Raw genomic sequence first — 288,358 nt, forward strand, 5'->3', positions numbered from 1 at the left:
ATAGGAGTACTGAGCACTGGACCCTGTAGAGTAGTCTATGAAGAACAAATGAACAAATTTTCTAGAAATTCTATAATTTTTTCAGAAATGTTTCAGGTAGTCAATAAAAATTAACAGGCAAACGAAGAAACAGGGCAAGAGACTAAACAAAAAATATAAATAGATCCACCAACAGGCCAAATATTGGTTATCAGACATAAACTTTAAAATAACTATGGTTAAGGGCCACCTGGGTGGTACAGTCAGTTAAATGTCTGACTCTTGGTTTCAGTTCAGGTCATGATCTCATGCGTCACGAGACCAAGGATGGGGTTGAGTTTTGTGCTCATGGAGTCTCTCTGTTCTTCTTCCTCTGTCCCTCCCCCTGTGCTCAATCTCCCTAAAATAAATAAATAAATCTTTAAAAAAAATAAGATAAAATAGCTATGGTTAATATGCTGAAAAAGTAGAAAAGATGATTGCAATTTTCACTAAAGAACTGAAATTTATAAAATTAATCAGATGGAAAAAGGGAACACAATAATTGAAATTGAGAATTTAATAGATGAGTTTAACAGGAGATTGGATTCAAGAGAAGATTAATCAAAGAGAAAATAGATTAATGGAAAATATCCAGCTGAAGCACATAGAGAAAGATGGATGGGATATACTTTAAAATTGTATAATTTATAGGGCCTGTAAGTGAAATCCCAGAAAGAGAGAAAAAGAGAATTATTCAGAAGCAATATTTAAAAAGTTAATCACTGATAATTTTTCAAAATTATAAAAAATATCAATTCACAATTTCAAGAAACTCTAATAAAAATAAAAACAAGGAAAAGTACATCAGAGTAAAATTGCTGAATACTAAAAGCAAAAAATACCTTTTTGTGGGGAGAGAAAGGCACGTTACCTTTAAGGATAAACTGCAGGCCCTAGAGAGCTCTTTTCTTTTCTTTTCTTTTCTTTTCTTTTCTTTTCTTTTCTTTTCTTTTCTTTTCTTTTCTTTTCTTTTTCTTTTCTTTTCTTTCCTTTCCATTTTTTTCTTTTTTCTTTTTTTTTTTTTTAAGATTTTATGTATTTATTTGACAGAGACAGCCAGCGAGAGAGGGAACACAAGCAGGAGGAGTGGGAGAGGAAGAAGCAGGCTCTTAGCAGAGGAGCCTGATGTGGGGCTCAATCCCAGAACACCGGGATCATGCCCTGAGCCGAAGGCAAACAGACGACTGAGCCACCCAGGCGCCTCTAGAGAGCTCATTTCTTAACAATGGATGGGAGAAGATAAGGGTATTATAACTTTAAGGTGTACAACAAAAAAGTAAATGTCAACCTAACACTCTTGCACAGAGAAACTATTTTTCAAAAAATGAATGCAAGACAAAGACCCTTCCGATAAAACAAAAATTGAGAGAATTTGTCACCAGTAGACTCTTAAAAAAAGGAAAAATAGAGTTTTTAAAACAAAAGGAAAGTTATCTCAGACGGAAATACTGAAATGCAAGAAATAATGAAGAAAAATGCAAAAGGTCTAAGCATAAATTAAGAAAATTATGGTATCTTGTAGAGTTTAACATATATGTAGAATCAAGATACACGTCAACAAAATTACAAAATTTCAAAGTTAAAGAGTTTATAATCCTGGCATTCTGGGATGTGGCATTAAGTATTAATTCCCTAGAATTTAATAAATTAGGACATACTATAACTCTAGCAACACTAAAAGAATAGTAAAAGCTTATGTAACTAAGAGGCTAATAGACTGGTAGTTTTATTATGAAATAAAAAATACTTGGTTAATAAAAATCAAGAAGAAAAAAAGCAATGTAATAGTAAGATGCCCAAAATTAATCTAAATGTATCAGTAATTACATCAACTGCTAATGGACAAAATACTCATATGTGATTATCAGAATGAATGTACCAAAATTTGCCAGATTCAGCAAGTGAAAATCCAGGATACCCACTTAAATTTGTATTTCAGATAAACAAATGAATAATGCTTTAGTATCAGTATGTCCCATGCAATATTTAGAATACACCTGACACTGAAACATTATTCACTGTTTATCTTAAGTTTAAATTTAACTGAACATGATGCATTTATCTGGCAACACCAACTGTACCCTTAGCACTAACTGAGTCCCTCAGTCCCACCCTGAAGAATGTGGCTTCTGGCAGAAGGGCTCCCTAAGATGCACCCTCAGAATTAGACAGACTCACCCATCTACAAGCACCACCCCAGGGAGGCCTAACCACTGAAAATTCAAAGCCTCTTTCTGGAGAAGCAGAACTATAAACCCAAGTAAGTTTTGCTCCCAAAAGGGAAATCTTAAACATAAGAATACAAAAGACTGAAAGTAATACGCTGCAACAAACAAAAACAAAAAACACCACCTAAAAACACAAAACGTGTACCACAAGAATACCGAGCAAAAGAAGCCTATCTTAGCTATACCAGTTTCAGCCCGAGTAACTTCAAGGCAGGAAGCCTTTCTAGGTATATACCCAATAGAAATTTGTATGATTTTTAATCATAAAGCTTTTTTCATATTATTCTAAGTCTTAAAATAACCTCAAATTCTATTAATTAAGAAATCCAAATTGTGATATATTAACACAATGGAATATAAAGAATTGAAAAAAATCGCTATGCACAAGTACTTGAGTAAATCTCACAAAGGGGTTGGATGAAAGGAATTAGACAAATGAACAGAAATTGTATAAGTCCAATTATATAAATTTTGGGGGAGAAAAAGACAGAAATAACCTAAAGTGATAAAAGTCAATATAGTGGTTATTTGAGGAGGAGTTTGTGCTTTTAATGGGGCACAGGGAGGACTGCTGGTAATACTATATTTTTTATCTACCTGGTGGTTACATAGATGTGTTCATTTTGGGAAAATTCATTAAGCAATGTGCTTAGAATTTTTGCATTTTTATTGGATATTATACTTCAATAAAATAGTTATATTAAATTAGCATGGTATTTAATGTGCTAAATAACAGGTATTACTGCAGTGTCGTGAAATAATATAAAGGAAGGAAAGATGAGCTTATGTAGAAATACCTAAGCAGAGCTTTGGACATGAGTAGGAGTGAGAACGTGAAAGCATCCACGAGGGGGAAATGAAGGACTATGAAATGGAACAGAGTATTTGCAGAACTGCAAGCTCTTCAGTACTAGGCACCTTTCGTGCGGGAACAAGAAGTGGCAGAATATGAGGCTGCAAATATAGGTAATGCCTGTTCAAGGTGGAATCTCGAAGGCCCAGTGCTTCACGTGCCCTTGATGACCCCACTCATTCTCTTAGCCTCACTTCTAATTTCAGCCGTGGCTGGTTTGATGCAGCCTTCAACTCACTCATCTTGTGCAGACGATGTCTGACCCTAAAACTGGACTACACATCTTTGACTTTTCACTCTGGAAAGGGTCCAGTGCCATAGATGCCGGAGGACCCACTTCTCAAGCCTATGTGAGCAGCCCAGATGTGCAGGCTCCTCCAACCAACAGCAGACAGGAGCTTACAGATAAATCGTTCTCCTGGTCAGTCCTTAGGTGGATGATTTCTGAGAAGGGTTCTATGTGATCCTTAGGAGTTTAGAGGCAGAAAGGAGGCTTGCTGCCTTCAGTGACTTTGATAACATACCTTTATAATGGATTTCCCTCTTTCCATCCCTTTCCCAAATCTCTCGCTACCATTCGGGGAGATGACCTCACTAATACACTGCATGCACCCTAAGATTTTGCCTGGGTTTCTGCCTTAGGAAAAAACATGAACTAAGAATTGTGGATTCTATCTTGCAAGGAAGGGGGAACCCCAGTCAAGAGTGGCTGTGCAGAGCCATGCAGGAGATTGAATAAGGGGAATGCTGGCAGGGAAATCATTGGAAGACTGTTGGGGTCTTTGAGAGACTGGATAAATCACCCGCTTCTTCTCTAAAGCAGTTAGAAATAAGACAAAGAAATAAAGCAGATGGGAGGTACAGATTACCTTTATCTCCGACAAAGATCCCATTGGAGAATGTGACTCACATCTTTAGCCAGATGGGCTTCCTGTTAAAGAACTTCAGACTTAGACTGACCCCCTACAGTGTTAGGGCAGTAAGACCTCCCCACTGCAAACATTGCCTGCCCCTAGAGAGGCAGAGCAGAGTATCTCTATACAGGGTGGAGAAAAAGAGGCATTGATTCCTAGGAATCTAGGGAATGCAGAACACCCCTGGTGAAAGGCAGCATTTGAGCTGAGGCTCTGTGGGTTAGCAAAGTTTTGACAGGTGTAGAGAGGTTGCATATGAGATAGTGCTGTGTAAGTGATTAAATGCTAAACCAAATTCATTACTATAGTTTAGGAAAGTTATAGGAAATAGATTATCGGATGGAGGATGCAGGTAGGATTTTGAGTAGTTATTCATTTCTTCTTAGAAAGTTAAATAGAATTCAATCTCATCGAATGGTGGATGGAATTCTGAGCTAAGATGCCAATATTTAATAACTGTAGTCCTCCACATTCCTTCCCGACAGCCAAATTCATATTCATTAAACCCTTTTCCCTTGTTGCTAAGCAGAGGATGCAAGAATACATTACAAATCATAAATATTAGCACAGTAGGATTTGCAAGTCAACCTGTCCTATTATGAATGCAGTTGCAAAGTTCTAACCTTTTGTGTTCTTGTTCACATTCTGTACAGGCTGGGAATACTTCCCTCAGGATAGATAATCAGCACCAGGGAAGGCAGTAAATGCTTGTAAAGCATTGTCATTTTTTTTCTATAGCAAACGCCCTTGTCTAGGGACCTCACATTTACTGTTGCCTACACATATATCCAGATACACACATGAGTGAAGGTATATATTCACCCCACACACAAGCATGCATAATCCACTTGGAAATACACAAAGCACAGATAAAATGCAACAGTGAGGATACTGTATAGTTTTCCAGCATCTGAAATATAAATTCTTGCCACTTTCATTTTTAAGGTAAGATGTGGGCTTAAAAGAGTCTTTCATTTTGTTTTCTTTTGTCTTATTTAGCATGCCTGGTCAGAGCAGAAATAATATAGGATCCTGGCATTTTATGAATACTCTCTCCCCAGACCATCCTAAGCCAGGACTGTGGCTATCAGATTGTGTCAAAGCTTCATTTATCTCTTCCCTCCTGCTGCCTGCCTGCCTTTTGACCATTTCCCTGCTAATTAAGGCTGAGAGCAGGTGGAGAGAGAGAAGCTGTTAATCTCTATTTATTCCCTTTCACAGGTTAGGTTTAGAGGATGGATAAATAAATATGGGAAAAGTAAGATAGATAAATATGGGATAAATAAATATGGGAAAATATGGGATAAATAAATATGGGAAAAGTGCTATTTTAAGATTTTTACTGCTCTCTCTCTGTCTGGATACACTGTGATTCAGTCTTCTCCTAAAATATCAAGTTACTAATGTAACATTCTTAGTGATCATTCATTCGATTGAATTCACTTCAATAAATCAGTTGATATCTTATTAAGAGCTAGGCCCTATGTTATGTATGAGACAGAAGGGTGAAGAAGACTTACCTGCTTTCTGCTACCATGGAGCTCTTGGACGAACCTGAAAAAGACAACAAACAACTAATTGAAAATGTGATCAATGGCAGGAGGAAAAGAGCAGGAACTCAGGCATGCGGGTGCATGCACATAAACTGAAAGACATTCACAGAACAATGGGACTTGGGCTTTTTCTCTCACCTTTCCTATATACTCCAGATTCTCAGGTAAAGGGAATGGTGAAAAGATGTGACTGACTTAGATTAATGGCTAAGCTAATAGCCTGCCCTTTTAAATAAGAAGCTGAGCTTTCTTACCTCCTGGTCAATCTCTCAGAAGGCTCCTTGAGAGCTCATTATAGATCAAGTTCATTCAATAAAATCCTCCCATCAGGCTCTCGAAGGGTCAAGTTTCAGGGTGCAGTCCAATTAAAATAACTTCTGTCATTGACAGAATCACAGGATAGTGCTTTAAGGACCCTTGGAAATACCACCCCATTATATGAATGATAAAAATTAGGATTAGATATTTAAGTGATATTTTTCTAAAATCAGAGAACGGAGACAGAAACTCAGATCTTTTGACTCTAGTATGTGGTGTGGTATGAGCTAAGCTCCTTCTGGTGAAGCTTCTAGCAATTTTTTTAAAAAAAGATTTTATCTATTTATTTCTCAGAGAGAAAGAGAGAAAAAACACAAGCAGAAGGAATGGCAGGCAGAGGGAGAAGCAGGCTCCACGCTGAGCAGGGAGCCTGATGTGGGACTCGATCCCAGGACCTGGGATCATGACCCGAGCTGAAGGCAGATGCTTCACCGACTGAGCCACCCAGGTGTCCTGCTTCTAGCAATTTTATAACAAGCCTAGAGAAGAGGCCGAGAACATATATAATTTTTTGGATTTAGATTTCAAATCATTGATTTAAAACTACTATGCACCCTCAGAATATAAATGAAAAAATTAAAACTACCTACAATTCCTCTTCTCAGACTGCCATTTGATGAACTAACTCAGGATTTGAAAATGGTATCATAGATTTTTGTTGCCATTGTTACATCCATATAATTTTAAGGACTTGAAAGTTAGTTCTTAATGAACCCAAAAGGGTTTCTAGTAATTGCTACTTGGTTGTCTCAGGGTTCCTTCATTTTCTTTTAAATCTTATGATGCAGAATTAGTGCATGTCAAATTGCCCATCTCTCAATTATACAATATCCCTTTTGTAGTTGAAAGTGAAATAGTAAAATAATTTTGTTAATTTTAGGTAGATTCAGATTTAAATATTTTTTCAAAAGATTGATGCTTTATTTAGTGTTTCTTGTCAGAATTATCTTGTGGAAATTTTAGGAGTTATCAAACCAGTTCTTTGCTGTCAAAATTACTAAACCAGTTTTTTTTATAACCTCTATTAACTTATTTTGTAAGGTGAGGACGATCTCTGAAAGAGGAGCTATTTTTAAGCCAGCCTAAGCACATTCCTTCCTCCTAATTTGTGAGGTCAGTGATATCCACCTCTTTGATTAATAGGAAATCCTATCTGTATGAAATCAGCTTATCTAAATACATTAGGAATGTCCAGCAGTCCTGTTTCATGGAAATTAAATGATGAATAACTTTCTGATGAGAAAATTACAAGGTCGTGGCCACTGTTGCTTTAAAACTAAATGAGCAAATCTTGAGAACAGTTTGCTTTTGCTCTTTCCACAGTAAGAGCTCAGTGGTCATCTTTCTCTTAGATTTTGACCTTCAGAGCATCTCCAAAGCCCAGGCAGTAAGAGTAAAGGTAGATGATGGGGTTGGGGGCTGTCTGATAAAGTATTAAATAAGCAACAGCCCTGCTTTATGGCATTTGAAGATGGTTCCTCTAAAAAACTTCTGAAAATCTGTTAGGAACCAGAACTAGTATGCCATCAAGGAATAATCTTAGTACAATCACTATGTTTGGAGACATCCATGTATTATGCTAGTATATTGTGCTTATTACAAATAAATATTTCCATACAGTTAAAATGGTGGTTGAGTGTCACGTTAATTTAAAGAAAAATGATTTTGTTATGGGGCATTTACTCTACTATCTACTGGGCAAACATTTCTGTTTGGTGGCTCCTTACTCTTGTTGTGAAGCTTGAAATCTGAGTTGTGAATGTTGCCAGGATGATCATTGATGAAAGAGAGATAAGCAAAGCTCAGGCTTGTATTTGTGGGTTTTCTCGTTTCCCCTTTCACATCTTCAAAGAAACCCATTCAACATATGTATGCTCATTATATACCAAGTCTTCCCTCATCAAAATCGTATAATAAAATCTGACGAAGGCTTTCAGGAAAAAAAAAAAGTCTTGGCACAATTATGTCAGTACATTTATAAAATGTGCTTATTCTCAAAAGTTCCTTGTCTTTCATCTCAATACCTTTCTAAATTTTGTGGAGTAAAAGGCTTTCCTATTGATTAATGACTTTTAGGGATCTTCGGAGGAAATGGAAGAATGTATGGTGGGAAGATGGGGTGAGGAGCACAGCAATGGATAGGAGGAGGGGGAGTCATCTGGAATTGTTTATTCTAAGGGAAAAAACCAACAGTGTTGAATCCCTTTGATTTTTTGCTTTGAAGTCTTGTGAGTCATATAGTAATACGTAGATTAAGGAACTCACTCTTGCTGTGAGTGGTAGAATGTTTATGAAGAAGATGATTGACAAGGCAAGAAAGTTTTCTCAGAAATTCTGTAATTCAATATAAAATGAAGTACATGATTAATGTAAACTTGAGATTCTCATAAGGGCACTCATAGCTTATTTGAGAAATAATCTCTGTACGCAGAGCTTTTCTGTCTTTTTCTGTCAAGATATACATTTTTTTTAAAAAAAGAAAATTTGTAAGATAACCTGAGGTTAGCCAATAAGGTTGGAGCCTGGGAGCCCCAATTATCCCAAGCTGTATACCCACACCTGTAGCCCATCTGTATGGCATGCAACTGTAAGCTATCTGTGATTCACTGATGGGAAAGCTCCACACAGTATTAACTTTTTACATGTAGATTTCCATCCCTTCGATCTTTATTAAGTGATACCACATGCACTCAAAGGAAATCAATTTGATCCTCAGCTCTGTTTCTTTATTAGGAAGTGTATCTGATTTGTGCTAATGATAGAAATTAGTCTTCAAGTGAGTTTTGATTAAGTATCTTGACATTTTGTGTCAATTACAGATCTGAGTAACACAAAGACATAAAATAGTTAAAATACACACAAGCTGAAAGGAAAAAGCATGCTCTTCAGTAAAATCTTTGGCAGTTGCTGGTCCTCTAAGAAACAATCACATCAACCTCATCTTGTGAGAGAAATCTCTTTATGTCCTAAGCAGATGATAAGCTACCACAATAATAATTTTAAAAAGCACACGAGCCCATCTAATTCTTCACTAAATTTTAACAACAAAACAGCCTATCCTCCAACCCACTCCCACTGCTGCCCTCTCCCCTACACAAACCACCATTCAAAGTCGTATCCACCTCTTCTTTTCTCCCCATATTACACGCAGAATTTTAAAAGTAGTGATTGAGCCACCTGATGTCCTTTAATTGCAGCAGTTACACAACCTAGTTACAGATTATAGTAAACTAGGAAGCTTTTAGAATTTACCTTTATCGAGGTGCCGTTAAACCATAGTCTCTGGTATTGGGATGATATCAAGATGCCCCAGACGGGCGGGGGGGAGGGGGGAGATGGCGGAGGAGTAGGGGACCTATCTCAACCAGTTCCCTGAATCGAGCTGGATATCTACCAGACCATCCTGAACACTCACGAAATCAGCCTGAGTTGTAAGAAGATACATCTGGATCTCTACAAATAGAACATCTCTGGTGCTTGGTCTTGAGGTATGAAGTGGGAACTGAGAGTCTGCGGTCAGACAGCGAAGATAAACGGAAGGGGAGGAGCTGCCGCGCACATGCGCCAGGAAGGCAGAAGCCCCCCATGCTGGGGAGTGGGCCGTGCTAGCAGACTGGCAGCAAAGGGGAAACCAGACTGACACCTGGAGTGGGTGCATGAACGGGGCGGCTGGCAGTTTTAGAAGCACAAAGGGCAGAGACGTGCGGGCCCTGGGAGTGAGGACTGGGAGAGCAGCTGTGGGGGGCACAACTGGGGATGCTGAGGGTTTTTAGTAGCACCGACAGAGACAGAATTAGAGTGGCCAGGAGAGCTCAGTGAAGAGCAGACTGCGATCTCTTTGTTCTGAGACAGAGGTCGGGAAACATTCATTGCTGCTCTGATTCTCAGAAGAGACACAGGAAGCTGCCAGGGACAGCCACCAGAGAACAAAAGCCCCCCGCCAAAAAACCGGCTCTCACTGAGCCCATCCCCCCCACGGGGGGGCAGGGCAACTCTGACCAAACAGGGTTGCCTGAGTATCAGCCTGGCAGGCCCCTCCCCCAGAGGCAGGCTAAAAAAAGAAGCCCACATCCCTAAGGTCCCTATAAAACAGGAGCATCTTGTTTGGGTCCTGGTCAATAATTGGGACTCTGTATATCCCCACAACCACACGTCATCAGAATGACAAAGAGGAACCCCCAACAAAGGAAAGAAACAGAGGCTGTGGCCTCTGCCACAGAACTAATGGACATGGATATAACCAAGATGTCAGAAATGGATTTCAGAGTAACAATTATCAAGATGATGTATAGGCTTGAGAAAAACATTAATGAAAATATAGAATCTCTAAAGGCTGAAATGAGAACGAACCTGGCAGAAATTAGGAATTCTATGAATGAAATGCAGTCTAAACTGGACGCTCTGACTGTCAGGTAAATGAGGCAGAAGAACGAATTAGTGAGTTAGAGGATGAAGTGATAGAAAGGAAGGAAAGAGAGGTAACATGGGGGAAAAAACCCTCCAATTTCATGAAAAAAAGCTTCGGGAGATTACTGACTCAATGAAACGTTCCAATGTCAGAATTATCAGAATCCCAAGGGGGTGGAGAAAGACAGAGGTCTAGAAGAGATAGTTGAACAAATTGTAGCTAAGAACTTCCCTAATCTGGTGAAGGAAACAAGCCTTAGTGTCCAAGAGCCAGAGAAGACCCCTCCCAAGATCAATGAGAATAGACCAACACCACGACATATAATAGTACAATTCACAAATCTTGGATCCAAGGAAACAATCTTGAAAGCAGCGAGGGAGAAGAGATTCCTTACCTACAGAGGGAGGAACATCAGAATAAGGTCAGATCTGTCTACAGAGACCTGGCAAGCCAGAAAGGGCTGGCAGGGCATATTCAGAGCACTAAGTGAGAAGAACATGCAGCCAAGTACTGTATCCAGCAAGGCTGTCATTCAGAAAAGATGGAGAGACAAGGAGCTTTCAAGACTGGCAGAAACTGAAAGAATATGTGACCACCAAGCCAGCCCTAAAAGAAATATTAAGGGGGTTCTATAAAAGTAGAAAGACCCCAAGAGTGATAAAGAACAGAAATTTACAGAGACAATCTATAGAAACAAGGACTTCACAGGCAACATGACGACATTAAAATCGTATCTCTCAATAATCACTCTCAATGTGAATGGCCTAAATGCTCCCATAAAATGACACAGGGTTGCAGATTGGATAAAAAGACATGACCCATCCATATGTTGTCTACAGGAGACTCACTTTGAACATAAAGATTCACCCAGACTGAAAGTGAAGGGATGGAGAACCATTTTTCATGCCAATGGACCTCAAAAAAAAAAGCTGGGGTAGCAATTCTCATATCAGACAAATTAGAATTTAAGCTAAAGACTGTAGTTAGAGATACAGAAGGACGCTATATTATTCTTAATGGGTGTATTCAACAAGAGGATCTAACAATTATAAGTATCTATGCCCCCAACAGGGGGCATAATAATATGTTAATAGTAGGGGACCTCAACACTCCACTCTCAGCAATAAACAGATCATCTAAGCAGAAAAGCAACTAAGAAACAAGAGCTTTGAATGACACACTGGATCAGATCCACCTCATAGATATATGCAGAACACTCCACCCTAAAGCAACAGAATACTCATTCTTTTCTAACCACATGGAACTTTCTCCAGAATAGACATATACTGGGTCACAAAACAGGTCTCAACCAATACCAAAAGATTGAGATTATTCCCTGCATATTCTCAGAACACAATGCTTTGAAACTGGATCTCAATCACACGAAAAAATTTGGAAGAAACTCAAACACTTGGAAACTAAGGACCATCCTGCTTAAGAATGTTTGGGTAAACCAGGAAATTAAAAACGAACTTAAGCAATTTATGGAAACAAATGAGAATGAAAACACATCGGTCTGAAACCTATGGGACACTGCAAAGGCGGTCCTAAGGGGAAAATACATAGCCATCCAAGCCTCACTCAAAAGAACAGAAAAATCTAAAATGCAGTCCTTATACTCACACTTTAAACAGCTGGAGATGGAACAAAAGAACAGGCCTAAGTTACACACGAAAAGCCAACTGATTAAGATTAGAGCAGAGATCAATGAAGTAGAAACCAGAGATACAGTAGAGCAGATCAACAAAACTGGAAGCTGGTTCTTTGAAAGAATTAATAAGATCGATAAGCCACTGGCCAGACTTATTCAAAAGAATAGAGAAAGGACCCAAATTAATAAAACTATGAATGCAAGGGCAGAGATCATGACTAACACCAATGGAATAGAAACAATCATTAGAAACTATTATCAACAACTATATGCCAATAAATTAAGCAACCTGGAAGAAAGGGTTGCCTTCCTGGAAACCTATAAACTACCAAGACTGAAACAGGAAGAAATTGACAATCTAGATAGACCAATAACCAGTGAAGAGATTGAAGCAGTGATTAAAAACCTCCCAAAAACAAGAGTCCAGGGTCTGATGGAGTCCCTGGGGAATTCTACCAAACATTCAAAGAAGAAATAATACCTATTCTCCTGAAGCTGTTTCAAAAAATAGAAACAGAAGGAAAACTACCAAATTCATTCTATGAGGCCAGCATTACCTTGATCCCAAAACCAGGCAAAGACCCCATCAAAAAGGAGAATTACAGATGGATATCCCTGATGAATATGGATGCTAAAATTCTCAACAAGATCCTAGCTAATAGGATCCAACAGTACATTAAAAGGATTATCCATCATTACCAAGTGGGATTCATCCCTGGGATGCAAGGGTGGTTCAACATTCACAAATCAATCAGTGTGACAGAACACATTAATAAGAGAAGAGACAAGAATCATATGGTCCTCTCAATTGATGCAGAAAAAGCACCTGACAAAATACAGCACCCTTTCCTGATTAAAACCCTTTAGAGTGTAGGGATAGAGGTTACATTCCTCAATTTCATAAAAACCATCTATGAAAAGCCTACAGCAAATATCATTCTCAATGGGGAAAAGCTGAGAGCCCTTTCCCTTAAGATCAGGAACACAACAAGGATGCCCACTCTCGCCATTATTGTTCAACATAGTACTAGAAGTCCTTGCAACAGCAATCAGACAACAAAAAAGAATAAAAGGTATTCAAATTGGCAAAGAAGAAGTCAAACTCTCTCTTCGCAGATGACATGATACTTTATGTGGAAAACCCAAAAGACTCCACCCCCAAATTCCTAGAATTCATACAATTCAGTAACATGGCAGGATTCAAAATCAATACACAGAAATAAGTTGCATTTCTATACACTAACAATGAGACTGAAGAAAGAGAAATTAGGGAATCGATTCCATTTACAATAGCACCAAAAACCATAAGATATCTCAGAATAAACTTAACCAGAGAGGTAAAGGATCTATACTCTAGAAACTACAGAACACTGATGAAAGACATTGTAGAAGACACAAAAAAGATGGAAAAATATTCCATGCTCATGGATCGGAAGAATAAACATGGTTAAAATGTCTATGCTACCCAGAGCAATCTACACTTTCAGTGCCATCCCAATCAAAATACCAATGACATTTTTCAAAGTGCTGGAACAAACAATCCTAAAATTTGTGTGGAATCAGAAAAGATCCCAAATCACCAAGGAAATGTTGAAAAAGAGAAACAAAACTGGGGGTATCACATTGCCTGATTTCAAGCTATACTACAAAGCTGTGATCACTAAGACAGCATGGTACTGGCACAAAAACAGACACATAGACCAATGGAACAGAATACAGACTCCAGAGACTGACCCTCAACTCTATGGTCAACTAATCTTTGACAAAGCAGGAAAAAAAACTTCCAATGGAAAAAAGACAGTCTCTTCAATAAATGGTGCTGGGAAAATTAGACAGCTTTATACAGAACAATGAAACCTGACCACTCTCTCACACCATACACAAAGATATACTCCAAATGGATGAAAGACCTCAATGTGACACAGGAACCATCAAAATTATAGAGGAGAACATAGGCAGTAACCTCTTCGACATCGGCCACAGCAACTTCTTTCATGACACATCTCCAAAGGCAAGGGAAACAAAAGCAAAAATGAACTTTTGGGACTTCATCAAGATAAAAAGCTTCTGCGCAGCAAAGGAAACAATCAACAAAACAGAGGCAACCCATGGAACGGGAGAAGATATTTGCAAATGAAATTACAGATAAAAGGCTGGTATCCAAGATCTATAAAGAGCTTCTCAAACTCAATACCCAAGAAACAAATAATCAAATCAAAAAATGGGCAGAAGATATGAACATTCATGACACTTTTCCAGTGAAGACATACGAATGGCTAACAGACACATGAAAAAATGTTCAACATCATTAGCCATCAGGGAAATTCAAATCCATGAGAGACAATGGACTCCGAGAAACAAACTGAGGGCTTCAGAGGGGAGGGGGGTGGGGGAATGGGATAGGCTGGTGATGGCTAGTAAGGAGGTCACGTATTGCATGGTGCACTGGGTGTTATATGCAACTAATGAATCATCGAACTTTACATCAAAAACTAGGGAGGTGCTGTATGGTGACTAACATAATATAATAAAAAAATTATTATAAAAAGAAATAATAAAATATTTTTGAGAGGAAAAAACAAAAACAAAACAAAACAAAAAAACCCACATTGAGATACTACCTTACACCAGTTAGAATGGCAAAAATTGACAAGGCAGGAAACAACAAATGTTGGAGAGGATGTGGAGAAAGGGGGACCCTCTTATACTGTTGGTGGGAATGCAAGTTGGTACAGCCACTTTGGAAAACAGTGTTCCTCAAAAAGTTAAAAATAGAGCTACCCTATGACCCTGCAATTGCACTACTGGGTATTTGCCCCAAAGATACAAGTGTAGTGAAAAGAAGGGCCATATGCACCCCAATGTTCACAGCAGCATTGTCCACAATAGCTGAATTGTGGAAGGAGCCGAGATGTCCTTCAACAGATGACTGGATTAAGAAGATGTGGTCCATATATACAATGGAATATTACTCAGCCATCAGAAAGAACGATAACCCAACATTTGCATCAACGTGGGGACTGGAGGAGATTATGCTAAGTGAAATAAGTCAAGCAGAGAAAGGCAATTACATGTTTTCACTCATTTGTGGAAGATAAGGAATAGCAGGGAGATTGTTAGGAGAAGGAAGGGAAAAATGAAGGGGGATAAACAGAGGGGAAGATGAACCACTAGAGACTATGGACTCTGGGAAACGAACTGAGGGTTCGTTCGAACTGAGGGGAGGGGGATGGTGGGGTGGGCTAGCCCAGTGAAGTGTATTAAGGAGGGCATGTATTGCAATGAGCACTGGGTGTTACACACAAACAAGGAATCATGGAACACTACCTCAAAAACTCATGATGTACAGTATGGTGACAAACATATCATAAAAAAAAAAAGATGCTCCAGACAAGTAAAAAGTTTATAAATAATGAGGCAATGGATATGCTAAAACGCAATGCATATTTGAGTTCACAAAAGGTACTGATTACTGTTAGCTAAGGTTTCAAAGAACATGGCTAAGGAGAGTTGTGGCTTGGGCTAGAAGATGGCAAAGAGTATTTCAGGCAGAGGCCTAAGGAGAGAGCCTGATAGAAGGAAAGAATAGGGACTATGCCTGAGACTCCAGATGAACCCAGGTTGGTTGGGAAAAGTGATAAGACGAGTCTGGATGATTTTAATATTCATTTGGAAAGCAATGGGAATTGATATTATATAACTGGGTGAGACCAGTGTTGGAGATACTTGACTTGTATAAATCACTCCAACCCTTCAGACTTCGTTTCTTCCTTTATGCAGAGATGAGATAAGATTGGGTATTTTCTAAAATAAAATATAGAACTAACATGGGGGCACTTGGGTGTTGGTCGGTTAAGCATCAGACGCTTGATTTGGGCTCAGGTCATGATCTCAGGGTTGTTGGATTGAGCCCTGCATTGGGTTCCATGCTCAGTGTGGAGTCTGCTTGAGATTCTTTCTCTCCCTCTTTCTCTGCCCCTCCCCCAGCTCGCACGTTCTCTAAATAAATAAATAAAATAAAATAAAATAAATCTTAAAAAAAAAGAACTGACGTCACATGCATTTCTACCACACAAAGGGCAAGGTCTGTAACTAAAGATTATTTCTTAGCCGTCTGCCCCCACTAGGTTTGGGCACATTACTACTAGACACTAGATAAGAAAGTATACATCCTTCATTTTCTTTGATTAGTTCAAAGTAAAATAAATAATGTTTGACAAGAGGAAAATACTGACCTTACTTATTTTTATTTCTTTGGACTAGTGAATAAAGGTAAATTAAAAAAATCATTAGGTTATTAGCTATACTGGTGAAAATATTTAAGATCAGTAAGAGAAATCATCACACTCCATGTCACTCACACATAAAATTTACAGAACAAGTAGTTATCCTTTTAAAGATTTTAATACATACTTAAAAATGGACAATTTATTATTACGTAATTATATAACATTGATACTGTTAGATATGTGGGTGTATATATTTTTCTTTTCAATAAAATAGTTTCATGCTTATAAAAGTCACCCTAAGTCAACTTGGACAAAGAGAACATCATACAGTAGAAATAAACCAAGTAGTAAACAGGGTATAAGTAAGGAAAAATATTATAAAGCAGTTACATTGTTGACACAAAAGAAAAAAAAAATAAATACACTTTTCTATTATTTGAAGGCAATTCACAATCATTTCCAGGAATTCTGTGAGAATTTAAGGCCATTTGTTCTAAAGAAATGCTTTAATTTAGACACAACGTCACAAAACTGTAATTCTTGTAAAAACTGTACATGCAAAAACTCTTTACAAGTCATTGTGGACAGGCAGTTCAGTATGTAGGAGGAAGTTATCTCACAAATGTGTTGTGCACTAAGTCACGTGGTTGTGTTTATTTAACTGGGAATTTCACAAAAAACTTCCAGCCTGTGCACCCTGCATGGCAACATGGAAAGGTGAAAACAAGGAGTCCAAATCAAGAGAGCCAGTATCCCTTTGAATTAAAATATCTAGACAAGGTATAATGGAATAAAAAGTTTAAAACTTCTGCTACATGGTTCACAGTTAAATATTCTGGGTTTTAGTCTTTCTAAATAGCAATATTATATAAAGGTGCTACTCTGTACACAAAGTATTTTCTGTGCATTTTACAGTTCACGATGTTTGACTTATTATTTCTACTGAGAATTACAGAACATAAACTGACTGCAGTCTAAATTTAGAACCCAAGGTCCATGAAAAATGCATGTTCTACAGGATACACATCTGCTAAGCCTAAACTCCCATACTTGGCAAACAATGCAGAGGAACTCATTACGAAGCAGATGTGGCCTCATAAGACAATTCACTTAACTGAGAAATACGAAAGCATCTCTCCTTTCCCTTATTTGCAATTGTATTTGTCCAGACAGTCATTCAAAGAGATATTGCTCTTGTGATTATAGCTATTGCAATTTAGAAGACAAAGGATTCAATATTCAAAACTCTTATTCTTAAGAACAGTTATAAAAGTATTGAAATTTAAAAAGTAGTAACATGTAAACATTGATACAGAGAGACTGCTTCCCTATACACACAGCAGTCGAGGACAATAGTTGAGTTAAAAACTGTTTGTGCTTTTTCCCAACAATACATTGGAAATTAGCTATTTCTGTCCAAAAAAAAAAAAAAAAAAAAAAAAAAAAGNTCAGAGAAGACATCCATATTTTGCTTCAAGCATTTAAACAATTTTTCTGTTGCTCATGCAACAACCATATTTACAGTTTTGGTTTAGAAAGAGAATTAATTTTGGATCCAAGAAAGCATATTAACCAGTACTGCTGAAACCAAACTGAGAAAAGTATCTCATTCCCTGGTTCATTACTGAGCACCAGGAGCAAAGCGTTGAGTCAGCAGTTCTAAACGGTGTGTAGTTAATGGGAGCAGATCCGAGCACAGTCATATCTGAGTCTGTAACACATGTGTCGGTGGGGTGTAGGGTGGCGGCGCAGGGGATGGCTTGATTCCACGGGCCCTCATGTAGGAGAGGAACTGCTCAGGGATTTCAGCTAGGACATCTTTAGCCAATCTAGCCATGCTCAGTATGTGGTTTCCACTTCTGTCAATATAATCCCGAAATGGCACGAACTAAAACAGAGGTGAAAGAAAGTTATTTCAGAGACTTTAGCATGCTGTTTAATAGACACAAAAGCAACACAGGTAAACATTTGGTTGAGAACCAGAGAAGCCTGGAGGAATGGTTAGATGGATAATAATTAGTATGCATTTTCAAGAGATTTGATTCATTATGAACAGCGAGCTACCACAGTGACCAAAACTTTCTACTGTATATGCTTTATGTAAAACGGGATGTAATTGTTTTCTATGTTTTTTTCTCCCAATAACTCCTGTCCCTTGATCCCGACAAGTCCATCATGTTGCTACAGGTGTTCCGCGGTTTTTTGAGTTCTATACCTCACTTGACTCCCAATAGGATAGAGTATTTACCTCTTCAGGGCTCGGTTTCCTGCCAGTGGAGTTAATACATGCCTAAATCAGCTTTCAGTGCAGAAATAGTATCCAGTGGAGGGTAAAAAAAGAAAGTATGTACTGTTGAAAAAGCCTAAACACGTGTGAAGTATTTTAAATTATTACTAAAACATCAAATCACATGTCTGAGATGTTGGTTTTTTAAATCTGTTATTTGGAATGGAAAAAAAATTCAGCATAAGAGTTGGTATACTTCTTACTGAAATATCATCATTCTTGTTTTTACATCATATAAAAATAATCGCTCTATCTCTACATAAGCAATTATGTGAGAGCCATTATCAGCTCAACATTAAATACGCTGGCAGTAAATTGCCTGATTCTATCCTCATTTACAATGGTTACTTAAGTTACTAAACATGTGCTGTTTGAGGGCATTCGTTCAATTTCCCTTCAGAGACATGATGATTCTTGAAGCAACCTGGAAATGTTTGGAACCATTAATGTTGTGAACCCAGTAATTTTAGGTCTTAGAGAAAAGGCACGGTGAAGACATTTGATAATGTTGAACAATTTCTAAGTATAATATTTAACAGTTTGAATTAAATCATTTTTCTCCTCTAGAGAGAGAGCGCACACTCCCATCTCCTACTAAATTATAACTGTATTTAATTTATTTTGAAAAAGTAACTATTGACTTAAGCAGCTACTCACGAAATGCTTTCAGAAAAAACTATTATGAGGAAGTAGGCTTGAAAATGGTCAGATTGCTACAGATAAACCAAATTAAAATTTTAAGAAATCGAACAGCAAGTGAAATACTTTTTATGCAGTGAACACAGTCTCTTTTAAGGAAGAGCAGAAAATTACTCCTTTCTTTTTCAAATAAGACATACTGTAGGCAGAAGCAACCTATAGGACTATAATTTTACCCTGTCTTGCTAACCAGGAGGAAAACTCAACCCAGCTTTTAGAAAAGTGTAGTAGAAAGGTGACAAAGCTTTCTCTTACACCTGAAGGGAGCTAAGCAAGGGTAAGAAAAACTAATAGAGCGAATATAATCTTCAACTGAGAAGAGAGCTAAGGGGATATGAACTTGTGTGAAGTCAAATTATCTAACTTTGGACAAGACTTGACATTCTTAACAAAAAAAATCAAAGCGGTGCAAAAAAGTTAGGTTTTTTTTTTTTCTCTTTTCTCTGAAACTATAATTAGAGAAGTGAGAAAACGGGAATCAACAAGATTGAGGATTAATGAGAAAAAAGATATCTAATTGCTATACCTTACTTCATTTTTTTAAAAAGGGATAGCATTTTAAAAATAAACATTTAGTATGCTTAGTATACAGTAATTATCCCTTAAAGTTTTTTTTAAGAGTTCAGTTTTTCAGAAATCTGCAGCTAATACATCCATTTGAGGGAAAGGATGGCACCGCTGGCCAGCAGTTGAGCTCACCCATTGTATATTTAGCCCAACTCAGCTCTTGTATTTTTCTTTGCCTCTCTACCTTTACTTTTACACCATAGATGTTAACTCATTTATCTTTTTACCCCCTATTCTCCCAAATCCTGGAATTAGACTGCCCAGGTGCAAAGGCTGGTTCTCTGACTTATTAGCTGCACAGTCCTAGACAAATGATTTTCCACTCCTTGCTTCCGTTTCCTCTTCTAAAAATGAGGATCATAATAATAATACCTGCTTTATTAGGTTGCTATATTAAGTAAGTTAACATGTGCAGTACTTAAAACAGTGTTCAACTCATAATATGTATTATATATGGTAATTATTGCGATCATCACTACCATTACTATTCAACTTATACGTGTATATATTCAATATAAATATGAAACTATATTCTTAAAAATTTTCTGTTCACATTCACATCAAACATTAAATACAAGGAATGACCTCCTCCCTTTAGCTCTATTAAATTTAAGTACAATATCAGTGTTGTCTTCTAAGCAATTCCTGGACTTTTTGTTATTTTAAAAACACCCATTGCTTCATCTTTCCAGCAAATGCTAGGAGATGTGATAACTTTTTTAATGAAGTAAACTAAAAATTCATCTTTAAGAATGCTGTGATGCTCTGGGATGTCAAAACTTAGATTCACAACCACCCTTCTCATAATACATGCAGATCTACTCATATTTAAAACATGTTCATAAATAATGGGTAAGAAAGAAATCTTAGTTTTCAGCTGAAGAGAAAAGCATATATCACATTTAACTTAGGCTTGTTCAGTGGGGCCCCAAATTCTGCCTGCCCCTTGAATCTTGGGGGACCTTGCCCCCGGGTTGAGAATCACAGCCATAGAGGGTTCTTGTTACCAACAGGGGTATACCTTATCCCACCTGTGTGCTGGGAGTAGGCAAAAAATGTTGAGAACTTTCTACTCACTAACCAAAATTATCTAAACCTTTCCCAAAGGGACATCCAACTCTTGAATCACCTCACAAGGTACTCTCCTAAGTGAGAGGTGAAAATGACAAGTGACTCTTCATTTCCTTTACTTCCTTTTTTTTTTTTTAAGATTTTATTTATTTATTTGACAGAGATAGAGACAGCCAGCGAGAGAGGGAACACAGCAGGGGAGTGGGAGAGGAAGAAGCAGGCTCATAGCAGAGGAGCCTGATGTGGGGCTCAATCCCAGAACTCCAGGATCACGCCCTGGGCCGTAGGCAGACGCTTAACGACTGAGCCACCCAGGCGACCTGCCTTTACTTCTTCTTAACGTCAAATCTTACAGTGGTCAGGACATAATATGCCCTCTCTAACACTATTGCTCATACCCTTCTACAATCAGTTTCCCACTCAACTTCTCAGACCACTCTGATTATTCTTTTTTTTTTTTTTCCTATCATTCATTTCTGATCACTGTACCCGGGACCTCCTGTTCAAAATAATGCTCACACATTTGTGGGTGAATGCTGTTCATCAACTACCCCCACAAATTAACATGGACCCTTAAAATGTTCAGTCTAGAGGGATAAATCAGTTTTTACTTTGCACGAATTTATCACATTCATCTGAAGAATACCAATAAATGCATTCTGCTCTGCAGAAATATACTATATCCTTGATACTCTACTTTTTTTTTTTCAGCATCCCTCCAGTACAAGGAAAATGTTCCACATGGCTGCTCTAACGGCTGGCTTTGCCCATTTGTGAAAACAAGTTTTGAATCAGTTTGGGCAAATGGACTTTTAGTTGCTGTTCTGCTCAATGTTATTTGATTACTCCTACTGTGCTGAGCTCCATTAGTGATTTTCAAGTCTAAGCCTTCAAGGTTATTATTCTCCTTTTAATGGAAAATATGATTTAAATATAATTTTTAAGGAAACGATAGGCCAACCAACAGCTGCATGCAGCCAGAAGAAATGGCATTGCATTATACACAATGGCCAATTCATAGCACAAACAAACAAATAGGAAGCCTTTACATATATTGATGTAAGAAAATAACTCATTTAAGTTTTAGAGTAACAACCATAGTATCTCATCCTGCTTACTGTTTATACTATAGTCATGAGATTCATGCTTGAGGCAATGAATATAATCACACATAAGGCTGACTACAGTGTCCCATGTCAAGGTACAGCTACTGTGAAATACTGACATAAAAATGAATTTGCACTGGACTAGACCAACAGATCATCTAAAAATAATAACTACTATTGGCACTAATACATTTATCGAGCAACTGGTAGGTAACAGGCCTTCTGCTAAAAGATTTATACAGTATCTCATTAAAGTTTAATAAGCATGTTACCCATATTTTGAATTTACAGAAGAGGAAACTGAAACTTGGAGAGTTTGATTAACTTAGATCAGACACTTACCAGTATCCATCATTACCTGAACCTAAACTGATCTAACTTGAGACATGAACTACTACAGTAATATGAAAGGGGAAATAGATCCTAGTAATCTTCACTAGAATATTGGCTTTTATGAGAGTGTGTTATAACAGAAAGAACACAGGTTTTGGAATCAGAACTCTGTTGGAAATTTGCATCTACCAATTTATGACTTAAATAATTTTGCACAAGTTGCTACCTGGGCCCCAGTTTCCTTATTCATAAATTACTACAAGGCAAAAAGTGACCAGTATTTTTAGGAAGATATAATGTGCTATGTGAATAAATATTTGGACAAAGAGGGGAAATAAGTTCAGGTGTGCAGAGAGGGCTTTGTGCAAGCCTATATAATGGGAACTTTCAAAATGTAGGATTTTAATCAGCACAGATAAAGAAGAGTATTCCAGGTGAAATAATGAGAGGAAATAAAAACAAGAACAATGGAAATGTGTGATGCAAATACAGTTGGTAGTCCTATTTGTCTAGACAAAGTGTGTGTGTGTGTGTGTGTTTAGCTAAAGAGGAGGACTGGGGTCATGGAGATTCTTCATTGCTATATTTAGGTTTTAGAATCAAAGTTATACATAATTTTTGTTAAGAATTTCAGAATCAGATATTTTAAGGTTAGATCTTGACTCTACTTCTTACTAGCTACATGACTATGGACGAGAAGAATTAAACCTCATTTCTTTCTTTCTTTCATTTTTTTTTTTGTAAAATGTAGTAATCAAAGTACCTGCATAAAGTCAATAAAGGATTGAGTGAAGCAATACTATAGCTCTTAGCCTGCCTAGCATACAAAAGGAGTTAATAAATGACTCAATATTATTATATGAAGAAGTTGGAAGCCACTTAAGGTTTGACATAATAATGAGAACTCCATCCACTACCCTCAACTTTCTGCTAAATCTCAGCTACCTTTGGCTTTTGTTATTATTTGCAGCCTTAGGCTTTTGTTTGCCCACTTAAAAAATTTGGGTTCCATTTTCAGTGCATTAACCTAATTTGCTTCAACAAATAAGAAATTGGAAGTAATGAAAAGGTAAGGAGCCTAAATGGACCTTGTTTTCTGATAACATTTTAACCAGCAGTATTTACAGCATCAATTGTGATGGCTTAGATAATTTTCTGATGCTGGCGATTGACAGTATTATCCTCGGTGTGCTCTTGTGACCTCACTATTCTAAATATTCAAGAGTATTTCTATTCCTGAAAATAAACTCATTTAAAAAACATTTTACTTGGGGCGCCTGGGTAGCTCAGTGGTTAAGCATCTGCCTTCAGCTCAGGGCATGATCCTGGCGTTCTGGGATCGAGCCCCACATCAGGCTCCTCCGCTGGAAGCCTGCTTCTTCCTCTCCCACTCCCCCTGCTTATGTTCCCTCTCTCGCTGGCTGTCTCTATCTCTGTCAAATGAATAAATAAAATCTTTTTAAAAAAATTTACTGGATGGTAGAACCTGGAAAACTGTGATGGTGGAATATTTTTATTTTTATTTCTTTCAGAGCAGGAAGGGGCAGAAGGAGAGAGAGAATCCTAAGCAAGCCCCACACCCAGTGCAGAGCCCAGCACCAGGCTTGGTCTCACAACCCTGAGATCATGACAACTACCCCTTACAGAAGAAAATAGTAACAAGTTTCTATTAAGCATCATGACAATGCCATGAAATATGAGGTTGCCTCTACTGATTTTGTAAAAATTCATTACAGTAGCAACATAACACATTCCAAAGAACTTCAAATTCATACTTCCCTTCAGTAATTTGATTTTTTGGAAACTGTGAGTCAGACATTATGAAGAGCTTTTAGATAAAGTGTAATTACTTAGACCTATAATTATGCTAATAAGGTTAAGGTGAATAATCATGTGTCTAATTATGAAAACAAAACACCATGGGATACTTAAATAAATGACCACATCATCATGTTCCTTTTCTCAGCTGCTTTTAACTTAATCATTCATGTGTGTGTGCTTTTTACTCTACCAAGATAGATAGGTTAAAAAGTTTAAATTATATTTAACTATCTTTTTAAAAAACCTGTTATACAGATGCTTCTATTTTAAAACGTAATTCTGCTGCCTGATAAAGAACAATGTTTTTTTTTAATCTTTATCAATATTAATCCTTATATTAACATATTTACAGATTATTTTCTATTTCTCCCTCAAAGCATTTTAATCATTTTTTGTTGTCTTTTACTGAGTTCTATTTCAGAAATGTATTTTATCTACATGATCTTACTTAATCTTTACAACAATGCCAGAACACTGAAATTTAGAAAGCTCATTCAAGTTATCATGGTGAATAATTCAGGATTTGAACTCATTCTGCAGCATTCTAAATTCTGTGGGATTCTCTTAATGACTGCTCTTTGGGTGAATGTATAAATTGTTATTAAGGAGATGATACTGAAGTCCATTGTTTGCTCCTTCAGAACTTTCATAGCATGTGCTGAGACCTTTGCTTTCCTATTTAAAAAAGGTGCACTTCACAGCTGTTTTTCTCTTGTAAAAACCTAAAAGATATGGAAACTCTAATATGTAGCCATTTAGTTGAATTAACTGCTTGCTTTCAGTGATAAATTTGAACTATATTGATTGGCTGCTGATTTTTTTCTCTTCTATTCACCCCCAGAATAGTAGGTTTTAGTTAGTATTTTTCTTGATTTTAACAGGTATAAATCATAAACACTACATAAATTATTATGTTATGTTATTATTTTGTTATATATCATATTATTATACAATTATCTTATATCATCTCTATATAATTACATTTAAAATTTATATTTTTATATAAATTTCTGTATTTACATAAAATTTTAAGACCTATTTCTCCACTTTTCTAACCATAATCTAGGAAGAAATATAAAAATATCTAGTTTTGGTTTGTTACCACTAAATTTATTTAAATTGAAATGTAATCAGGTGTCTTAAAATATATTTAGTCTTTGTTGAGGACTAAACAATGAAAGATAAGCATCATTCTAACTTTACCAAAGATCTCAATGATATTTTCTGGCAATATTAAAGTAGGAAAAGACATTTATTAACATTTCTATTTTATATATAATGAACCTGAAATACAAGAGAGTCACCGGGTACTTATTCTAGGCCCTACTTGCCATGCATCTCATAGAGAATCAACCGACTAAATTAAGCAGAACCTGAGAGTCCTGCTTTCGGTGTAATTGATTTACAAATCAGAGCCGACAGGCTCCTCACAATGAACTAAACAAATAATTTCCATAAAATTTCTTACCTGTACAATATCCCTTTCAGCATATTTTCCCCTGGAGGAAACTCTTACATCATCTCCATCCAATTCAACCATCGCTTGAAAATAAAATAAGACCATTTATCCAGTGCATTTCAACAATGTACTTAAACGATGCAGGCGGTAGGAAATCAAGATGTCTGAAGTAGTAATGCGTCCTGTGTCAGGGCAGAAAGCTTGTTGACCCCTTCATCTCCTCAGTCATTCTGCCACAAAACTTGACTGAGTGCAAATTTTACACCTGAAGAAAGCTAGCCAAGACCCCATGTGACCCTTTGAAAGGTGGATGAGCCAGCATAGTATGGGTACAGCTCCCCATCCTGGAGGTTCTCAGTCCTGGGTTATACGCTTACATGGCTGATTGGGCAAGTGATGCTACCCATTCAACTCCTGTCATCTTTCTCATTTAAGAAACTTGGCACTAACCACAGAATTTCCAATAACAATTTGAACTTTACTCTCATTGAAAGTACAACAAAGCTATGTATCCATATCACCCAACTTCTACTTTATTAATGGATTTTAAAACAAAGAGGGATTTGCTCTGCCCTACATTGACTGGATAAGTATGACTTTCTGAAGTTTTTTTGTTTTTGTTTTTTGGTGGGTTAAGAAATAATGTCAGCATTAGATAGATCAGCTGGTATTTGTGAATGCTGTGATATAAATGGACAGCTGGTAATAAAGTAATGTTATGCTGCAATTAAGAACATTTTCCAGAGTTTATTAAGTTTTCAGTGAGAATTCTCTAAGTAATTAATTACATGAGGAATGCTAATTTGTATTTAAAGTATAATTCTATTACTGATAATTCATTTTGTATGCACATGACATTCACCAGACTCCGGAGGGCCACTTGCAGTTATAACGTTTGCCTCTTCACCCTCCAAAAACCACTGCTCCATCAGAACACAATCCTCACCTTTTCATTATTTTCTTTAGTGCTTGGATAATGCATCTGGGTTAAAAACATTGTTTTCAATTTTGCTTTTCTACACATGTTCATGAGCCAACATCTGGGCTGAAACAAGTGCACATAAATGATAGAGCCACCACTCAATAATTTGCTTAGATACACAATACATGTCATAATTTAATAAATGTATATATTATCAATAATAAGGAAATTTATTTAAAATACAAAAGATCTACAAAACAAACGAGCAAAGGGAAAAAAAAGAGTGAGGGAGAAAAAGTGAGAAACAGATTCTTAATTAAAGAGAATAATCTGATGGTTACCAGAGGGGAGTTGGGTGGGGGGATGGGTGAAATAGGTGGTGGGGATTAAAGGCTGTTGAGATGAGCAGCAGGTGTTATATGGAAGTGCTGAATCACTATATTGTACACCTGAAACTAATATTACACTGTCTCTGAACTAACTGGAACTAAGAAGAAGATGCAGCGGAAGAAGAGGAAAAGGAGGAACAAGGTAAAGGAGGAGGAAGGGTAGGAGAAGAAGAAAATTACAAAAGATCTACTTTTCTTCCTTACTTATTAGGAATGTAAATAGAAGTCATTATGCTCAAATACTTTCAATTGTTAATTCCTTTCTTTGGTTTAGTTTTGCTTCAAAATTTCCTGTGACTTTGAGACATAAATGTACAGTGATAGTGAAAAGCCAGCAATTGCAGGAAGTTCTCCTTTACTAACAGAAAACAAGAATTTGATGACAATCCAGGTCTCACCTTCCACAATCCCCTATAATCTCCATCGGTCTTTGTGAATGTTTCATTCCAACTAAGGAAAATGACAGTTATTCAGGCAATAATGTATTAGAATGCGATCCTATAAAATTCACCCACTTTTCAGCAGATCCTTTGGGTTAAAAAGCTGCAGTGAGCAAGAATCGGAGACTACACTTTTGAGACCAAGGAGAAAAGACATGGTGTGGAAATGGTGGAAGGATCCTGTTCACCCTTCAGGTTTTCACCTGCTCCACAAAGAGCGTGAGACTGTAAAGCCCCAGTTCCCCACAAGTACTTCTCCTTGGGAAAAAAACATTTATAAGAGAGAGACTTGCACTTCTTTCTAGCTGTGGGGGACACAATGAAATTAGAACCCCTTCTCTTTCTCCCCTTCTACTAACTCAGATGAAAGTAGGTAGCCTGATGCTGCTTTGACTTTTTGCCTTTTAGGGATAAAGAAATCCTGCCTGGAGAAACCTTTCTTCTCAATGAAAGTGCTTTATGGAGGAGTGAAAAATCACTGGGGAAAAATTACACAGAAAGTTTTAAATTGTTCTTTTAAAATACAGAAACGAGACATTTGAATACTCAATCTAATACTTTATTCCGAATTCCTCTACCTTCAAAAAATGGATGACAAGTCTGCCTTTCTTGCCCATGCAAAGAATGTCTTTCTTGTTAAAAGTGTGCAGATGTTGGATTTAGGTGGTTAGCTGAAAAAACGTGTGAGTTTTATCTCAGTCTTTCCTTATGTCAGTTTCTATGTGTGATATATAAATTTACTCAACCTTAGATTGGGAAGTGTCGAGAGAAAGGCTCTTCCTGTCAGGATAATACAATCTGAACATAAGTCACAGATTTTCTATATGAAAATGAGTATTAGCGATGGAGAGAAGAGAGGTCTTTTGAGAGGAGAGAAAGAAAAATACTTTAGAGAAGCACCTGTGTCTCCTACTGGAATAGTCTATTTTTCCAGTACTGTCCAGGAAGAGTTTCCATCCTATTAAAACTTTTGTCATGGTGAGAGCAGAAGTTGGGTGTCGCAGGGCCCTAATTCCCTGTCCCCCTGTTTGCCAGAGGAAAGTGTCACTCTAATTCCCAGGAAGGAATTCTATTGGGAAGGCAACTTCCCTCTTTGTCTCAATCTTCACTCTCGGAAAGAGGACTGACTGATTCATGGGATTACATGGGATTCCTCAAATGAGAAGGGACTAACTTTGAAACCCCTCTCAGTAGGAGCAGCCTATCCTCAGTTTGAATGTAATTTCTCCCTGTGCCATGATTCATAGACCAGGCTCAGCCCTTGTAGAGAGGAGGCCTGGAGACAAGACTGAGGTCATTCAACCTTGGTGGAAAAAGTCTGATTCTGTGACAAGTCTGATTCTGTGCAGAGGTTAACCCAAACTCTCAAACGCCGCACTGCTAGTAATAAAAAGCTTATATTGTGGTCTCTGAGTGACTCCTACATATTTTCTTTCCAGTTTGGGAAGTCAGAGAGGGAAATGATGAATTAGGGCACCTTAAAAGCCTAATAAAGAATTAATTGGAAACCCAAGAAATGAAGAAAATAAACAGCTGTGGCAGCTGGATGTGGGTAGTACTGCTGCTCTGAACAGAAATATGTGAGCGGAACGAGACCAGGAAGGGTCCGCGGCTCTGTATTGAACGAGACCAGGAAGGGTTCCGGCTCTACAGGAACGAGTGACTGAGGTGAGGTCATACACCTAACCACAGGCTCCCCCAGGAGTTGGGGAGACCCGGGATCCACCCAATGAGAGGTATGTCCTGAGGCAAAAGCAAATTAGTAACCGACGAAGAAGGCATTAGTGAACCCCAGCCATCAGCAAGGTTTGTGAGTCACGGTCTATCACTGATTAATGCACATGATAAGCACACAATGCATTAACACGGAAGATGGCTCTTGGCTGTCCTGTCTCCAGAAAGGCTGTCCCAAATGCATGCCTGAAGTCCAATGCAAACAGATGTGACTACTCAGAGGCGGAGAAAATATTAGCAGAAGCAGCAGCAGTCAGAGCGAAATGGCTTTTCCTTTAGACACTGGAAAATTCTAAAGATGCAAAGCATGACCAATCAAGCATGGAATCGAAGGCAAGGAGTTCCAGGGCCAGCAGTGTAACACCTTTGCCTGTGGTGCTTTCCCTGAGATTGGCACATCTGTACTATCCTTAAGGAGGCGGCTCTGGTGGCTAAACGAGAAATATCCCCGTGATGACCGTAGCGCTAACCACGTACGTGCCTAAATTAACCTGCGATGTACCAACGGTTGTTCCAAATATTCTAAAATTATTCTCATTTCCAAAGTCCCAAGCTAAATAAATTGTCACTGTGAAAGTCAAAACACCTGAAGCAGGTGACTGCTATCCATGCAGTCGCCACGGAGTTCTCTCTGAAAGGAATTCACCAGATGACTGGGAACAGATTATCCTTAAAGAAGTTTACCTAGATCACTAGTTACACAAACACCTGTCACTTAATTGGCATTTGAACAAGACCTGGGCCCAAACACAGAACTACCGAGTCACTCAATTTAGCATAATTTGATAAAGCGTCATTAAATCTCAGATGGTCAGGTCCATTTTCATTTTACTTCGCTCTTTCATATGACAGAACTTATATATTTATAAAGCTAATGTCTATCAACTAGCCAGTGTCTGAAAACCCATTAAAGTAGCATATTATGCTTGTGTTAATATCTCTCTTCACAACCAAATGATTTATTAATTTAGGGTTCATCCTCAAGGGTTTTTAGTGAACCCAGAGTGTATTTTGCCTTGGGAACAACCACTCAATTTATCACTCTGTCAGTTGTAAAAAATATTATTTTGAGATACAAACCATCACTAATGGAATAGAAAGCTACATGTTGAATTAATCTATACCAGAGAGATAAGGCCCTAGTCAGAAGACAATCTTTTCATTTGCTCAACTTGATTGACTTCATTGTGAGATATCTATGTCTATATATACATGGACATTATTTACGATCCACATTCATATTCACATTCTTATATACAAGAAACAGTGACTAAAGCATAATGAATCAGAGTAAATAAACCCCCAAGGAATACTACTGAAATTTTATTACTTACCGTCAAATTCTGCTGGTCCAACACCTACTATAATTATCGACATTGGAAGTTTTGAAGCCTTCAAAGAGAATACACATCAGTTCACAATTAAGAAATTGAATTCTGAAGAACAGAATTGAGGTTTAAGAAGAAAATAATATACTGCTTTGATATTTTTTCAAGACGTTCACAAAATAGGTTTGAACATATTTAAAATTAACACAGAACAATATGCTCGATTCTACTCATTCTTTTTGAACTCTGTACACATGTTCGTCAGGAACGACCGGCCTTGGACAATATAAAAAATAAAAAAGTATTGTTCATCTGCTTTCATTTGCTATTCTCAGCCAACATCTTCCCAAGCTGACCTTGGGTATCGTTGGTCACTTAATTTATGTTCTTGTTCCTCTCTAAACGGGAAAAAAAGGCACTATAGTGTGAAACAGTGGTACTCTACTCTATCCCATTTACACCCAAGGGTAAGAAATGCAATTTTTATAGTAAATGAGTCAATACAAATGATAATAACAGAAAGTTATTATTAGAATAATTAAATTATGTATTAAATATCCATGAGATTGTGAGGGATACTGAATATTTGATGCAATAGCAAATTTTCCCATCATAGGTATCACTTACACTATGTAATCATTTTAAATAATTTCATGGTCAGAATGTGAGATCTGGTAACAGGGAGATGGAAGGCTGGCATGACCACATCTGCAGCTATGAAGGTCATCAAATTATGAATCATTGTTCCTCAGTACATCATGTCTTGTTAGTTTCAGCCTAAATTATTAAGTTCCTATTTTAAAGTGCACACTAATGCCACTGACCAGAACATAAAGAAAATCAAGATGACTTTAACCCGTGTCTAGTTATAAAATAACAAATGTGTAAGCCTTTAGTGCTACTGCTTTTTATGTATGGATTTTCTAAGTATATGCCTATAATTTTCCCCTCCACCAAACAGCTAATTATATTTTCCCTATGCTATTAATAATTATGATATGATAAGAAATTCATTCACACAATCCATTTTTACTAAATGCCAATTTTGTGCCAAACATTGCTAAACCTGGAATAGCAAGATAAGATGTAATTCTATAGATTACAGTCTTTTATAGATTCTAGTCCTATAAAGAAGGCAATCAATTAACTGGATTTTATAGATTCTAGTCTTATAAAGAAATCAATTAAATAATCATAAAAATAAATACTTAGGAATTATGACAAGAAGAATGGTTTGTGAATCAAGTTCAGTCCTTTCCAGTTCTATAGAAATAAGAATGTCAGTACAGTTGTGTAACTGAAATGTAAATATAAGAAATATTCTGTACAAATTGTAAGATTGTGTACCAGGACATCCAACTAGGAGAAGTAAATTCACTTATGTGCATGCAGGTGATGCTATTACCTTATTTATTTTTATTTGGGGGGGATAATTGTTACACCTCAATTATCCACACCCCTCAGGGTAGTCCTTCAGGATTAACGGTACATGTGCATTTGAGTTGTCTGGATAAGATGAAGAATGCAGTCAACTGCAGAGCCATAGGCATTTTGTTTCACTATGAAGTCAACGAAAGTCAACTCTGCTTACTCAACCAAATAGCACCATCCTGTCACTTAGCCAGCCCAAGACCGAATGACCCCTACTCACATTGACTATGGACTCCTTGGTTTGAGCCATATCCGAGATAACACCATCTGTCACAATCAGGAGCACAAAATACTGGGAACCATCTTTTACAGAAGAGGCATATCTAAAGCAATGAAAGAAAAAGAATACCACATAAAATAAAACAGTTCTTCTGTATGTGATGGTTACTAAATATAATTGCAACAGTCAACAAACCTTTAACCCAAGAAAATATTTAAGCATATGTTAGGAGTCTATATTTTGCAAGCTCTCAAATCATACATTTTTCTGAAATAGCACACTAGAATAACAGCAACATTGCCACATGCCAGCACACAGACATGCCTACCTGCCTTAGAAATTCATTCACTAATAATAGGTGAACTGGATGTGGATATGTTTAACACAAAAGAATGGATATAGCTTGCAGAACAGGTATCCTGGCCAACACATTATGTGTATGATCGCCAGTAAACTACTTAACTATCTAAACTTTATCTCCTTGCCTTTAAGATCAAGATCACACATATTTATGTTATTAATAAAGAAACTGCACTCACGCTACTCAAACCATAATACCATTTTATAAATGGTAGCAAGAATCATGAGTGTTTTTTGTTTTGAAATAGACACAGGTGATGCTTGCACAACATTGTGAATGTGCTGAATGTTAACCAAACTAACCTTCAACAAGGTTACTCTTACATTACGTGAATTTCACCTGAATGAAAAAATGCAAGAAACACTTTTTGACATACCCATAGTTCAAGTTCTTAATATTTGTTAAACTGATGAAAGATGGGAAAAAGGATACCAAAGGCAAAAATTAGGCATATAATAAGAACATATTCTAGTACTTGAAGTTTATCAGAGTTCTCACCAAATAATACTAAGTAATTTACAGGTGAATTTTATGAATGTTGTATTTTATTATATCTCTTTTTTTCCCATTGTGTTCTACATTCTGGGTGTTTAGATTATATTGTCAACAATAATAACTTTTATGACTTTTAGTATGTAATTAGTATACAGGTCGTATCTAGTAATAAGCAAGCATTATTGTACTCTTAGGAGATATTATACAAGAAAACTTAGGTCTACTTCTGTAAAATCATTGAGTATTTATGTATCATAGAATCATAGGAAAATAGCAACCCAGAAAAACTGGGTTCAAGAACATGTCCATCGATTACCAATAAAACTCCTTTATAACCTGAAGTACCCAAAGGGATCAAGTTTGAACAGACCAGGGACAGACCAACAGCATAATATGTCAGGGCAAAACTTAGAGAGCAGAATGAACAACTAGATGGACAAGAAAAATATGTACAAATTTGCCATACTGGAGAAACTAATAATGGCTCATACAGCTAACAAAATGGTAATTTTATAGACTGATCAAGAGAATACAGTAACTGGCATGTTCACACCCTATAATATAAAGATAGCATTGAACTGGTTCCACAATGTACAGCCAAAAATACTCCCACAGTATTCAATAACTGATTTTCAACATTAAGGAATTTATAAGTCTGATGGTAACACAAACAATGAAAAACAATTCCAACCAGATCTGAGACTTTTCTAGCTCATGATTAACTTTTTTCTTAATAAAAGAACTCAGATAATCTCCCTTAGGTATTCATTTTTAATTTTTAAGTACCCATTATTTTTTAAAAAGCATTTCTCACTATGCTTCAGAAATATAGGGTTTCATATTTCATGTGATTAATGGGAAGCTATAGTAGTGAGAAATGCTTCTGAGTACATGAGTGTGGCTTTTCTGCTTTTCCTACCAAATGATCCTCTTAAAATGGCAAATTTTTACCAGATTTTAAAACACTATAGAAAGTTAAACATTATGCATTTTTATAAATATTATTCAACTGGCTTAACTAATTTTGGGGGGGTGGGGGTATTTACTTTTATTTCTCTTTCAACACTTCTGAACATAAAGACTCAGTCGTTAGTATATTTTTTTACAGCTTTATAGAGGTATAATTAGTATATAAAAAACTATGTAATTAAGGTATACATTTAGATGAGTTCAGACATGTGTATAAATTCATGTTACCATTAAAACAATCAAGGTAATAAATATACCACATCCAAATTTTGTGTCCCTTTGTATGTGTGCCCATGGTCAACAAAACAAAACAAAACAATTAACAGGAAATCTACCCTTTTAAAAAATTTTTAAGCTCACAATATCTTATTGTTACCCATGGGCATATCTTGGCTGTTGTGAATAATGCTGCAGACATCTCTTTGAGATCCTGATTTCAACTTTTTTGGGATGTAAACTCTGAAGTGGGATTTCTGGTAGCCTATTTTTATTTTTTGAGGAATCTCTATGTTGTTTTTCATAGTGGCTGCACCAATTTAAAATTCTCACCAACCACACAAAGAGTTCCAATTTCTCCACACCCTTGCCAACACTTGTTATCTTTTTGCTTTTTGATAGTAGCCATGCTAACAAGTGTGAAGTGATAATGATAGCTCATTGTGGTTTTGATTTGCATTTCCCTGATGATTAGCAATGTTGAGCATTTTGTATATACCTATTGGCCATTTATATGCCTTCTTTGAAATGTCTGTGCCAGTCCTTTGCCCATTTTTAAAATCAGATTAGTGGTATGTTTGCTACTGAGTTGTAGGAATTCCCTGTATATTTTGGGAAGGTAACCCCTTATCAAATATACAGTTTGCAAATATTTGCTCACACAGGTTGCCTTTTCATTTTGCTGATGGGTTCTTCTGCTGTGTAGAAATGTTTAGTTTGATGTAGTCCCACTTGTCTATCTTCGCTTTCGCTGCTTGTGCTTTTGGTGTCACACCCAAGATCATCACCAAGACCAATGTCAAGTTTTTCTCTATGTTTTATTCTAGGAGTTTTATCGTCTTGGGTCTTATGTTTAATCAATTTTGAGTTAACTTTTGTGAGTGGTAATATAAGGACCCAATTTCACTTTTTTTCATGTATATATCCAGTTTTCCCAACACCATTTATTAAAGAGACTATCCTTTCCCTATTGTGTCTACTTGGCACCCTTGTCAAAGATCAGGTGGCCATATATCTGCAGGCTTCTGTCTGAGCCTCTCTCTTCTGTTCTACTGGCATATATGCTTATATATCAGTGCCTTGCTGTTTTAATTATTGCACCTTTGCAGTATATTTTAAAATCAGACACTGTGATGCTTCCAGCTTTATTCTTTTTAAGATTCCTTCAGTTTTTCAAGGTCCTTTGTGGTTTCACATGTATTTTATGATTTTTTTCCTATTTCTGTAAGAAATACCATTAAGATTTTGATTGGGATTGCAGTGAATCTGTAGAACATTTTGGGTAGTATGGACATCTAAACAACATTAATTTTTATAATCCATAAACATGGCATGCCTTTCCATCTGTCTGTGTTTTAATTTCTTTCATTGATGTTTCATAGTTTTCACTATAATAGGCTTTCACTTCCTTAAGTTTATTCCTAAGTGTTTTATTTTATTTTTTGGTGCTACTGTAAATGGGATTATTTTCTTAATTTTTTTTTCAGATAGTTTGCTGTTAGTTTAGAGAATGCAACTTTTTTATAGGTCGATTATATGTCCTGCAACTTTACTGAGTTCATTTATCAGTTCTAATAGGGTTTCTTTTGTTTTGTTTTGTTCAGGTTTTAGGGGTTTCTACATATAAGATCATGTCATCTGCAGAGATAATTTTACTTCTTCTTTTACAATTTGGATGGTTTTTCTTTCTTTTTTTTTTTATCAATTGCTCTAGCTAGGACATCTAGAAATATGTTAAATAGAAGTGGGAGAGTGGGGCATCCTTGCCTTGTTGTATATGTTAGAGGAAAACTTTTAGTTTTTTTACATCATTGAGTATGATGTTAGCTGTGGCCTTTATTGTGTTGACATAAATTGCTACTGTACCTAGCTTGTTGATAGTTTTTTTTTTTAAAGATTTTATTTATTTATTTGACAGAGATAGAGACAGCCAGCTAGAGAGGGAACACAAGCAGGGGGAGTGGGAGAGGAAGAAGCAGGCTCATAGCAGAGGAGCCTGATGTGGGGCTCGATCCCAGAATGCCGGGATCACGCCCGGGGCCGAAGGCAGACGCTTAACGACTGTGCCACCCAGACGCCCCTGTTGATAGTTTTTATCATGAAAGAGTGCTGAAATTTGTCAAATGCTTTTTCTCTATCTCTTGAGATGATCATGTGATTTTTGTCCCTTATTCTGTTAATGTGGTGTATCACATTTGTTGATTTGCATATGTTGAAACATCTTTGCATCCCAGAAATACATTCTACTTGGTCATGGTGTATAATTCTTCGAATGTCCTATTGTATTCAGTTTTCTAGTAATATTGTGAATATTTTGACATCCATGTTTATCAGGGATGTTGGTCTGTATTTTTTTTTTTTTCTTGTGGTGCCTTTGCCTAATTTTAGTATCAGAGTGATGCTGGCTTCATAAAATGAACTTGGAAGTATTCCCTCTTCCATTTTTTTGGTAACCGTTTAAGAAGAATCGGTATTAATTCTTCTTTAAATCATTGGTAAGATTCACCTATGTAGCCATCTAGCCCTGAGCTTTTCTATGTTGGCAGATTTTTGGTAACTGATTCAATCTTCTTATTTGTTATCGGTCTGTGCACGCTTTCTGTTTCTCTTGATTTATTCTTGGTACATCATATGTTCCAAGTTGCCCAATTTGTTAGAGTACAATTGTTCATAATAGTCCCTTATGATATTTTTTATCTGTGACATCAGTTTTAATGTCTTCTCTTTCATTTTTTACTTCAGTCTTTTCTCTTTTGTTCTTAGTCTAACAAGAGTTCATTTTATTTACCTTTTCAAAAAACCAATTCTTGCTTTTGTCAATTTTTTCTATTGCTTTTCTATTCTCTATTTCATTTATTTTAAATCTAATTATTATTATGTCCTTCCTTCTGCTAACCTGTGCTTTTTCTCCTTTTAGTTCCTTAAGATATGTTAAGTCATTTAAGATTTTTCTCCTTTATTAATATGTGGTATTTATCACTATAAACTTGCCTCTTAACACTGTCTTTATAGTATTCCTTAAGTTTTAGTATATTGTGTTGTCATTTATCTCAAGATATTCCCAATTCCTTTTTGACTTTTTTCTTTGACTCAGTGGATATTCAGAGTATGCTCATTTCCATTCATTTATGACTTTTTCTGAGTTCTTAATTTTTTCTACTGTGTTCAGAAAAGAGACTTGAAATGATTTCAAAACTTAAATTTAGTAAGATTAGCCTTGTGTTCTATATTGCAATCTATCCTAGAGAGTGTTCCATTAGTGCTTGAAAAGAAAATGTATTCTGGTGCTATTGAGTGGAATATTCTATATATGTCTGTTAGGTCCATTTGGTCCAGAGTAGTGCTCAAGCTTGCTCTTTCCTTATTGCTTCTGAATAACCTATCCATTATCAAAAGTGGGTACTGAAATCTTCTAATATTATATTACTGTCTCTTTGTCCCTCCAGATATGTCAGTTTTTGCTTTATATATTTAGAGGTGCTTTGATATTGGGTGCATACACATTTATAATGATTGTAACTTCCTGTTGAATTGACATTTTTAAGAAAAATTTCATTCTTCTTAATAAAAATTCTATTTATTAAGAGATACAACATGATGATTTGATATACACATATATAGTGAAATGACTATTAGAGTCAAGCTAATTAACATGTCATCTCCTCACATAGTTCCCATATTTACTTTGTAAGCAAGTTTCCAGTATTCAGTATCGTATTTAACTATAGTCATCACACAACATATTAGATCTCTAGACTTATTCATCCTGCATAATGCAACTTTGTACCCTTTGAGCAATATTTCCCTATTTTCCCTTCCCCCCTTCCTTGGTAACCACCATTCTACTCTCTACTTCTGTATGTTCAACTTTTTAAAATTCCACATATAGGTGAGATCACACAGTCCCCCCCCCCCCCCCCCTCTTNCCCCCCCCCCCCCGCTTTCTGTGTCTGGCTTATTTCGCCTAGCATAACATTATCCAGGTTCATCCATGTTGTTACAAATGGTAGGGCTCTCCTTTTTTAAGGCCAAATAATACTTCATTTTTTGAAAGTTTCTCCCACTATCAGAAAATACAGCATTCCTATGAAAGCTCCCATAAGCAGAAATGGTATAAAGTGAAAAAGCAATTACCATTAATGTATATGGAACATTTTTTGAGTGTTCCCAGACCTAAAAAATAACCTATCCTATCTTAGGCTTTTCTGATACCTTAGGACACCTCTTGCTTACAGGTGCACGGTGGAGATAAAGCACAGATACTCAAAGATACAGTTCAAAGCTAAGGCACTTTGACACTGATGCTGAGTGTAGTTCCCAGGGAAGGAGCTTGGTGGCATCACTCTCAATGCTTGTGATTCATGCTGCTTCTGTAACAGCTTGCTGTAAAACAAGCACTGACATCTATAAAAGCAAACATCTCTGGATTTTGTTTAGTTAGCAAAATACATCCTAATGTAGGTTTTTTGTAAAAGCTGAAGTGGCATAATGTGAACTTTTGAAAAGTGGAGGATACCTGTATGTATCAATTAACAGATCATATAAATTGGCCCTTTTATTATGTAGTGCCCTTCTTTGTCTCTTGTGTCAGTTTTGACTTAAAAGTCTATTTTCTCTGATGTAAGTATAGAAACTCCTGCCTGCTCTCTTTTGGTTACTACGTGCATGGAGTATCTTTTTTCATCCCTTCATTTTTGGCCTATGCATATCCTTAAATCTAAGTTGAGTCTCTTGCAGACAGCATATAGTTTGGTCTTGTGTTTTTATCCGGATATTCAGGCACTCCATGTCTTTGGATTGTTGAGCTTCATACATTTACATTTTGGTTTTCTTTTGATTTACCAGAAAGTATACCTAAAAGAAGGGGAGAATATATTCCTGCTGCCAAAAGAGTTAGGAACAGAACCTGAAGCAGATATAGCAAACTTAGAATTTCTCTGAAGTTTGTTGTTTTATCTTAAAAATTCATAGGAATTTTACATTTTATTTTATCAAAAATATGTGTTTGTATTAATGCTTCATATTTCCTAACTTTGAGTGCTGTAGAAAGATATGCAAGCTTATTGTGTGGCTCTCATTACTGCTAGATACATGAATTTGAAAATAAATTTCATTTTAGTCTTTATCATCATAAGCACCATAAGTTAATCTTTTAAAACTTGTCATGGTTTCTATGGCGTTTGTGGTATGTACTGGCATATTGTTGCACTTTGCAAATAAATCTAAGTTTTAAACAAAATCATATTTTGTGCTACCATTTCTTCTAATTTAGTCTATTTTAAAGTATTATATATCTGTAATAAAATAATTAAAATGTTACAGAAATGTGTTAAGTAGAAAGTAGAGGTTGATCACATCTCAATCTGTCTTCAAAGAGGTAACACTGATATATAATCTTCAGATTCTAATTAGATTTTAAATGTATTAAAGAACCTTGCTGCTTAAAGGAACCTGATGATGAATCCTTTTGTAAATTGCATAATTAAAACTCTTATTATTAAAAGCCTCTTAAATGTCTTTTTTCAAATATAGGCAATGTGTAATTTATATTTTAATATTACTAGGGTAAATCTGAGAGAGAGGTGAACTGTTGTCAGGGTTTTGGAATTCAAATGCATTCCCCTGGAGTCTTTGTCAAGGAACTTTCTGGGACTGTGTTTATAAAATTCATTAATGGTTGGCTCAGATTTGTGGAATATTCTCTCAGCTCATTATTAGTTCATAGGAATAGAGAGGGCAACAAGACAAGATAAGAAACTGACTCAAGAATGTTTTATTTAAGTAGTTTAATTTTGATATACATAATGAATTAAATATTAATATTAAATAAAGGGGTACATTTAAATATTTCAATACAACATAACACGGTAATTTTTTTTCTACTAAGTTGTTACCCAAACTAGTTTTGGCAGTGTAATGAAGTGACCCGCTGTATCGGCAATCATATGTAGTTCTGTTGCACTTTCTTTTATGTGTGTTTACCTCTGGAACTGAGATAAAAGGGTTTATGTATGTAAGGCATCATAACATAGTTACTTGGAATAAGATTAGTCTGTTTGGAATTTTAGCTGTACCACAAATGGCCACTCTTACATATCCATTTTGTCATCAGGAAAATAGTAATAATAACACTACTGACACCTCTTAGAGTTGTTGTGACGATTAAAAGAAATATTCCAGATGATAGCACTGAGCATATTGCCTGAGATAGATTATGGGCTCAAAAACTGAAACTTAATTTTACTTGCTTATCTGGATCTAGATATCCAGATACAAAAATCTAGTCAATAGGTAAAAACTGAGAGATTCCTCTTAAAAGCTGAAATGTGACAGCCTCAGAACAAGTAACTGGTTAGGCACAAGAAACAAATGACTAGTAGTTAGGAAACAATACATATTGTTTAAGTCAAGTGAAGAAAATAGTAACATTTTCATGATAGCCTGAAAAGATCATTGATATTTTCATTGGTATATTAGACTATTTTGAAGTAATAAGCTGGTAAAATATACCAACAAAATATACGTCAAATAACTTGAAGTTACTGAGGGAAGTAGAATTCTAGATGAAGAGAAACCTTTGAAAAAGTGATCTAAACAAGAATGTAAAAATAGTAATTGCCATATCCAAGAGGGCACCAAGGTCAGTGGGGGATGAGTAAGCCCCACTTTGTCACAACCACGTCTCTATAAACACATGACTTCCTTAACACCTTTCTTCCTACTATTATTAATTAATGAGATTGAAGCATAGTGTTATAGACATTAGATCTCTTAATAAATTCATAGACGGAAAGGATTTCTCTGATTTTAAATTTGTTTTCAATGTACAACACATGATGATACATATCTTTCAGTAGGTGCAATAGTCTTGTGTGTCCACTTGATTAAGCTGTGGTAGCCAGTCTTTTAGTTAAACCCTAATTAAGGTATCCTGTGAAGGTATTCTGAAGATATAGTTAATATCTACAAATGGATGACTTTAAGTAAATGAGATTATCCTCAAAAATGTGGGTGGGCCTCATCCACTCAGTTGAAGGCCTTAACAAAAACTGGTTTTCCCAAAAAAAGGAATTCTTTTTTTTTTTTTTAAGATTTTATTTATTTATTTGATAGAGAGAGAGACAGCCAGCAAGAGAGGGAACACAAGCAGGGGGAGTGGGAGAGGAAGAAGGAGGCTCCTAGTGGAGAAGTCTGATGTGGGGCTTGATCCCAGAACTCTGGGATCACGCCCTGAGCCGAAGGCAGACACTTAAATACTATGCCACCCAGGCGCCCCCAAAAAAGGAATTCTGACTCAAGACTGCAAGGATATAATATCCTACCTGTGTTTTCACCCTACCCGGTTGCTCTATAAATTTCTGATTTGCTAGTGCCTGCCACTGCATAAGCCAATTCTTTAAAATAAGTTTATCTATGTATCTGTATTTATATATCTTATTAGTTCTGTTTCTCCTGAGGACCCTGATTGATACAGTAGGTATCAATCACAATCACATTTTCTCCAGGTCATTAACACTGACTAAGCATTATCATTAATAATTCCTTTAGTTTTCTGTTATAAACTTACTTATTTTATTTTATTTTATTTTATTTTATTTTATTTTATTTTATTTTATTTTATTTTATTTTAGAGAGAGCGTGCAAGTGGGGGTAAGGGGCAGAAGGAGAGAGCGAATCTTAAGCAGGTTCCACACTGTCATGGGGCTGGATCTCACGACCCTGAGATCATGACCTGAGCTGAAATCAAGAGTCAGACACTTAACCGACTGAGTTACCCAGGTGCTTCTAAACTTATTTATTAAAATGTAGTCATAATTCATGGAATACAGAAAATTCAATTAAATTAACAGGTGTGAGGGATGCCTGGGTGGCTCAGTCAGTTAAGCATCTGCCTTCGGCTCAGGTCATGATCCCAGAGTCCTGGGATTGAGTCCCACACTGGGGTGCTTGCTCAGCGGGAGCCTGCTTCTCCCTCTGCCTGCTGCTCTCCCTGCTTGTGCACTCTGACAAATAAAATCTTTAAAACAAAAATCAATTAATTAATTAACTAAAGGGGTGGATCTATCAGTAAATATAAAGTATTGGGCTTTATGTTTGTTTATAACATATATATTAGAAATTATATTATTTTTACAAATATTAAATATAACTTATAATTTAATTTAAATATAATTTATAACATATACATAAATATAGAGATACTTATATATATGTAATTTAGTCACAACTGCTGTCCTCAGTGGGGAGAAGATCTTCATGTAACAATCGAGTAGGATCAAATTAGTGTTTTGATAAAAGGTATTCATGGAATGACAATTCAGAGGCCAAAATTAATGACTCTTTATGACTGGGGTACAGCACATTTGGGAGAAAGTGGAGGGAAATGAAGTTGGACGGGTGGTGGTAGCTGGATATTAAAAGTTCTTAAATACCAAACTAAAGTGTTTGAACTGAAATTTGTGAGAGGGCATCAAGGATGTTGAGTGGGATTTTTACATCATCTGAAATGCTGTTCCCCAGACAACTCTATGAAAGGAAAACTGGTCAGGCAGGAAATTAGAGACAGGGGGTTGGAAAACCTCAGACTAGCACGTAAAACTCAAGTTTCACAAACATAATGCTTTGGATCTTGACTCACGATACTGTCATCTCAATATTATCTTAAAAGTCAATAGTCTTACCACATAGATTTCAGTTCTAAACATGAGCATACCCTTAAAATTATTATTCTTAAAAAGAATAAGAGCACTCTTCAAAATGTTTATAGAAAACTATTAAAAATAACTAAACTTTTATCAATATAGAAAAACACTTTTTAAGAAGAAAAAATCAAGCAAATAAAAAAGCAAGGCTATACATTTGCTTTTGACTTTATAGAAAATATTTTTTTAATGACAAATAACATATACAGAATTAATTTATTAGACTTTTGTTAAGTACTTACCTCCTATCGGCATGGGGAAGCACCAATGTATGCATTTAAAGTAACAAAATGCTCAAGGAGTTTTATTTAAAACAGAGGTCATATATACTGTAACTATGGCACTTCTCATGATTTAGAAAAAAATAATAGCTTGTCTTTTAACTGACAAATATTTTGGATGGTAATTTTGGGTCAGACAGAAATCATCTGTCTTAACAAAGGGCTTAAAAATTAAAGTAAATATTATTCTCAAAGATAAAGTAAAAGAGAAAAGCATTTCTTATAAAGCTTCATAATAAAAGTAGATACATAGAACTTCAGATCATATTGGAAGGAAAGATTATTCCCCAAAAGCCATATCTTCTGTGTTTCCTATTTTCTCTCATTAAAAAATAACAATGAAGAATTATTAGATTATGGATTATTGTCAGAGTCTGAAAGTATTAGCTGGCATCTACCCTTATATTTGAGAATTTTTTTTAAATGCTGGACAAAACATGAAAAATGGTAATAGGACAATGTAAAGCCTATAGTTTTAAATGGTATAAAGAAATGCACCTAGAAATTTTATATCTAAAAGTTGAACTTTCATAGTAGAGATATCCAGGGTAAAAGATACAAAATTAACCAGTAAGGACTCTAAGAACATTTATAATAACCAGCATGAGTTTGCACAAAATAAGTCCTATCGTTTTTCACATATCTTTTTTATAAAAGACAGTGATCTGTATGGTAGTGTGTGAGAGAGAATGAGAATCAACTATAATTTATTTTGTGATAATATTATTTTTTAATACTGCTTCATTTGACAACCCTCAAAAATCTAGGAAATAGAATACAGGTAACACTATTTATATAGGCTAATACAATTAGCTAGGATATGGTTTTCAAATTACAGGTAATGACCCATTAGTGGATTCTGAAATCAATTTTATGGGTTGAGACCTGTATTGGAAAAAAAAAAAAAAAAGACTAACAGAAAAGAATAGGACACCATAGAAATAAAGAGGAAATATAAGATAAGGATAGTATTACTTCATAAATAATCCTTTTTTTTTAGTTGTGTGTGTCCGGGGATGAGATATGAAATTCATAACTTTAACAGATTGTGGATAAAAATGTTTCAAAAATCTGAGCCATAGGGTCACCCTCAGAGAATGGTCATCGATGTATCACTGTCAACCTGAGATGGACTTCCATGAGAGAGTTCCGCTGGGGTCAGCCCTGAGTACAGCAGTATTTTAGTATCTTGTCTATGTCCCAGATAATGGAAAGTAGAACACATTTAAGTCACTCATGATGTCCAATATGGAGATGATTTGGTACCAGAATCTTTAAATGGAGAACTGAGGTTTCTTACCACCTTTAGGCATTGATCAACTTACCCAAATGCAGTATACTTTCAACTTCTGACTACACATTGGGAAAGGTACAAAAGCTACACATTTTTCATTTTCTAAAAATAAGGCAGTGTTTCATAGGATTTGCAATGGGGTCAAACTTTTTAGGAATTTTAAAAGTGGTATCTAATTTCTTTCTTTATACACTGATGAAAAAAATGATAAGCAAATGTGTACAGATTTTTACATTTAAAACCTTTTTCCAGACCATGTAACTGGAATCATAAGCAATTATATTCTGCTCTCAATACTATGTACTATATACAGGTAGAGCTCTGGGAATTTTTTACAATTAGCTATTATATTAATTTCAGAGAGGTTAAAATAATGTGCCCTATATATCACTAAAAGGCTTTAGTTGTCTTCATGGTCTCTTATCACTTCTATGTTACTATGGAATGTGATATTAGATTAAATGATTTACACTGCTGAGATCAAAATCGATCTGTTATTGCTCTCATGGCTGCCTTTTCAAATAACAAAACACTTCTTTGTTGAACAAATACAAGTCCTGATATAACTCTGTGTATATTCTTCACTTCAGACTTCGAAAGTTCTTAGCGCCGTATTATGATAGCTCAATGGAGACTCTTTCCACTGTATCTTTTTCCTCACTTTCTTGGAGGTAAATGAGAAGAAAACACCTTTCATTTGTGGAGTCATGGTAACAATAATATTATAATTTCATTGCAGTCTGGTACCCAGGAAAAAATATCTTGTCTACTTCCACTTACCTTGCTACATGATTAATTACAGGAGCAAAGTTGGTTGGCCCATACAGTTGCACAGATTTCAGACTCCTATAATAAGCCTCCATGACCCCCTCAATGCCATCACAGTAGGGGTTTTGAGGGTTCCCATTCTGTGGAATTGACAGGCAAAGAAGAGTAAAAATTAGTAGTGTCTTAAAGATCAACTGAAAAAGAGAAAAGATAGGTTGACACTCAAAGTCGTTTGAAAGAAAGAATGGTCATTTATATAAAAGCAAAAAAATAATAAATTAAGTGGTCAACAATAGATTACAATGTATTATAAAAATTAGGATATGGTGAATCTTACACATAAGCATTAAAAATTGATATTCTCCAAAAGAAGAACCACAGAAAACTCTAAATAATCTTGAGAAACTGAATATCACAACATTCTATAATTAATGTCTTCATTATATACATGTCTATGTGTGTGCAGAGATGAACATATAAAAACCCTGAAAAGAAGTAAGTAAGATATTAACAGTGGTTAACTCAGGATGATTACATATGATTGGTGACTTTTATTTCATTCTTTAAACTATTCAGTATTTCCCAAGTTTTCTGCAGTGACATCTATTAAAATCAAGAAAAACAATCGCTATCCATTCAGTTTTACCCTATAGAAGGAAAAATACAAAATATCTGCCACATGCACATTTTCAGGTCACAATTGATAACCCTAAGGAGAGAAGGGGTCTGAGGGAATGTAATTCAGCGTGAAAATTATCAAGACACGGTGTAAGGGAAATAATCAAAGAACCATTCACGTTGTCCAAGGGAAATGGAGCTTGCCACTAAGTTCTTATTCTGAAAATGGCACCTAGAAGGGCAAGTTCATTCCTGGAGACCTAGACTAGCTTTTCCATACCTTGAATGCTTTGTTATTATTAGGTTCAATTCTCCTAGTCCAGATTTTGCAAATTACACAAATAAGGCAGTATATTAGTTATCTATTGCTTTGTAGCAAATTACCCCAAAAGTTAGTGGCTTAAAACAATAATTATTTATTATCTTAAGTTCAGTTTTCGGGTGTCAGCAGCAGCTTAGCAGGTAGTTCTTGCTCAGCATTTCTCATGAATTTGCAATTAATATGCCAACCTGGGCACCTGAGAGCTTGACCAGAGCTGCAAGATCTGCTCCCAGGAAGCTTCACGTGTAGGGCTGGGGGCAGGAGGTCAGTAGGGCTGCTTGAGTGTTCTTACAACATGGCAGCTAACTTCCTCAGAATGAGCAATCCAAGAGACACAGCAAAAAGGAAGCCCCAACACCTTTTATAAGCTAGTCCCGTAAGATGCACACTGATACTTGTACTTGAAGCTCTTCGCTAGAAATGTATCACTAACTATAGAACATGCTCAAGGGAAGGGGAATTAGACTCCACCTGTGGAAGGGAGGAAGTATAAAAAAATGGGATCTATTTAAAACACTAAAGACAGTTTCTATTTAAACATAATTAATAATTTCAGCATGCATGTTTTTATCTGAACAATCACGTGACTGGTAATTTGTAAATAAAATCTGTTGAATTCTATATACTAAGCTTTGCATTAAAATATTTACATATTTTAGACAGTTTTTTATAACAATCCTAAAAAAAAGTAGATAAAATATTGTCATTATCCCCACTTTAAAAATGAAAAAATTAAGGCACTGAGAGTTTAGTATGCCCCAAAATTAACAACACAAAGGAGAGGACCGGTATTTTAACCCACATGGTCTAACTTCAGAGCCTAATCTCTCTCTCTCCTTTAAAAGATTTTATTTATTTGAGGGAGAGAGAGAGCATAAGCACAAGCAGCAGGAGAGGCAGAGGGACAGAGAAAGGGAGAAGCAGACTCCCCACTGAGCAGGGAGCCCGATGCAGGGCTCGATCCCAGATCCATGGGATCATGTCCTGAGCCAAAGGCAGACACTTAACTGACTGAGCCTCCCAGGCACCCCCAGAGCCTAATCTCTTAACCACCACCACGCCACCATGTTTTGAAATCCTAAACATTTTGAAAGACAAGAGGTCTTAGGAAACTAAGGCAGATGTTATCAACCACTTCAATTTTGCCATTTGTGTGAGAGGGATATATACCCACTTTTTCCTTTTAATTTTGTCTTTTATTCAAAATTTTTTATTAATTGACCATCATGTAAATTTTTAAAGCATAAAAATAATAAAAACCCTCTTATCTAACAAAAGACATCTTTATAGTTTTATATTATAAAATTGGTTATATTAATTGATTGAAATTATAATGTAAAAGTTTAATATTTAGCACAAAGCAGTTAATGATTGCTTTTGATTTTAATCTGAGCTGACCTATCTAACCTTACTTTAAAAAAATTTCCCTTGATAAGATACAAATCTAATTAAAATTAAAACTCGTTATTGATTTTGAGCATATAAAAATACATTCTGTATCTGCCTTCAGGGAAGAAATACAAACCAGTATAGTTCTGAGCCACTTTTTCATCATCGTTTTAACATTTTAACTAAGGGTTTGTATTTCTACAAAATAATATATTTTCTCTATTCCTGTAGAACTGAAATTACAACAAGGTCACCATTTTTCTCACCATTTCATTTCTTAGTGGAAAGATAATCATTGGATGTTCTATTCATCATTAAGGAATATTTAAAGCACTGATTTCTGCATTAGTCCTAATTCCATAATAAATTGCTCTACGAATTCCTCATATGCTTTGGATGATAAGAATACTTACAACATAAATTTATACTTTCTTTTTAATATATGCCTTGCATTATATCAGGATTGTTTAAAATAATTTACAGCTATGAAAATGAGATTTTCCTCTTAATGACAAAGTTGTAATGAGTTATAAAAAGATTTTTTAAGTCTGTTTAAAAACTCATTTCACAAAATAATTATATGTGTTAGTTACTAATTACTAACAAGCAATTAGTTTTTACTTGTTAAAACAAATTAAAATAAGCTTATGTGCGGCTGTAGCACAAAGTAAAGCACAGGATATTTTTGAAAATAAGTGCATTCAATTTTGTTGTTTATTAATGAAGAGGGCACTGGACGCCCTATTTTATATTCCCATTTTAATTAACAACCTTTCCCATTTATAAAATAATGAATGTTAATTTATAGAACACATAGAACATAAAGAACAGAATTCAAAATGAGCTCTATTCCCACCATGCAGGCTTGAGCGGGGAGGGATGGCCGGCTCTCATCCATTTTTCCCTCCATTTGGCTCCCTGAAGCCTTGTACTGGGGAATTAGATTCAGCTCCAAGAGAGAAGACTATACAGTCTCTATTGCTGCCTAGAGCCTATAACACTTTTCAGCAGGGCTAACCAGCTGACAAAATGCTGAAGAGAAGCTCTAAGGAGCTGTTTCTTTACTCTTGGAAATGTATCCGTTGCTGCCCAGAGATTGCTTAGGTGGGGAAAAGCTGCAAGAAGTCTCCCTTTTATTCCATTAACAAACATCTGTTGAGCTTCTCTTTTATGCATACTATGTTAAGACCCTTGGTTGTTAAATCGTTAGCATCTAGACGGAAGAAAAGACACACGTATCAATATTAAATTGCGCAGATTTCTATAAATGCCAAAATAAGCAAAAAGTAGGCCAGCACTTTTAGAGCTCTCGTAGGAGAAATCACTTGGACGGGTGTAAGCATTTCTCTATTGATCACTGCAGGAGACTTTCTTTAAAGCGTCGTTGGCCACATGCCCATTACTAGTATCTCCTCTGAAGCTCTACACAATTATATTTTGTTATAACAACTTAAGGTGTTACCAGAATCATGATGGGAGGAGAGCCATGACTCCCTTTTACAACCTTTGTGCTAACATGGTGCTACCAAAACATTCTTCCTTTCCTTTTCTATTCCCTGTTCTTCTACTATGGAATATATGTGGATGTGTATTCATATTTCACAGGAAAAGCTGGGGTTTATTGGAGACCTTTTGATTAACAGCAAAGGAACACTAAAAATTACATTTTTCTGTTCAACTTTCAACATTTGCGCTAGCCCTAAACTCACCAACTAGGGATTATTTAATTTTTAAGAAGGCCTTCCTTGCTATCTGAAAAATTACTTGAACTTGGTGTGATAAATACGTATTTATGAATCTGTATCATACAATTGTTACCATGAAAAAATGAGGTTTTGTTAGGATTCAAGACTACATTAATTGCCAGATTGACACGACACTGGGTTTCCTATTTGCCATTTCAGTACCTATAGGTATACACTGCAGTTGTTTAGGACGAGGTTAACAGAATACTGTAGCAAAAAATCAAATCCAGTACTGTCTCACTGAAGACCTACTTAACTCCTCTGCCTTATTTACCCAAGAAAACAAAAGTGCTTTGAAAAAATTAATTGGTCAGTGCTGTTAAAGTTCATTCATTATCATCATCGTTGTTTTCAGCTTCAATTTGGGAGACTGTTTTTCATAACCTTAAAGGGGTATGATCTTTATCCTATAAGTATTTGAGTTGGGTTCAAAGAACTGTTTAAGATGCAAATAATAATTAAAAAAATCCTTCCTTAGCAATAGATATTTGCATAGGTTTGGTTATAAGAAATGAATCTGGAGGTAGGAAAAGCAGAAAAATAGAGGATTAGAGAGAGATAAAAGGAAAAAAATCACACACAAGGGTGAGAAGAAGCATATGGAAGGAAAAATTAATAAACCTCATTTAGTTTAACATAATTATTCCTTTTCTTAAGCTTTAAAATAGCTCATGACCTTTTTCCTGAGGCACTTAAGACTTAGCATCACATGAGTGATTTTCATGGTTTTATAAGTTTCTGGGAGATTTTAATTCTCTAAGACACAACAAAATCCCAACAGATATTCATTTTTGTATGACACTGGGAATGTGGCATGTGGGCTAATTCATGGAAGAAAGAATTAAAGCCTCCAGCAACCTTTCCTGCAATTGTGTGTGCAATGGAATAGAAAAGCAAGGAAAAATATAGAAATAAAAATGTAAAAATACTGCTTTTAAAAGATTTAGGCAAGTTTCAATCTAATCATATAAAACTTCTGGATGCGTGTGTGTGTGTGTGTCTGAGTGTGTATCATGATCAATATCATGCCATGGTATACATAAAGCACATATCCAAGATGTGGGATTGATTATAGATACTGTTATAAAATATGCCTAGCAGCAGTTAAAAAGCATGCATTCTAAAATAAAACTGATCTGGGTTCAAGTCCTGTCCTGTGGAACCCTGGTTAACTCCTGCTATGCTGAGCTGATTTATGCAACACCTGGGCAGGCACTCTTCACTGTTTTCAACATGAGTAGCGCTTGCGAGAGAAGTTCGATGTGATAGTCATGAGATACCCGCCACGTGGAAATGTTAGGAAGATTTTGAAAGAAAAGGATTGTAAAGTATTTGGCTGGATACTCAGTAATTTCTCAACAAATGGTAGTATTCCTGTTTATTTTTGTCTATTTTGCTTGAGAACTTTAAAAAATCTCTGATTATGCATTGCTTTTGTAACAAGAATAAAAACAACAAAGGCCTACAAAAATAATGGGGATGGAAGAGGTTACTTCTGAAATGTATAGAGGATCAGAAGGCATTTCTAATAGGAAAAGCTAAAATTTTTCCAAAATGATAGCCAACCATTCCTATATTGATTTTCCCATTATTTTATCAGAAAGTGCAGTGAGAGTGGCTAACTGGGTCTATAAGCATTATCTGTGTGATGTGTATTCTGAAGGTAGAATGCAGTACATCGCTTATCTAAAATCACACAATATGGACTAGGTCTATGTAAAGTAAATATTAGCAAGATAAATATTTATTCCAGTCATATCTACTCCATTATATTGCAATCATAATTAGTTATAGCCATAATTATTGCTTCACATTTAAAATAATAATTCTAGCCATAACTATTCCTTGGAATTTGAAAAGAAATGCCATTTTATTAGATGGTAGATTAAGATAGCCACACATTCTTTGACATAGCCTCCCACTGAGAGGTGAAGGTTACTTGGAAACTGGGCTGGCGTTAGTGACTTGCTTGACCAAGAGAATTTAGCCAAAACAACTTTCTGAGATTTCTAATGTGGTGGCGTAAAAAGCCCTACAGTTTCTGCCCCAGCCTGTTAGAGTACTAGACTACTCACTCTGGGGAAGCTGGCTGCTGTGTGTGAAATCTGACTACCAAGACAAGGTCGTACTGTGATGAAGTCCATGATAACCACATGGACAGGTTGTAGGTAGAAAAAGGGAGAGACGTCCTGGCAACCCAGCTATTCCTGTCATCCTGTCCTGAGCATCAGACAAGAGCAAAGAAGCCATCTGAGGGGACATGTTCGCCCCCCAAGATGTGACACGGAGAAGTCCTGAGTCATCCAGCCCACATCAGAATGAAGCCCAGATATATGGTTCTAGTTGAGTAATTCCAGCCACCTCTAGTCAAGCAAGCCATTCTAGGTAAGGCCCCAGATATCCTGAAGAAATATACCACCTCCCACTGTATTCTGCTCAAATTGCTGACCCCCAAAATCATATCATGGAACAATGTTGGTTGATGCCTTTAATATTTAAGGAGACTTGTTAAGCAGCAACTGACAACCAGAATAGACCCCCTAAAATCAGATGCATTTTAGATATATTTATTACTAATATTTTTAACTTTTTCCCATTAATATCACACTTCTAAATCAATCATTCAGCAAAATCAAGCTGAGTCTACAGTCACAAAAGCTTGCTACATGATTGACTACAGTGTAAGTAGTGAACTAATATTAAAAGATCCAACAAATTATTTTTTTCAAGAGATCAAATCCTTATGATGTATTCTTACCAAAGCAAATTCATGAGATATCCTTCCATCTGGAGGCAGTTTTGCACCAAAGCCTAGAGCAGGGAACATTTTATCACTGTCGTAATCTTGAACGATTTCTCCCACTGCTTTCAGGGCCATTCCATAGGCATTTAGTTGGTAAGGATTCATGTAGTGGAGAGACGTAGGCTGGGCAGGGTTGCCTGAATACAGAAAAAATATTTCAAGCATGACTGATCAGGCTAAAGATGTCATTTTTTGGACATTTTCCTTGATGCCTATTTCGGAATGAAATACTTAAAATCATGTTTTCTGCCTACATCCATACTGTGTCAATTTCTTTTTGGATGGAGATTAACATAGAAATATTTATTACATTATATCAGACATGTAGAAGGCTTTCCAAAGATACGCCAAGGCATATGCAGATTTTTTTCAGAAATTATTCCTCATTGTCAACGCCACAGGCTATTCCTGAATCTCAGTTACAGAAGTATTAAAGTACTTTTGTTAAACTCATTTTATAGTCATCTTTACTTAAAAAAAAAATCATGTGCCTTTAGCTTGAACCTTTATGCCTATAATTAGAGGACTATGAAGCCTTCTTAAAGTTCTATTACAAACACAAATTGAATATTTAAGAAATATCTCAATTTTATCACTTAAAAAGGAAAGCATAGTGATTTTCAAATTCAAGCTAATTAAATATCTGTATCTGAAAAATGATTCAGAGTTTCTAACTAGACATTAAACCAGGAGCCAGAAGGCTCAAAGTCCAGTCTTACAATTTCCAAGACAACACCTATAAAATGTCTGCAATAAATCCTACCACAGTGTTTACTGGAAGGACAAAATGAGATTATGTGTGAGGATGTGATTAAAAATAATAAAGCACCATAGAAATGCAAGGTTTAACTGCAACTGTTATTACTGTCTGGGTCAGCCACAAGGTTCTGAAATTTCAATATACTTCTACCATGTAGGATGTTGCATTTGAATAGAGATGAATTTGAGAGAGAAAGTAATATAAGTGCTACCACTCAAACACATTGAGATTCACACTGAGTTGCCCTAATTACCAGCACAAAGGCTGCTTTAAAGTCCATTTAGTTTCTTAAGTGAAAATGGAAAGTTAAATGGGACTTGTAATAGCATATAAAGCTCAATTCTACATTAAAACATTGCCTGAAGGAGAACAGCCTCAGGGCACACAGTTCTTTTCTGATAAGAAAAAAATAATAATAAGCCCTTGAGATCTAGAGAGAAACAAAATTAAGGCGCGATCTCCCCTTGGTTTATAATACATATAATTATACACAGAACTTTCCTGGTCTAAAGATAATGCATTGCATAAATGCATTTATATTTCCAAAGGGTTACCGACATTCAAGAGCTGGTTCCACATGACAAAATTGCTGAGAAGTATCTTCTGACCAAATGGCCTTAACATTCATTCCCCTCAATTTGGCTAAACTTTGGAAAGGTTTCTTCATAACTGTAGGCCCCGACTTTCCTTTTCTAAGAACATTTGCTTTAGAAAACTTGCAATTGTAAATTCTTTCCCTGCATCTTTGAGATGTAAATCTTCTACAACCCAGGACAGTCTCTCCAGGACCTGGGAGCCATCTTACTGAAAGGTAATCATGGAGAAAGATAGCACTCCTAACCCCTAGTCTCTTTGGGAAGGTAGGAGCCTAACTTTAATCCGTGCTAATTAGCAAACAGACCAATGTTCCCTCTACTGTCTCTCAGCACTCTTCCATTAGATCATGGCAGCACTTGGGTTCAATTTTTCCCTTACATCGCAATAGCCTTGACCTCTGTGGCAACAGTCCTGAATAAAGTCTTCCTTGTCTGTTTAAATTATCTGGTGCAATTCTACAATGACACTTTCTTCTAAAGTTAGAATTCTGCACTTGATCAAAAGCCTACTGGAGCCACAGGGGAGCAATATCATTACTTGACTAAGTGGTTAGTTAACATAACTCTCAAATATAAGAATTGCTACCCAATGGCTGCAATATGTCAACAAAGTCTATTTTATTAAGAAAACTGTAACTTAAAATTAAGATACAAATATCACTCATACCCTAGCATGTCTAAACATCTTCGCCTATCATGCATAGCAGGGCTGGATCCCACCCATGCAAAGATGTTGCTTGTCTCTTTCTAGCATCTTCATCAGACCATCTCTTCACTGTATCACTGATATCTTCCTTCCTATTTCTCTCAAGTTGCCACCCTGTCCTGGAAGTGACTTTATTCCTGTCCAGTTTGTGTTTTACTTGCTCCAGAAAGCCTTCCTTGCTTATTCCAACTCTTATTGTCTTTTCTCTCCTACTTTTAGGACTCTTGTGCTCTGCACCACAAAATATGGCAATTAAAAATCTGCCACAGTGACTGTCCATTCCATGAGTCTGGGACCATGTTTGTACCACCTCTGTATCCATAACAATGCATATGAAGAACGAACTTGTGGTAAGCTGATCCCATTAGGACCCAACTACTATCCATAATTATAATAGCATGGAATCTAACATGTTTAAACACCTTACTTCATGTCTTTCTTAACATTTCAACAAACCTATGACACAGGTACTTCTTTATTATTCCCATTTTTCAGATTAAATAATTTACTCCTAATCACACAGTAAAAGTTGATAAAACTAGAATATAAATCTAGGCAATCAGAGCCCATAGCCCTTATTCATAGCTAGAACTCTATACTTAAGGATTTTGCAATATTTTAAACACTGGATATCATCAAACTTATATCTGATTTTGTTTTAGAAGTACAATATGCCTTTATAAAAAAAAAATCACATTCGACTACACTCTTTTTTAAAAAGCTTTATTGAGATATAATAAGACATAACTTACAATTTAACCATTTAAAATGTACAATTCAGTGATTTTTAATGTATTCACAGTTAAGTACAACCATCACTCCAATTTTGGAACATTTTTATCACCTCAAAAAGAAACCCTGTACCTATTCACTATCCTTCCCTTATCATTCCATCCAACCCAGCTCTAAACAATGATCAATCTTTCCATCTCTATTAATTTGCTCATTCTGGACATTACACATAAATAAACATAATACATGGTCTTCTGTGACTAGCTTCTTTCACTGAGCATAATGATTTCAGGTTTATTTATGTCATAGCATGTATCAGTACTTCATATTTTATCCCTGTTTATTGCTGAATAGTATTCTCCTGTATGAATATACTACCTTTAAAATCCATTTATTAGTTGAGGGATATTTGGATTGTTTCCACATTATGGCTTATGCTGCTATCATCTTTTGTGTACAAGTTTTTGTACAGACATACGTTTTCATCTTTCTTGTATATATGTCTAGGGGTAGAATTGCTGGGTCATATGGTTGCTCTATGTTTAACAACTTGAAGAACTGCCAATGTATTCTCCCAGGTGGCTGTACCACTTTACATTCTCACACACAGTGCATGAGGCTTCCAGTTTCTCCACATCCTCACCAACACCTGTCATCTTTGGATGATAGCCATTCTAGTGGGTGTGACATGGTATCTCATTATGGTCTTGATTTGCATTTCCTGATGCCTACATTTGCTAAGTAGCTTTTCATGTGCTTATTCATCAATCATTTGTACATCTTCTGTGGAGCAATGTCTATTCAGATCCTTTGCCCATTTTTAAATTGGATTGTCTTTTTATTGAATTATAAGAGTTCTTTATACATTCTAGGATACAAGTCCCCTGTGAGATTTATGATTTGCTAATATTTTTTCACATTCTGGGGTTTATCTTTTCACTTAGTTAAGTGTTCTGTGAAGCATAAAAAGGTTTTGATTTTGATAGACTTCAATTTATTTACTTATTTGCTTTTGTTGCTTATGTTTTTGTGTCACATTTAAGAATCAAGTGCCAAATCCAAGGTCATAAAGGTGTATAGCTATGTTTTCATCTAATAGTTTATAATTTTAGCCCTTATATTTAGGTTTTTGATCTATTTTGTGCTAATTTTGTTGTTGATATGAGGAAAAAGTCCAACTTTAATCATTTATAGACAGCTATCCTGTTGTCCCAGCTTTGTTTGTTGAAAAGACTATTCTTTCCCCATTGAATTGTCTTGGTACCCTTCTCAAAACAGTTAAATTTAGACTCATGGGTTTATTTCTGGAATCTCCATTCTGTTTCATGGAACTATGTATCTATCTTTACACTAGCACCATGCTTTCTTGGTTACTGTTCCTTTGCAGTAAGTTTCAAAAATGGGAAGTATGAATATTCCCACTTTGTTCTCTCTTTTTAAGTCTGCTTTGGCTCTTCTGGGTCCATATGAATTTCTGGGGTATCCATTTATGCAAAACAGGCCTTTCAGGTTTTCAATGAGATTGCCTTAAATCTGTTGACTGCTTTGAGAAATGCTGCCCTCTTAACAGTTGAATTTTCCAATCCATGGAAATGAGATATTTTTCCACTTATTTAGATCTTTAAATTCTTTTAAGAATTTTTTTCAGAATATACTTTGTAGAGTATAAAGTTTGTACTTACTTTGTTAAATTTATTCTAAAGTATTATATTCCTTTTGATACTACTATAAATGGAATTTTCTTAATTTCAGTTCCAGTTAACAAACTGGAAGTGTATAGAAAAAGACCTGGTTTTCATATATCGATATTTTATCCTTCAATCTTGCTAAGCTCATTTGTTAGTTTTAATAGATTTTTAGTGAATTCTTTGGGATTTTTTTATATATATGACTTTGTCATCTGTAAAAAGAAATAGTTTTACTTCCTCCTTTCCAATCTGGATATTTTTTATTTCTTTTTCTTGACTAATTGCTTTCACTACAACTTCCATTACAATGTTGAATAGAAGTGGCAAAAGCAAACATCCTTGCCCTATTTCTCATTTTAGGCAGAATGAATTAAGGTATGTTAGATATGGGTTTTTCAAATACTCCCTTCATAAGGTTAGAAAGTCAGCTTCTATTCCAAGTTTGTGAAGTGCTTTTACTCTGAAAATGTGTTGGACTTTGCCAAATGCTTTTTTCTGCACCGAATGACAGGACCATGTGATTTTTACATTTTCTTCTGTTGACATGGTAAGTTATGTGATTTTTGAATATTAAGCCAACCTTGCATTCCTAAAATAAATTTTACTTTCTCAGGGTGTATAATTTTCTTTATATGTTGCTGGGTTCAGTTTGGTAGTGTTTTGTTGAGGACTGTTATATCCATATCCATAAAAAATATTGATCTTTAGTTATTCTTTTCTTTGTCTAGTTTTGGTATCAAGGTAATACTAACCTCATAAATTGAGTTGGGAAGTATTCTCTCCTCTTCTCTTTTTTGGAGGAGTTTGGAAGAGTTGAATTCTTTAAATATTTGGTAGAATTCACCAGTGAAACTTACCTGTAAGCTTTGTGGATAGTTTTTTTTTTTTTTTATGAATTCAATCTCTTATTATAGGTCTATTCATATTGTCTATGTCTTTTTAAGTCAGTTTCAGGAGTTTGTGTCTTATTTTCAATAGATTCTTGTTTTTCTAGTTGTGCTAATATTCATCAGTGAACAAAAGCTAGTATCTTAAACCATTTAGGCTTCAGATTTTATTTCTATGTTTCATATTTTACTGAATAAAAGACATGAATAAAAATAATTAACTTGAAGTCAAAGTATTGGAGAATATACTTAACATGTAACCAAAGGTGAGTTAAATTAGATTTTGATCTACTCATCTCTGTTCTTAATTCTAGTGTTAACAAGCCAAGATGTAGTTAGTAAAATGATTTTCTGGATATGAGTTTCCTCATTTGTATTAGAGGACAATTGGAGTAAGTGATCTCTAAGGCTCTTCCTTCCCTAAAAATTCTATTATTTTGTGAAATGTGACTCAAAGTGTGAGAAATGTGAGGTAAAGAGAAAATAATGTGAGAGCCATATGCACAATAAGTAATCTGGGGAAAAAAAGCTAGATAAATATAACTGATGGCAAGTTCTGGTAAAAATTAAATAATGAGATTTATGTTCTTATGATACATAATAACTCAATTCAAATGATCTGTTTCATACAAAGTTACTTCAAAATAAAATTTTAAAAGTTCATTATCTTTTCTTTCTTGAAATGTTTGATAAACAAATTATGAATACCTATACATGGCATATTATATGATAATCCCCCCAAATTAAATATAAATGTGTTGAACCAAGTAATTCCTAAAAATAGTCAAGTAAAAATGAAGTGAGTTGCATAAAGCACATGTATTTGAATTACATTTATGTATATTAACACACACAAAAGTACTATAAAATGAAGATAATTCAACACACTTCAGCATTATAGTTTTGTATGAAGACGAAGGGAGGGTCAAAGAAATGGGGCCAAAGGACACAATGGGCTTAACTAGATCTCAGATTTTCTTTTTAAAAATATCTGAAACAAAAATTATAATCATTCAATATTTAATAAATTTGAATGGGGCTATTAGGCATTTTTTTGGTGTATTTCTTCTAGTCATTTGTATATCTATTTCATAATAGTAAAGAGAAAGGAAAAATGACCTGAATTTTATATGACACACTTCAGATGTATATATAGGAATAAAATATCTAACCTCATAAAATAAATCTTTATATTTCAATTAATTGCTGATATTTTATACTAGCGATAGTCATAATACTCACCATTTGATGCTGTAAAATCAATAGCCACTGTGAAATTGATTTGCGTTCTAGAATACAAGTAAATAAGAATAATTAATTATCTCAAAGAAAAGAGTTTGATTTCCATTTGTGTCATCAAATTTTTTAACATCATTAAATTTCCTTAATGTTATTTTCAGCAGGGATATTCAGTACACACTGAATAGCATCAGGATAGGCAGTTTTAAAAGGTAAAAACTGGGCAAAAGACCTTTACAATCATACAATTGTAAAATAAGAATTATTTTAGATTTTGGAATGTAAATAGCTCAGGAATAAAAACAGCTCCTATTTAGAAACACAATAACTAAATGAGGGGGCTCATAATAAAGAAGTCAAACTGCAAATAATGATTTGCCAGTCTCCAATATCAGCATTTACTATCAATTTGCTTTAAAACCATTCTGTAGTCATTGTTGAATCATTATACCCTTAGAAGTGTGGCACAGCTAAAATCATCTCTAATAATATCATTCCTTAAACTAATTCTTTTCACAAACCTGAACACACAGGATTTTCTTCTGCTTTCTTTAGAAATGAAGTATTTCAGGTACTGATCTATTCGTCAGTACTCACAGCATTCCTGTGTGTGTGAATTTATAGACAGATAAATATTTATATAGATGATATTGGTCATATATAACATAAATTTTCAGCACATGGTAGTTACTCAAAATTATTTTACTGGGTTAGCTCTCTTATCTTCTTTTTTATTTTCTGACAGAAACGAAAGAGTTGGCATTTGCATAAAAAATTCACTCATTTGGATACATCTCCTACTCGTATATGTAATTCCACCTCTTTCTTACCAAAGAAAGCAAAAAAACTACAAATAAGCAACAATAATATGATTACTGGGATAACCTGCAATGACACCTAATTTAAAAAATAATTTAAAAAGTAAGTCATTTGAAAACATAAATACTATAAATCACCTTATCTTTAGAAACAAATTACTTTTGGCACATTGCACAACTTACTTAACACTTCAAAGTTTGGAACTGCTGTTTAAATGGTGTTGATGATGATGATGACAATGATGGGTACTACAGCATAGGGTCCCTCGTAGTTCTCTTAGTACAATTTATAGTAATATTTCCTTCTTTTTCTAAAAATTCAGTTTTAAAATCCCTAAATACTATTCAGGTATTGAAACAAATTCACACTTTTTTTTTTTCCTAAGGAATGAGCAACCTTTTGTGCTTTACACTTAATAAAAACTAATATAGATTCTCTTTATAGCTATAAGGTAATTTTTTCCTCACAGTAGAAATTAGGTTTATAGGCTAGGAATATAGGCTAATTTGGAGCATACCACTAACCAGTATGAACCAAAAGGAGTTAAAAACTTTTCGAAAAAGAATATAATGAGACATTTGGGAGAACATTTTGAGATAATAAATCCCTTTGAGGAATTGAAAAGAACAGTCACCATTGGCACATTGCTTCGTCATTCTACTGCTAAGGACAGAGGTAACTGTGACACGGGCAGTAAGGTGTATCAGAAAGGGTACAGCTTCTGAATCTGAAAGCACAGGGTTTGAATTCTAGCAACTCAGTTGCTGACATTAGTCAAGTTCAAAATTCTCAAGGTCAGATGCCTGTACACATAAATAACACGAACAGAAAAACTAAATGAAATATTGTATATATCTCTATATATTTATATATGTAACACACTATATATAATGTATTATAAGCATATAAAATGTGCTTTTACATAGCTTTTATCAACTAACTTCATAATAATTTTTTAAAAGATACTATTATTCTCCTTTTATAGACAAGGAAATCTATGCTCACAAAACTTAATAACTTTTGACATGAGTAATAAATGCCAGTATTGAAATTTGAATTCACATCTAACCTCAAAGACCATATTCAGAAACTCCATACTACTCTATTTCTACTGTTAAATACTTGTAAACTGCTTGACTATAATAACATAATAAAAGATAGTAATTATTATGTCACAAACATAAAAATGATACTATACAAATATCCTTAGTGATAAGAATGCCAGGGCACATTCTTGTGCTTGGGCAAATGAGCCCTTGTATCTAGTATGTTGTTAAATATATAAATCATAAAATTATCAGTACAAATGCCTTTTTATATTATTTTTTCCAAATGACACCTCTTTAAAAATGAAAACTCCGAGCTTTAAGAACATATGTTTTAGCACATTACAAAGGCCAATTTAGGAACTGAGTCTTCGGTTCGATCTCCCTTAGGTTGGAGGGATAGATACCTTGTCTTGAATCAACTGTCTCTTGCAACAGGGTCTGCACAATGCTTTGCCAATATTGGAACCTCACTGTATTTATCGGGTGAATGAATTCATTTTTTATGATTGCTTCTAATATGTTCTCCAGGATAGCCCAAGATGTGTATCATAACCACCAACTTCTTAGAAACATTAGTTGCAGATTAAAAACTTCAATTATCAGAGATACAATGGTCCTTCAAAGCCAAAGTTCTGCCTAGCAAAACTATAAGGAAAAGGCATGGCTACCAGCTAAAGAACTATACTATACATAAGAAAAAAAAAAGAGATATTTATTATTAAACTGCCTTACTGAAACCTCTAGCTAACAAAATGTCTAGCTAGCTAAATAAACTAAATTACAAAACCAAGTGGATTAGGTGCCAAAAAAATCATGAAGTGTTAAAAAAAAGGAGAAAATTTTAAAAAAGGGAAAAAAGAAGGAAGCAAGGAAGGAAAGAAGGAAGGAAAAAAGAAAGAGAGGGGGAGTCTCTTATCATACCATTTGGGTTTTTCCATTTAAAAAATTACATCAACATTTATTGAGCATCTTCTGATTGCCAAGCACTGTGTTAAGAAAACAGGAGCAAACCAAAAACTATCCTTGAACCTCTAGAGCTTATAATCCCAGCTTTCTACTGTTAAAAGCAATGACAAAAATAGCACAGTAGTTTACCATTGAATTCATAATCAATAGCGTAACCTAAAACTCAACCGTGCATCTACTGTGGGTAACAGCTTATTCATTCCCATGATTCCCAAGTTTCCATTCATATTATAATGTATCCTTACTATACCAAGTGTCACATTCTACATTATTTTAAAAATATTAACACAGAAGCTTTTTGTTTGCATTGTTGTTGTTGTTGTTGTTGTTTTTTGAGAGAGAGAGAGTGCATGTGTGCACAAGCAGGGGTGGCGAAGAGGGTGGGGCAGAGAGAGAATCTTAAGCAGACTCCACACCCAGTGCAGAGCCTGACATGGGGCTTGATCTCACAACCCTGAGCTCACGACCTGACCCGAAATCAGGAGTCAATGCTTAACCAACTGAGCCACCCAGGCGCCCCACTAATACAAGTTTTAAAGAAAGTTGCTAGCAATACTATAACTTTAGGCTATAAGACAGATTTCTTGTAGACGTTGATAAATGATTTGTGTCATAAAAGTAAACCAAACCAAACATCTTCATTGGTAATCCTGTTATCCTTTTTCATTCTTTAATATTGCATGAAGCCTAATGTTAGAAGAAAAAAAATCAATCACGCATCAAAGTAAAAAATCTGAATTCACACAAGATGACTCCTGGCAGAATATTCATAAAATGATCACATATAAATCCTTGAAACATTCTGCTTAGGAAGTGTTACTTTAGTTGTCATTTTGCATTTTAGAAGCAGACAAGAAGGAGCAGAATTTCAGGAAACCCAGATAGGAGTATTATATTTTCGAGTATAAAAAGGCATGCCTGCCAAATTTCATTAGTTAGTAGTAACGTCTCATGAGACTTCCCAATGCATATGTCCTAGTACTGCTAAAATATATAGTTGGAAAATGTCCTTATTTTACTCTGCCACCTTTCCAAAAGCTGTAAACGACAAATAAGATGTCAAGATGGAAGATTTAACTAGCACAGCAAAGATCCATAGAAAACAAGTTTGTATGTGTACGTCAGAGAACACTACACTTATGGCTGCGTATCCACACGCACACACACGCACACACACACACACACACACACACACACACACACACACACAGTAATCCCATCTTAGACAACGTCTTTCTGGCTGTCATTATGAGTTAATTATTCAAAACTAACAACTGTGATGGGGGTGTGCAGAAGGACTATTTTGCTTTCTTCCCAATTTCAAATTCTGTTCAGCTGCACAAACTGAACATTATCAGTATGAGACATGAACTGTCAGCCACCCTTCTTTAAATCAATCTTGACAAACTCAGGTTCAGATCCACTAGCTGTTGGAATTTAGAACCTTTAAATGAAATTGAAACGCCCCACTTAGCTCCAAGATTCCTCTTATTCTTGCCATACCGGCACCAAGACTGTGCTTCTTCCTTGAGATACTGACATGCAGTCTTGTTCTCACTTTGGCTCTGGAATCTACGCTGAATCCCTGGTTCACTTGCCTCAGGCACCATTAACTAGCTACCCCGAGCTGGGGTCTTTCCTACCCCTAGCTCACCATGGGCCAAATATTAAACCCATTCCTTTCTTACCTTTCCTCTTTCTCTTATAGGTAGTTCAACAACCTAAATGACAACAAAGACAACCGCGTCCTTCCAAATTTTGCTGCATCTTCAAAATTCCTGCTTCCCACGGTCATAAACTACTCACAGGATTACCTGCCCTCAGCAAATGAGATCTAGAGTGATGGCAAGCTTTGAGGTACACAAATGCAGATCCAAATATAAACTTTCACCTACTTGCAACGTGATCTTGGAAAAGCTACTGAACCTCCCCGCAGCTCCTTTATAACAAGTTTTGGATAATAAAACCTTCCTTGGATTGTTGTTTTGAGGACAAGCACCTGTCCTTTAGTTGGCACTCAATAAGCACTTGTTATGCTTGTTATCACCATTATTGATGCTAGCTTTTTGGGATCTGAGTTAGCATACTTCTTTGAAAACTGGAGTGTGCGGTGCTTATCAAATTTCTGGAACTACCAGAGTTTCAGGTTATTTCTGAGAACCTGACCCTCCCACGTCTGATTTCCTTCCTTTCACACCAGTGGCTAAAGTCTCAACCTGTCCAACCCAAAACTGCAGCAAAAATGATCTCACCTTCTTAGAGGTGTTATCTGGGTACTTCCTCAAACAAAATCCCTTGGCATGAAATAATTGTAAGCTTTGACTCCTGCCTTGTTTTCTTTTCTATCCTTCCAAACAGTCTGGATTTCTGATAGCTCAGTGAAATGTCAAAAGTCAGAATAAAAGGTAATGAGAACAACAATGTGGTTCTTCAACTATTTACACTAATATTCTTAGTCCTTACTAAATCTAGTTTGCATCAATTACCAAACCTTTGTGCCTTCTCTGGGCTTTGAAGATTGATTTCAGTTGTTGTTGTTTTTTTTTTTTTAAACACAGTATGAATGTTCCTAAGTACAACTTCACAAGGCCTCGTAGTTCAAGAGCTTCCTATCAAGGAAGGTATGCAAGATGGCCAAACTTTTTTCAATCACTGGTTTAGAAAATACCTTACAAGTGACATAATCAAAATAAACAAATAAACCATCACCCCAAGCAAACAAAATGCAAGCACCATCCAACAATCCCATTTAAAGCGAGGCAGATACTGAAGAGGTAATCATCCCTAGCAGAAAGATTTTGAACTTCTGAATCATAGACTGGAGTCAGAAACCCAGAATCACAACTAGCTAGCTAGTTGACTCCTCTGCAAAATTTCCAAGTCTCTAAGCCCTAGTTTTCTCAAATGATAAACAGGTAATCGCTACATTGAAGAAGTCCTCTAATTAATACAAATAAAACCCCAAAGCTCTGGAGGACAAATCCCCTGAGCAATCCACATCATCCTCTCCTGGTTCATATTAATCCCTTCCTCTGTTGGGTCAGAAGAGACAGTTCACCCTTAACATGAACATGCATTTCTCTTTCATTCATTCCTCCCCTAGTGTTGGTCAGTGGAGTATCAAGGATGGGGTAATAAACTCCCAACCAGTGTAGGCAGTAGGAAGTGCGTTGTCTCTAGATGACTTAAAACCAATAATGCAATCTTCTAATACTCAGTCGACATTTTATTATAACCCTAAACCAGCAATTCTAAGCAATGTAAGTGATAAAACTCTCCTGATCTACCACAACCTGACCACCAGGTTTAGAGAAACTATTTTAGAGATAGTGTGGCTGGAAATGCACACTCTGCCCATAAAACATAACTAAGAAACTGCCTGATACAAACCAGATTGTCAATATTTGGGCTAAATTAGTGCTAGTTCTGATGATGAAGGCTACACACAGTTTTCTTGGACTCTGAAATGGCTCTGAAAAAAATCATCTGAAAACATAAGCGGTTAATGAAACCACACGTAAAAAGATGCAACTGGACATGTGTAGCCTTTTCAAGCATGCATTTAAACATGCATAAAAATTAGCAGACTGCATCAACCAGGACAAAGCTTATGAGTCTTAATATTTATAAAAGTTTCCTTTCTAAATCTTAGTTTAGGCAAGTTTAGTTTATATATGACAATACTCTCTGTGAATGTATTTATAGAAGGCAGAATGGCTTTGTTTTTATTAGATTTAGCCCCATTCAGCGCTGCAGGGTTTAGCTCTCCACTGATTTGATGAATGCAAAACACTTGGGTGCCACAACAAGAAACCCTATAAAAAATCCTAGACATGTATATTCGGTTTTCAAATAAGAAATTGGATTAGGAAACAAACAAACAAACAAACCCTTACAGTATTGCATGTTTGGCAAGATGTGCTCCCTGAGGCAACCCATCCGATATAAAGATGCCAATTTTATAAAAGTAAGGCAAATATTTTACAACATCATTGCACTTGCTTCAAGTATTTTTAAGGGAAAGAAATCCTTATGGAACTTGTTGATAACAGGACTTATTGATATTCAACTCACCCCTAAAATAAGCAGTATCAAGAAGCCCACTTTAGCCTTCAAATGAGCTTTTAGAGGTAGGGAACTCTTTTTGTTTTCCCCCCTCAAAGACTTCTTACTTCTTTTAAGTGGAATATAAACTTTTTATCTATAATTTCAGACAAGTTGTAGAATCAGGGTCAAGAGCTTGGGTGGAGATTGGAATGGAAGGAATGTCTCGGCATTCCTCCAAAGAGAAGTGAACTATAAAAAAATTACATTTACTGACTTTGTAAATTTGAATGTATCTTTTTTCTCTCCATGTCTCTGTTAACTAGGACAAATATCACCAACAATATTATGAAGATCAAATGAGATAAGACATACTGGAATTTTAAACAAATTCAAATTATTCAGAAAAGTAGTAGCTAGCATTTATTGAGGATTAACTCATTTAATCCACATAGTCACTCCATGAGATAGGCACTATTAGCTTTATTCCTACTTTATATAAATGGAAACAGGTTATGATAACAAGAGGCGGATCTAGGATTTGAACTAGGCAGTTCGTGCCAGAACCCAAATTCTTGGTCACTGCTATGCATCGCCTAACTTATCAGCAACTGCATCTTTGCAATTGACTTGCCTTTGGCCAAATATTTACCTATTAATTTCCCAGAACTTGTCCACTGAGCATCTCGCTTATTAGATGTGAGGGAAACAAACAGTCCCATGCTTCTTCTTTTTTTTTTTTTTTTTTTTTTTTTTTAAGATTTTATTTATTTACTTGAGAGAGAGGAAAAGAGAGAGGGAGCGCACGCGCTCCAGTGGAGGGAGGGGCAGAGGCAGAGGGAGAAGCAGACTTCCTGCTGAGCAGTGAAGCTGCCCTGCAAGGGGGGGGGGGGGACTCGATCCCAGGACCCTGGGACCATGACCTGAGCGGAAGGCAGACACAACCAACTGAGCCACCCAGGCACCCCCAGTCCCGTGCTTCTAATCTTGATTTTGTCTTTCCTCCACGTCACTGCAAACCCAGATATGAGTTAAATGGAGATAATTTCTGGCAGAGGCCACATAAAAGCATTTTTTCTTATCCCAGAAAACATGGTTCATCTGTTTTATTTGGTGACTGTGGTATGCATTATGGAAAGAGGAAATGTCACAAGATGATAAATTCTGAGAGAGACAGAAAGGTATATTACCTAACTCAATGAATTGTCACATTCTTTGTTTAAAAGTCCTATTTGTCATAATGTTTCATTATGCTAAGAGATTTGGGGGAAAGGGTGGAAAGTCAGGTTTAAAATGGCTTTCTCATCAATCTGGATTTATTCAGTGGCTACTTGGTGATCAACTCTATAAAAATAAATTAAAATTGCCAGTCTCTGAGAAAACAAGTCATATAAAGGGACAAATTAATATGATACCTATGAAACTAGCAACCACTTAATATAAGTGGTAGAGACTTCTGTAGCTCATTGGAATCAGTTGGATGAGCGTTCGGGCTTTCTTCAGAGGAAGAAAAAGACAGTCTGTAGTCCTCCAAGTTTCTAATACATTCAGTAGTCTAATAAAAGCAGGGACTAGGGTCCATGCCGACATGAAATTCTGGTAACTTGGAGGGACTCAGTATGCAGAATGTGTGATCTGTCTCCCCCTTCATCTGTCAGTCAAAGAGATGGGTAAAACTTTAAAGGTATCTGTTCTTGGTCATGCTATTGGTGGAGTGAAGAGTTTCATGAAGACTTAAGACACATAGAGGACTTAACCAAAGTGACATTTATGATCCTGCCCTGAGATACTTATAGTATTTAGAGCCATTGAAAATATAGAAATACGTATTTTACAAATCTGTAGAAGTCAAAAAACCCACTTTACAGATAATAATAATTATAATAATGATAATGCTACTCTAAAGCAGAATCGTAGATTTCAGAACAGTCTGTGACTTTATATGAATCCGACATTGTTCTTATTAATAGTTATCGGATATTCAATAGTTATCAGGTATAGATTAAAGGTTACTGAGTAAATCTCTTTAGTTCCCAATTACATCAGACTTTAAATATTTAAAATATTTCTTAATAAGCAAACAAATAACATAACCACTGGGATAAATGTACAGAGTATAATTTTGAAAAATGACCCCAGGGTCAACAACACAGAAGGGACAGTTTTTATTATTCTATAATAAGACATCCTTTGTAGATATTATTCTTCTATTTAAAAAATAAAGCTCTTTATGACTTCAAGTCATAAAGCATAATCTTATGCTCCCAGGAAAGCACGGTACTGCTTAACCAAAAAAAAGTCCTAAAAATTAGATTTTTATTTCGGAGAATATTTGCATAAAAATTGGAGCTTGGCTGATTTAAAATGCATCTGTCTCTTCTGCTCACTGTATACCTGAATCTGTAAACCTGATGATTGCAGCTAAACAGAGTGTTTTAGCAACTGAGACTGTGAATGAAAAGTAACAAGCTAACAATACAGTTTCATGAAGAATCAGGGTGATATTTTCATGTAAATATCTACATCAATAACAACTCAAGTTATGGAAGCCTAGAATATCCAGTACTAAAAATTAAGTCTATCATGTTCCTTCGAATGGGGAGATATTAAAGGACTATGAAAACAATTTTGTCTAGTATTTAAATGTGTTCATTCTTAACTCTGCATACTCTGCTTGGATTCATGGGAAAACAAATAACATTTTCATAATTTTCTATTGAATTATTTTTTTGTGAGCTGAACCAAGAAGAGCGATGAAATTTTATAGGCAATTCAAGAATTTCTTTCTAAGAGTTTAATCACAAGCTGTTAGTCTTGCCTATTCCACATCAGTCACCTGTTTGCCCCCTTTTTCTTTTCTCATGCTCCCACACATCCGAGATGTAAGGGAAATGTTTTACAAAATGAACGCAAAGCACAAAATGAATGCAGGAAAATCTCAACTAACTTTCTTTTGGAAAGCCCAGAGCTAGCCCAGAGTACCGATGGCTACTCATACTTTATACTTTATATGTTGATTTTTTTTTTACCTTTTTGTTTGTTTGTTTCTTTTTTAAAGATTTTATTTATTTATTTGACAGAGACACAGCGAGAGAGGGAACACAAGCAGGGGGAGCGGGAGAGGGAGAAGCAGGCTTCCCACTAAGCAGGGAGCCCGATGCGGGGCTCGATCCCAGAACGCTGGGATCATGACCTCAGCTGAAGGCAGAGGCTTAACGATAGAGCCATCCAGGCGCCCTTTACCTTTTCTGAAGACCTCTACCTAAGTCAGCTCAGGTTCAGCATGATCATAAGTTAACAGTAGTGTCTCCTAGATTCGAAAGGATAAGGTGAACAGGTCCCTGAATGGATGCCACCTAAATCAGCAACCCAAGTTAGCAATGAAACAATTCACAAACGCTGGTAACAAATACTGATATCTTAGTATTTTAATTTAAAAGTGCGTAGTTACTACAATGTATTATAAAGACAAAATGGAACTGAACACTTTGCTCCTATCACTTCTGAAATATCATACTTATTTAGAAATATGGTAGAGCATCTCTTTAAAAAAACTAACCTTGATAATCCCATAAATCTTCAAATGTACTAATATGACCTCCAAAATACTATGTTGGGTTGCTTGGTTGATTGCAGCCCAAAGTGCCAGCTTATTTCATTGTTCTTCTAAAATGTAATCACAGGACAAAAGGCAAGAACTGATGGCTAAATTAAGAAGAGTCTCATTAGATATGCGCTGATGAGGAGTTCTATCAAAGACCAACATGTGAATATTGCGGACGTTTAGCTGAAGTGCTGACCACACTTAAAGGATGTAGCTGCCAGCTATCTTTCTATCTTCTGTCCTCAGTTAAAAATACTCAATTCTTTTTTTTTAATATTTTTTATTTATTTATTTGACAGAGATAGAGACAGCCAGTGAGAGAGGGAACACAAGCAGGGGGAGTGGGAGAGGCAGAAGCAGGCTCGTAGTGGAGGAGCCTGATGTGGGGCTCGATCCCATAACACCGGGATCACGCCCTGAGCCGAAGGCAGAAGCTCAACCACTGTGCCACCCAGGCGCCCCAAAAATACTCAATTCTTTTAAGTGGAACTAAGGGAAGAAGGAGCAGAAGAAAAGCAAAAAAAAAAAAAAAAAGTTTCTGAAACCGAGGTTTCCAAAGGCACAAGCTTTCATAAAAGATCACAATAGCTAATAAGCAGAGGTTTCACAGATAAAAACTGACAACAATGACTTATACCAGTTATTAAATTAGAAAAAATAAAAAAGGAGGGGCACTATTTAGTAAGTTAAGGACAGAGTAAACTTTCATACACAAATGAAAGTGTTGGAGGAGCGTAAATTATTATTAATACCCTTTTGGCAAAAAATTATAAAATACACCTACCATTTCATCCAACAACATTATTTCTGGGAAATGACCCTGTAGACATGCTTAATGACACGCATTAAAAGCACGCACCAGGGTTTTACTATTGCAGCCTTGTTTATAATAGGAATGTAAAACAGATGCAACTAAAGGGTATCTCACGGAAAATTTTTTTTTTTTTTTTTTTTTTTAAAGATTTTTTATTTATTTATAAGACAGAGATAGAGACAGCCAGCGAGAGAGGGAACACAAGCAGGGGGAGTGGGAGAGGAAGAAGCAGGCTCACAGCAGAGGAGCCTGACGTGGGGCTCGATCCCATAACGCCGGGATCACGCCCTGAGCCGAAGGCAGACGCTTAACCGCTCTGCCACCCAGGCGCCCCTCACGGAAAATTTTTAACCTAAATTATGTACATGCATACAATGGAATACTGTTAAAATAAGGTAGGTACATAACTACTGATATGGAAATATATTGCACAATATGTTTAATGAGCAAAATATACATTATAGAACATTGTTCACAGTGTGATCCCAATGTTACAAAAAATAATTGTGCGTTTCAGAATAAACAAACACGTAACTATGATTATCTCTAGAAGGTACGATTACAGAGGATCTAGTTTCATAAATTATATTCACTTTGCCTAACTTTTCTTTTTACCACTTCACATTTTATATTTACAATGTGAAACACAAAGATTTTTATGTTTAAAATTTGGGAGACATACTACTTCTTTCCCTCAAATGTGAATATAAAACACTAATAAAATAAGATAAAAGTATTTTATTATTTTTGAAATAATATAACAATGAAGAATACAAAATATAACCAAGGTGTTTAACAGTTTCCAGAATTTTTTAAGTTGTAAGAGACCAGGGATACTGATTGATGTCGTTCACAAGAGTCAGTAGCCATTTATTGAAACTGTACATAATTAATTGTCAATTATTACAATTAATTCTAATTTGAAATGAGTGCAGCTCATTATATTCTGTTTTGCTATTATTCAGAAACTTTGTATAATTGTGTGTCTGCTTTTTATATGATTTTCCATCACTGTAGTGCATTTATCTACTTGGAGGTTGAGATTTCTTAATAGCAAGGGCAGAAAGCCAAAAATGTTACAATGTCTAAACAGGTGAAAAAAAAAATAGACAGAAAATCTATCAAGAAAAATAAAAATAATGCACTGAAATATTTGGATTAAATGTTTGTAGCTATACTTCCACCTTGGTTTTCATATTCATGTTTTCCTTTCAAATTGCTATAATTTGTTATTTTTATAGCAATAGATTTTTGAGAAAGGAACATGAAACTCTACTCTTCATTTCTTTAATCAGAACCCATCAAGTATCCTATGAAGTAAATATCCAGATCAATTTCCATAACTCACAGTTAATTAAAGTTTAAATCTTCATAAATATCTAATAATGAAGTTTTTAGATACTCTGTATACCAAGGCATCACTTTCTGTTGGGCTACATAAATTACTGTAGTTTTTTTACAACTGTATTTTTGACTGGCAAAAGCTAGATGGTAAATATTAGACATAGAAAGACTAGAAGTTAACTAATTGAGCTTCTTTTTAATTGTTTTTGGAAAAAGAAAATTATCAATGAAAATATGACAGAAAGGAGGAGAAAGTGGGTGAGCATAAAGGGAAAGACGCCGATGGAGAGATGGGTAAAGTTAATTCCCATGAGGCAGTTAGCTCAGGACCTGACATGTAAATGGTCAGAAGATGTTAACTATTATTATTATGTGCAAATACACTGTATAGTAAGTTGATAGGTTAGAGTAAATCTTTTGTAAGAATAAACAGTAACTTCAGAACGGTGGAAAATAAGTGTCATTAAGGCCATGAAAGAGTTGGAAAATCGAGTTGAATGACATCATTTTTCAGGTACACTGTAGAACTACAGAGACTCATGTGAACTACAGGAAACTGAAATTTAGGTATATGAACTTATTTGCCCGTCATTATATAGCATGAGGATTATCATGATAAAGCCACCTCACAGTATCATTAATAAAAATCAGAATTTAAATTCTTTGCTCAATTGCTTAACAAGTCGTTAAGAGCAAAGACACATAAATACACATACAGAATACAATAATTATTTTGTCTGTCAATTTGCATGTCATTATCAAAAGAAACAGTATATTAATAACTCTATATTATACATAGTACAAATAATGATAATAGGTGAATGTGTAATTGCATTATATTTAAAAGATAATACATTTATTATATACACCTTCATATAAAGATAATGTACTATAGGTAAATAATTTTTTTATGTTCTGTTTAGATAATATGTTCATATAAAAATTCATATTAAGTCCAGTTAGGTTAGTTATGTAGTATAAATGAAAAATGGGTTCTTATTAAAGTCTCAGGAAGACAGGATTAGACAAAGTATACCTCATAGGTTGGGGATCCATTTATATACAGACTTCTGACAGAAAAAGGTCACTAGTATTGCTTCCAGCATAGGGAGTACTTAAGTACGAAGTGTGTAAGATTAAAAAAAAAAATCTTGGAGGTTGTAAGCAGCAGAAAAATATGGAAGTATGATATAATTAAGACCATCATTGCTCTAGATATTGTAGAAAACTCATCTGTTTTAATTAGCCCTAAGAATCCTCAAAAGGAGAATGTGTACAACCAATAAAAGTGATTTATTGGCAACAGATTCTGAAAATGTCCTTTACAAATAGACTCGCATCAAAACATTACTAGATTTTCAGGGCACCTATTAAGCATCCGACTCTTGATTTTGGCTCAGCTCATCATGTCCAGGTTGTGAGATCAAGCTCCCCGTCACTTTACCAGGTTTATTGATGGATGTTACATTAGAATGATCAAGGAAAATACAGTGCAAGATACTCTGTAGTATCCACTGAAAAAATGTTCAAAGCAGGCTCCTTGCCCTTGGCTGGTTAGGCCCAATAAACTGAATTACATACTCTAACAAGTGTATGGCAATTGGCAATAAATAAGGCTCTATCCGTCTATAGATAGCATATATGTTTTGGGGGTTGCCCATGATTTTGGTATGCTCTGGAAACAGAGGGTTCCCAACATCCTTTGGACAATCCACAAAAACAAAACTTATATGTTAAAACTGTGTGACACCATTCTCTTACCCTTTGGGTTAGCTATTACAAAAATTCAAGCTCAATTCAAACTTGATATCCCTGAAGCTAAGGGCAATCATGCTGACCAGGCCACCAAAAATGTGGCACTTCAAACCTCTGATTCACAAACATCCATCTGTATGACCTGCATTCCCTTAACCCTAAATTAATAACATAATAAGACTGAGGATGTAAGGGGAAAATGGATGAAATGAGGTTCCTAGAAGGACTTCTCCGAGACAGCCTTTGGGTAGGACCAAATAACAAGCCTGTACTACCAAACAGAACCCCAAGAGCTCTATTTAAATTTATCCATGACATGACACATTGGAGCACACATAAAATGGTCCAAAGGGCACAACAGTACTAGTAGAAGCCAACTCCAACTGTTGCCCAAAAAATATTTCAAAAATGTATGATCTGCCCCTTGCACAATCCTGCAAAACCATATCTCACTGCCTTAGGTCAATTTCCTCTTCCCAACAGGCCTTCTGACATCTGGCAAATTGATTCCATCAGCTTCCCCCATTTACCAAATGTAAATATTTACTGGTAATGATCTGTATGTTTTCTCACTGGATCAAGACATTTCCTTACAGGCAAGCAACAGCTAAAGCAGTGGTCAAAAACCTATTAGGAAAAAATCACTCCTAATTGGAGTATTCCTCAACAGCTACACAGTTATCAAGGAACCCATTTTACTAGTCAAATTGTCCAAGAGATCTGCAAAATCTAATCCATCTTTTAACATTTCCATTGCACCTATCATCTTCAATCCTCAAGATTAAGCACACTAATGGCATAATCCAAACTCAATTGGCCAGACTAACCACTGCCTTTGGTCTACCCTGGCCCAAAGCATTGCCTCTTGTCCTTTTAAAATCTAAATTCTACCCATACTGGCAAGCCTCAATTGTCTCCATTCAAAATCATCACTGGGTATTCTATGAAACTAATTGAGGGTCACTTGCCCTCCACTTTGTTACAAGAATTCTCTAGCACTGTAAGGGACTTGTGAAGAATATATATGAAAAGGCCAAACTTGTTAAAGATTCACTTTACAGAATGCTCCCTGGAGACAACGAAAATACTCATGACCTTAAGCCTGGAGATCTAGTATACCTGAAGAGACATCAACTTTAAGATTCTTTACAGCCAAAATAGAAAGGACCTGATCAGGTACTGCTAAACAACTCATGTGTAGCAAAGCTAACAAGGGGCTGACTCGCGGATTCACATTTCTCATTTAAAAAGGGCTCCAAATCCTAAAAATGACTGGAGAGTCACTCCAATTTCAGAGGATATCCCAAGACCCAGAATTTAAGCAGACAATATCCAATGAAACAGCTGTACCCAAAATCCAGGCCCTAGCCAGAACACTACTTTTACCTTAATTCTTATTTTTTCCCCTTTTTTCCCATTTTCACCATGATTCTATTTCACCCACCCCAGACTGGTGAAGTCATTTATGACCTTTGGCTGCCTCCTTGGTTTGAGTTTTTTTTTTTTTTTTAAATATTTTATTTATTCATTTGACAGAAAGAGACAGCCAGCAAGAGAGGGAACACAAGCAGGGGGAGTGGGAGAGGAAGAAGCAGACTCCCAGCAGAAGAGCCTGACGTGGGGCTCGATCCCAGAACTCCAGGATCACACCGTGAGCCGAAGGCAGATGCTTAACGACTGAGCCACCCAGGCGCCCCTCCTTGGTTTGAGTTCTTAAATGCAGACTTCCTTAATGACCCTTAGGCTTTAGTAAGACTTGACACTCTATGGTCCCTACCCTTTGTTCTCAACTCCCATACAAATTCAAGATGAAAAGCCAGTTAACAATATCTTTATAACTACATTCTGTCAAAGATGGAACCCCCTCTGATTGGAATACTAACTCCATTGTTAAGGTGTCCCAAACCACAGACCAGGGGATTCCCCCTAAAAAATTGCTGGGTATGTCATAACCCACGTGACATTTCAACCAAATACAAAATACTCCCTCTTAACTCCCCTCAGTTCAATAAGATTGCCCCACAGATTAAGATCATTAAGATCATGCGCAATGCCTCTGGTCAAATATTATTGCTCCTCCCCACTCCCTCAAAGGTGCCCTAACCCCATTTGCTTTAACCTCCTTTCCTTGTTTTGAAGTTACTCCTGTGCACAATCTCTCTTCTTTCATCAGATATATCCACCTGAGACCTAGTCTGGTTTCTACAGTGTAAATCTCACTATAACCTATCCAGCTGTAATTCTGTTTCATCCACATACCCTAATGCTACTGCCCTCTGCCAGGTCATCAAGAACAGAAGACAAATGATGAAACTTACTACCAATGCTTAGGTCCAATGATTTCCTGGAGAATGATATATACAAAGTCCCATCAAAGGAATATTTGTAAGAGGTTTTGCTATGATCAAATTAATCCCAAATTCTCCTTTAAAAAAAAAAAGACTTATTTATTTGAGAGAGAGAGAGTAGGGGGAGGGGCAGAGGGAGAGGGAGAGAGAAACTCTTATGTAGGCTCCACGCCCAGCGCAGAGCCCAATACGGGGCTCTATCTCAGGACTCTGAGACCAGGGCCAGAGCTAAAACCAAGAGTTGGACACTTAAGGAACTGAGCCACCCAGGTGCCCTCCAGATTCTATCCTTACTGTGATCTCAATAAACCTTATGTTGCAGGACCCCTATCTTCCCTCTGTACCAACTCTTCCTTTCCCATCATCAATAGCATCAATCTAAACAATAAGACAAGAGCAACTGAATCTTGGTGTGCTTCTGAAGTATATATATATTTATCAGTAGCAGCCCTCTTAATTAACTTTCCTACATGGGCAACCCTTAAGGAAGAATAACTAACCAAACCTTAGTCTTCAAATGCATTTAACAATTCCTGGGTCACTCACTGTACAATGTACCCTAGGATTCATGTAACCCAATCAGTCTATCCTACCCACAAGCTCCACTACCTCTCACAGAACCCAAAGGGCTTAAGGTATAGTAATTGTTAGAACTGGTCTGGCCATAGGCATGTTGGCCCCTTGGGGAAGATTTGCTTATAAAGCTACCCTGTGTAATCTAACAAATGTTCTGGAGGAATTATCCTGCAATAGTGCTTCAGACCTACAAAAATTACAATTATCCTTGGACTCCCTTGCATCAGTAGTTCTAGACAATCAAATAACATTCAACTAGTGGCTGGTAGAACAAGGGGGTGTCTGTGCTCTTGCTAATATCTCTTGTTGCATCTGGATAAATACTTCCTCCAAAGTGGAATTAGAAATTAAAAAAAAAAAATTCGTACAGGCCTCTTGGCTTCACAATATCAACAATCCCACCATCAATGAAATTTGAAATCACATTAAAAGTTATCTACCATCATCTAATCTCTTTAGTTGGTCACCCAAAAAATAGGAAACATTCTTCAATCTGGACTACAGTACTGTATAATACTATTAAGTATCTGATTAAGCATCTGATTGCTATACAAAATACTTTTTGCTTGTTTCCAGAAGTGCCTCTCTTTCTCCTCTTGCACTCCCAAGCTAACTATGAAGACTGAAGCTTCTGTGTCTACTGCTCCAACCCCATGCCCTTAAGGTCCCTATGAAGGACGGGATGGGCCACAAGCAGCAGCCTAGCACCTGGACAACGAGGGACTCACCATAATGAGTTTCCCCCACCAAAACTGATCATGGTGATGTTTCATACACCAATTATCAGAAAGAAGAAATGAAAAGGAGCAAAGAACAGTTGAAAATTCTGACTCCATCCTACAACTGCCACCGTTTTGTGGAGTTCAGTGAAGAACAGCCACTTCCTGGAATCATGATAGTCATCTTGAGGTTTAGACACCTGGAAAATTTCCCCCGACCCACAATACTGAGCAAAAGAGGTCAACTAATCACTGAGCAAATCATACCAACTGAAATTTCTCCTTTGCTGCGGTTTTAAGTTTTAAAAACACCACCTCCTGTCACCCTTTTTGGACAAGCACATCGACTAAGTTGGGTTGTCCTCCCCAGTTTGTACCCCTAAATAAAGATTTGTCTCCTTTTTCCTCGCTCATAGGCTCACTCCTGAAGTTTTTCTTGAACAGCAAACATTTTTTCTACTTTAGTACATTTTCCTTTATCCTTATTGAAACAAACACTGTAGCTTCCGTGTCCGTGTAGCCACGTGGCAGGTTGCAAGATATCCATATGTAGCATTGATTCTCCATTTAAGCAAGTATCATTTTGGGGTTCGTTTTTGTTTCCTTAAACTAAGGGCAAGCTCTCTGTTTTTTGGTAAACTATCTTGGTTCCTTTAGCCTCCTCATTCTTTCATCCCTTTCTTCCACCTCATGACATTCTACCAGTGAACTGATATTGGAAAAAAAAATTGCTAAATTAGGAAGAGGTTTACATGAGTGTTGTCTCTGGCTGTTATTATTTGTCATGAAATTACTAACCATTTACGTACAATTTCAAATTTATGTCTCACCATTTTTGTATATTGTAAATACAGGTAATAGCACATAAATTGGAATATGCAGACATTTTAGAGGATATAGTAATGAACGACTGTTTTCAATTTCTGGGGATGCTTGGTTATGAAAAAACAGGGATAACTAGGTTAAAAATAAAAATTTTCAAAATTGAAAAAAAAAACAAAAACCTCCCTATTTACTTGGGAGTAAGAATTCATAATGTATTACCAAAACAGGCTCTGTCTGGACTCTGGAAAATTTCAAGAATGGTTACAACAACCAAGTGTTTTCTGAAATATATTCCTGCCTAGAAGCATAGGAAGCAACAATATGACTATACACTATCCATTTCTGCATGATGCTTTTATGACAAGAGATATACTTTAATATTCTGGAGCTCAAATATACATTTACAACAAGCCCTCAAGCTTTTCTTCTATTTCAAGATAATGAAAAGTGCATATAAAAAGGCCCATATGTTAGGCAACTGAAAATATTCTCCAAAACTGCATAGAACAGCTTTATCTGCAGCTATTATTAACACAATAAAGTCTTTTCTCTTGGTCAAAGAAAAGTTGCAATTTTCCCCAAAAGTAATAGCTCTTTGTGTTTATCCCCTTAAGTCTGTAACAAAAGTGCAAAAGGTCTGCCATCCAACTATAATAAAGTTGATCATTTCAGCTGCCTATTACCTAGTGGTAGCACTTGCTACACACATTGAAAGAAATGTTCAAGCAAGGAAACAGTTTCAGAGAATGACTTACCCTCCTTTAATATAATCAAGGAATGAAACTTCTGTTTCTACCAAAAAAGAGAGCAAGGTTACCTGAAAAATAAAAGAAAAACAAGGTAGAATTATCTACCAGTACTTAATTACAACCCCAGATGGACTTTATTCTAAGTATTAGAGAAGAACTCATATTTCATATTGAGAGGAACATCACATTTTGAAAATCAATAACAATATTATTCTTTATTAAAATCTGACAGGAATGATTGTTCCTACTTTTAACATGATCCAAATGAAAGGAGCCAAAAAAATTAACTACCTCCTTTCTATGACCGGTTCACTTCCTTTGAAGACTAGAATGAAAATTGTCTACAAGGACACTGTGTTACTTCACATTTTAGATAAAAGGAAAGATGAAAGGAGGTAAAAAATGGTTAAAACTAAAAAGTCAGAATCAGTGAGTTAAGCCTTTTAAGAGGAAATGTGTGTTTTTCTCATGGTCCTGTAATGAGGCTATATAATATTTTAAGTGTCTTGCAGTACAGAAATCTTCAAAAGGAAACTTGGAGAGAACTTAGATTTTGCTTCTCCTAAGAAAATTTAATCTCACAATAAAATCTTCAGTATGTTATAGAAGAAATGTCATGGAGATGAAAAGTACAGCATGGGTAATACAGTCAAGGCATCTGGTCACTGTACTGATTGTGGTGAACGCAGAGTAATGTACAGAATTGTTAAATCAATACGTTGTACCCTTGAAACTGTAACATTGTGTGTTAGTTACACTTCAATAAAAAAAAAAAAGGTACACCTGAATTTCCAAAAAAAGGAATAGGATGATTTTAAGATTTTTCACGATTTCAAGATACTTTCATCTTTGTACCTTCCTGTACTGATTTAGCCCAGCATCCTACAAGGGTGTAAATTTTAACACACTATGAACAAGTACTTTCTCATGCCCTGAGCTTTAATAGGTGACTGCGTCCTATAAAGAGTACAGTATTTCTTACTAACACCTAAACTTTTTCATACCTACTCGATTCTCTCCAGTGTGATTCCACTGAATGAGGATTTCATAAGAAAACTTCAGCTTCCCTCAGAGCCCATACGGTCCTGAGGACAACCTGCAGAAGCAGGTGACTACTTTCTATAGGGTATTCTCCATTACAACCACCCCACAACAAGTTCAATTTTCTAGTATACTCCTTCATACCAAAATCCTAAGTGAAAGAGCCTAGTCTTTCATTCTAGTCTGTGTAAATGTTATACATTTTTTATCCATTTATTTGACCCCTCAGTGAATAACATAAAATTTGACTTACTGTTCCCGAATTAGTATATTTTTTCTTTTTTCCTTTCTTTTTGGGATTCACCACCTTGAAAAGCAGATAAAACAATTAACACTGTTAGGTTTTATATGGAAATTTTTACAAAATGTGTAGTTCAAACTGCTGCCTTCACTCCTGATGCATTTATTCATTTACAAATGCCTTTAGTATGACTCCTGGACAGACCTTCAGCCAAAACCTCTCTACAAAATGTACTGGTGACCATCTTCTTGTGTGTGTGTGTGTGTGTGTGTGTGACCATCTTTATAAAAAATATATTTTTTCAATAATATTCTTCTCAATCCCTTAATGCATTGATTACCCTCATCCATCTGTATCTTCTTGATGTAAGAGAGACTTTTAACATCCTAGGTCCTAAATAATAACGATTGCTCTGTAGTGAACTATAAATCGCCAAAGATTAGCCAAGAGACATAACTTTTTTATTAGGTTAAAAACACTAACATAGCAAATCACCCAATTATGTGCATACATAGGGCTCTGTTACTCTATTACTGTCAGGAGTAGTAATTTCCACCAGATACTGAGGCTATGTACTAATTGGTAAAGGTCTGGCCTGTGGATGTAAGATTTAATCTTTGACCATTTATCCCATGAGGAAATATTACTGCACTCCTATATTGTACAAGACAGTGAAGAATATAGGGAATGTAAAGATGAGTAAGACCTGTGTATCTAATAGGATAAATAAAACACCTAAGTGTCTTAAGAGAAAATCCTTCAGCACATCCCAATTCAAAATACCAAGGAAGCATTTTGATAGGCAAAAAAATTAAAAAGAATTTATGGCAAGTATTATTTGAACTAAACTTTATTAATTTAAACTAAGGCTATAATAAAAAGGGATAAACATAACCATCTAGAAAGAGGAGAAAGTAATTGGCCCAAGGTGGCTGGAGCAGAGAGCAAATACATATTACTGAAATGAACCCGAAGGACTGCAGGTACGTCGAGCCAGCAGCAGACACTCCTGTCTGCCTGCCTGGAGATCCTGAAAGCTGTTTGCAAGCTTAGAGATTCCACAAGGACTCTGTACTCTGCTCCAGCCCCCTCACAGCTGCAGTCAACCAACAGTCCTATGGGTCCAGGGTCCCAGGAGGAAACAACCCTGCCTGCAATCGTGTAAATCCTAAAAGGGCCCAATACTTAGTTTCAGCTCCTTCCAGCCGTAGTTTGTGAACAGTCCTGCTGACACAAGGACAAACCAAGAGATACTTTTGCTATACCTCAGGAGATCACAAAATATCCTTCTATTTATTTAGTCCCAGCCCCTCGGACCATGGTCAGGAAGCAATCTAGCCCACCCAAGGGATCGAGTGGGGGACATGCCCATCTGTGCCTTCAGAGCCAGTACAGACCAAAGTCTTAACTATGGTACCTGAAACAGCCATGGGACTCAGGGGCTGACTTTCTTAGGTATGATCCAGAGCCTGTCCTGCCTACTTAGGGACCCACCCAGTGATCAGAGGGGAGTCCTCCAAGAGACCTGGCAGGAGCTACACACATCTTCACCCTTAGTAAGAGGCCATCTGACTGAGGATCCAGCTGTGCCCCCTGAAAAGGAACCGTGGCTCAGTGCTGCCCTCCTGACTCAAGTGCTGGAGCCAGTCTCACCCACCCAGGGGCCAGACAGAATCCACGCCCGCTCCAGCGCTGGTAATAAGCACCCCAACCACGGATGCTACTACCGTCCCACCAGCCTCAAAAGCCGCTCCAATCCAGCAGGACTGCAGCTCTGCAGCTAATCCCACCAGCTCAGGAACTGATAGGAGCACGTCTTTATCTGCCAAAACCAGTCTGTAAAGCTGGAGGGGGGTTTTTAAAAACTCAGGTATAGTGCTGGAGATCTAGAAGCCCAAGGGCAGGCAGAGAAAGCATGCATCTATACAAGGACAACCTGTCTTATATTACTTTCATTGCCTGTGTAGAGCCTTAATATTCCTTCCTTGGAAGACCCAGATAGAAAAACTGATCCATTACTCCATCTTTGTCCTTGCCGAGGAAGTCTGATCTGTAAAAATCTCATACTCTACTAAGTAAAATACTATATGTAGCTCTTGTCAAGACATACCAAACATATTTCATGTGTTTGTCTCCCATTAGACATGGAATTTATTTATTTTTATTTATTTTTTTGAGAGAGAGGGAGAGAATCTTAAGCAGGTTCCACGCCTAATGCAGAGTGCAATGCAGGGCTCGATCTCACAACCCTGAGATCGTGATCTGAGCTGACATCAAAAGTCAGACACTTAACCAACTGAGCCACCCAGGTACCTGTAGACACTGAAATTTTTAATCATCTCTGTATCCCCAGGGCCTTAACGGAGAATGTGGAATGTAAAAGCCATGTAATAAATATTTTATTTCTAAGTGAATGAATGGAATGCTACTGCTTTAGATTAGTAAGAAGATGCTAGAAGAAGGAAATTTTTCCACTCCTAACTTAAAAGAGGTCAACGTTAGTGTCAACCTGGTCATTATTACCATTATTGACTGATACTGAGATATTCTCTTTTGCTATTGATGTTTGTTAAATAAAAAAATTAAAGAGAATGTACAGGTAACATAGCTCAAGTATTAACAGTGCCAGAACATACGATGTGCTCAATGCATATGTGATAGTTAACTGGCAAGGTAGGCTTAAGGCAGAAAGAGCTACTGTGCTAGCTTTAACAACTTGGATTTCTTTAATGACTGAATTATACTTTGTCATTCCCTTCAGTCTTTGACTAAACAGCAGTGAAGGTGCTCAAACATACTAAGCAGACCATAATTCATTTTATAACACCAACTTGACATAGTGAAAATGCATATTTTTCTCTTTTTATTAAAAAGGTGTTGGGGAGGAGGTTGGTAGGAAGGCAAAACATAAGGGTGAGGTTTATGGAAAAAATGTTAAAAAAATAATAAGTTTCATAGGCAAGAATTTTTAAATTTCTCAAAATAGCGTTAAAAGATCATGGGCCTTGAAGAGAATATCATTCAGTCTCAGAAACAAGTCTGTTCAATAAGTTTAAAGATTCTTACATATATTGGTAGTTGGTTAACCTTTGCCAATTACCCTTTGCAAAATTTATACTTTTAAAGCATAGATTTACTTATTCCGGAGGAAAATAATAAAATAAAATTTCTCTTACCTCATATACGTTGAATTGTGATTGTCCTCTGGAAAGTTCCCTATAGCTTGTGGTAAATTCTCCAATGAAATCATGACTAAATTTAAGAGGAAAAATATATAGTATTAGCTTTCATAACATTTGTCAATTATACTTTAAAGTTTTGTACCAATGTATAGTTTAATCACGAAAAAATGCTTAAATTACTATGAGCATAACTTAGTAATTTATATTTTAAGAGACTCACACATAACTTCATTGTTTGTTAACCCCAAATTATGTACACTCAAAAGTTACATTTTGTTAGTATTCAAATAATATATTTAATTTATCCCATCAATATTGATATTTCAAACAGGTATTTTAGTTTTAATAACTCATATCTCAAAAACATTTCATCGCCTATGCTACCAAAATGATTAACAATTTATCAGGATGAAAGTTTGAGACACTCAAAAACTTATTACTTGTATCAATAATTACAAATACAAAGTATAAAATTCTTCAAACTTTCTTATGACCATGGTATAATAGGACATTATTTTTTACGAGTATCCCATGTTAACATGGGTAAGAGTCACCAAGCTTAATTTTTAATAATAATAGCTTAAAAGTACACCATTAATACCAACATGGTTATTCTGAGTTTCTTCACCTTAAAGCAATCATCATTGCCTTCTCAGAAAGCAGACCTTCCACAGGTGCCTTCTCATTTTAGATGTGGAGGGAGAAGGACTGAGTAAGCATGCATTAGTTCTCACTATAAAATCCTTGTTAGTGTGATTACTGAAGCTTACCTAAGGAAGCTTACAGAGAAAGAAGATAAAAAGATTGTAGGAACTAAAGTGGTAAACACACCATAAGGGATGTCACTGCTATTTATATCACAGAATTTAACGTTGGCCCATTCCCTTTGCAAATTCAAGGTGTTCATTATCATTAAATATATATATTTCCCCAACCCCCAGGTAGGTTTAATGCTTAGTTGTGAAGACCTGATGACCAGACACAAGCAACAAACAAGTTGCTATATAGCCAACCAAAATATTGATTTCTAAAGATGGAATTTGGAAGAAAAAACAAGCTCCCATTAATTTCAGTAGAGATTCTGCAGTAAGAAATGTTTTTATTACATTATTTAAAACACAGCTCATTTAGATTTCCAGCCTTATTCTCCGTTACCTCAAAGATCTTGTACATATATCATAGTATTCTAACTGGGACATCCCTCTTTACACCAGTATTACCTTCACCTCTTCCAGATTTAACTTCCAGAAGCAGATCTACACACGTGAAAATGTGAAAGGAAAGGGGACTGAAAACAATGGTGAATAAATTTGTATTAATGAACCCAATCCCCTAGGACTCACTCATTTTAGTTACATGGGAAAAACTACAAAATAGTACTTTAGCACTACACATTTCTAATAAGTGAAATAATTTTATTTGACCTTCAGAAGCCCAAGCTCATAATCATGGCATCTTTCACTGCAATCTTAAAAACTGAGTTAAGGAGATTATGTTTAGAATCTATCCTCCTCCATTGTTGTGTGTGTTTCAAGTATCTTAAGTAACAGTCATGGGAATAAAACATCCTATTAGCGCACTTCAAGCACGATGCTTTGGTAATGGTAAGTGTGGGCAAGCCTTATATAACAGAGCTCACCACACTAGGGGTGGGAAGTTAATATAGAGGGCTTAAACAAAACCTTGGATCACCTAAGCCCCTACGAAAGGTTTCTGACTATGCTAATCCTCATTTGGTTAACTGTTTCAATTCAATGTTCAGCTATTACTATTAACATTAAATTCTCACCACTCAACACTAACCAAAAACTTCGTAAAGAGAAGCAATATTACTGGTCTCAAGTAAATAAAATTACACCATCAAGTCACAAGAACATGTAATAGCCATCTGGATAATGTAAGTCCAGCAGAGTGGCAAATCTGGATCCAATGACAATGGTCAGGTTGGTCATACGGCACATTGATATGCCTCTGTTGAACTCATCATGGAACTCTCTAAGAAGCAATTCTCTGATGTTTGGTTCTGTTTTATTCTGGTAAATTTGTTACTCTGTACAGAATTGAGTGATGAATAATGAGGTACAATTCTGTTTGGTCTTATTGTTATGAATCCGAGCTTCGTGCTTCCCATTGGTGCTTCCTATTCTGAAAGGACCCTGTTTATAATGAAATAGAGATTTTTCCCCCTCTGAGTTAGTTGTTAGAGAGGGCTTATGGCCAAACCTATGACCCATTTCTTGCAGGATATGTCTTCATGACACACTGTCCTCTGCAGACTTTTCAGATTTCTTACCCTTATTTCCCCTCTCCTTCAATTTCCTCACCCAGTTTATAGCTCGCCATGTCTTATTACATGCATTTCTATAAATTACCTTGGATCCTTTCCAGAATGAGACAGGATATAAATAAATGAAAGAATGAATAAAATACTTGCTCCTCCCCTTCTGAGTCTTGTCTACGATTATTATTTTGAATAAAACACTGAATTTGCATGTCATATAAATGCAATGCTATCCTGTGTTGTAGAGAAGACAATGTATTGAGTCACAAATTGCATTTCAGCCTCTAAGATGACATTTCTGTGAGTTAAAGAAAACACATCATTGTATCTATTCAGAGCCAGAGAAACAGATGATCACGAAGTGAGGATTTGTCAAAAGGTTATCAACATAAGGCAGTTAAGAGGAGGTTGTGGTAAATTTGTCAACCCTAGATACAAGGTGCTTTGTCTACAGAATAAATCTGAAGAATCTGGGTGGATAAGTGGATTGATTCCCAGGTCAATTTTGTCATAGATCTCCTGGAATACATGGAAATTTTTAATTTCCTTTGTAACCTGTCCTACTTCAAAAACTGTTTAGTAAACCATAGATAAATAAAGTATTAACTGTAATTTTCATGGACTTATAATTACCTTTTTCCCCCATCATCAACTATTCGTAGATTTTACTGAGATTAAAAGAAGAAAAATTTAATTTGCCTTCATATTTTTATCTGTTCCTGATTTTCAATACTGTAATATTGAAATAATTACCACTATACCGAGAGATATGATGGAAGGACTTTCATAATAAAGCACAACCAACAATTTCCTTGTGATTCAATAATACTGCGTTGCTATTTCCTGTTAATTTAATTGCAACTAAAATAATTATTTTATGTAATGTCTCTCTGACTGCATTTATAAAATAAAGTCTCCTCCAGGGCTGTTTATCTGATTTGCATCTGTTTACATCTCTAATTTGTTCTCCATACTTTTTATAATGGATATAGGCTACTGAGGAAATAAATTAAAGAGATATTTAAAGCAAATTGATTACTACTATAAAGCTAGTAGTCCGGCTCTAAAAGCCTTGTTTGAGGGAAATGATTAAATTATTAAATAAAATCTGTATATTACAATCATTTCTATGCTCTATTAATAGTGGAAAAATGTATATTATGTATATTCACATTTATCTTTGAAACCTGTAGGACGGTCCTTACTTAACAAATGTGTCTATCCCCTGCCCCCACTTTTGGTCCCTTCTTTCCCAGCATCACCTATCTTTTATAGCCTAGCCATTATGTCCTCCAAGAAGCCTTTCCTGCTTCATGCCGGTCCCCCTTCGCTCTTAAAGAAGCCAGTATCTCTCTACCATCACAAATCCTGTATTGTATTATACCCGTTGTTTACTTAGTTCCCCTCTCAGCCTTCATCATACTTGAAGGTAAGAAAGGTGATAAACTCATCTCCATGTTTTCGGCATCTACCTCATTGTCTGGTACACAATGGGCACTGTTGAAAGTTGGAAATAGATTCAAGTTAATATCTCAGTCATTCTGTGATCTGATCTTGCCAGTAATAGTAACAAATTTTAGGCTGATTATATTCAGCCTAAAAGAAGGGCACAATAACCACCGTTACCCTCTCCACCTCCTTAAAACAACTCTGAGAGTAATGCAAGCAACTGTCCTTTTCCCACAGAAGGTCACCCACCCACACAATCACACCAAAGGCACAGAAAAGAGAGGCAGGCAATATTGCCTTTTGCTGGCATTTCTGATGATCTTCCTGAAGGTCACCCTGCCTCGAGGATAACAGATGATTCTTACTTTCTTGACTGTCACTCAGCTAGTTTTGCACATAATGTATACAAATGACGTGTATGTACTCAACTCCTCTCATCCCTTTCTCCATCACCATGTGATCTGGAGTAAGTCAGCCAACTTCGGGGTCCTTATGTCTTCACCTAAAAATTGGAGGCAATGCCTACTTAACTGTTTTGAAAATAAACTCAGAGAATTAATTTGATTCTTTCTGTGAAAAGTGTTTAGCTCCCTGAAAAAGACACTACTAAATTACATTTTTTCCAATTATTAAGAATATGATTATATATATAATTTTTAAAAAGCTTTAATCAAAATAACTTGTGAGGATGTAATAGGCTTATGAATTGATATATGCTGTGTTGTGATATTTTAGTTATACACACACCTGTGGCTTGTACTGTTCTAGTGCAATTCCTTTGGAGCACATCAGTGTGCCATGTTTCAGGTGTGTGCTGAAGGAGCTCTCAAACAAGGATTTGTAAACAAATTGTATATTAATGACAATTTCTCTAGGATGTCGAAAATATTTTGGCTCAAACGTTGCCGTGATCTTTCCCATGGAAACAACAGTCCCAGATATCACTGTCTCCTCCATTTTTACTGCAACATACTGACTTCCCACGCTCCTCTATCTTGTCTAATCTGGGCCAGTCCTTGCAAGCATAGCAATATTTTTGAAAACAGCTAGAGATTAAGCAGTCACAGAAATGAGAGACATTTTTAATTGAAGTGCAGTTACGCTGACCCTAATTCAACTCATAGGTTATAAACATTCTTAGTGTTTAAACCCATATTTGTAGGAGAAGAGCAGCAGTGTTTTTCTAGAGGTGACTAAAACCAAACCACTGACTCCATGACAAGTAAAATATGCCATAGGATCTCTGATTTCCGATGATCAGCAAAAAAAGTAATCTTTTGAGACCGGACAACAGTATGTCAGTTATCCCTAATTTTGCTAATTTTCTGGTTTTATTCTACTCAAAGCCTTTGACCTTGACAAGACTTTTCAGCACCTATGAATGTTTTGTTTTGTTTTTGTTTTTGTTTTTTTAAAACAAGAGAATACCAGCCTGCACTGATTATTTATTTATTTGAGAGAGAAAGAGAAAGAGTGAATAGGAGCAAGGGGGGGGGCCGGGGGAGAGGGAGAAGCAGACTCCCCGCTGAGCAGGGAGCCCAACAAGGGGTTCAATCCCAGGATCCTGGGACATGACCTGAGCCAAAGGCAGACAACCTGCTGAGCCACCCAGGTGCCCCCAGCCTCCACTGATTCTTAAAAGAAGTATTTCTAATTTAAAATTCCAATAGAATCAAGTCTTTCTTTTCCCATGTAACTTCCACAAATCCTGAGGGAGAATCTAGTTTACCTTAAAAAATCTAGAAATATGACCTTTAAGTATTCCTAGATTATGAGATTGTCTGTACGTAAATTGGCAAAACTATTATGATTCTTAATTAACTGTGCTAGTAAACACAAATTATAAACACATCCTAACAAAAGTACTTTTTTTTTTGAAAATTCTGGTTTATGTTTTTACTAGTAGAAATTATTATATATAAGATTTATATGAATGTATTCAATGCAGAAGTGATCATTTATCTCTAGCTTTATTGAAATTTTAATAATTTCAGGAGATTTGCATTATTTTTGCTCCCTCCATAGATTACAATAATATTTCTGGGCCTTCAAGAGGAAAACAGATATAATCACTCTCAAATATTAACAATTCAGCAGGAAAAATAGGCTAATTTTACCAGTCTTATCCATACCTGCTCCTTGATCCATTTCTAATATAGATAGAAATTTTAAAAGATATAAATAACACATATGTATAAAATAAGTCCTCTTGTCATTTTGTTATAAATATATATAAAATATTATATAGTAATATATATCTACATAACTATACATTTTAATAGGTTTGTATTTTGTCTATTATTAATATTTCATTTATTAACTTTATTTCCACTTATTTATTACATCTATACAAAGACTTGGGACAAACCACACGTTCTAAGACAAAGAAAATATATTTTTTAAAAGATTTTATTTATTTATTTGAGAGAGAAAGAGCAAGCACGAGTGGGGGTGGAGAGGGAAGGGCCAGAGGGAGAGGAGACTCCCTGCTGAGCAGGAGTCCAACACAGGGCTAGATCCCAGGGCTAGATCTCAGGTCATCACCTGGCCAAAAGCAGACGCTTAGACAACTGAGCCACCCAGGTGCCCCAAGACAAAGACAATATTTTTAATGTTGTTTACACTGATATAGAAAATGATATATACCATAATAAAGAAAACATTATATATGATGATTTATCACATTTAAGCCCAAACTGTATGCCTATATAGGTATGCCAATTTTTTTAAACACAGGGTATAGACATATTTTTAAAGTATATTTATAAATGTTACATTATTTAAATTCCATGTGTATGTATTAGATATAATGTCAATTTTAACCACACATAAAGTCTAACTTTTTTTTCATAATTACCTTTAATTCTGTTCCATTTCCTCTAATAAACTTAATGCACCAAAATACCATCAAGCAAAACTTTCTCATGCAAATTAAAATTTGCTTAAAGGGGAAGCAAATTGCATATGACCAAAAATTCTTAATATAAAATCAGTTCTACTTAGCAATAGTTTCACAAATGCAATTTAATTCGTTGAAAGGTAGGATGAAGTTTCTTTAGCTAGCCAGGATCTTTGGATATTTTTCTAGGATTATATTAATTAAAAAGTTAATTGAGAGGGGCACCTGGGTGGCTCAGTCGGTTAAGCATCTGTCTTGGGCTCAGGTCATGATACCAAGGTTCTGGGATCAAGCCCTGCATTGGGCTCCCTGCTCAGCGGAGAGCCTGCTTCTCCCTCTCCCTCTGCCACTCACCCTGCTTGTGTCCTCTCACTCTCTCTCTCTCTCCAATAAATAAAATCTTTAAAAAAAGTTAACTGAGATAATGTCTGAAGTTAAGATATCCTCCAATTTCATGAACTTTTAAATATTTATGTCATCCATGTCAAAAATTTTTTCTCTGTATTTTCAAAGTGAGTGAATTCTAGTTTTTAACTTGAATACTAATCTCTTGAAAGGTAGATCTGTGTGATGTACTAACCTATTTCTGAAATTTAAACTATCAGCCAATGAATGTTATTTTTCAGAGTAATGAGAATAATAATAATTAGCATTATTATAATAAGCAAAACAACAACAAAATACCAGAAGCAGGATTAGCATAAAATAATGGCCAAAAGATCAGTTTAATATTTTTTATTTAATTTTTAAATTTTTTTCAAAAGATCTAAGTTTTAAAAAATGAGATATTAAATCTCTATTCTTGCACCTTTTTATTCTTTTGCTGTCATTGGTCTATAGCCATATAAATGCAATTCAAATAATTACTTCCTTTCCAACATATTAATAATAGATTCCTTCATTCAAGAATTTTAAAATATATATACTTTAGTTATAAGAAGAGAACTCCAATTCATAGTTCTAAGAAATTTTATTTTAGCAATGCATCAGATACTTTTATAAGTTGTTCATTTATATACTGGTATATTTTCTGGGCTAGCCACTGAATATAGATTACTACTTATGTTTATATTTTACTTTTCACTCAAACTTGCCTGAGTTCGTAAATAAATCTATCTACTCATCTATCTAGATTTCATATTCTATTGCTAGTTTTGTTTAGTCTCTGTAAGCCTTGACTACCACTGTATGTTATTAAGAGATAATAGTATCATCTTGTCTTGCTTTTTCACAATGATGAAGACTGGAACATAGGGACTCTATCACTTTTCTACCAAGTTCATTTTTTAATAAAAAGCGCAAGGAAAAAATTCTGACGGGAGTTACATACACACACCACTGCCTGTCTGCTTGTCTCTCTCTGTCTCACACACACACAAATCACTGTCTATTTGTCTCTCACACACACACACCACACTGTCTCTCTCATACACACACACCACTGCCTATTTGTCTCTCACACATACACACACCACACTCTCTCTCTCTCTCACACACACACACACATACACACACACCGCTGTCTGTCTCTCTTTCTCTGTCATACACACACACACTTATACAACACACAACTCCCAGCCCAAAGTAGCAAAAGTTGGCAAGTTTCACACTACAGTGCACTGCTACCCAAGGTTAGGGTCTTTTATTGGCAAACAATCCCTTCTTTGCCTCTGGCATATATTCTGTCCACTCTGTGTGTTTGGGGCACCACTTCCCACAGTCATGCCAGAGTTGCCAACAGACATCATAAATGTTCTAGCTCTCTTGCCAAACTTGCTTGTAAAGCCAGGTACCAATTTCCATACTCTCCCTGGCCACCAGTTCCCATATTGTCCACGATCTTCCTGACACACTGAGGGACTCCATAAGGGCAACAAGGATCAACTGCTAAAGGTGAGTCCCAAATAGGAGGAGATTAAAGTATATTTGTTATTGAAATTCTTTCAAACATATGGTTAAAATGGAGAGCTTTCTTTGGTCAGTTTCAAAGTTTTAGTTTTAGTAGACTCACAAAGAAAAAAAAGTGTGCATCCAGTACAAAGTTATGTAAGTTACTGCAGTTGTAGTTTTTAAATAACATGTACAGACAATTAGGATCATTCATGTCCAAAAAGCAGTAATTCCAGATCCCACCAAATTGCCGAGAATATTTATCTCAAATAAAACCAAGTAATTAAAAAATTTACTTTATTTTGTGCTCTGTAGACCAGGCACTGTTAGTAAAAAATGTACATGTTACAAATTAAAAAAAAAAAATCACCCCACTTTGGTGAAATTGCACATTTAGAGTTGACATAGTTTACTGTAATCCCTGACTTAGATCTCATTTGGTAGCTCAGAACTTTCAGATTTGAAAGAATTTCACCACTGGAGATTGTGTGCTTATTTTTATATTAATAGAAACGTAATAACTATTTATTGCCATTCAAGATTTAAAAGACGTTCTTTGAATTCCTACATTACCCTTTTCACTTCTCGAAATGAAAATTATTTTCTTACACTATCTATAGAAAAGAAAACTTCTCAGGTATTTTGAGAGGCTTTAATAATTCTTTATGTTCTTGAGGCATGTTCATTTTATGATAATGGCTTTAACGACGTGAATATAGGGATGCCTGGGTGGCTTAGTCGTTTAAGCATCCGCCTCAGGTCAGGTCATGATTCCAGGGTCCTGGGATTGAGCCCTGCATCAGGCTCTTTGCTCAGTAGGGATCTTGGTTCTCCCTCTCCCCCTGCCTGATGCTCCCCCTGCTTGTATGCTCACTCTCTCTCTCTGTCAAATAAATAAATAAAATATTTAAAAAAATCTGAATATCTTCAAATAAAATTTTCAATAGATTTTCTTTCTGTAGAATCAATACATTCAATCTTCTTCAAATAAAATATCTTCAAATAAAAAAATGTATCTTCCATTAAAATATGGAAATAGAATAACCCACCTCATGAAAGTATTTTTTTGTGTCTTAGAAGCTTGAATAAATTAATATATTTTTTAATCAAACTAGACTCCAGGAGACTAGGAAGCAAAATTTCAGAATCACTGGGTTCCTAAAAGACACAAATCTAAGACATTAATCAAGGAATTAAAGGTACTCAGTGAATCCCGGTTTGGGTTGCTTAGACAGGATAATACTTATGCATAGAAACTCTTACTTTTTAATAATAAGCATAGAAGAAACTTTGCCCTTAAAATATAGTATAAATATCTGTGAATATTCTAGTGGAAATGAAAGAAATAATCTATGCAACGTGTTAAAAATAAAGTCTGCCTTACAATTTTTAATTTTGGGATCTACTGACTTTGGGTAAACCAGTAGGCTTTCTAGTAAAATTTTTTTCACCCCACAAAACCATAAAATGTATTTTCCTATTCACTTCCCAAAAAAGGCTGAGCTGATTAATTTGAATTGTTCTGAACAGAACACCAGAAATTTGTTTTGGGTTCTTGGAAGAAAAATAGTATCTTAGAAAATGGCCAAAAATGCAGCCCTAATCTCCATAAATGTTAGAGGTTAAAATATAAGTTTATAACACATACATTCCATTGACTTATTCGTTTAAACTATTCTCTAAAATATACAAATGTATAATCATGTAATCTAAAGTACATGTATAAATGACCTTTTCCACATATTAAATATCTTATTCTATACTTCTAGGAAAAATAACACTAAAGAACCATTTAAATAATAATGTCTTTAGATGGACAATGTGAATGTGTGAAGATTTAAATGTAAGGTTATTTTTCTATAAATCTAAATAAACATTCCAATTGTGAATTCACTTAAAACATAAATGATAAGGAAAATGGCATTTCAGAAATTTCTTCTTGTTTGTATGTTTGTTTATCTACGTACAAAATTACAAATTGAGGCAAAAAATATGTTAATAAGATTTTATCTCTATTCTAAAGTTATAATTGTAGAATACTGCTAGTAAACCAAACAACGGAAGTAGCATAATCCATGAATATTCATGTATTTTCATATGTTTTCATGTATATGTCAATCTGGATATTCAGAAAATTTGGTTTCTGGAAAAGGTTGTCAATAATTCTGCAACACAGTCGAAATGAATACACACCATCTGCATTACAACTATATGTATATAATCAACCCGAAAATCCAAAACTGCTTACTTTGACATCCTTAGATACTTTATATAATAAATACTAATCATAAGAGAAATTGTGATACCAAAAATTTATCTGGTTCTTTTTAAGGACCTTATGTACTATGTACTAGTCATAAAATAGTTATTGAGTATTTCCTTTAACTGAACCTCACTGCCAAATAATTACATTTAATCTGTTTAAATATGCACATAGAACAGATGAGAAAAATAAAAAAGAATGGTTTATCCTCAGATATTCTTTGAGGGTGTCACATCAGTGCAATGCCACTGGAGAAAATGCTGCTGATTTTCAGTAACTTAACTCATAATGTAAACTATATTATCTGGTTTAAACTAAAATGCAAAAATTATTCCAAGTACTATGAAATGTACACACAAAAGAAGTGTCTTCTATATCTAATAAAGTGGATAATTGAGGCAATGACTTAGATAATTCAAATATACAAATATACTTGTATATTTCAAATAAAACTATTTTTAAGGCTTTGTTTCCCCTCTTCAACTTGTAGGCACAGATGCAAGTTAGAAGTTATGAGTACCAGGGGCACCTGGGTGGCTCAGTCGTTAAGTGTCTGCCTTCAGCTCAGGGCGTGATCCCAGCGTTCTGGGATCGAGCCCCACATCAGGCTCCTCCGCTGGGAGCCTGCTTCTTCCTCTCCCACTCCCCCTGCCTGTGTTCCCTCTCTCACTGGCTGTCTATCAAATAAATAAATAAAATCTTAAAAAAAAAAAAGTTATGAGTACCAAAATACGTACCCAAGCAGGCTGGAACTAAGAATATCATAAATGAACATTAGAGCTTAAATATTAAAATTAGAGTAGAAATGCTGATGGGGAGCGGCAAATCAAACTTTTGGACATAAAACACCATGTAGGGAACTCAGCTCTCACCCACAGCAGTCAGTCATTTGGTCAAAAATTTTTAAAAAATATGTAAACAACACCAAGCACTCAAATATATATGAATATTTACCAAACCTAAATTGTTATTGGGAGTGATAATATTTTATTTTTCTTAATTTTTCTCCAGATCAGCAACTATAAAATTTTTCTTTCTAAACGTGATTTGAAAGCAACATGAATAAATGGCTACAATAAATTTTTGTCTTGTTTTAAATTCTCTCAGGTTATGTTCACAATAGTCATCATCAAATGCTAAAGGTAAGAATTTATGTTTCAAAGAAAAGATCTGGAATTCTGAGTACCATGTTCCATTCTTACTATATTAAGAAGCAAAGGATGATGGTAGATAAAAGCAGTGCTCAGAAAGATAATTGGAGGAATAAGCAGTAGCTTGCTTTGAAAACCAATGACTACTTAATAGACATGTAAAATGGACAAGTCATTTCCACATTTGAACCCTAATTTTCATAACTGGGAAAAGAACAATAATAATATTTCCTACTGGGATTTTTTTTTTTTTTTAGAATTGAGAGGAAATATGTAAAATTGCTTCGGATATCAAATTAAATTTAAAAATCTTACAATGAATGAACTTGAAATCGAATTACCAAGCTCTTCTCTAAGTGCAATTTATATAACAAAAAGATTGTACACGCCACATTGTCTCTTTCATATTCATTTTCACTCTCTCTTTATGACAAGCCAATTTCAATGAAATATTAAAATTGTTACAAAGTAAAGGTATTTGGCAAATTCATGTCTGTAGTAAACTTTTCACTTGCTAAATTTTAATAAACTATTTTTTCCAGGACTTAGTTGTCACTAAGCTTAGTTTTATGTGTGTTTGGAATACTAGTAGGTGATTTACAAACACGATACAGCTATACAAAACATATAGGTTACACAAAATCTCAAATTGTCTTGGTGTTTAGAATCAGAGAGAAAATAATGGGTGACGATTGCCTATCAATACTACTGCATAAATGATCAGCATCTTTATTATCAGAACGCCTTCATCACTCACAATTGGAAGTTTCATTTAACTGGAAGACTTTTATGGCCAGCTCTATAGAATTTTCTCCCAAAATTCTCAGTGAGTAATCACATATACTTCTATTGTGTTAAAGAGATCTTTTAATTAGAAAATTCTCCGATTTAGGCCTTTGATTTATACTCCAGCGTCTCTCCAATTCCCTCACCTCCTATTTCTAATAGCCTGATACACATTCTCCATTGTGATATGTAACTTTAAAAAGGGGAATTGGGTGTGAAAAAAAAGAAAAGGAAATACGGTGAATGACAAAAGCAATCTTGGGGGAGATAAAGAGAACCAGGGTAAAATCTAGCCAGGTCTTGAAAACATCTGTGTCCATTAGGAAGATAGAGCTGGGTGTTGTAGAAGAAAACACAACAGACTTGGGTTGATGTGATCTGCAATGTTTCTGTTCCTCTGGCATGAGTTCATCATGAGTTCTAGTATTGTCTGATTGAGATCATCCACTAGGTTTACATTTGGGAGCCTCTCATCAAAAATAAACAAAAGCTTCATCAAAATAAAGAGCTTCTACACAGCAAAGGAAGCAATCAACAAAACTAAAAGGTAACTATGGAATGGGAGAAGATATGTGCAAATGGCGTATCTGATAACGGGTTAGTATCCAAAATATTAAGGAACTTTATAAAACTCAACATCCCAAAAATGAATAATCCAATTAAAAAAATGGTCAGAAGACATGAATAGATGTTTTTCCAAAAAAGACATAAAGATGGCCAACAGACACCTGAAAAGATGCTCAACATCACTCATCATCAAGGACATACAAATCAAAACCACAATGAGATATTACTTCACACCTGTCAGAATGGCTAAAATCAACAACACAAGAAACAACAGGTGTTGATAAGGATGTGGAGAAAGGAGAACCCTCTCGCGTTTTTGGTGGGCATGCCAACTGGTGCAGCCACTTGGGAAAACAGTATAGACTTTCCTCAAAAAGTCAAGAATAGAACTACCCTATGATCCAGCAATTGCACTAGGAGATATTTACCCAAAGAATACACAAATATTAATTCAAAGGATACATGCACCTGGATGTTTACTGCAGCATTATCTAAAATAATGCACAAACCATGAAGAGAATCTGGAGCAAGAAACTTAACTTCAATTCATTTACCAGCAAAATCAGGATGATAATAAGTAATTAATGCTTATGCTATATGATTCTTATAAGGATCAAATGAGAAAGTGTGTGAAAAAGCACTTTGTAAACTGCAAAGCATGCATATTCAAAATGTAACTTAGTTGTTTTTCATGGCAAGGGTTTTATTATTTTTTTATTGCCCTTGCTACCAACTTAACACAGTTTCATTACTATTCCAATAACTTCCTTAACCTCAAGCTAATTTTTGCACTTCTGTCTCTCCCTGATTCCAATTCATACTACAGATATTTTCCCATAGCACTAATCATGCTAAAATGTCTTTGGTTCATGATTCAGGAACAAAATCTTTTAATGACTCCAAAGGTCCGATGGAATTCACTACATAATCTCGACTCTCAGAGGCCTTCCGTCAGATGGTCTTGATCTGCCTTCAGATATCTGTATTTCCTATTAATTCCCTCTAATACATTATAACCTACTCACAACCACAAGCCTGAAACAAAACACTTCACTTATTCGGTTCACAAAATCCCTTCTTTTAAAATTCCCACTCTCAGGGGAATCACCCATCATAGTTTGTCATGAGCACATCTGGGTACTTCCACTCAAGTAAGAACTTACCTTTCTCTGAAATTTAACAACACATTACACCCTTCTCAAGAAACATGCTCTGCGTACTCTGTTGCTCCTGGGATTGCACTGTACACTCTGCAAGACCATTTCCTTCTTCAATCCATGAGCTGTGTGTCAATCATCTTTTAATTACCCAGCAATAACTAGTATAGAGATTGAACTTCAAAGATGCTCAAAAAACATTTGTTCAATTTAATTATATTGATCTTCACTTCCTAATCTCAAAAAAAAAAATAACAAAAAAAAATAATGGTTTCGTCAACTAAGGTTTTTTATTTTCCTGTTCTAGAGTGAGTTTCTAACAATTGTTCTCAACCCAAATCTGCATTACCATGACCTGGGGAGTTTTTTCAAACAATTCACGTTTAGACCATGTCCCAAGCCTACTGCAGCTGTATCTGGAGAGGCATTATAGTAAGAAAAGGGCCCCAAAAGTGCTTCTCATGGACACACCCACTGAGACCACTGCTGCAAATGGTTCACAATGTTTCTGGCAATAAGTAAAAAAATGCATTTTATTCTTGATTACAGGAAAAGGTCAAGGTTTTCTATTTCATAGAATGGAGATGACACTTAAAATCATTATAGAGATGTGCAAAATATTCTTCAACATAAGAAAAGGGGAAACCCTGTTGAACATGAATCAAAAATCTTTTGGGATACAATTGATAAAACCACCTGACGTCACAAATATGTTAATCAAGACAACATTTTATCCAGTATCTAGTGGCTAAAAACAATTACCACGAGTGGGGAAAGAGGTAAGCCTTTGTGTTTTTCTCTTGGAAAACACAACAAATTTCTCATGTGTGTTATAACATAAATAAGCTGTATTTTTTTTTCAGACTAAAATTACAAACTGTGAAATAGTCTGAAGTGGCATGAGATGATAATAAAAGTAACAAAAACAAATAATGTGCTGCTTCAGAATTGTATGACTGAATATCTTGTCTACACAAGCATCCGCCTCTCAAAATGGTATTTAAAACTCTGCTTCCTTTCGTTAGGAGACTGTTCTTTGGCTAAAGCCATCTTTACAAGAAATTATTCTTGAATGTTTTGAATATAATAGAAATAGAAATGTTTTAATTTTAGGGACAAAAACTAAGGACCCATGAAGATGTTAACAGGAACTTGAATCAAAACCATCAGCCATAAAACAATGGTATCTTAATTTTTTTGGAGAGTAAAGTACAATTAAGTATCCTTTTTGTTATTGCTCAATGTTAATATAGGATCTAGAATCCTACATATGGAAAATAGATTGAGTTTGCATATGATTTAGATGTTTTTGTCTCTAAAGCTAATAAGGCAAGAGTGTACTATATATTAACTAGATGAATGAGAAAAAAATTAAGATGTGGTTTCTATAATAATCAATTGGAAATTTGGAATAAATGGGTGATCTGTGAGCCAGTTTAACTTTGCCACCTCATTCACACAGCACCATATGATGCTTTCCTAGGTATATAATCAACTGGATTGAATGTCATCATGTATAACCAAAAGTTATACACAAATATGTTCATGAAGCACTAGTCATAACAATAACTAAAAAAAATGTCCCTCAGTAGTAGAATGAACAAATCACATGTAACATGAACAAATTTCACAAACTTAATGTTAAGGAAAGGCAGACGAAAAAGAGTACCTACTATCCAATTCCATTGATATAAAACTAAAAAAGAGGCAACACTAATCTATGTTAATAAAAGTCTGGAAAGTGGTTACTTGGCAGGAGGGGCAAAAATGAATGGAAGAGGGAAGAGGAAGGCTTCTGCAGTGCTGGTGAAGCCGTTACTTGATGTGGGTGCTGAATATACATGGTATATTCCATTTGTGAAAATTCACTGAGCTGTGTATTTGTGATTGTGCACTTCTCTATATTACATTAGTATTGACTTAAAAAGCTTATTTTAAAAAAGGACTCTTTTTGTTCTCTTACTACATTTAGAAAGACTTCCAAATTCAGAAATTATTTCACAGTCTCCTATTTTCTTTTCTTTGTGTTTTACTCTTTCCATTTATGTGGAAATGTTTTGGTCAATGGTATGAGTTCTGATTAAATCTTCAGCAAATTTAAATCTTATACATACATTATTTCAAATCATATAAAAAGGTCAATTGGTTATTTTCCAATTAATCATTCTTCCTGTTCTCATTCTAAGTTAAAACTTAGTTGGCCTTGAAAAAACAACCTTCTTTCCTAGCAGGTCTCTACCTGAGTTACTGCAGAATATTGGGTTCTGAGAGTTATAGATTTTAATACTAAATCATGTCGACAGACCAAATTAAAAAGTAACATTTTCAGATAATTCGAGTTCTTCTTCTATGCTACAGGGGAGCAACTTTTGCCAACCCAAAATGCATCTCTTTAGCATGTGGATTATTTTAGGCTGATTATTAAGAAACAGAAGGTTCAGGAAGAACCTTTGACCTTCCACCTAACTGCCTAAGAGAATTTAGATAGAGGACCTGCTCCAGGAAGGGAACTGTCACTATAGATTATTATATTATAATATGAACTTGGTATGATAAACAGGGAGGAACTTAAGCAAAGTCTGTTCGTTAAAATTCCTCCTGTGTCGGGGCACCTGGGTGGCTCAGTCGTTGGGTGTCTGCCTTCGGCTCAGGGCGTGATCCCGGCGTTATGGGATCGAGCCCCACATCAGGCTCCTCCGCTGGGAGCCTGCCTTCTTCCTCTCCCACTCCCCCTGCTTGTGTTCCCTCTCTCGCTGGCTGTCTCTACCTCTGTCGAATAAATAAATAAAATCTTTTAAAAAAAAAAAAAATTCCTCCTGTGTCAATTGTTTCTGTAGGTCCAGCCAACACACATAATACCACTTTTAGCCTAGTAACAAACATTTATACCCTTTTCACAAATATCCATATTTATTCCATCTTTTAACCTTGTGGAAACTGTAAATATAGAATTAACTTTGGGAAAGTCATGAATTCATACCAGTGACAATAATGGCATGCTTTCATTATTTATTCCTTAGAGATGGCTGGAGGTGGCAACTGACTGGATGTAGTAGCTGAGAGTAAGGGAGGGGTCAATATAATCATGATCTTTCAAGTCTGCACACCTGGGATTATGGTAATGCCTGGAGATGATATTCAAGGGGTGTAAATCCAGTAAAGTCAAAGTCATTGTAAAAACACAAACACATTTGTCTACTCACCTACTGTTCAGAGTGAGTCTACTCTAAACCTATTGTCTACTCTCCATTGTTCAGTCTCTTGTGTGCCTTCCTGCTATCCCAGTTTCCAAGGACCTTTCCCAAGGCTCTCCAGGCTATCCTGTAATCCAACAATGAAAAGGCTGACCCTGGCAAAGAAAAGTATTTCCAGAACCCTATTTCAATTGTACAGCTCTCATCTATTTTGATGGTTGATAAACATTTTGAATATCACTTCTGGTAATCTCATGATAAAATTATGAGAGGAAAGGCAGAGTTAATGAAGACATTGAATATTAATTCAAATTAGGCATATTAAATAGGCTGAGTCTCTTCTTTGTAAAATAGTTAACACTAAGAGCCCTAAAGACTCTAATATTACCTCATATAAAAACTAGAAATTAATTTACATTCCAAATTTGACTGTTTACATTCTAATGGAGGTAAATGAAATCAATAGTAAGGTGATCATAAATTAAAATTTACACTGTGAAGTGTATTTGTTGATTTGAATTTGATAATTCTGCGTTTAGTCAGTGAAAATCATCAATATTGGAACTTGGAATTGAGCAGAAAAATTAATCTATAAGATAAGAAGATCATAGATATGCGAATATAAAATCAACGATATCTGCAAATGGTGAAAGAAAGAAAAGAAAGAAAGAAAGAAAGAAAGAAAGAAAGAAAAAGAGAAAGAAAAAGAGAAAGAAAATGACAGCTGAATGAATTCCTCACTGCCTGAAGTTTCACTAGAGAAATACAATCATTAATATTACTCAAGACAATTTCATAATTTCAAGTAGGGTGGAAATGAGAAGATAAATAACGAGCATGGGCGGAGGGCTGTGTGTTCATCAGAAAGACAACAGAGTCATTTCAAATTCTCTCTTCTGTAACACTGAAATAACACAGCAAGAAGCTAATACATTAAAGTACATTAATAATATAGTACTATACCTTACATTGTAAGAAATAATAAGACAAAACAAAGTCCTTGGCCTCAGAGAGTTTATAATTTAATATGAAAGATAAGGCAGAAACAAAATTTCAGCGCAACTCCTAATACACTAATAAACATTCCTAAATGGTAAACACAACACACAAAAGAGAGGGATTAAGTGAATTTAGATGTACAGGGAAAACTTTCAGAGAATTGATAGCATTTAATTTGGGCCCGGACAGAAAACCAACAGGCAAAAATTAACACAGAAGTGGAAGGATATATAAAATGCATTAAAGATAATTAAAATATCGCTGTATAAAGATCAGAGACGTGTACTTTCACTAGCCTAAATTTGTAGGAGGTGGGGGGGAAGTAGTGTGTCAGTAAATAACACGTGGATTATGAAATTCCGTTTAGCAACATGTTTTAAATGTCTCAAAGAAGTGGTAGGGAGTAAAACAAGAAAAGAGGTGAATCTTGTCTACTGAACACATTTAGAACATTCAGGGTTAAGAGCAAACAGAGGATAATTGTTAGGGAAAGATTAATTAGAATAAGTGAGGAGGGGCGCCTGGGTGGCACAGCTGTTAAGCTGCCTTTGGCTCAGGGTGTGATCCTGGCGTTATGGGATAGAGCCCCACATCAGGCTCCTCCCCTGGAAGCCTGCTTCTTCCTCTCCCATTCCCCCTGCTTGTGTTCCCTCTCTTGCTGGCTGTCTCTATCTCTGTGGAATAAATAAATAAAATCTTTAAAAAAAAAAAGAATAAGTGAGGAAATTTAAAATAAATGAGACAAGTATAAAAGGTTTTACACGTGCTCCTCCTAAATGAGTAAGAAAGTCGTAGACAACGTATCAGTTCTTGAGTGAAGCACTGGACCGAGAATCACTGTTCTTTCACACCGTGATGATGCATAATTGCAGAAATAAAACATCAAGTGTGTTTATCAAATATCTTCAAAGGCAACATACAAGAAAATGATAGCAATTATGTGGCATTTCACAGATAAATGAAGTTTGCACTTTCTTGTAATAATAGTGTCACTCACTATTTAAAATGACTACATTCGATACAATGCAGAGTGCTAATAAGGAAACTTTTACTCTCCTTTCTCAGCAGACTTCAAGAGCCAAATTTTATGATTGGCAGTTCACTAGTTCAGGCTTTTCATCAAATCATGTTCCGGGAGACAGAGATCTACTTGGTGGCCCATTTACAATCAGTCCCACATTAGAGCCACATGGTTTTAATGCAGAGCTGTTCTGTTAATGCTCCCTGCATTTTAAATTAAGCTACAAAGTCAGCTGAAGATACTTCAAGCAATTGAAGCTTTTCAAAGATACCACCACTGATTGCTTTGTAACCCAGACAAGTCAGTTTCTCAGCACTTCAGCTTTTCAATTGTTAAAATGAGGTTTAAATAGTCTTTCTTCACATCCTTTGAAGAAATGGTAGGAATTATGGAGCTGATTTTAGTAAAGTGGTTTAACTTGTTGAAAATTGGTACATTTACACTGATGATTCATGCCAAGGTCAAGCAATGTCTCTGCATTCTCAGACCACTGCCAGTGTGTTTAAATAAAAAAGGACAAATAGCTGCATTTCTTCTGTTCCAAATTAGCTCAGGATGCCCACTCAAATGTCAACTGGTTACTTACTCAACAGCATGACCACGTTTTTGTATGCTTCTTAGATGCATAAGATGTTTGTTACAGAATTAATTTCAAGTTCATACCCTTAGAGTTCTGACCCAAGATCACACCACTTCCTGAAGTTCCTAATCTGTGAATATAATTATCACCTCAGTTATGTGAAGTACCCTAGCTAGTACAACAAAATGTGATTGTAAGCAAGTAACGCTGTCAAGCATTGTTCACTTAAATTTTTGCCTGAAATATTCTCCCTAAACTGAATGATCATATTTCTTTATTGGTTCCCTATGGTCAAATTTATCCATAAAATAATACAGGTATCTGACCAGTTTTTCCCCACTCTGTTAGGGGACACCTCTAAACTTCTACGAAATACAGACAAATAAAACTGAGTTAAAAGTAAAACAAATAACTGCTATAAAGTTAGTTATGATATATATGTATAGATTTAACTAAACTCTACATGGGCTCCATGGCGCAATCCAGTACCATAGCTGCCAACCGGATGTTGCGATAGGGCACTTGAAATACAGCCAGGCTGAATGCAGTACACCAAAAGCATAAAGTGCATACCAGGTTTCAAAGCCTTAGTATAAAAAATGTAAAATGTCTGATTAATAATTTTATAATGGGGCACACCTAGGTGGCTCAGTCAGTTAAGTGTCTGCCCTCGCCTCAGGTCATGATCCCCGGATCAAGCGGCACATTGGGCTCCATGCTCAGAGGGGAGTCTGCTTCTCCCTCTCCTCCCTGTTCTTGCTCTCTATATATATCTGTCTCTCTCTCTCAAATAAATAAAATCTTAAAAAAAAACTTTATGTTGATTCCATATCAAAATAACATTTTGCATATACCGAATTAAATAAAATATATTATTACATCAATTTCACTGGTTTATTTTTAGTTTTTTAATATTGCTATGAGAAAATTTTCCATCACATATGTGATTTGCATTATATTTATACTGGACAATGCTGGTATAGCTGTCAAAAAAAGGTGGGGGGAATCCACTGAGTAAGTAATCTTTTCTAAATAGAGGAAACAAAAGTTCTCAATCTAGACAGAGAATTTAATAATTGATATATGTACAAGATTTATGACACATACTAAAGATGACAGGAAGACAAAGAATAGGAAACAGCTTCTGCTCATCATTACATTTTCTCATGAAATATAATGAGTGTCAAATCATGTTCACTCTGATTTAAGGAAAGAACATCTACACTGGGAAATCATGTCAGATAAAAATGGTTTCACTCATTTATGGAACATAAGAAGTAGGAAGATTGGTAGAAGAAAGGGAAGAAGGAAGGGGGGGTAAACAGAAGGGGGAATGAACCACAAGAGACTATGGACTCTGGGAAACAAACTGAGGGCTTCAGAGGGGAGGGGGGTGGGGGAATGGGATAGGCCAGTGATGGGTATTAAGGAGGGCACACATTGCATGGTGCACTGGGTGTTATACACAAGTAATGAATCATGGAACTTTACACCAAAAACTTGGGATGTACTGTATGGTGACTAACATAACATAATAAAAAATTATTATTAAAAAATGCAATGTTAAAAAATATAATAACCATGTTATTATAAACACATGTAACCACAAACTGGAATATCAACTTGTATAACAATCCACATAGTAACTAATATTACTGCATTATAAAACTAGTATCTAGATTTTATGGCACTTATGCATCATTGTTATTAGAGACCGATGTGCCTTTCAAATTTCATAAATTATATTATTTAGCAAAAGGTTTATCAAAACTTAATCATGATTTTAATTTTGCCTTTTTAAGTCATTCTCAAATATAATTTTGCTAACAACAACAAAAAAGCTAATTAGCACACATGAATTATATAGAATTATGCACTGAAATTTCTTAAGTTAAAATATGGACCTATATTCCAGGTTAAAGAAAGAGCATTTTACCCCAACATTAAAAATTATTAAACCAATTATAAAATTACATTGCGTTCCCTCAATTATTCTGCTAATCATATAATTCATTTCTGAGGAATATTTAAAATTCCCCCTAACAATCCTTCCCCTCCCACCTTCACCCGCTTTTACCGTCAGACAGTCTTAAACTCCTCAGATCGCTTTTGAACATGCTGTTAATGACGGTATATTGAAGTGAAATTTAAAAATAAATCAACATAGGATGCACCATCACCAATCTTCTCCCCAAATAGGTGACAGTCTAATGACAAGAGTTTATAAAATCTCAACATCTAAATATTTCCTTTCCATATAAATTCATGTCTCAAAAGTAAATCATTGTATATTGAAAAAATAATCCCCAATCTAATGACCAAAATCCTTCACTTCTTTTAACTACATTTCATAATTCCCCCGATCTATTTCTACTCTCTCTTGCTCTTATCCTCACTCTCGCTCTTATTCTCATAATCCAAGACACCTCTTTTCTACAATTCACTGGTCCTTTCAGTGGCCATCAGGCTTCTTTCAAAATCCATAATACTCATTTCTTTCTACCCAACTCCCCGTTACATAAGACTTGCTACCTAGGAAAGCTCCCTCCACTTCTCTGGGTAACACAAAATGTTAGGTAGTGACATACTTGTGTTAAAAGGTTTCTTAAGTAGTCCTTCCATTCTTCTTAATTACCACTTTATCAGCTACCAAAGAACCAGAGTAAGACCACTGCCCAGGTTGAAGGCTTTTGTTTAATTGCCACAGTTTACAATTATTATGTTATGAAAATAGAGCGTATTAGTCATGAGTGAATTGTTGGAAGCATACTGCCAGGGTTCAAGTTCTGGCTCCACCATTTGTTAGTTGTGTGACCTTAGGCACCTTACTTCTTTGCCTTGACTTCTCTATCTGTAAAATGGTATTAATATAGTGCCTATTTCTTATTGTGAAAGTTACAAAAGGAATAACACGAAAAAATGCTTACGAGTATGACACATTAAAAATATTGAATAAATCATATCCTGGATAGGAGTGCTCAAAATTCCCATATCAAAAAAGAAAAAATAATAATTAAATTCCAAGATAATTCTGATTCCAAAACTATTCAAAAGTTTTGTGACTCAGAAGTAGACTGGAGACAAAAGTCATAAAATCTCACTTTTCAAAGCAGGACAATAAAATATCTACAATGTCTGCAAATTAGGATTAAAGGTCATGGGTGCAAATGATATCTGAATTTACACCCTTCATTTCACAGTGTTCAGATCAAAACCATTTCCCCAATTTCCCAAAATAACTAGGGAAAGGTGATCACTTTTGCTTACTCTCAATTAAAATTTAAAATAGGGTATATTGTATAAGGCGTAAAGTCCTACTTTATTCAGATCAGCATTATTTCTATTTATTCTGAGGTGCAAAACTCATTTTCTCAATGAATAAAGTTTAATGGAGCATAAGTACAATGGGAATGCCTTCTTCTATGAGAAAACATGTTTTCTACTTAGGTTTCTCAAGAATGCATGTAGAATTCTTATAAAGGAAACCTATATAAATAATTAATTAAATAAATAATCTGACAGAAATCTAAAGATCTGTGGTATAACATGGATTGTCTTTAAGAGTAACTTCAAATGGTGTTAGGAAGCTTCAGCAAAGTCATGCTTGGGATAGCACATGAAGACAGAAATCAATTATTTAGTGAGAGTGGAAGGGTGGGATAGTATCTTCACCTCTCTCTCCATCCTCCCTTATCACTCCATGAAAAGGAGAAAAGACTAGTTGGGCCAAACTCCAGGGCACAAATTAGACCATGTGTGCAAATGAATGCAGGCCAAATGTCACCCACATGCTTGTGTGTGGCTCTCCAATTAGCCATTTTCCTATCTGTGTAGCAGAAGGGATGTCCCCCCTCAGGACCACCCAGACTTGTCAGTTGAACTTGTTCCTATATGACCAGGAGCGCTCAGGTATCCACCCTCTGGGCTGAGCTGCTGGCTCATATAAAATGCAGTGAGAAAGGCCTTAACTCCATCTTTCAGAGAACTCTGGGTTCATTGTAGGGCATTAGCCATGCAAAATTAAGTGTCCTTTGCTTTTTCACTTGTCATTCTCCCCTGACATCTGTATATTCTGCCCCTTTAGGAATGACCTGCAGAGGCAGCCCTATAGGACAAGGTGAGATGGGAGCATTTCTGGGTTCCGTGGTTTAACATCACTTAAAAACACCTCAAAACAGTGGAAACAGTGGAAAAATAAAGGAGAAAGAGCAAAGCAGTGAGTCCCCTCTCTTTTAGGATTTAACATCTACTGTGACATGCCATGTTGTTGAAGCTCTGAACATCTATTGTATTGGCAATCACCAGACATAATTCTAGAGTTTTGTTTTTTGTTCGTGAGGTATGTGTCTTTTTTCAGGGGGGAAGAGTCCTCAGGTACCCATTCGGGTTCCCATGGATGACATGGATAAAAAGGTTAAAGGAATCGTCAGAGATTATGAGACCCAGACATTTGAGAATCAGTACTATGAAGGTATAATACAAGACATCTGTAAGGTGTACAATGAAAAATCATCAAGTCCTAGTTAAAAATCTTTACTACATTACTAGAACTGAGAAAGACCTCTATTTTATTCTCCAAGTTGAAAAATCACACAAATTCTTAAAATTTCATGTAAGCACCTCAGTAACATTTGGAAAAATAAGACAAAATCTGCAATCTGAAGAATAAAATTTAAAAATGTGTTCATTTCAGTATACTTCTTCAAGCATAGTGTTTCAAGAGCAAGAATAAAAGCCATTGTCTTACCTCCCATCTCGATCCCAGTCATACACCTCTACTTTGATTGTTCTGTCCATGGGGGAAACATACACATAAAGTTACTGAGTAAGATTAAAAAACATCATTGAGAATTAAAAAACAAGCTATAGATTTCCTTAGATGAAATGTATGCTTGTAGGTTTTTACAAGAGTTTGAAGTTGATTTTGCTAATTTTATTGCTATATTTTGATTGATGTCTTAAAATCGGTTTTTCAAATCTTTTGATTCTTTTAAGGGAGTAGGGCAAGTACGTGGGGGCAGCATGTGTAATCTGACATAGCTTCTCAATGGGAACGTATGCGGCTGCTTCTCTAGAAGAGAGATCCATCTCAGCATGGATCACAGTCACACACAGGGCTTCTCAAAACTTGAACTGTTGGACTTCATGCCCAGAGCTCTTGGTTCAGTGGGTTTCAGTTGGGGCCTGAGAATTTGAATTTCTACAAAGTTAACCACGTGATGCTAATCACAAACGACAAGAACCACTTTCTCAAAGAATGAGTTTAGTTCAATAAAGTTATGATCTTTCCAAACAAATGGAATGACAGTCCACTTAAGTTTTAAAGTAAATTTAATGGCATGCAGCTAATCCACAGTTCCTTCTATGATATTAGTTAATAGAATAAATTTGCATTGTTCTAATATTCAAGTAACAAGATAAATAAAATAATAAAGAGAGTGGATTTTTACTTTCTATTTATTTGCTTTTCTTTTTGGTAAGGGCTTTTATATTATAATCTTATAATCCGTTTCATATGAAAAGAAAAAAATAAACGTTGACATTAAGAAATCTTTAGGTATATTGTGGGTGCATCTTCAGGGCCTCACCCACCTATTGTAAAACATCCTAATCTCCCTGTTCTACATCTACAGAACTTTCACGATTCAACAACCATGAGAACAGCGATACCAAACACCATTTTCAAGAGTCCATCAAAGTTGATAATATACCTAGCCATAGTCTTGTATCTTGTACATTTACTTATTCCTCTCTAGAAAGACAACACCAAATGAAAGCATTGAGGCAATGAAAATTCTACAGTAATTTTTGAATAATATGTTAAAACAAACTAATATTTGATATACTTTTAGCACTTTGTATATTTTTGGTCTTGGTAAATCAGTTGGTTTAACCAAACTTTAGTCAAATTATCCCTCTTCCCCAAATCATCATGGATTAAAAAAAAAAGTTATTCAAAAACTTCTGAAAAAAATCATCTATGCCTGGTAAATAAACATTTACATAGATAAAAAAGCCACCATAATTTTCAAAAAATTTGGCTTTGATTATTAGATCCAAAGTCTATAGTAAATATTTAAAACGCTCAGAAAAGTTGTCATTTATTTTACCTGTCATAATCACCATTACATAATGCTCTGACTGAGATCTTGAATGCTTGCCATACAGGATTTAAAGTATTTTTGACAACTTCTGTTTTATGACAAATTGTAAAACTGTAAAAACAAAAGAAAAGGTTTTCAGTTATTTTCATAATTTGATTATGATATATTGCTTTAGTAGTAATTCTTCTCTTTCCTTTTTGTGTAGAACAAATGTTGTCAATCTCCCTGTGACTGGTATATGACATAGTAAAAATAAATGTGTAGTTTTAGAACTTTAAGGATAAGCTCACTACAATATAAAGCAATGAGATTTTGCAATAAGTTTATGAAAAATCATCTTTTGTAGATTCAATACATTCTAAAGCTGCCTTGTAAATAATCTCTATAAAAATTGTGAGGACATACTGAAACAGTGAAAAATATCTCTGGCTAAGAATATGAAGGTCATCAGTACCCCCAAAATATTAGCTTGTAGTGATGGGGACAAAAACCTGGTTGGGATGGATTTAAGACAGAGAAGAGAAACAGAGACAGAGTGTGTAAGAGAATATATTTGAGTTTAGCTGTAAAGAGAAACTGGAGGTAGCTTCAGGGGATAGATTAGTCCATAGAAAGGTTTCTGGTTTTGTTACTTTACAATTTGTCTCTCTGAGATGGAAGAAATAACAGCAAGGTTGTACGCTAAAGGAAAGATCCAACAGATAAGAAACAATTTATGATGCATGAGAGAGAGGGGAGAAAGGCTGGAGCAATGTCCTTAAGTAGATAAAAGTGGATGGGGTCCAGGCCATCAATGGAGGAGTTGGCCTTGGGACCACAGATAGTCATTCTGCAGGAACTGCCAAGAAGGCAGAGTGTACCAGAGATGCTGTAATGGGACCATGAGAAAGTTCTCCAATTGCTTTGATTTTATTATGAAATAGGAAGCATGATCATCAGTAAAGGAAGTGGGCAGAAGTGCTGAAGTGTCTGGGAGAGGGGGAAAGTTGGTGGACTAGGCAAAAAAGTAGGATTCTTTGAGGCCCAAGGGCCTCATTTAAGACAAACATCATGAATTTATAGTGAGATACCTAGCTAATGGTTCTTTTTTTATCTAAACTGTTGGCTCTATAGATCTAAAGAATACACAATAAGAGGTAAAATCCATGTAGCATTAACGTTGGTGTTCTGATTCAAATTCCAGTATTGTTTCCACCAAACAATTCAATTTCCACACGTGGATCAGGTCCCGGAAATATTCTTGCCTCATGTAAATAACACACAGCAGTTCACGAGCTATATAATGATACCCAAGCCCAGTTGTCACTAAGGCCTTCTGAACACCGGGACACCAGTAACAGTCAGGAACTTGAGATATTATGTAAGCACCGTAGGGAACATGCCGCACCTAATTCCCATAAGAAAATACTCTCATTTTGAAAAGCCTCTGAGTTTATTTTCCTCCTCTCAGGCAAGAAGAGTCTGTTTCTATTAAAAGATCAAAGAGAAACATAAAAGGATCAAGTATTCATTACAAGACTTATGTCATTAGTGCCATCCCCCTCGTTGGTAGTATCCTTGCCCAGTTAAACAAAGTCCTGCCACTAAATTGACAGAGTTCATTTGAATATATTGTGGTCAAATGCTCTCAGAGTTGACTCCCCCAAAACAATTTAGGGGCAAAAGCCATGAAAAAGAAAGACTGAGGATAGACTGAGCAGACTCAAAAAGGGGTCATGGAGATATCTAAAACAGAAGAAAAACAAAGGCGATAAGGGAGGAGTAGGCAGGAAACAGAAAGAAATCAGAAAAGACTGTACACAAAAATGGTTATGAAAAATTCATGGGGACAAAATTACATATATAATTGACCCTTGAATAATGCAGGGGTTAGGGGTATGGACCTACCACACAGTCAAAAATCTGCACATAACTTTTGACTCTCCCCAAATTGAACTACTAATAGCCTACCGCGACCGGAAGCTTTACTGATAATATTAACGGTTGACTAACACTTCTTTTGTTTGTTATATGTATTATATACTATATTCTCTCAATAAGGTAAGCTAGAGAAAAGAAAATGTTATTTTAAAAAATCTTAGGAGAAAATACATTTACGGTACTGTATCAAAAAAAAAAAAAATCCACATGTAAGTGGACCTGTGGACTTTAAACCCTTTTTGTACAAGGGTCAACTGTACTGCTTTGTTTTAGAAACAGGCTTCCGCCTCTCTTCATGATACAATACATTCTTAAAGAACTACAAAGGAGCTTTCTCTTCTCCTCTTGAATCATATTCTTATGTATATATCTAGCCTTTGGTGTGGTGGTAGATACAGCTAGCTAGCTAGCTAGATGATATCCAGATCCATGGATCCATGGGTAGTTACTGAGGGAGATAATAGAGCAACCAACTGACCATCTTCAAATGAACATTTTCAACAAACAATCTGTTGACTTTTTGGCCTTTTTGTTTATGGTTAAATCAAAATATCTATTATATTCCTAGTATCACCAGCCATAATAATTAAATACGTTGACACTTGCAACTTTTGCTCTTAAGAAAGTGTGGTTCCCCTTAGTGAGCTATTTATTTATTGCTGCAAAAATGTAACTGCAAATATACTGCAAATAGTATTATAAGAAAAATATTTTTATTAAACAGCCTTATTAAAATACTTTGAATGAAGCCTTATTATACTTTAAATGAAGCCATTTGCCAAAAAAACCCCAAAATAGCTATTCCAAGGGAAAATTATTACCTAATTACGAATACAATTTAAGTTACTGAATAAATGTAACAGCAAGAAAATAAGAATTTATCATCATATATTGTTAAGGATTTTTTATTAATGCTCCTAGTAAAAACTAAGTTTTACTCTATCTTATAAAGGGAGCCTCAAACACCTGAGGCAACAGGAAATTTTTGAAATAGCTTCATATTGAAATAAATGTTAAAAATAAAGCTAAAATTTTTGCAGTTAAAAAGAGATTTTCACATAAAAAGTGAGGAGTAAAAGCACTTTTTACTCATTCAAAACTCATCAAAACAAAACAAATATATATAAATGCATTAATACATATGCTTTAAAATATATATTTGGATATAGATGGTGATCTAGTATTCTGTGTGTAAACATAAGTGGAAAGTTTTCTGAAATGAGTCCACCAAATTTTAGCAACAGTTGTTTTTAAATGACTTGCGATTTTTTGATTAATTGTACTCTTCTTAATATTTTCATTTCATTTAATGAATACATTACTACCATTTTTACAAGCATAATAAGTTTCCATTAATATAATCCTCATCAGTAGTATTAAATGTATGAGAGGCTGAAATTCTACAATTGTACAACAAATCTTTACACAGAACTAATAAGAACAAAAATAGAAAATTCAGGAAACAAGTAGTTCAGACAGGAAAAGACAACAACGTTGTGACTCAAAAATCATGAACCATTCTTTAGTTTTTCTCCACCTTTGAAATGACTGGCAAATGACTAGTTTCTTCGTTGTCCAATATTTTCCACATGGGTAAAAGTAGTGTTCAATGCAAACACTACTCTGACATTTTTTACCACCAAGATAGGAAAGTACGAAAAATGCAGTAATATGACATCATAACACAATCACCAACACTTGCCCAGGAGCTGCAACAATAACGATCTCACAGTAAGTAAAGTATCATCTCATACTGCCCAGTGTGTTCACTTTAAATAGCAAACTTTCTATTTTTATGTAACATTTTATATACTTATTACATAACATTAACTGTATATTTTCATTTGTAAGTGTGGCAGTAGTGCCAGGTTTTTGGTTTTTTTTTTTCATTCTCTTCCCTTCATTTTTAATCTTGAAAATGAACTGCATACAGTTAAGGAAAACAAAAAAGGAACACTTATACATTAGGATTAATAATAACAGCTAACATTTACATTTTACGTATTAAGCAAGCTTCTTTTTTTGGAGCTGTGGCTCATTTAATACTGTCAACAAGACTGTGAAGTAGCTATGATTATTAGCCCATTTTATAGATGAGGAAACTGAGTCTCATATGGGTTAAAAAACTTGCCTGTGGTCTCACAGCTATTAAGTAGCACAGTCATATTTTAAACCTAGGCAAGAACCTTGGCCCACAATTTTACCACTAAACATTCCCACAGATACTGACAGCACAGTATGAATCACAGAAACAGTAAAATATATTTAATGGTAGAATCAACATATTAAATTATACTTTATAACTCATGGGTACGATTTCAAACCACAGAGAAACCAGTCTAATCATGACTGCTAAAAACATTCAAATTATTAAAATATAATGAAAAATGTTACTGAATGTTAGAAAAATATTATTGGCAAAAAAAACCCCCAAACCCTGAAGTATAAAAGCAACCCATAAGATCCTAATCCTTCTGTGAGAAAATGGTTTAAGACTTCAAATTTATAACCAGAAACATTAGTTTTAGCATCTTAGATTTCCACAAAAATATAATTCTTCCATCTATTAAGACAATATTATAATTTTAGGGAAAGTACGGAGGAAATGTTTCTTTGAGGCTGAAAATCATTCATTTTCAATATCATACAAAACATAAAAAATGCTTATAAAATTACACATCGTTACTGAGATGAAAAAATCAAATCAGTTTTTAAAATAACAAAATATTTTACTGTTCAACAATTTACTGAGCTTCCCTGAGGAAAAAAATAATAGTTCAAGTACCATTCTTACTACAGAGTTAAAATGCATAAAAGATAAATCTACCTGCCATCTTCATTACTTCGATAAAATACAAGAAAAGGATCTGATTTTCCAAAAAAGTCCTTCTTGTCCAATTTGTTCGCACAAAATTGCATCAGAACAGCATCCTACAAACAAAATTAATGAAATATCTCAAAACCTGGGCTATAAATAACTAGAAACTGCAGATCACAAGCAAGACTTGACAAGAAAACAAATTTACCATTTTAATGCAAATGGCCAAGTGCGCAAGAATCCCAGCCAACATAAAATTACTTTTTAAAGGATTGAGAGACTGAAAAATTGACTCTGGAAGTTTTTGTTCTAGTCACAGAACTATTACTTTTTTAAAACCTCTAACATTTCTCCCTGGAAAAGTAATATTAAGTAGATGACTATAGGTATTCAATATTATTTAAAACAAGATCTTCATTCCTATCTTCAGTTATTCAAGTACACATTTGTAGAACATAACGGTTTTTTAATTTCTCCAGGAATAATTACTAAGCATCTATTGCATATCTATCATGTATTAGATGTTAAGATATCTTTGCTCATTAGATAAGGTACGAGACAGATCCAGACTGACCACACAGTTTGCAATCCAGGGGGAAAAAGGCTTCCTTATTAATTATACACAAGTGCATCACAAAGTCTTAACAATAATTCCTACTATATTGGGCTTCAAGAAAAGTAAAGCACTTTCATGCTTATCTGTAGTGTAATTATGTATTTGGATGTTAATTATTATGCCAAACCCATCATTTTTATTGATTACTACAGAGTTTGGCTTATAAGCAAACAAGTTGGAGTTATCATAAATTAAAGAAGTTAAGCATTATTCAATTACATAGGATGAGCACCTTTAAAAAGTAGGAAATATATAGTAATTTAACAATTAAAATCAGTATTTTGGATTTATTTGTTTTTTAAACTGAAAGAAGATTCTAACAATTTTGGAAAGAGATAGCGGTCAAAGTATTTCAGATTCAATCAAGAGGTTGCGGTTTTAAATGCTATTTGGTGAAACTGTCAAGAATGACTAAAAAGGCACTCTCTTATTCACCCCTTTTTATTTTGCAGAGTCCAGCAGCATTTAAACACCCAACTAAAATTTTCATTACCTCTTTTTAGCATTTCTGGAACATTATGCAAGAGAACACTATCTTTCTTTTTCATTCATTCATTCATTCATTCATTCATTCATTCATTCATTCATATACTTACTTAGCAAACATTTCTGAAGCAATACTCAGGCTAGAATCTGGGAATAGAGAGATGAAAAAGACATCTCTGCCCTTGAAAAAGTTCACAGCTTTAGATTTCTGGTTTTCAAACCATTGGTATAGTGTCATTTTGCTTTTGTATTCAGCACAGATGTAACTTCTGCCAGAGAACACTCACTACAGAGTTCACTTTCTGAACAAGCATAGCGGCCAACATACATTTTAAAGAAAATTTAAAGAACAGAGGCAAGAAAAATGTGGACACCACTATCACCTCAAACTTTTCAACCATGATCACTTTTCAAATTTGAGGCTGAACGACCAAAATTTCTATACTATTCTTTAAGGAAGCAGTGAGAAAATCACCCTACCAATCAAACTATAAAATCAGAGCAAAACTGAGAGAGAAGGATTGGTTTTGATTTCTTTGTTTTGGTTTGGTTTGAATGCCCTTTGACCTTCACATATATTAAAATGGCCTTGAGAAAGAATGGTTTCCTAAGAACACAGGACAAGAACACTGTACTTGCTACAGGGAAAAAAAAAAATCACTCCTGTAAGACATTTTCCCAAAGCACCTGGACCAAAACACAAAATACCAAAAAAAATTCTGATATATTCAAAGTACATAATAGATTATTGAAATGTACATATTTCAAATTGATTGTGAATAAATCTTCACAGAAATTAAATATTATTAAAACAAATTTTCATCACTGGTAAACATAATACCAAGTTGTAATTTTTCAAATCACTTTTCTTAAGACTTGCAAAATAAGTAATTGATTAAAAATAAAAAATAAAGATTGCTTTCAATGTACTAAATTATATAAACCTAGGGGAAATATTTTTTGCAATTATCCAAGTTAGTAACTTAGCAGGGATTCCATCTGTATCAAGCACAAATGAAATCTAATTTCTGCAGGGAAAAGACAAGCATTTACTTACTTTTAGAAATACACAAGCATCATTAATGCAAAGTTGGGTTTTTTTAATCTCTTGTGCTTAATTCCACCTGAGAAAATTTTAAGAATTTTCTTCAATACTCCACACCAGTATAACAAACTTGCTATGGTAGAAATCCACTGGAATGTTTCACAGGTGCTTCCAACTAATTCAAATCCAACTTGCTTCTCTTGCAATTTTCCCAGCTCAGTTAGTGATTCATCATCCACCCAGCGTGCTCAAGGAAGCAGTCCGTGACTTCTTTCTTTTCTTGGCCCTATATCTAAACCAAGTCGTACCATTCCACCTCTAAGACATTTCTCAAATCTTCACTCTGGCTACACTGGTGTCCCAACCTCCTCTCTCCTGGGGGCATGCACAGTAGCATGTATTTCTTTCTCCTCCTCCCACTCTCGCAACCATTCAACCCATTTTCCATTCAGCAGACACCGTAATGTTCTCAAAACATAAAAGAAATAATATTTTTCATAATTTAAAGTGCTTCTAGGTTTCCTCTTGTATTTAGGATAAACACAGACTCGTTAACATGGTCTACAAAGCTCAGCACCAAATGGGCTCTGAACAGCCCTTTTCACCTTCATCCTGCAAAGTTTTGTCTCAATTATCCCGCGGTCCTAGCCCTTTGCCACCACACACCAGACACAATTCCTTCCCTCTTATGCAAGCTGTGCATTCTACTGGAAGTCTATCATGTAACTGGCAAACCATTCCTTAGGGCTAAGCTTAAATGTTACTTTCTCAAAGAGGTCTGTAGTGACCCCCTCCTTTCAATATAAATTGGATTCTCCATTATACTCTCTTATATTTGATCACTTAGTATATATCATGACATATTTACATGCACAGTTATCTAATTAATGTCTGTCTTTCCCACAAACTATTTGTTCGTTAAAGACAAGGCCAGGGCTGTTTGTTGTTGTTCTTTCTTACCATTGTATTCCAAGCATCCATTTCAGGGACCAGCACTTTGTATGTTTTGTGAATATTATGGAATCAATCAATCAATTACTCAGAAAGAAAAATACTAGCTGTGGATAATCTCAAGCTACTTTTAAAATATTGAGTGAACAAACAATCCCAATATAACTTCAAAATTAAATTAATTTTTATGCTGGCATTTGACTAGATATATTACAAAAGTTGCATTTGAAATAAACTAGGTTGAGATAACTAAAATTATCACACTAAAAATAAATATTTGTATAAATTTATAATTTATACATTTCAATGCCACCCCTTTTTCATTCTGCAAAGTAATGATCTGGGGAACATATTAAGACTTCTAGCATTTTACAAATGCAGAAATTAAAGCTCCAAGACTATAACCTTAGTCAGCTGAATACTGAAAGAGACAAGACTGAAATTTAGGTGTCCTGATTCCAAAGCTTATGCTCAAGTTAATAACAATGTGTTTTAAAGGAAAAAAACCCATCAATTTGTAAGATGTCAAATGTGAAGTAAAATTACTTCATTCAAGATTCTAAGTGATAATGCCTGATGTTTTCAAGATACCCTTAAATGTGCATTTAAAGGCACTCTCTCTTCCGAAGTAACTACGAACATTGCTTTGAATATATTTGTTTCTTCTACTATACTAGCATAGTAATATTATTTCAAGGTTTATACATCTTGATGCTGATTATCAATAAGGCTGTTGCTAAGAATCAGAACATAATATACGTAAGTTAGATCAGTATTTAAGCAATATTTTTAAAATATTAGATCTATAATTGTTAAGTATAATAAATATGTGTTTACTTATTAAAAGATAATTCCAAACATTCTAAAAGCTTTAGTAGTATAAAGAGTGTAAAAATGCCTCTTAATTAGTAATAGATACTACTTCATTTGCATGAAAACATTTCTGTTCTTTCCTGTTCTTCTAAGCGAAACAATAGAATTGAAAGTGGAAGACATTTAAGATGCAACCTGGCCATACTCAATCTATGCCCTTGGTATCTTGGTTCTATTTTGAAATAGAACTAAAAATAATGTGTACATTGGCATGTTTACACAAAATCACCTGAATGTCAAGATTCTGACAAAATAACATGTTAACGTCAATACAAAGAACAAAGAACATGTATCTTATTGGCCTTGAACTTCTTTTTCTCTTCCCTCCCTCACTATATAAAGCACATATTATATACACATATATAAATTTAGAGACAAGAACTATAAAAGATGATTAGATGACATAATTCTAAGAAATTATTGTGCCATTTTAACAAAAAAAAAAGATGGTAGGTAATATTTATGTACTGTGTTGTACTTTTTGTAATGTATTCTTAGTATACATAAAATGCTTTCATATCCATTATATTTTCAGATTTAATGTTATGGTGGTTAATTATCAGAGCTGGGAGAATTTTTTTTCTTTTTTTAATAATAATTTTTTATTATGTTATGTTAGTCGCCATACAGTACATCCCTAGTTTTTGATGTAAAGTTCCACGATTCATTATTTGTGTATAACACCCAGTGCACCATGCAATACATGCCCTCCTTAATACCTATTACCGGCCTATCCCAGTCCCCCACCCCCTTCCCCTCTGCAGCCCTCAGTTTGTTTCCCAGAGTCCATAGTCTCTCATGGTTCATTCCCCCTTCTGTTTACCCCCCCTTCAGTCTTCCCTTCCTTCTCCTACCGATCTTCCTGCTATTTCTTATGTTCCATAAATGAGTGAAACCATATGATAATTGTCTAGCTGGGAGAATTTTTAAAAATATTCTAGTGACTAGTTCAGATGTCTGTTTTTTTCCTCCCCCCTGCAAATATGGAAAGTAAAACAGAAGGGTCAAGTGATTTAATAAGACAAAGAACAAATTCATAGCAAATGCAGAACTCAACTCTGTTTAATGGTATTCTAACTATGAGTAGGTTCTGGGCATTTTACACAGGAGAAAACTGAGACTGTAGTGGCCAGACCTGCCCACAGGTGCATAGACAATGGAGGAAGAAGAAAAGGGCCCTAATTTAAATGTATTTTAACTACTTAAATTCTAATATTTTTGTTTAATTATCTCCACGACACTGTTAGTATACTTTCCTTTTGTTATCTCACCAACCACCCCTTACCCCACCGAAATCCCAGTTTCTATCATTTGCTGGCAAGTAGTATCATACGGATTTCTGCCCATATTGTCTCAGAAATATATTATATAGAGAAAGCCATAGGAATCATCTTTAAAGAAAAAACTCCAGAGATTAAAGTTACATACTCAGATAATAAACACTAGTTCTCTATATGAAAACTATAGCCAATGTCAAAGCATTAAGTTTTTAGTATTCTTCGGGAACTTCTGTTCCCAAAATCATAAAGCAGAAGTTGAAAATAAAGAGCCCTAGAGATTTAACCCAGGGAAAACTTCTTTTTTTTTCCTCCTAGAAATAACAACTCCCAGGGATCTGCTGGGCTACATTAAATAGACAATATCGACTTCCGATTCTGAGAGCTATCATTACTTCCAGTGTGAAGTGTCATAGCCATCACCTCGTTTCTTGACGACAGTAAAATCATTGAACATGAGTCAATGGCTACATCAGCAAATCACAACTAAAAATAGCTTTCTAAAAATACTGAGTATGCACTCTATGTCGTCATAATCCTAGCTGGAGTGGTAGCTGGTCTTTTCCTCAAACGTGAGCTTCCCAAGCTAACAAAAGATGGGAGCTTATATAAATCCTGAATTAATTCAATTAGAAGTATGGAAAAAACAAGTATGCTAGGCAAAAGGACTAATGTCAAGTGACTAGAAATATTCCTAGAAAATCACACAAAAACCTTCAAAATTTTTGCAAGAACTTAACTGATCGGTACAACAGATAATTCCTAGTATTAATTCCCCCTCCTAAATAATACTGACATTAGGTTTTATTTTAATAATTTTTATTCTTTAAAAAGACTGTTAAAATAACTGGTATCCTTTTTGGACTATAAATGTAGTCTCTCTAACTATCTAAAATGATGATCTAAAATGATCTTTTATAGATTAGGGAATTATATAAGGTAGTCTTAATTATTTTTTTTGCCAGAATTACTCAAAAATTAATCATTTAAGAATAGTTTCAGAAATATCTTTTCAAAGAAGTATTGGTATTACTTTTAAACCAAAAAAATATTTACTTACCCTACAACAGTTTAATTCCTCTGCTGTAAGTATGATCGTACCACATTTCCTCCCTGGAATTCCTCTAGAACAAAAAATATATTTATATACATTAATAATTTATATGAATATTTATAATGTAAGCTAATTTTATATATCTCATGTTTATGGAACCAAATAAAGAGCATACTACTAACTGGTGGGCTCTTTCCTAAAAAATATATTCCTAGTTTCAACCTTGAGTTTATCCTATGGATCCACATTTCCTAATGAAGTTAAACTTTGATCACTTTCAACATGTGAGACCTCTGCCCAAGAATTGTCAAGAGCTTCATATTGTCTACCATATGTAATATATAAAATATTATAAAATATCTATAATATAATATATATATTACCATACATAATATATATATAATATTTTATAATATCTACAATACAATAAAAATTTTCTCCCATGGGCTCTAAGATTTCTATTACATGATTAGAACCTATTCCTGAGGCGCCTGGGTGGCTCAGTCATTAGGCGTTTCCCTTTGGCTCGGGTTGTGATCCCAGGGTCCTGGGGTTGAAACCTGCATCAGGCTCCCTGCTCAGCGGGAAGCCTGCTTCTCCCACTCCTACTCCCCCTGCTTGTGTTCCCTCTATTACTGTCTCTATCTCTGTCAAATAAATAAGTAAAACCTTTTATGATAAAGCAGGAAAAAACTTCCGGTGGAAAAAAGACAGTCTCTTCAATAAATGGTGCTGGGAAAATTGGACAGCTACATGCAAAAGAATGAAACTTGACCACTCTCTCACACCATACACAAAAATAAACTCCAAATGGATGAAAGACCTCAATGTGAGACAGGAATCCATCAAAATTCTAGAGGAGAACATAGGCAACAACTTCTATGACATCGGCCAGAGCAACCTTTTTCACGACACATCTCCAAAGGCAAGAGAAATAAAAGATAAAATGAACTTATGGGACTTTATCAGGATAAAGAGCTTCTGCACAGCCAAGGAAACAGTCAAAAAAACTAAGAGACAGCCCACGGAATGGGAGAATATATTTGCAAAGGACACCACAGATAAAGGACTGGTATCCAAGATCTACAAAGAACTTCTCAAACTCAATACACGAGAAACAAATAAACAAATCATAAAATGGGCAGAAGATATGAACAGACACTTTTCCAATGAAGACATACAAATGGCTAACAGACACATGAAAAAATGTTCAAAATCATTAGCCATCAGGGAAATTCAAATCAAAACCACACTGAGATACCACCTTACGCCAGTTAGAATGGCAAAGATAGACAAGGCAAGAAACAACAATTGTTGGAGAGGATGTGGAGAAAGGGGATCCCTCCTACATTGTTGGTGGGAATGCAAGTTGGTACAGCCACTCTGGAAAACAGTGTGGAGGTCCCTTAAAAAGTTAAAAATTGAACTACCCTATGACCCAGCCATTGCACTACTGGGTGTTTACCCCAAAGATACAGACGTAGTAAAGAGAAGGGCCATATGCACCCCAATGTTCATAGCTGCATTGTCCACAATAGCCAAATCATGGAAGGAGCCGAGATGCCCTTCAACAGATGACTGGATTAAGAAGCTGTGGTCCATATATACAATGGAATATTACTCAGCTATCAGAAAGAACGAATTCTCAACATTTGCTGCAACATGGACGGCACTGGAGGATATAATGCTAAGTGAAATAAGTCAAGCAGAGAAAGACAATTATCATATGGTTTCTCTCATCTATGGAACATAAGAACTAGGATGAACAGTAGGGGAAGAAAGGGATAAAGAAAGGGGGGGTAATCAGAAGGGGGAATGAAACATGAGAGACTATACTATGAGAAGCAAACTGAAGACTTCAGAGGGGAGGGGGTGGGGGAATGGGATAGACTGGTGATGAGGGTAGTAAGGAGGGCACGTATTGCATGGTGCACTGGGTGTTATACACAACTAATTAAGCATCGAACTTTGCATCGGAATCCAGGGATGTACTGTATGGTGACTAACATAATATAATAATAAAATATAAAAATAAATAAATAAAATAAATAAATAAATAAGTAAAACCTTTAAAAGAAAAGAACCTATTCTTAATCTTAGTTTTCAATAGTTCTTTCTCCTTTCATCAACATGGATACTTATTTGTGCTTATTTCTTCTTTGTGGCCATTCCCACGCCCTGATATACCTCAGCACACTAACTGTTCCCTATTTCACCTCAAACCCTCCATATCCCCAGATAAAGTTCCATTTGTTCCAGGAAACTTCATCCTGGTCAACCTCATACAAAGTTCAACCTTCTCTGCATTCCTATGGCACCTAAGGCCAGTACTACAAGTTTAGCATTTAATTACCCCTAAGTTGTTACAATCACATATTTTTCCCTTTCTTTTTTTCAAGTTAATTATAACCGCTATAAGAGTAAAATTCATGACTTAGACATAAATGTCTACACATAGCAGGTGCTCCAAATATAATGAAAATATGTAATACATAAGCAAAAAAAATTAAAGTAAAACTCCCACACACTTTTCTTTTTACATGTGTCTGGTATATTTATGCTCATATAGCTTCCAACTGACATCAAGAGCGAAGTCCACCAGGAAAATGCAAGGTGTGTATATGGTTCACTGCTTTACATGAGGGAATAAGGAGACAAGCCCAGGAGCATCCTCTAAAGAATAATCCTAAGGCTCTCACGGTATGCTTCATGCTTCTTTTGTCCCATTACAAGCCATAGTTCACAGACTCTTCTGTTCCAACTGGGAACCACAAGTTGTGGAATTAGGGCCAAAAAATATGTTTGTCCTCAAGAATAGAACTCATCTCTGACAATCTATGCCAACATGTATGTATCAGATACATAATCCTCTGTTCTCCATGGGTAAAGGGACTGGGTTCTTTAGCATCTTGACTGGGAAGACAGTAAAAGAATGAAACATTAAAATATCTGGGCTACAGATATATCAATATAAAATTATTGCAAAACTCCCCTTTCCTTTCTTTCTTTCTGTTCTAATATCTTTTTCTGAAGAGCACCACTGGGTCTTGAGCTAAAAATGTCATCTCAAAACTTATGCAAGAAGCTGCCTGTCACAAGATTCTGTTTTCTCTTTATCTTTGCTCCTCATGAGGGTAACTGTACATGTCAGGATCTTCCATTTTCTCCAGGTCTTTATGACTTGATTATCCTTACACGTTTTCCCTTGGGTTATTATACACATCAGCTTTAACATCCTTCCAGCAATCTTAATTGGTTATTTTTCTAATCTAAATGTACCTTTTTCTTCTCTCTATTTGTGAATCTCAAGATTTACATTTTCAGTGTTATGACAAACTAAACACCCTGACTGAACATGTATTAGAAAGTACTTTAAAATGCTGAATAAAATTTGCCAAAAAAGTCTTTTTTAAATATGCTATGATTACCGGGCAAGAGATGTAAGGACCAGTCTGAAGGTGAAGATAGAAAACCAGAAAGACAAACAGGGCTGACCCTGCAGAATTTGATCTTGGGCTTGTTTTTGGTGGCTCTTCAGGACATAAAAACGAGAGACAAAAAAAGGGGGGGAAGGGAGAGACTCCCAAAGTGGAGAATTCAATAAGTGACTAACACACAACGTAAAGCTTGGATCACAATGACTCTGTTGCCTGATTGTAGCATGAAATAGATACAAACATTCACTTTGGAAGCACCTCAAAGCAAATCCTTGCCTTAAAACTTGATGATGAATAAAAGAGAAAAGAGAGTCTCTTAATCATTCAGACCTCAACCAGTTTTGCTGCCTTAATTTTTACTACCTGGGTAGTTATAAATAACTTCAAACCAAGAATTCAGTTTAATTGCTGTGATCACAGGTATCTGGGAAATGTCAAACCTTTCTGAAGAGCTTGCCTTCAAACTACATCTCAAAAGATTCTTACATTAAAGGTTTAAAAATACGTATGTGTTCATTTCAAAGTATCACAAAACACTGAAGGAAAAGTGTACCATGTATTAGAGTCTCCAGAAACAACAGACTACAGAATAAACACAGACTTAGAACACTAGAAATATTATGCACAACATACAAAACGTAAGCATGTATAACATACCTAAAATTTAAAGAGAAGAATCAAAACATGAGTAACTAGCAAAGGATTAGAAAAATAATCAAAAAATATTTGGAGAAAAAAAACTTGAAATTCTGGAAATAATAGTAATAATAAAACTCAGTGAATGGATTTAACCACAGATTAGACACAGAAGAATTAGTGAGCTGACAGATAACTGTAAAGAAATGATCCACCATGCAGCACAGAGAGGCAGACATGGAAACTATTATAAAGAGGTTTACAGACGTGGAGAACAAAGGTAAGAGTTTTAATACATATCTAATTAGAAGTCCAGGAAAAAGAAGATTGATTAGAGGAGATAGAATATTTGAAGAGAGAATGGCTAGGAAACTTCTAGAACTGATGAAAAAAAATCAATTTCCAGATTTAAAATGTCCAATGAATCCCAAGCAGCATAAATGAAAGTAAATATACCCATACACATGAGACGGACACGGCAAAACACGTGAAGGGCATATGTTCAAAAGAGCCAGACAGAAAAGGCATGTGGCCTACAGGAATGTGAGTATCAAACTGGGGCTGACTACTCAAGCAATATTAAAGTTGAACAACAAGTGAAAATATCCTCAGTGGTTTAAAAGAAAGTACCTGCACCCTAGAATATAAACACTGTACATCTCTTTAAAGAGCAATCATGAGCCACAAATACTGTTAAACAAGTAAGAACTGAGTGAATGTATAGCCAAGCACCCTTGCTTGAGGCATTTCTAAAGGACTTGAAACTGAAGGAGAAGGATCACAAATGCGAAGTCTGCAATGAAAGAAGAAACAATAAAGGAAGTGGTAAAAGATAAAGAAATCTTAATAAATACTGACTATAAAAAAAGAACGCAAATGTTAAAAAAATAAATAACAAGTACAAAAGATAGAATTCATCAGGAGAGTGAGAATTTAAGTTAAATCTTCTGATGTTCTTTGATTGTTCAGGAAGAAAGTAAAAGACACTTTTAAGTAAATAGAATTTGATAAATTAAGTAAATATGTGTAAAAACTTCCACAACAGTACAATTTTTAAGGGACTTTATAACCTGAAGTTTAGAAAAGGAGAATTGTGGAATAGTGTTTTAAAATACAACCAATTCAAAAGAAACTAAAGGAAAAAAGGGTGAAGCAGATAAAAAGTACTACAGAGGCAATGGAAATAAATCTAGAGGGATAGTTACTAAAGCACATCATAATGAAATAAATGTTCCAGATTAAAATCATATTGTCACTTTGTATAAAAAAAATAAAATTCATCCATGAGCTATTTACAATAAACATCAAAAATAAGGATTTAGAAAGTTCAAAAGAAAAGAATGCAAAGTTATACTAAAGGGAAAAAAACGAAACCCAATGAAAACCAGTGGACTTACATTAATAGCAAACATATAGATTTTAAATTTTAAAAGACTGCTAAAAATAGTTCTTATGTAATTAACAAGTTTCATTAGGAAGATAGACTAATTTCAAACTCTATGCATCTAACATTATAGCTCCAAAACATACAAAAACCTCACCATACTACAACAGGATATGTATACATTATGTTGACCATTTTAACCTGGCAAACACTACCCTGGCCAGTTATTACAGTTAACATCACCAGCAATAAGTCATGTTGAGATCATGTACTGCTGATATAATGTAACAAGGGTGTCTCACCTTTGTGGCCTTTCCCTCCAAACCTACAACTCCAATCTAATCATGAGAAAACCATTAGAAAAACAATCCCAAATTGAGGGGCATTCTACAAAATATCGGCTAATACTTCCCAAAACTGTCAAAGTCATCCCAAACATGGAAAGACTAAGAAATTGTCATGAAATAAAAGATCCCCAGGATGACTAAATGCAATGTGGTATCCTGAATTGAACTGTGTCACAGAAAAGGGACATTAGTGGAAAAAAACAAGACTAAAATTCAAATAAAGTCTGGAGTCAGTTAACTGTAATGTATCAATGTCGGTTTACCAGTTGTGACAAGTGTACATTGATAATGTAAGATGTTAATGAAAAGACAGGCTAGGAACTGTTCTAGGTTAAAAGACACTAAAATCAGGACAACTCAATTCAATGTATGATTTTCAACTAAATTTTAGACTGGGGGAAAACAGCTACAATGGATATTATTGGGACAATTGTTGAAATTTTAATATGGAGTATGGATTAGATAACATCACCATATCACTGTGAAGTTTCCTGATTTTGATCATCAACTCCTTATTAAGAAATACACACTCAAGAATTTAGAGGAAGGGAACGCAATGTCTCCAACAATGTCTCCAACTTACTCTCAGAACTAGAACGTGGAAGACAGGGAAGAGAGAGAAGAAGGTGGGGGAGAAAATGATAAAAAGCACTTGGGACAAAGTTAACACCTGTTGAAAGTGAAAATTCTGGGTAAAAGGTATCCAGGAGTTTCTGGTACTATTCTAGTCAATTTTATGTATAACTGAAATTATATCAAAAAAGAAAGTTACTCAAAAAAGCCAATTTTGAAAATAGTTTCACATACTCATATTCTTCTATTATATTTTGCAACCCATAAATAAGAAGAGAACTCATCACCAAGAAGCTGAAGCTACATCTCAAGAGAACTATTAAAGATGAATAATCCTTTCCAAAACTGACACATGAAGAATAAATGGGCTTTTGAGAAACTAGGTGATTTAATTTTGTCTGATTTGATTTTGTGTTTTGTTGATCGTTGCAATCAAGGTTTTTGTGTTTTTTTCCCTAACTGTAACATTTTTCCGTATCTCTTACTACTTCTCCATTACCTCTAGCACTGCCTAAGTTCATACCTTTACACTTTTGCTTGGATTACTGTTGTTTTCTTGTTTCTAACTGGCCTCAGGCTGGTACTCCTTTAATTTATCCCCTCCATGGATGCCAGATTGATTTGATCATGAATTCTAATCATGAAGCCTTCCATCTTCCAGTGGCTCTACACAGATCTTCCAATAATTTCAAACTGATTAATTAAGACATAATATCCTTCATAAAATACAATCACTTTAAAATCTCTAATTTCACCTTTCCTGCCATTTTTCAACAGAGCCATGCTTTTTGTTCCTTGAATCCATAACAGATGTCTGATTTCTCCCTGACTTCACCTGGAATACTCGCCCTACCAACCACTCAAGGCCACTTTTTTATCTCAGTGATTTCTACTCATTCCCCAAATCTTGCTTTAATTTATAGAACATTTACTAAAATTGACCACAGACCATGTCATAGAATATTTACTAAGGTATATAACATTTATTGACCAAAAAATTTTGAGTTAAAAATTAATGACAAGGGCACCTGGGTGGCTCAGTCGGTTAAGCATTTGCCTCAGCTCCGGTCATGATCCCAGGGTCCTGCGATTGATTCCCGCATTGGGCTCCCTGCTCATCGGGGAGCCTGTTTCTCCCTCTCCCTCTGCCCCTCCCCCCATTCATGCTCTCTCTCTCTCTCTCTCCCTCTCTCTCTCTCTCTGTCAAATAAATAAATAAAATCTTCAAAAAAGAAAAGAGAGAAGAAAAAGAAAATAATGACAAAAGATAATTTTTTAAAGATTTTATCTACTTGAGAGAGCGAGCATGTGAGCAGGGGGGAGGGGCAGAGAGGGAGGAAGAAGCAGACTCCTGCTGAGTCGGGAGCCTGATGCAGAGCTCAATCCCAGGACCCTGAGATCATGACCTGGGCCAAAGGCAGATCCTGAACTGACTGAGCCACCCAGGTGCCCCTGACAAAAGGTAATTTTTAAGACATTTCTGAAAACTCATTATTAAAGGAAGGAATAACAGAGAAGAAAGAATACTTGGAATTGCACAATAATAAAAATAACACTTGTGGGATTCTACTAGTTTAGTATTCTGTATGCAAAAAGAATAAAAACAAAATAACTCCAGCGGTGTGTTAAGAAAAGATACAACAGCAACACACTAATAGTTGGAAACTTTAACAATCCACTTTCGATAATGGATAGAACAACTAGACATTGATCAATAAAGAAACAGAGGACTTGGACAACATTACAGACCAATGGGACCTAATGAACCTAAAGAGCACACTCCATCCAATAATAACAGCACATACTTCTTCTCGAGTGCACATGGAACATTCTCCAGGGGAGACTACATATTAGGTCACAAAAGAAGTCTTAACAAATTCAAGTAGCTTGAAATTATACAAAGTATATTTTCCAATGACAATGGAATGAAATTCAAAATTAATAGTGGAAGGAAAATTGGAAAATACATAAATATGTAGAAATTAAACAACATGTCCTTAAACAACCAAGGGGTCAAAGAAAAAGTCACAAAGGAAATTAGAAAATACCTTGTAACAATGAAAATGAAAAAGCAACAAACTAAAACATATGGGATGCAATGAAGGCAGTGCCAAGAGGGAAATTTGTAACTGTAAATGCACAGATTTAAAAAAAAAAAAAAAAGACTACAAATGAGCCACCTAACTTTATACCTCAAAGAACTAGAAAAGCAAGAACAAACTAACCTCAAAGCTACCAGAAGTAAGGAAATATAAAGATTAGATCAGCAATAAAGAAAATGAAGAATAGAAAAACATACACAAAGAGAGTTACTTTTTTGAAAAGTTCAGTAACTCCCATCAGCTGCATCTCTCTCATTTCCTGTTCTGATTTTTGCTTCTGGTTTTATGTTTTTATTTTTGCTTTTTTTTTTTTTTGCTTCTGTTTTTAAAGGCTCATGTGATTACATTGACCCTACTAAGATAATTCATGATAATTTTCCTATCTTAAGGTCAGCTGATGTAGTTTAACTACATCTGCAAAGTTCCTCTTGCCATATAAGTAACATGACCACAGGTGTGACGCTAGACAGCAAAGGTCATGGGGCCAAAATTCTCCCTTCCATACTGTACCTACCTTATGACCCCAGAATTTCTATTCCTATGCATATAGTAAGAAGACATACAATAACTTTTAAATGCAATAATTTTATATTTTATATACAATGAGGAGACAGAAATAATTTTTATTGTAGCACTACTTATATAGAAAAAAATACTAGAAGCTATAAAAAGCCCACTGACTTAATATTAGGTAAATCTGTAACTCATAAAATTGATACAGTAATGAAATAAATGATTAAAGTACAGCATCACACATCCACACATTACACATTACAAAGATAAGGTCATCACAAACAACTTTGAGCAAAAAATCAAGTCAAAGGAAAGTATACACAGTATAATTTCAGTTATATAAGCTGAAAACATGAAAAATGAAATATCACATTTAATGATATTATGAAGCAGCTGCTATCAGGCTTAATATTTTTTCTGAAAATTAATCTGCTTATGCTGAGCTGAAAGTAATAAGTCATATTACTAAAGAGGTATGTCTTCAGTAATTTAAAATGCTTCCTGCCTTGAGATATCTCCATCAGCCTCTCTCAATGTTTAGAATTTTTAGGATCTCTTCTTCATCTTTAGACTGTTTACCTGCTGAACACTTCATTTGTCAAAGCCCAACTCTGCTACCTCTTTGAGTCCCATAACTGGAGTCGATTCCTCCTCCCTCTCTATCTTGTAGATACTCCTGCTGTGACACAATGAGACCGAGACACAGGCACTGCATTTGAAGAGTTCCACAAAGCTGAGTTTACATCCCAGGTACATCAATTAATGACTGTGACCTTGAGCAAGTTGTTTGTTGAAACCCAGTCTCCTTATCTGATAGGAGATAAGGAGATATCAAGGATATCTTTCAAGATAATAATGCAGTTTTAATACAGGTGTCTAAACACAGCACAGAGCAAGTATTCAATACATTATAGTTATTATTCGTGCTTACATGTATTATTCACAAAAGCAGGGAGTTCCAGAAGCGGAGGGATTATGCATTGCCATCTCTCCATGTCTTTATACATAAAGACGTGATATTGATGTTCTCTAAGCATTTGTTGAATGGCATTGCATTTGATTTAAGAGAGCTTTTTCAGAAGCCCCCAGCTAAATAATATAACTCAATGTGGACTTGTTAGAAGACTAACAAATTAAACCAGTAGCATGCCTTCTGTTCAAACTTAGTACTGATTTGGTGATTATACTAGCTCTTCGATGAGTGGGCGGGAAGATAACAGGATGCAGCACATTCACTGATTGAGGGCAGGGAGAGGGAAGGGGGTGATAAGAAAAAACAGCCCAGGATACAAAATATTAGGCAGCTAAAGGGGCAGAATGGAAACTCCGAGTGTTTTACTTGTGAAGACAACGGAATTAAGAGAGAATCCTCAATACAAACATGCCAACTTCACATATGGACTAGTCTTTTTTCTTTTATTCCCACATAGGGACTCCTTTTTTTTTTTTTTTAGGATTTTATTTATTTGACAGAGACAGAGAGAGAGTGAGCGCAAGCAGGGGGAGCAGCAGACAGAGGGAGAAGCAGGCTCCCAGCTGTGCAAGGAGCCCGATGTGGGACTTGGTCAAAGGACCCTGGGATCATGACCTGAGCCGAAGGCAGACGATTAACGGACTGAGCCACCCAGGCGTCCCCTATAGACTAGTCTTAACTGTGGTAATAAATATCCAAATTTGAAGAGGTTGGAGAAAGGACACAGGCTCTAATAAGAGCTAGTTCTTAACTGGATAAAGGATAAATCAACCTTTTTCCATGTTAAGCCAATCTATTTCAATTGGAGCAAGAACAACTCAGAACAAATGGCTTTAACTCTTTTGAAAAAATTTAAAAAATTAATATAATACTCAAAGTTACCCAGTGGTACAATGAGGTATTTATGTGATATTACACTAAAATTTGGCAACACTTCAATTATTCATATATGAGAGTTTGGTTTATACTTGAATTGTGAGGGAGAAATGACTTAGATCTTAGGAGGAAAGAATTATACAAATAATTGACTGCCACTTGCCTCTGTAGTGAAACACAAAAAATATGATGCAGAAATAAACATGTAAAAATTTATTTGTTATTCATCAACATTAATGGTTTTAATACAGAAAATCAACCTAACATGAAACTATGTTTTTTCTTTATTAATAGATAATTCTTTAACCTCCAAATGAAATATTCATATAATCATACTTATTAATCTTATGGTACTAATATATGAAAATGATAGATTGGCATCTTGACTATGAAATACTAATGAAAATTAAATTTTGCATTTCATATTATTTATAGGTCCAAAGAGCAAAATAACTATAGATAGATAATTTATTTAGATTTGCAAAACAGAATTGCAAACAGAATTGCATTACAAAGAGAATATCATTGAATTGCTTACTTACGCAACAAATATCTGTAGAGTTATCTACTTATATGCAAGGCATGGCAACTAACACTCTCTAGGGTTCTGTAATATTATCATTGTAAAAAGATGTATTGCGTACTTGCCCTTTTACAGGCATTGTGCTAGGTAGCCAAGACACAGATACAGTTGAAGTAGATACAGGCCCTAGGCCAGAGGGGCTCAGTAGGAAGAAAAACACAGTAAAGATGCCATAACTGATACAGATACTGATGCAGTAAAAATAAAGGGTGGTGAGTATTATAACTAAGTAAGCAGGTGCTACACTAACAATGGGTAGCAATCCTAGTCTGGCAGAGATGAGGGGGATTTCACAGAGAAGGTGACAGAACTGTGGCTAACAAGGTGGGTGCAGACTGGCAAGTGGGGCAAAGTGCACAAATGCCTTCCAGACACAGGGATCAGACACAGTGATGTAAGAATATGGTCTACTGAAGGGAAGTCAAGTCGCTCGGAGCATAATGTGTGTGTGGGAATATTCAAGTACACAGCTGGGTCTCAAGTGTCACTGCAGAGTTGTGGGGAAGAATTGAGGAAGGGGCTGAGTTTTATTTATTTTTTTTATTTTTCAAGATTTTATTTCTTTGTCAGAGAGAGCACAAGCAGGGGGAACAGCAGGCAGAGGGAGAAGCAGGCTCCCTGTTGAGCAAGGAGCCCGATGCGGGAATCAATCCCGGGGCTCTGGGATCACAACCTGAGCCAAAGGCAGAGGCTCAACCAGCTGAGCCACCCAGGCGTCCCAGGGGCTGAGTTTTAGATCTGACTCCAAAAAGGTCCGCAGGAGCTACTGCATGCAGATGGGACTGATGCACACAGGAATTACAGAAATCGAGGTCAGTCAGGAAGACTTGTACAATGAAGTAAGAAGGGTTGCTGCAAAAGAGAAGTGAAGTGTAGATGGACAGCTGGGTTGCTGAGAAAGGAAAGGAGAGAAGGAGAATAAAAGGACTCCCAGCGATCTTGCTAGAAAACTGCCTAGTGGTGCTATCACAGAGAGAGGACACAGAAGGAGGAGTTTTGATGGATTAAATGATAAACTCTCTTTGGGGGCATATTCAATGTGAGGTTTCCTGGAGACATCTATGTTCAGTAGACAGTTGTACATACGCATTTAGAGCCAACAAAAGAAATATGATTGATATAAGATGTGGGCATCAATGGTATACAGGTGACAACTGAAATCACAGACATCTAAGACATCACCCAGAATAACATACCCTGTAGGGTGTCGGTCTTAAACTTTGTGGAGTCACAGACACATGTGAGACTCTAATAAAAACCAGAAACATTTTCAGGAGAAAACTGCCACCCAGCATTGTGTGCACAATTTCAGGTCATTCTTGGGCCTGGGAAGCAGGGTGAGAGGACTCTCCAGGGGGCCACAAGGGGAAACTAGGAGAGATGGTGTCATGAAAGCAAAGGGAGAGGAGTTTCAAGGAAGAAGTGGTCAATAGCACCAAATGCCACAAAGAGGCCAGGTAAGATAAAAATTGCAAACACCTGTGGTTAAGGCACACAGGAGGTACCTGGGCCCCCAAGCAAGCCATTTAAGTAGAATCATGAAGAGCGGGTTGAAGAGGCAGTGGTAGTTGAGAAGCCGTACAAGAGAGTCTCTGAAGATTATCTGCCATGATGGGAAGAATGGGGGCAGAGCCACAGCACAAGGGAGAGGCACAGCTGTGTGTCCGGGGATGGCAGGAAGGATGGTGAAGTTCTGAGCAGGCTCTCTAAGGAAGTCTGCATGGAGTGCAATCCAGGGTTTCGATGGAGGCAGTTGCTCAGGTAGAGAAAAGAAACATGCTCCACTAAACCAAGTGGGGAGGAGGCGAACTGAACCTCCCTCCTCTTCAGTGAACTAAAAACTGAAAAATGATGAAAGGATCAGACCTGATTTTTAAAAAGCAGTTCAGCTCCTGGCTTCCTTCTTCTCCAGACTCTGGGCAAAGTACTAGACTTATCTAAGCCTCCTCTGTTCATCTGCAAAATGTAACTAATAATCTCTATTTTGCTAGAATGAAGAAAGAATAAATGCTATGATATATGTAAAGCTCTTGGTGCAGGCAGGCTGATAGAATGTTAAATAACAAACACAGTAACTAACATGACTTGTGGCATTATTTTCTCTGAGAGGAAAAAGGTAAAGTTGTAAAAGTGAAAGGCTGGGAGGGAGGAGGAGAAAGGTTACGTGACAGAGGACTTGAAGGAAGTTATTTATATAGCCTTTGGAAAAGCTGCTAAGGAAAGGGAAAAGGCACCCACAGGAGTCACAGAGCATTGAAGGTTGAAGCCAGGATGGAGATCAGGAGTCAGCGGTGTCACCAAACCATTTGGTTCTGTACTGTGACACTGAGGTGCTCAGACCACAGGGGTGTAGGTGCAGAGAAGGTAGATAGCTGGGGCTGATCACATAAGATACCAAATGTTTCTTGTTAAACAAAGAAAAATCAAAGCCAAGTAAATAGCTCTATAAATGAAAATTTGAACATGAATGTTCAAGTAGAAAGCATATACTTTGAGTTTATTAGTTTTCTTTTGAAATCTAATTACGTGAGGAAATTATGTCATTTCCAAAGGCAAAAACAAAAGATCCATGCAGGTAGTTTTTCAAAACTAATGATTCATTTAATTTAAATCTCATGCATTTATCTTTCCATGCAATATGTTTTGTCTCTAAAATGTTAACAAGATGTCATTTCTAAGATTTTACTATATCAGTTATCACAAAAGAAAACATACAATTTTCACTGTTAAAATATGTCAAACACCAGAAAACTGCAACAGAATCTTTTAACATCTTAAACACTGTGCTTAAGAAATCCATCTGCTACCCTGTAATTTGTTAACATTATAAATTAAATGTGATCGCGTTTTATGGTCCGACTGTAAATGTTGACATTAAAAGGAAAGCAAGACAGTTATTATCATGGTAGAGAATCATAATAAGTAAACAATCGATAGTTTGTTATACAGTTTTTCATTAATAAAAACAAAGTAAACTGTTCATAATCTCTGGAGACTAAGATTTTTCTTTGAAAGTAATTATTGACAAGAGTAATGAGATCCTAGCACTTGAAATACCACATACATCAAAAAATTTTTAAGCCATTACTTTACTTGGGCTGTGATAAACTAGATCTATCCACTTATCTACAGAAATGTTAGGTTGCTAATGCTACTGAAAGCACACTTTGCATTTGTAACGTAGTAAAATACATATGTAGCAAACATTATTATAATCTAAAAATTCTGTTCCAAGACCTGAAGTGCAAAGTTATAGTGTACAGGAGAGACATTTAGTGTACCTAACAAAAAAGAAAAAAAATTATAAATGTGACTATTATTCCAGAAAATTCAGTTCGGTAAACATTTACTGCATCTTACTATTTACAAGGCACAACAACAGGTCTCTACAACACAGAAGATATAATGGTTTCTTTTTAAGTCTTTTCACAATTGTTAAAAGAAGAAAGGATGGAAGAAAAGCATTCAGAATCTTGATTGAATTTTAGGAGGCCGTTCAGGTGCTCTGCTCCAGCATGCTGTGGAACCCACGTATGTCGTGGGGAACAGAAGAATTAATAAGAACAGAGCAAGAACATCTACTGTGTATTCCTTTGATTATTTTTTTAAGTGGACCTGCTTAAGAAAGGACAACAGGGAACTTCAAACAAACAAAAATAGTATGAAAGGAAGAGGGCAAGAAATTTAATAAAATGTTGGGGGAAGCTAACAATTCAGTTAGCTAGAAGTGCTATGTTTATACTAAAGAAACTGAATACATTCACAAAAACAACTAAAAATATATGTTGGAATCTAGATGTATTTGAAAATGTCAGTTTACTAAACTGTCCTCTATGTTTAGAGTCTTTCATCAGAGTTAACTCAAATTGGGAAAGAGTTGAGATTCAATCAATCTATCCCCATGATTACCAAGAGGGTCTAATCAATACTGGTATCAAAGCAGGCAGTGAGTTGCAAAGATTACTGAGGTTTTTTACTTACTGGAATTTATTTTCAGAGCATCCTGTATTGCAAGAATCTGCACTGCAAGAATCTGCCTGTATCTAAAATGGCACCATGGGCCAATCAAGGCTAATTATTCAGAAAGGTTTTTTAAATACATACATATATACATGCATACAGACATATAGACATACATACATACATAACCAAAACCACTAACGATATGCTTAATCTCTCCACCCTGAACTTTGAAAGAGAAGAAAGCAGCAGAAAGCTCATTGTTTTTAGAAATGGAAGCACATTATCCTGCATTACCAAATGGAAGAAATGACGAGAAAGGATGAGCACACGGTGCTCTTTACTTGTCAACACACTATGAATTCAGAATGATGATTTTCTAGAAGATCAGGAAAAAAAAAATCTCATGTACTTATTTACCTCTTTCCAAAACTAGATGTGGATTTATTTTTTAAAACTCCTTCCAAAAATCTTCCTATTTAGATTGTGTTAGCTCTAGAAAATTTAAGGCTACCCCTGCAGAAGAGTGCTGTCATCCTAGCTGACTACAGAGAGAATGGGTGCAGTCCCCCTAGAATAGAGACTGGCTAGCACAGGAAAGCCATACTTTTCACTTCCAGGGCTACTAGTTTCCTCTTAGTAATCACAGGAAACACAAGAGTTAAGAGCACACCCTACAGAAGCCCCAGTAGCCCAAAGAAGCTAAGTCCTCATGACCCAGGATGGAAGCAAGAAACAGAAACTTTGCTGGAGATGAGCCTTATGTACCTCAGGAAAAAAGTTTTACCTTGGACTATGCTTGCATATGAGTTGTGTGGGTAAGAGAGAGTGCAAAGGAACTGCATCCCTGAAATGACCTAGGTCAAGGTGAGTCTCTTGAAAGCTCTTCTTGTCATCCAGAGATGTTCTTGACTTTTAAGTACTTTTTAAAATGAAATAAAATTTAAAAAATTAAATTTCCTTCAAAGCCATACATAAATATATTCATTTGTGAAGGCAATATAATGCTATGGTTAAGCACATTTGAAGCTTGGTTTCTTCAGAATCCTGGTCTCAGTTTTTGTCTTTGATGAATAGGGATTATTACAATACCTATGTGCCTCATAATGGTGCTATAGGGATTAAAGAAGTCATTAAGTGTAAAGCAGGTAATACAGTGACTGATACATTATAAGAATTCAGTCAAGTTAGCCATTGGTATTATTTTGTAAAAGTTCACTGCTCCCTTTCAACTGTTTTGAAGACAAGAACTAATTGAGTGTATATACAGGAGCAGAGACAATCCCCAAATGTTTGTTCCAAACATTCATCTCATCAGGGGGTTAGAGCTCAACCAAGATGCTTATTCCAAGGTTGGCCCATAAAGGTCTTTCTTCACCTACTAGTTTGCTTAACTATGGAACTAATATTCCTAGCCTGCATCTTGAGTCCCAGAATCAGCAAATTATGCTATACCTAACAGGGGAGAAAGAAGAAAGGAACAATGAATTTCATTGTAGAGGAACCTATAATTTCTTTGAAAGATTTTATCCAACATAATTTCTAAACATTGTCTATACAGAGGGAAACCCTTTAGAAACTTAACTGATATTTAAACTAAGTGAAACTAGGAATGTTTATTCAACAAAGATAGGTACTATTTAATTTAGAAGCCATCCTCCAAAGTAACACAGATCATATCTTATCATTTCCTCCCTTCAGGTAAGATTTTCCATCAGTTTTCAATCCAACTCAATGAAGCTAGACAAATATAAATAAAAATATTGCTGTAAATGTTTATACTCAGCAATACAAGGACAGAATGACTCACCTCTTCCTAAAACACTGTTCACTTGTGGAATGCCCAAAAATGGATGATCATTCCCTTGTCAGAAAATGATAAATCCATCCATTCAGTTACTTGTGCAAGAAATCTGAAGGTCTTCCTTGAACTGTTTTTCAATCAAGACTATCAGTCTATCGCTCATCCTTGTGAAATGAAACTTAAAAACATATTTTAATCAGCTTACTCCTCCTCATCTTCTTAGTCCAAACTCCTGTCTTTTCCGAACTACGTTATTTCAACAGTCATTAACTTACTAATCTTTCTGTTAACTACCCACAACCATTCTGCATACAGAAGTAAAAGAACCTTTCTTTTTTTTTTTTTTTTTTAAGATTTTATTTATTTATTTGACAGAGAGAGAGAGAGACAGCCAGCAAGAGAGGCAACACAAGCAGGGGGAATGGGAGAGGAAGAAGCAGGCTCCCAGTGGAGCAGGGAGCCCGATGCAGGGCTCGATCCCAGGATTCTGGGATCACGCCCTGAGCCAAAGGCAGACGCTTAACCACTGAGCCACCCAGGTGCCCCAGTAAAAGAACACTTCTGAACAAAAATCATGATTTTTCTCATGGTATTTATGATAAAATTTGAATACTAAAAAGACCTATCTATATATTCTGGTCTAAGCCAGTACTCTAATTTTCGTAGGGCTTATATCAATATACAATTATATTTATTTGTGTGATTATTCATTTAATGAACAGATGATTAACTCCCTGAGGACAGGAACAACTCTCTGATTTCATAATTGCATGCTTCATCCCTAATTGTTTCTGGTCCATTATGTATTCTCAGTAAAGATTTGTGGAATAAATGAATTGAAAGATGAAAAAAAAAAAAAAGAATCCTTAAGACCTCTACTACACTGAGGTTGTGTTTGATAGAAAAATAAGCCAATCTGGTCAATAAATGTAGTCTATATAATAAGCACTGACATAAAATGATTTTGCTTTTTGTTTTTCTTTTTAAATTTGGATGTCTGAAGGAGTTACTTGTACATAAGCTTCATAAGAACAGGGAAATATAACATCCAAATCAGAACAACAGATCAACCATTCTGGGGCTTATCTCTAATGATGGTATTAAGAACTATTTTGAGAAAAAATGTATTTATCTTATCCATATCTCTCATGACTGGCCATATCCTTTGCAAGTCTACCTATCCAGATTAGCTCATTTATATGTCTTTACCTGTAACTATTGGAATTTCTGAGTTGAGCAGAGAAGTGTGGGAGCTTGCTGCTGTGTACAGTCTGCTCTTTGGGGTTAAACAATTATATCTCTGCAGATTTTTCCAGAGCATGAGCTCAGATCCACAGATGAATTTAAGAAAGTGGGCCAGTTGAACATTTACTAAGTTTCTGTCATATAGAAGACTCATAATCTTGTGTAAGATATGTAAGGAAATCTACTAAAACTACTTCCACTTCTGGTCTTTAGCGAACACACAATTTTTCATATAGACTCTCCCAGGGGTTGATAAGTCCTTTATACTAGATCCATGAAGCACTGAACATCTCTCTAAGACGTAACACATTAAAAATTGAACCACTGATTGCAAGTGTATAAAGATTCCTAATATGTATACACATCATTGGAATCTTTGCAAATGAGAGAAAAATAATTTTAAATTGATACTGTACTCTAGACTACATTTTGCAATTACATGTGAACATGGGCAATGCTCTAAAAATTCAGGACATTTCCAGGAAAATAACACTATTTTATAAAAGCCAAAACAAGAAAAAGCAGAAATTGAACTCCCCCATGATTTGACTTTTCAGCTCTATATTGAGAATAGACAAAATAATTTTTAATATTTATATTTGGTTGATATTGAACAATTTACATAAATGTAATCAAGTTTGGTTCAAAATTGCCCTTTATCTAATCTTGCTGAATTCCTAGCTAAATGCTTCTATAAGGAAAATAAATACACAAAAGCAAAAAGAGAGAAACACAGGAAGGAAAAAAGGAAAGGAAGAAAAAAGGGGGAGAGGGAGTGGGAGAGATGGGAGAGATTACTCAGTGATTCCATTTAATAAGTCTTTCCTAAAAGATACTGGCTATATTTAATACAACAACAATAACCACAACTGGGCTATTTATTAAATTCCAGTGTCCTCCATGACAAAAATATTATATAAAGTATTTTTATTTCTTACAACAACTCTCTTAAAAGTGTATTATTCATATGTTTCAGATGAGGAAACTGGAGCTCAGGAATTTAAAGCAGTTTTCTCAAATAATAATTTGAGAAATACCCAATAAATTATGATCCCAGATTTGACTGCCCCAAAGCCCATATACTGTCGACTCTGTTACAGAGGCTCTTTATTTATCTCTAGACTAGGCTCTTCATACTACAGATATAAAAGTACAATACAGGCGTACAAATTTTGCCGTGTTACCTAGCAAGTTAGCAGCAGAGATGGTACTAAGAACATCACATTCTGATTCCCAGCCCAGTGTTCTTTCCAATAAAATAAATCAGGGAGTATAACAATATCAATCTAATTTGCAAGGAAGTTAATAAAGTCAAGATCACTTTGAAGGTCAAAATTTCCCCCAAAGTTGACTAGATTTTCATATACAAAAAGTTGCACGATAAGGACATGCTGTGCTTAATTGTAAGTTTATGTTTCTCACCTTCAAGACTATCATTTTCCTACTCTTCTTCCTCCCGTTCCTTCTTTCAATGACTTGATCTACACACATCCACAGCACAGCTTTCAGAATCAGGCCACACTTGAATCAGATCTTTAAGGCAAACCTTTAAGGCTCTGCCTCAAGTCCCCTACAAGCCCTCTTCTCCTTCTGCCTTATTCCCCAGCTTCCTTTCTGCTCTGTTCCTCTCCCCACACTTCTCTTGTTGAACTTCAGTGCCCACTATGCTGTGTCCTTGAAACCCATGTCAGAGCTGGGATCCCGGTGGCCATCAGTCAACTGCAAGCTGGTCTTCCACTTATCACCTGCCTCTGAATCCCTGTCCCTGTGCTCTTTTTACTCTACTGTTCACTAATCTCTCTTGGGTCTCTCCCTTTATCCTACCCACTACTGATTGCCTAGATCACAAGCCGCTGTAACCACCCTACAAAGAACATAATCTTTTCCCTTAGCCAAAACAGTTGCCGGTTCAGTTACCCATGGAGGTGTCCCCCCACCCCACCCAGGGTAAGAATCTTCCTTCTAATCACAACCAGTCCCTGCCTCCTTACCCCATCCTTTTATACAGAACCATTCATGCCTGGATGTGCGAAACAGGAACAAACAGGTCTATTACTTGATGAATATAATAAATGCTTTCCTCCCAGAGGAAAGAATGGCAATCTTTCTTAAACTGGTGCTGATTCCAGCATTTTGGAAGGCTTTACTGAACCCATCACTAAGCTCCCTAAAGATAGAAAAAGTACGACTCTCTGACAGCATCATGCAGAAAATTGGATACAATCTCCCAGCATGAGAAAACACACTGCTGAGTGGGTATAATGGTAAATAATAATGGGACGATCTAAAGAGAGGAGCCGATGAGTCATAGGAAGACACAGTAAATGTTGCAGACAAATTAAGTAGCACAAGACTCATTTTAGGAGGGTTCAGGGAAAAGACCAAAATGTTGGATGGAATTAAGATATGAAAAATGTGTTTGCTCAAAACTGGAATCCAAATTTGCTCAGAACTTGAATTTGACAGAAGAGACTGTTGAAAATTGTGAAAGTCTTAAGCTGCTATTAAAAAGTAAATTAAAAATTCTTGAACATAAGTTCCAAAAAAATTCACCTACGTTCCTACAAAATATTAAAAAATAATTTTTATTCTCAAAATAAGAAAATCTATTTTTAAAGTGACAATAACTGAAACACAGAAAAAGATTTCATTTTAAATTCAAATTCTGTATTTAATAGAGCATGAGAATATGTACTAGAAATCCATTTTTCCTTTGTAATAAATATAACAGTTTTCAAAGGCTTGGTTAGTAATAAATAATTTAAGGCTCTAGTATATCTCCTTTAAATCTCCAAATTTTACTGTTACCATCATTTTTAAAAACCTACCTCTGAGAAGATATTATAAGACAACTGCAATTAAAAAGCTAAAATAAATTATTCTTAATACCTTAACAGAACATAATTTAAATTAGGCCTTTTAAAGGGAAGGAAACAATGGAATCTTTAGAATAACTTAAAATTTAAATGGAAAACTAATTGGAAAATAAATCTCTAATCTAAAACAAATTGGTAAATAAGCCCTAAATCACATGGATAATCTATTTAAGATAAATAACGTTTGCGGCACAGGGAGACTTTTTAAACTCAGGATGAGTCAATTTTGTTAACTGCAGATGGATTATCTGTCTCAGGAGGTGTCCTGTGCTCCCACTCCAAAGCTGATATCCATCCAGATAGGAAAAATCCTCCAACACCTTAACGAGATTGGCTAAAGTAATGGCTAAAGTAATGGCTCCAACAGGAGAGAGTGCAAATTGTTTCTATCACCAGCCACGAGGAACCAACCAAGCAAAACAGTGAGATCTTTAGTGACCATCTTACAATGTTATCTTTAACTAGATAGCTAAGCCCTGACCTGGGCAGGTTCAGTAGTTGTGGGTGGGGCAGGGGGTGGGGCAGAAGGCGGCAGAGGGGACTGTAAGGAAGTTAAATACATACTATTTCCCAATGTGAAGTTCATTGTTTCTGCCATGCTTTAATATATTCCACTAAATTAAAAAACAAAACAAATCAAAATATGTTCCACTATACATGGTATCTTCCTTTAGAAGTTATGTTTGTCATCAAGTTTCCCGTGAGGAAACACTTCCCTGACCTTGTATCATCTCTGATATTCTCCCTGGCTCTGTCCTTTCTTCCAAAACCATTCTCTCCTCCACTGAAGTATCCCATGCCTTCCAACCTCCCCATCGCTCCCCAACATCTGTCCATTAGATTGGTTTGAAAAATCAAGTACATGGGAAAAAATGTCAGTGAACAGAGGTGAGTATGGAATCTGAAAGTATCCATCTAGTGGACCAGCTAATATGAAGGGCTACTCCGACATCATGGGCAGATAAAATTTCCATGCAAACATTTCATTCTCTTCCTCAACCAAACTACACTTTTAAACAAAAATGATAAATGAGTTTCATTTCATCTGAGGTTTAGGTAGGGGAGCAAAATGCCATTTGAACAGAAGATGCATCTTCCTTTGCTGAACACTTGAACTACCAAGGGCCCAAGACAGCATGCTCAGCCCAATGGACCATGTTCCTTCATCTACATGTTCTCTCTTCTCTAGACACTTGACTCTCTCATAGTTAGTGTTTTTAATAAAAGATAAAATTTTCTCAAACAAGATGGTAGGTGGGTTACAACAAAATGTATTTTTTTCCCATCATTCACCTGGGATGGCGTGACTACTCAGGTGAGAGCACATGAACATATTACTGGATGCTTTGTAAATCAAAAATATCATTCCACTAGCAAGCTTGTTATATTTAGTTTTACTCTCCTATTTTTGATTAGTCTTGCCTATTTGACTTCCCTCTCTCATCTCTTTCCTTTTTTCTCTTCATCTCAACTATCTAATTGGGTTTCCCTCATGTAACAGGCCACCACACTGCAGTTCTTACAGTTTTATTCTTTGTTTCTTTCTTTTGTCACCAATCTCTTTGCTACACTCAACCTCTACATTTCATTTCCCATTTAATACTAACACATGCCTGCCTAGTTAAAATCACTTTAAAATTAAAAAAAATATATATCCTTCTCTCTGCTCAAACAATAAGCCTACCTTTTAACCCTTTTCTTAATATGTATTTGCTTGAGAGGACTGCCCAGTAAGGTCAAAGGTTGAATAAAACATCAGTTACATATACTTTTAAAAATTGAATGAATGCTACCTTTGTCATTAAGACAAATGTAATATCAAAACTTTCAATAAACTTGCTTAAGTTATAAAACAACCCTTTAGATGAAGCATTGGGTAGTTAGAATAGCTTCATGTTGCTTAAACAGGTTTCCAAGGCTTTGTCTCAATTATGCCACCACATCCTCAGCAGGAGTGAGGAAAAATCTAAAGGGCATCTCATCTTTCCTGATTAGGTAAGATGATCATAAATTAACTGCCAGCAAATTCTCCCAACATTTGCATAATCATGACTCTAGACATCTTCATCCCTTACCCTGAATGTGTTTTTGTTGGTCTTGTCTAGTGGGAATGTTGAATCATGCTGAACAACAACCACATCTCACACTATATTCTATTTACCACATACCCCAACCAATATAATGTCAACTTTTTAACATGTTTCAAGACTAGCTTAAAAATAATTTTCTACTGGAAAAAAAAGTCTATGTCATTTAAGAGTTTCTGAAACTAGAGTTATGATTTCCCTTTATGGAGAAAATAACACCAGATAAAAATAACCAGCAAAATGACCAATTTAAAAATATGAGTGCAAGTTCCATAAAAATCTCTACTCTTTTGCTCCGAAATAAAAATTCTATATTTTAATTGCTTTTGTTTTCACTCAAAGGATATTCAAGGCATCTTTAAGGTGGTATTATATACATGACTGATTTGTTTTTCAGCAAAAAGAGTGATTTAGTGGTCTTCCAAGAATTTTCATGGGCCTAAATCACTAGACTCAACAATACAATAACGTTTACATATACTTAATAAAGTATTCACATTTGCTTTACAGATTACTTATCACTGACATATTAAAGTGAGCATAAACATATTTGAATCATAAGCTTATAAATCTTACAAGGATATGAAAACAAACTACGCATGAAAGAAATGTTAAAAAGGCATTGACATGCAAAAGTCCTCAAACTGGCACACAGTAATAATTTTCTTAGAAAATCAATTAAATAAAAGAAGTGAGAATTCACAGACTTCTCATTAGCCTAAGAAGAACACTCTAAGAATAAAGTTCAATTTTATACAGATAATGTGAGAAGGATACCTTGGATGTTTCAAGTATTTGAATGTCAAAGGTGAATAGATTTGGAGAGTTTTGACACATTTATTTTATGAGTTTGAGATTCTTTTTTTTTTTAAAGATTTTATTTATTTATTTGACAGAGATAGAGACAGCCAGAGAGAGAGGGAACACAAGCAGGGGGAGTGGGAGAGGAAGAAGCAGGCTCATAGCGAAGGAGCCTGATGTGGGGCTAGATCCCATAACACCGGGATCACATCCTGAGCCAAAGGCAGACGCTTAACCACTGTGCCACCCAGGCGCCCCACGTCTGAGATTCTTAAAAGAATATTGAAGATATACACTTCAAAATTCCCCAAGCCTTTTGATATTGTAGTTAGTTCTGCAATTTTCTCAGTATTCTTCTTAGATCATTTGATTTTTATGAACAGTTAATTGAATCCAAATAATTGAGATGGGGTGAGGGGAGGAAGAAGGAGGATAGTGAGGGGGAAGATTTAGGAAAAAATATCTGGAATTAGTTTTCTGTCTTATTTGGAACTAGAGAAAATAAGATCACCCCACCCAATTGATCTGAAAATGAAATATGATCCCAGTGATTAAAAGTGAAGGAAGAATACATAATTCTGAGATACCGCCCTCTCTTAACATTTATACACTTACTTTCTTTTTTACAGGCCAATTTTATAGTAAAAATCATCATTAAAATCTCAATCACTAAAGATGCATTTTTTAAGCATATAGTATAAAGAATGGTGCTCCATATAGTTCCTGGCCCAAAGGAGGAAAGCCTCTTTTTCAAAATGTTTAATTCTTAAAACCTAAGATTTAATACCATACCCAAAAGGAAAACATTAGATTTGCTTTTTTGAATCTCCTCATTTCATTTTGTGAACATTTTGCAGCATGGCATATGACAGCTGAAATATAAATGATTCTTTACAAACATATCAAAACTATTTGTTAGAAGAAAAAACTCAATAAGATTTTTAAATCCACTTTTGGTCTCCAACCATGTATTCATCAGTTCCAAACTACCAAAATGAAAACTGAAGAGTTAACATTTCTTTGTCTGGATTAAAAAAATACTTACACTATTGGCTTTTCCAGGCGACTTCCCTGAGAACCAACAATCTCCCCCAATGTACAAAACACTTGTCCCAGAAAGTCCTAAAATAGATAAGAGGATTAAAGCTCATAAGTTCTCAAACTGTCTTTACACTACATATTTTGTACATCATATTTGCAGTGATTTCATTGCTGAAATACCGAATTTTCTAACCTCCAATAGTAAGAAAAATAAGCTCCATATGCATTCATTTTAGCATGTGATTTTCCTCAAGTATGCAAAGCCCTTTGTCCTTTTTATCACGGCAGGCCTGCTACTGCAAGTAAGCAAGACACTGCTTTTCTTTTCTTTTCTTTTTCTTTTTGAAATTACAACAAACATGGAAAAAAGTTCCAGGATTTGAATTCACAATTGGCTTGATTTGGAATGCTTCTGAACCTAGTAAACTTTGGGCTGAGGAGTAGTGGTTAGCCAACACTGAGGCTAGCTATGGAGAGGTTGTGGGATGTGGCTAACGGGGGGGGGGGGGGGGGGGGGGGAGGTTCCAAGCCACACCACCAGGTGTCTATTCCATGACTGCCACTGATTACCTGGGACTGGGTATTTAATTAAGCTCTCTAGTTTCCTCATTGTTAATATGTACTAGTCGCCCTCACAGAGTTGTTTTGAGGATGAATGAGTTATTGCATTAGTTAATATTAGCATATGTTAAGCACCTAAAAATAGGTTAAGTATATTAGATTATAAAGTTCATTAATGTACAGCTAGATGAATCTTATTTTCAAGTGTAATCTTATTTTCAGGACTCAGAATAACCTTGCATAATGAAAGGTCTGTTATTAATCTCCATTTCACCTACAAAGAAACTCCTAATCATATAGGAGGTTGATCTGTTCATGTTTTAGGCAGTCAGTAAGTAGCAGAGTCAGGACTAACCCAGACGTTCCAATTCTAGATTAATATGCTCCCTAAGAATTCAAATATAAATACAATGCAATTTCACATGCCATTAAAACAAGAGTCCCAACATCATCTGGATATGAGAGTCAAGAAAATATGGAAGTATTTCAGGGAGAGACACACCCTCTAGTACAGTCCGTATATGATTTCAACCACCTAAAAGAGAAGGTGAAAGAGCTCCCTAAACTGAACAGTGAACCGGTCCAGAAGTCTTAAGAAGACAGACAGAAATGAAGGCCAAAAAGAATGTTGTTTAAAGTTTTTAATAAATAAAATTTTTAAATGCCTAACAAGTCACAAAAGGAAAAGCTATGTATTCCACTTAAAAAAATAAAAGAAGAGGAGGGTGCTCTAGGTCTCCTGAAGGAAACAAAGCCCACACTGGAGACTAGGATAGTCAGGGTAATATTTCCCAAAGACAGTAAGCCTTGAGGACCAAGTAGGAATCCGATCATGGAGAGAAAAGAGCTGGACATTCTGTTAGCTAGGATGCAATGGGAAGTTACTCAGATCCGAGGGCTGAAAGCTATGAGGAGAAGGGAAGAGGGGGAAAGGACAAAAGCAAGGAAGGAGTGTGTTTTGTTTTGCATTGCTATTCCCACCAAAGACACCCAGCTGTAGAGGCCACTTTTCGGCAAACAGGCTGGAGCGATAGACTGCAGAAAGGGCCCACAGAGACCACCAGGCTGAATAGACAGGCCCATCAGGCGACCCACCTCAAAATATCCATTGGCCCTAAATGGCCAATGGGCTACTTACAACCAGGCACAGTTACCAAAAAAAGGGAGAATTCCATATGTCGCTATACCTCCTCATTTTCCCCCTTTAAAAACAACCCCCACCCACTGCTTCCTCGCAGACAAACGTTTCTTCTATCTGGCTGCTGCTCCCTTGCAATGTGTTAGATACATTCTATCTCCCTTGTTCTGCCTCAAGTGAATTCTTTCACCACCCGAGCCACCGGCTTCCATCCGATAGTTGGCCCACAATTAGGGGCCCCCATCCAATCAAGACAAACCCCATTTAGACACCACACTAGCTAGGGGTGTCATCTGTTAGCCCCATGGTAGGTGTTTCTTTCACCTAATAGCCTTATGTGAGCCAGTTTGGGCTGGTTTGAGCCATTTTGGAGCTGAGGACCTGCAGAAACCCCCCTAAGTTGTCCCGTAGTTCCCTTTAGCTAATTACAAAACTCAGATCTCCTCCTACAGGTGGGGTTTTCTCATTTTTTGAACACAGATGCATGTATTAGCATATTGACGTGCTAGGCATGTGCAATTGAGCCAAAGTGCCTAAATAACAGAAAATGTAAAACTCCTTAATGTGTACGTAGTGCATATGCAAGCCACCTGCCCCACCCCATAATACACTGAATAGAAGCTTCCAGTACTCACCCCAGGGGGAGATGGTGCCTTGACAGCTGCCTCCAGCTCCTCACTTGTAAAAAGTAATAAAAAGCTCTCTGCTTTCAACACTTCCTTAGGTTGTGTTCAATTTAATGCACCCCAGGCAGTGAACCCCTTGAGTTCAGTTACAATTCTAGGTAAAGGAAAATAGAATTGGCTACCCCAAAATATGCCTCTTCGGCAGAAGGATTATTTTCAGCTATTTTTTTTTAAGTTTATTTATTTATTTATTTATTTGAAAAAGAGAGAGAGCATGAGCAGAGAGGGAGAGAGAGAGAAGCAGACTCCCCACTGAGAAGGGAGCCCAATGTGGGGCTTGATCCCAGGACCCCGAGATCATGACCTGAGCCGAAGGCAGACACTTAACCAACTGAGCCACCCAGATGCCCCTATTTTTGGCTATTTTTAGGATGCAGCAGACACAGGAGAAGCTCAGAAAACCAGGTTAGAAGTTATCCTTTTCTAGGAGACATTTATGTTTATAAGAAAAATTTCCATTTGTAAGGGTGTCTCCCTCACTCTATAGGAAGTAGGGGGTTACTAATCTCTAGGAACTCTTCTTAGTGGAGAAGGCAAGAGAGACTTCGACCTGCATAAACCATGCCCTCTTTAATATGCTTTGCCTGAAAACCTCCCATAACTGGTTCCCCACCCACCAAAATCTCTTGTCTTTAGCTAGAGATAGTGTAAGGTTTGGACCATTTCAGGGCGTTATTCAGCTTTTCCTGGCATTTTACAAGTATACCATGTTATTAAATTTTCATTTGTTTTTCTCCCGTTAATCTGTCTTTTTCATTACAGAAGGTTGTCAGCCAAGAACCTAGAAGGGTAGAGGGAGAATTATTTTTCCTCCCTGACATAGTCCTAGAGATCAGATCAGGCAGGAATGTAATGAGAAAAGAGTGGGCCTCAAGTGAAGGGGAGAATTAAGATGAAGAGCCAGGATGGTGAAAGGCCCAGTTAGCTGAGCAAAAACAAACATACAAAAAAGCTGCCTTAGGCTAATCAGAAGCAACTGGAAGCCTTTTAGCAATGCAGGGTTACCAATAGAATAGTGCATTCATGAAAAGGGAAAGGATGGGACTTTAGGTAGGAAAAGAATGGGGCCCCAACTAGGCTCTGGAGGTATTTCAGGTATATAGACACTGAGACAGAACAAAGAGATCAGGAAAATTTAGACCACCCTATCCCAGTTACTAGGGTGAAAATGTTTTTCTAATAATTACATTGTAACCACAGAAAATAAAAGTAACCACAAACACTAACCAGGGCTCAAAGGAAAAGTTCACTATGAAGATTAACCAGATCTAGAAATACGTTTCTATAGATCACAGATGTCACAGAAACAGACTCTCACCCAGTGTATAAGTGTCACATCTAGTTCCAGGCCACTGCCCTAACCACCAGCAAGTTGCCTGGCAAAGTCCTAATAAAAGGCCAGAGATGAAAAGCCCTTATTGGTAACCTGGCTGGGAAACCCCCATCACTCCTGAGAGATTTTTCTGTATCCTTGCTTAATAAAACTCTATCATTTTGCTCGCTCTCTTTTGTCCATGAGATTCATTCTTCGATTCTGTGAGACAAAAACCTCGGTCTCCTACCTCATTCAGAAGATTACTCAGGTACCAGTGTGCAGAATGGACTGAGGGATGAGGGAAAATCTGGAAGCTGGATGAATCAGAAGACTGTAGGAGTTAATAAGAAGCCAAGTGTTAAGACCCAAACTACAGTTGCAGCAAGTGGTAGGAAACAGTGCAGAGAAAAGTGACAGGACTTGGTGTGAACTATACTTGCACATGGAGGTGATGTGAGAAACAAAGGCAGAAGAAAAATTATTAAATTTCCTTACTTCCTTTTTATTTTTTTTAAAGATTTTTATTTATTTATTCGACAGAGATAGAGACAGCCAGCGAGAGAGGGAACACAAGCAGGGGGAGTGGGAGAGGAAGAAGCAGGCTCATAGCGGAGGAGCCTGATGTGGGGCTCGATCCCGTAACGCCGGGATCACGCCCTGAGCCGAAGGCAGGCGCTTAACAGCTGTGCCACCCAGGTGCCCCTAAATTTCCTTACTTCCTATAGCCCACTGACAAGTCCTTGAAACAGGCAGAGTGACATTCCTCTGGGCACTCAGCTGCCTCAATGTTAATACTTCGTTAAGGGCAAAAGGCAATCTTAGCCCGACCCCCAGGATCCTGTAAGTCTACCGTAACATACACAAATTCCTTTGGCAACTTCTTTTATCTCTGCCCCCCAAGACACACGTTGGTAGTCATCTGCCAAGCATATGACCCGCCAATATATATCGGAAGGCTCTCATGACTCAGGTTTTAGCAGACAATAATAAATGATCTTTTCCCAACAACAGCCAGCCTCCTTAAGTTCCCTGAAACCTTGTTTCCAAAATTCCTTAGAGACTTACGCTATCTCTAATCCCCTCCCAACTTGAAAGTATATAATGGGCCACTGCTCATGCATGACCCCAGGGCAGCTCTTTCTGCCCATGGGTCCTATCCCTGTGTTTTAATAAAACCACCTTTTTGCACCAGACATCTCAAGAATTCTTTCTTGGCCGTAGGCTTCGAACCCTAACGTCTTTCCTACGTCAGCAAGGGTGTGCAGGGGGTACAGTGGAGATAGGAATAGAGAGACAGAAGATAACTCTAGATCTGAAACTTGATGGCTTACGGAATGGCACTGTCACCAGCTAAACCCAAGACCTGACCTTAATGGCTCACCTGCTTGTACTCATTGACCTTTGTCCCACATTTTTCCTTAAGTTCTTTCTAGCTTATCTCTTACTGAATGCAGGCAAAAAAGAACCAGCCAGGATAGCATCCCCTTCTGGAAACCGAAACTACCCCTAAAGCTTTAATGACTGCCCTGGCAAAGAGCCCTGGAGGAGCAGGCCACCCAGACCAGTTTGAGCTCAACCACTGACTCACACACGTGCAAATGGACCATGGAATGAAGGACAGTAACCTCCACCTCATTATAATGCCAAATTCTCCACCCAAGGAGGAGCACAAGCCTTATTAACATAACATGCAATGTATGTACAGGCATGTCTCCTTAAGGTGCATATGCAACCTTATGCCCACCTCTACATATGAAGACAAGGTTCCCCTTTCTAAATATTCCCGGGAACCCTAAATAAAAGGAACCCATCCACCCTTGCTCTTGCTTGGGGAGCCCCAGCTTTAGAAGTTACTCCGCATGATCTCATTTGCTGCAAATAAAGTTTCCTTCGTGTGACAACTCCACTTGGCGTATCTGTGACTCACCAAAGAGCGAACTCACATTAGTTCAGCTACAACATCGTCATGAAAGTGTAAATCATTTTCAATTTTGCTTCCAAGTAGGTAAAAAGTACTTTCAGTAAAGCCTTGACATATTTAAATTAAATATCCTTAATAACAACATGTCTTTCCCAATCTCAAAACAGACTTTACAGATATGTTTATGGGTTAAAAAACCTAAGTTTCTCTAAGTCTCATGGCAAAAAAGTCAGTGCTGAATACTAAAGATTTGGAATAGATCATTGTTCTTCTGAGTCAGCAGTGAAAAATACATGGGGGATTCTAGAACTCTTTTCTGTAGATACTGATACTGATAGGTAGCTATGCATGCTAAGCTGTTCTGTGCTATCATTCCTCAAAAAAACAAAACAGAAGTATTGAGCATATCCACATTAGGGTAGACATACTAGCAAATAGAGGACACACAAATATCATCATTGCTGAACAAAAGGGAAATTAAAATAATAAAATCAATAAAATGTGCACCAAAAAGATATGGTATGCATCTCTGTGAATTGCCTCTAGGGTTATTGCATACTTTGCCCCTAAATATTTACGGGATTTACGTAGTTGTTTCACTCTGTGTTTATGTATTTCCTATCGAGCAACATATTTACCATTCACAGTGGAAAAATCGGCATACAGTGATTGTTAATATGCCCTGCACTGGAAATTTCTATTGAATCTATTTTTTAGTCATATCGATGCTTCACATTTTCTATGCATTTTACACAATACAGTAATAGAATACATGTCCTTTAATGAATATTTTTAGATATTTTCATCTGTAGTTAGATAAAGATAGAAATAAAAATTACCTTTAACTCAAACTACTTTATTGTTTCTTACAATGGTGTTGTGTTCCAGGTGATGAGTCATTATAAATTACGCCATAAAAGAATTTCCAGTAATAAATCCAGGCATGTTTCCACAGCTTTAACACACACATAGACAAATCCAGTGTCCGGCAGTTGAGAAATGCTTCAATTTATTCAATCACATTGACTACTGGGCTTTCCCCACAATGACCAAGAGATTAATTTGCCAAATCAGTTAATTATTATTTTATAATCTAAATAATACACAGATAGAACCTAGTTTTGAAATCTATTTAAATGTACATAAGCCATGTTGTTAGTATACAGGGTACATTCTACCACTCTTTAGAAGTACCCAGATATGACCCTGAATGCAGTATGCTGTTGTTAAAGCTGAAAGGTCTAGCAATACAAAGTAAAGGAGGTAAGAAGAGTGGAAAGCATAGAATACAAAGCATTACAACAATTACATGAGTTTTGCATTGCATAGGTAGTTTAAAAAGTTATCAGCCCATCAGAGGGAGTCTTTAGATTATTCCCATTAACTACCTAAATCTAGTTTTATTACTAATATAATGCAGCTCAAAATCCAAGGAAGCACTGCTATACCATCAGATTCTAGCTGATTATTATACAAATATACAGTTGACTCTTGAACTACATGGGTTTAAACTGCATCGATGTTATACATCGATTTTTTTCAATAAATACAGTATAGTACCATAAATTTATTTCTCTTACGATTTTCTTAATAACATATTCTTTTCTCTAGCTTATTTTATTGTAAGAATACAGTATGTAGGGGCGCCTGGGTGGCACAGCGGTTAAGCATCTGCCTTCGGCTCAGGGCGTGATCCCGGCGTGATGGGATCGAGCCCCATGTCAGGCTCCTCTGCTGTGAGCCTGCTTCTTCCTCTCCCACTCCCCCTGCTTGTGTTCCCTCTCTCGCTGGCTGTCTCTATCTCTGTCAAATAAATAAATAAAATCTTTAAAAAAAAAAAAAAGAATACAGTATGTAACAAATATAAACTACAAAATACGTATTAAATGATTGTTTATGCTATCAGTAAGGCTTCTGGTCAACAGAAGGCTATTAGCCGTCAAGTTTTTAGGGAATCAAAAGTTACACACAGATTTTCAACTGTGTGGGGTTTGGCACCTCTAACCCCTTTGTTGTTCAGGGATCAACTGTATTTCTCTTCCTTTACTTTTTAATATGCAGCAGAGTGTCTTCTTCAACTGCATGCTTGAGCATAATATTCTAATTCCTCCAGACTTATTACTTCATTATTTCTTCATACCATTTTTTACTGATCAATTCCTCTATCTACATTTTATATTATATTGTGCTTAGCTACTTATCTATAACAAAACAGTACAACATATTCCTTAGAGTGAGAACTATGAGGGTCCATATTTGGGCTATACCCACCAAATAGTGTTCATCTAGCCAAATTGCAGCAGCCTTACGACTAGTCATTTTTGGTTCATAATCAGGGGAGTTCCCCAGGTGCAATCTAAAACTTGCCCCCGTACATAGAGGGCAAGAAAAGACTAAAGAAAAAGGCAGGCCACTCCAGACTGGTAGGTGGCAAGTTTATTAAGCAAGGGAACTTACATATGAGGCTTGTCTTGGGCAGCTGCAAGGTGAGTAGATCTCCACATCTGCCTGCCAGAATCTTAAGACTTTTTTTTTTTTTTTTTTAAAGATTTTTTTTTATTTATTCAACAGAGATAGAGACAGCCAGCAAGAGAGGGAACACAAACAGGGGGAGTGGGAGAGAAAGAAGCAGGCTCATAGCAGAGGAGCCTGACGTGGGGCTCGATCCCATAACGCCGGGATCACGCCCTGAGCCGAAGGCAGACGCTTTAACCGCTGAGCCACCCAGGCGCCCCTTAAGACTTTTTTATAGAGGCCTTAATAGGGTTCACTCATATACTCAGTACAGATGGTCTCAACAATACATTACTCTCTCAAGGCCTCTGTCCTTGGAACAGGACAGTGTGCACAACAGTGGGCAAAACATACATTTCGAGGTCAAGGGAGGGAGGGACCAGGTCCAGCTCACCAGTGGTCATGTCCTTTCAATGATCTCCTCTAACAGTTTCCTTAATTCCAGTCTTGCTTCCCATCCCCATCCTCCACTTCAGCTGCCAGTTGTTATTTAAATATATAAATCAGATTATGTCATCCTCCAGCAAAATCCATTAAAAATTTTTTTTTTGTAAGCCATGGCCTACAGATCTCCACATCATCTGAATTCGGTGTACTTTTTCAAACAATTTCATTCCGTTCTCCTCATTCACAGTACTCTAGAGATGGTAGCTATCTTTCAGTTACACCCACATTCCAAGTTCTTACCTGACTTAAGGTCCTTGCACTGTTCCTTTTGCCTGGAATGCTCTTCCTCTAGATTTTCAGTAGTTCCCTCCCTCCCTTTCTTAAGTATACCCAGGATGAGAACTGGTACAGAATCTCGCTGCCTGGTGAGGAAAACCAAAGCTTCTAGCTAGCGTTCTTCATTGGCCACTCTCTCTCAGTATCAATAGCTTAGAAGTGTATAAAGAAGTAAGTTATCTTAATCATTCTGCATTTGTTTCTATTAAATAGATCTCCTCACTCCACTCCCCCAATTACAAAGTGTAAGCTGTTTCAGGACAGGGACCTGGTTTGTCTTATACATTGCTACATTCCTCAGCACTTGAACAGCACCTGAAATACATTCATGGCTCACCTGATTTTATGAGAATACGTTAGAATTCAGTTCAGTTATATATGGATTAAATTGGCTTTTCTTCTAATGAAAAAAATTGTGCCCCACTTATAAATCTCCTCCTATGAGAAAATGCACTTCATGGTTCAAACAATTATCTTTCAAATGAAATTTTCAAATACAACTGATCTACACGTGGAAGCTTATATAGATGATACTTAGAAAATATATTAAAGAAGATACACATCTTCACTAAAGGCTGGTATTTCATGGTCAAAATAATCCAGTGATCCATTAACATATCTAAAACAAAAATTTTAGTGGGTACCTTCTGAAATCAACCAAATGAATAAATGCATTTTGGATTTCCTGGTGGGTATGAAAATTTAGTACACAAAGTACAGTTTTGATGTCATCTGGTCCAGAACACCAAGCAGAATCCTAGATTCACCAATTATGGTCCTGTTATTAATCTTTTCATTAATGATTTGGCTGGTGCAATTAAATTATGCAAATGAAAGTATGCTACGTAGTTCTGCTACTGGCATTAAGATGAGTGGGTTCAAAAGCAACTTAGAGAACAAAGCTGGAATTCAAAATGCCAGATTCTGTTCATAGGATCTAACACTTCAGTGGGGGGGGGGGGGGTAATTTTTNGGGGGGGATACTATTTCAGTAATTTCCTTAGAGAATCATCAAATGGATAAATCCTGCAAAGGAAATTGTCCCTGGATTCCATAAGTCAGCCTGGAACATAATGTTTCTCCACTAAGAACTTTTCTACCACTTATTATAAAATCAGTTAAAAGGATACCGATCCTTTATCCACTCACCTTGTATTCATTTGCAATGTTAGAAATCTAAGGTAAAATTCTATATTATATCTCCATTTTCCCTACTAGTTCCAAAAATTTAAGAATTTGACCCAAGATCCTTAAATACCGGAAATCAAACAAAGTCATCCTCAAAGGGGTTTCTGCCAAATTTATCAGAAATGAGAATGGAAAAAAAAAAAAAAAAGATTTTCTTATTATTGACTCAAGGAGTCTCTCTAGGCTACCAAATCCCCTTTGTGAAAGGCAAAGTACCTATTCTCCACATGCAAGCCCAGGCACTTTGCAGTCTCTCCTAAAAGGTTCCAGTTTTTATTCCACTTTGCAAAATTGGCAGGTAGACAACAACACTTTAAAACAATTGAATCCTCAGGGGGTAGACCTAGTTTGTTTATTGGCTCCTCTGATCTAAATGCCTCCTGAACTCTTTTTGGGTTGAATGAGTGATATGCTCTCCACCTAAAATCTATACTTGGACGCTTTTAAATCAGGAAGGGCTTTTGTTGTTAATTTCTAACAGGAATTCAAGACAGTACTCTCTAACAACTGTAACAATTCAAAAACACATTTCCTCCCTCTTCCGGCATGCTTCACCCATTTACAAGCGCAGACACTAACAAATTTGTATTGCTTACTAAATATATTTAAGAAATAAAATACAGAGAGTAATGTAAAGAATACATTAAAATGTGAGGTAATACAAAGTATGGGAACTATAAGAAGCTATGTGATAGTTAGAAGAAAGGTGATGAGAATCTGAATTAAGTAACAGGTAAGAAAGGAAAGAAGACAGAAGAGATAGAATACTTCACTAGAATGAACAGGATTTGGGTTTGTTCACAAGATGTGGTATGTGAGACAGAAAGTGGTTAACTACACAACCAAATTTTCTAAGTACGCTGTGTTGATGATAATTCTGGTGATAGATAATACAAGCAGAAGAGCAAAACTGGAACGGAAAAGGTCATACACTTTTGATATATTTGAGTTTTAGGCTTCTGCAGAATATCTACCAGGCAATATCTAACAAGCAGCTGGAAACTTGTATTTGCTGAGGTACGCAGAGGGACAGACACTTGGGACACATCAGGGTTAAGGCATGGAAATGGCTGAGATCTCCCAAGGAGAGCTGATACAGTGAGATGAGATGAAAGGTGAAAACAAAACCAGGAGAAACACTGATATTAAGGGATAGGAAGAGGAACTTAAAAAAAGAGGTAGCTAATGAGTAAACACAGAGGTAGGGAAAGAAGCAAGAGTTTTTTTAAAGATTGATTGATTGATTGATTTGAGAGAGAAAGCAAGCGCAGGGGGAGAGGCAGAGGGAGAAAGCGGGAGAGAAGCAGACTGCCCACCGAGCAGGGAGCCCAACGCAGGGCTCAATCTCACGACCCTGAGATCATGACCTGAGCCAAATCAAGAGTTGCACGCTCAAACGAATGAGCCACCTGGGCACCCCCGCAAGGGAGGCATTTCTGTGGAAGTCAGAGGAGATGAGGATTTCAAGAACAAAGCAGTCGATTTTGTCCAAAATAATGGGGAATTCAAGTAAAGTAGAAAGTGAAGAGAGGCCATGAAATTTTTCTCTAACCTATGTCAAGAATAGTTCAAGCAGAAATGAAAACCAAAACACAGTAAAGTAAGATGGTAGAACTCTAGGCTGTTCTGAAAAGAACTATGGTGATAAGAAGGTGGTGGTAAAGAGATAACATGAGGGTAAAGCAGAGTCAAGGTACCAGGAGGAAGACATGAAGTGCTTGTGGAAAAACATAAAGAGCTATTCTGCAAAAGAAAAATTGTAAAAGATATGTTCATTCATGGCTTTTATAGTACATATCTCTTATATAATAATAATTACAGATTATTTAAGGAAAATATAGTTAATCATGCTTGAGGTATCTTTCTATCCCATATACTACTCTCTGCCCTGGACAACATTGGTAAGGACCACATGCTACCACGTTGACACCCTCAAAATAGCCAACCCCATGGGAATCTCCTTACCTGCCCAATTATCATGCCCTCTAAAAAGTAATTTGAACTGAGAAACACAGAAATTATATTCAGGGAGAGTGGGCATTTGAAAGTCTATGTCCACTCAGGGTTTAGGGAGCTCATTTTTCCTATGTGTACAAAGATGAATAAACAGAGAGACTTGGTCTTCGGAGAGAAACAGAACCTCAGAGAAGAATCATAATGGAAAGAATATGTGGCCTCAGAGGGAGAGAAATCGAGAAAATAGCTGTCTCAGTCCCAACCCACACACCTGTTTCTAGCTGCAGTTCCTATAAGGGCAAGCTACACATCACATCTGTGAGACACTCCTAAATCTCTTTAATGTTAACCACCTACGTGTGAGGTAAATGACTGCATTTTCTTTCCTTGCAACGAAATTTTGACTAGAAAATGGAATTCTTTTTATAGCCACAATGCTATAAATCTTATGAGGAGGGCATGGCAACTGCCATGAACTGTATTTATGGGGAGTAATGAGCTTATTACAGTATTTGTTTTCAATTTGTAGAAAAGTCAATTAGAAAGACTATTCTCTGGGGGCGCCTGGGTGACTCAGTGTGTTAAGCATCTGCCTTTGGCTCAGGTCATAATCCCAGGGTCCTGGGATCAAGCCCTGCATCAACCAGGCTTCCTGCTCAGTGGGGAGTCTACTTCTCCCTCTCCTCCTGCACTCTCTCTCTCAAATAAAACATAAAATAAAATCCTTTAAAAGAAGGAAAGACTTTTCTTTGAATGCTTCTTCAGTGATTCTGCTCTATGCTCCATAACAAAAATAAATATCATAGCTTCCTTATTACGACAGACAAGAACAGTAAATTGTGATTTTTACCACCATTTTTACCAGCTTTCCAGTTTCCCTAAATCACCGTTTTAGCTTGGGATAACCTCTCATGTGTCTTCTCTTCTCTGAATCATGACATTACCCCTCTCCAAACTACACTGAAAATCATATATATATATCCATCATATATATATATATATATGATATATATATAAATATCCATCATATATATATATGATATATATATATATCATATATATATATATATATCCATCTATTCTAATCAATAGGCTACAACAATGGAGACATGAAAATTCTCACCCCCCCTGACCCTCTGCGCACAACTATTACTCCTCCCAGCCTCACTTCTCAAGCCTGGCACGGCTGCCGAATTCTACAGCCAGGTACTCAGATTCCACTTGGAACCTGGTTACATTCCTTTCAGCCCCCATTCAGCCCTTCCTCCTTGTTTGGCCTAATTCCATTCCCACAGTTCAATAAACAGGCGGATCAGATCATCAGTGCTTGGCCAGACGATCTCGCCTTCATCCCTTCCTCCAGACCTCTGCCTAGTTCTGATGCCCTTGCTGCTCCTGAACCTGGGAATATCCCAGGGAACAGTTGTGGCCTGGGGAGAAGAGCTCTTGAGACAGGAGCAGTGGGCAGATGGAGGGGAGATCAGGACCCAAAAGGAAAAAAAAGAGACTGTAGGTGAACTTGAGGATAGACTCTGTATGTCCACCTTGCTCATACTGTACCCTCAGAAACTGAAATAGTACCAGCATGAGGAGGCACTTAGAAAATATCATTGAAAGAATGGACCACAAGGACAGCAGAATTAGCAAATCACTGCGTACACCCAAGAACTTCTCATTCTTTCCGAAGTGAAGCCTCTCCAAATGACACAGGCTCACTATTTCATCTTGCTTAACCTGACCCAACTCCAAACGATGCAGGGAATTGGCAACATTTCTTTTTAAAAATATATAAGAAGTAAATAATAAACAAGGTGAATCCATTTCACCTACGAAAGATATCTTTGCTTTAATATGTTCCTCCAAATGTTATTCTAGGGTCCTTGAAAAATGTTATTTATCTTCTATGACAATTATTACAGGAAAAGTTAGGGACATATACTTTTTATATTAATATACCAACATAAACACCAATCATAAATCATGATATTGTAATTTATCTTATGGACTCATCATAAAAACATAAAGTATAAACTTACATGTTTGGACAGGTTGGGGCTCTTGGAATCAACATCATACCTAAGAGATAAAAAGAGAAAACTCAAATTATTTCCACCAAATACAGCTACAGAAAAATATCAGTGTTTTACAAAAAAAAAACTATAAATAATATAAATCAAATCAATCAAATCAATCATGAAAAACTCGCAAATTTAGAAGTTTCTTCTAATCTGTAACATATACGCCAATGGTAGAATTCACAATCTCCGGGTCCTTTTATTTCCACAACCTAAGTAGAGGTCCTGATACTTTTAGTCATCATTTCTGCTGCTTGATAAGAAAGTTTAAAACTTCTCTTCCATACTATTGTTAAAAAAGTTTAAAAAATAAAAATAAAACAAAACAAAACAAAAAGACTTCTCTTTTGTGTGAATCAATAGTATCCTAATACTGCTCAAAATTCCCCAATAACTGCAATTCCTCTCCACTGGATACCACTAAAAAATAAACAGGCGCTGGTTAACAGGCGGTCATTTGTGTACATTCTAATTTTTATTTAGTATTTTAAATGCTACTGTTGACTTTGAAATTTGGCTGAATAATGAGACATTACTTTTCCCCAGTCAATCGCTGGACTTAGGGAAACCATGTATTTTACAGAAAGAGAAATGCATTCATATGGGATTATGTCCTGTCGTGTTTTTGACCAGTTGGTACTGTAAATAAATGATTTCTTAGAAAGATCCTGGGAAAACATCGGTTGCTCTCACTTTAGCCCCTCCTTTTAAAGAATTTGGAGAAAAAGTAAGATCGCTAACAGTCAAAACAACCTCAAATCTCTCAAGTTTTAAGTAGGAAAATATTCGTACTGGCTCCCGTATTTCTCCCAAATCATATTCCTTTCACACTTCTTGTGCACAGCTTCCTACCAAAAGTTTTTGTCTTTTTTTTTTTAAGGTTAATTAAAGTCTTTGGTCTCACATAACAAGAATGTTTTTACAGAGAAACAAAGCATCTCAATCAATAAAAGACAAAGAAACCGAGTTCACAGAATGTACCAATGCTGAGCAAGTTTCACTTACTCCTTAGCAAAGCATGTTCACTACAGACTGGCTTCAGAGCTGTGTGATGCAAAAATACCTGCCTGGGAAGAATTACAAATTACTCTCCTTCCCATCAGGGCATTCTGATCACTATGAACAGCTGTAACCTTGAATTTTCAATCAGCTAATTGCCAACATCTACTGAAAACCTACAGATGTTAGTACAAAAAATATTTCTTATTCAAGACAATTTTTTAAGACTAAGATTGAAATTAGCAACTACAGCAATATCAAAGGTGAAAAATAATGGCTGGCTTCTTCCCAAGAATCAGAAGCTGTTTTCTATAAAGGGTGTACTGTGGACCAGGGAGAAATAATAGGGTGTGCTCAGTTCTGTTAAAAGAAGCAAAAAGAAAAGGAGTTTATGTTTTCATCACAAAGAGTTTAAGTATCTTCAAATATAATCCCCTTTCCTTGCCTTTAACAAAGCTTTTTTCAAGCTAATATCTCCAAAATATGCAATTTACAGCCTACTTCTGAGGGCTTTAGGTAATACGCTGGATTATAATGCATTTGAAATTATCATGAGTTTTCCTTTCATGAAATTTGCCTGCTAACTATTCTAAAAGTATCAAGACCACTCTGGTCCTCACCCTCAGAGGTCAGACATCAACACTACATCCTGAATAGTTAAAATACGTGTGTGCTTATGTGTATGAGTGCCATACTTTCATTAAAGAGAAGAGATTATATGGAAAGCAGGAAGCTAAGTAGTTCACCCCTAAGAGGGTGCAGCCCACTGCCTAAATTTACTCATGTCAATTTTGTAAACTTGAAGCTGCTACTGAAATAGTATTACCAGAGTACTGAATCGGCAGTAACTGATTTGGATGGATCCTAAGGATCATGTTTTCAATTAGAGGTAAGAGATGTTGACTAGAGTTTCTCCTGTACTTCTGAAATTCCATCGAAGGCTCCAACTGAAAACCAAAGATGCTAAGGACCCCCTTCTGCTTGGCTCAGTGGTACTCAAGAGTCACCCTCAGAGTCAGCCCTTCTCTATAAACTGACTCATAAAGGGACAGGCTATTCCTACTTCTTGGGCAGCAAGAGGGGGTTCCTTCCACTCCCCACAGCCAAGTGAAGGGGAGCTCCAAAATCTGAGGTGCCTGAAGAAGGAGAAGACAGCGACTGGTTTCTGAGCTATAGAATCTGCCTACAGGTCCAGCCTGTGGCTGCCAATAAAAGACAATGTCAGGTGACAGTCCTAAGAAGTGCCTTCTGAGAACTGAGGGACAAGCAGAGTGTGCGACCCGTGTCACCCTTAAGGTCTAGATTCTTCAGAAGATAAGAGACCATACCTCTCCCCGTCCCCCAAGTTCATCTACTTTTCCTCTTCGCCCCTGCTCTCCTGCGAGTTGTTAAAACAACAGCTTCATTGGAGGGGAGAGGAAGTGAAGAGTTCTGAAATAAGTTTGAGATTAAAATTCTAAAGTGAAGAGTACATATGATTAACAAAATAAGATGGTTCTAATAAACGAAAGTGACTGAAAACTCTCAAAATTAGACCTTGACATTATTAAGGGAGTCTTTAACCAATGGGAAAAACTGGAATTACAGTATTGGGAAGAAATTTTTAAAAAACTTACTTTCCTCAAAGTGTTGAGATCCTTCAAAAATAAAATACAATAACATTATACATTCCACAATTATCACCATTCGATTTATCAAGAAGGAAAATAATTTGCGAGGTAAGTCAAATCTAGACTCCTAACTACCTTGTTGCTGTTCCAGTCTAAGTGAAAAAACAAGAGTGAAAAAGATTATATCTCATTTCTCCTATTCTCTAGCTCATGTTAGATAGTGATGTGACTACCCATACCTCTTGCCCAAAGGCATTTTTGTGCAGCTGTTCTGCCAATAATAGTTTTCAACTGTGACAAAAAAGTGATTTATAAAGTACTTATACTATTATCACTGTGATAATTTTATTTTATTTTTTTTTAAAGGTTTTATTTATTTATTTGACAGAGATAGAGACAGCCAGCGAGAGAGGGAACACAAGTAGGGGGACTGGGAGAGGAAGAAGCAGGCTCACAGCGGAGGAGCCTGATGTGGGGCTCGATCCCGTAACGCCAGGATCATGCCCTGAGCCGAAGGCAGACGCTTAACCGTTGTGCCACCCAGGCGCCCCATCAGTGTGATAATTTTAACAAAATAAATAAATGCCAACGTTTCTGACCTATCTGTGATCCATACGTAGTATGATGACAGAGACCATGTCTCTTAAATGAAGAAGTACACATTGAATCAAAAAGGCAAGAGAATTTTAAAATTCATAGTTGATAAACTAATCTTAAATGTATATCTCAGGCATATTACAATAACAATAATAATTACTATGAATTAATCAGAACTTACAGGAATTTAGCCCAGTTTTGACAGGAAGACGTATTCATTCTGTCTCTCCCTCTCTTTCTCTGTCATTACAATTTTCTATCAGCATTGAAAGTTAAATAAAAAAAGGATCCTGAAAAACATTTTTCAAACCTTCCATAATAGGCAATTCTTTATATCACACACTTCTCACAGCTTCTTTTTAATTGTTTTTTTAGAAGTTTATGAAATCAGTGGACAGATGAAATAAAACACAATTCTGAAAACCATTTGCATCTGTCTGTTGGCCAGTCTGGACTACTGTATTCCTCAACATCACTGTTCCCTCAAGGGGACATGTTGTCATAAATGCGTTGGAGTATCACTGTAGTTCTCTGGGGGATGCAGACTGGGGTTACAAATGATTTTATTGCCTACTTTATCCTGTTTTTATTTTCCAAATATCCTACAATGAATATTTTTTCCTAGGAATAACACATTGCTAAGACAAAATTTAAAGACCAATTATAATTAGGTATACTAATGAACAAACAGATACACATAACAATGAACAAATGAACAGTAAACAATGAACAGTGAACAAATAAAGTGTTTTCCACACTTATTTGGGTAGATATGCTGGAAAAATCACAAAGGAAGGAAGGAAGGAAGGAAGGAGAAAGAAAGAAAGAAAGAAAGAAAGAAAGAAAGAAAGAAAGAAAGAAAGAAAGAAAACCTGTTCTCACAGTTTAAAGGTGTTATGTGAGATATTCTAATACATGGTAAATCAAAAGAATTAACTAAAGTGATATCAAAATTACGACATGAACTAAGAATATACTTGTTACTTTTCTCAATAATCAGGTATCCCTTTCTTTGGCCCTAATTGTTTGAATTTTTCAGAGATGCTATACAATTGAAATAAAGCTCTTTGAATCAAATTGCTGAAATTAACCAAATGTATTCAAAAGATAAAATCATACATAATTCAATTTTGTAATATGCTTTCACATTTTGAACATTACATAATTTCCGTGAAAATTACTATAATTTTTAGAAGAAAAGAGAAAGCTGGAGAAGTTAAAACATATCAATTTACCTACACTAATTTCTATCATTCTATTTCTTCTTGTCACACTGAGATGAAATAATATAACATGCTCCCATTCCTATCAAACATAGCAATTTCCTAGACAGTCTTACTCTTGTTTATTTAGATAGATTAAATATATTCTATCATACTATTATATTCAATGTGCAGCAGAATACTTTAAACATATACTTTCATCAGTATTAGATAACCAAGGCAAAAATAAAAATATCCTAGTTTAGACATAATTTTTAGACTGCATAAAATATTAGAAATTCAGGTTTTGTAGCATTTAATTACAAACTATTTTAGTCAAAATCTGATCCTTTGAACATATTACACTTTCTGGGCCTTGGTTTTCTTATTTACAAAAATGGATTAATTCCACCTCAGAAATTTGTTGGGTGGGTTAAAGTTATATATGCGTATGATTCTATTACAAACTGTGAATAAGAGTAGTCATATTACTAACAAAAGTAACCTCTTTTTGTCTGTGCCTACAAAACTCAAACTCCATGAGCTTCTATAACTATTTCATTTAGTTTATAAATAACTGGAAGATGTTAGTAACAAACATATTAAGCCATCTTATCATTCCTTTCTTCTGAATTTCTGCCAGTAAATGTATAGTTTTGTTTTCCTTTTTTTTTAATTCCCTGAAATACATACAGTGAAGTTAAACAATATTATTGATTTACCATCAAATACTAGAGAAGAATGTGACGTTCTAGCAATGCCCTAACTTCCTCCTACCTTTAAGTCTTCCCTTGTTCATGGTAAGCATATCTAGTAAGCTTACAAACATGACGTAAGTACCAGGTATCTCCCTAACCTAATACATTCTCATTTGGACTCACTAGTTTGTCAGATTGATTGTTGAAACACTACCTATTTAAACAGGCATAATATTTGAAGACTAACTAGCACTGAGATCAGTGGAATTACATTTCTTGCACTGGACACTTTTTTTAAAACCCATTAGCTTCCATAGCCACATCTTCAGTAGAGATGAGAACGTGATCACCAACCTCTGGACAGGTAAATCATTCTTTACCTTCTTTTCCTCTCTAGAATGATTAGCCCAGCTCTTAATTTTTGCTCTTTGGTCTACTGACTAACAAACACTTGATTGCTATCATCCTTTTGAAAGCACCCTTCTTTTCATTCCATTTGTGAAATTCTGTAATAGCCACAGTTACGACATAGGTGATAAAGGATGAGTAGGGCATAGGCTTAAGAAACCAGGGCCAAGTAGGAACAGTGGTGATACAGTCACCGGCAGCAGCTGCTTGTGATGGTGACACAGGCTTTTGGGCAGACAGCAACCAAAACAAAATAGAAATGGTTCTGAAAATCAGAGCTAAAACACAGGCAACAAGTTCAGAGAATGAAGCATATAGGATCTTGGCTTTACAGGCATATTCTACCAAACTTTAAAGAAGAATGGATACCTATGCTCCTTACACTATTTCAAAAAATAGAATGGGAAGGAAAACTTCCAAATTCAGTCCACGAGGCCAGCATTACCCTGATATCAAAACCAGATAGACACCACACCAGAAAAGAGAACTACAGGCCAATATCTCTGATGAACATAGATGCAAAAATTCTCAACAAAATACTAGCAAACTGAATTCAACGATACATTAAAAAAATCATTCACCATGATCAAGTAGGATTTATTCCTGAGTTGCAAGGGTGGTTCAATATTCGCAAATCCATCAATGTGACACATCACATCAATAAAAGAAAGGATAAGAACCACATGATCATTTCAATAGATGCAGAAAAAGCATTTGACAAAGTACAACATCCATTCGTGATAAAAACCCTCAACAAAGTAGGTTTAGAGGGAATATACCTCAACATAATAAAGGCCATATATGAAAAAACCCACAGCTAACATCACCGTTAATGGGGGAAAACCGAGAGCTTTTCCCCTAAGGTCAGGAACAGGGATGTCCACTCTCACCGCTATTATTCAACACAGCCACAACAATCAGAGAAAAAGAAGCTATAAAGGGCATCCAAATTGGTAAGGAAGAAGTAAAACTTTCACTATTTGCAGATGACATGATACTCTATATATAGAAAACCCAAAAGACTCCACCAAAAAACTGCTAGAACTGATAAATGAATTCAGTAAAGTTGCAGGATACAAAAATCAGTGTGCAGAAATCTTGCATTTCTATACACCAATAATGAAGCATCCAAAAAAGAAATTAAGAAAACAATCCCATTTATAATTGCACCCAAAATAATAAGCTACCTACGAATAAACCTAACCAAAGAGGTGAAAGACCTGTATTCTGAAAGCTATAAAACAGTGATGAAAGAGATTGAAGATGAGATAAAGAAATGCAAAGACATTCTCCATGCTCATGGATTGGAAGAACAAATATTGTTAAAATGTCTATACTACCCAAAGCAATCTACATATTGAATGCAATCCTTATCAGAATACAGCACTTTTCACCCACTAGAACAAAGAATTCTAAAATGTTTATGGAACCACAAAACAAATGGTGTTGGGAAAACTGGACAGCCACATGCAAAATAATGAAACTGGACTGCTTTCTTACACCATACACAAAAATAAATTCAAAATGAATTGAAGACCTAAATGTGAGACTGGAAACCATAAAGACCTAGAAGAGAACACAGGCAGTAACTTCTTTGACATCGGACTTTGACATAGCAACTTCTTTCTTGACTATGTCTCCTGAGGCAAGGGAAGCAAAAGCACAAATGAACTATTAGGACTTCAAGATAAAAAAGCTTCTGCACAGCAAAGGAAACAATCAACAAAACTAAAAGGTAACCTACTAAATAGGAGAAGGTATTTGCAACTGACATATCCGATAAATGGTTAATATGCAAAATAAGTAAAGAACATACAAAACTCAACACCTCCCCACCAAATGATCCAATTGAAAATGGGCAGAAGACATGAAGAGATATTTCTCCAAAGATGTCCTGATAGCCAACAGACACATGAAAAGATGTGTTCATCATCACTTACCATCAGGGAAATGCAAATCAAAACTACATTGAGGTATCACCTCACTCCTGTTAGCATGGCTAAAATCAACAATACAAAAAGCAGCAGGTGTGGACAAGGTTTTGAAGAAAAAGGAGCCCTCATGCATTGTTGGTGGGAATGCAAACTGGTGCAGTCACTGGAGAAAACAGTATGGAGGTTCTTCAAAAAGTTAAAAACAGAACTATCTTATGATCCAATCCCACTACTAGATATTTACCCAGGAATACAATAACACTGACTCAAAGGAATACATGCACCGCTGTGTTTATAGCAGCATTATTTACTATAGCTAAATTATGGAAGCAGCCCAAGTGTCCACTGATTGATGAACGGATAAAGAAGATGCGGTGCGTGTGTGTGTGCGTGTGTATATATAAATATATATATGTGTATATATAAATATATGTAAATTTATATATATAATATATATATAAATGTGTATATATATATATATAACGTCATATTATTCAGCCATAAAAAAGAATGAAATCTTGCCATTTGCAATGACATAGATGGAGCTAGAGAGTATAATGCTAAGTGAAGTAAGCCAGTCAGATAAAGACAAATACTATATGATTTCACTTATATGTGGAATTTAAGAAACAATACAAACAAGCTAAGGGAAAAAAATAAGAGAAAGAGAGAGACAAATCAAGAAACAGATTCTTAATTTTAAAGAACAAACTGATGTTACCAGAGGGGATGTGTGTGGGAGGATGGGTTAAATTGATAATGGGGATTAAGGAGTGCACTAGTTGTAATGAGCACAGGGTGATGTATGGAAGTGTTGAATTACTATATTGTACACCTGAAACTAATATAAAACTGTATGTTAACTAACAGGAATTAAAAAAAAAACTTAAAAAGCATATGGGATCTCTAAATTGGTCTCAAAGATTAGAATTGGGATTGAGTACTCTTGTCCACATCTTTTTATCCTAAAATTTGACTCTGAATAATTTATACTCTGAAAATTTTTTTTAAAATTATAAGAAATTTACATACCAGGGTACTTGCTATAGGATTACATGTAATAGTAAAAATAGAACAATCCAAAATGTCCTTCAGTAGATGTTTGGCTATGTAAATTGTGTTTTCTCAAGCAATGAAAATTATGCAGCATTAAAATAAATGAAACATGTATATAACATGGTGGCATACAAAGATACCTGAAAAATTCAAGTAATAGAGAAATATTTGTGTTTTTCAAAATACTGAGACTCCCATATGCTTGTATATCTTCAAAAAGAAGATCTGCAAGTAAAGATCTACAAAATCAAGTCATTTACGTTTTTGGTTGTTTGTGGGTTGAGGTTTTTTTTGGTTTTTTGTGGGTTTTTTGGTATTGAACTAACAGGAAACTTTCACTTTTAAATGCCTATATTATTTAAAGTTTATAATAAATATTTACTACTTTTAAATGAAAGAAAGCTATACAAACAAATAAGAAAGGGAGAGAGGAAGAGAAATAACAAGAACAAGAAAGAATCATGAAGTAGTGGCTGGTTTCAGGATCAAGTTAAGTCTAAAACCAGAGAGAAAAAATTAAGCAGATACCATGCTGGGGTGAGAGAGAACAGCTGCTATGAAGGCCTGAACAACAGAACAACCACATTCGACATAATTTATACGTGGCTTTTAAATAACAACACTGTGCAATCTCCAGGATGAACATGGTCAGGAAATCATTATATTCCACTTTAGGATTTTTTCCTCAGAAGTATCATTTTTACTATTTGAAAAGGAGCTTCAAGGACATAAAAAGTGAACGGGATATAATAAATTTTGTTTGATAAATATAATGAATACTTAGAACTCCTATAACTCTTGAAAAAAGGGCCTGGTATAAGATTCTCCTTTTTTAAACAGAAAGTTATTTTACTGCACACATTTTAGAGGAAAATGAGAAAGGCTGTTAAGGACAGATAAGTTTCTTTTTACATTAGGAAGCAATCTAGGACGTTTTCAAAGAAGATATTAATACTTGTATCAAAAAAATATTTATAAAGTGTGACAGCCTGGTACATTTTATTGTTTCCAGCTATTTAAAGACATTTATAAAGACTTGCAATGGTCATAAACGTTAATTTATTAAGTATATACTATATGTTATCCTTGTCCCTCTCAACAGATTTCCCTTGAGCAATCTCCAGACACCTAACAATCACCAGGGTTTACATCTGTGAAACAAAAACTCAGTAATGAACATCTTACAAATAAACTGACTCCGGATTCTCTGCAGACAAGACGTTGAATTTAATGATAATTTTTTGATATGCCTAACTCGGCATCAAAATAACAAGAATATTAAAAATATCAGAAATTCTGACTCCAGCATCCTGGGTCTTGGAAATACAAGACCACGAAGAGATAAAGGAAGCAACAGTTAGGCAGAGCTCTGTATGCTACACAAAGAAGCAGCTGAGAGAAACTTCAAGATCTGGGGGACACCAGCCATGGGAGCAAATGAGATCACCTTGGAAGATATGCAGGACTTGCAAAGAAAGCACCGATGCCCAAGATAGTCTGAAAGAATGTCCGTATATACCCCCAGCATTTCAGCATAGTTAAATTGCTCACTAATTTTTTCAATAAAGAAATAGCCAAAAACCTATAAAATGAAAAGTAGTGCTAGGAATAGTGCACAGGCCACACTCTAAATAGAATTAATCTGGTTTCCTACCAATATAATCTAGTATTCGTGCAACCAGACCCAGCCATATGTTACAAAATTTGCCTTTAAAAATCAGTTTCTTAACAATCCAAGTTATACCAGAACTTACAAGTCAAAACGAAGGTTCTCCCTTTCTTCAAAAAAGTAGTCAAGGATAAATTTTCGTACAAAATCAGGATTTAAAGTATTATCAATCACTTCAGTCCTTCCAAACTGTAGAGAAAGAGAGAGAGGGAGGTTAAAATCAAGCCTTGCAGGATTACCTATTACAGCATAGTACTTAGTATTAACATAGTTCCTTGAAAACATAAGCAAAAAATATCCAAATGACTTGATAAGGTAAAGCCCTGCAGAAAAGTTTTTGGAAACAAAATCATTCCCTCTTATTCACTCAGGGAAATCTGAAAATGAGCACCGAGTTCATTCAAATTATGAGGACAGCAGCTTCTGAAAACTCATATAACAAGCTGTAATACTTTCTTCCCTCTTTCTCCCCACTTCAATGCCAAATGCCACTCTAGTCAAAAGAAGGTATTTGTGTCTTAAATTTCAGTGTTTCACAAATATTCTTCCTAACCTAGTGTATAGCTAGGCCAAGCAACATATATTCTTACATCTGGAGGGGTCCAAGTGTTCATAATCAGGAAGTCCTCTATGCAAACCATTTTATTAGCCATGTTTTCAGGAGAACTTTCTTATAATCTTCAATCATTTGGGTTTTGTTTTGTTTTGCTTTAATTCTTATGGTATCTAGACAGCCTAAAATGGGACCTATAATACTTACTGTTTTTAAGCTAGTAAGTTGCACTTTTGCTTAAAAAAAAAGTTTCTCCATCTTAGGGGAAGTGAAAGCCAAGAAACGAAATTTTCTAGTCGTTCAACATGAAGGAGGGCCATCAGACTCTGCGTCCAAAGTCAGAGCAGAAATATAAATTTTACAACTCTTTTTGGTTAGTTTTTGTATTCGGCTTACGTTCTTCCCCTCCTGCTCCCATGGAATTCTAATAAGGGAATTTTAACCTTTGGTTCTGAACAGCATTATGCATGCCATCTTATCAGAGAACCAACTTTTATTAAAGTTCATGGAAATACTATTTTTTAACAGGAATAAGAGAACTGTGCTAATCCACTAAAAAGTGAAGGTCATGCTTACATAAATTTTGATAATAAAACTATGGTACAAAATACTGATGACAAAGGATTTACTATGGCTATTGCTAACAAATTATCCAAAAAAGAATTAGTTTGCAGAGGCTTATGTATCTGACAATGTTTTATACCATGGACCCGTACGTATCATACAGACAAACCACAACTGAGGTCATTAATTCAACATTTCCAAAATACTCGAACATTTACTTTGAATAATAGTAATAAGTACAGCCACCATTATTGAGAACTTACTTTGTTTCAAGTACTTTTCACACATTACTTTAAATCTTTACCATAACCATGAAAGGTACGTATTATTAGTCCCGCTTTAAAGATGAGAAATCTTTAAAAATAAATAAATAAATAAAGATGAGAAAACTGAGGCAGAGGATTCACAACCTTTGGCTACCAAATCTACATTCTTTCTAGGACTCTCCTTTATTTCAGAATAAAACATGTGAGGCCCTGAGATGATCCAACAATGAGCCTATCCACGGTTTCTAATTTTTAAAAAGTGGGAACGTACCAAATAACCATGTGCTGGCAGTGCCCACACACCCCCAAAGAGCAGTGCAGGGGTCAAGAAGTTTAAGTCTTGAACCAGACTCAGCCTGGGCCGTCCAGCCTTCGTACTGTCTGGAAGCTCCCCAGGTGATAGCAGAGAGCACCAAACCAGCGAATGCACAACACTCTTGAATAGAAATTCAGCCAGGATCCACATTCCCCAGCACCCAAATCCCTCTTGTGGATTTGAACCCAAACTCACACTCAGAGGAAAGAAGACAGAGTGAAATTTCCCAGTGCGAGCCCCACTGAGTTGCAAGCCAACAATTTTCCAGGGCCTATGAGCCATTAAACGTCCACAAACCCGTGTTTTAGGGACCGCAGGCTTGTCAGCAATATGGGTAGCTGCATATACTCTGCTATCTCAAGTGAAGATTAATAGGCAGCCATTAGGGGTGCCTGGGTGGCACAGCGGTTAAGCGTCTGCCTTCGGCTCAGGGTGTGATCCTGGCGTTGTGGGATCGAGCCCCATAGCAGGCTCCTCTGCTATGAGCCTGCTTCTTCCTCTCCCACTCCCCCTGCTTGTGTTCCCTTTCTCGCTGGCTGTCACTATCTCTGTTGAATAAATAAATAAAATCTTTAAAAAAAAAAATAGGCAGCCATTATATTATGAACACTTACTACAATATGCCTTCCACACATAGCCCCAAAACTACTTTCGATGGTATCGCCAGTAACCTTCACATTGCAAAACCCGGCGGGTCACTCTTTGGCCCTTCTCACACTAGATGGCTCAGCAGCAGGGGACACAGCTGTCCACTCCCTCCTTTCTGAAGCAGTCTTTTCTTGCTTTTGACACCACACTCCTGTTTCTCTTCCCCTCCTAGATTCTCAGGCATGCAATCTTTCATTGTCAGAGCACAGTTGTAGGCCCTCTTCCTCTGTCTACCTTCGCTCTCCTGGTAGATTATTTTATCTGTTCCTTTGGCTTTAAATCCCATCTACATGATGATAATCTCCAAAGGCAATCAGCCCAGACTCCTCTCCGAGTCACTCATGCCGGCAACTGCCTTCTTGGCTTATACACATGGTTATCTAACAGGCCCTCAGAATTATTATCAAACTTTAAATACTTACTTTATACCACAACCAGCACCCCAATCCTCGTCCTTACCAAGTCTATCCCTTGTCGATATATGACACCATCATCCTCTCGGTTCCATTGGCCGTAATTGGGAATCATCCTTCTGAACTCCTTCTTACGAACCCAACAACTCCTATTCATCACCACCTCATAAACTGGCAATCCCAACCTCAAACACATCTCCCGGCTGTCTCCTTCTCTTTGCATCTCCTGCAGCTTACTTCAAGCTTTTCAGCTTTCTCATGGACAACCTCAAGGCCCTCCTAACTCACATCTTTGTGTACTCTTGCTCTCCCTCCAATTCTTCCTCCATATAATATCCAGAATAATCTTTTGAAAAAGTATAAACACAGTCATGCAATTTCACCTCCCAAAAGGTCGCTAATGGCTTCCCATAATACTTCAAATAAAACCTTTTCTTTTGTCTGCAGGAATGGCTCCTTTCTACCTCTTGGATTTCATCATGGACCAGTATCTCCTCTTTCTCTTCACCCCAGCCAGCTGGCCTTCTTTTAGATCCCTTTACTCACTGAATCCTTTCAATCCTATGGCCTTTGCTCCTATGTGAGTAAGCCCACTCTTGCATGGGTGACTTTTTCTCATCTTTCAAGCCTCTATTTAAATGTTATCATTCTGGCTTTAAATACCCATGCTAATGTTGGCCCCCTACCCTAAAATTATTCTCCTTCATAGCACCTGTTTTTTCCTTCATAAAACTTACATTTTGTAATTATACTTTTATTTATTTGTTTTATATTTCCCTCACTAGACAGTATGTTCCATGAAGGCACAAGACATGCATACCTGTTTGATTTACACCTATACAAAATTGAACAAATGATTAACTAAAGGAGATCTAGATTGTTCAAAGGAAAAAGGATCAAAGATCATGTATAGTATAATACCAATCTTGATGAAAATATATGTTTATACATAGAGAGAGGAAAATAGAGGAAGATATACCAGAATGTAGAAATTATCTTCTAATTGTTTGGTTTATTTTCATTATGTATTTCTGGGTTTTCCTAATTTCTTGCAATGAGTATGTTTTACTTTTAAAATCAGAAACAGGGGTGCGTGGGTGGCTCACTTGGTGGGCATTTCACTCTTGGTTTTGGCTAGGGTCATGATCTCGGATCACGTGATGAGGCCCCACACAAGGCTCCCTGCTCATTGCAAAGTCTGCTTGAGATTCTTTCTCCCTCTCGCTCTCCCTCCCCCACTGCCTCTTCCTCCTGCTTGTGCACTCTCTCTCTCTCTCTCCCTTAAATAAATAAAATCTTTTAAAAAATTAAAAATACAAAACTTTCAAGCGGTGTTGCTGTTTTTTAATTCATTCTATTATGAAAAGTGAAAGCTGGCAATAATAAGAAATCACAGACACATTATGACTAGTTTAGCTCATGGGAAATGTGTCGGTTCTTTTCCAGAGGCTGGAATATATTAGCCATCAACCAAGTGATTAATCTTTTTGACTTGAAATGAAATTTGTCTCAGCTAATGCCTTATACTACCAAATAAGAAATTTCTAATTCCTTAGAAAATGTACAGTTGCATAAAATTCTATGCAGATCAGAGGGGATTAAAATTTTAAGGAAAGATGATTCATAACATTTATCAATGGTATACACCCAGGAACAGCTACATTTGAAAGAACTGCAACGTGTATCTTACAAAATCTTCTTCTGAGTATCAACTATCCTGGATTGTCAGAAGTACCTACAAAGCTGATTACAATAATCTCTGGATTTGGGTATGTGGACAGTCAAGCCCTTTTGCATAACCAGACAGTATTAAGTTTCATCATCCCATAATGAGAAAAATGTGAGAAAAATGTCCTTTATTCAACAAGGGTGAAAGTTTTCAGTCACTTGAAAAAAGTACGCAAGTTATTAATTCTATTGGAATATAAAACAGTTTCTCATAAAACTTTAAGCAAAAAAAAAAAGAAACAATTGACAATCAAGTCTTTGAAAGTTTTCCTTTGTTTTATGCTTGAGCTAATAGGATAAATACCTACTTTTCCAATTTAGGAACAAATCCTGCAGAAAATGATAGAATGGAAATATTCCTGATTTCTAAATCAACTAATTGTTAAACTGCTTCAGAGGAGCAGTATTAGAAGAACAGGCACTTATTTATGGCACCAAGTGGATGAACTCTGTTTTGATAAAAATGCTCAGAAATGTTTAATATATTGTGAAGACCCAGAATAGTCGTGTGTCAAATAAAGTGAAAGTGTCAGAGAAAAATGTCATCTGGACAAGTGCACACTTGTAGTTTGGTTCTGTTTTTTTTTCTTAATATTTTATTTATTTACTTGACAAAGACAGACACCAAGAGAGTGAACACAAGCAGGGGGAGTGGAGAAGAAGGCTTCCTGCTGAGCAGGGAGCCCAGTGTGGGGCTCGATCCCGGGACCCTGGGATCATGCCCTGGGCTGAAGGCAGACGCTTAAAGACTGAGCCACCCAGGAACCCCTGTAGTTGGTTCTTATATAAGAATTCTATCTTAGTGGTGATGATACACAGAGCATGGTCTCCAGGAAGACTAGATAAACTGAGTATTGCAAAGAGAATATTAAGATAAATTCAATTTTAAAAAAAGCTCAGTTTAGGACTATACATATCCAACTTGCATAAAGGATACAAACCCCAAGCATGCGCACACACACACACACACATACACACACACACAAACACCATTTGTACACATTTCCTCTTGATAGTTAAACATCTGGATTACCAGAAAGTCCATGGACCTCCTCCTCTGAGGGAAAGATATTTAGTTTTCTCATGTAACTCCTTATCTAAGACTTTTTTCCCCCTTTTACATATCAAAGATCTGAAATTCACTTAATTATAAAAAGACAAGTGGAAAATCTGAAGGCTTTATCTAGATGTTACATTGTTATGGATCACTGACATGTAGCTACAGATGTAGATGTGAATGTAAATTCACACACGGAAAGAAAAAGGATATTTTACATAGTGGCTTTTATTCACTTTTTAGGATCTTCTATTTTTAGGAATGAACATAAATCATTAACCAACAATAAAAGGACGCCTTGATCACATCTCTATATTGGTCACACATAAAACACAGAAAAGATTGGGAGGCCTGGGTTGCTCAGTCAGTTAAGCGTCTGCTCAGGTCAGTCCTGGGATCAAGCCCCACATGGGGCTCCTTGCTCAGCAGGGAGCCTGCTTGTCCCTCTGCCTGCCGCTCCCCCTGCTTGTGTTCTCTCTCTCTTTCTCTGACAAATAAATAAATTTTTTAAAATCTTTAAAAAATAATAAAAAAAATTGGGGGCACCTGGGTGGCTCAGTCATTAAGTGTCTGCCTGTGGCTCAGGTCGTGATCCCAGGGTTCTGGGATCAAGCCCCACATCGGGCTCCCTGCTCCACCTGGACCCTGCTTCTTCCTCCCCCACTCCCCCTGCTTGTGTTCCCTCTCTTGCTGGCTGATCTCTTTCTGTCAAATAAATAAATAAAATCTTAAAAAATAAAATTAAAAAATTAAAAAAAGAAAATACAGAAAGAACAAAACTCCACCAATTTTTAAAATTATAATGCTTTAAAACCTTAGTCAAAACATTTTAATATAATATCATACTCTAAAAAATAACAGTATTTTAAGAAACTGTTAACTACGTCATGGCTTGCTATTAATTTTGTGATTAATGGCATGCATTACCATCTGAAGAGAAAAAAAAGGGACTCAATTTATCAGGGAGGTCCTTATTGGGGAATATGGGTTAATTTTTATCATGTATCAGTTACGTTTTCGTTTATGTGACACAAAATATTTTTAAATGAATTGAGTAGATTATTATTTTAAATTAGATTGTTTTATTTAGGGTATTATCTAAATTCAATTGCAAATAAACTTAAAAATATATTCACACCGGGGCACCTGGGTGGCACAGCGGTTAAGCGTCTGCCTTCAGCTCAGGGCGTGATCCCGGCGTTATGGGATCGAGCCCCCACATCAGGCTCCTCCGCTATGAGCCCGCTTCTTCCTCTCCCACTCCCCCTGCTTGTGTTCCCTCTCTCGCTGGCTGTCTCTATCTCTGTCAAATAAATAAATAAAATCTTTAAAAAAAAAAAAGTATTCACACCAACCCTGAAGTCTCTGAATACTTAAAAGCAGTTCTATCCACAGATGGATAATAAATGTTGTTGATGCACATTCATTAGAAAGTGGATAATTATTAATTTCATATACTCAAAAGTAACTTTTGATCATTATCTTTAAAATCCTCCAAAGGAATAATTCCTAGATTGTCTTAAGAATTATTACATTCTACTACTGCCTTTCATAAGATTTTGCAACACACTTTGTCCCCTTCCTAAAATTATTCTATACGATAGACATTTAGGCATAGTTTTAGCACTGAGAGTCTTAAATTCTCAATGTTTGTTTGTGTGAGCTTTATTCAGTTTTTTTTTTTTTTTTTGAGAACTTGGCAGGAAAACAAAAACATTGCAAAGCTAAGTCTGGGAATTATTTTCATTCAAAAATGATCAGAACAAACTTTTGCTTCTGCCAATGGCAAATTAGGTTGTTTCCGACCAACTTTTCCCCTGCGAACAACTAGAAAAGTCTGACAAAATATAAAATAATCTTTTTGGAGGCACCAGAGAGCTAACAAAAAGTTATACATGTGAAACCAAAAACCTGGAGAAAAAAGAAGCCAAAAGAGGGGCCCTGTATTTGAAAAAGAAGCAAACCAAACTGATTTCCATGATCTCATCAAACTGGGGGAAACAGCGGAGTTTTTAAAACTTATTAAAGGGGTTATATTCATGTTTACTCAATATTTCTTTCCACTTGTTAATATGTTTAAGTTGTTTTCAATTGAGGGATTAAAAAAATAAGGTAACAAAAGTTTTGAGTTGGGACCCTAAGAGGCTACACCAGATGAATGAGAAGACCAATCCTCAAGAAGAATGAAACTCAACCCAGAATGGAGTGAAATCTTTAACTGGCCAAGATAAACTTTTCCCAGCCTAGTTATCTCCCCAGAAGCAAAAGTAAACCCACTCTGGAGAAATATAAAATCAACCAAAGCCTCAAGTATATTGCTAAATTTTCTTATACAATATTCAGCAATAATTAACAGCTCCAATGCAGTTGACTTTTAACAGACGAACATTCCAGTGGAGAACCAGAACAGGTAGTGGGTAAATTCAAAACTTTATTGTTTGACATTATCATAGAAATGCAAAGGCACCCAAGAGCTGAAAGGCCCAATGCTAGGGAGAAGGGAAGTGCATTAATGTGAGCCCAACTTTTGCTTGGAACAAGCAGTGACAAAGAAAAAAAGCAAGTCCACATAAAAAAATGGAGAGACAAGCAAAGCCAGGATATCTCGGCAACAATGAGCCATACTTTTGAAGACTATACAACCAAACAGAAGTAGGAGCTTAGAAAAGCTATCTGAACCCAGATTTCATTAAAATTTCTGGAAAACGGAAGGTGTCAAGGTCCAATTACATGCAAATTTACCAATTAAAAATGAGATGAGAGAGCAGAATAATCTCTCTACAGGACATGAAAGTACGCTAAAATAACAACCCAATACCAAACTAAAACTGTAGTATTTCAAATGGACCCAGAATACATACAGACATGAAAGAATTGTATATATCAGAATTAGCAATACAGAGAAAGGAGGAAATGAAGTTAAAATAAATAAAACAGCATCTTAGAAATGGAATAAACTAGTAAGGACAAAAGAATAATCACAATAGATAAAACCTAAACAGAAATCAGAAAGAAATATTATTGTTTCTAAGAATCAAAAAGAAATGGAAAAAAAAAGGAGAGAAAGTAGCAAATACTCAATACAGGCAAAGTGGACCCATCATATAATACCAGAAGTCCACAAAGAAGAAAATCATAACAAAGAACAGGCAAGCAGTAAAAACTGCAATTCATTAGCACATGGATTAAAGAAAGATAAAATTAGATTTTCTTCAGAGTTCTTGACAGAAATGTTTTATGACAAAACGGATGAATAACATTTAATATACCTAAGAAAAAATGTAATCAAAAGATTTTATATTCTTCATATTCAAAGGGCACAAATTGTTGTTGGCATAAAAAAAAAAACCACGACAGATGAATATTACTCCCATGAGCTCTTCTAAAAAATCTACTAGCGACTGAGCTTTAGATCACCAAAATTACTACAGAAATATTGACATATGGCATGGTGGTGAGCATTACTTATAAAACTAAGACTCAATTAGAGCTAAGAGAGAGAAAATAAAGCATGCAATGTCAATATGATCTGATAATGCTGATAGAATGCAACATTACTCCAACTAAGTGGAAAAACCTCAACGATCCAGGCACTAAGTGTCAACGGGTAAGGGAAAACAAGACATCATTTGCCTCTTACTGAAAGTTCACACCATCACCAACAGATTTGCCAAAGGAATTGAACCCAGGTCTGATCAACATTCTAATACAATCTGCCAAATTGTAGAAATATAAAGAACAGAAAAAAACATGATGAATTGCACCTTAAGCACACAGTCAATAAAACCCTGACTGTGGCACTCTATAGGTCAAATGGTCCAGTTTCTGTAAGATAAGTTGTAAGAAAAACAAAGGAATGGAGGGAAAGCTATAGACTAAAAGAAACAGAAAATACAAAACACTTTTTTGAAGTGTGCAAGACTAAACTATAATGTTGAGAATTGCACAGTTGGATAATAGAACCATAAACACACCCACACACACATATCATTACTCTGCGAAAACAGAGTGCTCTGATTGGGAAGGTCCACGGAAAAAAATTCTGAGTTGCAGACGAAGTTCTATTTCTTTCTTTCTTTTTTTTTTTTTTAAAGACTTTATTTATTTATTTGACGGAGAGACAGCCAGCGAGAGAGGGAACACAGGAGGGGGAGTGGGAGAGGAAGAAGCAGGCTCCCAGTGGAGCAGGGAGCCCAACAAGGGACTTAATCCCAGGACCCGAGGATCATAATCTGAGCCAAAGGCAGACGCTTAACAACTGAGCCACCAGGCGCCCCCAAAGTTCTATTTCTTGACCTTGTTAATGATTAGATGAGTGTTTGCTTTCTAATAATTCAGCAAGGTTTTCATTTTTTGTATTTGTTTCCAATAATCAAAAAAGTAAATGCCAAATAAGAGCATCTCCCTATAAAAACAAATGAGACAACTATTGACAACATAACTGCAAAATTTCACCAACATAAATGGTAAAGGTAATTCTTCATACAGCATTAAAATGCATATAGCATACAAATGCACAAAGAAATGAAAAGCACCTAACAAATATATGGAAAATAAAAAAGAATATTGATGATATAAAATAATATTAAACTATCCTGTGTTTTTATATTATATGTAAGATTAACATTCATAACAATGACACCAAACATGGGAGTAGAGATAAGTTAAAATGCTTTAGGACTAAGAATTTTCTGGAAAGTTGTAACAAAACTAACATCAGATTCTAAAATATCAAGAAACTTTCATGCATATATTGAACTCTTTAGGGTAACTACTAAGAATAGTAAAAGAAAGTAAAACTAACAAGCTAATATTGGGAAAAGCAAGTAATGCTAAAAAAATTATTGTCAAATCCAAAGAAGAAAAGAAATGAGAGATAAAGAATTTAAAATGTATGAACACAATTTAAAAAATAAAAAGGAACAGTAAAATAGTAGATTTAAACTGAAATATATTGGCAGCTCCATTAATTGTAAATAACCTAAACACTTTGAATAAGGTAAATATTATTGACGTAGATTTATTTTTAAACCCAAGGGTCTGCTGCTTACAAGGAACAGACTTTAAATACAAAAATACAAGAAAATTAAAAGTAAGTCGAAGAGAAAAAAGACTAACTGTGCAAACATCAAAGAAAAGAAAGCCAGATTATTCAAATATCAATCAAAGTAGAATTTAAGAAATATTTCCAGAGAAAGAGTAAAAGCCCTAAACATCTTGTCTCCAGAAGTAAAGAACTGCTAAAAGAATGACAGGGGCACTTTTATTTAGACTTTATTTTTTTTTCTTAGTCTCAGAGGTAGAATGTAGTATTCATCAGTTGCATATAACATCCAATGCTCGTTACATTATGTGCCCTCCTTAATGCCCATCACCCAGTTACCCCATCCGTCCACTCACCTCCCCTCCAGCAACTCTCAGCTAGAGTTCAGTGTCTATTATGGTTTGCCACCCTCCGAATTTTCATCTTACTTTATTTTTCTTTCCCTCCCTATGTTCATCTGTTTTGTTTATTAAAACCCACATACAAGTGAAATCATGCGGTATTTGTCTTTCTCTGACTGACCGATTTCACTTAGCATAACGCCCTCTAGTTCCATCCACACCACTGCAAATTGCAAGATTTCATTCTTTTTGATGGCTGAATAATATTCCATCAGAGAGAAAAAGAATATACACCACATCCTCTTTATCCATACATCTATTGATGGACATCTGGACTCTCTCCATATTTTGGCTATTGTGGACAATGCTGCTATAAACATTGGGGTGCATGTGCCCCATAGAATCACTATGTTTGTATCCTTCAGATAAATACCCAGTAATGCAATTGCTGGGTCTATTTTCAACTTCTTGAGGAACCTCCATACTGTTTTCCAGAATGGCTGCACCAGTTTGCATTCCTACTAACAGTGTAAGAGGGTTCCCCATTCTCTGCAGTCTCTCCAAAACCTGTTGTTTACTGAGTTATTAATTATAGCCATTCTAACCAGCATGAGGTGGTATCTCATTGTGGTTTTGACTTGTATTTTGACAGGGGCACTTTTAAAAGACACAGAAGCCAACTTGAAGGTGCTCCCATTTGTCAAATTTGTGAAAATTTGAGCCCCAAAATAAATAATAGTAACATATGAAAATCCATTGAAAAAGAAGAAACCATGAGTCCACATTTATAAAATAAATGAATAAATTAAAAGTCTAGTGAGGAAAGAGCTATTTATATACTCTCAAAGCATCTCCCCACACACTCTACCTTCCCAACATAATTGCCAGAGTCTCCTCCCAAAATATTAACTACAAAAAAGGAGTGTAACTTTTTGGTGGAGAATGCTATCAAACATTACTTAAAACAAGTGATCAAAATTAACCTAACCAAAACTGGGACAAATCAAAATCCTGTGCCACCAGATGGGATGCAACAAGAACACACAGTCTCACCTCTGTGATATTTCATCCAAAGCTGCACATGAGGGAAAACATCACACAAAATCAAAATGAGAGAAATTCTATAATGTAGCTGACATTTCATTTTCAAAAGTGTCAAGTTCATCAAATTTAAGGAAAGACTGAGGAAGTATTCAAGATCAAAAGAGATCCCAAAAAATGACACCTAACGCAACACCTAATTCTAAATGGAATCCATCTGCTTTAAAACATACTATTGGGACAAGTGGTGAAAGCTGAATAGGGTCTTAGGGTTTGATGGTAGAAACATGTCAGTATTAATTCCCTAAGTCTCAGTATTATATTATGGCTATGTAGGAGAATGTCCTTTGTGCAATAAAGTATTCAAGTGCTCTGGGTCATCATGTTGGCAACTTATTCTCAAATGGTCCAAAGGAAAAAAATTATTTCTATATGTGCAACTTTCCTGTAAATATAAGATAGTTTCAAAATTAAAAAAAAGCACTTTGAATCTCAAAGCTAACAAAAGTACAATATACCAAAACTTGTTGAAGCTCCTCAAAAAAAAAAAAAAAAACTGTAGCCTAAAATGCATATAGTAGAAAAGACAAATTACTAAAAATAAATGTTGCTGGGGCACCTGGGTGGCTCAGTCGTTAAGCGTCTGCCTTTGGCTCAGGGCATGATCCCGGTGTTCTGGGATGGAGCCCCACATCAGGCTCCTCCGCTGGGAGCCTGCTTCTTCCTCTACCACTCCCCCTGTTTGTGTTCCCTCTCTCGCTGGCTGTCTCTCTGTCAAATAAATAAATAAAATCTTTTAAAAATAAATAAATAAATAAACAAATAAATAAATGTTGTTGTCTAACTAAGAATTTAGAAATAGAACAAATTAAACACCCTAAAATGTGGGAAAAGTAACAAAAATAATTGCAATAATCAATAAAATTTTTAAAAACTAAATAAAATAACCAATAATGGTGAATGTCGATTCTTTGAGAAGACTAATAAAACTGATAAGCCGTTACCAAGATAGATCAAGGGGAAAAAAAGAGGGAAAATGCAGATTATTAATATCAGAAAGTAAAAAGAGCATCATTATAGATCATACAGAAATTATACATATCATAAAAGTATATCACAAGCAAATTTATGCCAATAAACTTGAGAATTTGGGCAAAGCTAATAAATTCTTGGAAGAACATAGCACACAAAATTGACAGAAGAGGAAATTGAAATCTTGAGTAAACATAAATGTAAGAAAGGAAATGAATCTGAAGTTAAAATATCCCACAAAGAAATATTCAGGCTAACAGTGCTTTAGCAACAAAATTTTCTAAACATTTTAATTAAGATATGACATTAACATTTCATATATTCTCTCAGAGAAGAGAAAAAGTAGAAATACTTTCAAGCACACTTATTGAGGCCTGCCCTAACCTAAACAACAAAATCTGAAGTCTATGACAAGAAAGGAAATTTATAGATCAATATCACTCATAACATAAATTCAAAATTCTAATAAATAATAGCAAAGCTTAGCAATCAATATATTTAAAAGATAATACATTATGAATCAGTTGGTTTTATCCCAGAAATATACTTATTTTAACTGAAAACCCAACATGTAATTCACCACATTGACAAAATAAAGAAAAATAATCATCTCATAGATGCATATATGAAAACTTTACCCTTAAGACCATAAACAAAACAAGGATGCTTCCTATCACCACCTTTATTCTACACTGTACAAGAAGTACTTGTCAGCACAATAAATATCATGATTAGATAGGAAAAAAAACTCTAATGTGCAGATCAGCATAGTTTATGCAGAAAATGTTTAAAATTCCACAAATCATTATTAGTAAGTTGAGCAATGTCACTTCAGAGTTATCATCCAAAAACTAAATTATATTTTGTATATCACAATAAAAAATAAAAATGAAAAATGATGAGTTACATTAAAATCAAAAATAGTGAATGACTAAAGTTAAATCCAACTAAAGATATGCAAGAGCTCTACATAAAAAACTATAACCTCTTAAAGGAAACTAAAGAAAATGTAAATAATTAGAGGGGCACCCATATTTATAGACTGTAAGGCATACTATTTTACATATTTCAATTCTCTGAAATCGATCTACAGTTTCAACACCATCTTAGATCTCATAGTGTATCTCTGCGTGTGTATGTGCATATGCATATATGTGTATGTGCATAAAGTAGCAAATAAATTCCAAAATTTCTGTGGAAAAGTAAAAAAAAAAAAAAAAACTAAAAATATCCTAGAACAGTGTTCAGAAAATTACAGCCCCAGAGCCAAATTTGTCCTGCTGCCTATTTCATAAATTAAGATTCATTGCAGCATAGCCATCATCAAGTGTTCATATATGTCCATGGCTGCTTTCATGCTACGATGGCTAGAGAGACCATAGGGCCACCTAGCCTAAAATATTTATGCAGCCCCTATTTACATTTGGTCCTTTACAAGAAAAGAAAAATGCTAACCTTTGGCCTTGAAAATCTTGAAGGAAAAGAAAAAAAACTACAAAGCACAAACAACCAGATTTCGTTATTAAGATTTTATTTTATTTTTTATTTTTTATTTTTATTTATTCGACAGAGACAGAGGCAGCCAGCGAGAGAGGGAACACAGGCAGGTGGAGTGGGAGAGGAAGAAGCAGGCCCCCCGCTGAGGAGCCTGATGTGGGGCTCGATCCCACAACGCCGGGATCACGCCCTGAGCTGAAGGAAGACACCCAACCACTGTGCCACCCAGGCGCCCCCAGATTTCATTATTAAAACAGAGTTATTAAAACAAAGTATACCACAGTAGAAACCTAACAAGGCCCTCACATATACAGTCATTTCATCTATGATAATGGGGAGATGACTCTGCAGTGGAGAAAGGAAATCTCTTTAATAAATCCTCCTGGGTCAATGAGATACCATACGGAATCAAAGTAAACTTTACCTCAACCCATACCCAAAAATTAATCTCAGAGAAGTGTAAACCTAAATATGAGAGTTAAAACAGTAAAACTTCTAGAACATAATCTTGGGGAATATATCATGACCTTTAAATGAGAACGTTTCCTCAAACAAAACAAAAGCATAGCTCATAAAGGAATAGACTGCTAGGTCGACCTAAGTTAAAATTAAGAATTTCTGCTCACCAAAATACACAGTTCAGAGAGTAAAAAACCATGCTACAAAAGGAGACAAGTATTTGCAAGACATATAAGTAACAAAATTCCTATCCTAGAGATATAAATAACTCCTAAAAATCAATAATAGGAAAAACAGCTGAACATGCACATCATAAAAGATAAGCCAGGTGGTCATCAGGCCTACCAAAGGGTGATCAGCCAAATTATCAGGAAGTTAAAATCCAAACAAGATAGCTTTGCATGCTAACCAGAATGGAAAACATTAAAAAGACTTGTAATAGCAAGCATTAGCAAGAACGCGCTGCAATGAGAATGGCAGATGGAAAATTCTGGAAAATGATCTGGCAGTATGTACTGAAAATGAAAATATGCACACCAATGGAGGCATCACAATCCTTGATTTCGAACTCTATTACCAAGCTACAGTAATCAAAACAGTATAGTATTGGCATAAAAATAGATACAAAAATCAATAGATCAGAATGAAGAGCCTAGGAATAAACCCGTGCATAGCAATTAATTTACAACAAAAGAGCCAAGAATAAACAATGGGGAAAGGACTATCTCTCCAGTAAACGGTGGGAAAACGAGACTGCCAAATGCAAAAGAATGAAACTCTTAAACCATACGAAAAACTAATTAAAAATGGATTAAAGACTTGAATGTAAGACGTGAAACCATACAATTTCTAGAAGAAAACATAGGCAGTAAGCAACTCAACATAGGTCTTGGTGGTAATTTTTTCAATCTAACATCAAAAGTAAAAGCAACAAAAACAAAAATAAACAAATGGGAATGCATCAAACTTAAATGTTTCTGCACAGCAAAGGAAACCATCAAGAAAATGAAAAGGCAACTTACTGAATGGGAGAAAAAAAATTGCAAATCATATATCTGATAAGGGGTTAGTATCCAAAATATATAAAGAACTTATTTAACTCAATAGTAAAAAAAAAAAAAAAAAATCAATCCAATTAAAAAATAGGGAGAGGATCTGAACAGACATTTTTCCAAAGACACACAGCCAGCCAATAGGTGCATAAAAGGTGCCCACCACCACTAATCATCAGGGAGATGCAAATAAAAACTACAGTGAGGTATCACTTGTTAGAATGGCTTTTATCAAAAAGACAAGAAATGACTAGTGTTGGGGAGGATACAGAAAAAGGGGAACACTTGTGCACTGTTGGTAGGAATGTAAACTGGTGCAGTCACCGTAGAAGACAGTATGGAGGGTCCTCAAGAAATTAAAAATAGAACTATCATATGACGTAGCAATTCCATTTCTGGGTATTTATCCAAAGAAAACAAAAATACTAACTCAAAAAGATATATGCACCCCCATGTTCACTGCAGCATTATTTACAATAGCCAAGATATGGAAACAACCTAAGTGTCCATCAATGAATGAATGGATAAAGAAGAGGTGATATATATATAACATATATTCTAATATTCTATATATAATATTCTATATCTAATAGCCTAATATTCCATATAAATAAATATATATCTATATCTATGTATCTATATCTATTCTGATATATATGTATTAGAACATTATTCAGCCATAAAAAAAGAAGGAAATTCTGCCATTTGTGACAACATGAATAGACCATAAGGGCATTATGCTAAGTAAAATAAGACAGTCAAAGACAAATATTGTATGGTCTCACTTATATGTAGAATATTAAAAAAAATAAATACAAAATAAATTTAAAAAGCTCATAGGTACAGAGAACACGGTGGTGGTGCTGCCAGAGGCAAGGGTGGGGAGTGAAAAATATGAGTGAAGGAGGTCAAAAGGTACAAACTTCCAGTTATAAAATAAATATGTCATGGGGACATAATGCACAGCATGGTGACTACAGTTAGTAACAATGGAATGTATATTTGAAAGTTGCTAAAAAAAATAAACCTCAAAAGGTCTTATCACAAGGAAAAAAAATTAAAACTGTGTGTGTGATAGATGTTAATGAGATTTATCATGGTAATCCATTTCACAGTATATATGCACATAGAATCATTATGTTGTATCTGAAACTAATATAATGTTATGTGTCAATTATATCTCAATTTTTTAAAAATGAAACTATGTATTACTCTGTATTTATTCCTAGATATACAAACAATAAGAATAATAAATATATAAAGAAAAGTACAAGAATGTTCTAATCAGTTAATCACAATATTCAACACCTGGGAACAACTCAAATGTCTATCCAGAGTATCGTTGATAAATAAATTGGGGTATATTCATAAATAGAAAACCATAAAGCAAAAAACATGAACAAACTATTACCACATGCATGGATAGACTTCCAAAGCATAACTGTGAGTTATGAAACTAGACACAAATAAATATATACTGTATCATTCTATTTCTATAAGACTTAAGAATAGAAAAAATTATCCTATAATGCTAGAAGTCAGGATAGTGGTTTAATTTGGGAGGAGAGAAGGGCATAATCAGAATTGCTGGATTGTAGAAGGTTCTATTTCTGATGTAGGTGATGGTTACATGGATGTGTTCACATCTAATAAATTATTGTGCTGTATTATTTTCCCCTTTGTTCAGGTATATTTTATTTCAATAAAAAGGTATATTAAAAACAGAACAGAAAGTCAGCCATAATAAAAAGAAAATTAATTCTGCCATCTGCAAGACAACACAGAGGAAATTTGAGGGCATTATGCTAAGTGAAATAGGTCAGTCAGAAAAAGATAAATACCATATGATCTCATTTATATGCGGAATCTTAAAAAACCAAACTCATAGAAACAGAACAGACTAGACGTTGCCAGGGATGGCAGGAATGGGCAAAAGTGGTCAAAGGATACAAACTTCCAGTCCCAAGATGAATAAGTTCTGAAGACGTGATGTACAATAGAGTGACTATAGTTAAGTGATTATAGTTAACAATACCATATGATATATTTGAAAGCTGCTAAGAGAGTAGATCTTTAAAGTTCTCACCACAACACACACACACACACACACACAAAACTCATATTGAGATGATAGATGTGTTAACTAGTCTTATTTTGGTAATCATTTTGCAATATATACATATATCAAATTATTACATCATACACTCAAAACTTACATAATGTTATATATCAATTAGATCTCAATAAAGCTGGGGAAAATAAAAAATAAATAAGAACAGGAAAAAAAAAACTCAAGAGACCAAAATTACTCTGGATTTGTTTTTCAAGTAATAATCAGCAAAGTTCTATTGAAAGTATGATTCTTATTCAATTGGTCACAGAATATTCATAGAGTTAAAAGACTTTAACTGAGCCATATAAAGAAAGGACAACTTAAATTAACCCACAGCTTCTAATTATCTGTAGCCAGGAGTATTTGCAAAATGACTTCATGTCCTTTTCTAAACAAAAAATTTCAAGGCTCAAAGGTTTCTTTCCAAAACCAGTATGGCTGAACTTGGGAATTCAAATACATAGAGTATTTTCCTGAGGGGCACACAAAATATTTTTGCTAAAATAGTATTGCCTTAAGACTGACTATATATACCATAGAAGATACTGGTATTATAAAATTCTTTCAACCATATGCCACACAAGTAATTTATTTTTATTTAATAATTTTTATTTTGTTATATTACTCACCATACAGTACATCCCCAGTTTTTGATGTAATGTTCCATGATTATTTGCGTCTAACACCCAGTGCACCATGCAATACGTGCCCTCCTTACTACCCATCGCCAGCCTATCCCAATCTGCCACCCCCCCCGAAGCCCTCAGTTTGTTTCCCAGAGTCCACAGTCTCTCATGGTTCATTCCCCCTTCTGTTTACCCCCCTTTCATTCTTCCCTTCCTTCTACCGATCTTCCTATTTCTTATGTTCCATAAATGAGCGAAAGTAATCCTGAAAGAGAACTTCAAATGTCTCCTGTTACAAACCCCTCAATGAATCACAGTGGAGATGTCATGATACATATTGTGAGAATCCTTCAAATGTCTATGAGAAGAATATAATCTCTGCAGATTGAATTTTTAGCAGTATGCTGTCATTAAGATCTTTTTTTAAAAAGGGAGAGGCAAACTAAACAAAACGAAGTGTTCAGTTGCTCTGCAGCATGAATCCAGTCGTGAAGACAGTATCCGCAGCCATACAGGACCCTCCTCAGTGTCTTAGCAACAGTTCCTGCCTAAAGACTGTATCAATTGTATCTGTACCAATAACTTTAGCTGGTTCATTCTAGTATTTCTATAGGACAAAAAGGAGAGAATGAAACTAGTATCCTGTTAGCTTCAAGAGGTATACATGTTTTCAATGGATGCTGTAATTCAAATTCCAAAACATGTTGTTCAAGTTATGATAGGGAGTGGCAGAACAAGCACAAGGTCTCATAACTAGTCAGTATACCACACAAATGTTCTCATTTGAAAAATGTGACCTTCATACCAAATGAGCTAAAGGGGTTCTTCCAACTCATAAGTTTTGAAACCATGAGAGTTGAGTGTGTGCCTATATTGAGGGTATCCTCAAATTCGTCCTTTCAGCAAATATTAACTGAGCACCTTCTAAGAACAAAGCCTTGTCCTAAGTGCTACAGTGCAGGAGGCTGACATTTAAGGAGCACCGAGTTAAAAAGTGAAGCTGAGACATCTAAGAGAGTAAGTTCACAAAAAAGGCCTTGATGCGTGTTGACGGATATAAAGTAGAAGGTGACAAGGACCATGAGAAAGATATAGAAATTACAGGATTTTAACGGTGCAAGGTGGAAATTCTAGTTGTGAAGTTCAGAAAAGTCTAATAAGTAAGGTACCAGTCAAGCTGGACTAGGAACAATATTCTCATCCTTCCGAATGTGTTTGTGTGTTTACATATCATTCATATACGATTCAGTATGGAGATGAATAAATGTTAAACAGCTCAATGCCAGAGGAATGGTTCAGAGCAGAGACAATGTTAACTATAGTAATCAACATGTGCCAGTAGATTTAACACCAAACTATGATCGCTGTGGATTAAACAAACTTCAGTTTGCTTTTTTTCATCACCTACTAACTTAGGGAATCTGAAACAAACTCTATAATTTTAAATGTTTAAGAGTAATTCACAAAAGAGACTACCTATGGGTAACTAAAATTTAACTCAAGTTAATTGCAACATTTTCAGAACCTCTCAAAGTAAGCGTGCATCCTCAGGGATAATACTTCGCCATTTCCACTTGCCAAGAAGAGGTTTTCATATTTTCATCATTCATGACACTTAAGTATCATTTCTAGCTCCAAAATTATAATTTTAGTTTTAAAAGATCAATTACTTCAAGAGCTTTTGATAATTCACAATCATTAGAATTGATAGAAGAAGTGCAGGTAATTCTGTCAGATATAATTTTAAAATTGCAGATTTCAACTACAGATCAATTTTAAATGTTTTTCTCTCTATTTGGAGCATTTATTTCAACATAGTTTAAGCTCTTTTTCTTTTTTTATTACTGCTTACTATCTAAAGGTAATTCATCCCAGAACATAAAATCATATAGCTAGTTACTACATACTTCTCCAGAATACAACAAATTCAATACAAACACAACCACTATATTACTGAAATAGTGTTGATACCTAAATCAGTACAATGACAGTATAGACACTGGAGTGGCTGGTAAAATTCTCCAACTATATTGTATGCTCTTCAAGGCAGAATACCATCTATTTTAAAATCTTACCCACCACTGCAGCTACAAAACAGGCACTCAAAAATATGTCAAACTGAGAAATGGGTGGATATATTTAAAGTTATTAATAAAGTATCAATAATTTTGTTTTGCTTCTCTGATTCCAAAAATCCTGAGAGTACTTACCAGAGTGGTTTTGCTGTTATCTAGTAAAATAATGTTCAATACTTATAATTGGGAGAGCTGAAAAAATGACTAGAAAACTCTAGTTTTGAACTCTCCAGTCTCATAAAAAGCAGACTTGTAAGGAAATTAGAACTAATTGAGTCCAATTTCATTCCTGATGAATTAGTCCAGCCCCTGTTTAAATACTTCCAGAAACAGGACAACCACTAGAACACCCGCATACAGTTCTAGGAAACCCATTCCACTGTGGGATGCTCCAAGTGTTACAAAGGTCTTCCTCACAGGGGCGCCCGGGTGGCTTTGTCAGTTGAGCGGCTTAGTTGGTTGAGCATCTGCCTTTGGCTCGGGTCATGAAGGGTCATGAACCCGAAGTCCCAGGATCAAGCCCCACAACAGGCTCCCTGCTCAGCAGGGAGTCTGCTTCTCTCTCCCTCTGCCCTTCCCCCTGCTTGTGGTCTGTATCTCTCTCCCTCCTTCTCTCAAATAAATAAATAAAATTTTAAAAAAAATAAAAAGTCTTCTTCACAGTGGCTTAAACAACGTCTCTTTGTCTCTCCATCCTCAGAGCCAAATTTTTTTTCTTCCTTTTTTATTTCAATATCAAGTAAGTGTACTCCTGTTTCTAAATGAAAATTCTTTTAAGAGCTTGAAGACATTTATTATGACTAGTCAGGGTCTTTGCATTTTTTAGATTCAACATTCTTTTATTCATATGGCATAGCTCCTATCCCTTTCTTCAAGATGGTAGCCCTCCTAAAAATACACAGTAGGCGTTTTGATGGTCTCAGATGGAAAACTGAAAAGTAACACTCCAGATCTCATCCCACCAGAGCAAAATACAATAGTATTTGATTGAATCACATGAAATTGCCAACACTCGACCATTTTTGACCTACAAAAATGACAATTTCATGTAGTTCAACATAATAGCATTATGTTCTTTGATGTAAGCACTGCACATCCATCAACACGTCCTCAGATTGCATTAGCTTTTTAGCAGCTGTGTAACACTACTGTTTCATATTAGGTTTGAGGCCAAGTAAATCCCATAGGTCATTTTCTCATCAACTGCTGGGCTTGTGCAATGAATTTTGCAGAATTTTATAATGCAGGAATTTACTTACCTGCCACTTACTAGTTTTGTTATCCTTATAAAAGTTTTTTGATCTCGTAGACTCCCAATATATCCTGAATCATATAATGCTTCCTATGTGCCAGACACAGTGGTTCACCTTTGATCTTCACAACCACTATATGGGCTAGAATCATTATCATTTCCCACATCACAGATGAGGAAAGACACTGAGAGGTCAAGTGCATGCCCTTAACCACTACATCACTGGACTCTCAAAATAAGGAAACTGGCTTTCTCAAATGGTTTTGTGGTGATTTAATAATATATATAATGTATTTAATTTTTTCAAATTAAATTAAATAATTTAATTATTTAAATTAATTTAATTTAAATTTCTCTTTCCTTTATCCAGCGAGTTCAATTAGCTGCTAAATACAATGGATTTTAGCTCCTAAATGCTTGTCTCTTGCATCTGGCACTTCCTTTTTATTCTTCCAGACTATTCTCCAGTTACTAACAATTTTAATTCTTCTGAAATGCTGTCTGTTGAAATTGCCTCTTAACTCCTTTCTCTTCATCTTCATCCATCTGTTCCTATCCACACTATATAACTCTGGGACCTATTTCTCATCGCTTCCTCAATTTCTACTTTGTTTTTATACCCCTGTTGAGTATTATTTCCTTACTAACTCTTTTTACTCCTTCAAGGAGAAAAAAATAAACAAGCAGAATACTGTTGTCAGTCTTATTTTATTATTATGCTATTTTCCCTGACGAGTAGGCCGCCTTTCCTATTTGTCTCTCATTCAGAGGCAAGCTTAAATAAATAAGAATAAAGCCCAAAAATCAATTTATAGAATTTTCTTCCATTAACAAAACCAGAATGTGAACGTTGGGATCAGATGGGGATTCTGCAAAGCAAGGTGGTCTAACAGCAGAGGCTCTGGAGCCAGATGGCCAGGGCTGAAATCCCCACTCTGTTATTTATAACTGGGTAACTTTCATCCTGTCACTTAAGCTTTCTGTGCTTTAGTTTCCTCATGTGTAAAATAAGGATTATAACAGCATCACCTCTTAAGGTTATTGTGCAAACAATAAATTAGCCAATATATATAAAGGGATGAGAATAGTAGTTAGTATGAAAGATCTTGTTTAGGCAATAGGAAAGCCTCATCGCTAGGGATCTTCATTGGCCCAGATGCCTGGTCCCATGCCTTATGAATATTTATCTCAGTTCCTTTATTGGTCCCTCAAGTAATGTTATTTTCTGAACACTTCTGATAAGTGCTCATCCCCAGCTAGCTTGACTCTTATGGTCAGTCAGCAGTTCCACTGGATTGCCCCAGGCCTTTGAGAAAGGGAACTCTAGACCCAATAACAAGAGATAGCATATCTTTTTGGAAAATAATCAAAGGAAAAATTAGAGGAATAAGAAAAAGGAGCATGGACTCAGGAGAATGTTCTAACAGAGAAGACAAAAGATAACATAGATAGAAGTCTGGATGAAGGAGGTGGCTCATTTGAGATTTTTTTTTTTTTTAATAGAAAAGAATTCACACCACTGGAAGACTGATAAATAAAGGAGGTGTGGGAAGGAAAGTCAAGATGGCTGCAAAAACCACAGTTTGATATTTTGGCTGGTGACGTTATTAACTATATGTGGAGCAAAGAAACAGCAGCCATAGGGTAGAACTGATGAATTTGCATTGGGGTATGTAGAGTTTGAGATAAAGCTCAAATAATCACACGGAAATGTCTAGAAGCAGTTAAATATGAGAAACTGGTGCTCAGTACCCCCACTGACCCATTATCAGTAGGGACAATTTCTGAATTGGTTTATTCTGCCAGTTTTGAGAATAAATTACAATGACCTTATCTTCTATCTCACAGTTGAGACACACTGGTAAATTGGCTGGCTGTAAAGCAATGTACGGCAACAAATAGCACAAACCCCACCAGGGAAATCTCACCAGAAACGGTAACCTCATTAAAACAATGCACTAACTTCCTAGGATAACCAGCCGCTACAAGCAGATAGAAGTGCCTTTTATTTTAATAGGCCCTCCCCTCCCCTCCGGAGATCATCCTTCCATTTGTACGTGAAGATAGTCTAGAATTCAAAATAACTGAAATACTAATTCTGCCTCCTTGTTTTTATTTCATTAAACAAAGTATGCTTGTGCTGTGATGAGCACTGGGTGTTACACGCAACTGATGAATCGTTGAACATTATATCAAAAACTACGGACGTGCTATATGCTGGCTAACTGAACATACATACATACATACATACATACGTAACAAAGTATGCTTTTATTAGGAACCTGAGCTTCTACTTTATTTCCAAATAATAAGTTACTAACTGGCAAAAAAGCAGGTGATAGTTGATATCAAGCACCATACTTAAAACCTTTAAAGCAATATTTTATAAAAATCAGCAGTTGACCCCTACAAGTGAGACTAAGACTAGCCTTCAATTATGTAAGGATTGCAACACATTAAATTTACTTTACAATGAGGAAAATGCAAGTTTCAAGGCTAGAATATTCTACAGGAAGGTCATAAATCAGACAAACATTGAGGATTAATAAAAACAAACAAAAGATTACTTTCATAAATTAAAAAAATGCAATCCTTGGGTTGAAGAAGACTTAAAATTACTAAAATCAGGGTGGTATCACTTGACCAAATTGTAACTTAGACCCCATATTTTCCAGCACAACAATATTTTAAAAATTTTTAATGCTTACCTCTCTCCATTCTTTATTTCCAACTCCTTGTACATATAAGACACAAACTATAAAAGATGAAAAAGGAAATATATAAATGTCTTTTTATAAATATAAGATATGAATGTATACAATTTATTTTTTAGCTGCCCAAAAGCTACATCAAAATGATTTCCTAAATCCTAGCCTTACTCTTGTAAGAAAATTGCTAGTTAAACATCAACTGACTAAAAACTTTTGTAAAGAAACAAAAACCTATATCAGATCTTTAGAACCTAACATGCATAGACTGAGGCACAAAAACATATAATAATTATTTGCTAATGTCTTCATTTACATTATGCTACAGATACACATAAATTTTTAAACTACAGTTTAACAGTTTGAAATATTTCAGTATGTTACTAGACATTAGTCAAGCTCTTCCAAAGATACCCATAATGCTCAAAGCCATCACAAGACGGACAATCTAGAGCATATCATTCTCTACATTTAACATTTGCAATACCCAACCTCAATATCTGTAAACAGGTAAGAGATCCTGTCAACCACAAAAGGAAGTCACAAAAAGAGAAACGAAGTGTTTGGGGTAAAGATAAGGGATTAAAAAAAAAAAAAAAAGTCCCACTTATTTGTCAGATGAGCCCCAGGAATTTTTATTTATTTTTTTTAAAGGTTTTTTATTTATTTATTCGACAGAGATAGAGACAGCCAGCGAGAGAGGGGACACAAGCAGGGGGAGTGGGAGAGGAAGAAGCAGGCTCATAGCAGAAGAGCCTGATGTGGGGCTCGATCCCATAATGCCAGGATCACGCCCTGAGCCGAAGGCAGACGCTTAACCGCTGTGCCACCCAGGCGCCCCCCAGGAATTTTTAATACCCACAAACTGTAATGCCTTTTCCCCAATGACTACCTCAAAAATTCTAACATCTCACAAAACCACCCCCCTGTAATTAAACCACATTTGCCCACATACTTGTAGAGATGGAGAGGTGCAGTATATAAATTTCTAACTATTACAAGATTTGGAAACACTTGTTGATTTACACATTAATGTTACTGTTTTCTAATTTAAACTGTCTTTCTCATTTTACAAGTTATCTCCAATTTTTTAATATACATAATTAGGAATCAAAAAATTCAGTTCATCCAAGACAATGTTCTATATTTCATTTGGTTAAGCATGCCTTTACATATGCTTTTTATTTACAAAAAAGAAGGAAAATTATTACTCTGGGATTAAATCACTTAAAATTATGGTCCATTGTGGTCACCTTTCAAATACAACTTCTATCATATAGCAATACCATGAGGTTTCGGGTTTTTTTTTTTTTTTTTAAGATTTTATTTATTTGACACAGAAAGAGAGCACAAGGGAAGGGGCAAGCAGTGGGCAGGGAGAAGCAGGCTTCCTGCTGAGCAGGGAGACCAATGTGGGACTGGATCTCAGGACCCTGGGATCATGACCTGAGTAGAAGGCAGACGCTTAACCGACTGAGCCACCCAGGAGCCCCATGGTTTTAATTTCAAAGTGAGCTGTCTTACATTTACATCTTCATCTTGTTTTCTAAGTGCTAAGCAACTCCCTCACTTTAGCCAGACTACTGCTCAGGTAGATGAGAATGCAGGGCTTGACACCATCCCCCTTTCTGTCATTCTGTGCTTTAAAACAAATATTTAAACAAAAGCTATAAGTTTCATACAATTTTTGCAAAGTCAAGTTAGAAAAATAAGTAGACTGTTTCGAAAAAGCAAGTAATAGATACTTACTTGGATCAGATTTAGAGAATGTGTCTCTGTCAAGAAGATTTCTGTTGAATAAAAGAAAAAGACGAATATAAGGCCAAAATATTTATATGAATACATAAATGTTTATAAATATATAAACTTATTATATATTATATATGTAATACATATGTATAGGATATATCATATCTGTGATATATGTCTGCATTATGTATTATATATGTGTTATATATGTATATTATGTGTGTTTGTGTGTGTGTATATATATATATATATCAAATAAACAAAAATTTGCTAAATACGTGCTTGTACTTATTCAAAGTAAACGTCACTTAAGTTCAGGAAGCTGGGTTTGCTCAGCCTCGTACTGAAGCTGGACGATGACAAGAGTCTCCACAAGCTAAGATTAAAATCTGAGAGATTTAACTGTTTCAGGTTTCCTTTCATCCCTTCACGAATCAGTATACAGATGGTCAGCAATGTTTCCTGAATTGAATTTTGAGTTGTGAAACTGATCAAAACTGTTTGGGATTCAGAGCACATGATCCCATCAGTTCACACAATTAGAAGGCAAGAGTGAAGCATTGTCTATTGACACTTCTGTGACATCAGTTCAGAGGAGTTTTGTTGCTACTCTGGTTTGGGAATTTAAGATGAACATACAAATCTTTATTAAAGATATTTTCAGCGGAAGAAAAAATTTAAAAGGTGGACAAAGCTATTATGAGCATCTATTTATTCTTATTTACAGATATTTCCATATCTAAACCAGAATAAAAATGGAAAATCAGAAACTGTGAAAGTCTGGATTCCTCTAATATTGGGCTATCCTGTGCACCTTCAACGGTAGTAATGCAGTCCTGTACTTTATGCTCATAACAATAACCCTGAGTAATCAAAAAAAATTAATTCAGTATGCCCTGATTAATAAGACAATTGGAAAAATTTCCATCTAAAACAGATTATTTTCTTAAATATGATAATTTGAAGCTATACTCTTGTACAAAAAAATCTGGCTATCTAGAAGGGTGACTTGAATGTTCCAGAAGTTAAATTTGTCCTTCTTATTCATCCTTTCTTAATTGGTAATAACTTGTTAGAACAAATTACATTTTTATGGTTAATACTTATACTTAAAATCTCATCTTTAAACTGTCTTATTTCTCCACCCAAGACTAGTACTCATGCACATTTATCTGTACTGCCCATGGTATTTGAAAGGCCTTTTTATTTTTATTTTTTTAAAGATTTTATTTATTTATTTGACAGAGAGAGAGACAGCCAGCAAAACAGGGAACACAAGCAGGGGGGGGTGGGAGAGAAAGAAGCAGACTCCCAGTGGGGAAGCCCAATGTGGGGCTTGATCCCTGGACCCTAGGATCACACCCTGAGCAGAAGGCAGACACTTAACAACTGAGCCACCCAGGCGCCCCTGAAAGGCCTTTTCAAATACCAAAGTGATATCCTTTCTTATTTCAGGTTCTCAAAAGTTACTGCTTCCATGGAATCATTGTACAGTAAGAAAATAAAAATATAGTCAAAAGAAAAATGCAGCACAGACCAAAAAAATGACATTATCTCTTGAAACATTTCCTAAAAAGAAGAGAAAATATTAGACATATTTATATTTGGAATTAAGTCAGCTTCAAAAACCACTAGTCAGAAATCAAATTAAAATAATCCTTCTGTACCGTAAACAGACATCGTGACTCCAGCAATGGTTAGCAAACAGTAAATTAAAACATTTCCACTTGAAAAATTACTGTGATATATATTTACAAAGGTGGCTCTCCACTTAAGTGGAAGTTCTTCAGCCCTTCCCATATCTCCAACCTTTTCCTCGCTAGTGTCCTTTAAAAAAGTAATTCAGCTCTTTCTTTCAGAGTTCATGATAATCTAGTCGAGATGACAGTGCAAAATAGTGCAACATGGTTGGGACTCAAAAACTATGTTATACACATATTTAGAAGAAAATAATGTGATTTCAGTGCCTATTTATCTTAAAAAAAAACAAAAACAAAAACCAAAAACCTGCAACTTTCAACCCCAAATATAAAATAATGGATTTCTAATAAGAATAAAAATAAACATTTTTAACCACAGATTCTACAGGTTAACATTGTTTCTTCTAGCCATTATGGTCCATAATATACATGGTAAAATCAAAAATAAACAAAGAAACCAAAAGACCTTGGATCCTTTACCTGATAAGAAATACAACTCCATAATCTCTTTATAAATTAGCCCCTGATATTAGCAACTTAAATTTCCCACTGGTCTTTGACAACAAATTTCATCAATAAAATTCAAACATATACAATTTCAAGAGTTTGGAAAAGGCAAATATTCTTAAATAGCATATATAGTATAAAAGACCAGGGATTATCAAAATTCACCATAAAGTTCGGGTTGGTGATAGAAATTAAGATTTTTACCTTTACATCCTGTTAGAAATAAAGCACATTCACGTTAAGTAAAATAAAACAGGTCTTATTGCAAAGGCTGTTTTATAAACAAGAAACTAAGCTGAGGCTTGGAGAGCCTGAATAAATGAGTAAGAACACACTTAGCCCAGTATCATCCAGGGGACTCAGCCCTTCTAAATCTGACTTCTCTGTTCTTCACAAAATGCCATACTGTCTGGAGAAGTCCAGAAGAAACAACTTATTTTCCTATAAGTGCTGGAAATATGGAAGCCCCCCACCCACATTATACCTATTGGTGGAGCCACTAGACTATAAAATAAAATAAATTCCTGTCCAAAGACCAATATGAAGAGCAATCCTGACTACAGAATGGAGACAAATAGGAGACCAAACATAACTTTAATTACCACAGAAAAATATCTTCGCTTCCTATATGAGGAACTGTAATAATAATGATAATAATAATAATAATACACAGACACATGCACACACACACACCACTCATTAGCTTTTATGTGGGAAAGTTACACTTCCTTCCACAGAGCTCTCATTTGCTTAAGCCAGGATGCCTATAATTGAATGCCTATTTTAAGTTTATAATGTGAGGTTGCACTTCAACAGTAGGTTAAAAATCCTAAATGTATCTTTCTTTTTTTTTTTTAAAGATTTTATTTATTTATTTGACAGAGATAGAGACAGCCAGTGAGAGAGGGAACACAAGCAGGGGGAGTGGGAGAGGAAGAAGCAGGCTCCTAGCGGAGGAGCCTGATGTGGGGCTCAATCCCGTAACGCCGGGATCACTCCCTGAGCTGAAGGCAGACGCTTAACCGCTGTGCCACCCAGGTGCCCCTGAATGTATCTTTCTATTCTGTAAATCTAGATGTAGCCAAAACAAGGAAGAGAGCAAAGTCCTAAAAAGAAATTATGGAAAACTGTAGTTTGTGAGTAAGAAAATTTACATGAAGAAATAACTTAATCACAATTATACTCTATGAATTGCCTGGGTTGTTCTAGTAACCATTCATCCTCCAATTTCAATTAAAATTCCTGGACTTAAAAGAATACAATTGAAATAGCATCACTAAAGCAGAGGCCCAATCAATTAAACCCTAACCTGCATGAAGAAATACCAGATTAATGGAAGAGGCACATTTTACATGAAACCTGAAATAGGAGAGTAGATAAAGCAAGAATTAGTAATACCTTTCCAGGACCATCCAGAAGAAAGGATTCCCTGACTCCCCCCTTAACTGTTTAATCCTCATAGGTATTGATCCCTTATAACCCTTGTAATAGACTGATGCATCAAGCTACCCTCCCTGATGACAATAGTCAGTTCGCTCATCCTATAACCCTGTCTGCTCTGATTTTATGCTCAAGTCACCTTCTGATTTTAAGATAGTTCTCGTACCACTATTAGCACAGAACTGGCCAACTGGCCAACATGAATATTACAGTTTTCCTGGCCATCGTAGTTTTTATTCTCATTCCAAGAACCATATTGAACAGCCTGGTTAGGCCCTTAAAATGACCTCTCAGCTAAAGACTCTTGTCTTTCTCTAACTGGAAAACAGCAATTCCCTTTAGACTTCAGTGTAAATCTGCAAGTATTTTTCGACCATCTATGCCCGAGACCTAATTAAACACTACCAAAGACAATAAATATTAAAGACATTTGAAGAAGCCTGAATTGTACTAGGTAGACAAACTCACAGAAATGACTAAATAGCGGGGTGCCTGGGTGGCTCAGCCAGTTAAGTGTCTAACTTGGTTTCAGCTCAGGTCATGATCCCACAGTTGTGAGATCAAGCCCCGCATTGGGCTCCACGCTAGGTATGGAGCCTGCTTAAGATTTTCTCTCTCTCTCTCTCAAAAAAACAAAACAAAAAACAAAACCCACCACCAACAACAACTTAAATAGCAATATTGGACTGTATATAAAATAACTGTTATGGGGAGAAAGAACAGTAACCTAAAAATAGAGTCAGATTAAGATACAATGCTAAAAAAAAAAAAAAAAAAAATCAGGTACAATGGTTAGCACTTTTCCCAACTATTTTCAAAGATATACTAGAGAAAAAAAAATTATAGGTATGTGTATATAATTAAAAACTCACCAATGAATATCTTGAAATAAGTATCTTAATTTTCAGGAGTTCAAAGATCCTTCTCTGTTATATTTATACATAATAAAGCTTTATGAGTAGGATACTAAAGCTTCTAACTCTCCATGTCTACAGTGAGCAAACAATAACATGATCTATTAAAGTAACAGTGATTGGTGAGTTAACCTAAAAGTTGTAGGCCTGCTGCTCTCTCTTTCCTACTCAGTAAATGAAATCACCTAATAAATACTCTTCTTTGACAATGTGGTAAATATTGAATTTTTTTAAAATTCTTTAAAAGGGAAACAAATACCATTATCCTAACTAACAACAGATGCAATTTGAAGAAGAAAATCTACTTGATATGTATTATAAATTTTAAAGTTAATAGCTCCGCAGTAAAAACAATTTTATTATTCGTGACCGTTTAGAGTGTTAATTTAACAAAACAAACACTATAGTTGTTTTAGGGAATAAATCTTCAAATTGAAGACACGAAGTGAGTTCCCAAAAGCACCGGCTACCGGTGGCCAACAAAGCTTAAGCAGGTAAAGGGAGTCTACTGCGGTGCCTGATCGGAACTGTTTGATTTAATTTCTCCTAAGAACAAAAAAAGGAGCTTACAAATCGAGCCAAATAAGATACTGTTCCATTTCATTTTCCACAGGAGCAAAAATAGAGCCTATAGAGCAGAATAATGCTTCCTCATTTTACAGCCCAGCATAATTTGTCCACGAGAGGACAGAGAACCAGTCCCTGCATCATACAGCCTCCCCCCAGAGTCGTTCCGTATCTATAAACAGAATGCCTCTGGATTTGATTAAAATTTAAGCAACTGTTGGGAGCCTTTTATTTGCTGTTCTTCGGCACCGTCGGGGCCTTGCTGACTGCCCGCGAGCTCTTTACCGACTATTGCTTAGGCAGCCGCGGAACGGAGCGCAGCAGCCAGGACTCAAGCAGCACCCGCCGAACGAATGAACGGTTTTAGTTTCCAGTCAAAAGCATCGGCTTCTTTCACTGTAGATACGGTGAGGTGTCTTCTTATGAAAAGAAGAACAGAAGAGGTGGCATTTCGGGCCTTTGCCCTAATAAGTAATCCATTAACTGAAACACCACCAGAGTGACCACTTTACTGGCATCATAAACATACCCCGTGTCACATACCCCGTGTTACTCGGCCAGGCGTTATACTGTCTTACAGACTAGAACAAGGAAGTTCTTGGAGGCTATAAATGCATATGCATTAAATGCATATATATGCATATGCATATGCATATATATGCATTAAAATATATATATATTTATATATATATTTATTTTTCAATGCACATACACACAAAATGGTTTTCAGAGGTGGGGGTTTTTTTGTATATAAAGACAAGGAAGTCAAAAGTTTTTTGAGCAACTGAAAGGAAATTTATCCCATCTTCGAAGTGATTTGAATGTAATATTAAATCATCTTGGACTCATTTATTTAATCTCTATTTATATTATTATCATTCACTGAACAAATATTATCTCTGGAAATTAAGCACAGAAATTGAAGGAAAAAAACATTTTTCCTGAAACTACAATGTCTACGGCAAAGGGGAAACAGGTTACGCATAGGCAAAAAGTAAAGCTTTCAGGAATGAAAAAATGAAGCATTTTGAAACCGACGCTTACTAAAATGACAAAGTCAGCTAGGATCTTAGATACCAAGTAATTCTGAAGGATAGGGTCATTGGAAAGTACTTAACAAGATTATCTGGCTTTCAAGAAAATAATAGACTTTCAGGTTTGAAGTTGTGCAAATAGACTACAAATTCGGTTCCATAGCTGCCTCTCATAGCCTGAGCAACCAAGGAGAACTCTATCATACGTGGCACACATTTTCCCACGAACACTGGAAATAAAATACTTTCGGTTGTTTTCAGTTTTGCCAAAATTGGTTGTTTAAAGTGTTTATATATTAGTACTGCAGAGCTGAAAGGATCAGTGATAAAAATATATTTTCTTTTTTTTTAAGATTCTATTTATTTGACAGAAGGAGATAGAGAGAGAATGGGGGTGAGGGGGGTGGGAAGCAGACATCCCGCTGAGCAGGGAGCCTGCCTCAGGGCTCCATCCTAGGGTGGGATGAGTCAACAGACTGAGCCACCCAGGTGACCCAGAAATATATTTTCAATTCTTGCATGGGTTGAACTCAGTTTAGATATTAAAAGAAATTACAGAGGCAGATCATTAAGGGTGAAAACTTTTATGTTTCTCTAAAGGTATTCAGTATGATTGATATTCTTGGAAATTACTTAAAAGAAAACCCAGGCTTTTTCAGAATGTGACTTGTCAGAGCTCTGGTTTTTCTGAGCTAAGGTAAATAGAAGAACCCACTGGTTTGAAGTAATATAAGGTTAACTCAGGGTAATACAAGCTTTCAGAAAAGTGTACAAAACCCAATCCCTGCTTTAAGCTGGAGAAGAAATACATAACATTTAACAAAAATGGACAGGATAAAAAGACACTGAGAACAGGATATGGGGCTTCTTAAAAACCAAAAACTCCCGTACAAAACTAATCTCATTATATTTTCCCCAATCTTGCAACTCCATTCCCTATCTCAGTAAGTGGCAACCATAGAAGGCACGATAATGCCCCCTCCCAAATATATCAGGCAGGTCCTCATCCCTAGAACCTAAATGTGACCTTATTTGGGGGAAAAAAAGTTCTGTGCTGATGTGATTATATTATGAATCCTGAGATGAGGGGATTATCCTGGATTATGTGAGTGAGCCCTAAACACAATCACATATAAAAGAAGAAGCCAGAGGGAGATTTGACCAGACAGGAAACAACGATGTGAACAAAACAGAGAGAAATAAGACTCTGGCGTTGGAGACCAGAAGGAGGCAGCCACAAGCCATGGCATGCCGGCAGCCACCAGAATCTGGAAAAGGCAAGGAACGGATTCTCTATCACAGCCCCAGAGGGACAGCAGCCTGGCCAGCATCTCGGTTTCTGCTACTGACCTCACACTTCTGGGCTCCAGAACAGTGAGAGAATAAATTTCTCTTGTTGCAAGCCAACAAGTTGGTGGTCATTTGTTAAACAGTTGTGGGATCCTCACACAGCAACTCCTCACACAGCAACGTGGTCCAACCCACCTCTCTCTCTCTTCCAAGCCAGACTCCAGAGCCAGCCTCTCCAATCCCTCATTTCCCTACTCCTCTCTCCCCGGATGCTTCCCTCCACCTTGGCTTCTGCATCCAAGTCCCAACTACTTCCCAGACCTCAGAGCTCTTAAGTGATCTTCCTGCCTCCTGTGTCCCAGTTCATTCACCAAGATGCCTCCAAGAGCAATAAAGATTCTGTGGAGATACAGGAAAACCTAATCAAAGGGCCCCATTGCAGGAAACCCATTACCTACAGAAACTCCAAACTCCCCAAGATGGTACTAAATACCTGCTACGTTCTGACCCTGGCTTTATCTCCAGCTGCACCCCTATGCATCCTCCATATCATGGACTCTGCTCCAGACATTTCAGATTTTTTGCAGTCCCTTACACTAATATTGCCTCACATTTCTGTACTCATGTTTTCCCCACAGCATCTCCTTTCCCGAAATTTCCTCACCAAGCTCATTCCTGGTGGGGAATGTGAATTCCTCTCTCTTCCCACTGCAGTGCTCTGGGAAGGCAGATTATTCCCTCCCGTGTACCCTATCATACCCAGCTTGAACATACATCACAAATTCTGCACCTGCTACTTATTTAATGAGCATGGTGCCAGGCTCTATGATGAGCATTTTAAATACATCATTTCACTTAACCCTCAACACAATCCTAAAAATGTAGCAATTATTATCAGACTCCATATTCCAGAGGAGATAACAATATTCAGAGATGTTAAATAAAGTGCTAAAAGTCACAAGAATAGCTAAGTGTTTACGGTACATTTCTGTAAATTTTTTATTGACTTATAATTTTGATTTTGAGTTTTTATTTTTGTATTGGCTATACTGACTGTCTCTATTCCTGAGAACAGAATGAAATGAACGGCAACTACTGTTATATTCATCACTTTAGAAGCTCTAGGGAATAAGATACAAAGTGAAAATGAGACACAGTATTGTAAATTATCATTACGTGAAGATTTAATTTTGTATCTAGAAAAAAAAAAACAAGAGAATTAATTAATAAGAATCTTTCAAAATTAGTAAGATAATTCAGTAAAGCAACTGGAGGCATGATGAATACAAAAAATCAATAATTGTCCTAGGTAGCAACTGTTAATAATTCTCCTATCCCTTATGGACTTTTTGGTAGTTACCTGTCGCCTTCAGTTACTGAAGTAACGTGCAGGCTCTGCAGCTGTTACGGTATACCATAACCCTGCTGCCAAGTCTCAGACCAAACTCTGCCCAAGAAACACTTGTTACTGAGTGGGACTCAAAACAGTCACACAATATCCTCTACGTGTTTAACCAAGGTCTGGGTCTCTGCTGTTTTCAGGCATTCCAAACAGTACCGTAAGGCGTATGTGATAATATTCTGGTAGCAAGATTCACCTAACCTTCTGGTCAAATCAGTCTAGAGAATCCTCCAAACATTCTGCACCCATGACCAAGGAAGTGCTTAGGCCTAGAGCACCACTGCAAATGGCAGAAACACAGCATTCACCAGGTATGTGCAACCTGTTCACTTGCACAATATTTCTAGCTAATATACATATCTTTCTTTTGTAACAGCTTTACTCAGATATAATTCTCATACTGTAAAGTTCATCCTTTTAAAGTGTACAATTCAGCAGTTTATAGAATATTTCAGAGTTGTGCAATCATCATTACCATCTAATGTTTAAACATTGCACCAACTCACCCACACCCCCAAAAAACCTCTACCCATTAGTAGTCAGTCCCTATTCCACCTCCCACAGCCCCTGGTAACCGCTAATCTACTTTCTGTCTCCATGTATTTGGCTAATCTGGATATTTCATATAAATCGAATCATACAATATATGGTCTTTTCTGACTAGTTTATTTCACTAAGCCTATTGTTTTTAAGGCTCATCCATGTTGTAGCATCAGTGCTTTATTCCTTTTTAACGCCAAATAATATTCCATTGTATGGATATACCACAAGCTCATTAGATAATACACATTTGGGCTGTTTCCACTTTTCGGCTATTATCAATAATGCTGCCATGAACATTTGCATATGAATTTTTGTGTGGATACATGATTTCATTTCTCTTGGCTATATACTTGGGAGTGGAATTTCCAGTTCACAAGGTAACTCTATTTTTAACATTTGGAGCACCGCCAAACTATTTTTCCAAGTGGCCGTACCACTTTACATTCCCACCAGCCACAGATGAGGGTTCCAGTTTCTCCATTTCCTCTCCAGTGCTTATTACTGTCTGTCTTTTGTATTATAATCATCTAGTGGTCTAAAGTGGTCAGTCCACAAATCTGATCACCATACACTTCACCAGTAAAAAAAAACCAAACCATTTCTGACATCCAGAGTAATTACAAAATCCTCTGGTGCTGATCAAGACAAAGACAGTATGACAGTCCAGAGTGGGCATTTCTGGAGTGTGGACTTCTGATTAATTTCAAATACTAATGGATCCCATCCAAATATGTAGTTCTGACTAAGACATTTTAGATTTAACTCTCAACATAACACACACATCTCTATGATACTGTCTCTGCTGAAATATTTTAAAATAGATTATGGAAAATATAACAGCAGCCAGAATCAATTAGAAAAGATTGGGGGAAAAAATGTAACATACTATTTTTTAAATCTTGGCATGAAGAATACTTTCTAAGCTTTACACAAACCTCAGAGAAAAGATTAACTTATCTGATAATGAATGCATTTTAAACTTCTATACAAAAATGATACATAATTAAAATACAACATTTGTTACATATATGTTGGATAAAATGTTAAAGCTATAAATACGCAAAGCATTCTCTAAATAATGGGCTAAAGAAGCGAATAGGCATTTACTCACTGAACGTATTAAATGAAGTTCATACTCAACAGTAATCAGTGACATGCAAATAAAATAAATAAGATACCATTCTGTGATACAGATAAATAAATATTAGCTGCATGAATTATGGCTCGTTTAGTTCTTAGTGACATAAAGAGGGAAACGCATGATGAAAATGTGGAGGTTTTATGGAACCCAGAGTTAGGAATGAAACTGACCCTATGGAAAGAACTAAACAAGAACAGAACCACAAAGCCCTGACAAATCACCATGAGGCAAGGAGCAGGACTCCAGGGTCAAACAGGCAGCAAGACCACTGCCAGGCTCTGTAGCAAAAGGGCCCACTGCAACTTCCCAGCAGCCTGTCAAGGGCAGAACTGTAACAATAGCAGAGAGGGCTCTGTGCAGGTGGCAGAGAAGGAAAAGGGGTTAACTGGGATGGCAGCTGAGGTATTCACTTGCAGATGTACGCTCTGAGTTCCTGCTCTCTAGGCAGAGGGCACCATGCCTGTAGAAAGGAAGTCGGGTTCAGATATTTATCCATGGAAAGTCCAAGAACAAACTGGACTGCCACCTTGTCGAAGTCATCATAACATGGATATTAGTGGATACAGGCCTTAAATATATCTCAATAGGGGCCCAGGAGGTATGCGCTGGTTGACATGCTCTATCACTGGGCGGAATCTGGGGTGATTTGTACATACTCCTTTGTTCTTTCCAGTGCTGCTCGGTTTTATGTGGGTGCACACACGCATGTGTGTGTTCTTACCTGAGCACGTAGCACTTTTCTAAAGCTTAGTAATTTTTTTAGAGAGCCTTCGCTATCTTCATAAGGTAATCCACTGTTTTCCAACTATCTCTGTTGAATGCCAGTATAAAAATGAGTTCCTTGGGGAGCCTGGGTGGTTCAGTCAGTTAAGCAGATGCCTTCAGCTCAGGTCATGATCCCAGGGTCCTGGGATCGAGTCCCGCATCGGGCTCCTTGCTCAGTGGGAAGCCTGCTTCTCTCTCTGCCTGCCGCTCCCCCTGCTTATGTGCCCTCTCCCACTCTGACAAATAAATAAATAAAATCTTAAAAAAAATTTATACCATACAATCTTCATAGCAACTATAAGAAAAGGAACTTCTCTCCTCATTTATAAACCAAAACAGAGAAAGATTAACTTATCTAAACTTACTTGGCAATATATGGAGCTGCAATTAAAACCCAGATATTTCAGTCTCTAAACTTGTGCTCTGCTCCTTAATACATTACACCATTTCCCTTATTATGTGACAACACTTGAGACTGTGTATCATCATTTTCCTCAATCCCTTCTCCTGCCTGCTCTAAAAGCAATACCTGTTTTCAGCTCACTTGCTAACAGCTAGCTGGGAAATGACCTTGCACATATTTTAAACAATTTTCAGGGTTTATTACTTCTCCCAGAATCCTTGCATGAAGCATGTTTGCAGGTGACAATCACTTGTCCAAACACCAAGAGCTAGTGACCATGAGAGGTGCTCAGATCACTGCCAAGTAGAAAGCTGAAGGCTAACACTACCTGTCAACATCAGCTCAGAGGTACCTGCCTTGCACGCCACTTCAAAAATATATTGGTCACATGACTAGGTTTTCTCACTATGTTTCTTTGTCTATTAGTTGTTGAGCAACGTATTGCTTCTATGGGGTAAAAAGTAATGTGTGTTCAGGCTCAACATTTCAAAAAAAAAAAATCTTTATATGCAAGGTTGTCTTGAGTCAGCTCTCTTTAAGACTTAAACAACCAATGCATAGGCTATGCCAGTGAGAAAAAATACCATGCCTACGAAGGTAAGGTTAGATTGGGTGGGTTTTGTTTTGATTGGTTCTCCAGATTTTAAGTAGCATCTTCTGTAATTTCTTTGGATCACTGATCACTGAACAACTGAAATGTCCTGAAGAGTAATCTGAGAATCAGCAACAGAGTTTAAACAGAAGGAATTAATTTGGAACAGAAATTTGTTTGTAAAAAAAAAATGACCAGGGGAGATAGGGAAACTGAAAATAATTTTCTAATAGGCATCTGTTATCCTTGTCACAAATGATTAGACCAGGAATTTGTCCCTGACTCAAAAACACTCATCTAGGGTCCAGAAAATAAGTAAATAAACAAATAAAGCTCATTAGCAATGATGAAACCATGCTACCTACAGTATTTGACAAATCCTAGAAAATAACGGAATGAAACAAGTATAGGCAATTGTTCAGCCATGTCTCCTTGTTCCTGTCTTTATACGACTGATTTTTTTTCTCAAATCAATTTATGTTACACTCTCCTCTGTACTTATGCCTTCCAGTAATGGTTCCCATTCATCTGGGATGCTCTACTTTCCTCTCTTCAACTATACATTGAATAAATAATTATTAAACACTATCTGTATGCAAAATATTGGTTTAGATACTAAATGGATATAAAGGTGAGTAAGAGAGGCTCCTGGGTGGCTCAGTCAGTCATGACCTGCCTTCGGTTCAGGTCATGATCCCAGGGTCCTAGGATAGAGCCCCGCACTGGGCTCCCTGCTCAGGAAGCCTGCTTCTTCCTCTTTTCTGCCTACGGCTCCCCCTGCTTGTGCTCTCTCTCTCTCTGTCAAATAAATAAATAAATACAATCTTAAAAAAAAAAAAAAAGGTAAGACACAGTTCCTGTCCTATAGGAATTTATAATTTAATAGTTGTCTGATACTCTTTCAAATGTTTATTCAACAAGCACTAAGTTATTAAGTGACAAAAAAAGGACTTGGTGTTGGACACTGTGATATGAACACATGGACTCCTGACCCTAGATTATTTATATTCTATTATTCTTTACAAATCTGTAAAGAAATGTGTGCAGCAGAATGCAGAATGTGTATAATAAATTCATTACAGATGACAGAAAGGGAGGGATAGTCAATTCTATCCAAAAGATCAGGGAAAGTACTGTCTATCGAGTCCATCAAGTGAAATAACAAAGTGAGGCAGAACTATTCCCATGAGAACCAAGGCTTGGGCACCATAGTTCTCTCGGGAAATGCAGGTGGTCCGAAATGACTTAGAGTTTAGGAGAGAGTTTTTAGAGGCCAGTGGGGAGGAAGAGGGTGGTGGGACATGGAGAGAAAGGGATGAGGCTGAAAAGCTAGGTCAGGGTTTGTAAGGTTCTCATGGATTCAATACATAGGCAATTAAAGGTTTTTAAACAACAGAGTAAGAGTATGATGGTATTTGCTTTCTGAACAGGCCTCTAGCAGTTCCATGTGCAGAATTAATGGCACGGAGGAGGAGAGTGGCCACAGCAAGATGTGAAGTGGGGAGAGGTAAGGAACTTTTGCCATGGTGTCCACAGGAGTCAGACATGCCTGGACCCAGTCAGAAGCAGAGAAGTCAGCCATGTTAAAGAGGCAGGAGATCAAGGCTTGAGGTTCAACTGGCAGAAATTCTACAGGGCTTGGGGGAATAGAGAAAACGGTAGGGAGGACTTATTCCCTTGAGGGAAGCAAACTGGAATTCTCAGGAGTGCCTGTACATAGTTTGAAAAATCTCTGAAGCAATTCTGATGATGATAACCCTTGTTTTGAGTAGCTGGTGGAAATCATGCACCCGAAATGAAAGTGATGCAACCACCCAATAATTTCATTTTTTAAATCACAGCTTTTTATACATGTGCTAGAAATGTTCCTCAATCATCTTCATCATATCACCATGTTATTAAATGAATTCATCCACATATCATCCTCACTGAAACAAAGTAGCTCTCTATTTTTTTTTCTAGTAAGAACCACTACTGAGGTCAATGTCTCTGGAAAGATTCAATGTAATAAGGCAGGATATAACATTTCAGGCAAAATACAATCAACTGAACACTTAGATACTTCAGCTGTGTCACAAGCACTTTGGAAATTCTTTACCCCATCCAACAAAACGTTATAACCAGACAAGTGCAAGAAACAATATGACTTACAAATAGTGACTTAAGTAAATGTGCTCACTTTTTACTTGTGCACATAAAAAGAAGTGGGTTTTTTCCCCCTTTTCTAGAGAAAGTATTATTTCCTCTTCCATCTTCCCATTAACACTTCTTTTTAGTTGAATTTAGATTTTTCTAAAATTTTGTTTTACCTCTTTATGACACAAAATTAAAATTGGTGGAACAAAAACACAGGGTCTGGCAGAAAGTACAGCAGCAGGTAAGAAATCTATTGCTTCTTGAAGAGGCCAGGCCACCAAACAGTTCTTCTTACCCTTGATTCTACCCAAGTGAGACCATCATGTCCTGCTGCACTTTATCAGTTCACCAAGTAATTTATTAGAAACATTTCTCCCCAAGACAAAATCTTCCGTGGGTCAAAGATGTGCTCATTCATTTTCTTATTTAGATATGTTATACAGGATCTCATCATATATACAAATTCTATCATTTCTCTTTTTTTGCATATTATTCATCCCCGATTAAATAAGCAAATCATCTGCTGTTTAGAAAGTAGTAAGTGTCCACTTCTAAAACTAGTTTTGTTATTTGGAGGCAAAGTCAGTGCATTTAAAATTATTTATTTGTCTCTCATTTGTTCACAAATAAAACTTTATGGGATGTTTTATGTAAATTAAGTAAGATGGAGTAACTACATGCTTTTATTAAATCGTACTGGTAAAATGAGTTATTTTAGTGCTCTTACTGTATATACAAACCAATATTGCAAAAAGTATAGACATAGACAAATTCATGTGTGTCCAGATTATTCTTCCAATCTGTCCATAAGGCAGCAAAAGTTTATTAAAAACCTTCCAATGTGCAAAGCAAGCAGATAAGCTTTTGAAAATCAATGATAAGACAAATATGCACTCAAAGTTGGTAGGGGAGACAACTATGCAAGAAACCTAAATAATTACGTCAAAATAAAATAAAAGTACAAGAAATGCATTGTAGGAACTCAAAGGAGGTAATGATTAATTCCGGTTCAGGAATCTAGTAAAACATTATGGGGTTGCTCCAAGTGAGGTCTACAGGCATACCAACTTTATTTTGATTTGCTTTATTGTAGTTCACAGATAGTGTGCTTTTTTTACAAATTTAAAGCAACCCTATGTCGAGCAAGTCATTCGGTGTTATTTTCCCAGCAGCATTTTCTCACTTTGTGTCCGTGTCACATTTTGGTAATTCTCATAGTATCTCAAACATTTTCATTGTTAGTATGTTATATTTGTTAGGGTGATCAGTGATCTTTGACTATTGTAACATTCTAGTTATTTTATGGCAACCATGTACCACACCCACACAAGAAGGCAAACTTAATTGATAAATGTTGTGCGTGTTCTGACTACTCTACTGACCTACTATTCCTCCATCTTTCTCCCTCTCCTCAGGCCTCTCTGTTTGCTGAGACTCAACAATACCAAAATTATTGTTCAAGAGAAAGGAAGAGCCATACATCTCTCACTTTATGTCAAAAGCTAGAAATGATTAAGCTATCAACAGCCAAACCAGGCCAAAAGCCAGGCCTCTCTGAAGCCAGTTAGCCAAGTTGTGAATGCAAAGAAGAAAAGTTCTTGAAGGAAATGAAAAGCTCTACTCCAGTGAACACACAAATGATAAGAAAGAATAGAAGCCATATTAATGATATGGAGAAAGTTTGAGAGGTCTGAATCGAAAATCAAACCAGCTGCAACGTTTCCTTAAGCCAAAGCCTAATCCAGAACAAGGCCCTAATTCCCTTCAATTCTATGAAGGCTGAGAGAAGTGATGAAGCTGAAGAAAAGCTGGAGGTTAGCAGAGGCTGGTTCAGGAGGAAGGAAGCCATCTCCATAACATAAAAAGTGCAAGGGGAAGCACAAGTGCTGATGTAGTAGCCACAGCAAATTGTCCAGAAGGTCGGGCTCAGACCATTAGCGAAGGTGGTTATAGCAAACAACAGATTTTCGACGTAGATGCAACAGCCTTCTATTAGAAGATGCTATCTTGGGTGCTCAGGTAGAGAGGAGAAGTCATCGTCTGGCTTCAAAACGTCGAAGGACAGGCTGATTCTCTTGCTAGGGTTTTAATGCAGCTGGTGACTTGAAGCTGAAGCCAATGCTCATAGACCATTCCCCAAATCCTAGGGCCCTTAAGAATTATGCTAAATCTACTCTGCCTATGCTCTATTTAGGGAACAACAAAGCCTGGATGACTATACATCTATTTACAACATGGTTTACTGAATATTTTAAGCCCACTGTTGAGACCTACTACTCAGAAAAAGGACTTCTTTCAAAATATTACTGCTCGTTGACAATGCACTCAGTCACACGAAAGCTGCGATGGAGATGTACAATGGGATTAACATGGTTTTCATGCCTGCTAACACAACACCCATTCTGTACCCCATGGATCAAAGAGTGATTTTGACTTTCAAGAATTACTATTTGAGAAATACATTTCATAAGGCAAAAGCTGCCATAGTGATTCCTCTGATGGTTCTGGGCAAAGGAAACTGAAAACCTTCTTGAAAGGATTCACCATTCTAGATGCCATTAAGAATGTTTGTGATTCATGAAAAGAGGTTAAAATATTAACATCAACAAGAGTTTGGAAAAAGTCGATTCCAGGTCTCATGGATGACTTTGAGGGGTTCAAGACTTCAGTGTGAAAGTAACTGCAGATGTGGTGGAAATAGCAACTAGAATTAGAACTGAAGCCTAAGGATAGGACTGAATTATAGTAATCTCATGATAAAAGTTGAATGGATGAGAAGTTGCTTGTCATGGATGAGCAAAGAAAGTGGTTTCTTGAGATGGCATCTATTCCTAGTGAAGATATTGTAAAGACTGTTAAAAGGACAATAAAGGATTTACAATATCACATAAATTTAGTTGATAAAGTAGTGGCAGGGTTTGAGAAGATTGCCTCCAATTTTTAAAGAAGTTATACTGTGGATAAAATGCTATCAAACAGCAGCATAGGCTACAGTGAAATTGTTGATGAAGGAAGAGTCAATCGATCCAGCAAACTTCACTGTTGTCTTATTTTAAGAAATTGCTAGAGATACCCCAATCTTCAGCAATGACCACCCTGAGCAGTCAGCAGCCATCAACATCAAGGCAAGACCCACCACAGGCAAAGAGGTGATGACTTCCTGAAAGCTCAGATGATGTTAGCATTTTTTTAGCAATAAAGGATCTTTAACTAAGATATGTATATTTTGTTAGACATAATGCACTGCATACTTAATAGACTGCAGTATAGTATAAGCATAAGTTTCGCATGCATTGAGAAACCAAAAAAATCTATTTGACTCAACATTCCCATTATTGCACTGGTTTGGATCTGAACCTACAATATCTCTGAGGTGTACCTTCAAACCAAGGATAGGCACAGAAACTGGGTGGGGGCAGGGGAGGCTTTCCAGTCTGAAAGAGAGGCACCAACAATGGTGAGAGGCAAGAGTATATACACAAGAGATCCGGAGACTAGCAAGTGTTCCACTTTGGCTGGAGTCCCTGTCTGAGATGTGACTGGCAGGGGATGGATATCTGCCCAGGATGAGGGAAGACCCTCAAAACCATGTTAAAGCTACTTAGATCCTCTTTTGGGAGAAAAGGAGAAAGACTGAAAGTTTCTGCAAAAGGAAAACCACACAATTCAACCTCTATTTAGGAAGCTAACTACACAACATGTGAAGAATAGACCAAAACATGTTAATTCTGGTGTCACAGAGAATAGTTCAGAGAATATTTTAATATTCTGGGGGGAAATACAACTTCCTGAACAAAAAGGTTGGCAGCAGGAATGGAAAAGGAAGTGACAAACACTTTGGAGAGCCAAGTCAAATAGAAAGTTTCAGTGACTAATCAGACACTCTTAAGTAGGTTAAAGGTTATAACAATAGAAAGCTAATAGTATACACATCACTTGGTATTGATTTAGTTTATTTCAAAAATCAAATATAGCATGCTTTCCCTCAAAACCCAGATTTTCCTTAAGAATCTTTCCAGGTGCTACTTAAGGCAGGCAGTACTTTGTAACAACTAATCAGTAAACAAAAAATTGAATCCATTTGCCATCTCCGCTAGAAGCTCTATATTTGCCAAGATAAAAATGGTGGGGGGAAAAGTAACATATTACAAAAGTGAATTGGAAGAAAGGCACGGATATTTTTAATATCAAGCATTATTCATCTTCAAGATAAAGAAAGCCAGCTATAGATCTCTATTGAGAGGAAAAACTAGAACAGCAATAACAGAGCTTGCCATCCCTTTGGGAGAATATTAAGTGAAATGAGGACCTTGAAGTAGGAAGTGGTTGCATTACAAATAGTCTACCTTAATATCCCTTTGGAAACTCAGACACTAGAATTAGGGTCTCAGTTTTCAAATGGGCATTGACAATCGTTAAGAGTTCCTTAAATCTAAGCATGTTTACATTGTATTTGAAGGTCCCACTTCTAGTGTCACTGAATTAACAAGCTCTGAGTGACATCCCAGGTCATTTAGACCAGGGACTAGGAAGTGATGCCCAGAGAACTGGTAGAATTCTCAAAGGTCACAGAGCCAGTGTCAGAAACAGAATGAAAGCTTGGGGATTTCCACTATACTTGATTGGCACATTCCACAAGGAAGAAAGAAGTCACATAAATGACATTCAAATGACAAAATGACCTAAGAAAAACAAAGAAATTACAGCCATTTAACTTAAATTGTGAGACAAATCTTGAGGTGAAAATCAATTACCTTTTCGCTAGTATACTTCAAACTTCTCTCCAAAAGAAATTTTAAATTCACTAATTTAAATTACCAATTAAAAGAAACATTCACTATCAGCTTACTATTGATTATGCCTTCTTTTCCCAATGCCTACAAAGAGGCTTTAGATGAAACCTCTACCATAAAAATCAATCGCAATCAACTTTCTAGTATTTCTGCTTCCACAATTAATTTGAAAGTTGAGATATCCAGATAAGTCAGACAATGAGCCATGCCCAAAACTCACTCTCCCTCTCCCTCTCTCTCTCTCTCTCTCTCTCTTATTCTTTGCTTTATAGCTGGGAAACATGAAAACCTACTAAAGACACTAAAGAAGAATGATTGAGCTTTCAATTACCTAGACAACCACAAATAATGTGATATTCCCGTTACAGGAGTACATTTAGATAAAAAAAGATTTGTAAGAATGCCCACAGCGTTATAAACATTGAGAGGACACAGTAATAAGGATTTGTGGGCAGTGAGAAACAAATTTCTCAAAATGATTCTAAAACCACTACTAAGGCTGAGAAATGTATTGGTTTCAACCGGGTATAACAATTATAATCATATCTGATTGACTGCACTCTCTGACATTTGAGATTATTCCTAATAAAATGAATGTGTCACTTGCGATATGGAGATATAGATATATGTATGAAGAGACAGAGAATAGCTAATTAGCAAAGTAGAAAATATTGACTTTTACAAAGTCACATCACAATTCAGTTAGTCAGAATACTGTGCTGACATTTTCAATATCTAAATAATTATTTTATTTATATGGATTTCTGAAGAGCATTTTTGGCAGTCAAGGAGACCCTGGACTTATTATTGAAAAGCTAGCCAAGTTAAGTGGTGACTTCCTCATGATTAAGAAAACAGAGGACTGACATGACAGACCTTGGAGTCAGTTCTCAACTCCAGTGGTAAGTATGAATGTCACAGAGTCAATTCAATTAATTTCCCTCTACTTTTCATTTGCCTGGTCCATCACCTTTGTCCGGCATTTAGCTTTCATCTCACCTTGCCTGCTGATTTCTAGTTAAATAGTCCGCTCATTACTTAATTTCTCACAGTTTCATTAGGTAACTCAGCAGCAGAAAAGAGATGAGAATCAATACTTGGAAATTAAACATCAAATGGTTAAGGTTTATACGACTCATCTGAACTGTTCTACCCACAGCTCTCATCAATGGGAGACAGAAAAGGCACAGAAGAATTCTGTATCTCCTCTGTTATGGTATAGATATTGTCTGTTATAAATGTCTCTCAGCTTGGTCATTTCTCTTCAGTCACCGACACATCAATATCGATAGAAAAGAATCTCGCCCTTAAAGCCCAGAATATATAACTTATGGAAGAATGCCAGAGTATGTCTAGTGGACAGAAGCATATTACCTAAGAATTAGACATTTATGGATTGGGAACTCAAGCTTGCCACCTCCTAGATGTGTGACTTAGGCCAAATTACTTAAACTCTCTCTGAACCTCAATCTCCTCACATGTAAAATAGGACATAAATCCCCTGTTCTACAGAATTGTTGTAAGGACTGAGTAAATTCGCATATGTTAAGTGTTTTCCACATTGTCTCATGCAGATTTAGATTTTGACTTCAAATAAGATGTATAGCAAATGTCGAGAGCCTTCATGTTTCTTGATTTCATTAGTACAGCTTATAACTGAAAAGTTATACTAATAAGCAGAAGTACTTACTTCCCAGGGACTATCACTGATATTTTGTTTCTTCAGAGTTTCACAAAGTTAACTGATAATTCCCTCAATGTTTGGAGTATTATTCTTTGCAGAATAAACTTGACAAAATGTCTCATAACCTGAACAAGAATACCCGAGAGCTAATGTCCCTGGCTGAAGAGGCATTAACACTGGTGGTCGTCATACGTTTGGAAACATTAAGGTACCGCGTGTCAGGCTGTGAACAACGGCTCTTGGGGCAAGGCACCTTTTAAATACATCTCACTTTATTATTGATGATAAAAAACTTCATCGTCCTTCAGCCTGTGTTGTCATCCACTCGGATATGTTTTATCACATGTCCAACACGAAAGAACAGTCTAAATGTCAGTCCATTGATTTTATTGGTAGGATACAAGAATGTGCTAGAACGTGCTTTCATTCTAAAACTTTGTTGTTAAACACTATTTCCTATCTGTCAAATCCCATTGGGTCCACATATCTAATTGTGTGTGTTGGCGTGGGGGAGCCATGGAATAGAATCCGTAGAAATATCCTACGTACTTCCAAATCCACACTCTTCTGACCATTTTTCTTCTGGACATCCTCTACATTTAGGTTTATGAGCTGGGCTATCATGCATCATCTTGAACATGAAGCTTTATGTCACCTTGCATTTCATATTTCTAGGACTCCCCTAATTGATTATAAATTTGTCTAAAATACAGGTACCCTGTCTTCTATGTTGCTTGTATGTCACCTAGTAATATATTCATAAGAAACTGAGATAAGACTAAGAGCTATTAAGTGCTTTTCTTGTGACAGGCACAATCCTGGGCACTTTATAGACTTTATTTCATTTACCTCTCCAATAATCCTATAAATTTGGTTTTTAAATCATTTTTCTGTATTACTGATTAGGAAATGAGATTCCAAAAATTGAAATAAGTTACCCAAAATAACATTCCAAAAAGGGATAAAAATGGGATTTAAAGACATCTGTCTGACTCCTAATTCCATTTTCTTGCTTCTATACTCTGCTGCCCCAAATTCTCATTAATCTTTCAGTGCAATTTTCTCATGGGAATAAAAGTATTTAGAAAGGTGCAGTCAGTAGTTTAGACTTGAGTCTGCTTATTTAAAGAGGAATAGGGGTGAAAACAACCAAAATAAGCTATTAAAATCCCCTTGAGAAGATAGCTTATTAGTAACTTCAGCTCTAGAAAACTATCCCCAGGAAAAAATAATCATAGCTGTTGTCAAGTGCTCGTGAATAAGAATGCTCATTAGCATTATTCTGAATAGTAACTTTTTAAAATAAATTTTGGAAAATAAGAGATAAGTTAAATAAATATAGTTTGCCCATAAAATAGACTACTTCACAGACATGAGGGTTTTTTTCTCAAAACCTACTGACAGTAACATATACATGATATAAAACAAGCAGAAAAGTACAGAAGGTAAATTGTATAGAATATAGTGTGATCCCTCTGTACAATGTGTGTGAGCATACGCACACACGCATACACACGAGGGAAAGAGAGGGACTATAAAGGTGACGTTATAAATAAGAGAGAAATGAGCTAAATGTTCGTGGTTTGATGGAACAGTGGGTGATTTTTATTTTGTACGTAAATTCATCTATAATTCTGAGTACTTAACTAATACAAAAAGCAGCATTTTCACTCATCTAGATGTATTAACTTACTTAACCCTCAAAACAAATACAAGACATAGGGGCCATCATTCTCCCCACTTTACAGAGTGAGGAAATTGAGCAACAGAGAAACAAAGTAACTTTCCAAGGCTTCACAGCTAGCCGTGGTAGAAGTGGTCTAGTTCCACACCTGTGCTCTTCTAGACTAAGTAAAACTGGCTCGAATAAGCAAATGTTATTATTCTAAAACAGGCTAACAACTGAATAAAATCCCTTTGAGAGGGGCTGTTTTTCTTCCCTACCTTGAGTAAACATAAATAGGGAATGCAGGATTCTGCCTGTTACGCCATAAAAAAGTACCTACAAGAGTACAGCCGTTTAAACCCTCTCTCTCAGGGCCTTGCTTTGTGAGTTGCTTCTAGACTCACATTCTCCACATCCCAGGGCTGTTTTAGAACAACCCAGGCCCCAAATGCTATAAAAACAACAACAACAACAACAACAAACACAGAGCAGACCAAAATATTGGTGGAACACCATGAGGAAGGCTTTTGTCTCACCTGGGCAACTCCCACATCGAGACTCTCAGATGGCTGTCCAGAAATGCCCTGGTACAAATATTCCTGAAACTCTGGGGCTAAGACAAACTCACATTGCTGAGAAAAGCACCGTGGGGTCACTACACTTTCGAACCACAAGACCTCAGGAACTACAGAGCCTGAAGAATAGGATGTTATGGCCATGCCACACTCGGCCCTCGGTTTACCTGTTATGAACACGGTAACGGGCGTTCTAGTTTCCCCTAGATTATAGTAACATTATTAATTTTTCAGTTAACAACATCATTTGAAACCTATTTACACACTAAATCCAAACTTCTTGCCTATTTAAAGAAGGGTAGAGTATGTCTAAGAGATCAACCAACGCAGACTGGGGTGGAAACCCCCATTGCTGTGTTTGAACTCTTTCCTCCTTTCACCATGGATAATCAGAACAGCAAACACATCTGCTTCAAACTGGGCCAATCCCCGCCGGACCAAGCACATTCTCTCTCTTGCAATACCCCTTCGCTTTCCCAGGTGGTCTGGAATTAGAACTGTAACATGTAAACTTGCAAAGTATATGCCACCAGTAAATGGAGATCCAGAAAAAAATGTCTCCAAAATGAGAGAGAATAAGGAAGACATAGAAAGAAACACATGAGGAGAAGAAAGGAAAAACCGTACAGAGGTCCGGTTATCCTCCTGTTTCATTCACAATACATTTACTTTCAAGCTGTCACAACCTTTCATGGATTATGAAACCACACAGCCTCACTTGTTCCAAGTAGAAAAGCAAGACCACAACAGTGCTGAACTTAACACTGTCATTTCTAATAGTTACAGTCCAACAGCGGCAAACTTTTTCCTTTGTATAATCTTTTTAAAAGGCCTATAAACAGTGATGTGTATGTAAGCAACATACGCTTAACAATGAGCTCTCCAAAAAAATGCTGAATGCTGAGATGTTTGTGTGTGTGTGCATGTGTGTATTTACATAATTTGTTATAAATTTTATTGACATAAAGTACGTGTAGCTGAGCATACAACTTCTAGGTAATAATAGTAATATGATATTTTCACTGTAAATTCCATAGGGCCAATTGATTCCCATAGAATGTCTTAAGTGCAGACAACAAAACAAGACCTGATCTGCAGTATTTACCAGTTTCCACGGTGTAAATATTCCCACCACAGCCAACGTCAACCTACAAATGTGACGTCACTGAACAGGGCTGGAAGAGGTGAGCAGTAGCATGTGACTGCATAATGCTGTCACCTCACCGATTAAAAAGACAGAGCACAGGTGACAGTGAAGAGTACAGATAATAGTAAAATGTAGTAAAACCATTAGGAAGTGATAACTTCTGAGTATGTCTTAACTTTGCTTTAAAATATAATGTATTTGATTTTAGATTTATATGATTTAATGTTTAATAATTGCTTTATTTAACAACTAGTGCACAAATTCCTGTCTCAATCCCACTCAGGCCAGCTCCAGCACACATCCCTGAAAAGTACCTCCTAATATCCGAGGAGCACAGGTATTGCTAATCCAGATGGAGTGACCACAGTCAGTCATTTCCTCATCAAACATTTCAATATGTATTATCAGCACATGATAAACTTATGAAAAGTCCAGATTCCTGGGCCCCAGTCCCAGATATTTTGAGAGCAGATCTGGTATGGGAACCCAGAAGTCTGTATTTTAATAGACAAGCAGCCCTCCCCATGCCAGATGATTTATTCAGAGAATGTCAGCATCCAGCATTTGTTGACGACATATTCTGTGCCAGGCTCAGAAACCATAGACATGAAAGAAACAAAACTTGTCCTCAAGGTGTATACAGAAAGCAAGAATTATAATGTAACTATAATACTGGTACCTACCAGCTGCTTTGGGAAAACAAAATCCACTTTGGGAGAGGAGTCCTGAGAGAAATGATGTTTGACCTGAGTCTTGAAGAAGGAGCACCAGCTAATCAAAATGACAGCGGAGCAGGGAGGAAGGGGTGTTTGGGGCAGAGAGACGGGCACGTGCATAGTCACAGACAAAGAGGACTCAGTCCACTAGGATACCAGCACAAGCTTTGGGAGAGTACCACTGATTCGTGTTTTGCAGCCACATTTATCTGTCATCAGCTTTAGCACATAGTAAGCACATGTCAGTTAGACTATGTTCAGTCACAGTGTTCATGTGAGGAGTGGTGGTACATTGGGCAGAAGAGTCATGGCCAGGTCAGGTGGAACTTTACAGAATGCCTAACACAAAGTAGGTGCCCCCATTTTGTATTCTTCCTTCCACATGAGTGTTTAAAATTGGGTTTATCACCATTATAAGATTATTGCTATGAAAGAAGTTACATGTGATGGTTAACTTACAAAGTCTAGAAACACAGAATGCTCTCACAGCTTTTTTAATGGATAAGCTACCTTCTCAATCAGAAAAAATGACCAAGATTATGTGTTAGAAATAGTTCACCAAACCAAAGTTCCAGGGAAATGGTGATTACTACATACTATTTTTCCCATTGGTTTTACCTCATTCTAATTAATCTGTTTTCAGAATCCAATGGGAAAGTTATTAATGTTATTTTATGTTTCTGAGGTTGTACCATTTCAGCTATTGGCATTTTTATTAGGTAACCCAATTAACTTTAAAAATCTATGAAATGGGGCACCTGTGTGGCTCAGTCGTTAAGCGCCTGCCTTCGGCTCAGTGTGTGATCCTGGAGTTCTGGGATCAAGCCCCACATCAGGCTCCTCCACTGGGAGCCTGCTTCTTTCTCTCCCACTCCCCCTTGGCTGTGTTCCCTCTCTCACTGGCTGTCTCTCTCTCTAATAAATAAATAAAATCTTTAAAAATATATATATATGAAGTAACATAATGAAGAAAAATGAATGCGAGGAAAACTACACAATGGGTTGAAGGGAAGTCACAGAGTAGGAGCTTGTCTCTACATAAACTGCTAGAAGAGTAGACTTGTCACCCTAACACACCAAGTCTGTGGCCACTTCCATGTCATACTGTCCCTTCTCTAATGAAAACCATGAGCATTCATCTCACCTCCCCTCAAGCCCCATCTCCTGCTTGTAGAGTATTGCAAGCACTCCACTGTACAGTGATCTCGTCCCTCTCCGTGCACGATCCTCATGTTTAGATTCAGTCCTATGTGATCACATATTACGGAATACCCATCTCCCAACCAGACTTTACATTTTCAGAGAACTTCTCTTGCATGTGCCATGGAGCAGGGCATAACACTAAACACATAAAAGACATTAAACACTTGGTGAGTGAATAGACTAAATGATCTCCATGAACTGTATTTAGCTTCAAGCTTCAATTGTTGATTTTCTCACCTCCCCCGAAATGAAGATGAAAACGTCATAAAGATTTTTAAAGGTCTCAGACTAGGGACAAAGAAAGGAGGTTATCAAAAGGGATTCTATTCCTGAGTTACTTTTTTTTTTTTTTAAGATTTTATTTATTTATTCAACAGAGATAGAGACAGCCAGCGAGAGAGGGAACACAAGCAGGGGGAGTGGGAGAGGAAGAAGCAGGCTCACAGCGGAGGAGCCTGACGTGGCTCGATCCCAGAACGCCAGGATCACGCCCTGAGCCAAAGGCAGACGCTTAACCGCTGTGCCACCCAGGCGCCCCTCCTGAGTTGCTTTTTTAAGTGTCAGCAAATCATCAGAGGTCTCTAACAGAAAGGCAAGGGAATTCCTTTCTCTGCTTGCCCATAGTAAGACTGAGGGGCCTATAACTGAGCCTTGGTTCTTAAGTGAAATTCCCCCCCACCCCCGGCCAAAAATCCTAGCTTATAAGTCTTTATACTCATCAAAGAAGAGAGAATAGGTATCCCAAGACTGCCTCTATCCCTGTCTTCTTTACCAATTTACTGAACTACAAAAGAGAAGGACTATTCACAGAATTCCAAACTGAAGCATATATAATACATTTATTGAGTAAATAATATTTTCAATATCATAATAGCTAACATTTTTTAACACTTTCTTTTGTGTCCTACATTGTGTAAACACTTTTCAGACATTATCCTGTCAGACTCTGATATCATTCTATATGAGATAAATACCATAATTTTCCTCATTTTAGAGATGAGGAAGCTCAGCCTAAGTAAGAACTCCAAGGTAACAACATGATTAAGTCACAGAGCCAGAATCTTAACCGGGTCTCTTAGGCCAAAGCCCAAATGACACCATCTATGTTTCCAAGATTTAACTCCCAACAATGTAAGCACTCTAAGTACTTGGGTTCTATTTCAGGACTTTTTCTTTTTTAAACTTAAAAAACAAGACACCAAATCAATGGTATGAAGAAAAGGCTAGAACAAGGGGATATCCAGGGCCTGAGGTACCAAGTTTAAACAAACTGGCTTAAAGCCAATTAACTATAAGATTCCCAACACACCCGGCATGCGCGCGCGCGCGCGCGCGCGCACACACACACACACACACACACACACACACACACAAAAGGGTGGTTAACCGTGAATCCCATTGGTAGAAAGAGGAGTGAAGGTATCATTTCCGCTCCAGTCCTAAATCCGAATTTTGGGAAATTCGGATTTAATTTATAACATTTTTATATTCATTCCAAGTACAAGCCACATGCCATTCAGGCTTTGTAGGATGTTCAGCAGAGGAGAAGAACTCTAGAAAATGTTTTTATTGTAGGACTTTTGGCCTTGCATTATGTGTGTATACTAATGACCTCCCTTGAGCTCCAGAGGCAACTTCAGAGAGAAGAAAAAGGCCTAGAAATTAATGCCTGAAAAGAGTTTTCCATATAGCTTCACCTGTTCAATTGACAGGAAGAAATCTCTGGCAGCCCTTAAAGCAATGAGCACAGCAAGGCAAGAGCTCAAGTTTAGCTATCATAATCAGCATTGTTTCCACAGTCTGAGGTCAGCCTTAAGGGGAAGCGAGCAATCAAGGCATATAGTTTCAGGGATAGCTGAAGGCTATCCCCTATCCCCTAATTAACACCTCTACTGGGGTTTTCAGTACTTGAATTTCCACAGAAAAGAAAATCCATTCTTTTGGCTTTAGACTCAGTCTTATGAAAATGCAAAATCAAATACTACTGGGGTGACAGCATTTTAAGTTTCAGGATTTATTTACCTCCAAGATTCCCCAGGTTTGTTAGATCCCTTCAAGGCAAATTTTGCTAAGGAAAGGAATGCGAGGGGGTGGCAATTTAGGGCATTGAAAACAACCCTGGGGCCAAAATGGTCAGAGACAAGAGTTTTCCACTGAGAGATCCTGCTATGCAAACAAGGGACTGTGCTCCAGAGTCAATATTATGCAAATTCTCCCGCTCCTTCTGCCATTATCAATTTAGTATAGTCCGCCCCATCTCCTTCTCAAAACCTTCTGGGATACAGCAATTACGCTGCTTTATTTACAGGAACAATGACCCAAACAACGTCAGGCAAGGAGGTCGAAATTTACAGTTCTTGGGCAGAGTGTCAGTTGTTATAAACACTCAAACTGTAACTACTTGCAGGCAAAAAGTCGTGACTTCCCAGATTTTGGGTAAGGCACACATTCGTCTGCAAAGAGAGCTGGAGCCGAAATCTCTACATATCAGGCATAAGGCAAGGAGCCCGGAAAGGTGGGGAGGGAGAGGGGAAGGCAAGCTGGAAGGCTCCAGGAAGTGGGTGGGGAGGAAGCTGCGAGGTTTGGAGCCAACTGTAGCAATAGCAGGTTTGCACACGCCTAGCGAAGGGAGTCCCGGGCCACTGCGTGCAGCGGTCACAAGCGCTTTTGGCAATGCTGTCCCCTTTGATTCCCGTCATCACCCAACCATACAGCTCGGGTTTGGGACGTAAAAAGGGCTTGCAAAGTGGGCGGCGGCCGGGGTTCCCGCCGCTGAGTCACAGCCCAGCCAACTTTTACAGCATTTCCCAGAAAGAAAATTAAAAGTCTCAGTTCCGTAGCCCACCACTCGCCTCCAGTTCGTGCTCTCCGCTCTGTGTCACTGGAGCTGGGGGTGACTCAGACCCACAACTGGGGTATTTCCCACTCGTCTCGCAACTTCTCACCCCAGCAAAGTCTCGGGGTACCCCGAGCGCTTGGCAAGCGCTACCCACCAGGCAGACGGGAGAGCAGGAGGAGGGAGGGGAAGGGCTGCGTCCTCACCTGCAGGACACGGACACCTCCACCCGCGTGGCCGGGATGGCCGCGCTCAGCTGGTTCAAGTCCCCGATGCCCGCAGTGCTGGTGTAGCGGCTGTCCATCTTGGGTGGAGGCGCCGCGGACTTGTCCGGCGCCCACATCCAGAGCTCGGGCAGACTAAGGGCTCGGAGCCCAGCTCCCGACAGACGGGGATGGGGGTTGAGGGTGGAGGCAGAGGAAGGAGGGAGGAGGCAGCTCGCGGGAAGGGGGAGGGTGGGGGAGGCGGACCCGAGCACAGCCGCGAGGGAACCGCGAGCCAGTCCTGGCCCAGGCCGAGGCTGCCGGGGAAGTGGCGCACGGGGCTCCCGGCTTCCCTGCCCCCTCCTTGCAGGCAGCAGCCCCAGCCGGGTACACGTCGTGATCCTTGCCAGGCTGTGGGTGCCAAGCTCTGAGGAGCCACCGGGCCGCCTGACGAGGTAGGGGCACGAGACCCAGACCCCAACCGTCTAAGAGAGCAAGCCTTGGCTGGCTTGGCGCGCGGCTGGGGTTTGTCTCCGCCTCTACACACCCACTCCCGTCTCCTGTCAATCAGATGTGGACGGGAATGTCACGCAGTTCTCTTGCCTGGGCTGGAAGCTGGAGGTGTGGGCGCCTCTGCCTGTTTCTAACTCTCCCGTCGTCGGTCCGCCCCTCCTCACCGCGCGCCGGTCCTCACAGAAGCCCATGGAAGTCCCTCCCACCTTGCCTTCGGGCAGGTGAGCCGGGTCCCCGCTTCTGGACTGCCCACTCTCGGCCACTTGAGGGTTGGGGACAATGAGACATGAGGACGATCTCCAGTGTTCTGTATGCGATGTTAAAGTGACAGATGAAGATCTGGGACGAGGCGGGAACAGGATGGACTCTAATGTGGGGGGGGGCTACTGTTTGGGATTTAAGGGGGCCATCTGGTTTCCCTCTTCCCTCAGTTCCTCGAAACATGGGGGTGTAATTGTGACAATTCTCCGATAGTCGGAACTCTTCTGCGGCCCCTCGCTTCCAAATGCTTGGAAGTTCTGCCCTGAAACCTGGAGGTCACAGCCATTTAACGCAGCTCCCTTAGCCCGACTCCCACCAGTAAGACCCTAATGAAAATGTACGGACGGAAGCAGAGAGAAGCCGGAGTGAGTTCTGCATTTGGGACACTGGATTCTGGGGCAGCCATACTGGTGCCAGAATGCCGAAGCAGCCAACGTCTGGGGAGGTACCCGCGTCTCCCCTCCATTGCAGCGACCTTATTGGCGGCACCTTGCCTCCTGCCTCACACGTGCGCCTGCAGGTCCCCAGGCGCCAACCAGCAGGGGGCGACCGAGAACGGGACGCAGCGTTGGGTGAAGAAGCGTGGAGACCCGACCAGCGTCCGCCGCCTTCTCTTAACGCTCCAACCGCGGAGTTTCCAGGGAGCAAGACTAACTCAGAGAGGAGCTGTTTTCGTGACTGAGAACCTGTCATCCGTTGTAACATTTTAATCCACTTGGAGCCACCTGCCTAGAGAATCTGTAGAGTTGCTGGTGAGGACGTGTAGGCACTGTCTTGCCTCTTCCTTCTGCCAAGAAACGTCCCGCCCCCCCCCTTCATTTCATCCTTGGTTTCCTTTCCTGATCTCCCAGCCCACCCCTTGCCATGCCTTAAATCCAGAGGGTCTCTGTTTCTCTTTTTCCATCGCTGATTAACCTGTAGTTTATTACTATTTGGAAACGTCTTAAAACTCCAGACATTTCTCTTATACTGCCCAAAATTAATCTGGGGGACTAGACCTACGTGTATTTTTTTAAGGTAACCAGACTTATTTCATAGAAGCATACTGAAGAAATAAAAGTTGAGAACTTTAAAACAGTACCAAGATCATAAATCCTTTACTTCGTCATTTTTCCATTTTATTGAGCTATAATTGATAGGTAATGAACTGCACATATTTAAATTGTACCATTTAATAAATTTTGATACATACATACTCCTGTGAAGCCATCACCATAGTCAAAATAATGAGCCATTACATCACCCCAAAAGTTTTCTCAGTCCCTCCTTTCACCACTAAAAACAACCCTCCAGACAATCACTGGTCTTCTTTATATCACTATAGAGAAGTTTGCATTTTCTGTAATTACATATGTATGGAATCCTATAACATGTACTCTTTTTGTGTGGCTTCTTCCACTAAGCAAAATTCTTTTGAGATTTATCCCCACGTTGTTGAGCACATCAATAGTGCATTTCTTTTTTGTTGTTGACTAGTATTCCAATGTATAGATGTGCCACAAATTGTTTATCCATTCACGTTAGTGGACATTTTAGTTTCTTTCAGGTTTGAGCTATTATAAATAAAACTGCCATGAACATCTACGCATCTTTATGTGGACATATGCTTTCATTACTTTTGGGTAAATACCTAGAAGTGGAATAGCTGGGCCATAAGGAGTGTGAATGTTTAGCTTTTTAGAAACTACTAAACTATTTTCCAAAATAGTTTTACTATTTTCCATTCCCACAGTATTATATGAGTTTCAGTTGCTTCATATCCTTAGCAGCACTTACTATTGTTACTCTTTTAAATTTTAGCCAGTCCAATAGGTGTGTTAGAGAGTAGGTTAATAACTAGTGATGTTGTAATTATGGGTCTCAGTGTAGATTAATGACATTATTATGTGCTTATTTGATATCTGTAGGTCTTCCTTGGTAAAGTGCCTATTCAAATCTTTTGCCCACTTTTATTGGGTTTTATTATTCCTGAGTTTTGAGAGTTCTTTATACATTCTGTATACAAGTCCTTTATCACAATTTATAAAATAAGTTCTGCCAGCCTGTGGCTTGTATTTTCATTTTCTTAATAGTCTATCAGAGTTGAAGTTTCTAAATTTTCATGAATCTAGTTATTCAACTTTATCTATTATTGATTATAATGTTGGTGTTGAGTCAAAGAAATTTTTGCTAATCTGAGGTCACAAAAATGATCTTATATCTTTTCTTCTACAAATTTTATACTATGTTTTGCATTTAAGCCTATGATTAGGGGGCACCTGGGTGGCTCAGTCATTAAGCGCCTGCCTTCAGCTCAGGGCGTGATCCCAGAGTCCTGGGATTGAGCCCCGCATTGGGCTCTCTGCTGGGAGCCTGCTTCTTCCTCTCCCACACCCCCTGCTTGTGTTCCTCCCTCTCACTGGCTGTCTCTCTCTTTGTCAAATAAATTTTAAAAATCTTAAAAAAAAAAAGCCTATGATTAATTTGATTTTTTTATCAAAGTTCTCTTTTTTGCACATCAACATCAAATTTTTCTAGCACCTTTGTTAAAAAGACCAACCTTTCCCGGGGCACCTGGGTGGCACAGTTAAGCGTCTGCCTTCGGCTCAGGACGTTATGGAATTGAGCCCCACATCAGGCTCCTCCGTTATGAGCCTGCTTCTTCCTCTCCCACTCCCCCTGCTTGTGTTCCCTCTCTTGCTGGCTGTCTCGATCTCTGTCAAATAAATAAATAAAATATTTTATAAAAAAAAAAAAAAGACCAACCTTTCTCCATTGAATCGTCTTTGTACTTTTCTCAAAAATCAATTCATCATAAATGAGTCCATTTTTTCACTCTATCCTATCCCACTGATCAATTTGTGTTTCTTTAAACCAATACCACAGTCTTAATTACTAAAGCTTTTAAAATAACTCTTGAAATTAGGTAGTATAACTTCTTCAACTTTGATCTTTTTAAAAATTCTTTTGTCATTTTTTATTCTGGTCATTTTCAATTCTTTGCATTTCCATGCAAATTTTAGAATCAGCTAGGCGATGTCTACCAAAAACATCTTACCAAGATTTTTATTGGGATTGCATTGATTCTATAGACCACTTAAAAAAGAATGGATAAAATTATTCTGATCCATGAACATTATATGTTTTTCCATTTATTAAAGTCTTCTTTAATGTCTATCAGTAATGGACTGGTGTCCTTAAAAGAGAAAGATTTGGAGACACACAACCACACAGGGAAGAAAGCCACGTAAAGACAGAAACGGAGATTGGAATTATGCTGCGGCAAACCAAGGAATGTCAAGGATTGTTGGTAACCACCAGAAGCTAGAAGAGTTAGGGAAGGAATCTTCCCTAGAGCCATTGGGAAGAGCATGGGCCTGCCAACACCTTGATCCCAAACTGTGAGAGAATACATTTCTGTTCTTTAAGCCAACCAGTTGGTGGTAATTTGTTACAGCAGCCCTAGGAAAACTAATGCATGATGATAACACTATTTCAGTTTTGTTGATTTTTTTTCAAGTTCAGTACTTGTAAATTCATCATATTGAAGTAAGCTTTAAATGACAAAACTTTTAAAGTATGTTCAAGCTGCTAATATAGTCATCACAATAAAGAACTATAATTTTGGAAAAATAATTTTAATAACCTAATAAATATCATGAATTATGGCATGTCTATTTCCTTAAGCTTTTATTGTGGAGAATTTTTAAGAAAAAGTTTATATTTTTTGAAATGCATTTAAATAATATGAATGACTTTAGAATTGCTAAACGCCAAAGGTAAATTTCATTTACTAAAATTTGTAAGCAGCCCATTACTCACCAGGTCGGTGATTCAGTAAGCATTAGTTGAATGTTTACCATGTGCTGGGCAGTGGGCTAGATCTAGGAGGTAAAGCTCGTTCTGGCAAAGAGATGCATGACTGCATAGAGATATTGCTGAATGAATCATTAAGTTCTTTTCATTTCTGGGATTTCATTATTCCACAAAATTAAGGAAGACCTTAGTTTGTAAATTAAATTGTCATTGCCCCTTATTTTTAAGAAACATTTATTTATAAAATAGCATAAAAAGAATCAGCTAGCCCAAAAGAGCATATTTTCAAAATAATAAGACAAAGTTCATTTACCTCATCTGGCAAGTGGTGTACCAGCTCACACAAAAGTCCAAAACAAACTGCATGGAGGAGTTCTTGAGACAATAGCTGCATCCATGGAAAATTTACTCTATCAGACCCAACAACTATTCCACCCCAGGATAAGTCAGAAATACCAGCATTAATGGGGCGCCTGGGTGGCTCAGGCAGCTAAGCGTACAATTCTTGATTTTGGCTCAGGTCATGGGCTCAGGGTCGTGGGATGGAGTCAGGCTCCGAGCTCAGTGTGAAGTCTGCTTGTCCCTCTCCCTCTACTCCTCCCCCCACTTAATGCTCTCTCTGTCTCTCTCTCTCTCTCTCTCAAATAAAATCTTAAAAGAAAAAAGAAAGGAAAAAAAAATACCAGCATTACCACATGCTCACCTTCAAAATGTCCTTGGGAAATTGAAGAAAATAGATAGCTATGTCATCGCTTAACCTATGTGAATAGCCTTGTAATTACTTTGGCCACTTGACCTGCTCTATGGAAGTACAGCTTAAAAAATAAGCATATAATAGCAAAGAATTGACTAACCATTTAATTATGGAAAAATGGCAGTTCAGGAAAGACATTATGAGTGGCCAAAACATATTCTCTACCTTTTCTCTGACCTCGTAACCATTTGAAAATGATTTACTCAAAGTGATTCAAATCTGCAGATAATCCAAATTATTGCAGACATTAAAACAATATTACCATCTTTAGCTTGAAGTTACATTTGTGACTAAAGATCAATATCTCACCAATCTTATAACTACCACCTTTTCAATGGTTAAGGCACTTAGAAAAATCACTTTTTAAATCTTACGAATAATACAAAATTAAGATATGTCATGAATAAGTGTCCAGAAACGTTAAACCCAATATTTCAATGAAGTAACACCTTTTTAAGGGATAATTATTTAGGAAAACCTAGTCTCAAGCAAAAAAAAAAAAATTTTTTTTAAGATTTTATTTATTTATTTGAGAGGGAAAGCACGTACGAGCAGGGGGGAGAAGGGGGAAAGGGAGAGGAAGAAGCAGACTCCCCGCTGAGGAGGGAACCCCATGCAGTCCTCCTCGATCCCAGGACCCTGGGACCATGACCTGAGCCAAATGCAGATGTTTAACCAACTGAGCCACCCAGGTGCCCCCCAAGCAAAAATTTTTCCCTGTGTTTGATAAATTTTACACTCAAGAGAGCACTTAGAATACAGGATAATTTCAATTTCAGAATTTCACAGTTAATATATTTTTTTATTTAAATTCAAGTAGCCAACATATAGTACATATTTAGTTTCCAATGTAGTGTTCAATAATTAATTAGTTGTGTATAACACCCAGTGCTCATTACATCACCTGCCCTCCTTAATGCTTATCACCCAGTTACCCCATCCCCCTACCCACTTCCCCTCCAGCAACCCTCAGTTTGTTTCCTATAGTTAAGAGTCTCTCATGATTTGTCTCCCTCTCCATGACTTCCCAGTTTTACCTCCCTTCCCCTATTATCCTCTTCACTGTTTCTTATATTCCACATATGAGTGAAACCATTTGATAATTGTCTTTCTCTGATTGACTTATTTCCCTCAGCATAATACCCTCCAGTCATCCACGTTGATGTAAATGGTAAGTATTCATCCTTTCTGACGGCTGAGTAATATTCCTTTGTATATATGTATCACATCTTCTTTTTTTTTTTAATGATTTTTTATTATATTATGTTAGTCACCATACAGTACATCCCCGGATTCCGATGTAAAGTTCAATGCTTCATTAGTTGCGGATAACACCGAGTGCACCATGCAATACGTGCCCTCCTTACTACCCATCACCGGTCTATCCCCTTCCCCCACCCCCTGCCCCTCTGAAGTCTTCAGTTTGTTTCTCAGAGTCCATAGTCTCTCATGCTTCATTCCCCCTTCTGATTATCCCCCTTTCTTTATCCCTTTCTTCCCCTACCCAATCATCCTAGTTCTTATGTTCCATAGATGAGAGAAATCATATGATAATTGTCTTTCTCTGCTTGACTTACTTCACTTAGCATTATCTCCTCCAGTGCCATCCATGTTGCAGCAAATGTTGACAATTCGTTCTTTCTGATAGCTGAGTAATATTCCATTGTATATATGGACCACAACTTCTTTTTTTTTTTTTTAGAAAACATTTTTTTTAAGATTTTATTCATTTATTCGACAGAGATAGAGACAGCCAGTGAGAGAGGGAACACAAGCAGGGGGAGTGGGAGAGGAAGAAGCAGGCTCATAGCGGAGGAGCCTGATGTGGGGCTCGATCCCATAACTCCGGGATCACACCCTGAGCCGAAGGCAGATGCTTAACTGCTGTGCGACTCAGGCGCCCCTGGACCACAACTTCTTAATCCAGTCATCTGTTGAAGGGCATCTCGGCTCCTTCCATGATTTAGCTATTGTGTACCACATCTTCTTTATCCATTCATCTGTCAATGAACATCTCAGCTCTTTCCACAGTTTGGTTATTGTGGATGTTGCTGGTATAAACATTGGGGTGCAAGTGCCCCTTTAGATCAGTAAATTTGTATCTTTGGGGTAAATACCTAGTAGTGCAATTGCTGGGTCATAGGGCAGCTCTGTTTTTTAACTTCTTGAGGAACCGCAATACCATTTTCCAGAGTGCCTGTACCAGCTTGCATTCCCACCAACAGTCACACTTAATATTTAAACATACGGAAGAACATGTTTCAAATTCTGTGTTGAAAGTCTCAGGTTGGTTTGGATAATATTTGGTTTTCCATTAGCACAAAGTAATTTCACTCATACATTGCTTAGTCCTTAAAGGGATGCCCTAAACGTGGGGTGAGGGGAGGGTTGGATCGGGAAAGTGATCAAACTGGGGTTAGTTATCTTACTCTGATGGAATCTTCTATTTTTTAAATGATAGTATTTCAGTTATGTATTGCTGTGTAACAAGCCAGTCCAAAACTCAACCACTCAAAACAGCGGTTGTACTAGTTTTCATGCCTCTGTGGGTCAGCAGTTAAGGGAGGCCTCAGCCAGGCAGTTCTGCTCCATGTAGTGTCAATTTGGGTCATGCACTTGGGCTGCATTCAGCTAGAGGCTGGCTGGCCTGGAAAATCCAAGAAGGCTTCATTACCATGTCTGGCAGCTCAGTGCCCTTCCTCCATGTGGCTGCTCTGTGGTTTCTCCTCATTCAGTAGTCTAGCCCAAACCGCACAGCATGGTGACTGGCTTTCCTACAGCCACAGTGGAAGCTGCCAGGGTTCTAAAAGGCCAAGCCTGGAACTGGCCCAGTGTCATTTGCACTGGTTTCTATTTGCAAAAGCAAGTCATGAGGCCAGCCCAGCTTCAAAGGGAGCACGGGAGGTAGCTGAGTGACGTAAAGGGTGGAGCAGCACGCACATACTGTGGGGGAAAGAATTGACAGCAGTCATCTTTGGGGACTACCCACTAAAAACAGTCAATTTGGGTAAGACTTAATTAATCATGTTTCTCTTATTTAGAAAAAACAAACACCAATCTAATTTTTTCACCACTTTGAATTTGGTTTGAAAAAAATAAATCTGTATAAAGATCCAGAAATCCCATAGCAAACGTTATAATGAATAGGATCACAGTAGTTAACAATAATTTGTCATCAAGAATGCTTTTGAGGAGCGCCTGGGTGGCTCAGTCGGTTAAGTGATTGGATTTCAGTTCAGGTCTTGATCTCGGGATTGTGAGATCAAGTCCCACGTTGGGCTCCGAATTGGGCATGGAGCTTGCTTAAGATTCTCTCTCTCTCCCTCTGCCCCTTTCCTGCCTCTCTCTCTCCCTCTCTAAAAAAAAAAAAAAAAAAAGAGAAAGNAAAAAAAAAAAAAAAGTGAATGCCTTTGCTAACTACATAGTAAACAGGTAGAGGAAGAAATATAGGCAATATGAAGAGTATATTCCCTGCTTTCAAGCATCTTTGCTTAATATGAGATCAGCATCAACTCATCACATCAATTAAAAATATGAAAGAGCAAGTGAGGCACCTGGGTGGCTCAGTCGTTAAGCCTCTGCCTTTGGCTCAGGGCATGAGTCCAGGGTCCTGGGATCCAGCCCACCATCAGGCTCCTACACTGGGAGCCTGCTTCTTCCTCTCCCACTCCCCCTGCTTGTGTTCCCTCTCTCGCTGGCTGTCTTTCTCTCTGTCAAATAAATAAATAAAAATCTTTAATAAAAAAAATATGAAAGAGCAAGAAATAAGCAGTGACTTGTCGTGAGGTCACATGGTATAGGCCAACATGACTGATGCTCAAGGGAAGATATATAAATGAGAAAGACTAACCATTAAAACTTCCATGGAAATTGGGACTTGAAAAGAAGACAGAGCAATATAGGTGAGGATGGAATATGAGCAAATCTAGAAGTAAAAATAAATATTGCATATGTTTATTGGGTAGTGAGAAGACCCAACACCCCAGAGAAGAAACATGCAAATTTAGATAGACAGAGTGAGGTTATCTTAAAAGACCTTATAATTAGAGGATATGTAAAAGGATAGGAAGCTTAAGGTACCTAATCCTGTCCGGTCCAATAGAGTAGCCTCAAGTCACAAGTGGCTATTTAAATTTAAGTTAATTAATATAAATGAAATTTAAAATGCATTTCCTCAGTTGCATTACTTACATTTCAAAAGCTCAATGGCCACACATAACTAGTGGCTACCCTATTGGTTAGCGCAAATAACAGAGCATTTCCTTCACACTATAGAGGTCTATTGGATAGTGCTGACAACCTGTTATTATTTCCTAATATTTCTGAAATCTTTTCAACTTTAACTTTCCTTCTGCCATTATTAGTAGTTCAGCTTACTATCCTCTTTTACCCGGGATAACACAACACTCTCCTACCTTGTCTCCCTATTTCTGGTCATGCCCCATTCTGAAGCTAAAATGCACTTTATAAAACATTAATCTGGTCTTGTGAAATTCCTACCCAAACCACTTGTGCCATTCTCTTTACCTGGAATATTCCTCTGTGCCTCTTTCTTTAGCTCACACTTAGCCTTGAGGTCCCAAGTGAGATGTCACTTCTTCAACCAGGCCTTCTCAAATACCTGTGAGTCTCAGTATTGTTTATCTTTAAAATGATACTTTGATCTATGATATATGGTTGGTGAAAATTGAAGATAATGTATGTAATAATGTAGTGCTTAGCACTCAAAATGAATCTAGTGATAATGCTTGTGGTGATGATAATTTGGTAATGATAGTTTTAAGCTCTCTAGTTCAATTTTCTCACATAAGCTACTCAGAGTAGCATTTCAAGGGGTGCCACCCATCTGTCAAGTAATAATTTAAAATTACTTACATAGCTCATATGACTAATGGGGATCCACATTCACTATAATTCAATCATATGGCCTTCCCTGAGCCATCCTAACCCACTATGCTCTTCTCCTCCTCTTAACTTCATCTTTACTTGGTCAAACTCCTATTCATCCCTCATAGCCTATCTAAAATGTCACTTCCTCATGGAAGTATCCTGTAAATATCTCTGCATTGCTTTTAAATAACTATTCTAGGGACGACTGGATGGCTTACTTGGTTGAGCATCAGCTCTTGGTTTCGGCTCAGGTCATGATCTCATGGGTCATGAGATAGAGCCCTGCATCGGGCTCCATGCTCAGCACAGAGTCTGCTGGAGATTCTCTCCCTTTGCCCCTCCCCCCTGCTCTCTCTCTTTCTCTCGTAAATCTTAAAATAATAAATAAATAAATAAATAAATATTCTAATGGGACTTTATGCATAGAGAACAGACAAAAATGAAATTCTAAGATTCTTTTATCTAATAAGGAAAATGACAGTTTACATTTCTTCTAGAGTTAGAGGTGTTCATTTGAATATGATTATCTAATGACTACCAGTTAACATTAAGAACTCCATAGAATAAACTTTACACTCCTTGAAATACGGATATGTTTAAAGCGAGTCTGGTGTTAGAATTTTACAAGGACATATTTTCATGGTTGCTGAACACAGACCAGGTCTTACTTTTTATAAATGTTTCCAGCCTCCAAATTTAGTTTCTTCCAAGAAACTAATTTCATCACCACAATTTTCGCTAAATCTGCTAATTCAGAGAGTTTGATTTTTCAAGGCTCCCGGAAGAAATCCATTTGTAAGAATGAATCAGAAAGGGCAACCCTAAAGGGTTCTGAAACTTATCAAAAGAATTCAGGGCAGGAAACCTTCTTATGAAAGGACTATAAAGCCTAAAATATTTTGTGCCTACAGGTGCGTCCCCAAGTGCCCCAAGTAGGCTAGGTCATACCACATTTTACCTTTAACTATCACAATTAGAATAATTATTGTGTGACAACTTGCTCAGTACCTATTTCTCCTGCTAGACACTGAGCTTCAAGAGCGTAAGTCCCCATGTACCTTCTCTCCTGACTATCTCCTGCACCCGGCCTGAGACTTAGGTAAGGCAGGTGCTGTGTGGCCACCACTATTGAAAAGTATTTACATTTGTTTTGACTTATTGAGTTCAGGTGAGAACTGGGCACTCAGGTGGAATGACCAACAGGCATTTGGGGCTCTGCTGAGGAGACAGGATTGTCAGGTTGAAATCAATAGCTTAGAGGTAGCAATTGAAGTCAAGCATCAGCATGAGCACTCCAGGGGAGAAAGGAAAAAGGAATACAAGTAAGAATCAAGTCTGATGAGTCTCTGTCCTGTGGAAAGGTGTACACAAACAAAGGGTCCCACTAAAGAAACTGGTGGGGAAGAACCACCTGGACAAATGAGGGAGAAAAGCCCCAGAATCAAGATACTAAGGACAAGGAAGATGAGGATTTTAAGGAGAAAGAGGCCAGTGGGATCACTGCAGCAGATCTGCAGAAGCCACATCACTGCCTTGTTTTGTGGTCTCTATGGCTTGACTCACATTCTTTCTTGGACAGTTACCAACATTACATAAAACCTGTAAAGATTTTCAGTTATCATTCCAGGCCTGTCTTTCAGATTCTTCTGCTGAAATGCCCCCGGCAGGTCACACCTAGCCCCACTTTGTTACCTTGAGCATGAAGCCCACCATACTCCAGAAGCCATCAGCACGGAAAACAGGTCTCCAGCAAGCCCCTTCTTCAGGCAGGAATAACCTCTGCAGGCATTTCATGGCCATGATGTGTGAGGAACTAATGCCTCATTTCCAAACTTGATTTAGATCGCTCCTTGGGCAGGCAGATAAGCATTAATTAGTATGTGGTCAGAGTCAACTCTGGTTCCTTTCCTGCTTGGACAATTAAAATGTGCAACCATGCAAAAGAATAAAAGTTGGTTGGAAACTAGAGAGATGTACACAGAGAAAAGAATATAAATCTTGAGTATTTAATAACCTGGTAAAATTAACGTTCTTCTGGGGATAACCCAGCCATTTGGTATATCTGAAAATAGCTATTTGAATGTGAAAATGCTAAAATTTTGCAGGCCCTTTCTCTAACTGTCCAAGAGATTTGGGCAGAACTTTGTAACTCACAAAACTGTTTTTCATAACCATGATAATTGCTGTTAAATTTACCATGATTTGTCACAGTAAACAGAGTATTTTCTATTCATGCTCAAATAATTAAATCATTGTTTCTCAAGTGAGTCCCTTGGAATGTTGGTGGGTTTATAGAAATAAATTGAGTTTTGGTAGGGGGTGGGGGGGTTGTTTTTGTTTTTCTGGTTTTTAGATGTTGAGGAAAAGTAAGTTTTCACAATCACTGAGAATAGTAACTTTGGTTTAGAAGAAAGGGCTTCAGTTATTTATTCTCACAGAATATGTTGAGGGTTAGTATCTGCTTTAATAAAAGACCAATTTATGGCCTTTTATTAAGCTTTTCTTTAGTTAAAATCATACACCAAGAGCTGTCAAAGGAACAATTATCTTTAAGTTTCAATACTGTAAATCTTCCTATTTTTGCCTGTTGATGTTGAGGGACCAAACCCCCATAGATGATACTTTCGCTAAACAGCACTGATGTTGCCAGTGAAAGCCATTGTAGGAAATTCTTCTGTTGAAGACAGAGTGTTTTATTGACCAAAGCCAAATTTTTGTATTATGTGGTCCTGTCTTGCAAAAATAGATAGTAAAAGAAAAGAAAACATTTAGTCTATTTAAGTCAAAACAGCTTATTTACACGGCCTCATCATGTCTCTGGACTTTTCAAATGCTGATATATCAGTGTGTATGATTAAAAATTATCTTTGGTGAATTAGGAAACTTAAAATCCCACATTTGGTGCAACAATAGTTTTCTAATGAAGTATTATGAGACTTGCTTTAAGAACACTATTTTGTTGTGTTAAAAATTCAATTTTTTTTTACAAACTGTGTTCATGTGTTACACTCTCAACAGTATTTTTTAGAAGCAATCAAATAGAATTCAACACTTTAATTTCCTGAAACAGAAAAATGACCAACAACCCAATGGAAAAACAAAACAAAACAGAGGAAATAGACAATTCACAGAAATGAAATGCAAATAGCTCCGAAATATATGATATGGGGGGCACCTGGCTGGCTCAGTTGGTAGAGCATGTGACTCTTGATCTCAGGGTTGTGAGTTCGGCATTGGGCATAGACATTAATAAAAGTAATTAAAATATACGAAATGATGCTCAATCCCACTTATAATTTTAAAAAGCAATTTAACAGGAGATGAAGATACTACTTTTTCCCAGTAGATAAGTGTTATATGAGACTATAAGAGACACCCTTATACATTTCGGCTAAATGTGTAAAATGGTATACCCTTACAAAGAAAAATCTGGTAATATTTATCAGAGTTATGAACAGTTCAGTTGGATATCCATTTGAAATGAAGTTACACCCATGTCTTATACCATATACAAAAATTTACCCCAAATGCATCATAAACCTCAATGTGTAAAACCTAAAATTATGAAACTTATAGAAGAAAATATAGGAGAAAAATGTTATGACCTTGGGTTAGGCAAAGATTTCATGCATATGAGACCAAAAGAATGATTCAGAAAAGAACACATTGATACACTGGACTTCATCAAAATTAAAAATTTCTATTGTTTAAAAAAATATTGGGCAGAAAATAAAAAGACAAAAGCTCTTGTTAGAGGAAATATTTTGCAAAATGTGCATCTGACCAATGACTTGTATCCAACATATATAAAGAATACTCAAGGGGCTCCTGCATGGCTCTGTCAGTTAAGCATCTGACTCTTGATTTCAGCTCAGGTCATGTTCTCTAGGTTGTGAGATTGATCCCCAGGTCAGGCTCCGGCTGGGCAAGGAACTTGCTTAAGATTCTCTCTCTCTCCTTCTCCTTCTGCCCCTCCCTCCCCACCCCCCACCCCCATTCTAAAGAAAAAGAAGAAGAGGAAGAAAAAAAGATACTCAAAACTCAGTAAGAAAACTAACAATTTTATCAAAGAAGATCTACAAATAGAAAATAAATACATGAAAAAATGCTTAACATCATTAATTATTAGAAAAGTATAGATTAAAACCACAATGGAACAGTAATAAATATTTATTAGGATGGCTGAAATTAAATAGATTGACCATATCAAATATTGATAAGGATCTAGAGCACCTGGAACTCCCATATACTGCTGGTGAGGATGTGACATGATAAAGCCACTTTGGAAAACAGTTTGTCAGTTTCTTAAAAGTTAAACATTCACTGACCATATGATCCAGCTATTCTACTAGTAGGTATTTTCCCAAGATAAATAAAGCATGTATCAATATAAGGATGTACATGTGGTAATTCATACCAGTTTTATTTGTAAGAGTAAAAAATCAGAAACGAGATGGATGGAAAAACAAATTATGATATATCCACGCAATGAAATACTAGTCAACAAAAATGGAATAAACAAATACACCTTGTTTTCCATTTCAGATCTCACTCAAGAGTTCTTCTATATCCATAAGACTTATTTTCAGTCTAATAAGAATGATTTTCAATGCCAAGTATTTCTATAATTATCCTGTTTCAGTTATAATGTAGTAGGGTTTTTATCATATTGCTGCATCTGTTATAATAGAAGTTTTGTTACAAAAAATTATGCTAGAGCCATTCCTTTAATTCTGAAGTTTTTATTTCAAGTTGCACATAGGATGGAAATTCTTTCTCCCAAGTAGTTTCTACTTTAATACTGCTCTGGATTTTGGAGGTTTTTTTGGAATTTTGGTCTGTTTGGAATTTTGTTCAATGGCAGAATATTTTCTTTGGCTCCAGTACATATAGAGGCTGAAAAATTACCATGGTATTTGTTAGCCTATAGTACACAAAATAAAACAAAAATTTAAAATAATTAACTATTGATACAAGCAACAGCTTGGATGAATCTCAAAATAATTATGCTTAGTGAAAAAAGTCAGGCAAAAATATTATGTACTATGCAATTTCATTTACATAATATTTTAGAAAATGTAAACTAACCCTTAGTGAAATATAGCAGATCATTGTTTACCTAGAAATCAAGAACTGGGATAGGGATAAGGAGAGGCAAGGAGGAGAGATTACAAAGGGGCACAAAGAAATTTGGGGAGGTGATACATATTGTTCATAATCTTGATTGTGGTGATGATTTCACAGTTATATCAAAACTTGTCAAACTGAACATTTTAATTATGTGTAGTTTACTGTATGTCAATCATATTTCAATACGTTGTCTTAAAAATGCATGTACCACTTGACTTGAAAATTTCAATTCAGGAATTTTATTCCATAGAAATATCTGCAGGTATGTATAATTATATTTGCCCCTGATTATTTATTGCACCATAATTAACAACAGCAAAAAACTGGAATGTTCATCAGTAGAGACCTTGATAAATAAATTGTACTTCACAAATGAATATTAGGCCAGCAGGAGACTATCTCTAATATACTGAGTAATAAAAACCAGATGCAGAACAGTGTATATCATGCTAACTTTTGTATATAAAAAATTAAACATGTGTTGTCATATTTGCATGGAGAGGGTCCAGATAAAATTGATACTAGTCATTTGTTCTTAGTCTAGAATGTGGATGGTTTGGAGACAGAAGCATAAGAGAGACTTTTCACAGTATACCCGTTGGTTTGTCTTGAATTTTGTTCATTCCTATTTCAGAGCTGCCTTGGTATAATGCCTAATCTGGCCATTGCATTTCATCCCCATTAATATAATTGAACTTCTTGTTATATTGCATACCACTACTAAAACGCAAAGGGCTGAAGATTAGGAGAACTTTCATTAGTATTGCTTTAAAGGTTATTTACAGTATTTTTCCTGCACACTCACCTGGTTAAGCAAATCTTTTGGTATAAGTAGACTCTAGTTAAATAAAGTAGTAGCTGAGATTATCCAAGAAGAAAAACAACATCACCAATAACCAAAAGACAAGAAGATTTAGGATTCTTAAAAACTCAGTAAAAGGGAGAAAGACTTCATGTCACCAGGAAATTATATCCTCCAAGGCTTAGATATACTAATGACTATCACGTGACCTTGTCGCTCAATTAAAGGAAGACAGCTTTTAGCCCCAAATCTTTATTGTGAAGCACACGTTTAGCTAAAACTTTCGATTGTTTAAATATTTAGTAGATATTTCTTAGATCTTGGGGAAAATGTTCAAACAATTAAATTGTACCAACTATTACTCATTTTCCACTCTTGGCTGACATCCTTTCCAACTCTGCTGACCGCAAACTAACCACGAAAGCAAGTTGCTGGGAGGTATGTGTTCTCTAACTTCTCTTCTAGCCATTCATTTCTTTCTGCCTCCTTCTGTTTGATTTTCATAAATAATTCGTGCTACACTCTGCCACAGGAATTTTAGTGGCCTGCATTTTGGGGGTAGTAGTAGCTTTCCATAGTGTAGAGAATAATAATGCTATGATTCCTATTCATTCTATCTGGTATTTATAGGGTTGTGAAGCTTTATGTATTTCTCTTACGAACTTTAAAAATAAGTACAAGTAAACTCATGTTTAACCTAATAACGTCAACATTTAATTTGTGTACTAGTTGACTCCACATGTACTTTGGAATGACTTACTTTAACAGGGTGCCATGAAAAACGTTTTCCACTAAATCTTGGTTTTTCTTGTTTATGGTGGTAGTGGTGGGTAATGTGCTGATTTTAAGAAGCATTTCTAGCATAGTTCATTGTATGAGCTGGGCACTTAATTGTTCTCATTACTAAGAGTGACAGCTACATTGGGTTTATAAAATAAAAAATACATGCTGGTACGTTTTCTTTCTTGAAAAAGTACTAACATTTAAAGAACTGCAGATTGGAAAAACACAATTTTCATATTCTTTTTAAGGGACTTCCTCCTGGTAGATGTTGTTTTTATGATGGCTATTGCCCCAAATAGCAGGACATTATGTAATCTCAACAATGGGAATGTTAGATGTTTCTTCAATGTGAATCTTTTTCTGTAACCCTGCTTTTTGACATTCAACTTGTAACTCCATGACTCTAGCATTTATAAGTAAATGCTGAAATTTCTGATGGTTATTTAACAACCATGTAAAAGGTCCACACGAATAGATTTACTTGAAGAAGCAAACAGTTGCATGTGGTCCAACACACATAGTCAAACCAGTGGAAGAAAAAAATGACGCCATCTAAAAGTTTCAATAAGCCCTCTTTCTCTTCATTGAAATTGGTTTCCACACTGCCCTTCACAACTGCAAAAACAAAACATTTCACCCAAAACAAGATGGCCCACAAAAAAATTATTAAACCAGCTTCCCAAGGACTGTGTCTATCAGACAGCTGAGAGTGAGTCAAGACATTTGACTGCTGAGCTCAGGGCCAGGCACACAGCAGTTATTTATGGTAACTATGTAGTGAATGAGCTACAAATGGGAGTTTTTTTTTTTAATGTGGAAAAAACCCAAAAATCAAAAAACACGTGACAGAGTTAACTTGGAGACGGTATGATATTTCAAATCCAGAGTTTTCAAATACTAGATTTCTAACCATAAAGGTATTCTGTTTCCTTTTGTACATCTGTATCACAGACTACTGAATGGCATTCTGGAGAGTACACATTAAGCATTTCAGAATCTTCAATGCTATTTAGTATATCGGAGTACTCCCTAGGCAAAGAAAGCCCAAGTGGGAGCATATTAAATAATGCTTATAATTAATATTATTTAATCCTCACCAAAACCTTGTGAAGCAGGTATTATTTAAAATGGGTGTTACTTTTTTTCCTTGTATAGAGTAAGAAAATTGAGCTTTAGGGAGGCACAACGACTCATCTAGATCACATATCTAGAATAAGCGGCAAGTGGCTTCAGCCAGATAACGGCAAATGTTGGATTCTTCTCACTGCAGAGCATTATCTTCCTTTCCCTCGTAGTTAATCTGTTCCTCCTCTGAGCTCCCATGGTATTTATTATTGCTCAGTATCATTGAGCTCTGCTGATATTACATGTTTTGTGGGTCATATTATATTTGATTCTTTTAATTTCCATTCTTATTTTTGTTATGGGCTTTTGCCTTTACGTTACATTTTTTTGACTTATTAAATGTAATGCTTAGCTTATTATTTATTATTTTGGTATTATAATAAATTATTGAAAGCTACAAATTTCCCTCTAGCACTACTTTAGCTGCATCTCACAAGTACTGATATGCAGTGCTTTGTTGTTCCAAAACCAAATATTTTATACATATCATTTTACATCTATAAACAGTTGGTTATTTAGGAACCTATCTTTTTTTTCCCCGAAGAGATTTTGACATTTTTCTTATTGATGAATAATTTAACTGCAATGTTACCAGATAACATGGAGTATATGATAACAGTTTGAAGTTTCTGAAGACTTCCTTTATGGCCTTGTACATGGTCATTTCAAGAAGTTATCTATAAATCTTTGAACGTCACCATTAGAGGCCTTGAGAGGCTACTTAGTCTGTATTCTACCTCAGACTATTATGGAGAAATAGACGAGTCTGCTTCCAAGGACTATTTCTGTAGCTCAGTTGAAAATTCCCCTGTGGATGCAGCAAATAGGAAAAAAAACAACATCAAAACTAGAGTTTATGTTTTTGCAGTAAGTGAATGCCAGTTCAGATATGTAACTGTTTAAATATGTAACAAAAATAACAAATATGTAACATTATTGCTTCATAAGTTAAACCAACTGGGGGTGTTGAAAGTCTGATTGGAAGGATACGCTACAATATAATTCCTCCTTTTAGAACAATAAACAAAAACAAACACAAAAAACAAACAACCAAACAATGACTCCTTCCAAGAGGCTTCACTTAAAAAAATGTATCTCCACTCTCCGAAGCTGACTCATATGTCTGTACTGTGATGGGACTGTGTATGGCTCCAACCATCTGACCAGCAGGTGGCGTATGTCTACCTGCAAGTGAGCACGAATAATCAGTCACCACAGTATCTGACAGGTTATTTCTTCTCTTGGGGTTGTGAAGAGCTGCGACTGATCAGATTCAGATTTTTAAAGTACTGTGGTTTTCCTAAAGATATTTTCTCTTTACTCCACTTAAAGTCTTACTTGAGTCAAATAGAAGTAAGATTCTGTTCCTAAAACAATAATGACATTGTTTCTTCAATGTATTATGTTTCCCCAAACTTCCCCAAACTGTAGCTAGTCCATGGAACAAAATTAAGTTATATTGGATCAGGTTAATTTTAAATTCTAAAGATATGATTAAATCTATGATGTAATAATGTAAACTGACAAATTAATTGGCAGAAAATTTGACTAAATTTTTTTTTTAGGGTATTTAGAGTAGAAGAGAGATTTTTAAATATGAAAGAGTTAATGGATGGACTTGAAGAGGTCCATGAATCCTATACAATAACGTACAAAATATTGTTTTGAGGAGAATATTTTTCTAAGGAGTGTTATAGCTTTTTAAATGAAATTCTCCAGAGAATATAAACTAAAAACAAAAAAAATTTGATGTAGTAATCATATTTTCTTTAAATTACTGTTAATCCTTAGATAAACATAAATAGCAGGCATTTTCTATTCTTTTCTCTTGCATATTTCTTGTTCCTCCCTAAAATATATTTTTTAAATCTTTCACTAAATTATTTTATTTTAGAACCAAGTTCATTTAAGAAGCATGAAGTATTTAACATTTTTCAACCTCGGATAGATATCATTGATGCCTCATGTAACAAATATACAGTAGTTTAACTTTTTAAACTGATGTTAAATTTAGCCATCTCTAAATTTCCAAGCACACAGCATTTAATTAAAGGTCTTTTCCTGGTTTTATTTAAATAGTCTCCTTGCTTTTTTGCTCTCTCACATTGAGCCAAAATCTTGATTGAAAATAAGATTTTATAAACCACTTAGGACAAAAAAGACCCCCAACAGAAAACCCCCAGAAAATAGCATATAAGAAAACTTACGTTTAAGGTGGGGAAAAGTCAATCTAGTATTTAGAGAAGTAATTTAATGTACTCCTAAATGATAATTTTTTTTTTAATGTTCTGGGAGACAGCTTCCTTGCAGGCTTAATCTAGATGTAGGAAAGAAATTCCAAGGCTCATCTTCAAAGGAAGAATGTAATCAGGGAAGAATGAAGAAATCCTTGTTGTTAGAAAAACTGACAACACCTCTCCCTGACCCCACATATCTCTCTCTCTCAGAGGAAGGCTTTAGATCAGCAAGTCCTATCAGTCAACTTGCTTAGTTTTAAGCAACAAAAGCAGGCTTTGATTGACTTAAGCAGAAAACTGATTGATTAATTAATTAATTGGATAGTGTATAGCTCCCAGGATCACAGGGAACTCAAGAAAGTGGGTCTCAAAGGCAGTGAAGTTAGAAACAATGCCCATAAATCATATCTTACATTGGGTATAATTAAGTATACCATTACCTCTCCGGATGAATATTGGATGTTGCCCTTGCAAAATCTAGTACTAACACAGGCTACTTGATACTACCCCTAGTCCCACTTGACTGCCTCTGGAAACCATAGCCTGAACTGTCACCTTTGCTACCATTGTCACCACTTCTTCCATCTCTACTGCCACATCTTCACCATGGCTTCTGCCACCTACACCACCCACACCACTGCCACCACTTGCAAAAAGGGATGATTTCACTCCCTTTTACTTGAAGCTACTAAGCCAAGATAAAAGGTCCTTTCTTTAGATGCAAGAGAGGCTGAGAAGATTAGTATCCAGTTTATTAGCATTTATATTGAGAATCTATGTCACCTACCCAAACTCACAAAGTGAAAACAATCCAAATATAGAAAGGAATGATGGCACGGAGCAGCCAAAAAATATCCAGTGAGGTTTTCTTCTATTAGAACTTCTAAATATTTATTTGTAAGATACAACTACGTGTGTAATTACATATAATACATCATAACTATGCCTTGCACATCAAATACACACTCATTCCCTCCTTGAAGACTCGTTGGTTACTACATCCCATTTCAAGATCTCTAGAAGATGCCCATTCTTTTTCTTGTTCCAACACAATCCTATCTCAATTATCTTTAACAGTATGGACTAACATAAAATACTAAGAGAGAGAAAAAAAAAAAAGAAAGAAAACGAAAATTAATTTGTAGTGTGAACGTACACACATGACCCTGGAAGAAAAATAATGTTGGTATACTCTACTTTGTATCCATAATGAGTTGTAAAGCAAGAGTTGGCATTTATGACTTCCATATCTCACTAATCATCTCACATACTCAAGCCGCTTTCCTTCAGCCAGCACCTAATCCAGGCTGAGTTCCTTGCCCACATTATGGCCTAAATCTTCATTTCTTAGAAACCACACCCTGGAAGCCCTACCTCTATAATATTGTTTTTTATTCCATTTAATGCACATGGATGTATCGAAGACCTCCAGGGATCTATCTGTAGTCCTTTCTGTCCCCATTGTGTAGCAGCAAATCTGTTTTCATCTGAAATTCAGGCTAAATCACCCAAGCCAATTGAGTATTTTTGCCTTCATTAAGTGGCAATAGGAGCCTAAAATTGCCAGGCAGCAATCTCAGCTCCCAATTCAATGGAGCTTTTATAGTAGTTCCAGGCAAAGCATTCTTCCCTGGGTATGGTCAAACCTGTAAATGAGAGGAACACAGAGTTATATACATAAGAAGCAAATACTATGACTAGGAGAAAACGAATCATTTGATGAATTCCGAGCATATAAGCCATCCTCTACAAGAGCACAGCAAATTCAGCCAGAATTTGTCTCCCAGCTGGCACTGTAACGGAGTCTTCTATGGTTTTATAAGACAAACTGTTTCTCAATGTTAAAGGGTAAACCCAAGAAATCCCATGAAAAGCAGCCCACTGTGCCACAAGCATTTTGAATATTAGTTCACTGAATAGCCTCAAAAAGCCAAATAAGAAACATCAGTCCAGCTTGTAGTCATAGCATCTAAGTCAACAGAAGGAGCATTACTGTGTTGACTAATTGAAAGCATTTCTGCCTTGAAGGCTAATATATCCAAACCTTAATCACTGTCATTAAATGCCATATTACATGCTTCTGTCCAAGGAACTTATCTTACAGTAAATTAAATAATGAAGTAAAGGCAAGAGACAGGGACAGGAATCAAATATGAATGGATTCCTAGGTTTAACAGTAACAGTATTCAACTGCTTCGTTCTTGGACCTGTGTTGTCATGAATGCTATGGAAGCCTCAAGAAAATTAAATGGTAACCTAGAGAGATGATGGGAAGAGAATACAATACACTGATTGAGTTTACCCTAAATTTGCAAGATTAAGTTTCTACTACTGAGTAGAATAGGGACCTGTACTAAAAGTTCAGTTATGGAAAATCTAAAGTTGTTTTGGGGAACATGAGTTTTGTAGAATGAGAAATTTGTTTCTTTTTTGAATTAGTAGCTTAGACTATGATACTTTTTAACAGGCAAAATTACCCCCATCATGCTCACTTCTATATTTAGTCAGTTGCAAACGTCAAGTTTAAATGACCAATAATTAAAAATCTCTCCCTATATGCAAGAATGATATTTAACTCTCACTAGACTCTATTTATTTCTGGAAACAAGGGACCATGTCTTATTCACTTTTCTACTAACTCTTAGCGCCTTTGATAGTACCCTTAGCACAGAATAAATACTCAAAAGCATTTAATGAATGAATAAAGTAAGGAGGAAACACATTAGCAGAATGATCTTCTTAGTTGTACAACAGCAACAGTAATGAATTGTTCCACCCACTCCATTATCTTACACACATACCTTTACTCAGTGAAAACCATTGACTAGAATTAAGAACACTTCTAAAATTAAACCAAAGTCAGTAGACTCCCTTTCTCCCCAGTTCCTAAGTCACTATTTGATAACAAGACTGAACTTTAGACCAGAAAATATTACCCCATGGGCCACTAGGTAGAGAAAGCTAGTATCACAAGTCCAGTGTTTTGAAATGACAGCCAGATGACCCATAAATGCTGAATGAAGCCAGAGACCACCCACTTCATATCTTCTTTACAGAATGAAATGCAATTTCTTACTTCCTACTTTGATTTTTTTTTGTATTCAGTAGTACTGTGCAACTTGCCTAAAATTAGATGGAAAGAATGAGCTTTATTCCAAGATTTGCTTTTATTGCAAGATGGTGACTTTAAAAAGTTTCATTCATTGTGCCCTTTTATATAGTTCCCACCAAGAAATTGCAGGAAATAACACAAGACATTCTCTTTATTTTGAAAGGCAGGAAATGTTAACACAGAGGGTTTATATAGAGAATGTGTCTTTAGAAAAATAGGTTTCCTACTATATTCCATGTTATGACACTTGCTCCAGAGGACCCATGCATTTGATTCAAGGAACCTTAACAAATGAGGAGGGAATTGAACTAAACTTAATTTTTAAATCAAAAGAGATATTTTTACATGAACATGTGTTTCTATAGTAACGCACTAAACAGGGCTTAGAAAAACATTGTGTAAGTACCATAGTAGTAGCTGTGGATGACAAGGTATCATCACAAATAATAGACTCAAAATACCGAGTTCTCATCTACCTTCAAACACAAAGGCCTTTCCCCCCGAAAGCCTGTAAGCAACCTACAATTCTCCAGAATAAGTAGACACAGAACATTTAAGAATATGAGAAGTTGGTCTTTAAAGCATTGCATTGTTCTAGGTTTCAATGGTATAATTGAACTCAAGTACCACAGGATGTAAATATCAATCACTCCCCCACAACCTCCTTCTTCATTTCCATTGGAAGTCATTAATTAACACATCTTGGAGATCTTTTATGACTCAGAATCTAAGGAGAGCCCTAAAAGCTGTTATTTGGTGGAAGGGCTAGGAAAATCCAACAGTTGTCATGGCAAGAAAGATTAGTAATCCATCCATTTATGTAAAAAAATTAAACAAGTAATAAATTTAAGTCTTGCCATTAAAGCATTACAAATTTATGACAAAACTCAGTCTATAATATTAGCAGAAAAGTGTTGCTTCTCTAATAACAAAATTTCCATTTTCAAGAAGTATTCCTAAGGTATTGTAGGTGAATTTAAGCATAGGAGTATCTATGTGAAACCAAAAATTCAAACATTTTTCTTCATAACAGGATCTTGTGAGAGAGATGAAACTGGAGACCCCTATTTAGGAGAGCCATTAAAATGGGAGGTCCTCTGCCTAAAGCTTGTAGGCACTCTTTTAATATTAGCTATCAGATTACCCTTTGGTGCAAGTTCAATATTTATCTCTACTCTCATTTGGCTTGTATCATTTCTTTCACTTTAACTACCTATGTCCACAGGCCAAAATCTTATTATCCTTTTATCTTCCATCTCAAATGGAACCTCCTCTATATTTTCCCCAGTAGGCCGCTCCAGACTCAGACTCAAGCACATTGTAGAAATATACTCTCGGCTCTTCAAACATTCTCCTTTTACGTCTTACATGATAATTGTCATGCTTCCTGTCTTGTATTTTAATTATTTGGATATTTGGATAATGTCTTCAAGCCTTATTTCAAATCAGGTGTTCTCAAACTTTACAACATGAATTAAGAATTATCTGGATAACTTGTAAAAGATTCAGATTATCACTCCCACAAATTCTGAGTTCAAAGATCCATGATGGGGGCCTTGGAATCTGTCCTTTCAACATGTTCTCTGTATTCTGTTTTATTCTCCTTGATGTTCAAAAATGTTCCCTTTTCACCTACAGCCAAGTCATAAGGCCTCTCTTTAAAAACATTTTGGCTATATGCCCGTGGATTAGAAAATTTCCCTAGGTTCCCCATTCTACCATCTACTTTTTTGGCCATACTTGAATATCAATAAGATTAAATAGGATGCAGCAACAAATAAACCCTCATATCTCAGTGACTTAAAACAACAAAGTTTTATTTCTTCTTCATATCATATACCTGTGCAAATCAGGTAACCCACCTCTAGAGTTTAGCCATTCCATATGAAACATTACCTACAAGTTATTTTTAATATGGACTATATATCACTTCTCTTATTTCACTAGCTAGAATGCATCATCTGACCCCAAACTTAGTGCAAGAGACACAAGAAAATATAGGATGCATGCATTAAGAGTCTTTGAACAAATTACAATGTCAATTGCTTGGCTTTTAATAATATCCTACAGCGACTCCAACTCAAAATGTCCTAAAGAAGACTTACCAGCATGATAATAATTATGACAGCTATCGTTCCTTGGGCACTTACTACATTTTTCTGGTAAGTGCAATGCAAGACTAACTTAATTCTTTTTTTTTTAAGTAACCTCTACACCTAACGTGGGGCTTGAACTCACGATCCTGAGATCAAGAGTCACATGCTCTACTGACTGAGCCAGCCAGGCACCTCAAGACTAACTTAATTCTTGCACAACACATGGGGTGAGTTTTATTAACTACAATTTTTGAAAGGCATTGAAATTTCAGAAGGCATGGTAATACAATTTGCCCTAAAACTGTTGCTTGTTAGTTGTAGAGCCAGCTATCAAACTAAGCCTATATCTCCAAAGCTTATTCTCTTAAAGCAATGCTTTATATTTCCTTGAAAGCCACTTATTCAAAGTAATTTTTATAAGCCACAATTATTACTCCCCATTGATTGTGGAATACAGTCCAAAATGTCTTAGCATCACACACAAAGCCTTTCCTGACTTATTTTTGTCAATTCTCTGGCCTACTCTATCATAATTGTACCCGTTTAAAAATTCTTTCAGCCATATTAACAATGTGCCTTTTCATTCTAGCCTGGATTTTTTTTTTCTCACTTGGTCACTCTTCCTGCTATGTTCCTTATCCCATCTAACAGTTTCTCATCTATATGTCAGTTACTACCTTAGACATTGCACTTTCGCAAAAATATGAAGATATTAAAAAAAAGTTGTAAAAATTTAGGGAAAATTACCCTGTGAAAGAGAATCATGGAATTTGGTCAACAAAACAACTAACATCTCAGAGGGAAGAAAAGAATGAGCAGAATACTACATTAAAACACACTGAAATAAAAATAGTGTTGTAAAAGAAACAAAAAGCTATGACATCCATAAAACGTTAATACACTTGTAGGAGAGAAACTTTGTGGAAATGAATATAAAAAATGACTTAAAATATAAAAAAACATATATAGTTAAAGATTATATTATTGAGCTGCAAAATAAAGGAATTCCCCCCAAAAATGCCATTTAAACGTAACTTCAATTTCATTATACCATTTAAAAAGTAACAATAATTCCCTTGTATGATCATCTATCCAGTTAGTTCATACTTACCCATTGCCTTTTAGTGTTTCCTTTAGTTTATTGGATCAGAAAACAAAGCAGGCATACATTTTAGTTTTTTGATAAGTCTCTTAGGTCTCCTGTATTCTATAGTTCTCTCCTTCATATCTTTTTCTTTTCTTTTTCTTTCTCCTCTTCTTTCTTTCTTTTCTTTCTTTCTTTCTTTCTTTCTTTCTTTCTTTCTTTCTTTCTTTCTTTTTTCTTTCTTTCTTTCTTTCTTTCTTTCTTTCTTTCTTTCTTTCTTTCTTTTTCTTGGGGGAGGGGAGGGGTTGCTGTATTTTAAAGAACTGGGTTGTCTGTTGTCCTATAGAGGTTATCACAGTCTTTGTTTTGCTGAGAGCATCTCTGCTTTATCTGTTAACTTGTTCTTTTGTTCCCTGTATTTTTTAGAATTTGGTACTTAGATCTAGTGGTTTAATTAGATTCAGTGTCCTTTTTTTCATGGCAAGTGTATGTGGTGACTTAAACTTCTATCAGGATGTGTGTAATACCTATTCGTCCTTATGTAATGTTAGCAACCATTGATTCTGGTTGCCAAGATGCACTTAATTAAGATGTTTCAAAATGGCAATGTACCTTTGATTATCTGGAATGCTTCTGTAAAAGGAAACATCCCCTCATCAAATATTTGGTTACCCTGAGGTACAGTTTATATAGGAAAGGCATGATCACTATTTGATTTTTTCCTTTGTTTGTCAGTTTTCCAAACAATGAGTTCCTTAGCAATCTTTAAAGTTAAAATATGATTTTTAGTGCCATTTTGAACATATTCATATTCTTGTTTCAAACCATTGCAGATACTATCTATATCGATAACCTCTTTTCCTCATCTTTAGCCTGGGAGTTTATTCAACTTGGCTTCTGAGTCCTTTTAACAGGACTCTGTTAGTCTTTCATAGTTTCATGCTTTGTGGTATGAAAAGATGTTTTAGATTCATTCATCTTATACACTTCCTTGTCCCAGAACTAGAAGAAACATGATAAAAACTATCTAATACCCCTGGGAATAAAACAACCAAATTTAAACAGTATGAAAGAAGACTCGACTAAATAGATAAATTTTACTTTTGCCAATAAATTAAAACCAAACTTCTGAAATTATTCTATAAACTCAGTGTAATTATGGCAAAATGCCAGCAAGGATTTGGAATTCTAAAGTTCAAAAAAAAAAAAAAACAACTAACCAGGAAATGTGCATGAATAGCCAAATCTTTGAAAAATTGTTCATAAAATGTGTATTATTTATATTATTGTTTTACATATAACATATTATATATTTTTGATACATACCAATAATATGTTAAAACATATGAAAGTCTATGCTAATGAAAACATACAAAAAATACCACTGTGTTGCCAAAAGAACTGGTAAAAAGAAAAAAAGAAATTTTTAATGGAAATACAGTTTATGATAAAATTGACAATTCAAAAGAATAGAAGGATGGGGCACCTGGGTGGCTTAGTTGGTTAAGCACCTGCCTTTGATTCAGATCATGATCTCACGATTCTGGGATGGAGCTCCCTACTCAGCGAGGAGCCTACTTCTCCCTCTCCCTCTGCCCCTTCATTCTTCTCATGCTCTCTCTCTGTCTTTTTCTCTCCCTCAAATAAATAAATAAATAAAATCTTTAAAATAAAAAAAAAACAAAAGGATAGAAGGATAGTTTAATAAATGTTAAGACAACAACAAGTTGGAAAAAATTCTTACCTCACACCCTATTTAAAAAAAATGCCAATTAGATTATGAGTCAAAATATATAAAACAAGTCTAATACTACTACTAGAAGAAAACATTAGCAAAGTACACATATACATATTTTTCATTTTGATGTTCAGGAGGGCTTTCTTAGCAAGAAATAACACTATATACACTAAAAAAATGCACAAAAATTAAAACTTCCCTATGTCAAAGGATCTCACAATCAAAGACAAGCAAAGGACTAAAAGAGAATATCTGAAATTAATAGAAAAAAATATATATCTATTGTAGAGTGTTTACAAAAGAAATTTTTAATAGGCAAAGAATAAAGAGAAAAATTTACAAAAGAAGGAAAAGTGGTCCATAAACCTGTAAATGACATTCAAACTGACTAGGAATCAGAAAAATATGCGTTACTACTTTTTACATAAAATTGAATTAAATTAAGGGGATTGATAATAACTATTATTACCATGGATGTGGGGAAATGGGCCCTGAAATTCACTGCTGGTGAGAGAGTAATTTGTATGGCTTTTTGGAGGGCAATTTAGTAGTACTGAATACAATTTTAAAGAAAACCATTGATCCAGTAATTCCACTTTTGGGAATTTATCCTACAGAAAAAGGCATTTATCCTACAGAAATACATTCACATGCCAACAAAGTTACATGTTCAGGACATGAACCACAATACTGTTTATAATACAAACACTGGAAACAACTTAAACATCTCTCAGTAAGGGAGCAGTTAAATTATAGTGCATCCACACTATTAAAATAAAGTGGTTAACGAGAATAAGGAAATCTACACAAGCTTGCTGAGAATCCTATGCTAATGATTATTAAGGGGAAAAAGCAGGCCACAGGAAAATAACGTATAGAATGCTCCCATTTATGTATTTTAAAAAACATACGTGTGTGTGTGTGTGTGTGTGTGCAAATATACATAAAGATGTCAACCCAGAGAAAAGTCTGAATAGATACTAACTGTGAGCAATGGACACTTTCAAAGTGAATAGTTTCTGGAGAAGTAAGATTTCTTCTTCAGTTATTTACACTTACTGAGTTTTGTTTTGTGTGTGTGTTTTTTTGTTTTGTGTGTGTGTGTGTGTGTGTGTGTTTACACAAGGAGTATTCATCTATTTCTCGAGTAATTAGGGAAAAAAAAGAAAGTTGTTTTCCTCATGATAAAATTGCTCTGAGATGAAGCTTCCAATTATTTTGCAGCTGCAATTAGGCCAATATTGAAGCTAGAAGAAGGTGTATACTTTATCATTTATAGTTAATCAGATAGAAATTATCTGGATGCACAAAACTGATCATTTAATGAAAATTAAAAAGCAAAAGAAGAGAATATCAGTTTTATGTCCTCATCAGATTCTGCATTCATATTTACTCTCAAAAAAATTCACATCCACATCAGATTCTTTTAAGAGTCCAAGGAAAAGAAAGGATCTTTTTTCCAGGGAAAAAAATACACAAGGGGACACACACACACACACACACACACACACACACACAGAGTCACATAGATATTTCTTGGAGAGAACTGAATTTGATTATCTCCATTCCAAAAACTGTTAATTTGGAGATTAATGTGCCTTAGATGAGTCACTTAAGCTCTCCTAACCTCCATTTCCTCATTAAAAAGAGAAAGAGGGGAGGCAGAGAGAGAACGATAGAAGAAGGGAGCAGGGGGAGGAAGAGGAGGAAGAAAAAGAAAAGGAAAAGAATTGCTTCTTTCCCTCAGGGATTTTTTTTTTAAGATTTATTTATTTATTTGATAGAGATAGCGAAAGCGAGCATGAGCAGAGGGAATTACAGAGGGAGATGGAAAGGGAGAAAGAATCTCAAGCCAATTCCCCACTGAACACAGAGCCTGACTGGACTTAGGGCTTGATCTCAGGACCCTGAGATATGACCTGATTGGTAACCAAGACAGACACTTAACATACCGAGCCAGCCAGGTCCCCCAGGGATTATTTTTAAATTGGATGTTTTATTATAAAAGTTTTCAAATATGTAAATGTATAAAGAATAGTTTAATAAAACCTCACGTACCCATCACTTAGCTTATATAATTACCTACTGGAAGCTAATCTTGTTTCATGCATACCTGACTCCCTTCCACCCTTCCTCTAAATTATTCTGAAGCAGATCCCAGACATCATATTATTCCATATAAAAGTACTTCAGCATGTAGCTCTAAAAGATAAGAATTCCTGTTTAAAAATACAATCATAAAACCAACATACCACCAAAAAAGTTAAACACAACTCCTTATTAACATTAAATACCTAGGGGCACCTGGGTGGCACAGCGGTTAAGTGTCTGCCTTCGGCTCAGGGCGTGATCCTGGCATTATGGGATCGAGCCCCATATCAGGCTCCTCCACTATGAGCCTGCTTCTTCCTCTCCCACTCCCCCTGCTTGTGTTCCCTCTCTCGCTGGCTGTCTCTATCTCTGTCGCATAAATAAATAAAATCTTAAAAAAAAAACATTAAATATCTAATCGGTACTCACATTTCCCCAATAGTTTTGTTTTTCACATTTTTTAATGCTTATTTGCTTGAATCAGGATCAACATTAACTCCACACATTGCAATTTGTTAGCATATTTTTAGATTTATTTTAATGTGGAGTGCCCTCCAACTAACCTCCCCCCATCCTTGCAATTTATTTAGGGTAGATACTTTTGTTTCTACCCTTTGTCGAGTTTTTCAGTCCGAATTTTACTGATTACATCTCTGTTGTGTCAATTAACATGCTCCTCTGTCCCCTGTATTTCTTGTAAATTGATTAGCCCCAAAGACTTGATCAGACTCAGATTCAGTTGTTTGGGAAAACTACTATATACATGGTGGTGTGTGCTGCTATCAGGTACATGGTTTCTAATTGTCTGTCTTGTGATTTGGGTAGTCATTAATCTTAACTGCCTAGACTCTTATTAGAGATGTACAGTTTTGAAAAGAGCTTTTATGTTGAAAATTTACACTCACAAGCTGACAGGCTTAGTACTCATTTCTCCAATTTAATGAAGAAACACCTATGACTCAGATGTGAGAAGAATAAACCAGGATGAACCCAAATAACTTCAACCAACTTACAAAACACCAAAAAGATAGTTTAACACATTCCTATTCTACTCCTCCATATGCACTTTTTTTTTTTTAGAAAAAAAATTTTTGCCTTCATTTAGACATGAGGAATTTTGTCTCATCCCCAAACTAATTTCCTGGTGGGGTGGTGGTAGGGGCAGTGGAAACAGGTAGAAGAAGATGCACAGGTCATTTCTGTTGTGCATATATATGGGTCTACTCTCATATCCCTTTATGCCGTGTATATCAGCCACAACAATAAATTTAAGAGACAAAACAAAAGGAAGAAAAATATCCCACAACTTTGTCTATGTGGCTTCAATAAAGGACAAAGCAAAGTTATAGATTCTCTAAAGATCAGTAGCAAATATTTGGAGCATACTAATAAAAAAATATATCACATTTTTTTCCAATCAAACCATATTGGAATTAACACACAGAAAAAGACTTATTCACAGACTGAGGGCATGGGGGGGGGAATGGGATAGACCGGTGATGGGTAGTAAGGAGGGCATGTATTGCATGGTGCACTGGGTGTTATATGCAACTAATGAATCATCGAACTTTACATCAGAAACCAGGGATGCACTGTATGGTGACTAACATAGTATAATAAAAAAAATATTATTATAAAAAAAAGACTTAGTCAGATCTGCTATTCATTAGAATAGTGTGGTAAGTGTGATTACTCTCCTTTCATCTTTGCTTTAAATTTTCATTCATTTATTCAGTAATTTACCAAAAAAACATGTATTGAGTGTCTACTATAGGGGTAGACATTTTTCCAGGAAATTTAAGTATATAATAAGCAAAATTAATCTAGAAAGTAAAACAGTCAAATAACAACACAGATAAATGTTAAATTACAAGAAGTACATGACATTATAACAGATTATAATAGGGGGACTTGACCCAAACAGGAGGACCGGAGACTGCTTTCCTGGATGAGAGAGAAGCCACCTTGGCACAGATTTTGGAGTAAATAGAAAATAAAGGAAAATGAGCATCTCTTTTCAGATTTAGCTGTGAAGGTGGGCAGGGAGTAGAGAAGTCTGAGTTGAGAGATGAAGGATGAGTTGACAAGGTAACATGGCAAGGGACAGGAAGAAGTGTCTTCCAGTGAGTGAAAATACTGGGTGAAAGCTCTAGATCAGCAAAGAGGAAACATGACTATGGTTGGAATATTTTTTATTTGATGGGGATGGAATGTGAGATGAGACTACAGAGTTAGAGAGTGTGACTGGATCAATAGGACATTATGTTATCTGACTATATGGCCCAGGTTTTAGAGTATTCCATGTTTATGTACATTGTCCTAACATATTTGTTAATAGTTTCCCCTTTTGCTTTCAAAAGTGGCCCATTTCATGGGGCGCCTGGGTGGCACAGTGGTTCAGCGTCTGCCTTCGGCTCAGGACGTGATCCCGGCGTTGTGGGATCGAGCCCCACATCGGGCTCTTCCGCTATGAGCCTGCTTCTTCCTCTCCCACTCCCCCTGCTTGTGTTCTCTCTCTCACTGGCTGTCTTTATCTCTGTCAAAAAAATTTTTTAAAAATAAAGTCTTTAAAAAAAAAAAGTGGCCCATTTCAGACAATAAAGTATATTGCCCCTAACTTTATAGGCCATCCTACAAAATTAATCCCAGGAACAAGTGAATACAAATTTTTAACCAAAGAAGCAGGATGATCAGGTTTGATTGTAAAAAGTGTCACTCTGGCTTCATCAATGAGACTGTGTTATACAGGTGCAATATCGTGGAGGACTAGTTATAGGTTCTTGAAGAGGTTAGGCAAGAGTTGAAAATGACTGACAAGGTAGTGACTTACACATAAAGAAGTGGATCCATTTGAGAGATATTTAGATGGTGAGAACTTGATGACATGAGAAACAAATATCAGAGATGAGGGAAAGGAGGTCTTAAGCATGATACCCAAGTTTTTCTACAATATGTATTGGGTGATGGTATAAAGTTTGGCATAAAAATAGAGAAAGTTGACAATGGGATCATTTAGACTTGCATTTTGCCAGATCAGCAAGATGAACGTGCTAAAGAACTGTGGCATTACAGATGTTATCATGACTGTCCATAAGGAAACACGAAATCTAACCTATTGGATAAGGACAGTCAACGAGAGAGAAGACTGATGGATCAGGAACGAACACAGGAACCAATGGCCTGGAGGCCCTGATGATGCCAAAGAAAGATCATAATTGAACAAATTGATCAAGGAAGCCAGAATGTCATGAACTGTTGGTTGTAGAGCAGAAGTATTGGCTTAAAAATAACAAGGTAGTGGTGTACTCCACTTTCTCCTTCTGATCTAAGATTCCACCATTTCTTTCCTGGCCTCAAGTAACACTCCAGCTACTCTCCTTGCTTCCACTCATAATTCTTTATTCCTTTTATCAGAGAATAGTCAATTTTCTGCACTTCAACCAGAGTAGTCCTTTTCAGATGCAAAGCAACTATCTCCTTGTATTCAAATTTCCTAAGGCTTTTAAGGATTAAATTTAAAATTGCTTCCACCTAAAGGCCATGTGTATCTGGCTTCTGGCTTCTGGCTCCCTCTCCAAGTTCAGGTTCTGTCACTATTTTCCCCTGCTCCAGGAGTAGGCTTCTTGCTATTTCTCAAACATAGGCAAGCTTGGCCTCAGGCAAAATATTCTTGCTGTTTCATTAGTTCTTTCCCAAGATGTTGGATCAACCCTTTAGGTCACTGAAATCTTTGCTTAAATGTCATTCCTCAGAGTCCTTTCCCAACTGCTGAAGTAACATTCTCTGTCTTTATAATATTTCATTCCACATCACTTAACTACTGAAATTATATTATATACTTATTTTATTATATTATTTTCAAGTCTTTTCCAGTAGAATGTAAGCTCTTTAAAGGTAGAAAATTTTTAGTTCACTACAAATAAAAACTAGGAGCTTGATAAATATTCACTGTATATAATCGCAAGTAGGAATTAAGATCAGGACCTCAGCAGCCAGGTTTCAAATGCGTGACCACAGGAATGTTGATATTCTCCAAATTGGACAAAAGTTATCAGGTATGTGAAGAGTGGCACGGAAGAATATAAAAGTCAGAAATTCGGAAAGGAAGATTTTGATATCCACATGTGCTGTTGGTTCAGTAGTTCAGTAGTCAAGCTATATCTTGTCAACTCTCACACTTTGTATTTTCCTCCTACAAGTGATTCAGGCTTTTGTTCAGAATTAGTAAGTATGAATATATATTTATCTTGAGTATGATTTATTATGCATCTTCAAATGGAATTCTTCATATGGAGTTCTTTAAATATTATTAAGGACATTTGCATAAAAAAGGAAGTGTCTCTCAAAAGGACTGCTTGTCTCAAAATAAAAGCTATAGGTATTTCCTGAATAGAATTTAAAAGCTTTTAAACATTACTGTCACTGAGGTTATCTTCTATTACATTCATACTTCATGTGTTATATCAACGTAAAAAATTCTTCGCCTTTTCTAAAAAACATATTCATGCTACCAACTTTTATTTATTTTACTTTTTTATATTAACGTATAGTGTATCATTAGTTTCAGAGTCCACACCCTGACTAATGAAGCATGAAGCCATTTCAGGTCCACTGGGATTCCAGTCAGTTCAGGGCCAGTGCTCTGTCATCCTTCTGCATTGCATCCACCTGAAATTTCTCCTGTATTACACAGGCACGTTGATAAATGACTATAATTTTTTTGATGAAGGCTAAGAAGACTTTACTGTCACCACTATTGAAAAATGTTTCCTCAAATAGATTTGGTCTTCTAGTTATTCAACATAAAGTCATTGAACTCTGGATTCTGTAGAAGTCTTGGATGTGGGAATGTGCATTATGTGGCCACAGTTATATTCAGGAAAGTTGATTTTCTGGCTGGTGTCTTCAGGCACAGGTTTGTTAGAGGAACCAATACTGTCGGTTCTAATGTCCAACTCCAAGTATCAGAGAAACCAAGCTGCAATGAGGATGACATTTTAACGAGAACAGTCCTGCAATATGGTTGGACCTTGTTTCTGGCTTCTTTGCCAGATTCATAAATTCTTTCTCTCAGAAGTGGTGGGGGTAAATTGTGTTTGAACAAAATAAAACAAGACAAAACTGATGGAACCCTTGTATAGAACAAAGTAGGAAATTACAAGCGTTCAGGAATATTTAAAGTAGAAATCAGTCCATTTCTGAATGAGTATTCCCCATAAGTACAGGAGGATTAGAAAGACAAAATGATCAATACAGAATAGTTTTTCAGGCTAGGGAAAAACCAAAGATTTATTATTTCCGTTGACAAGTGCAATTACCAAGTAAGCATCAAAATCGGTGTCACTATGCCATCAGTGGAGAGTGAGAGCTGAATGAAAGCTGTAGATCTGAGTTTAAATCATGGTCCCAAACACTTATTAGCTGTGAAGCCTTTGAAAAATTGCTTCAATCTCTTTAAGGCAATTTTCCCGTCTGTCAAGTGGGGATAATAATACGTGACTTGCAGAGTCATTAGGAAGATTTAATGAGAAAATGGAAGTGCCCATCATAGTGTTTGATACACAATAGGTGTTCTATAAATATGAATTTCTTCATTCTGTTTTCCTTTGCTCCCAAGAAAGACCACAGTCTTAAAACTTGACATAGTTAGCGATGGTAAGGTTCTTATGAAAGGAATGGTAGATACACAAATTTTATTCATTGCAGTATGAGTTATTTCTTTTGACTTTAAAAACCCAGGATGAATTCATCGCATTGTATAAAACACAGAAATAGCTCTATCTGGAAGCTGTTAATACATTCACTGTATCAATTCTGATTAATTAATGAGTCATATCGTTTCTAAAATGAGGAATGTGATCAGATCATGGTAATCAATATATTCTAAACTCAAAGACAAAGAATCCTCAGTACATGCTAAAAGAATGGTTCTAATATTGTGAACCTAATTTAAGCCCAACATCATAAGTCAATAACATCAACAAAATACAGACATCCTCCACACAATATCTTCCCAGCTAATACTTTTTTAAAATGCCTTTTCATTTTGAAATAGCTTAAGACTCATAAGAAGTTGTGAAAAAAATAGTAGATTTCTCAACTACCTTCATCCTGCTTCCCCCACTAAAGATATCTTAAATAGCTACAATAATATTCAAAACCAGAAAATTTATGTTGTGAATAGTAAATAATACTACTAACTCAACTACAAACCTTATTCACACTTCACTAGTTTTTTCATGCTTTTTTGTTCTTAGTACCCAGATATAAAGAATGTAAGTTGCTATCAATTTATGTTTTACTGGACAGTGTTTATATGGAAAAAGTATATTCATTTCCTCCAAATGCAAGACAACATATTTAAAAAGGGATGTGTAAAAAAATTACATTCTGTATACAACTGGGGAGACTGGGTAGATTATCGAACAATGTGCTAAACATTTTGAAAACCATACTAAGTAAATGTGCATTTAAATTCTCCTCCATCCACAACTTTCAAGTTCTGTCTCAACTTGACTCAGTAAGGAGAGTGTATTGTAGGAAATGTCCTTGTTTTTAGTGGTTGCTTTTTGTCTGCCTATGTGTAACAAATTTATTTATTACTGTTTTTTTCCTGTGTGCTTGTCATGATAACTCATGCAAATTCAACATGTTACTGCTTAAAAAGGAACTGTTGTGTTTTTTAAAAAGTAATCACTGGTGATCAGGAAGCTGTGTTTAAAGCATGGTAGATCTTAACATTACGGTATGCTATTTACTGGCTTTTAGTTTAATCCTGGAAATTTGTTGGGGCAATTTGAGATGATGTATAATGTGCTGTAATTTTCCTCTTTCAAAATAATGGGTTATAGGCTCTCGGTTAGTATTCTCACACCAAACTTCTGATTTTCAGCAACAGATTACTGATATTAAGTGAGAGATGTCAGTATACAGATTTAGTAACATGGAGATTCCCTGGAGCAGATAAATCAATGGAATGTGATCATTCAGTTATCCCATGGGATGAACTGTTCCATCTAGAATTTAAAATATGACCAAAGTAATGCCAAAAATCAGTGAGGAATGGAAGATATATTCAATAAATGATGATGAACAAACTGAGAAACTGGAAACAAACATTTTAAAAACTTTACCTCATAAACCTTTGTTTCTCCTCATTCTCTTCCCTTCCCTGGAAATCCCACTGTTCCTGTTCTTTAACTTCCAGCAGTCTACTCTGCACTCAAAGAATGATCCCCCTGGCTCTCTTTCAGGACATACCCTGCTCACTCCTATAGGTAACTGTTGGCCTACATTCAACTGAACCCTTCCATCTTCTATTGGACAAGTCTTAGTTCTGCCCTATTGCCAATCATGTCTAAGAAGATGTAAATAAATTACCTTTATTATTTCTGCAATAAGACGCTGCTTTTACAGTTCATCCAAGCTTAAAGGTGGGAGCAAAGGTTGTATTTGTGTTTGATGCTAAGACAAACATCAAGGGTCTGAGGAGGGAAAAGTTTATTTATAGATTATTCTGATCCTGTCGTTTGTCTCTGACTAGTAGCATTTAAATCAAAAGATTACATATAAATGTGATGTTATAGTTCTTTTTCAGTAATGTTCTTTCCTCAAGAAAAGTCTGATTAGGTCATCTTCTGTTATAACACTCAACTTAAAATTCATGCTTCAAAATTCACAATCAAGGAATTTTACTCAGAACTTGGCAACTACGGTATATGAATGTGCAATAATCTCATTTGATTATCCATCTTTTCAATAGAGATTAACAAATTTTCATGCACTATTATCATCATATTAATAATTCCATCTGCTCAGTATCACCTTTGTACTTTTCACTTGGTATTGATTATAAGAACTATTTGAAAGCTTCCTATTTACCAAGAAAATCTATGTGGGAGAAATCTCACATCTTTGGGTTCATGTGTGTAGAATCTGATGAAAATAAATGATCTGTTACTCAAGAAACAATAGAAGCTGAAAATATTCTGGCTTCTAAGTGTATTTATTTCCTTCAAATAAATTCAATATTTTTAGGCTTTGCCAGATATTTGTCAAAAATTCTCTTCTAGCCATTTGTTTTTCCCAAATGAAGACTGTGGGAATACTTGGTGTTGACTTAACTATGAGTTTGGTTATATTGATCCATACTTAATATTTTGAACTGCACTTTCTGTAACAGCCATAATTCAGTCATTTGGCTCTTAGAACACCTCACTGAAGAGGTTGTTGAACTCCATGCAAAAAAAGGGATTAGAAGTATGTATGACAGTTTGTCTTTCTATGGGGGAAACAAAATTTATTCACATGCAGACGTTTCCTGCCCTCCCTCTTTCCTCCTCCATCAAAATGGCTTAGAGAGTCTGTCTCAGCCCACTCAGCTACTCTTCCTTAAGGAGAATGGTAAGGGATACCAGCTACCAGTCTCATGTAATAGACAATATGGAGAATGGGCAGGGAAAATCTAGAGGGCTGGTCAATGGGGGAGGAGAAGAAGGGGGCAGCAGAGCAAAGCCCAGGACCACTCTTGCCTTGTGCTGAGATTTGGGAGTTGAAGAGGGGAGAATTCAGCAAGTTATAACCCCAGGTCAGCTGAAGGGTGTAACGGAATTAGTTCCTAAGGATGTACTATTGTGGATTAGAAATTATACCTTTTAGGGGAGCCTGGGTGGTTCAGTAGATTAAGTGTCTGACTTTGGCTCAGGTCATGGTCTCAGGGTCCTGGCATTAAGCCCCTGGAATCGAGCCCCAGGTTGGGCTCTGAGTTCAGCAGAGAGGCTGCTTCTCCCTCTCCCTCTCCCCCTGCTCATGCTCTCTCTCCCTCTCTTTGTGTCTCTTTCTCAAATAAATAAATGAAATCTTAAAAAAAAGAAATTATACCTTTTAATTGTATTTAAACGACAAAAGTATTTTAGAATTTGATTAAACTGGTCAGTGGATTAGATTTGTAGAATAGTAGGTTACAACTCAATTTCCAAAAGGATACTTGATTTCTTTGATTCTAACAACTTAGGCTGCTTTTACAGGAGTACAGGGCAGCTCTCTTCTCTCTGGTCCTCTACCCTATAAATTCTAGTTGCCTTCGCCTCCTGCTCCACACTGGGTCTCTTGCCCATGAGGTAAGCTGGGCTGTGCCTCAGTCCCCTCTGAGCCATGGCCTGGCAGCTCTGTCCTGGTGGAAGCTGGAGCACTCCTACGTCTCACCTCCTTTGTTTGCCCTCTCTCAGGCAGCAGTGTCCTGCACTGCTTTGTGTCTACTACTTGAATTCCATGGTTTCACATATTTTATCTTTTTTTTTTTCAGTTATTCAAGGGCAGGGGGATGGAGGAGTAAATCCAGTATTCCCTCATGTCCAAGAATTTGCAATCTTCTTTTTTATTCACCTTTAGTAGAGAAGAATAACTTCAATGCTATTTTACTCTTTAAAACTTAAAGATTTAAAATCATGCCCTCAGAGGCAACATTTACCAGGATCAAATGACTGGCTCATTGCTGTATTCATAGGCTTGTTCTATGCTATGATGGTTCTTCACCAGGATTCCGCTTTGAACATAGCAAGAGGGCACCTTTGGGTATCCCCCTAAATTCTATTTTCTGTAATACTTTCCTTTGTGCTCTGTTTATATAGATATACCTACATTATATTTCTTAAAGAATCCACAATTTGAAAGTACACAATATTCATTTAGCCACCCAAGACTTATCACTGAATCTCTGCATTTGTGTGTTTCTGTGTGGGAGGGGAAGTGGATGGTACGTGAGCATATCTCTGCACCCGCACATACACACAAAGACACACACATACTTCTGCATCCCAGAACCGTGAACGATAACATGCACTATTTTGTGATGTTGTCCAGCTACAATAATTTCTTTGCCTATCAACTGTCTTCATTTGTGGGGTGCTGGTTTCTCCACATCTTGGTTCTGCATAATCCTTCATCATGGTCAGCATCACAGTGAGTTTTGTAGCCAAGAAGTTTAACTCATCCACTGTTAAGTCAGTTAGTATGTTTCCCATTTCATTTTAAATAATGTATAACTCTCTTTTCATCTGACTTAAAATCATTTCTGAGTCATCCTGAACTCCCTCATTTCCTTGTTCTTCCCTACCTTAAGCCACTTTCCCTCCTAGAAAGATTTCCAATATTTTCTACTTCAAAAGTGCTTTCTGCCTTCCTCTTCGTGTCCCTTCCAAATTCCTTCCTTAGGTGTAACAAGATCGCTTTCTTTCTTCATGTGAAACCTTCTGAAATTCTTATGTACAAGATCTTTTACCATCCAGAGAAGCCACTTATTTTGAGTTCCCACAAATGCCATTCTGTTTATCTAAGAAACATGATCTGTACTATACTGCTATGCAATATGAGCAGTTCATTTCATAGATGTTTGTTCAGCACTTGGGATCCTTTCTGCTTGTAAGTCTGTAAGTCGCCTACAAATCCATCTATAAAACGTCTGAGGATGTAGGATGTGCTACTGACATTATTATGTCTGCCTAGCTCTGAACGCTTTACTACCAGATATAAGAAAGCACTTACAGAGTAAAACAGTTAAGCCCTTGATGATAACAATCCATTCACAGTTGGGTTTTCTCTTGTACATAATTAACACCTCAAGAAATGATCTATTTTAACACATACAGAACTCTCTAAGAGGGGAAAAAAAAAGACAGATGGAATGGGGAACGAGAATGGAAAAATGTGATGGTACAATGAACACCCCAGCATGCATTTTACATAATTTACACAAATCTGTTCTAATATGTAAGCCAGAATAAAAATAGCACAATTTGTCAAATAAAAGTTAAAGCTTTGTTGGAAATTATAAGCCTTGATTTATGCATCACATTGTTAGATTGGCCATTATTAAGTATACCATAAGGGCAGCAATCTAAGTATAAACATGCCCTCTTTCACAGCTGCACAATTGTCTTAATTGGCACTAATTTCCTCCAATTGCAGTATCATTTGTTTTCCTTGGTTTGGAAAAGCAGAGTGAGTTCACTTTCTGTATCAATACAGTGAGGAAAATAAGCGGAGGGCTTTGTTTTGCTTGCAAATAAGAGAAATTGATTCATAATCAATATGTGAAATACATTTTGTGATATAGCCTCAATCTTGCTCACTTCATTACATATACTGGGGCTTGAAACAGACCTAGGTAATATTATTTTGATATATGCTTTGTTTGAATTCACATTTTCTGTGGGTTAGGAATAGGCAGTAATTAGCCTTCAGAATATATTTGAAATATTTCAAAGTAAATTAATCCCACATTTCCTGTGTGTGATTAAGCTCAACAACCATAACGTCTCCATGGAACTTTGTTTTTGTTGAACATTGTTCACTTCTATTAAAGTAAATATACTAGTATTATGTACCATGTGGAACCCAAAAGCCAAAGAAACCATATAGGCTTTTATTGATGGATCCTGCATGACGGATTTTGTGACTTAGCCCTAAGTGTTCTCAGGTTTTAAAAAATTCAGGGAGATTGGTTTAACAATGTGTCGGAACAGCTCAAGGAACATTTTAAAGATGACAGTCAACTGATTCATCTCAATATGCTTTAAAATCATTTTTATAAAGTCACATTTGTTTTGGAAAGTGCAACATGAGGGAACTTTGATATTCTCAAACAGCTAAGAATTCAGTGGAGTCACTTGAAATATCCTTACAGCAGAAGAGCTCATTCAAGAAGACAGTCATGATGTGACGTTTTGACGGGATATGGCATCCTGTCATGTGGTATGGTCTGTCTCTTCTGAAGAGAAATATGTATTTTATATAGTTCTTTTAAAAGTTCCTCCTGGGAATTTCAGACTTCTCTGGGGGTCAGTTTATAGGATAAGATGTTCTTTAACATTGAGAAAAGTTTGATGCCTTTTCCCTTGGTCATCAGAGCACAGTTTTACAAAATCCCCGTTTCTCTTCATCCTGCCCCATAAGAGGCTTTGGGAAATTTTCTTCCATCCCAAGGTCATCTGGACCTGGGTATCTGGACTCAGTGCCAGCAATGGGACCTATTTAAATAGGTTGGCAAGATGCTCAGTCTTTGCCATAAGTTCCATTGCTTTTCCAGTGGCCTGATTCAGGCTTCTTAGAGAATGTAAATGTACTAGACTGGAGACCTAAGAGATGTCTCTCCCCCTCATTTCCCTGGCCATTAGCACGATGCTTGTCATAACAGCTCTCATAAATAAATGAGTTTATTTATCCCATGCTGACAATACTAGGAGTCACAAACTGTGAGTATCATTAAGTATATGGACATGATATTTATTACATTTCTGTTATCCTGGGTCAAACATAAATTTAATACTGAAACAATCTGGATTCCAATAACAGTTTCATTAGAATAGTGTAAACAGCTGGAAGCTCTTGACATTAAAAAGATAATTATATTTCCATAATTGTTTTACACTGTGTACAAGCTTAAGATAACCAGCCACTTTGTTACAAGTGCCATATTGGTGTCACAGCAACTTTGGAGGAAGTTATAATGAATGGGAAGCTGAAATGGTGATGACCTGAAGAGATAATTTAACAGTGACTACAGTGACTCCTGCTGGGAAGTCAATGCCAAGTTTCTGGCAAATATGTGAATTCTTGTGAAGCTCCGTATGTTTTCTTTTTATAAAATAAAATTATTTTTAATTGTTTTTTAAAGAATTTAAATTTTTTTTTAATTTCAAGTAGGCTCTACACACTAATGTGAGGTTTGAACTCACAACCCTGTGATTGAGAGTTGCATGACTGAGCCAGCCAGGTGTCCCTAAACTTTATTATTTTACAATAATTTTACAGAAAAGTAAATCTTTACAGAAAAGTCTTAGTGATAGTGCAGAGTTTCCATATTCCTTGTATCTGGTTTCTCCTATTCTTAGCATCTTTTATTACTATAGTGCATTGGTCATGATTAATTAACCAATATTAATACATTGTTATTAACTAAACTCAATGCTTTATCAGGTTTCATTAGATTTCCCCTAACAGTCTTTTCCTGTTTTTCTTAATTTTTTAAAAAAATTTTTTATTTAAATTCAATTTAATTAACATATACTGTATTATTAGTTTCAGAGGTAGAATTCAGTGATTCATCAGTTGCATATAGCACTGCAGTGCTCATTACTTCAAGTGCCCTCCTTAATGCCCATCACCCAGTTACCCCATCCTCCCTCCTACTTCCCCTCCAGCAACCTTCAGTTTTTCCCTATAGTTTAGAGTCTCTTATCGTTTGCCTCCTTCTCTGTTTTTGTCTTATTTTATGTTTCCTTCTCTTCTCCTATGTTCATCTTTTTTGTTTCCTAAATTCCAGTTGTGAGTGAAATCATGTTATTTGTCTTTTCCTGACTGACTTATTTCACTTAGCATAATGCCCTCTAGTTCCAGCCACATCATTGCGAATGGCAAGATTTCATTCTTTTTGATGGCTGAGCAACATTCCGTTGTATAATTATCTTCTTTACCCATTCATCTGTTGATGGACATCTAGGTTCTTTCCATATTTTGGCAATTGTGGACATTGCTGCTATAAACATTGAAGTGCATGTGCCCCTTCAAATCACTATGTTTGTTGTATCCCTTGGATAAATACACAGTTAGTGTAATTGCTGAGTCATAAGGTAGCTCTATTTTTAACTTTTTGAGGAACCTCCATACTGTTTTCTAGAGTGGATGCACCAGTTTGCATTCCCAACAACCGTGGAAGAAGGTTCCCCTTTCTCCACATCCTCACCAACATCTGTTGTTTCCTGACTTGATCATTTTAGCCATTCTGACTGGTATGGGTGGCATCCCATTGTATTGATTTGTATTTCCCTGATGCTAAGTGATGTTGAACATTTTTTCATGTGTCCGTTGGCCATGTGGATGTCTTCTTTGGAGATGTCTGTTCATGTCTTCTGCCCATTTCTGGATTGGATATTTGTTCTTTGGGTGTTGAGTTTGATAAGTTCTTATAGATTTTGGATACTAGCTCTTCATCTGATAAGACATTTGCAAATATCTTCTTCCATTCTGTTCATTGTCTTTTGGTTTTGTTGACTGTTTCCTTCACTGTGCAAAAGCTTTTTATCTGGATGCAGTCCCAATAGTTCATTTTTGCCTTTGTTTCTCTTGCCTTTGGAGATGTGTCTAGCAAGAAGTTGCTGTGGCTAAGGTCAAAGAGGTTGCTGCCTGTGTTTTCCTCTAGGATTTGGATGGACTCGTGTTTCACTTTTAGATCTTTTGTCCATTTTGAGTTTCTTTTTGTGTATGGTGTGAGGAAATGGTCCAGTTTCCTTCTTCTGCATGTGGCTCTCCAATTTTTCCAACACCATTTGTTGAAGAGAGTGTCTTTTTTCCATTGAATATTCTTTCCTGCTTTGTCAAAGATTAGTTGATCATAGAGTAGAGGGTCCATTTCTGGGCTCTCTATTCTGTTCCACTGATCTAAGTGTCTGTTTTTGTGCCAGTACCACAGTGTCTTGATGATTACAGCTTTGTAATACAGCTTGAAGTCCAGAATTGTGATGCCTTCAGTTTTGATTTTCTTTTCTGTTCCAACATATCACATTACATTTGTTTTCATTGTTTCCTTAAGGTCCTCTGGATTGTGATAATTTCTCACACTTCTCTTAATTTTAATAATACTGACAGTTTTGAAGAGTACTGGTCAGGTATTCTGTAGAATATCCCTCAATTTGGGTTTGTCTGATGTTTTCCTCAGAGTTAGACTGGGATTACAGGTTTCCAGGAAGAAGATCACAGAGGGTAAAGTGTCATTTTCAACACAACATATCCAAAGAATATACCACATCACTTATTACTAATGATATTAACCTGATACCTGGTTGAGGTACTGTCCATCAGGTTTCTTTTCTTCTGAAAAAATAGTTATTTTTTTTAAACTTCCCCCCTTTTTCTTAATATATTCTGGAAGGAAATCACTAGGCAGAGCCCACAGTTGAGGGGGAAGTTCTTCATAATTTATATCGAATTCTTTCTGAAAGTTTCAATCATTCAGTTATATCAGTGTAGAGCCACAGATATTTATACTTAAGGTTAAATCCAATACCATGTTACTAATTTTGTTGCTCAAATTGTACCAGCCTTGGACTTTAGATGGTTTTTAAGTTGGCTCCATGTCCCTTTGTCATACTCTCATCATTTTTTTTTCTTTTTTCAGAACTTCCTTACTTACTGGCACCACATTATGCTCCAGATTCATCTTGTATATTTCCTGTTCCAGCCCTAGAAACAACCATTTCTCCAACGATGCCTGGTTCCTTTTATTGAGGGATGTTATTAAAAACCAAGATTTGAATCTTGGCTATATATATTTGCCAGTTGAAGGACGTCTTTGTTGCTTCCAGTTTTTGGTGATTATGAATAAAACTGTTATAAACATTTGCATGCAAATTTTTATATGGACAGAAGTCCAACTCAGTTGAGTAAATACCTGGGGGCATAATTGCTGGCTTATGTGATAAGTCTATATTTTAGCTCTATTAGAAACTACTAAACTAGCTTTCAAAGTAACTTTATCATTTCGAATTCCTGAATTATAGTTCTTGTTGCTCTGTATCCTCACCAGTACTTGGTTTTACCAGTTTTTAGAAGATTTTAGCCATTCTAATAGGTATGTAGTGACTATGATTTTATGGATTTATTTTTTACTCAGTCTTAAGATTAAACAGAGAGTACATCCAAATACAGATTTTAGACATCACCAAATCATTGCCTATAGGTTGTTTTTAAATCATACATAAACAAATGAACATACACAGCACATCTGTGACCAGTATTTATCTGATGCTGGCCATATAAAGTTAATTTCAGGAAATATCTTCCACTGCCAACTTCCCAATCCCTTCTCTCTCCAACAATTCCTCCAGCTTAGTGAATTCTGACCTATTGACGGTATTCATGTTTTTTTCTGTACTTCACATCCTGTGTGTCCTCAATTCTTTCCTTAGCTCAGATCCCATGATCCATCATTCTAACCATTCTTTATTATTCTTCATTTCTTTGCCCCTCTCTCCCTCCTTTTTTATTCCCCTGGCAAAATTCTTACTTCATTTAAAGTCTGCACTTCTACCGGTTCCTATCTGCACCCAAGCAGCTGGATTTGAGTTGAGAAATCACAAATCACACTGACTGGTCTAACTTTACATGAGATCTTCGTGCTAAGCAGGAATTCCATTACACCTCCTTCATAAATTTACCTTTCCTCTCCCTCATACCTTCTCTCTCCTCAAATTTTCAACACCTTTTCCCCTATCCTATTCTCAGCTGATGGCATTGTCTCTTACTTAATTAAGAAAATAGAAGTCATTAAAAATAACTTCCACATATTTCCACCACCAAATCCATAAATCAACCTATATCTCCACCAACACACATGCTGTCTTCCATCCTATAGGGATGAATGAACTCTCTGTGTCCTCTCCAATGCCAAATCTTCCATTTGGTCATTGGATTCCAACCATTCCAAAATTCCATCACACAAATATTTAAGGACTTATCTCCTGAAGTTTCCCCTTCTCTTATCCCTGTTATCAACTTTTTTCTGTCATATCATTCCTCTCATCATTCATGCTGGAAAAGCACCCATCTTAAAAAACAACAACCCTGTACCCACATTTCCTCTAACTACTGCCAGATTTTTGCTGCCCCTTACAACTATGCCTGTCTGAAAATTTGTCTATACTTAATCCCCCTTCCCCTTCTCTCTTAGGCTGACTCTAGTCCACCTAATCCCTTCTTGTCATATTCACCAACAGCATCCACTTTAACCAACCCAATGGCTGCTTCTCAGTGCCCATTTACTTGACCTCAATACCCTAGTCACTATTAAGTAATAAGTTTAATGAAGTAAATAGTTATCCACTGCTTTGAAGAGTTGAATAAACAGTTTCTTGAAATACCTGACTTCCACTAGTAAATCTGTGGTCAGAGAGTCCTTCAGGTCACAAAAACCAAAGATTGTACTATATTATTTTACTCTAAGAAAAAGTTCAATAATCTAAAATAAAAATCAGGGGCGCCTGGGTGACGTAGTCATTAAGCTTCTGCCTTAGGCTCAGGGCGTGATCCCAGCATTCTGGGATCGAGCCCCTTATCAGGCTTCTCCGCTGGGAACCTGCTTTTTCCTCTCCCACTCCCCCGCTTGTGTTCCCTCTCTCACTGGCTGTCTCTCTCTGTCAAATAAAAAAATAACATCTTTTTAAAAAAATCAAATATATGTTCCCAATTAAAAAGAAAAACAAACTTTTTCTCCTGAGAAGTTATGGTTTACAAAAATTTACCTTTTGCTAAAAACTTAGTTTCATTGGTTCACAAGGCTTCTACTCAACTAGAAATGCCACAATGGATTTTTCAAAGACTTGCTTTGAGGACCAGAAAACATAATCTTACTTATCAGCTCATCAATTCAACATATATCATTCTTTATAAAGTGGAAAGGATTTTATCTAGTATTTTATCTAGCTTCTATAAGAGACTCTGTCAGAGAATTTGAGTAATACAGATAACATACAAGATTGAAATATTTCAATTATATTGCTATTTAAATTAAACTACAATTTCCATATTATTCATATAATCTTTAACAGTTGTAATTAACTGTTGTGGATAACTTTTTATTATTGTTGCTTAGGGTAGGTTGTTATTTCTTAAATTTTTTCAATACTTGAATAAAATGGTCAGTTCCTGGAAAAGGGGTGCAAATATCCATAAAGTGATTTTGTGTAACAGATGAAAAGAGAATTAAAATAGCAAAAGTAAATCAAAGTAACAAAACTTAGTTATAATTGCAGTCATCAGAATTAACTTATGCTTTGTAGAGATGATTAAATGTTATCTAGTATCAAACAATAACTTTTACATATTTACATGTAATAATGTGTAATATACATAAAGTGAGGTAAATTACAGTTATTACCTGATTTGCAGACTCTAACAACATGTCTGTGGAGTCCTCCAATTAAACAACTTATTTTAGTTTAAAGAGATCTTTGTAACCTACAGAACTTTATCATGCTCTTTTCTTTTTTTTTCTCTTATTCAAGATCAGTCATACACATATATGAAACCAAAGTTTGTGAAACAAATTTCCCAATGAAGAAGTTTTTGTTTTCTTGACCCAATCAATCACCTTTAGTTTATCAAGGACTTAGAAAAAAGAAAGGGCACACAGATAAAAGGAAAGGTAGCTCAGGTTTCCTGCCCCTCTGTTACTACCTGTAAGGTCATTCTAAGGCATTATTTCTTCCTCTCTAATGTCTGGATGAAATATTGAACATTCAAATCTATTCCCAAGGCTATGGTAAGAACCAAAGGTAGTCATGTTGTTAAAAGTACTTTGCAAATTATAACACTTCAAGTAAAGAATTACTATTATGATTAAGATATCAAACAAATTCCTCAGCAAAATTCCCCAGAGAGAAAATTCATTCAAATAGAAAGGGGTAGGTTTTGAATAGATGAACATTCAAATGACCTTGTAATCAATTATTTCTTAATTTAGAAAAAGGAAACAAAAATTCAGTGTCTTGAGCTCTGTGTCACTGGTCTGCATTTGTATTAAAGACCATTATGTTGATATGTGTGATAAGGTATTAGAAATGCACAGAGCACCTGGGTGGCTCAGTTGGTTAAGCATCTGACTTTTGATTTTGGCTCAGGTCATGATCTCAGGGTCATGAGACTGAGGCCCATGTCCAGCTCCACACTGGGCCTGGAGCCTGATTAAGATTCTCTCTCTCTCTCTGCCCCTCTCTGTTCTCACACACATACTCTCTCTCTGTCTCAAAAAAAGGAAGGAAGGAAGGAAGGAAGGAAGGAAGGAAGGAAGGAAGGAAGGAAGGAGAAAGAAAGAGAAAGAAAGAAAGAAAGAAAGAAAGAAAGAAAGAAAGAAAGAAAAAGAAAAAGAAAGAAAGAAGAAAGAAAAAGAAAGAAATGCAATGACACTAGAGGCTCTAAATTCTCTAGATCCCTCCTCCTATTATAGAGCTTCGGTGTTTATTCCAACTGCTATTAAATTCTTCAGGGATAGGGGGGCGCCTGGGTGGCACAGCAGTTAAGTGTCTGCCTTCGGCTCAGGGCGTGATCCCAGCGTTATTGGATCGAGCCCCACATCAGGGTCCTGTGCTATGAGCCTGCTTCTTCCTCTCCCACTCCCACTGCTTGTGTTCCCTCTCTCCCTGGCTGTCTCTATCTCTGTTGAATAAATAAATAAAATCTTTAAAAAAAATTCTTCGGGGATAGGGACCACATCTTATGTATAAACATGTATTTATAGCAGATAGATACTTTCAGGAGCTCAGTAGGAGCTCAATAAATAAATGCTTAATTTCAAATGGCACAGAGTAAAAGGAAAGAGCTGTGAAATGTCAGGAGTTTCAAGGTCAAGACTCAGTTCTGTCAATTACTAAAATACATGTCTTTGATAAGTAACTTCACCTCCCTGGATGCTCCGTTTTCTCATCTGTTAAATGAAGGAATTGGAATAAAGTCCCTCTAGAACCTTCCACTTCCATTTTTCTATAAACTTTTATTCTCAGGGTGCCTGGGTGGCTCAGCCTGTTAAGCATCTGCCTTGGGCTCATATCATGATCCCAGAGTTCCTCAATCTAGCCCTGCATCAGGCTCCCTGCTCAATGGAGAGTCTTCTTCTCCCTCTGCCCCTTACCCGGCTTGTGCTCTCCCTCTCTCTCTCTCTCTCAAATAAATAAATCTTAAAACAAAAAACAACCCTTTAATTCTCATTTATTTTACCCACCTATGTATCCTTCCTACGTTTCATTTGCTAAGCAACACACTAACCTTGCATGACATCATCTGTGACATTTAATCCAACAAAGTTCCTAGCCCTGACATAAGCCCAGTTTTATCTAGAAATATAACTCTATGCTAATTGTTCTTCCTTGGACTTCAGAAACATGCAAGGTATTATTTCAGAAATATGATCTGTGGCTTTTGCAAGGAAGCAACATTCAGGGAAAATCAATTATTAGCACTTGAGATATAACAAAAGAAATTTTGTCTTTTAATTTAATAATCATTTTAAACCTTACCCTTTTGGAATGATGCTATATTTTGTTGCTTGAGATGGTTTCTCCATTCATTAAAAATAACATTTGGCTTTGAAGTGAAACCAAGGATCTGAATAGCACCATATGCCAGAGTAGAAATTTCATGGTAGCCATTTTTAATCACAGTTGCTTTCAGAACTTTCTGTTATGGAGGAGAGAAAATAATTTTAAATTCCTGTTTTAATTATGACAATACACAGTGCAATGTGGTTTGGAGAAATGCCAATACTTTGAAATACTTCTTTTTTTTTAAAGTCCCTTAGAACATATTTTTCTTCATAAAAATGAACTGTTATATCACTGCAAATACTGAATAAACTGCAGGTTTAAAGTAATTATTGAATTTATATCTGACATAGAAGTATTCTTCCTTTTCAATAGAATCTGCAAAAAAGTATTAACATTAGAAAATAAATGTCAACTTATCTTTTATTATTTTTTTAATTTAAATTCTTATCAACTAGGCTCCAAGTCCAGAAGGTCTTGACCTAAGCCTTATACTTGAATCCTCTAAATGACCTAGCAATTACTGGGCAAAAAGTCAGGAATAATCAATCACTGGCCTCAAATTTTTTCATGATGCTCTTTGGAAAATAAAAAATAGTTAACCTGTTGAAGTAGGCCTCATCATCTTACCCAGTTTCCCTCACTTTTCATCCTTATTTTATATGGAAAAACAGGGAGGAAGCAAACTAAACACTTTAGTTTACTAAGGAAGGATATAGCATAACAACCTTTTAGACAACCTTCTCCCACATCTCTCTATTGTCCATATGCAAAAATACACAACCACGGGGGGACACAGCCATTTTTCTCCTTGGCTCCCAATATTCTTCTTTTTAAAAATATTTTATTTATTTATTTGACAGAGTTAGAGACAGCCAGCGAGAGAGGGAACACAAGCAGGGGGAGTGGGAGAGGAAGAAGCAGGCTCCTAGCGGAGGACCCTGATGTGGGGCTGGATCCCAGAATGCCGGGATCACGTCCTGAGCCGAAGGCAGACGCTTAACGACTTAGCCACCCAGGCGCCCCCCAATATTCTTTTGATTTCAATCCCTTCCTCTAAAATTCAAAAGCAATCTTTTTCAAGTGTTATAAACTTAATCAATGTCTCTTGAAGTAATTCATTGAAAAAAATAGAAAAGAAAACAGAAAACTGAAAAAACACACAGAAGAATGCTGATTATTATGAGAATACAGGCATTGGCAGACTTTATACCTTCTCTTAATGTCTACCATAGAAGCAACAACCATACTGTCTATAGGTAAGATTAGAAATGTATTTTCCTATTGACCTTCACATTCTCTTTTTCTACCTTTTCCTCTTCCTTATGAAAATGATTCTCCTTCTTTCATGTCTTTCTTTCAGATGAAAGAGAGACAAGGAGGGAAAGATGAATGTGAAGTCAACTAATAAGGGACAGAATAAATATTCTTAGCAGTAACCTCACACGCATTATCGTCTCTGTGGTATAGTGCCCATTTCCTTGGAAGTCTATTTCTGATTTTTAAAATGTGGCCGCCTTGAGAAGTCTTTTTAAAGTTACTTTTCTTAACACAGCAGTCACTTCTATTGTTCCATAGTTTGTTGATGTATGAGATTAGGCTGAAGGAGAAAATGGGGATAATAAGAGATAAATGAATAAACAAAAACCACTGATATTATGCCTTAGCCAGCTAAGTCTTGGCCTGTTTTCTCAATTCAGGCTATACCTCTTCTTCTACTATACATCATTTTTCAAACTATGGTCCTTAACAGAGAATCTCGGCAATACTTCCTTCCTCCAGCCTAGCAGCTATGCCACCGAAACCAAGTTCCCACAAATTTTCATTGAGGGTTTGATTCCTTAAGACTGGAATCTTCATTCCTTCCAAAGTGAGAATAAATTAATGAAATTTTTTTATTTTAGCATATTAATAAGATAAACACTGTCTTGTCTCAAGTAAACACAGAGTTTTTTTGTTTTTGTTTGTTTGTTTGTGTAACATAGTGGTTTTTGTTAGCACTTTCCTGGATATAATAGTCTCACCTGTGTTGCTCAACCAAGAGGAGTGGCCAGATTTAAGGAAAATTTCAACTTCTGGGACAGTAACGTTGGGGGAAGCTGAATATGGCCATGGTGCCCATTATTCATACTACTTTGTTGGTCCAGGTCTCTAATCTTTAATTTTAAGTAAAGTCATTGGAATCCTGAACATCTCAACTGTTATACATGTTGGTGGGCTTACCAATAGAGTCACCATTATCCCAGAAAAAGGAGCCATATGTTTCTCTCTGTTCATCTAGAGCAATTATGAAGCCAAAGGATTCAGACAGCTGTAGAAAAGGGCGAAAATTATATTTTCAGAGTTAGAAGGACTTAACTCCAACCGTCTCATAGAATTACCTAGAAAGGTGGTGAGTCCTCTCTTAAACATTTTTATCAAATGTCTACTTAGTTCACTCTTGAATACCCCCAGTAATGGAAACTTAAAACATTCTTAAGCAAACTATTTCTGCTCTGAACTGCTCAATCTGGGATGGGAAAAGTGATAACAATAGCACAAACTTCTCAAATCCCTTTCACTGGAAAAAAAAGTAAATGTTTTTATAATTAATAAAATTATAAAATAATTATTATACCATGCTAATTGAAGGTGCATCTCCCCCCCCCCCAGTCTCTTTGGCTTGTCTATAATAATGAGTAAGTTACAACAAAATTGTCAAAGTCATTGGATCTAGGAACCTGGGAACTGGTTTTAAAATATGACCAATAGGATTCCAGGGAAATAAAGCTTTAATAGTAATTTATAGAGTCTGCTCTGCTGGGAGTTGTATCTCAGGATCAAGTATGTCAGAATCCATGTGCCCCATTTTTGTGATTCCACAATGAAGAGAGAACTCAAAGATTTGATCCCAACCACTTGGTAGGAGAAAACTGTGTAATAAAAAAAAAAAAAAAAAAAGGACTACACAGTGCAAGTGGAGAGATTGAGTTATGGTGAGAATTTCTTAAGAGAAATATTTTGGTTTCATATGAATACACTTATTTCATGAAATTAGAAATTTTTTCCTAATGAGATGAAAAGCTAAGCATGAGACCCTCTCTTCTTTCTTGGCAATGAGCAATATACTAACATGAAATCCAAATGGGTCTACTATTCAAGTTAGTCACTTGGAAAATATGGATAGTACCTAGTTAAAACTATGGATAGTATCTAGTTTAAAGGATCCTCAGGGACTTTTCCATATTTCAGATATGTCTAGCCAAAACTTCTCTCTAATAATGATGTACATTTTTAGCTGATTTTACTTTCAATTAATGCTGATTGGAAGTTCTGATTTACTATTATGAATCTTTCACGTAAAATAGAAATACAGACTAATTATTACTGTTTAAAAATCTGCTTGTTTGCTAGACAAAATCTTTGATTACATGATATCAATGGAGAAAAAGTGCCTAATTAAATATAACCTAAATGGATAAAAACTTGAAGACCCTGACCTAGCCTTCATATAAACCCTAGGAGAGAATTCATGGATCAAAAATCACTAGCTGTCTTAAAAATAATAATAGGAAGATATGTAGGGCAGGAAAGCCTGGAACTGGATCCAATGCTCAAGCATGATATCATCTGCTCACCTCTCTCACTCCCCTTTTCTTCCCTTCCTTTTCTTTGCTTCTTTCAGCTTTCTCTCTTTCCCTCCTTCACCCACCCCTTCTCCCTCTACCTGCACACACACACACACACACACACACACACACACACACGCCGACTCTCACATTCACAAGTACAAACACATACATAGAACAATAATCGTGCCACTGATTGACCATGCTCCTGTCACTGGCCTCTCATTCTCAACAGCCCTCCTCAGACACTCCCCAAGCAGGAAGATTGACCAGCCCAGGAAGGTGGAGTCCCTAGCTCAGTCTCCTGACAGGATGTACCTGTTACTCAGCACTGTTCTGGATGGAAACTGTGCCGGCAGAATATATCCTCTATGCATGAAAAGAGGACTTACAACCAGAGGAGTAAGAACTTCAACAAACTTCTGCAAAGAAGGCGGTACTTGATCCTGCTAGCATAGAACAAGCTAGAATTAAACTCTCAAATTACATAACTGGTAACAATACATTTCAGGAGACAGAGGAAGTTGAAATCCAAACTTCTGTTTAAATTCAACAAAACACCCATGGAACTCACTAATAGGAAGGATGACTTAAATGTACAATTCAGTGTTTAAAAAAAGAGAAAAAATCTACATAAACTTGAGTATGTAAAATGCGTAAAAGCAGCATTCATTGGTATATGCTTATTTTAGAAGTGCAACTCTATAACCACATTTACTTACTAAAAAACCAAACAAAAAGGATATGTTAATATGATGTTGGGCTCCAAAATGTGAAAATTTGATATAATAACACCTTTGTGTGTGCATTTTTATTGTTCTCTTCTTTTAAAGTTCAGTTTTATTAAAAAGGAAATTTAATGTAAATATTTATGGAAATTTATGAAACACCTCTAGAGAACATAGTTTCAAAAATATTGGTTTAATTGTTTGAGACACTATAATAATCTACCACAAAAAATGGAGAATTTTTAAACCTTCTTCCCCTAGTCCCAAATAACTGATAATTTAAAAAATAGATCACATTTCCTTTTTTCCAACTTAGGATTAGCCCTACATTTATAGTCAAAACTTACCCCATAAAGACTTCTTGAAGACTGGGCAAGATTAGCCAATGCTCATCAAAGCATACTAAAAAAATGGGAGAAGTGGGCTCACTTAAAATAACTGCTCTACAGTAGAGATATCATATTGCTTCCCCTCATATTCCACCGCTCTCCCGCACCACTGAGACTGCCTGGGAGACTAGGTATAGCTCAGTGGGAAAGCTAAGTTAGATCAATGATATTATATTTCTTGGGGCACTGAGCTATAATACATGGAAAGAACCTACCATTTATCACAGAAGTGCAAAGGATATATAAAAATATGTCCCTTGCTGGGGCCAGAGAGCCTATTACAAGCTGAAGAGCTTTGGAAGCCAGTTACTAGTAAAACAAAAAAATCCCATGGAATGCTGAGCCCTGTTAATAGTACAACACTGGGCTGAATTTCCACAAACTTTTGCAGTTGAATTCTGAATTTTCCCAATTATTACAATTGCTGTTCTTAGACTTCCATGAGATTTCCTTTGTCAGTTCATATGTATCCCTGTCATAAACCTATACTTGAGCTAGCTTGAATGAGTTTGTTTCTTACAAGAAAAAGTACCTGATTCATGGATTATAATCTCTATTACATTCTGCAATAAACAAAAATCACTCTGGAGTCATTTGCTTTTTAAGAATTTAAATGTTTGCATAAAATTAATGTCTACTATGCTCCTAAAAATAAACATTCATCCCATCCCTCATCTTAAATATTTGTCCATCTATATATGGTTCAATTCTATTCTGAGAAGAGCAAGCGATTCTAAACAAAGAGTCTCACAAAGAACCAAGCTAGAATTATAAATTCCACAGCTCTAGAAGCCATATAAAAATGATGAAGAAGATACCATATAAATCACTGAGCTCATGGATTTATATTTTTTCCATAAAACGTCCAAAACACTGCATACAAGTTGAACAAGGATGCTTCAGGAAAGTACACACACACACAGATCTTGCTCCCTTTGGACAAAAGAAAACATTCGACTTTTTAAAATATTTTGTTTCGCGTGCACTTGAAAAGACTGTGTATTCTGCTGTTTTTGGATGAAACATTTTGTATGTAACTGTTAATATCCCATGTGTCATTCTAAAACATTGTTTCTTTATTGATTTTCTGTCTGGATGATCTATCCATTGATGCAGCAGATGTATGTGTAGAAGTCCCCCACTGTTATTGTATTAGCATTAATTTCTCTTTATATTGATTAATATTTCCTTTATGTATTTAGGTGCTCCAGTGGTGTGCATGTAGGGATTTACAAGAGTTATAGCCTCTTGCTGGATTGATCACTTTATTATGATGTAATGCCCTTCTTTATCACTTACTACAGTCTTTGTTTTAAAGCCTATTTTGTCTGATATGAATATTGCTAGCTCAGCTTTTGTTCTGCTGCCACTTACATGGTGAATGTTTTTCCAACCCTTCACTTTCAATCTGTGCACATCTTTAAGTCCGAGCTGCGTTTCTTGTGGGCAGCATATAGATGAGTCTTGATTTTTTACCCATCCTGCCACCCTATGTCTTCTGATTGGAGCACTTAGGCCACTTTCCTTTAAAGTAATTACTGATAAGTATTAACTTATTGCCCATTTTTAATTTGTTTTCTGGTTATTCCTGTAGTTCTTCTCTGTTCCTCTCTTCTTCTCTTGTACTCTTTCTCTGTGGTTGATGAGTTTATAGTGTTATGGTTGGCGTTCTTTATTTTTTGTGTATCATAGGTTTGGGGTTTGGGGTTTCCACGAGGCTCATAGAGAACATCCTAAGTCAGTAGCAGTTCTATGTTAATTTCATGGTCGTTAAGTTCAAACACATTCTAAAAAAACATAGAAAAAGAAAAAAAAAGTTTTTTTCCCTTTCTCTTCCCTTTTTACTCCCTTCTCCATGTGTTATGTATATGTTGTTATATTTTACATCTTTTTATTCACGATTTTCTTATGTCTAATTATGGCCATTTCTTTTCTACTTAAAAAGAGTCCCTTTAACATATCTTATAAAGTTGTTGTAGTGGCGATAAACTCCTTCAACTTTTTTGTGTCTGGGAAACCTATTATCTTTCCTTCAAATCTGAACAATAACCTTGTGGGGTAGAGTATTCTTGATTTTTTCTCTTTGGGACTTTGAATATATCATCCCACTCCCTTCTGACCTGCTGAAAAATCATTTGGTAGCCTTATAGGTTTTCCCTTGTAGGTAATTTTTTGTTTCCCTTGCTTATTTTAAGAATTGATTGAATTAAAATATTTCAGTAAAAATATATTCAGCTCTCTGGATATTGAATCCTATGTTATTTAGCATTAAAAACCGGTGCAAGTCAACTAATATATGGTTTTGCAATAGAGCTAGGGAATCTTCATGAAACATGCATGATCTATTAGAAAATATATTTCATGCCCAGATTATGGAATTTTAATGTATATTATCCATAATGTTTTCTAAAAAGCCTAGCTGGTTTTGCTCTGTATCAAAATATGAACGTCCCACTACCATGTAGATGTATTCTATCACTAACCTTCCAATTACTTTGTGGCATTTTAGCTCAATGACAATTGTCATAGTTATGAAAAAATGTAAAACATGAAACACATTATTTAAAACATTTTCCAGTTTTTACTAAGTATAGATCACTTGTACTTGTATGTATATGTGTATAACTGTGGTGAGGTCAAGAGCCATTCAGAAATACAGAAAATGGTTATTTTGAAGAATCACGTAAAGGCCCAACTTCAGTTCTTGTGTAGCTGTGATAAGATTATCAAAACTAGAGAAATTCAACATAATAAGCAGGAAGTCTTAAGAGTATTTTTCTCTACTTCTGGGCATCCAAAGATGTGGTCCTGAAAGTGTGTGCAGATTTATGGGCAAGTCACCCTCGTGACATCTGTCCTGCCGACTCTCCTGCATGTGTGGCTTTAAAGTATGGGTAAGACAGCTATCTAGAGGTGAAGGAAAAGAATGGATTTAAATCAGGAATTTTTTTTTTTGAAGGCTAATGAAGGGGCGCCTGGGTGGCTCAGTCGTTAAGCGTCTGTCTTTGGCTCAGGGCATGATCCCAGCATTCTGGGATTGAGCCCCATATCAGGCTCCTCCGCAGGGAGCCTGCTTCTTCCTCTCCCACTCCCCCTGCTTGTGTTCCGTCTCTCTCTGGCTGTCTCTCTCTCTTTCAAATAAATAAATAAAATCTTAAAAAAAAAAAAAAACATAAATGCCAATGAAGTGACTAGCGTTCTTAGAAGAGGCTTCCTTGTCATTACATTAGCAAAGTTGAAAAAGGGACTTTACTCTTTCTAATGAGGCATATATTTGGGGGGTCAATATCATAAGCAAATTATCTCAAGACCTATTTCAGAATCTCTGAAGAACAGAGACATATATTTCAGGTTTGTTCAGATTTACTTAACATAAGCCAAATTCTATATAAGGTAAAATAAACACATAAATATATTATTTCAAATATAAGAATAAAAACCATGTACAAAAAAATAGAAGACTATGGCAAACCCGCACTGGTTGTATCAGATGCACCAATGTAAACTGCTATAACTAACTATATGATACTCATGTAAAATTCTAGCACTTACTTCCTCAAGAACCAGAGTGGTCATGCAAGTGGGCCCCCAAAGGGATGCTCTGTCCATCTCATGAGCCTGAGGATATGATGTAAATCTTTAGTCAGACTAAAGTCTTACTCAGTTACTTCAGGTTTGTGGTGATCAACAGCAAGAAGACCAAAAAAATAAAAAAATAAAAACAGGAAGAGGCTTAGTTTATAAACGGTGCTTTAGGAATAAAAATCCAGTCATCAGGTGAGACAAGAGGGATCAGTTCTCTTCCCTGACCAAGAGATAAATGGGCATTAAATCTAAAGTCAAAGTTGTGCCAAGTAATCACACTGTCTTTGTTTTTGTTGTTCCTTTTTGCATCCTAAACAGACTTCAGGGATCCAACATCAATCCCACCTCCTACACAAAGCTGTCTCTATTTATTTCATATGGACCTTGCCTTTCATTGAATTTTTCTTTCTAGCTTCTGTCATACAATTAGGACAGAAATATGCAGTGTTGTATGCTATACTTGATTTCTTTCAAATCCATTAGTTGTGATCTTCCCGGTTCTCTGGGGGCAGGGACCATGTTTCATCATTTTTCTATATTCCACACTATTTACACAGCAAGATACAGACTTTGCTTTTTGTACATTGATTGAAAGTGTTTCCTTAGCTAAATCCTCCAAATTTGTAAGTTATTTCTAATCACAGTTGGGGGGAGGACTGATTTGCTTATTTCCTTATTCCCCAAATAATTCCCTTAGTAGGAGAGGCCAGGCTTCTAGGATCTCTATGGTAGAAAATCAAAGACTAGAACAATTATTAAATGGTAATTACTCATGCATCAATGCTGGGACCCCTGTATTTCCACTCACAAGGGAATGGTAGAAGAGGGTGTATAAGTAAGGCAGGAGTAAGTATCTTTAATGCCGAATTTATAGCAAGCTCTTTTCCAAATGCCCCACAGTCTTGTTCCTGTAAAAGAGAAATGTTTCAATAGACATTAGTTGAAGTGAAAATTTTTTAGTGGTTTCTTTTTTTCAGGGAGAGGGCAGTTTAGAGAGAAGCAGACCATTTGTAAATATTATTTCTGTCCACTTGAAAGTTTTTCTTAAGTGGTAAGTTATTGCAGAATTGTCTCTTAAATACATTCCATAAAGTTTACATACTATAGAACGTAGTATAGAGTTTGCATCCTATCTAACAGCAAAGTTTCAAGTCATTTCTAGACAAAAGATCATTACCATACCTTCTCCTTGAGAGAGAGAGGGTGGCTTCACAGCCATTCGACTAAGGAATGATTTTGCCTTCAGTCTAAGAATCGTATATCATACTCTAATATCTGCCTGCCACAAAAACAAAAACTTGAAATTAGGTAGATCACTGACCTACTAAGGAAGGATGACTCCAAATATCATAGCTTTGTCTGCTACAACCTTCTATGATAAAAGACCAATTTGTTTACAGGTTATTTTAATCGATGCAATGCACTCCCTCTTTTAGAAATCACAAACAATGCATTTTCAAGAACAATTTCAGAAAAACTGTTTCTACAACATTTATCTCTTGTTATTCTCTCACAGTTCTTGATAAAGTCAATAACGTGTACGTTTCTAAAAAACCCAATCACATATTTCAACATCTACGTTGAAGAGCATTTTGATTTTTGGTGCACAGTTTGATGTATGTATATATATACATTTTCTAAACCCAGTTTCTAATTACAGGTTAATATTGACTGATAGCAGTTATTTTAAATTAACTTTCACTCACCTTATTTCCAATTGCACTATGGTTTCTGAAGAAGAGATAAAAAGCCCAAGGCTGCATTCTATGCAGAGTTCATGAGTTATCTTTTTATTAAACCTACATATGTCAACTCCCATCCGGAGACAGATTTTCTTGACTTTAAAATATGTCACTTGTTAATTTTGCTGTAAAACACACTAAATATTACAGATTGCACTATTTTAACGACAAACATGTTCAAGACCATGAAGATATCATTCTCATGCTGTGGAATCTAAAGTATAAATGTGCCCTTTGAGAAGAGCATACAGAATAGTGACAATTCCTCTTGGCCAGTTTTGATTAAGAAAACCATGGGATCTACCATGGTATAAGCAACTAGTCTTTTGGGTAATCCAATGTAAATTTTAAAAATTTTAATGTAGTACTATAAGTTTCCTGTCTCAGTATGAGAAGTTAAACATACAAAGTACTCACAATACATTTAGCTAATTCAAGAGACTTAGTGGCTTTAACTACTGAGGCTAGGAAAAAAGGCCCCAGGATTGCTACATATTCTCTCCTCTTGATCATAAATTATAAGTAGTTGACTTTCTGACATCTAATGAAGGCCTCTGTTGGTCTCCAAATTGTTTTATTCTAGAGCTCCTCTTGTTCTCTCAGAAATATAATCTTTAACCCCAAAGCTTAAATTAACGTCAAAGTTTGTAGGGTAAAAAGTAAGAAGAAGTAAAGCATGGAGTCATAAACATGTCAATCTTAATAAACATGTCAGTTCCCCAAACCATGAAGATGTAATCTACATTCTATTAAAACTATAAAATCTTTGTGGAGAAAGATTTCTCTTCCTCTGGGGCTACTTATAAGTTTTACCTCTGTCAGTTTCTTCTGGTTCAGACAAAACTTGACATTTTAATTCTTTTCCAATATTTATTTAGCAATTCTTCTTTGAATGTACCTAATCTATCACTTGAACAACAGCAAATGCAATTCTCACTAAATTTGTGTTTACAACAATTTAATCTGAAGCTTCCCCAAATAAGGCAACTATTGCTTTATATTTTTTCTTATAAAAAGTCATTGGTATATGTCAACTACACTTCAATAATAATAATGGTGATGGGTATTAAGGAGGGCACGTATTGCATGGAGAACTGGGTGTTATACGCAAGCAATGAATCATGGAACACTACATCAAAAAATAATGATATACTGTATGGTGACTAACATAACATAATAAAATTTAAAAAAATAAAAATAAAATATAAATTTTTAAAAAGTCATTGGGATGTAGTGAATCCACTACAATAAATTTATGAACACAACAGGAAATTCTTTAATAGCTATATTTTTCCTTTATCACCTAGGCTCAGATAAGAGGAAATATTTTGCAGACTTAATTTCACTTCTTTTCTTCATAGAAAATGAAGACACCTACCTCTGAGTGAACATTCTATACCTCCTTCCAAATTGTCTCTCTATTCTTTTTTCCCCATTGTCTGTAGAGCTCATAATAACAGGTTTGTAGAAGAGGGGAGCCTGGGTGGCTTAGTCGGTGAAGTGTCTGAGTCTTGGTTTCGGTTCAAGTCATGGTCTCAGGGTTGTGAGATGGATCCCAGCACAGGGATGTGCACTTAGTGGGGGCTCTGCTTGAGAGTCTCTCCCTCTCCCTCTGCCCTTCCCCCTTCTCGTGCACTGTCTCTCTTTCTAAAATAAATAAATAAATCTTTAAAAAAAATAGGTTTGTAGAAAAGCTGCGGATGAGGTCAAAGTAGAAGTGAATGACAGAGAGAATAAACTTCTCAGTTGAACCATGACTGGTGCTTTACTGATACAAAACAAGCAGAAAAAAATAGTAACAATTGTGGCTCTCTTGAGATCTGCATAGGTCAAGGGCAATTCTACAGTGGCTAAACGAGTGTTTATTCATAATCCTGAAAACAATCTGAGTGCATTTTATCTTCATAGAAGTAATTTTGCACTGCCAGATAATATTGATTAATCTATAGGCCTTAATGTAATTAATTGTTTAATTTTAAAACTTACAGAATTCCAAAGAGAAAATTCTAGCATTCTGATGATTGACATTTGCACGTCTCCCCAACATGGAAAATTACCACTCAACGAATGGCCAGTGTATTTTCCACTCCCAACAAATGTTGAATGACTTAAAACAAACGTTTGCTTTTTTGTAGTCTTCTGAGGAGCACTGGAAAAAACATAAGAAAAACTTTCTTCAATATTATTCTAGATGGATCCTTTTTTTTTCAAAAAACCCACACAATCTTAAAATATGCAAACAATTCTCAAATTCATATAGTTCAAATATTTTATCGAAGGTGTACATCTGTGTGAACAGAAAAAAGGAGGGGATGAAGAGAATTAAAAAAAAAGAAATTACAATAAATAAACTATTGTACACATTTCATGAAAACCTAACTTAATAACAAATGCTAAACATCCAAAGCAAATTTTTCTTCTCCAAATTCTTACGAGTTATACTATAGTGTAGGTAGTGCAGAGTTTCTCAAACTTGGCTGTATATTAGAAACTTCTGGGAACTTTAAAAGAAAGAAAGA

At 36.3% G+C, this 288,358-nt stretch overlaps 1 protein-coding gene across 1 annotated transcript; it reads right to left on the bottom strand.

The window, feature by feature from the left end:
* Positions 1–16,343: 16,343 nt before the first annotated feature.
* Positions 16,344–225,996, bottom strand: CPNE8 (copine 8). The gene is made up of 20 exons (XM_002929624.4): positions 225,293–225,996; positions 196,033–196,073; positions 194,284–194,330; positions 169,584–169,687; positions 159,287–159,326; positions 145,253–145,329; positions 120,017–120,080; positions 113,718–113,821; positions 108,977–109,081; positions 107,614–107,655; positions 82,624–82,699; positions 79,460–79,513; positions 78,172–78,233; positions 58,557–58,603; positions 51,901–52,082; positions 45,081–45,208; positions 31,983–32,085; positions 30,338–30,395; positions 25,528–25,601; positions 16,344–18,063 (listed from the first exon to the last, which is right to left on the bottom strand). The coding sequence occupies exons 1-20, from the start codon at positions 225,427–225,429 to the stop codon at positions 17,875–17,877; spliced, it is 1,734 nt and encodes a 577-aa protein (XP_002929670.2). The 5' UTR covers positions 225,430–225,996; the 3' UTR covers positions 16,344–17,874.
* Between the last annotated feature and the right edge of the window lie 62,362 nt (positions 225,997–288,358).

This window comes from Ailuropoda melanoleuca, chromosome 16 (genome assembly GCF_002007445.2).
Source record: "Ailuropoda melanoleuca isolate Jingjing chromosome 16, ASM200744v2, whole genome shotgun sequence".
Classification (NCBI taxonomy): domain Eukaryota; kingdom Metazoa; phylum Chordata; class Mammalia; order Carnivora; family Ursidae; genus Ailuropoda; species Ailuropoda melanoleuca.

Coding starts and splice junctions, on each gene's coding strand:
- CPNE8 (XM_002929624.4), bottom strand. CDS start 225,429: ATGTGGGCGCCGGACAAGTCCGCGGCGCCTCCACCCAAGATGGACAGC. Junction 45,209..51,900: donor TATCTCATGAATTTGCTTTG/GTAAGAATACAT, acceptor TCAATTCCACAG/AATGGGAACCCTCAAAACCC. Junction 30,396..31,982: donor CCAAGGAGTCCATAGTCAAT/GTGAGTAGGGGT, acceptor TTCTCTTTGAAG/GCTTCAAAACTTCCAATGTC.